The 258,516-nt window shown below is 36.7% G+C and overlaps 5 protein-coding genes and 1 long non-coding RNA gene across 16 annotated transcripts; 1 reads left to right on the top strand and 5 right to left on the bottom strand.

Moving 5' to 3' along the window:
- Positions 1 to 1,230: 1,230 nt before the first annotated feature.
- On the bottom strand, positions 1,231 to 14,599 carry LOC120767660. Its single transcript, XM_040093833.1, has 7 exons — positions 14,450 to 14,599; positions 10,599 to 10,744; positions 10,168 to 10,400; positions 10,018 to 10,105; positions 1,925 to 2,146; positions 1,632 to 1,858; positions 1,231 to 1,563 (listed from the first exon to the last, which is right to left on the bottom strand). The coding sequence occupies exons 2-7, from the start codon at positions 10,719 to 10,721 to the stop codon at positions 1,476 to 1,478; spliced, it is 981 nt and encodes a 326-aa protein (XP_039949767.1). The 5' UTR covers positions 10,722 to 10,744; positions 14,450 to 14,599; the 3' UTR covers positions 1,231 to 1,475.
- A 4,648-nt stretch (positions 14,600 to 19,247) lies between these two features.
- On the bottom strand, positions 19,248 to 23,049 carry LOC120769492 (phospholipase A1). Its single transcript, XM_040096521.1, has 3 exons — positions 22,483 to 23,049; positions 20,240 to 20,639; positions 19,248 to 20,137 (listed from the first exon to the last, which is right to left on the bottom strand). The coding sequence occupies exons 1-3, from the start codon at positions 22,556 to 22,558 to the stop codon at positions 19,402 to 19,404; spliced, it is 1,212 nt and encodes a 403-aa protein (XP_039952455.1). The 5' UTR covers positions 22,559 to 23,049; the 3' UTR covers positions 19,248 to 19,401.
- A 20,739-nt stretch (positions 23,050 to 43,788) lies between these two features.
- On the bottom strand, positions 43,789 to 200,435 carry LOC120767393. 4 transcript variants are annotated; one of them, XM_040093409.1, is made up of 7 exons: positions 198,730 to 200,435; positions 176,321 to 176,377; positions 156,434 to 156,467; positions 86,272 to 86,331; positions 49,450 to 50,327; positions 45,831 to 46,020; positions 43,789 to 45,528 (listed from the first exon to the last, which is right to left on the bottom strand). In XM_040093409.1, exons 5-7 carry the CDS (start codon positions 50,076 to 50,078, stop codon positions 45,052 to 45,054), a joined length of 1,296 nt encoding a protein of 431 aa, XP_039949343.1. In that variant the 5' UTR covers positions 50,079 to 50,327; positions 86,272 to 86,331; positions 156,434 to 156,467; positions 176,321 to 176,377; positions 198,730 to 200,435; the 3' UTR covers positions 43,789 to 45,051. The 4 variants fall into 4 exon arrangements, with proteins under 4 accessions (XP_039949343.1, XP_039949344.1, XP_039949345.1 ...); XM_040093410.1 differs by lacking the exon at positions 86,272 to 86,331; XM_040093411.1 differs by lacking the exon at positions 176,321 to 176,377.
- Positions 55,115 to 202,741, top strand: LOC120767392 (protein eyes shut). 3 transcript variants are annotated; one of them, XM_040093407.1, is made up of 14 exons: positions 55,115 to 56,079; positions 108,972 to 111,118; positions 119,830 to 119,978; positions 156,725 to 156,877; positions 157,082 to 159,396; positions 169,957 to 170,309; positions 182,507 to 182,779; positions 188,182 to 188,474; positions 188,830 to 189,490; positions 189,556 to 189,719; positions 189,786 to 190,517; positions 190,587 to 190,829; positions 196,640 to 197,152; positions 202,221 to 202,741. In XM_040093407.1, exons 2-14 carry the CDS (start codon positions 109,818 to 109,820, stop codon positions 202,406 to 202,408), a joined length of 7,338 nt encoding a protein of 2,445 aa, XP_039949341.1. In that variant the 5' UTR covers positions 55,115 to 56,079; positions 108,972 to 109,817; the 3' UTR covers positions 202,409 to 202,741. The 3 variants fall into 3 exon arrangements, with proteins under 3 accessions (XP_039949341.1, XP_039949340.1, XP_039949339.1); XM_040093406.1 differs by having other exon boundaries at positions 119,827 to 119,978; XM_040093405.1 differs by having other exon boundaries at positions 119,827 to 119,978; positions 188,782 to 189,490.
- A 7,921-nt stretch (positions 202,742 to 210,662) lies between these two features.
- LOC120767808 (ras-related protein Rab-5B) lies at positions 210,663 to 220,019 on the bottom strand. 6 transcript variants are annotated; one of them, XM_040094081.1, is made up of 6 exons: positions 219,848 to 220,017; positions 214,437 to 215,057; positions 214,248 to 214,368; positions 212,485 to 212,653; positions 211,273 to 211,392; positions 210,663 to 211,192 (listed from the first exon to the last, which is right to left on the bottom strand). In XM_040094081.1, exons 2-5 carry the CDS (start codon positions 214,703 to 214,705, stop codon positions 211,286 to 211,288), a joined length of 666 nt encoding a protein of 221 aa, XP_039950015.1. In that variant the 5' UTR covers positions 214,706 to 215,057; positions 219,848 to 220,017; the 3' UTR covers positions 210,663 to 211,192; positions 211,273 to 211,285. The 6 variants fall into 6 exon arrangements, with proteins under 6 accessions (XP_039950015.1, XP_039950020.1, XP_039950016.1 ...); XM_040094086.1 differs by lacking the exon at positions 210,663 to 211,192 and having other exon boundaries at positions 211,286 to 211,392; positions 214,437 to 214,853; positions 214,915 to 215,057; positions 219,848 to 220,019; XM_040094082.1 differs by lacking the exons at positions 210,663 to 211,192; positions 219,848 to 220,017 and adding an exon at positions 219,235 to 219,324 and having other exon boundaries at positions 211,286 to 211,392.
- Positions 220,020 to 221,299: 1,280 nt separating this feature from the next.
- LOC120767366 lies at positions 221,300 to 251,444 on the bottom strand. The gene is made up of 2 exons (XR_005704687.1): positions 249,399 to 251,444; positions 221,300 to 222,783 (listed from the first exon to the last, which is right to left on the bottom strand). It is a non-coding gene; the product is annotated as an uncharacterized LOC120767366 (long non-coding RNA).
- Positions 251,445 to 258,516: the final 7,072 nt, after the last annotated feature.

Genomic DNA, 258,516 nt, shown 5'->3' with positions numbered 1-258,516 from the left:
AAAGCAGAACTAACGGCGCGGTTGTTATGGCTAATAATATCGATGTCATTGGCGAGGAGTAGATTGAAGAAGTCGCCTTGTCTGCAACCTCGTTTGGTATCTAATGCTATGATGTCATGCCCGTAATGACAGTGAACCTGGCTCAATGATCTCAAGTCTTAAACCGGCTGGTTGTAAACCATTTAACTAATGGTTCTATGCTAGAAATATGGATAAATATCTATTGTAAATTATGTTTTTTAGTCTCGAAGTATGTGTAGATATTTTATCTATAACTCTAGACCTCGAGTAAAGCTGTAGAGCACCTTATTTTCCTCAGCTTTGATTGCTTCAGATTGAATACATATTAAGACTCATGAACCGCTTGGACGACATATCTTAGACTTACCTTTGGGTTTCACAAGTCTATGATGCTATGTTTGTATGTAGGTTTTCGAGACTGATATAGTTCTAGGTGCTGGTGTTAGATCTACATTCAAAAGCGGATATCATGAGGAACTTCAGTTCTGTGGTAGTCAGGAGACCATAGAATACAACACTTTGACGTTATGGTATTTAATGACAAGAGATACATCGTCACGGTCTCTATAACTTTTCGAATCATTCACAATGAATTTTGTACCAATTTAGGGAAGACGTAGGTAGTTTTTAATAAATAGACTTCGCAATTTGTGAAATTCGTCGAGTTGAAATAATGCAGCCGGTAATTTTACAGCTTCAATAAATTCATTCGTCGGATTTCCACCGAATAGTGAGACGGGAATCCCATAATCGGTGGTTTTATGCTCTTAAGCATCTCTGTGAACTTTTCGAGAAACTCTCCTGAATGGTTTACAGAATTATATTTGTGCTCCACAGGTTTCTTACATCTTCTGCTTTATAGTTTTAAATTGGTCGCCTGTTTCATTTGTTTAGTCGCCTTGTCGCATATGTCGCTCTTCTTGTAAGCGTATAGTGTCGCTGAACTCTGGTTTGACTGCTTTCTTCTGTATTTTCGGTAGTCTATGATTCTAATACGACTTTATGTGAACTATCGCCTTTCATGAACGAAGTTTACTTTATATGTTAACTCGAATCAGCAGCCAGCTTACCGTATAACACATCACAGTTTTCTCGTTTTACCAAGTGTTCGACTTATGGATAGCAGCATAAAATATACCGTTGAAATAATGGTAATAAAAAAGAGAAGAGTTGAAATAACAATGCATAACTACGAGTTCAGTGCAGCTACTTTGAATTTATTTCAGTTAACCCGTTCCATTTTGATATGGCAACCCTATACAAAACCATTTTATTGCTCTCTCTTAATATAAATTATTTATGTCGAGTTTCTCATTCCATTTCGAAAGCAGTTTTGAAACAACTAGGAAATTGTGAGCGCAACTAGAGCTGTTACCCTTTCTCTACACCTTTCAGTGGTTACCAAAAAGCGGTGGCCTTAAAATATTGCTCGAAGCTCGTTTCCTGTTTGCTCCTCACTTTTTTGGTGGCACATTATCTTTGAAGAAACCATTTACATTACCCGGTGGATCGTAATTGGCGACAACCCAAACCTTTTCACCACTGAAAAAGAACATTAAAACAATTTTAGAAAATTATGCGCCACACTTTTAAATACATATCACACTCACGACGTCGCATAGGCCACGCCCACTTGCTTCGTGTCGCGCCATATCAGCTGTGTAAAGTGTCCGGTATACGGATTGAACACTGACTTGGCGAAATCATATTTGGCGATCTCGTCATACCACATCTTCGCGGGCATATCCGGTGTCACCTGCTGGCCGCTGCTGTAATAGATATTCTCACCGTACTTGCCATTGGGGCTGTGCTCCATCTTCTGCCGTTTTGCTAGGTTCTGTAGGGAGAATGAAAGAAACTTTTTAAACTTCATGACACTGCATTATGGTGTACTGCAGCTAACCTGCGCCCATTTGGCGGCGACCTGCGTGAGGTTTGGATTAATGCTGAGCGGTGGTGTGCCGTGCATGGCTCGAAATTTATTGTGCGCCTCCAAGCAAGCCTTCTCGAAATCGGCTTGCGATATTGTAATAGGTTTCGGCGGAGGTTGGTTTGGCGCGCCGCTCACGGAAACCTTCTTAATGATGACGGTACGCTTTACCGTAGCCATTTCTTCAACGCACCGCGCCGATTAAAGCCAGTCTTGCGGCGTACACAGCTTGTGTACTCAAAGAACGCCTCGTATTCACCAGAAATTTGTTTTATAAATATATTTCAACTGAAAAACAATGAAAATCTCTGTCAATTCATTTTGAGTGAGTACTTTCTTTAGAAGTACTAAAATTTCTAAAAATTACAAGGGTTTCATAGCATTGGTGAAACTTGCCAGCAGTAGAGCTTCTATTACCAAGTTAATTCCAGATAATTTTAAAGCGAAACATCTCAGGGGCAGCTATCAATTGTTGTTGTCTCACTCGCTCGTTGGTGGCTGGTGGCAATCAATTTGGGCTAATTTAGCTAATTAACTTCTCATTGCTACGCACACCGCTCACGACTGTGATGCCTCACTAATGCTGCGGCTCACCGCTGGTATGTGGTACTGTTGGTTTTGTTGTTGCTGCAGTGTTGGTGTAGGCAATTTACTCATGAATCTCTTATGCCCACATTTCTGAAATCCAAACGGTAAAGAGCACTTCAGCACACTTCTACTGGCACTTAATGCCCGGCCACTTGGCCAAGTGGAATGTTTAGCTCGGGGCGGAAGCTGCCGAGAAGGTGTTAAAATTCTTGCTTTTGTTGTTAGGAAATGCTGAAGATGTTTATTTGGTCTACCTAAATAGGGAAGTAGTTGAGGGGAGAAATACAGAGGTGTGATTTCGAAAGATAAATACTTTAGTGGAGGGATTACGGAATAAGGAGAGGTGTCCTGTGAATGAAAAATTAAAACTTTGAGGGAATTCGTAAAATATTTGACTGAATATGCAATTAGAGTGAACCAAGTGTGATCGGATATTATCTATTCCAAATATGTTTGTAAATCAAAATTACTTTCAAGTTTCTGTCTTAAGGCGTTCATTGCTTTATATTGGTCCTGAAGAGTCATTGACATAAGATGGGGTCTCTCACCGCAAATAGTTCTCTGGCTTTACGATGCCATACTCAAAGCTATTATATTTTGTCTTTGTGTGGTGCAGGGGCTTAGAAAATATCTTGCAAGTAAGCAAGAGAGCGTTCAACCGACAGCGCTCATCAGCATGTATGATGCACTAAGGTCCCCTCCAACAATGGCACTTAATGTCCATAGATATCGCTACAGGTATATGGCGGCGAAAGTAGTTATCAGACTGTAAGCATTCTTTGATCTTCGCACGATTTGACTTTATACCGGATCTTTTAGATCATGGAACCACACTCTAGCGGCTTTTTCTCTGCTCAAATACTTACAAGGAAGGAAGGAAGAATTCGTTGGAGGAGAGCGGTAGTGAGCTTATATATCGTCAGGAACTCTTTATCAGCTTCAGCTTCAGACTTCCTAACTATTGCTGCATTTAAGGTAGCTGGGGAAGTGCAACCCTCTGCACAGAAATTATTATTCACTCTGATAGCAGCGCGACCATACTCAGTTCGAGCTCACTATCCGCGCTATCAATGGCATGCTATCAATGGCATGCCCACAGCAGCAGATCTGGCAAGGAAAGTCGAAATAGCTGCGCTGGTTGTAGGATGGGATCGTGTCGTTGCACCTCTGTCGTCGTATGCTCTACGAATAGACAACTGGTTTTCGGGGAGCTTGATCAGCGCTGGACTACCATAGGTTTATGCGCTATCGCAAGATCATTTTCACCTAAGCTCGATCGTAAGAAAAAATCCGATAAAAATCCGGGTTCGTTCCGGTTACGTAGACTCGTCTGCTGTGGGAACGAGACATAGCTAGTTAGCTCCTTGGCCCCTGGTAAGAATCATCCATCCCTATTTGTGGGAGCTCTAACAAACCATTGCTCGCTGCAGAAGCTGTCTTAACGAAGACGAGTTGGAAACATTATCCTTTTTGATTGTCCAGCTTCAGATATCTCACCGAGCTGGAGGGAATAGAAATTAAGTCTTGGAGCAAATTTGTAGGCGCTGTGCTGACTTGAAGAAATATCAAATACAAGATTTCTGTTTTTATTGCTTCACAAAGGACTGCATATAGTATTAGTAAAAGCGCGATTTTTGGAACAGTTATCGAACCTAACCTAACTAATGTTGTCTTCGACTGGATTTTATGATAATCTCAGTCAGACTGGCGGTTAACCAAGAACTTCTGAGTTGCTTTCTAGTCATAAATTGTTAAATGACATCTGAATAACTATCCGTTGAAAAGAGCTCAGCCCAGTTCCTCTTAAGAACTTGTTTGTGTAAAATAAGTAATTTAAAAATATTTCTCTTAAGCGCATTAAAAACTTTAAGCTCCTTTATGCAGAATCTTCCCAGGCTATTAAACCAATTAAATTGCATTTTTACTGTCCTCACACACATACTATATTTATACATGTCTCTATATACATATATTAATATATATATGTGTACCCAACCATTAACTCTTGCGAACTTCCAACTTCAATTAAAACTATAATTACAATTATATATGCAGGCAGACATGTAGCCGTCTATATATATGTACATATGTATGTATGAATGTATTTGTGCAAAGACAAAATGCCCATCAAAGTGCCAAGTTTACTCGAAAACCCCAATTCAATCTTATTTGCATATATTATTTACTCGAGGCCATGCCACCCGTGTGCGCCACGTACACAACGGACCAACGGACCAACGGACATACTCGTGTGCGGGTAGTGGTGTCGCTGCGTGTGTGCGCGCATAAGCACTTGTGGCGACAAGGATGTCGGATCTCAACATACAAAGATTTCAGTTCTTTTTTGTGTTTTGGTTGCGTCACTGAAACATTTCCGACTTGCTTTGCAAATGGTCTAAGCAAGTTTTCTTATGCACGTGTATGGGCTCAGTCGAGCTGCGAGTCTTCAGAGTTAGAAAGTCTGCATACCCTGTAGGAATACTAGCTAGGGGAAATTTTGATATAATAGTAGTAGTCTAAGGAAAATGGAAATGTGAAAAGCAACTGAGAAGTTTTAAGTATCGGCGGAGATTTTTACAAGGAGGTTTTTCGATTGTAACCGTTCAGACTTTATAGAAACATGCACGATCTACTTTAGATTACTGTTATCCACATAATGGATGCGCTAGGAACCACCTTAACGCCTGCTTTAGAAAGGTTACTCTGGCCACCAGTCATGGACATTGCAGTGAAAAACTATAAAGCAAAATCAGCTGCAAAATGACCGGCCTTAGGTCAATTCTCCACAAGAATCTTCGAAGCTTAGCTCAGTAAACAGTGAGTTGATGGATAAAATAGCGCATATACCCCTAATTTTATTTGAACGAGAAGGTTTCAAGCCACATCCACATAAAATTGTGGATGGCGCAAGCCCGTTCGACTATCCGGGGGAATTACAACATCTATACTAACGGATCAGAAATGGCCAATGGAGTGAAAGTTGGAACCTATCTCTTGGAGCTGGATCTCCAGCGACGATTCAAACTTCCAAAATACTGCAGTATGTTCCAGGCCAGGAAAGCGGTTGAGATAGATAGTAACGCAGAAAACGACATAAAGACGGTCAATAAATAAGTCAATAGCACGACGGCAGTTAAGGCAATAATCTCACATCGCATTACGTCGGAGAATGTTGTAACGCATATATACTGTGTTCCAGTCCACAAGGGCCAATAGTGCCATCCGTTTGATTATCAAACCAGTAAAGGAATGGATCTTGGAAGTCATTAAAAGCGATTTACAATAAAATTTCCAAATAGCAGACGGATCAGGGGGACATGGAATACTTTAAAGACATTCAGAATCGCCAAGATCATAAGCAAGAGCCTCCGCAGAAAAACATGGATATGTGTTACTCACACAGTCTCGAAAGAACTGCAGGACAGTTGTTGATTTAATGACAGATCACAACCTACTCGCATCACATGCAAGCCCCATGGGCATAAGTAACGACGATAAATCAAGGAAGTGCTGGGGAATAGGCACAAGAGAGACACTGGTACACCTGTCAACATTATCTAGAACTCGCCTTAGATATCAAGGAGCTTGGCAGTTCAAGGACCAATATGAAGTATCAAAATAAAATATGAAGTAGCTCTTAAAGTTCAGAAAAAGCTTTGACGTGCTTTTTGACGAATACTTCAGCTCAAATTGAACTGCATCTCCATTTGGAATTATTAGAGGTAGTAGCTCTATGTATGCCGTGCGAGCCGCCCAGTGTAACCTCACCTAAACTAACCTAACCTAACTTACTTTAGATGTACGTCGCAATAAATGGAGATCAAGGACTTGGTGGTATCTTGATGAGTTCTAAGGGGGAGCCTTAGCATTAGCCGAACGCTATAAAGTTCGAATTTCAAATTAATATGAATAATTCTATTTGTTTCGCCGACAGCAAAGAGGTAAATATTTTGATGTGCTTTTCTTGCGTGGTGCCGTTAATTTGCTTATGCCGTGTATATATGCGTACACATGTATTTGTGTAAGGGAAATTTTACAACTATTTTTATTGCCCACAAGTTTAAATTACTTTGGCAAAACAATCAGAGCTGACAGCGGCGACGAAGCCGCAGGCGAACACGCAGGGGCCGAAGTCGATGGCAACGCCGAAGCAGGCGCAGGCGCAAATAAGCGCAAGTAAGCGTAGCAGCAACAAAAGCAAACATATTCTGGAGTATATATGGGTGTTTGATTGCTGATATGTTTGTATGTATTGCAGTAAGTTTGTCGGGTATTCCGGTAGCGCAATTAAACCCCAGAAAGTAATCCCAAAATGGCAATAAATATTTGCTGCACAAACGACCGGACGGGGCGCAGGCAACTCGTTGAATGGACCAACGCACGATGAAAAAGATGAACGAACTGTGCGCGGGCGTTACAGACACTGGGCGGCTTTGAGGGGTACGTTGGGGCGCTGCAACGGGCCGAATGCCTAATCTGCTTGCCACCGAACGCTTGTTTATTAGCATGCACATGTATGCTTTTACGTGTATATGCGTGAGTGTGAGTGTATTTGGTTTAACTTGGGCGCAAATTGCTATTAACATAGTTTATTTGGTCATAAAATGGGCACCGACATGGCCATTGCCAGTCGAAAAGTGCACGCCGGCAGCGGGGTGTGAAGTGGCAGTCATTTGACCTGGCAGGCGAAAGGGTGAAAGTGTTGTGGGTGGCAACCACGGTTGATGTTATTGCTATTTTTGATGAAAATGCTGATTTGATGGCCACGACAATGCTACCACTGACGGACACACTTTCGAAGGAACTTCTAATTTTTATTGCAAAATGTTATCAGCCGACACATACTAATGTCTGCACGCACACAAATACAAATACAACCACTTATTCACACGCATATTAACATACAAGCATTCTCACATACACAAAACTTTGTATGTGTTGTTGCCACATATTCGTGCACCTAATGTTGATATCAAATTGCCAGCAGCCAATAAGTGTCAGCTACAAAAACAACAAATAAAGAACACGAGCACAAACCATTTTGTCATGAAATTCAAAGCAACAACATCGTCATCATCATCATCAGCATCACCACCAGCCTAAGTATACATCCATCAGTTGTGTTGTGCTTGGGGAGCCATTTGCATTTTAATTGCCACACGAACGTTAATTGAGAGTGGTTCGATAAGAGGCGCACGCAGCTAATGTGCCAGATAGACTTATCGAAATTCGCATTGGATTTCGGTACACCAACTCATATACCGGGTTTTTCAATAGGGATAATATGATTTTTCAATGTAGTTTCGGCTATCGAAGTAATGAAAATATTGCTGCCGTTCAGGCAAATGCTGTTGAAGACCGCAATTTTTCGATACCAAAACATTTTGAATAATTGAGACTGTCCTAAACCACAACCAGGCGCATTTTGAGAATGGATTTGAGCTTGTATCCGTTTAAAATTGTTCTCAATGACGAACTGAAGCCATTGGACCAGCGCAAACAACCCTTAATAGACATTTTGGTGTGGTTCTTGCTCTGGTGGAATAATCGGTCCGTATTTCTTTCGAAATGAAGCTGGTGAATCTGTTAATGTCAATAGAGATATAGTTCCGTTTCCACGACAGTCGACTGTACGTAACGGGAATGGACCCGGATTTTCTATCCGGTCAAGGACTGTCAACTCGGCAGAATTCTGCCACTACAACAACAACAGCGGTATAGTTCGATCATAACCAATTTTTATGGCCGCAACTGGAAGTTGTTGGACTTGACAACATCTGGTGCCAACAAGATGGGGCTACGTGCCACACAGCACCTGCAACAACCAAATTATTTCTAGACAAGTTTGGAGATTCCATTATTCCAAGTCACTGTGTCATTGAATGGCCTCAAAGAAGTTGCAATTTAATACCATTAAACTACAACTGGTGGGATTATTTAAAGTCATTGGTCTTCAGCAATAAACCATACTTTCTTCAAGCTTAAGAAGTCAGTTTTGAACGTGCTATTCATGACATCCGACTGAATTTAGTGAAAAAAGTACACGAGAATTGGATTCATCGAATTCGTTCCTGCAAAAGAAGCGGTGGAGGTCATTTGTATGATGTTATATTCAGAACTTATTATTATTGATTGTATTTTTAAAGAAATCATAACACTCTTATTGGAAACTCCTGTATGTAAGCATATCTACCTTCATATAATATGCACGCGCATAGATTATTTGAGCATTAATATGACTTCATTAACATAGACAGCGCAATTTAATGTTGAAATCTTCAGCAGGGTATATGTATATCTGCCTGTTATTAATTTAAAACTTACAAGCCACAAACTGCGAAACAGTTTTAGAAAAATCAATATATTCGATATGGATATGCTAGGACCAGGTGTCCAACGACAAAATTTATATTTGCTACTAAATCGCTTAGTTTTAAACGAAATATTCATAGCTCGCGGATATAAAGGCAGTAGCTGTAGTATTATAAGAGAACTAGGTTAGATTAGGTTAGGTTATAATCCCACTTGAGCAGCTAGAAGGCGTTTGCCCGTTGTGATGCCCAAAACGCATAAATATGGATGGAAAAGACCGTTGTAAATTTACAAAGCGAGTAAAATTTATTGACCTAGCGATATCTACACATCAGCCAATTCTCCGAGTTCGTAGAAAGTATGGCAATCAAGAGGTTGCAACTTTAGTCTGGCGAAAGCTGGACGATGAATGAGAAAGTGTTTAGATGTTTTCACGTCATCTTTCTATCTGAAGCTTTGACAAATTGCGCCCTTTAAAACCTTTATTCTCACCGCGTGAGTGCGAATGGCACAGTGTCCAGTTAGGACGCATATGATTGCGGAGATGTGATCTTTGCTAAGATCCAGCAGTTCACTGGACGTTTTGCTTTTCACTCTGGGCTAGCAGGATTTTCTAACCACACAAGGCTGATTGCTGTCCAACGCTTATTATAAGGGAATCAAGAAATGATTAAAACTACAAGTATATCGCATTTATTTGGAGCATTCAACAACTTTTCTACAAAATCTATTCTCAATAGTTTCCAGTCAATAGATCTTGGTCCTATTATACAATCTTTGCCATAAATGGAACACAATTCCTCTCGTTGGTTAAAGCTGGTCAGTTTTTTCCTGCGCCCTTCACCAGACAACGACGCCATGAAATACTATATTATTGGCTTACCTACGGTCTCACAGAGCCAGAGCACCGTCTTTGGTGAGTAGCACCCAAACATAGAACTTCTTTTTGTACCCTCATAAATTAAATGCTTCTAAACGGCCTTTGTACAATAGTATTTTCGACAAGTAGCTTTCCAGAGTACAATACCATAGTTAAACAATTTTTCGTAGAATATTATAATTTTTAAAATATTGATAATAAATAATATACGAATAATAAACATAGTATAATAATTTAACAGTATTTGAAAAATTTTTAATATTTTCAAGACATTAAAGCACTTTCAGCTTAATGCCGGCAAAACATTATTGGAATATTCGCCGCTATAATTTCCTGGTGGGTCGTAGTTGGCGACAACATAAATACGATCACCGCTTTAAAAATAATTAGAAAACAATTGTTAGGTGTTTATGTGTAATAGTAACAGCGCTCTTACCTTCTCGCCATTCCCACACCCAGACGTTTGCTGCCCTTCCATACCACTTGTGTAAAATGTCCTGTTTTTAGGCTGAAAGCAGCGCCGGATCCAAATTTATAATCACCTACCTCAGCGTACCAACTGCTCACTGCATCACGACCGCGTAAATTTGGACGACCCACTGACATGTAAATATTTTCGCCATAACGGTTATTTGAACGATGTTGTAAAATATTGCGGCGAGCCAAAGTCTTAGAAAAAATTGAAGATCAATGAAATTAGAAAAATTTTTCAAAGTTAAAACACTTTTATTTCAAACGAGCGTAGCTCTTCTCAGGCTTGTAAATGAATTAATTTTGACAGCTGATTTGACAGCTATCCCTTTATGAAATTTTATATCTTATAAAATTAAACACCTTACATGTTTTCATAATTCAGCCACTACTTACCTCCGCCCACTCCTTGGCATAATTGCAAAGCCCTCGATCTAGTGTTAATGGTGGACTGCCGTGCTTGACGCGAAATTGGTTGTGCGCTTGCAGACAATCACGCTCGAATTCGTTGAAGTTCATTGTTGGGAGCTCAAGTTTGATTACTAAAAATTGTTAATATTTTTTTTAGTTTTATTATCAACGAATCACTGTCATCACTTAGATATGATAGATAAAAAACTTTGGATAAATATAGCCTAAGCTTATGTGACATGCTTTTCGATGCCGACTAGTCGGTAGACCTTGATAATTATGAAATATTTTAGACTGTGATTTATATGAAAAAATAAACATTATGTGTAAACAACTAGTAACAGCGGTTTTAAGTCCAATACTGGTAAATTGTTACGAACTTATTTTAATTTATTTTAATTGAGGCTTTTAATTTTCATATTTTAGAGAGTATCGAAGCCTTCTCGTTGGAGTTATGATCGTGACTCACTGCATATAAGAAAGTTAAGTCCATACTACTAATAAAATGATGGTGTTTAAATTTGAAAATTTATGGTAAAATGCTCGACGTTAGTCGAAGCAATTAAGAGCTTAATTGACTCAATTAGTAAAAACATTTATTAAAAAACAAAATTAAAAGGAAAATATGAAATTAAAATCAAATACAATGCTCACACAACTCAATTAGCCGAATCAATTAATTAATTGACTCATTTAATAAAATACTTGACGTTAAAAGTTAAAAAACAAAATTCAAATAATAACTAGAAATATGTATAGTTTTTTACAACTCAATTAGCCGAAACAATTAGAATGTTAATTGACTGAATTAATAAAATTAATTATTAAAAAAAATAAAAATTAAAATTATTAAAATAAATTCAAATATATGTATGCAATGCTCATACAGCTCAATTAGCGAAAGCAGCCAAGCTGTTAATTGACTCAATTAATGAAATCAATAACTTTCAAAATTAAAAAAAAAACTAATAAAATAAAAAAAGTTAAAGTCAAACAACTCAATTAACCGAAACACCAAGCTGTTAATTGACTCAATTAATAAAAATTAATTACTTTTAAGTAATAACAAAGGAAAAAAACTAAATTGAAAAATTCAATAATATCAAGTTTATACAACTCAATTAGTCGAAATAATTAAGATGCTAATTGATTCAATTAATAAAGCTAATTACGTTAAAATAAAGAAAAACAAAAAAAAATAAACCAAAAAACCAAATCTATACAATTAGTATAGGCAACTAAGCTGTTAATGGACTCAATTAAAAAAAATTAATTACTGTCAAAGAATGTAAACGAAAAATGTCAAAAAATAATATTAAGTTTACACAACTCAATTAGTCGAAATAATTAAAATGTTAATTGACTCAATTAATAAAATTAATTACTTAAAATTAAAAAAAAAATTAAAAGAAAAAAACCAGATATACTAAATATAATTACCACGCAACTAGCTTGGTCGAAGAAACTAAAATGTTAATTGACTTAATTAAGAAAATTAATTACTTAAAAAAAATTTAAAAAAGTGAAAATTACAGAAAATTCATTTATGTATGTACATATATTTCTGTGTACATAAAAAATAAAATATATTAAGGTCTTCAAATACATATATAATATGTCTTCATTATTTTGTTTGCACATGTAATGAGGCATTAATGTACGGTAGATAACCAACTTGAAAAGTATTTACTGAATTAATCATAACTTTTACTACCTGCTACGTGTTTATATCGTTTGTTTATTTACATAGATAAGAGCTTTTAATTATCGTTCTTAATATATTTATTTTTGTAAGTAAATGACGCTTCATTATTTTCATTCACCAAAAGCGACAGTGAGGTTATAAATTAGGTGAATAACCTTAAAAATCGATTTCATAATATCTTCGCATGAATCATAAGATAGTGAACGAAATTTGGGTAACCAATTGAATGATTAATGTACTATATTTAAATTAGAAACTAAACAATTATAAATAATCGATGTGATTTTTTCATGGCAAGCATAATATTTTTCTGCGAATTGTGGCCACATTTTATGCAAGTCAACTAGGTGAATTTAGGTGAATTCGTATAATACTCTTTCAGTATGTAATCTAAGGAGATCATATATAACAGGTTAGGTACAGCAAACGACAGCCATATTTTTCCCCGCTCTTTTGACGCTTGTCTTCAGTAAGGTTTGCCATTTCATAATGGAGAGATATACGATCCAACAACGAGTCGAAATTATTAAAATTTACTACCGAAATTCGAAGTCAGTGGCTTCAACTATACGACAGATCAGATCAATAATTGAGCATCTGGTGGAAAAATGTTTCCGTGCCAATGCCACAAAGAAATGCCCATGGTGCCGAGAATATTGCTGCCGCTAGCGCATCAACTGTGGAAGGCCCAGATCACACTCTCACACGTCGCTCTCAAGCAGCAATCCATACGTACTGCATGAGTCACCATTGTATTCCGAAAAAATTACTGTTTGATGGGGTTTATGGGCTGGCGGCGTCATTGAACCGTTCTTCCGTGATATTACTGTGAGAATGGGAATCGCTACCGCTCAATGATAACTAAATATTTTTGACCTGAATTGGATGATATGGATTTGGACAATATGTGATTCCAACAGGACGGCGCCACAAGCCACACAGCGAATGTCATAAGCAATTTATTGAAAACCAAATTTGATGAACGTTTTATCTCACGAAATTGCCAAGACAATTTGCCGCCTCGATCGTTACACTATTTCCTATGGTGCTACGTCAAGCATATGGTCTATGCTAACAAGCCAGCGACGATTGATGAACTTCGTACGAATATTGAACGTGAAATTGGAGCAGTACCGTCGAAAATTGGGTTCAGCGTCTGGACTTCTGCAATCCATACAAAGTGGCATTAAATTTACTTTTACAGGAATAAAGAATATCATTGGCGATTCTTCCTTAAAAACCCGTTATATGTTGAGAATGCCTCATAATGATAAGAAATGTCATAGAAGAGTAAAAATTTAGCACGAGATATTGAAACTGAAACTATAAAAAAATGTATATTTACTTGAAGTAATATTGTTGTTGTAATAGGTATGTGGCTAGACGTTAGCATGTTCGAATAGTGATTTTATTGTTTCTAGAGTTTCATATTCCGTGAGGATTTCTACTTCTTGAATAATATTTCAAAGCAACATTACTTTAGAACTAGGACTCTCTGGCGTAACTTTGAAGAAGCTAAATTTCGAAATACTATAATCGAAGTTTTCACTTTCGAATGAAGTTATCAGCGGTAAATTCGTGTGTAGAAAATGAGTAGAGAAATTCTAGGGAAAAAAACTTGAGAGCCTCTACCGAATTCGGATTTATCGGGCGTCATTTCGCCTTCTTATGCTGACTCGTTGCATGAGGATATATAAGGCTGATCCCAAGAGAAATTCTCACAAGGACGGATTATGATCAGGGTTTTGTGTAAGCAGAAAAATAACTATAGTAATTAGATCTTAAGTCTTGAAAAAGCGTCTGGATATAACAAATCTGCTTAAGCGTAGATTTCTATTTCGTCTGCTTCCAAGCAGCTTCTGCAGCTTCTGGCAACTGGTACGATTTATAATCTTACCGCCTTATGGTGCATCAGGTACTCTTCCATAAAGTTAATTGGCTATTGTTCTGCATAAAAATACTAATGTGGCTGCTAATTCTAATTCAAATGAAATCTATATAATTCTTCTTTGTGATTCAGCTGCAAATTGCTGAAAATACTCTATCGCATAATAACATAGTTTTTCTCAAATTCTATATATGAAGTACAAATGTGAATACCTTTCTGAAATTGTACTATAAAACAAATAACCTTTGACCCGACTCGTCCAAAAGCAATTAATTAAGCGCGTAGAATTTCTTTCACCGTTCGTCTCACCGCGTTCGCCTCAAAGCACACTCAATTATGATTCGCGATTCACTCAATTAATTTCGTAGACTTGATTCTTGATTTTTGTGCGACGCGTGTAAACTATTCGCAAACAATGCCTATTATGAACTGGAGCGTTGAAGCATACACAGATGAATATTATTACTATTCTTACCTCTGCATTTTTGCCGCTTTGTTTTGACACACCCACCGGAGCATGCTGCCACCGCTGAAAAGCGAAGCACTGATAAGAAGATATCACTTAAAGTAATTTAAATCAGTCAAAGTAAATACATATTTATATGTATGTGTAATTGCAATAAGTTCAATGTATTTTCATATTATCGAAAGGCCGAGGCTGAAGTTAAGTTGCTTGGGCGTGGTAAATTATGACGAATTTCCATACGCTGAGTCAGTTAAGCGGAAAATAAGAAAAATTTCATGCCGATACACAAATTAAAAGTAAAATAGTAAAATAATAAAACAGTGCACGCAGTGAGGCACGAATGTCAGTTGTTCTACGGTCGAGTCATCCCCGTGAAATCAAAAGAGGCACGAACTAATGAAAAATTATTAGTGTACTGGTTTATAATCTACTTATAAAGTACTAATGAATGTACTTTGCGTATCAAGAATTTACATTTTTTATACACTGAATGAAAAGGTGGAGTATTTCTATAGGGTGATCCATTTCGAGGTTCCCACTTTTTTAAAGAAAAAATTCAGAAACTTCAAATTTGTTGGGAAATGTTTATTATCATACGAAAGATCATTCTCTGACCTTATATTTTGGAATATAATCTCTTTAAAATGCTGGCCGCGATTACGTCTCAGATGGTCCATCCCTTGAGTTCAATTAACTGGCGAATGATACGCGTGATGTTTTTCTCTAAGGTCTGAATCGAAGCGAGATTGCCCGCAGAGACCTTAAACTTTACATATGCCCACAAGAAAAAGTCCAGCGCTATGATATCACACAGTCTTGGTGGCCAATCGACCGGCCCAAAACGTGAAATTATTTGCTCACCACAGTATTCTCTTAATAAATCCTTTGATTCACGCGATGTGTGGGAAGTGGCGCCGTCTTGTTGAAATGTCACTGAGATCACAAGCTTCAATTTCAGGTATCAAATAGTCGGTTATAAGGGCGCGATACCGCCATTGACGGTTGCGTTCTCACCGGCATCATTTTTGAAGAAATATGGACCGATGTTTCCACACCAAATGGTTTTTTTTTTTTGAATGAAATGGCAGTTCTTGAATCTCTTCAAATTGCTCTTTTCTCCCAGATACGGCAATTTTGCTTGTTTACATACCCATTGAGCCAGAAGTGGTCCTCATCGTTGAACAAAATATGGCTCGAAAACGTCGAATCTTCTTCTAACTTTTTAAGGGTTGATAGAGTGAAGCAATGTCGCTTGAGAAGTTCGGGCGGCTATAGTTCTAGCACCAGCTGAAATTTATACGCTTTTAATTTAGTATCTCGACGTGAGATGCGCCAAGTCATTCCATACATCAGTCCGAGATTGCACGTGGATGCCAGACTGCAGGCGCTCGAATTTATGCCGTGATTATTCTCATTGTGTTCCTTTGTCGATTAGTCGAGAAAATGCAAAAAATACAATAGTTTGGTCGTGGATTTACATCAGTCGACTGTATGGGTGTTTCCATGTTAGACGAATACAAAAAAAGTTGTTCGCTCTCAAAGCAGTTCCAAGCAAATGGATATTTCAATTTTCGGGAAAACTGGACATGTCGTTTGTTCACTAGAACAACGCTAAACAATATATTCTAAGTGATATTCAACCATTTGTTTGTCAGTTGTCTGTCAAGAAATAAGGAAAAACCAGCCACCGAAGACGGATCACTCTTCATCAAAACAATGCGAGCTCTCACATATCGGCTGAAACAACTGCATTTCTCATCACTCAAAACATCGATTTGATGAGTTATCCACGGTTTAGTCCTGACTAGGCATTGAATGCCTTCTTTTTACGCCCGTATGTACAAAATAAATAAAAAGATCAACGTTTTTTGGCACCTGAAGAAGCGGTTGTTGCGTTGAAAATGCATGTTTTGGAGATACCTGAATCAGCGTGGCAAAAGTGCTGCGACAATTGGTTCAAACGTTTGCAAAAGTGTATAGATCTTATAAAGAATGGTTTGAAAAACAATGAAGCCAGTTTTGATAATTAATATTTGCTTTTGGTCTCTATTACGTTATGTAGATGGCAACCTTTTTAAGTTGATCTCCACTTTAAATTTCGTGCTCATTTGCTAATATTTTCCTTCTACATCCTACGTCAGTGTTCTCTCTTAAACGGTATAGGCTTTATAATATTAGATACGAGTATTAGTCTAAAATATCTGGCATACTTACTTTTGAACGTTTTGAATCAAGTGTTCACGACATTGTCCACCTAATTTCGCTTAAGAGTTTCTGCAAAAAATGATCCCTCTGTGTTTAATGGCTGTTTGAATCAAATCTCTTGCTTTTTCTGAATACTACCTGGTTTTACATATTTCTTGAGTATGTACCAAAAAATAAAGTTTCGAGTCTGTGACGAGCTGGATGTCAAACTATTTTGACATTTGATTATGCAATTTTTTGAAGTATGCTGAAAGCTTGTTATATTATTACGGAAACTATAAGAACCTTAACAATTGAATTTTTAATATCTGCATTTTTCAAAAATGATTTTATTTTTACACTTCCATAATACTTTTCCAATTTATTTGTTAATCTCTCGGCATCAACTTTCAGTCATATCCATAACTTTTTTAAACATTGCTCATATTCATTTGGGTTACATTGAATGTTGGTGTATTCTCTAACTAAAATCAAATATTTATTCACGTAAGCGCCTTTGAATACATACAAACATATGTATAGATATGGAAGTAAACTTTTGTTTGTATTATTTGTTCCCTTAACGGTGCTAAGCCTTTAAGTGTGTGTTTGTGAATTTTCAGTTTTGCGGAGCTTTGCTTAATCCGCTGTTAATTCCCAGTTAATATTCTTTTGCGTAAACACTTAACAAAAGCTTAATGCCTATGTATGTGTGACAAATACGTGTTTATGAATGGAGCGAAACATATAACGGTTAATTGAATGTGTATAAATATATGTATATACCTTGTAATCATAAGTCTGTAAAGAAAAATAAAGTTTTATGCGTGAATCCCGCTGAGAAATTTAAAATTTGTCTCCACCCTGTTTTTTAAACCGTTACTTTAATTGTTAGCCTACTTTTAGGCATGTGCCTTCAATCTGATTGGTCATAATCATAAACCAATAAGCAGCGCTTTCAGAGCTAAGCTGCGATCGTGTAATTAACAGCACAAACGAAGTGAAGCACAAAGCGCATATAATTTGAATAGCAAATGCAGGTCAATAGATTTATGTAGACAGAGTTTCAGTAATGAAAGATTTTAAATTTTGAAATTAAAATAATTTGATATATATAATTTTTGAAGTGTGATAGAATATTGAGCATATTTCCCAATATCTTTCGTGTTAATAATTTATGTTTAATAAATCAGATCGGGTGGCAGCTTCTGACAATAAAATATTTTATAAAAATTTTATTGAAAATGTTTGGAAAAGTTATTAACATTATTTGGCTTTTTGAATGATGCAATGTAATACGCGAAGAGGTTGCCACCTGCTTAAAAAAATAAGTGGAAGTCTGAAAAGAGAAAAAAAGCTCAATAAACTGTAGAAGCAGAGCTTTAAGGTAGCAATATTTTTCAAGAAAAGTTTTTGGCGGCTTGCCACCTATTTTTTCAAATTCAGAGAAGAGAAGGAAACTCAATAAACTAAAGAGGGTGAGCTGTAGTTAGCAAATTTTTGAAAGAAAGGGTTGCCACCTGTTAAAAAATATCTATAATGCTATAAATCATATTTGAAGAAAAACGAAACTTAAGCGTCTTGAAAGGTGAATCTTTTTTTTTTGGTGAAAGATGAAAATATTTTTTGGAAGAGTTGCCATTTATGTAATAATTAAATATCATCTATTTTAAAAAATTAAGTAAAAAACAGAACAGAACCCAATAAAATGTAGAGAAACCTTGTAGTTAGCAAAATTTTTCAAGAAAGGGTTGCCACCTGTTAAAAAATGTTTAGCCTAATTAATAATACCACGAAATGCCTTAGATTTTATTTTAATAAAAAAGAAACTATAGTTGGCTTAAAGGCAAATATATTTTGGAAGAGATGCCAATTATGCAATCACATTAATAAAACAAATGACGTATTTTCTACGCCCCTAAATTAATTTTTAGCACCAGTTTTTTAAGCAAGTTTTATTAAGCAGCTTTTTAGAGCTTTAGCAACTCTCCTCTAACTATTTCAAAGAGAAAAAATTATTTTTTAGTCAGACCGTGTCATATTGTTTAAATTTACTTATATTTTTCACCAAAATGTGGCAACGTTCTTGAATATATATTTTCTTTTATATAAGTGGCAACTCCCTCTAACTATTTCTTACAGAGCAATTTGATTTAAGGTCAGTCCTTGCCATATTATTCATTTTACTTATATTTTTCCAAAATGTGGCAACGCTATTGAATATATACTTTCTTTTATATAAGTGGCAACCCCCGCCAACTATTTCTGCGAGAATAATTTGGTTTAAAGTCAGACGTTTGCCATATTTTTTCAATTCATTTACATATTTTTTCCAAAAATATGGCAACGTGAATATCTAAAAATATTTTGAAAAAAATAAACACATTATAGTTCGTTTAAAAATTTATTCGAAGTTAAAATAACCATATTCGCATAAATAGATTTAAAAACAATTTTATTCTATAAAAATAAAAAAAGTGGCAAGCTTTAGAACAAGTATCACATTTTGCAGTCCTTACTCTCACCCTCAACCATAAACTCCGCTTCACGCCTCTTCATTCTGCCAGTTGCGACCCAAAGCAAACGGCGCGCCCGTGCCCGTCTTCACATAGAATATACCGCTTTTCAGTTGGGCAGGCTCACCGCCCATTCGATAGAGATCCGCAGGTGACATCTCTTCATTGCACTGCCATTCCGGCTCACGCCGCTCACAGCGTGTGCCCCAGAAACCTACATCGGTTGTGATGGACTCAGCAAACATTTTGTAGGCGCGTATGTGTGAGCAACCCACATAGTAGCAGCGACTTTGGTAGATACCATAATTCGGGTAGAACGTCGCGTTGCCGGTGGGTTCAAGGAAACCCAAATTGCCGCTGGTCTGTATCGACTCGACATATTTGGCATCTGTGGGATCTATACGAAACTCAGCGCTACGATGACGGAACTTAGGGCCCGCGGGATCCAAAGCAAAGATTGTGTTGTAGCGCGCGGGTTGAATGAGTTTGCCTGCAGCGCCGGCAATTTGTGCGCCCAACGAGTGACCGATCAGATACATGTCATCGTAATCTGCACCAACTGTGCGCTGCAAGTGTTGCGTGAAGCGTGCGACTTGTGCGCCGAAGCCCTCAATCATTTTGACAACCGCGAAGTAATTCACATTGGTGGCGCTAGCGCTCCAATCAACGATAATCACATTGTAATCGCCGCGCTTGAGATAAGCATTCTTGACGTCGCGATTGAAGGAGCCACGCGACTGACTCATCCAGCCGTGTATGATGATGCTGTTGGTGGGGGAATAAAAGTAAAAACCAGTTATTAATTGGTTGAACTGGCGCGCCTTCTTTTAATTGTGCGCTTTCTATTTTTGTCGTCTGTATACTAACCGCGTTGGTTGCCTGGGATTGAAGCCGGCGCGCAATAATTCTGCGCGCTTATCGCTGATGCGCAGTTCACGCCCACATTCGGGGAAGTCCTGTTTGAAGAGGAAGAAATTCATATTCATGCGCGACATGCCGAAGGGATTCAAATGACTCATAAATTTCTTCAAAAATGACAAATCAAAGTATTTCTTGAAGCCGCGCGGCTCGCGCAAGTCGTTATCACACCTATGCCACACACAGAACTTGTCGTCTTCGCTTTCATCCTCTAATTCCTTATCCATATTGAAGTTTCGTTCCATATTACGATGATGGTAGGCCTCCACTTCGAGATTGGTGAGCACATTGGAAGCGATATCGTCCACGACTTTTACTTCGCGCATGGGCGCTAGAATCGCAGCGAACGCTGTGGGATAACAGGTGTTGTAGTTATATAACAGTGTATAGTTTAGTTATGTGGAAAATTTATACTAATTATATTTACAAAAAACATACATATGTATATCCTACCTGACTAACCTAACCTACATATGTGATAGCCAAATTTCCATTTTTTCTAATTTTAATTTTTAGTGTTCTGGTTGGGAAACTCTAATCCAAATTTTCGAATTCTTAGGCAGAGTTTCGATTTTGTAAAACACTTCGAATTTCGAGTTTTCACTTTTAGTTCAATATAACGAAATTTCGAATATTCGAAAATCGAATTTCGAGTTTTCACTTTTAGTTCAAAATAACGAAATTTCGAATATTACTAATAATCGAATTTTCAAAAGTGAATTATGATTATAAATTAAAAATTTTAGCTTTTCCGACTTTTCCTTGTATGTACATAAGTGTCAAATTTTAAGTATTCATTCCAAATTTTTTTTTAATGAGTTCCAATTTTTGAATTTCGATTTTATATGTTTTCCTTTTTAACTTCGAACATTTTTTTATTGGAATGTCGAATTTTTAGTTTCGAATTATTTATAATTTCGAATTTCAATTCTCTTATTTCGAAATTTCAATTTGAAAATGATTGTTGAAATATTTTTGCAATCCATTTTGATTTTCGAAATATTTTTTAATTTTTAATATTAACATTATTTTTTTATTTTCGATTTTCAAATTTCGAAAATACTTGACTTGAACTTTTTTGCAATTAGTTTTGATTTCGAAACCTTTTTTTATTCCGAATTTTAATTTTGAAATTTTATTTTCGAATTTTAAATTTTACTCCTTCATTTCGAATTTTTGTTTTCATTTAAATTCTTTCTCGTTTCGATTTTTGATATCACTGTTTATTTCGAATTTTAACTTGTTTATGGAATTTCGAAATATAAATTTCCTTTCTAATTTCGATTTTTTTTCTATTTACTTAAAGTAATGGACGTAAGAATATTTATTGAAATAATTTTTGCATGCTGTTTTGATTTTCGAAATCATTTTTAATTTCGAAGCTGTTGTTTTTGGAATTTCGAAATTTTCCTTTCAAATTTCGAATTTTCGATTTTCATTTAAAATGTTTGATTTGAGAATTTTTATTTATTTATTTTTCCATGCCATTTTACTTTCGTAATTATTTTTTGGTATCGAATTTTAGTTTTAAACTTTTTTGGAATTTCGAAACTTAAATTTAAAAAATTAAAATTAAATTTCTAATTTCGAATGTTTGGTTTTCATTTAAAATACCTTATATGAAAATTCGACTGTAACAGTTCACCAACCCATTTTGATTTTCGAAATTTTTTTAATTTCGATTTTTGGATTTCAATGAAAATTCTTGATTTCAAAATTAGTGTTATTTTTCCATTCCATATTGATTTTCGAAATTATTTTTAATTTCGAATTTTAAATTTAAACTTAATTTTGGAATTTCGAAATTTTCTTTTATAATTTCGAATTTTCGGTTTTCATCTAAAATACTTTATTTGAAAATTCGTGCTGAAACAGCTTAGCAACCCATTTTGATTTTCGAAACATTTTTTAATTTGAAATTTTAATTTTAAACTTAATTTTTACATGCGAAATTTTATTTTAAACTTAATTTTGGAATTTCGAATTGCCAGTTTCGAAAATTTTTGTTTGGATTCAAAAGCAATTGATTTAAAAATTAGTTTTTAAATGCTTTTGCTTTCCTTTTTTAGTTCCAGTTTTTAATCCACAACAGTTTAAATTATTTTTTTACTGCTATTTCCATAAAATTAAAGCTTTTTCAATTAAATGTGACCTTCAGGCAGCAATTCGTCTTAATGAAGTCATTCACTTACCGCAATTACTGCTGATAAACGCTACCACAGCCAAAAGCAACAAAAGTAAATCCGAAGCTTTGTGACTAGTAGACATTTTTGCAAAACCAAAAACAAAGAAGTGTGTGCTAAATTTTAATTAAAAAAATCTAATTCGTTGCTCCGAACTGCTCACTACGCAACCAGATAACTCAGCAGTTCCACAAACTGCTAGTTCACCGTTGATTTAGTGTTGTGTTTAAATCCACGAGACCACGTCAATGCAAATGCCGCGTATTAATTTTATTTAATTTTTTCCGATTTTAATTTATTTTATAATATTTTATTCAACAGCTACAATCGTGCCACAAGCGCGCTGTGTGTTGATGCAACTTGTTTGCGCGAGCAATTCAATCGTAAAGCGCAGCAAAAACAATCACAATCGCAATCACAACAATAACAATAACAAGAATAACAATAACGCGGATATGATTTTACAGTGGCAAAGCGCCAATGGCCAACAACAATAATTATTCTGCACGGCTTTGTGCTCGCCGATATCGCGCTCTCAGCGTTTGTTCTGCCCGGTTGCCGGTTGATCACAGCAGCAGCTGCTATTGAACTCTGTTGGCCGCCGTCATGGGCGCGGCACTTTTATACAACCTGCCATTCGGCGCGTGCGACTAGAGGACGAGTGCTTTACTGCATGTGAATGCTGTGTATGTGTGAGAGTGTGTTTGATAAGTGCATGTGTGTTAGTCCGGCGTTGTTTTTATTGTATCGTGCATTTTTGTTTTTGTTTTTGTTGTGTTGTAACTGCGATTTGTTCGCGCTTGCCAATTGCACAAGTTCAAAATTGTCCGGGTATTATCGCGTGCTGCGTCCTGTGGGTCGCGGGTTGCGGGTCGCGCGTTGCCAACTATAGACAATGCAGCGCTGGGTGGAGCGGCATGGAGTACAGATTAAGGCATTTCAATTAGTAGGGAATTCCGCTATCATTGGTGTTTACTGTGAAAATGCAAGCGCTCTTACATATGCACGAGTCTGTGTGTGGGTGTGTGTGTGTTTATAGGCAAACGAGCCCATAAATGTGATTACATAAGTTATGCAAGCGTAATGCTTGTGGCTTTCGCGTGTCAACACGGTTTATACGCTAGCTCTGATACAAATAGGCACTTACGGTATATTTTTGGACTGTTTTCGGTCATATTCAGATTGTACTATAGATTGGTGGAGGGAAAACAAATACTTGTCCGTTAGGTGGCGCTGTCGTCGAATTATTGATGATTATTATCCTGATGAACAACTTAAGATACATCAGAAAGGAACCCTCGGCCTTTCTATTATTTTCTGCTATCTCTTGACAGCTTCTTCAAAAGTCATTATATGGCGTTCCCAGTCCGCTGGCATGTCTTCATATACCATACACACCAATATACCGTACGTCATAAGCGACCATACAACTGCTGCGTGAAGCCAACGAGTTACCCGAGACGTTAGTCTTCAGTTGAGCTCCACCATCCTCTTAATGGTACTGGTGTAAAAGTGGGTGCTTAATTTATTCTAGCGTCTAAGTTGGGTTTCAATGAAAGCTTTCTGTCGAAAAACATAAACTGAAATGAGATTAAATACATATGTTTGCGCATGCGATGTGAAACTAAAAAGGATTAAGAAAGTTCGCAGTCTAAATTTGTTGAAAAGGTTTGCCACTCTGTTGCAGAAAGCTAATTACTGAAAATTTAAAAAGGTCGCCATAGATTTAATTTTTTAATAAAATCGGTATAATTTTAAAAAAGTTTGGTAAAGCTTATAGCTGAAAATATTTTTAGCAGTGTTGCCATATGCTTCAAATTTTCTTTTAAAAAATTAGTTTTTAGAATTTCGATATAAATTTAAATAGATGGCTTAAAATTGAAAATATTTCCATCGGAGTTGCCATATTTTCAAAAAATTTAAACTAAATTCAGAAATAAAATAAAATTTAAATAATCGTATAAGGCTAGAGTAGGCTTGTAATTGAAATGTTTTGGCAGTGTTGCCACATTGATTTTAAAGGAAAATGTAAATAATAATATGGAATAAATATTTTTAACAGCGTTGCCACATGCTTAAAACCTTCTATAAAAAAATTTTCCTACAATCTCTATATCAATGTAAAGGCTTCAAAATGAAAATATTTCCGGCGAAGTTGCCATATTTTACAAAATTTTGAATTCAATTTTAAAATAAAACTAGGCTTAAAATAATGGCAACAAGCAAGTGTAGGTTTATAATTAAAAATATTTTTTGGCAGTGTTGCCACATGTTTTAAAACCAAAATTTATGAAATAAGTGTAAGTTGTTGCAGAAATATTTGAATATACACTGAAACAATTAAATATGTGTAAAATATTTATATACATATATGAGTTAAGTTCTAACACAATTCAAGAACCGGTTTTATGCGCTTAAATTAAGCAAGTCTAAGTTTTGCTATAGTTCCGCAAATTAAATGCATAACTGTCTCTATGCAACTTTTATTTGTATTTTAATATGTTTTTGGAGCAACCAGTTTTGTGGCATTTTTTCATTGATTTTTTTTACTAAATATACATACATATCTACATCAAGCTCGAGAGTTTTATTTATATGCGTAAAAAAGTGGAATTAAGCACTCAGTTGAACGTCAGCAGCAAATCGAAATGAATGAGTGAATGTGTCAGAACCCGAATCGGTGCATTCATGGGATTCCCGCGCGTGCCATTCATGCCTTGTTTTAGTTTTTACTTTTTTTGGATATTTTTTTGTGCTTTTTGAAAGACAACTAAAAGCGGCGGGAAAAACTATTCACAAAAGCAAAACAAAAAACATAAATTTGTACAAAAAACGTACACGTTTTCATACGCACACACATTTGCATGCATATTAAGTGATAAAAAATATAACTGCAAACGCATACATACAAGTATTTATATTTATTTGTGGAGCTATGCAAAACAGTGCACCAAATCGCATTCTCATACTCTTACTCATATATGTTTGGGAGTAGATATATAGATATACATATGTACATACATAAATATTAAGGTGGGTCAAAAAAAATTCCAAATTTATTTTTCTTTTGGAATTCTCAGAAATGTGTTTTTTGACACCTCTAAAAAGTTTCTCCAAGTATGAGCTCTTAATTGTAAGGGGAAGGTCCCGCCTTACAGTTTTCTACTTTTTTCTTATTATCAGATAAAAAAGTTTACTTCACGCTGCCAGCTACTTCAAAAGATATGTTGTTTCATAGTTTTGTAGCAATGTGAAAGCTATAAAGAAATATAATTTTTCGACTATATTAAGCTATTACGAGATATCTAACGTCAAACATCAGTTAAAAAAATCAAAGAATTACAGAGAAAAATAAAAACATTAGATAAAGAACCTATTTTTCAAGGGACCAAACAAAAAAATATTAAATTTTTTTGATCCACCCTAATGTACATATGTGGATATTTGAAATTTTGATACACCCTAATATATATTAATAAACGTATGTATATCAAAAATATTCGTATTTTTTTGACCCACCCTAATATATGTATATGAATACTCTTATATCGAAATATTCGTATTTTTTTGGCCCACCCTAATATATGTATATTAATTTTCGTATATCAAAAATATTCGTTTTTTACCCCCCTAATGTATATTAATACTAGTATATCGAAAATTTTCGTTTTTTGACCCACTCTAATATATGTACATATACAAAAATACATCGTAAATCGAAAATATTCGTATTTTTTGATCCACCCTAATATATATTAATACTCGTATATCGATAATAGTCAATTTTTTTTACCCACCCTAGTTTATACTCATATACAGAAAATATTCGAATTTTTTTTACCCACCCTAATATATTCGAATACTCGTATATCGAAAATATACATTATTTTAGACCCATCCTAATCTACATACATATATATGTATGTATATCCATACTCGCATACTCGCTCGCTTGCATGCGAATCAAAATGTGCTGCGGCTGCGGCTGCGGCGTCGCTGTGGCTGCTAACGCGCATATTTATCTGCAATTTCGGCATGAATGCGAAAACCAAACTTAAATCGCCTTTTATTTCGCACGAATACGGGAATTACACTCCTTCCTTAATATCATCGACATTGCCATTTTTATTTAATTCGACTTTTATTTGAACTTTTTGCGCTTGCCGTTTACGCTTGTGCTTTTTCGGCATTTACACGCATGGCAGTTTCCTGGCAAACGACTCTGTCACTACCGAAGTCAGTAGATTCATGCATTTCATTCTTTGGGGAAATGTAGTTAGCGTGCGTAGAAGTAGTGAGTAATTGAAAATGACGTGGCAGGTGAGTTTTTTGTTAGGTTTTCTCCATTAGTATGCTACAGTGATCGCGTGTAGATTCCAATTAAAACGCTACAATTAGCAATATTAAAGTTGCAGCTGCATTTAGTATCAGTTTTTATTGCTCCCTAGGGGTTCCAGTTGGCGTGTAATGACACGCTTACAGCTGAAACGCTCGCTTAACGGGTAATTTTTTACTAATCTGTCGCTTTACTGTTAACTGCTTTGATTTCATACAAATCATTGTTACTGTGAATTTATAGAGAAATTAGAACTATGAACAGCAATTCATATTATGTCATTAGAAACAACAATGTTTGATGGAAATTAGTTGTAAAGACTTTTAGGTTTTATTACAAGAAAACAGAGATTTCATTAAAAATACAAAGCATTAGTGAAATTATAGGAAATTATATTTTATTGTCGTTAATAAATACCTACTTATTAGACTATATACTTATCAGTTAACTATTGAGCTGAACTCACTGATAAATGTTCCGAGAGTCCCACAAGAACAGTTCAAATCCCCCTGCGGCTATATTAACTCATATTTTCAAAACCGATTCACAAGTTCAAAGTTCGAAAATGGTTCTTGTACATATTTTAAGATTTCCGTGGTGCTTCCAGTTGAACTTACCCCCCTAGAATACCACATAGACAATTAAAACCCTCCTGCGGCTTTACTAACTTTTATATACAGAACCGTTTCACAAGTTGAAAGATCGAAAACGTTGCTTACACTTATTTTAAAATTTCCGTTGGAGCTTCCAGATGAACTTACTGCCCTAGAACCCTGATAATTATATAAGAAGATTGGCTTTAAGCTTTGTGTACTCCACGATATAAGCCATTGGAAGAGCGACGGTTAGTGAGGTCACAGAGATGGTTGAAATTCGCGTCAAGCACAGGCATCCAAAATAAGACTACTGCGGAAGGACTTCGTACCGAAAATTCAACATCATTTTGGATTCCCTTGATCCAAAAATGTGCACTGCAGAGTAGTTTAATGAATCAAAATTTTTATCAAAAACCTCATTCCGTTAATCATTAATTACCAGAAAACTATATATATTGAAGGAAGTGCACAAATTTCAAACCGATCGGTCAAGCCAAATTTTGCTCACCGACTCTAACAACCATGTTTAGAGAACAAGCGTAAATTATTAAAGAATTTATTCTGGTTCTGGAGATATACAAAGTCCTTAACATTTTCAAATTTATAGCTGCCAACGGTGGCTTAGTTTCCAAGAAGGAAACTTTTTTGTGTGGCCTCCACGTACTTTGTCTGATCCTCGTTCATCACAAGACCAACTTCTCTCGCTTCTTTCACTGGTTGGAGAATACTGCGCTAACAGCGCTGTTCCCAAGGCATATTCTCGGTATCCGTACCTCAGTGTCACAGTGTAAACAGCGTCCAGCGGTTGAAATAATCGGCACGTTTAAATTTTTTCAGCATTATGTTTTTTCCGAGAGTTAATTACTATGTCTAAATCCTTGTCTGGTGTGGAAGGCATCGGAGAGGTCCATGCCGATTTTGACGGAGCTGATGATTGCGATCAACGTCATAAGCGTATGAGTTTCGCAGGGAAAACAAATTTAGGAAGAGTTGAATAGGCAGATCCTGTCAGTGCTGCCTAAAGCGACTTGAAGTCGACTAAAAGGTGATGGATGTCGATATGTTTGTCAAGAGTTTTCTACAGAATTTGACATGCTCTGAAATCTGCAACTAATAACGTGGAATCAGTTTATTTAAAATGGGATTAAGTGCTTGAGTGATGCTCAAACCGCGAAATGATGTGTTTGAAAGTCATAAGGTGACTGCAAGGGAAGCTAGCTGCAAGTTGACTCTATATAAGAAAAGCAGGCACTGTGCCTGGCCAGTGCTTGGGTGACGCTCACGTTTCGAAGTGATGTGTTTGAAAGTCACGAGGTGACTGCAAGGCTGCCAGCTAGCTCTATATAAGAAAAGCAGCCGCTGTGCCTGGCTAGTGGCGAATTGATGTGATTTGAAAGTCCAACGGAGACTTCATGGTAGCTGGCTGGAAGTTGGCTCTATATAAGAAAAGAGGCGAAGTGCCTAGCCAGTGCTTGTGTAATGCTCGCACCGCGAAGTGATGTGATAAATAGTTCATCGGCTCGTTGAGCTTCGTTGTTCTTAAGCCGCCTTAGTGCTGTTTTCACTTTGTTTCGGTCAAGCGGCAGAACGACAATGTTATCGTGGTAGATTGCTGGTGCGGGTTCTTCTTCAGCCTCATAACTTGAAATCTATGAATGAGGTGATATTGTAATGTGGAAATATGGAATCATAGAACTTCATTTCAGAAATGGTTAACCGCACTCTTCTGCTTTTGCCGTCACAAAAATTAACCGCCAAAGTGAACTGAGAACACAGTCCCACAGACCCTTTTCTTCAAACGTTGATATATTTGAATCCGTCTCAGAAATTGATATGAGTTTCAATAAGAGAAAATAAGTACTTATATGTTATACAAATTTTAAATAAATTGATAAAAATTCATAAAACCACAACCATACGATATCAAATTACATATACTAATATGCTAACTAAGGGTTAGTGACCGATCAGTGGCACGCTTATAAATAACTGGCACACTTATTCTGATTTTTTTTTTGCTTATATATGCAAAATGAATTTATGAATTTATCAAATCAGGAAGACGTAAGTCCCACAGGGGCTGTTGATAATATGAACAGTTCATATCCAGAATGTTTTTTTGTCTTTGTAATTGATACTGACGGAAGAAATATTTCGTTGAGGTTTATTGCATGGAACACAGGAGACGATAATGAGAGCTTTATAAGCTTTATTTTGCTGAAGGAAAGCGAGAGTATTGTGAAGTCCGAGAATGACTTAATCTCTTAGTGAACCTAACATTATATTTCACGATAAACCTGAAATGGGTTTCGTGACATAGTCCTATTCCTAGTAACTGCGCAGCATATGAAATAGCTGGATCAGTCATCACTCTACATTTGGACTTCGAAAAAGAAGGAATTTGTATATCTCTGACTATTTAAACGACAAAGGTTACATATATATAGCTCAATCTCAGTGAAGTCAATCCTTAATTTGCTCAACAAGTAGGCAAACGGGGCAAGAATGGAACAAGGGCCGCCCATATCGACTATTCAAATTCAAAAGGAATGACAGAAGAAGTCTAGTGCGAGTGCTCTTATTGGCAGACAAGCTAACAGACCAGGAACACATATACATATGTAATGACTATTGTAGAAACTGTCAGAAGATAGTGGAAGTAGAGACTATAGAGCATCTGCTATGTGAATGCAAGGCTTTGTATAGGAAAATAATTGCAGCTATCAAACTATCAGACGAGAGTTTCTAGACGATGCTTCTGAGCTTGCAAAACAAACACTTTTGTACGGGCGAACTTCGTCGGAAGCACGGGGTGGTTCAGAGAGCACATTATTAAATGAGCGGTTTTTTGCCGCTCTTCCTATCCACCTACCGAATGCCATTACTAAGTAGTATCTTAACGCAGTGTTAAAAAAAAAGAATTCTGTATGAAAAAGTGAGCTGAGTGGGCGCTGTGATAGGGTGTACCTCAAAATCGGAGAGATCATAACTCTCAACAAGTTATGTTGCTATCTAATTAATTCAAGCTGAACCTTAAACATGTCATTGGCACCCTGCACCAAGATAAAAATTTGGTTAGAAACTCAAAATCGATCGTTAACATATTTACAATGCGCTCCAGGTACTTCAACGATATTTGAGGGTTCAAAATATCTGTCGAAGTTTGTTTGGCGTCGCAACAGGCTTGATTGTAGATGTCCAGGCACGATCTTTCTTTAGAGAGAGACCGCTATAAAGAATCGACGGAATTACACAACTGAAATGAGGAATACAACTCTGACATACGACAACCGGTGCGTAGTAAGAATAAATACAACTTCTCATATGAGTTTATAGCGCCAACTGCCATAAGGCGACTAGTGTGAAGGTATACAGCGAGAATCAAGAGCAGCTTTGTTCTAGATACTGTAGCAGGTTAAACTCCTACTTATCCAGTATCGACTCCGACATATCAAATACATATCAAGCGTGCAACTAGTCCCCACATGACACTAATCGCTTCTTTGCATACCCAGCTAATCCTACAAATCTGACATCCCTCTCCATGTGGTCCGACCCCGTCGAAACAGCACGTTTCCTGGGTCTACCGCTGGATGACCTCGATGACAACTTATTTGAACCTTACCACCCTAAAGGGGACCAGATAACCGTTACAGTAACGACAAGTAGTCTGACAGTCGGTTTCTCTGTAACTGACGTTTTCTATCGCGCTAAACTCTCTCTCTCTCTCTCTATCTCTCTCATATTGTTCACTTTATTGCGGCTTTCACTCACTCTTTTAGCATTGAAAATTTATTACTTACGTCCCATGCGAATTCCCTTATCATTAACGGTAATAAAATGTTGCCAATAATTGCATTACATTGCATTAGCCGGAGTTGGCCATTGGCAGGCCGCGCACGAAGCGCGAAAAGACGCGACTTAATTAACTCATTACAAATCTGGCTAATTGACATTGATTTGTTGTGCGCTTTTGAAGTGCAACATTTTCGTGGACACACCCACACACATGCAAACACACACAAACACATATGCCAATAATTACCCAAAAGTGGTTTCATACACTCATACATATTGGAAGGTACATAATATTTGAATGCGATTATTAGAGAGCAAGCCATTTATATTATTGTTGCAATTAAATGTAATGCTTTCGAGATTATTAAATTTGAAATTAAGCTGATTGAATTTGCTGCCATACGCCTAATTGTTTGCTTTTCTATGCCACGCGCACATGCACATACATGCATACGTTTATACCTACTGGCAATTAGATGAAATATATTTCGGCTTCCAGCGCATTAGTATGTGTATATGTTTGTTTTTGTAAACCAAGGTACAATATTTAGCATTATATTATTGCAATTATTTACTATCTTGCTTCGAACTAGTCGAATTTCATACTAAAACTGTTCCATACCGCTATGGGCAAAAAGTAGTAAGACTTTGTTCGTAATTTTAAAATTCTTAATTTATTCTTTAAAACCTATATCGTCTTTAGAAATCCCAGCGATCCCTCCTAGTTCCAATACACTCGTTCGAACATTTTTTCCAACCTTCGAAACAGTTATTAACATCAATTTCGAAAACAGCCTTCAATGCGCGTAGCGATTCTCGTATAATGTCTTCAATTGACTCAAAACGGTTTCCCTGGAGCAGTCGCTTGAGTTTGCTGAATAGCCAGAAGTCTCACGGAGCTAAGTCTGGCAAAAATCCGGTGTTTGGTGCGCTATACTGGTTGAAAGTTTGTCTAAAACCTCACGAAGAATCAATGCAGTATGCGACGGTGCATTATTGAGCTGCAAAACCCACGAGTTGTCGGCTCATAATTTCGGACTCTTTTTACGATTAGCATCGCGTTGTTAGTTTGGTCGGTCGAAAGAAATTCGGAATGCACTACACTTCGATAATCGAAGAAAACTGTCAACAAAACCTTGAAATTTTACCTGCTTTGACGTGTTCTTTTTGGCTTCGGCTCTCCTTTGCCACGATATTCGGCCGATTGATCCACTGCTTCCGGGTCGTAAGCGTAGATTCAAAACTCATTACCAGTAATAATACGTTTCATGACATTCTGGTAGTCAGAATGCATTGTTTCACAGACATTAACGCGACGCTTTTTTTTGGAACCAATCGTGCTTTCACTGATCCGTAAATTCACATTTTTTTTATTTATTTATTAAATGAAATGCCTCTTCAGAAAAAGATTACAAAAAATGCTATGGAAGCACATTAACCACACAATTAATCCTTTTAACTTGACTGAGGATCTTCATACCAATAGTGGAAACATCCCTTTACTGTTCTTAGCGAATCATTAACATTCTGAATTACGACTTACGGAATTTTGGGGTTCCTATTAATACTTGAAAGTGAGGTTATGAACATTTTTACGCATGATATTTTGCTCCAAGTCCTGATCGAAGCAGGATTGTCCACATAGACTTTAGACTTAACATACCCCCACAGGAAAAAGTCTAACAGTATGATATCACACGATCTTGTTGGCCAATCGACCGGCCAAAAACATAATATCAACTGCTCACCCAAATGTTCGCTCAATAAATTGAATGATTAATGCTCTCTAATCTCGAGATCACGATCTTCAATTTCAGGCATCAAATAATCGGTTATCATGGTGCGATAACAGTCGCCATTGACGGTTACGTTCTCACCGGCATCATTTTTGAAAAAATTTGGACCGATGATTCCTCCGGCCCACACACTACACCTAACCATTGTTTTTTCCAATAAATTCAGAGCTCTTGAATCTCTTCAGGTTGCTCTTTGTCTCAAATGCAGCATTTTAGCTTATTTTCACATCCTTTGAGCCAGAAATGGGCCTCATCGCTGACCAAAATTTGGCTCGAAAACGTCGGAACTTCTTGGAACCTTTCAAGAGCCCATAGAGCAAAACGATATCGCTTAGGAAGGTCGAGCGGCTTATGTTCTAGCACAAGGAGTATACTTTCAATCAGGATCTCGACGTAAAATGCGCCAAGTCATTCCATACGTTAGTCCGAGTTGCTGCGAACGGCGCCGAATCGACTCTCCACGGTCTTCGTGTACATTATCAACTACCGCTACTATATTTTCTTCACTGCGTGCTGGACGTGGTCTATTCGGCCGAATATTATCCAATAATGTATGGTGGCTCTCAAGATGGGTGATGGTGTTGTGAATAGTACACTCAGTAGACCGATTATGTTGACCATAAATTGAGCGAAATACATTCTTGAATTTTCGTAATTTTAACGATTTGCAAACGTTGTTCAGGCGTTAGTCTTTCCTTGATGAAATACCAAACAATACTGAATAAAAATAAGATGACAGCTCGACATGAGTCCCGCCTGATCTGTCAAAAAAAAAGTAACTTTACTTGGATCACCCGTTATTAGTATATAAAACATATTCCTCAAATCAAACTGGTATAGATATTCCCAGATACATTTATAGAAATTTAGTCCTTCATAGTCTCCCAGTAGGCAAGGATCAATACTATTCGGTTTCGTGCGAACCTAACACTCCTTACTGTTTATATTTTTCTACTGCTCAGTCTAATAACTTGTTTAATTATAATCTGTTCTAAAATAATATACACGACTAATTGTTGTTGCTTTAATATTTGCCAATATATATACTTACATGTACATATTCACATTTATTACCAACAACACGTGTCGCATATTCAATTGCCATCGACAGCCACGCACTCACACGCACACATAACTAGCGACGCGTAGCGATGGCCTCGTGCAATTGAGGTGTCTGTCTGCCTGTTTTTTACTGGTGTTACATGTGTTGTAATTATGTTGGTATTTGCTGTAATTACAAACTCATTTTTGTTGTTATCTTGTCGGTTTAGCAATTACATGTGTACAATACAAATGCGTGCGCCAAATAAATCCCCCACTCACATGTACACATGTACCTATACAGACGCACATGCGCAGCGTGCGAGCAGCGAATTTGTCGTCCTTTGGGACGCGACTAGGCGCTTATCTGGCGCTGCGTCGGCAGAAAAAACTTGCTTCGACATTAAAAGCATTCAAATTAAATACATTTGTGTTTAGTATGCAGCTAAGCTGTCCTTAAAAATTAGCCCAAATTAATTAAAGGCAGACATTATCGCGATTTTCTGCACAAAAATAAATTTGTTTATTTATATTTGTGTCACCCTTTTATTTAATTACATTAAAATTAATATTAATTTGAATTTAAAGTAAACAAGATAAATTTATTTTTTTGTAAGCGCAATGAAAAAGGGGTGAGCGCAGTACATGATGTTATCATGGTTAACTAGGTTTAAACGAAACTCGTACAAATATTTTTCTGTTGCTCACAGCTAAATACCTGGATGTTGGAAACGACACCAAACTAAGTACTTAGCACATTCCAGTCCGGGGACATTCCGTTTACTTAGTCCCGACTGTCATGGAAGCGAATCAGTTTTGACACATGGAGCACTGGTTTGATGGCCAGCATTGTAGAAATACTATAATATCAGAAAATTAAATGAAATACTGAAAGCAGCCTGCAATATACTCCTGCATAAACTGAACATAGGCGTCTTTTCTCGAAAAGTAGTAGTAGTCCGCTAAAAGAATTAGGGCGTTAGAAGGCTGGAACAAAAAAGATTATAGGCATAGCACCATCTTGGGCCAGCTAAACTTAGGTGAAATTAGAGGCTGCTCCTAAGAAGGATCCCACTTGGAAAGCTTAGAAAGGATTTACTTCTATATCTATACAAGATTACATTTCAATAGCAACTTTCGGGTATGGATAAGTCCGCTGGAAACGAAACGAGAGCTTTATACGCAGTTTGAACAAATATCTCAGAGTAAGAAATATAATAACAAATAGAACGAAGCAGATATGCACCTAGTATGATCAAAAACTGTAGTCCAATAAATTCAAATATGGACTTCCAGACGGCCAATGATTTGCAGCTATTTAACCAGCAATATTGCTTTTAAGGAACTTTTGAGGGGCTTTTGTCTTGCTGGAATTTTGTTAGAGGATCTCCATCGAAGAGAATAAGTATTGCTTAACTGATTTAACAGGCTTTCTAAAACATCCTACTGGTACACTTTTGTGCACGTTTTAACTTCCTGTTCGCAGATGTGAAGAGGTGTAATATATTTACATGAGACTCTTAACCAAACCATTAATCAGCTCGATAGTGACCATGAAGAACCCTTGAAATAACATTTTTGGCGTATTTGGAAGTTCTCGCGTATATTTTTGATATATTTGAGTGTTTCCATTCATTCGGATGTCAATGTCATCGTTTCATCAACTGGGGTATCCCCCATTGTCTGTCGAAAACGCATAACGCCGACTCATTAGATTTTGTCATCAACCATGCCCCTGCACCATATAGCTGGACGGATCGTAATTCTTAATACATTTACAGTGGTCGTCATCAAATGGGTAGTCTCTCATTCGAGGCTGTTTTCTTTACGTAGCGGGTCCCAAACCCAGCCCACAACCCTGCGGAGGTCGCCTTCTCACTTCAGCTCGCCTTCAAACGGATGTTTCTTCAAATTTAGTGAAGCTATCTCCTCAAATGAAAAAATTGTCAACAAGGGCTCTTGATTCCGATCGGTTCGTTTGTATGACAATTAAATGCTATAATGGTCTAATATCGGTTCCGACAAATAAGCAGTTTTTTGGGGTGAAAAGGGCGTATACAAAATTTCACATCGATATCTCAAACACTGAGAGACTAAATTTACCCTGCTCGGGGTATAAATATACGATGACGATTACTGCTGCTTGACACGGCGAAGCACTAGAGCATGTTTGTTGCTTAAGACGAGCTCTTAGAATAAAAGAACAGAACAACAGCAACATACCATAAATCAAAGTGGTTAACAGATTTTAGAGCAATATGGCGGTCTTCTTAAGATTTAATTAAGTGCGTGAAATGGCCCGAAAAATATGTGCCTCATTTCAAAAACTGAGTCGCCAAAATCGTCACATCAATGTGGCATGCTTCATCAGCAGGGGGGCGACAAATGCATAAAATGCGTAGGAATGTGCGACCTTTTGATGCCGCAGCTCAATTTTGAACTTTGGAATGCATTTGCTCGCATTCAAGTGCACACTCTAAATAAATGCATGTTTGTGTGTGCACGTGTGTGTATATGTGTATTTAAGCCTCAATTGCATGCACGCGCATATGAAGAGCGCTAAATTTACAGTTAAACGAAAGCATTTTACAATGCCTTTCTGCGTTGCCATTGCACTCTTGCAGTATTTCACTTAATACACACCCACACACACACACTTGCACATGCATATATGGATGCGGGCAATATGAATGCCGCATGAATGTTGAAAGAGGTAACGTTTGTAATTAAATTTCAAAGGAACACAGCAAAGTGAGGCGGCCTACAAAAGGCGAAGCCGAAGCCCAACTTGCCCGTAAGCACTCACACCCTCACACACGGCAACGATACGCAAAAGAGAATGCCAAACTGAGAACTATTGTAATATAAACTGCACCAGCGTTAGGGTATGTGTGTGTGTAGGTGCGCGCATGTGGCAGCATAAAGCCATTTCTACATACATACATATGTATGGGTGTGTGTGTGCGGTAGGCTTTCGTTGGCCGCTTTAATGGCGAAGGACCTTGAATTAAATTTAAATTTCTCATACGCATCGGCATTACAATCTCTGCCATCTCTGCCGTCGCTGCCATTCCGCAGCTTATATTGTTGTACATTTGCTTCCTTTGCGTCGTTTGCAATTGTGGTATTATATATATACATCTATTTTTTCTTTTTTTGCAAAGTTCATCATTTTCCATGATTACATTTAAATCTGCCAGCGTTGTTCGCCAGCAGGTGCAAATTAAATGACCCTGTAGGAATTTAAAGCTAAAATGTTAAAAGTCTGCATGAGAGAGAGAGTTTGATTCTAAACTTGACTACTAGTCTTGACACAAAACAAACGAAACATTGAGTTGCCAACTTTTTCCTTTTTAGCAGCAAGGCTGATGTCATTTTGTAGAACTTATATTATATTATATCAAATTTTTTCGTGATTTCCCCTGTTGGAAGTCAGTTGAAATTTTTTCGAATTCACGATTTTTTAATAATATTATTGGGCAAAAATTTAAAGCATTACTGTAAAAAAATGTTGAGGGAAAATTTCTTCACCACGAATTAACTAGTTGCAAACCAGTTTGGTAAAACTATTTTTCGTAGAACAATTTATAAGTAAATTAAAAAAAATATGGCAAGGTCTGACCACAAAGCAAATTGTTGTCTTAGAAATATTTGGAGAAGGTTTAAAAAAGGTATAAAAGAAAGTATATAATCAATAGCGTTGCCACATTTTGGTGAAAAATATAAGTAAATTGAAGCAATATGGCAAGGTTTGACTAGATACCAAATTGTTCTCTTAGAAATAGTTACAGGGGAATTGCCAACTATATAGAATTTCTAAATTGGTGATACAAAATATTGTTTATAAAAGTAGTGAACCACCAAATTGATCACCCTTTATATTTGAACTATATTAGATTTTAAAATATAAAATCCAAATATATATTTGTTACAAATCAATTGGTATAAAATAGTTTTTTAAATTTTAAATTAAAATAAAAACAAAAAAATTAAGAAGACTATACCGAAATGCAGTACAAAGTAACTAGCTGCGAACCAGTTGGTAGTAAATATTTTTTTATTTCATATTTAGAAATCTCCCAACAAATCCTAATAAATATTAAAAAGACTAATCCGAAATTAATTACAAAGTAACTAGTTTCAAACCAGTTTGTAGAAAATATTTTTTATAGTTTTAAGTTAAATTATAAAACCAAAATAAATTTAAGACCAAAGTCTCTAGAAATATGTTACAAACTAACTGGCTTCAAATCAATTTCCAAAAAATATTTTTCGAATTACAATATTATATTAAAATGTAAAATCCGAAAAAAGTTTCGGAAGACTACGCCGAAACAAATTACAAAGCAACTAGTTTCAAAGCAGTTTGCAGAAAATATTTTTGCACGTTTTATATTAAAATAAATAGTAGCAAAAAATTTTAGGGAGACTAGTCCGAAATTGTGTACAAATAACTAGTTGCATACCAGTAATAAATATTTATCGAAGTTTTATATTCAAATCTCAAACTAAAATTAAATTTAAAAGCTTCAACTACTCTGAAATAAATTACACCTGACTCTGAAATAAAGTAAGACGTAACTAGTTGAAAACGACTTTGTAGAAAATACATACTTTTCATAGTATTGCTTTGAAATCAAAAATACAAATAAATTTTATAAAGATTACTTAGAACTGCTCCGGAATAAATGACAAAGTTGCAAAATAGTTCGTCGAAAATATTTTCTAAGTATTATTTCCAAATCTGGAACTAAAAAAAATAAAACTTCTCGGAAATAAATTACAAATTAACTAGTTGCAAACCAGTTTCTAGAAATGTTTTTTGAAGTGTAATATTATATTGAAATTTAAAATCAAAATTAATTTTTAGATTTAAAAGACTACTCCAAATAAATAAATAAATAAATAAATAAATTACAATGTGACTAGTTGCAGAGCAGTTTGGCATAAAATATTTTTCCATGATTTACATTAAAATGAAAAATAAAATAAATTTTAGAAAGACTAACCCGAAATTGAGTATAAACCAACTAGTTGCATATCAGTTCCTAAAAAATATTTTTCGAAGTTTTCAATAAAAAATATGTATCAAGCAAATTTTTGAAAGACTACTCCGAAATTAATTACATATCGGCTAGTTGCCAACTAGTTTGAAAAAATTGGTTTCGAAATTTAAAATTTAAAACTAACTAGTGGAAAACCAATTTCTAGAAAAAATTTTTTTAAGTTTCGAATTGAAATATGAAATCAAAACAAATTTTCAGAAAACTACTCAAAAGTAATTTTTTTTAAGTCCCATTCCCAACTAGTTAGATGGTAACTAGTTATATACAAGTTTGTATAAAATATTTTTGGAAGATTTATTTTAAAATCCAAAGTAAAAAAATGAGGCGGAAAATTATAAAGTAACTAGTTGGTAACTAGTTTTTCATACATCCTTGCGTTTATTTTGCTCAATTGGACACAGAAATAGCAGAAATAGCGATTGCACAAATATTTGTATTGACTTACTTAATTCAACTCATTTTTTTATGTCAATTTTATATTTTAAGTTAAACATACTCTGTATCGTATGAATTTCCTAGAGGGTGCTATCGCTACAAAACCGCTTCGCTCAAATTTCACCGACAATAACCATTTCTCTGCGCATAAGCGAAGTGCAGATTAAATCTACCAAAGGCACAACACTGCCCCACAAACCTTAACAGCTTTAAAAAAGACTTTATTTGTGTGTGTGTGTATGTCGGTGCGTGTTTGTTTGCAACGCACGCGTCACCAAATTTCCACTTTGTCTCTTTGATCGCATCAGCAAGCTTTTTTTTGTGGAAACGATTTTGACACAAATTTTAATGAGGTTTCTTTTCGCTTTCTATGGCTGCATGCCACAAATTATTGCATGCCGCATACTTTTCACATTAGCAACAAAAACAACAACAACAATGCCGACGCAAATAATTAAACGAAAAAGTGGTTGAAGCAAAGTCACTTTATTGTTGTTGTTGTAGTGCGCGCTAACAGCATTTGCACAAAAACAATAACAACTTTTCAGTGTTGCAACTGGCGCAGTTGTTGTTTGCAATTTGCTCGCGCTCGACGAAATTGAAATTGCTGCAGTTCTTAGCAAAAGTTTGACGCATTTTTGTTCTAGCAATTGTTGCAGCAACTCTTTTTTTTGCTTCTTCTTTTTTTGTTGCAATAATGGCGCTCTCACTCTTCTGTCTGTCTGTCTATCTGTCTGCATGGTTTTCCCTTCCCTGCAATTGTTGGCTGTTGTTGCAATGCTAACGGTACACTCCTTTGCTGCCAAGGCACTCCTCACCCCCCACCTGCCTTGCCTCAGCTAACCCTGCAGTTAAAAGTGCCGTTGACGTCGACAATCGCTGCTGGAGATTGCAAAAATTTCGCTTATACATAATTGCTGCAAATGGTGGTTATCATTGTTGCCACACGCACCCACACAAACATACAAGCATGCGCGTACTTAACTGTTAACGGCACCAATGGCAACGCGACAAACATAATAATGCTGAAGAGTCAACGCGGGCGTTATTATTATTAACATTGCACGGCTCATCATCGCCATGAAGGCGAGCGCACGTCCAACACCCCCTGCGCCTTCAATACCGTTATGTTGCACTTTTACATTTTAGGTTGTCATTGTTGTTGTAGACGCTTTTTTCACTGCCTTCGTGCTCACCGTTAACTTCTGTTGTTGTTTTTATTATTATAGTTGTTGTTGTTGTTGTCGAGGTCATCGCTGTTGTTGTTGCCATCGCATTTTTGCATCGCTTGCTCGGTTGTTTTTGTTGTTATTATAATTTGCGCGCTTTTGTTTCACCATTTTACCGTTTGCTGCAGCATTAATTGTTGGCATTGTTTTCTTTGCCATTGCAAAAGGTGTGGATAATGTGCGCGCCGGCGGGCGAGGTACCCCGCTCTGGGTGAGTGCGCCTGTGTGTGTGTGCGCGCGCGGTGCCAATGCGAACGCCTGACTTTTGCTCGCGCTGTGCATTTAAATCGGATTTATTTTTATTGCTCTCCTTTTCGTTCGTTATTCCTTTCATTTCTTTCTAGGTTATGAGGTAATCGTTCACCCTCGGCGTTGGCCCCTTTCAAATCAAGTTGCGCTCCACTTACTCACTGCATTTTACAAAATTTGTTCTTATTTATCGCCAGCAATATGGCTTAAAGTGAAGACACGCCAAATCTGTTTGAATTTTCATAAATTTTTAACTGATTCAAACCATTTTTTTTATTTAAACTGTTGGCGCTTCCCTGTGTAAGACCATAAATAACATAGCATGTGATTTAGCTAAGCTTCACTGGTTACAAAGTAATGTAAGTTTTCGTTTACTTGAAGTATTTGAAGTATCCCCATCCATCAATCCATATACAGTACTAAGTGACTGGCATCGTGACTAACAAAGGTTTCCGGAACCATAAAAATTCTTTGGACGGAACTCCACTTTCAAGAAAGTTAAGACCGAAAAGGTACAGAGACCGTGTTTTCTTGTGGAACGATTTTTTGTTGTAGCGACTTAAAATATTCTCTGAGAATTTTGTGGAAATGCTGAGACCAATATTTTTGGGAAAGGCTGAGAAGACAGTTCTTGATCAGATACAAATCCAGTTTCAACCCGGTTACTTCAAGCTAGGTTTTGGAAACATAAGCTCTTTTACTCTCCGATCTGTTTCACCATTTCGGCTATAAATATATTTAATGGTTTGTCAAAAAAGTCTTGCGGTATTTTTATTGAATTTTTTTTTATTGAAATTGAAATGAATTTTTGATGACTCATGCCCAGCTCTTGACCGATGCTACGGCTGCTACTATGCTGGTCCCTTTCGACCAATTCAGCGATTTTATCGCAATTTTCGACGACAGGCCATCCGGAGCGTGGCGCATCTTCGACCACCTCTACACCAGAACGAAAACGTTGAAACCATCGTTATGCGGTGGAAATGGAAACTGTATCGGGTCCATAAACTGCACAAATTTTATTGGCGGCTTGAGATGCATTTTTGCCTTTATCGTAGTAGTACTGTAAAATATGCCGTATTTTCTCTATATTTTGCTCCATGTTTGCGACGCTATAACTCACGAACGACTTAAAAGAAACGACAATCAATTAAACACCTGTTAGCGCGTGAAATGAGCTTTTCAAAAAGGTATAACATGACCCGATGCGACGAATAAAACTAGAACTACGCGCTTTCAGCGCCAACTAGCGGAAATACCGCAAGACTTTTTTGACAACCTAATATCATTTCCCTTAGCTCGAATATCGTTTGCATTCAACTCTGTCCATCATATGCGATGGATTCGTTAGACTTATTTCCTAAACGTGGAATCGCATATGATGGAAAGAGTTAAGTGAAATAGATAGATGAGAACTCAGTTTGGTTTGACATAGATGAACAACTAAAATGTCTATTTCTTGATATGATGCTGTCATCAAAAGTTCCTCCCAAGAAGTGATGTTTACAAGCGCTTTGCCTTACTGACTTTATGAATTGTATTGCTGGAATAAAAAGTTTCACATATTTAAATTTTCATATGGTCCAATGATTTAATAACGCAAATCACACTAGACAAAAAGAGCATTCAATGTAAGGCAGCCTCTATAGGGTTTCTGTCATTTTCATCTCATCTTAAATCTCAGCTTTTGTTATTATATTTATTATTATATTATATTAGTATATTGCTCCAAAGTGCATCTTCCTTCGGAGATCTGTTCATTCACCCGATAGTTGACCGGCTTTCCGGGCTTAAAGCTCGCTTACAGTGCGCACAAAATCAGTCAAGGAGTGTATCAGCTGTTTAACAATAGCTTTCCGCTACTTCCATATTAAACTTGTAGGAGGGCTTGGTTATACCGGAAACTGTAGAGTCGATGAGCCCTTATTCAATTTCAACCGATTGGAAGCCAGCCGGTTTTCCGATGTCTTCTTGCCTTCTGGTGTTGGAACTTTAGATCTCTAATGACCTCAGCAAGCGCTGGTCAACAATCAAAACTTGTGCAACTGCGAAATTCTTCTGGCTTAGAGTGAACCGTAAGAGATCCTCCGGTTTATTGACTCTTCGCAAAGTCAATCTGAACGCAATTGCAGGCGTTATGACTGCTCACAGTCCAATAAGTTTACCTGCGTTGAAAAGAAATATTATGGCTCTGCTCTTTGCCAAGGCTGTAAGGAGGAGAGTGAGGTGAAATCATATTGTTACTTCATCTTCTACAGCCCAGCTTTTGCCAGACTGAGTTAGAAATATCTCGATTGACACACCTTTGGCAAACTCAACGAAATTGCTGGGTTTGATATATCAACCGCCTTAATAAATTTATGGCTAGCTCAAAACGCTTCATCGATCTAAGAGGATCTGTTGATTTACTTTTAATAGTTTATGGGTCTCACAAAGTACAAAGATCTGCTCAAGTGAGATTCAGTAATTTTTAATCAATCCTACGACTTAACCTAACCTATATTTATATTGTATATACCATATTTCTTTTTGAAAAAACGTTTTATCCTGAAACCAAGTAATTTAAAAAAACCATCCTAATTTAGGACAGTTTCTTAATAGTTTGCTGTCCTTACCACAAACTTAACAACTTTCCTCTTATCAGTATAGATATTAATTGCCGACCACTTTACCTCCACCCAAATTAAAAGAAAAAACAACAACATTTTTTAATTGACTAAATTAATATATTTTATTGACTTTTAATTCACAAAAGGCAAATTTTTTTGCATAAAAATGAACTACTTTCTTAATTTAACTTAAAAGTTTAGGACAAAAGAGACCAAAGTTGAAGAATAGAAACATAAAATAGGAAAAAATACACCATAAAAATGTGCAGCAACGAAGAAAACAATAAAAACTACTACAACGAAATGTATTTGTTGCAAACAGAGGGTTCGAACAAAGGATGCAATATTGAAGAACATCAGCTGTGGCTGGCAGGAAGTGCCACTCTCATTGACAGAGTCGCTCATCGTAAGAATATTGACGAATGTGCAGCCGTATTTGTAACGGTAACTACCCAGTAGTGAAACGTTCACTGGTGAGCAATCAGGCAAGTTTGTGATTGAGAACCCGAGAAATTTCGGCCAAAATATTCAAATTATTTAGACTTGAGTCTTTAGTTTAGGAATTAGGGCTTAGTTCGATAAATTCTCGCCTCCCGCAATATTTGAACAAAATTTTGAATATAAGTGGCTCTGCCACTACTCGTTGATTGCCGAGTTTTTGAATACTTCGTGCTAGTTCCGAAGTGATGGAAAGGTTAGAACTTGAAACACGAACTTCCTACTCGTGGATTGCCGAGTTTGAACACTTCGTGCTAGTTCGGAAGTACCGAAAGGAGCAAAGTTCTTTAAGAACTTGAACCATGATCTTATTACTCGTGGATTGAACACGTCGTACGAGTTCGGAGGTACTGGAAAGCTTAAGGGCTTGAAGCACGAACTTACTACTTGTGAATTGCCGAGTTTTGGAACACTTCGTACGAATTCGGAAGTACCGAAAGGTGAACGACAACTTTAAGAGCTTGAAACACGAACTCACTACTCGTGGATTGCCGAGATTTCAAAATTTTCCTTCGGACTTCGGAACTTCGGAGGTATTGAAGGGTTATGTCTTTGAAACAGGAATTTACTAATTGTGGATTGCCAATTTTTTGAGCACTTCGTGCTAGTTCGGAAGTACCGAAAGACGAACGACAGCTTTAAGAGCTTGAAACAAGATATGTTATGTCTCGAAAATCTCCAGTAACAAACCGGTTCCTAACTACTACATTTGCCTGACAGCAACTCGTTACGTAGACAGTGTTGTTGTGGTGGTCTCTAAAGCGCGCCATCAGCGCATATTCAATTACAGAATTGCTTAACACATTGCTGCCGAGCACCTACTAAGTACATATGCAAATTAATAAAATGGTCTAAATGAATGATTGAGTGAATGGATGGATGAGGAACCGATACTAAAGAAGTGTTGCAGGAGTGCTGGTGTGCCTCACTCTTCGATGGTGCAGAGATTGGGTGCACGCAAAATGATACTGGTCGCCTTGCCGCCATTGGCCAGCAGAGCGGAAGTGGCACCCACATGACCATTCAAGTGTCCATTGTTTCTCGACTTGCCACGTGACGGCTTCACTTGTAGATGCTGCTGGTTATAGGAGTGTTGGTGGTGCTGGTGTTGCTGTTGTTTGCCGTTAAGCAACAAATGCCTTTGGTGTTGATAGTGTTGATGATGAGGATGTGGATGCACATAAGTGCCCGTATCACGCAACTTGCGATACAAGGATATATACTTGCCGGCCGTTGTGGTTCTAGGAACTATATATTTCTCACAGAAACTGGTTTTGGAGCGCGCGGCAGCGCTGAGCTTGTCATAGGCGAGCGCCTGCAGGAATGCCAATACGAATGTGTAGCAATTGTGGCTATCCTCCTGGTAATGGGAGACGGTCCAGCGATCCGGCTGATTGCAAATCTGCGGGAGAGCAAACAGATGTCAGATAACACACATATATATATAGAGATATCTAGAAGTATGCATACATGTATGTATGTACATATGTGTTTTTGTATGTATGTGTATGTGCAATATTTTGTGGTGGCTGCAAAATGGCTCTAACATTCATAGCTGGCATGTAGCGGAGCGTATCGAAGCCGTAGGTGTTACGCTTAATTGCGCTTTTCTTGCGGCAGTGCTCATACATAGACACTCAGACACACACCCATACATACATGCATGCATGCATTTGTATATGTGTGAAACGGTGCATAACTCACCTGCTGCAATATATCATCCCAATAGTCATACCATGGTTCGGGGACATCGCCGACCAGCAGACATTGCCACCAATCGGACATGCGTGTATTATCGGGCCGGTGGCGCCGCAAGCCATACCGATCGAATTCCACAACACAGCCCGTTGAGGTCGTCACGGCAATATGCAAATCGGTTGAGTTGTTGTAGTCGCTGTGGAATAAAGAAACAGACCAACACATAAATTTATCAACCCTTATATGTTACTGTTAGTGTGTGTGTGTGTGTGTGGGTATAGGTGTGCTTGTTTAGCGGCTAAGTAGCATCGAAGGAAACTAATTTGTCGTATTGCGTAGGTTAGAATGTGGGCCACAAATTGAGATCGAACGCCTATGAAGGACAAACTAATAAGTTGAAAGTATTGCAATTCATTTCAATTTTGAGCGCTGAGGTATAGGTGGTACAAACTTGCTGAAGTTTTGAATGCTCTCTACGGCTTTAAGAGCTTTTAATGAATTAGGAGAACTTTATACTTAAAAAAAGGAATCTAAAAAAGTCAGGTTTTTTTTTGGTTTAAGTTCAAGCTTTGAAGCTTCCACCCCTACCAGTGAGCTCTCGTTTATTTATATTCTAAAAAACTACTGCTTAAAGAAAAGAGTCCAAAACAGCCACAGCTTTTCTTTGGTTTGAGTTTATAAATAGTATTCTAGTACTGGTCTGCTTGTCTTGACAACCGAGTTTTCGATTCCCAAGCAACGTGAAAAGACTTTGGTAGCTGCCGCAATTCCTAAAAAATGAAGACTGCTCACGAACGTTAATGCCAACTTTCATGCTGCTACGCTGTAGACTGAATTTGGTACTTAGAATATCAAGACTACAATTAGAAGAGTTTTAATAAGGATTTGATGGATCTCATTCTCTAATTCAAGAAATTGCTTCTGAGCAGTTGTAGGATGCTTCAGGCATCCAATTGACGTATCGATAGGTTAGATTGGATTAGATGGCTGATCTCTCAACATCGCGGAGTGGTCACACTTGGACTCTTACTTTCAGTCATTTGTGAAGCCAGACGAAAAACTCCTATGGTTGGTTATTATCTATCGGTAAAGGGCCCTAAATCTATCATTAATCTGCTTAACTGATTTTCTTTTATTTCTGCTATTTTACCTGCATACATATCTAAATGTATGAGTGGTATTTTTTCCTTAAACTAGCAAATGCGGGGCATTCGAGGAGAAAGTTTTGAGATGATTTTTTCTAATTTTTTTCCAAACAGCTGATGCAGCTGGCATCAGATAAACTGTGAAATCTTACTAAATGAATCCCGATCAGACAGTATCCGGTTAGAACCATAGAAAGATGAACCTTGCTGAGGGGAAAGATCTCTCTAGGCCTCTTTCGATTTACCCCACTCCAGAAGAACCTTGCAACTGCACAGCTATTGCTAGTTGACCATTACTTGTTGAGCTGGTCTGCGGCCCAACAATCAAGTAAACTACACACGTTCCCATTCTACAGTTATTGGGACTAAAGTACCTGTCTTAGCAAGCTTATCAGCCTTACAATTTTTTGCAATACCACTGTGGTCAGACACCCCAACTAGCCTAATGATAAAATAGCTCGATGGTAGAGATAAGAAGTCTTGGCATCTTTTCAGTAATCTTAAGCGGACAGTCAACGAACTCAATGCTAATATCGATGCCATATATATATTTTTAGCACCTCGCAAGACTAGGACCAACCTTTTGGTAAGGACCGATCTTTAAGATAAGGTTTGGAGCCTGAACCACAATTGCTTGCAACACCAAGTTCCCCCATAACAAGATAAGCCAAGCAGCGTATATACCTTGAGGCATCAGAACGCCGAAATAAAATGATCGCGTTGCAATAGATAAAAACCTGCCGAAAGAAAGTGAGACCTCTCTACTTTTAGAGTTAACTGTTGGTCGTGGAAAATACGTCGGCTTTCTGGTCTGTGGTTATATGCTATGTGATTATATGTTATTTCTTGTGATTATGTGTTAATTCCAAGTTGCTCGTTTAGGGATTTACTGAAGGAAACCACATAAGAGCTTATACCAATACTCTCCTAACATTAGTCAAACGGTATTTATTACTATGTTTATTCTAAGTTACTGCTATCCAATTTCTCCCATTTTGTGCCAAAGCCAAGTGAGATATGCCTTTTTCTGCCTTCTTAAGCTCAAGCAACATCCATTTCGGTTCGCTATATACCTAGCTAGATATCTTCAGATTATTTAGGTCGCGAATAAATCTTTGGCAAATCAAACATATATATTTTTGAAGGCGTTAAAAAATACTGCCTGAAGAGCTCTTACAAACGATCGCTGAGACTGTTATAGTCCTCAATGATGGAAAAAATTTTAACTTCAGTTCCATCGAAGCTCTAATACCCTTACCGGGGGCGTTTCTTTGAGTATAAAAGGGTTAAAACAACTTTTGCATTGATCAATCAGTTCATATGACGTAATCCAAGCTGAACAACATATTGGTATATTGTTGCGTTGTCTTGAACAATAATCCATATCAAAGTTTGCAAAAATATATTGTCAAATAACAAACAAAGATGACTAAGAACCTTTTGACCAATCACTTTGTATTGCAGCTAAATCTTCTAGTATTTAGTCCGATATAGGTGGTTTATACTAATGAGCAGTTACATGGAAAAAAAGAACGTGTGGTACTTTTTTTTATACTTTTGTAAGGTCAAAAATACGTTCATTTAACATTAGCCACTCCACAACCTTTGTTTACTTTTAGCGAAACAAGATTTTACATTTTATGAGGCCAATGATTTTTTTGTTTACATTTTACGATGTCAATGCCCCTTTTCTTTACAATTAGCCAAGTCCACAACCTTTGTTTACATATAGTCAAGTCAAAACCCTTTGCTTACGTTTGGGGTCACAGTCGATTACATTTTAGGAAATCAATGGCCCTGCAGTTTGCATTTGCCGAGGTCACATTTGTTTTCTAAATCTCGAGAAGATATCTAGTCAAATAAAAAAGTATTTCGTATATTAAAAACGAGTTGATTACGATCCTTATATGAGAGCTATATGCTATATACTTAGTCCGATTGAAACATTTTCTTCGTCGATTGCACCGTTTTCTTGAGGAATAATAAATGCCAAAATGTATGAAAATATATTCTTAAATTAAAAATTTTGGTTTCATCGTTCAGTTTGTATGGCAGCTATATGCTATGTTGGTCAGATATTGGCGATTCTGACAAATAATTAGCGTCTCAAGAGAAAAGGAACGTGTGTAAGTTTTCACGAGAGACTAGTTCGCGTAAATACAGGCAGAACGACAGACGGACAAGCATGGTTAAATAGACTCAACTCATCATGTTGCTAATTTATGGGTATTATAAACTTCGTGGTAAACTTAATATAACCTTTCCAGGGCATACTGAACATTTTTACCGCGAACGCGTGGCTTTCGAATGTCTCCAGCTCAATAACCGCCTGCATTTTTTGGTTTCTTAAAATGAAACACGAATGTATGCTCCAATTAAGCCAATGTACTTCTGGTGCCTGTTCTGATCTTTTTTCCCTAACCTTTGTATTCGAAACAGAGAAATAAATTGTATGTGTATAGGTGCATAAATATACTCACTTGAGAAAATCGCCTGTGGTCGGACGTAAAACAATCGCACAGGGATATTGCGAGGCACGTATGAACGGATAGGGCAAGCGAAAAGGCAACAAACGCGTGGAGCCAACAACACCAACCGGCACACCGTTAGCGGCACGTGTACGTTCACCGTTGCAGCCATTGCTAACCAATTCATTACCACGTACAACGTCCTCCTCGTCGTCGTCAGCCGCAGCGGCCGCATCGCTCTTGCCGTCCACATCGACACCGGTGTCTAATACTTGTTTGCATTTGGGGCAACGATGTGGCAAGTGGAAGCAGAAAACTTTTACATTGCAATGATGAAAGCATAAAATGCCTGGATCTGAGGTAATTGTTGTTGTTGCTGTTGCTGTTGCTGTTGCTGTTACTGTTGTGGCTGATCTGCTGCCTGTGCCTGTTGTTGCCCTTGCCGCTGTTGTTGTTAGTGTTTGTGCGTTGTGTGTTGTTTGTTTAGTGACTCTTCGTGCTTTATCGCTCATTTCAGTTGTTGTTGTTGTTGTCATCAGCATGCTCGTGGTCGGCATTGTTGTGCCGTTCGTTGTCAATGTTGTCATCGCAGCGGTTGGTGTTTTTGTCGTTGTCAATGTTGTTGTTGCTGCAGCCAACATGTTTTCGGCAATGCGTTTATTACGTTGCGTACGCTTCCGCTGCCGTATGCTTGGCCTACTGCGGTCTCTGCTGTTCACGCGACTACTCTCGTATCCTCCCCGTGCCACTTCACACTACCCACTTGCAGCTGCTATGTACCTTCCGTGGTCTCTGTTTGTGGTCTATCTTCCGTACTTTCGTGCTATCCGTTTGTAATCGTGCTGCTATCGTCGCTTCGCATCCGCTATGCTGTTATGGTTGTTGTCGTCCTGCAAAGAAACATAAAGTCCTTGTAAATAAAGTTGACAAGAATATTGCGTGTGCTTTGCGCTAAGCGGCTGACAATCTCAATGCGTCGGTCGAGCGAATGCAGCTACTTTTGTGGCATATTAAACACTCGCCATTCATTGTCACTTAGCCATTGAGCCGGGTTTTAACCAGCCAAACCAATCGGAGGTAACAAGCGCCAACGTGCCAGCGACAGTTACAGCAGCTAGTACGAGGACGATTGGATAAGAATTGAAGTATTTGATAGATATTCAAAGTAAGTACAAGTGTAATGCTGTTTTTGGAAAAAAACATAGATCTCTCAATTTTTTTCTATGGCTGGAGATCAGGAGATCTCCGTTGGACAAGAGAGAGGAATTTCGCTAACTAAGTAAGTCACTGAATCCTGCAAGCATCTCTAGATCAGAAGAAATAATACTTCTAAGGTCAAAGTCATCCGAAAGTTACGCCTACCATTTTCGCATCGACATTTGACGACCCGAAAATCTCCGATGGACAAGACAGATGAATTTTGCGAACTAAGCAAGTCACTTGATCCGGCAAGCATTACTGAAAACGATGAAATAAAACTTCAAAGGTCAAAGTTGTGCAGAAGTTAGGTCTACCGTTTTCTTATCTACATTTAACGATCGGAAGATCTCCGATGGACCAGAGCGACAGAGAAGATAATACTTCTAATGTCAAAGTCTCACGCAGCAATCTGTTCAAACCCGAAGCAATTTCTAGCTTTGACAAATGAAGAAAATGTTGGGATCGTTCATAAATATTCAGCTGATAATTCCAGCACAAAATGAAAAGCTTGGTCGCTGAGAAGTAAAAATATAAGATCGCTGAAGTTTGAACGATTTTTCGATGTATATGAAATCCGTTTTAAGATGTTTTCTACTGCACTTCGTTCAATGCTAAGCTAGATTTTGTGCCAGAGACGAAATTTTAATACCGGAGTCCGGTTATGAATCCTCCCTGCTTGAAGGAAAGCAATATATATATTAATTGTCATGGAGATCACTTAATGGTAGGCCCAGAAAAAAACGCTGTTGCGACGGGTTCGGATCATTGGGTGCGGAGTATTAAAGGACCTGGTCGCATTTGGCTTGCAAAGAGTTGATTAGAGTTATGCGGGGACACATTGCATGTAGGACCTTTGTTGGTTAGAGTGTATTTTAGATAAGTAAGAATTCAACCTGCTACATTATCCAGAACCAGAGTCTCTCAGGTTTCATTCGGCAACTCGAGCTCTTGAACTGCCACGGATGGTTTTTGGACTTCAAGTACGCCATTCACGGGGAGGAAGTTAATGAAGGAGTTAAGCACACAATGAATGGAGTTTAGGAACCGTCGGATGTTGGTCATGTACGAAATTTGGTCGGTATGTTGTGACAGATCGTCAATGGGCTAACTCAATATTCTCCTGATGTTCAAAAGAGGTGGCTCCATTTCAAGCAGACAACTGCAAGTTTCGACAAAAACAGGCAAGCAGAAAGTGCAAAGAGATTATTATGCTCATTAAGAGGGAACATGCGGACCTCACTAAGTAGATGTTCAGTAAGACACATCTTGTTATAGTTTGAAGTACGGTGTCCTAGATTATCTTAAAATTTTCAAAAATCACTCGAACTAAGTTCATAATTTGCGAAATTTTTTCCTAAAATTGTGTTAAGAAAAAGTTGAAGAATACCAGCTTCTAAAGAATACAGACTAATCTGAATGAGCGAGATCAATAAATGACATTTACTTAGGTTCTCCCACAACTAACAAAACTGTGATCTTAAAATTCCACTGACTCTTCCTTCCGCCCTCGTTCCAACGCATGGCCCACAAATATTTGAAATTCAGTGACAATCTCCCGTCCATTTTGTTTTTGTATTATTGGATGCAGTTGAGTGGCGCGGAAAGCGGTCTAACGAGAAGGAGTTTATTGCCAATTTCATCCAACAACGACTGATTAGGACTGAGCCCACCGCACTTGTAGTTGTCGTATGCAAGTAGAGTCGAGCTCGTACGCACTTTGGTGGCGTACACATTGTCCTTTCCTCAACTTTCGCTGCCTGCCTGGTTTTTGTTTTTGCTTTTGCTTTGACAATTCGTTGAAAGTTGCACGGCGTGCAGGAACAATGCGTAACGCAGCTCGGGTATTTAACGTTGACAATTGGCATGACAAGACCACCCGAAACGGGGGCAACAAGCTGGCCAATCAAGCAAATTAGTATAGTAAACTCTCCAAGGAGATGAGATGTTCTGTGTTCGGAAATTTAATGCATATTTTTCTGACATGACTGCATAAATAGTTGGAGGTATGTATACACATATATGAGCATTACAGCGGTTTGATTTGCAGGGAGTCGAAAAAATGTCCGATTTTCTTTATTTTCACTGCATTTATTAGAGAACAGTTCTTAATGGTTTTGTGAGAGACTGCGACTCCGACAAATCATCAATAGAAACTCAAAAGGCACCAATGGATTAAATTTCATTCGGATATCTTAATACTTAACATAAAAAATTCTCTTAAAGATAAACTTTGACTGGATCATCGGTGGCTCGAAACCGGTTTTGGATCCATAGCCTCTAAGCCAAAGGTGTTCAGAATTATTCAAGGGAGATTTTCTCCATGTGTGATTATATAGAAGAGATCGAACTGCCCTAATGAGTGTGTAAAATCCGGCATTATTTTTTCAGTTGAAAACAGTCTAAAAGCCTTTCAAGACGGTAGAATACGAAGAATTTTAAAATTTGAGCTCTTAATATTAATTTTTAACTTTCAATTTCTATGCCAATAGCATATACAAAATTTTTTTTTTTTATTTGAGTAGCTTGACTTTGAAACATTGTAAAAATTATTTGTAAATTTATTTTGACAAAAATTTGTCGCTGTAAAACAAAACAAAAAACATATATTAAGAACAAAAAACTAAATAAAATAAAAATTAAAAATGTCATAATTTGATACATAGAGGAACTATAAGTTCGCTTATGTCCTTTTATTTTCAGCGTGATTTACTATCTGAAAAACTGAACCAGACGTTTTTGGAAAAATTTCAATTTTCTGAAAGAATTCCATCAGAATTCGAGTTTAAGACGCTTTTTCTTTCTTCAAAATGACACACCCTAATGCATACTTACATAAGTAAGTACCGTATGTGTAAACTAAATATTGTTCATATTTTATTAAAAGTGTATGAAAAATAAAGAAGCATGTTTATTATGTTCATAATTAACGAAGTAATTCCGTCGTTAATACACTTAATGCATACAAAGGGTGTTTCAAAACTAACGTAAGATTTAAATTAAATACAGTTTGTCTAAAAATTAACAAGATTTAAGTTTGGAGTCTTTTATGCAGTAAAGTGTCGACAACCCCCAAAAAGAAAGTCAACAGGTGATGTGGGCTTAGTAAAGAGCGTTGCGATAGAACAATGTGCCTTCATTATTGAACAATATTTCAAAAATAATGAAAGTTTGACGGATTATTCGTCAGGAGTGGTACATACCCTTCAAAGACGGTCGAGAGATGGTTGAAGAAATGCCTCGTTCTGGACGACCTTCGACCTTTCCAACTGATGAAAATATTAAAAAACTGAAAAATATCATGCATGAAAAAGGTCAGGCAAGTGTTAGAGAGATGGCGAGAAAGTTCGATAACTTATTATTAGTCCATATATTTACGTATATAAATATAGATTTGTGTTGTCACTTAATTGACATACTTAACAACTTCATTAGCGAATACAATAATAATCTACTGTTATCTACAATTTGCGTCACAACTCTCCTCTCACACCCTTTTTGGTTGTATGTTATAATATATCGAACTTAAGAACTCATTTACGAGTAAATTGATATATTGATTGTAGAAAAAGTATAAAATCATAAATTCGGTATGTAAATATGTGTTCATCTCCCAAACAAATCTGGTAAGCAAATCGAAGTCACTCAATCAGCAAAAGACCTACACAAATAAGCCACACACGCCGCACGCACCCAAGAAAATGTTGGGGAGGCTGTCTATAAATAGAAAATACAACAATTTAATAACTCAAACGATGCGCTAATTTTACACACAAACATATCTATGTACATATATGTAGCGTATGAAAACAACCAACGACTGTTTAGTGCCTCGCGAGCAATGATTGTAAAAGCCAGTGGGTTACGTATACGCCGTGCTGTGCTAAAAAGCCGGTTGCAGAAGCTAAAGAAAACATAAACAAACCGGAAAAATGCCAACAAGAAAACAAAAGAACTGGAGAAAAATAGAGATTGAAGAAGCATAATGCAAGGAAAGCGTTAAAGAGAACGAGAGAGTGAGCAAAAGAGCGTATGCAAATGAGAGCATGCAAACTGCGCCGACTCACCACCACCGAGCCGAAGGAAGCAGAGAAAGAGCACGTTAGACGGTGCATAATTGCGTGCGCTGAGCGTAACTACACCAGCACTGAACCGTTAAAGGTGATTAACAGTTACCTGAAGCAGAAGAGAAAGCAGCAGCGCAGCGCGCACAAACAACAAACTCTGCAACTGACGTGTATGCCACACGCTGGCACCCTATAAACGGCGGTCTGCTAGTGCAGCTGTGTGGGCGCGCGGCATGACAAATATAACAGCAATAATAACAACAACAAACATGTGACAACAACATAACTGCAGTCGGGCGATCGGCTGGCATTCGCCGTCGCCGCGCACTAATTTTCCAACAATCCACACTCGGGGGTGGTTCTTTGCATGCGTACGACACCCTTGGCCGAGCAGTTGTCGACGAGCCACGGTTACGAACGGTCGCATTGTCAGAGTTAGCGCGCTCGCCGTCGCCACAGCAGACTACAGCATTTTTGAATTGAATTTGAACAGTTGAGTTGCCTTAGTGCGGTGAGTAGCGCGCTCCACATTAGCTCCGGCGTTTGGCAGGCAGTTGGTGTGAATCGACACTTTCGGGCCTAAATGCATGTTGCATCCGTTGGTTGGCCAACAGTGGTGGTAGTGTCGCGTTGCATGAGTGACGTGTTATGCCGTAACGTCGTGCTTGTCTCGCTTACGTTTGTGCGCTGCGTAACGCAATTCAAAGCAAAACCAAATAAAGCCAGCAAGCGCTGAGCCAAAAAGGATAATAAGGATAACGAGCGCATACATTGCCGCTAGCGCGCTATTGCTTAGTGCAAGCAGCAATTATTGTTAAGCGAAAGTGTGTGACCTGTTACAGTTACATTGAATTTACAGCTGCAAGCGCCAGCTAATGCAAAGTGTAGTTCATTTGTGATTTATTTCAAAAGTCAAAGAAGTGAAAAATGAAGGAACAAAAACAAAAAACAAAACAAGAAGAGTGTAAATAGCATGTCAGCACGTGTTTGTTGCTTAAGCTAAAAGTGCTCATTTTCTGCGCTAAAAATTATTTCGATTTTTTTCTAAGCGCTCGCCACTCACTATAGAAATAGGTGCTTTTTAAGCCGCAAGCAAAGCGCTTCAGTGTGTATAAATCGGTAAAATCGGTAAATAATATTCTGTGTCAAAGTGTAGTGTATAAATCGAAGTCGAATTTGTGCTCGCCTGTTGGCTTAATTTGTTTGTTTGTGGCCCGTTTTCTTTGCGGTTTCCGTAGCGATACACTTTGTGGCTTGCTTTCCGTGTCAGTTAGCATGGCAACGTTTATTTTATTTTCGCCTTCTTAATTGGCTAAAAGCAACATTCTTAAGCTGGCACCTTATTTTGTGTGTGGAGTATAATGACCTAAGCTGATAGGTATGTCGAATATTTTCAACTTATTCTCAATATAATATCTCAACAATAATATATATGTATGACAACAAAAACAACATATCAAAAAAATACAAATTAGTTTTTATTGCTTACCATTCACTTCAACATATTATATATATGTAGCATAAAATTTTCAGCTGCCGCTGTCAGATTTAACCAATCTATAAGTAATATATAACAATTTTATAACCAAAACTCAAATTGTGTTTCAACTAAAAAGGTTTCTATTATACCGTTTTTTCTGCGCCTGCAAACTTATGAAAAGTGATGTTACGAACGAAACCACTCATATTGAAAGAAATTTTGGGTTTTGGTTATAAATTCGGTATGTATTGGTTATATTTGTGAACGGAAGCTAGAAATTTTATGAAATTACATATGTATATACATAATATGATGTAGTGAACCGTAACCGATTGTGTAAAATATACGCAAGATTAATTAAATTATGTCTTCTAAAAGTATGTTTTTGAAGAAATTTGATTTCTATCTAATTCCTAACTTAATCCAAAATCATTATTTTATATAATTTCTAGAATATTATTTGCAAAATGTTTTATTTTTTTAGTAAAATATTTTTTAAATATCAATATATAACACAAAATCTTAAAAAATTATACATATGTTAGTTTACTTAATCCGAGTTGATTTTAAATACTTCGGAAGAAATATTATTTGCAAATAGCTTAGGAAGCTCGAAATTTTCATCTTCAGCGACCAATTTATTTTTTAGGGCTTCGTTTATGAATTTTTTGGCTGTAAGATAGGCTCGTTTTAAATTGGTATAACATTTAGAAAGCACTTGTAAAGGTTTAGGTGAGGTAAAGTTAGGTTAAACTGGTGGGCCAATAAGCCACTCAAAGACCAGTTTTATTTCTTTGAGATACCAGATGGAGTTCAGTTCAAGAGAAGTAGTCATCCTTTGGAATATGTACATGGTTTGGCGCGACTTTTAACGAATTCTGCGTCCTCACTATCGACTTGTAAAGGGTACTAGCTATCCTTCTTATCTTTCTCTTTTTTTCTTCATGTTTTTTTCCATTGTTTAAAATATATATATATATATTCATTTAATTTTATTTAAATACATTTCTCATATTTGTAGTAGAATATTTTATAAAATTAATATTAAACAAATAATATTTTCTTTATTTATATTTTTATTCTCTGAACAGAGTATGGCCGAGTCTTTGTGGGGAAAAAATTTCTTTCCGTTGGCTGAAACCATTTTCTGCTTTGTTTATATACATATTTGCGAAAAGAAATGCTATTGCTAAGAATATTCTAGCTTTTCTTGTTTCTTCTTCCAGTTTTTTTTTTAATGTTTGACACATTTTTATAAGAAATTCAAGATTATGATAGTTTAAGAAAAACAGCAAAAGAAATGTCAAGTTTCAATACCCTTTACAAGTAAATAATTTTTAATGCAAGAACTTGATTTTCCAAGTTCAATTTGTATGTCGGCTATGTAATGCTATAGTGATCCAATAAAAAAGTTTTGCATATGCTGATCATTTATATATACTACTGTGGACAAAAACTAGTAAGACTTTTTAATTTAAACCTCGCGCGAAACCCCATTCGTCGAAGTATTTTTGTTCAAGGTTGGTATGACTGTCGGTGACATTTGTGTCAAATCTCACCTCAAAATAATCATAACTGTTTAGTATAAGCTTGTCTTTCTGTAGTACATAAAGTGCATTCGGCGATTTTTAAGATGAGTGAAATTATTCAACCAAGAAGTTCCATTAAATTTTGTGTGCGGACACAAATTTCTGGTGCCGAAACGTTCAGGATGGTGAAAAGGGCCCACGGTGGTAATTGCTTGTCGCGAGCAAATATTTTTGATTGCTACTAATTTTTCAAAAAGGGTCGAGAATGCGTTAACGAACTTACCATGTTCAGAGCGTTCATAATATATTATTTTACATAACATATTTATAAAGATCATGGCAAACTTAATATACTTAGTTCACGTTACAAAACCAGATACTTTAATGTTTTGATTATTTACTAAATTTTAATTAATTTTTTCGTCAATTTAAGTAACCAATTTAAAATATCTAATTTTTATTTAGACAAAATTTGTAATTCATTGATTTTTTTACATTTTATTATTTTTTTTCTATCAATTAAAAATTTTGTGATCATTAATGCGGTGATAGCATTAAGCAAGTTTTTAAAAGGCACTTTTGCTTCAAAATTTGCGATTATTAAGGAGTAACATGGGTTTCCTCGAGCAAAAAGCGATATATTTTCAAAATGCAACATTTAACTCAAGCATTTTACTATTTCAAAGTTTCATATTTAGCAAAGATTTTGTGAAATTTTCAATGAAAAATGCGAAATTACGAAATAAAGATTGCAACGCGATGCAAACAGAACTTCTTACAGGATAATATTATACATATGCCTCAATTAGGACCATAAGCTAGTTATTGAACGAAGAAAAAAAAAAGTGAAAATTATCTGTCCAAGATAGACGTTTACAAAAAAAAAAATTCTAGTGAAAATTTCTCGGCATTTTCGTTTTTTTGTAATAGGTGTAATTGAAGAAAAAAATCCGTTATTCAAGACCTTGTAAATTATATCTGAACTAATTTCTCACAGCTTGAAATCTTAAACAATTAAACATTTTTCACTAAAAACAAAAGTCGCCTAATGGTAGGCAACAAATTACTATTGGCTTTGTTACCTTGTTGCCTTCACTTAAGTATTAAAGATAAACTCCACATAGCTGCAAACATTTGCGCGCTCTTCAAATAATTCAACTTCAAACTCAATCTCGCACTTCAAATATAAATTCACACGTTCAGAAAAATCACTTTTTACAAAAATCTTTTCCATTTCGTCGATAATTGATACATGCAGCGTGGCCTTTCAATAAAGACTGTCTATAAATCAACTTCATTTTGCCAAATAAAAGTTCACACATTCCTTTTCGTCGGTAATTTATGCAGAAAAACTGATTTTTTCCCCATTTTCCTTTTGCACACACACCGAAATGGCAGCGGCAAAAACGTGTACGCTTGCTTTCAAAAATTCTATACGCCAATCTGTCGGTTCCATCTGCAATAAATTTCAATCAATATACTTTTCAATGTGCTCGTTTTAATGCCATTTTGCTTGAATGCCAACAAAAGTGACGAATAAAGCTGTGTGCGCCAAGCTAAACACGTGAGCTTTTATTGAATGGCGGAAGGCAGCATAAAGGCGAAGTGCAATGCGCGTGAATATTGCATACATTTAGGAGCGCGCGCACGTGTAAAAATAAAAACATAACATAAGGCGAAATACATATATAAGATTCGATGCACAAGGCATGTATTTTGTATGTGGATGCTGCAGCGCGCTTAGTTGACAGGAAAGTTTTTGCAAAGCACATAGTCAAGAGAATATTGTAGCACACATTAAGGCGGAATTTAGATGTGCTACGCCCTAAAGCAGACTTAATTGTTGAATTTGTAGGCGTTTTTATTATTTTCTATATTTTCCGTTATTTATTTGTGGCATGTATGTTAAATTTTTCAGTTTTTATTCACTCCAGCATATGGCAATTCTTTGCCTTTATCACTTTGTCCATTTTTTCAGCGGTCAGCCGGATAGCTAACCATTATTTTACTACCACAAGCCCGGAAAATAAAAATAAAATGTAATGAATTTGCTGTGCAAGTACCATAAAATCCCATTAAGGCAACAATAAAAGGCCATTATTTCTATTCGTTGCCGCCTCGTTATTTTAGAAAAATTTCACACGTTGTTGTTGCATGGCGAATTTATAAGACGACTTTATTTCCTGCTGTTATGCTTTATTTATACCCTATAAAGGGTATATTAAGCTTGCCACAAAGCTTGCAACAACCAAAAACAATGTTGGAGAATCTGTAAAATATGTATCTTAATGATCTGCATCAAGTCCAAGTTACACTGTCTGTCAGGATGTATGTATGTATGTGAACTATCCTTCAGTTTTATAGATATCGATTTGAAATTTTCTCTTTTCTCTCAAAAAAACCGCTCATATGTAGAAATCGTTGATATCGGACCACTACAGCATGTAGCTGCCCTACAAACTGATAGATCGGATTCAAGTGCTAACAAGAAAAATTTTTCCATTTGACAAGTTATCTTCAAGAAATTTTGCATAAGTTGTTGCCTAAGCCAATGATATACTTTCTGAAGAAATTATTTGAATCGGCCCGCTATAGCATATAGCTGCCATACAAACTCAAGCACCGGAATCAAGTTCTTGTATGAAAAACTTTTTTATATGACGAGATATCTTTAGGAATTTTGGCATAGGTTATTATCTAAGACTCAGGTGCAGTCTCCGAAGAAATGGTTTAGATCGGAATACTATAGCATACAGCTGCCATACAAACTGACCGTAGATATTCATGTTAGGAATATTTTGTATTTGTGAAGGGTACCATAGCTTCGGTGCAGCCGATTTTGTTTATATATATATATATATATATATTTTTTGTTTTAGTATATATATCATCAATTTTTTTTGCTTTAGTTCTATATTTTACCCTCTATTTGATCTTTAACCGCACATTCCAGCTGTGACCCGCGCGCATACCGACAAACCCTTAACACAATGAAGGCAAAACCAACACACAACAGCGACATGCCAGAGACATTTAAAAATGCTCAAAAAATACTTTATGTGTTTTGTTGTTGTTGTGCTAGGGCACTCACTGGAAAGCCTTCCACTCCATAGCACACGTTTTCGTCTTCACTTGCCGCGTTTTTTTTTTTGTCATTTCCACTCACTGATTAAAGTGAGCGGCAAATAATGCAATTGTTATTGTTGTTGTTGTGATTTTTTCTCCAGAAAATTTTGTATTTTCCGTAAAGGTTACAAACATTAAGTTTTCCTTTATGCATATCCACACTTCCTGCAGCCGAGCCGCAAGAGAAAAGTGTTGAATGCACTTGTGTGTGTTTATATGTGTGAACGTGTGTGTGTGTCAGTGCTGCTGCTAGGTGTTTAGTCTGGAATACCGTTAGTGCAGGGCAAGTGAAACTTTGACTTGTTTATAGCACCTTCCTTGCGTACAAGCACCGTGCTGTAAACAAACACAAGCACACAAATTCACAAGCAGTGATGCGACAGCGAACACATACAAACACACATACACACAGATGTATGGGGACCACATAGAAACGCTCCTATAGTGTTTATAAGCATATGGATACTGCACAGTGGCAGAATTTTTGTTCAATTACAAGGGAAATGCTACTCGAGCTGCACACTCCAACACACACATACATACACGCATACACTCGAGCACTTATACACACATATTCGTATGTAGTATGTGTTTTATAACACATCCTCGTCCATATGCAAGCACTCATGGCAAAGTGCCTGTCAACATCCGGTACGCTTGTTTGCTCCCCACCTCGGGATGTCTTCAAGCGACCTGCCTCAGCGCTCAGCACTCACTGCCGTGCGCTAGCCTTACTCTTCGGCTTGCCCTTTCATTTCCTGAACCGTATACTCTGGCGTTTCCAGCTCCCCATGCAGCGCATACGCTAGTTGTGGCACCTTTTCTCGACTGCCTGTCTCCTTGCTGTTTGCCTTACCTGCGACTCGACAATTTTGCTGAGTAACGTTTCCTCAAGAAGGCACTTTTTATTTCAATTTTCGTGCGGACTTTTTTCTAGCCGGCACATTTGCTGCACGCTGCTGGTTTTTCGAGTCTTTCATCTCATAATTTCCTACATATATATTTTGAGTATATCGGTTTCTTATCTTAAGTCTTATTACATTTATGAATTGCTTGATAATTTAAAGTGTGAACTAAAGTGCTATTCAAGCGCAAATGAAGCTGTAATTTGAGCCAATAAATTGCAACGCCAACGAAAATAATATTTTTTTAATGCAAATTTTCAGTTGCTCATTTCTCAGTAATTCTGCATGTTAAAGGTACTTCTGATTCTAATTGATGGACAAGATGATCTCAATTAGGAAGCATTTTTGTATCGACTTATCAAGCGGCAAATGTTATCTAAAAGTATTTTGATATAATGCCCAACTGAAAGCCATTAATGTCCCTGTTATTATAATTCAAATATTTCACTAATATAATTAAACAAAATGTGTAAACATATGGCAACACCGCCATTTGTAATGCGTTCTCTTATTTTGAAAGAAATTTTGTAAAATGATTTACTGTAATTTAACTATCTTTTTAGTTTCAGAAATATGGCAACTCTTTTTACAATATCTGCAACCGATCCGTTTTAGAATTTCTTATATTGAAAACAATTTAAAAAATATTGCAACTGTTTTGTACAATATTTAAAACAATTTAAAAAATATGGCAACTCTTTAATATCTGCGACCGTTGTACCGACCGACCAAAATATCTTAATGTTCTTTAGTTTGATATCCTTAAAGTTATGCTAAATTTTTTTTATATGAAAATTTAAACATGTGGCAACACTTTTTAACTATTTAATTATATAACAATAATAATGCTTCCAAACAGGTCTTGCAAAATTTTTGCAGCGTATTTCAACCTACATAGCTATTACTTTGAATGCAAATTTTTAAATATATGGCAACTCTTTTGCATAATATTTGTGACGAATAAATATTTTCAAAATTCTTTAGCATAATCTCTTTAAAAGAATACTCCTGTTATCATATATGTACTATTTTATTTATACGAAAATTTTATACATATGGCAACACTTTAATAAGTATTTCATTATATAACAATAATAATGAGTGCTAGACGACCTTGAAAAAATACTGTAGTATATTTTTACGTAGCCCTTAAATTGTATACTAATTTTTAATAGATGGCAACCCTTGTGTATAATATGTTCGACCGAAAAATCTTAAATCTTAGTATTATTTACTTTAATATCTACCTCACTAATTTAATTATATACATAATTTCCCAATAAGCACTTAAATACAAAAAATATTTTGATAGACGTTCTGACTCTTCTTTAATTACATCACCTCGTTGTAAAGTCTTATGACCTATCAAATTTATTCCAATATTAAAATTAATCCCATAATTTTTTCTTAGCTATTTGAAATAGGTGGCAACCTTCTATATTTTTTATTTTGCCTAAACCAATATATTCGACACCTCTTTAGTATGGGTTGTAGTCATATTTTATTTAATACCATATTTTTTCTTAGATATTTTAAATAAATGGCAACCTTGTTTGTTTTTATTTTCTTTAAACTAACATTTCGAACACCTTTTTAGTTTGGTAGCTATATATTTTATTTAATGCAATATTTTTTACTTAGCTGTTTCAAATAAGTGGCAACCTTATGTATATACATATTTCTTTGTAATAAGCGAATATTATTGAAACCCATAAGCTTGATAACCATATTGTCATATTGTCATATTTTACTTACAAATATACATACATACATATGTATATTTTTTATTTAGCAATTTGAAACTGGTGGCAACTTTTTATTTATTTTTAATAAACGAATATTTTTAAAACCTCTTTGGCTTGATGACTATAATATATGATAACCTCATATTTAATTTATATACATATGTTTTTTTTTATTTATTTGAAACGAGTGGCAACATTATATTTTTGTTTTTTAAATAAAGGAAAAATTTTAAAAGCTTTTTAGCTTGGATGGTTACCTCATACATAATTTATATATATGTATATACATATACTTTATATATATTTGAAATGAGTGGCAACATTCTGTTTTAGTTTTATTTTTAATAAAGAAATATTTTTGACAACTTTTAAGATTGGAAACCATGTAGTAAAATTGAATCCAATGTAATATTTTTACTTAGTTATTTCGAATAAGTGGCAACGTCCTTTTTCATTTTCTATAAACTTCTCTAAGGTTGCTCCAAATAAATTTTCACACCTGGTCAAACTAGGAGCATTTATATAATTTAATATATGTATATTTATAGAAAAAATGTTTATATTGCCAATGTAAACATAAAGGGTGTGAAAATTTTGTACTGTTACTTTTGGAAAGCGCCGTCACTTTATTCAACAAAAATGGACAGCGACGGATCGCCTCCGCGAAGCTATCGAAGCTATATTTGAGCAGCTTTTGCTTCTGGAGCTGCGTCGCCTTATAGAAAAAAACGACTGTGCATAAAAAAAGTATTAACGGTCATATATTGTATGCATATTGAAGCCACGAACTCATATTACTGTTATTTACTTGTATATACGAGCTCAAGGAAAATGAACACCAAAGTTTAGGTCTTCATAAAGAGTATTTGGTGTTTATTCCAGCACGCATTTCTCAAGTCTTATTTACACAGCTGTGCAATGCGTAACGGCGGCGACGCATGTTTAAAAATTAAATTTTATTTTACCCTAGAAAGCAGCGACGCGCCAACAATTGAAACTTAAAGCGGCGCGCTTAGCACATATGTGTGCCGCAGTGCTTTAAATAATAGAGAGAATCTACGTCGCGCTGCCTGTAAGTGTGGGTGTGTGGCACTGGCGTAGTAAACAACGTGCGATGTAAACATTTGTATATCTTCATGTTGTTTGACGTGTGTTTACACAAACGTAACTGCCGTTTCGGGCAGCCGAGCGAGTGTGTGTGTGCGAGCGTGTAAGGTTGTCAGCTTATTTAAAGTCGACTTGTAGGCGTTCGAAAGGATCGTATCAGAACTGTAGCAGCGCGTTAGTGAAATGCTAAAGCGCCAACAAACAAATATATATGTGTGTGCTTAAGCGCACTTATCCACACACACACACACACGCCCCTGCTATAACTACGCTATTTATGCGCCTGTGTGCGTGCTGCTGTCGCTTTTGGCCGCTTGGGCGCTCGTGTTTGCAGGGACATTGCGCTCTTGCGATTAAAGTAGCAAGCAAACAAAGGATACTCGGCATGTATGGTTATGATATGTGCGCGCGCCTAAATGTATACAACGCATGGAATTTCATCGGTTTTCGCCAAAGCAGCGCGCAAACAAACGCAGGCATAAACACGAGCGCAAGTACACAAACACAAGTAAGTTATAGCGTATGACACTGTTGAATAAGTTTCGCTAGTATATGTGTGCATGTGTGTGTCTTGTTTCGGAAGCATACAAGTAGGCGCGCAACAGCAACTAGTCAGCTTCAACGTCATACGTAAGCGGCGAACACGCACAAACGCGCTTGACAAAACCTACACATAAATAACAGTGAAGGCGCACATACATACACACAAGCGCAAACACATTTTCAGACGCACAGCGGCACATTATTTAAATATACATGAGAACAGTTGGCTATACATGGGCGCGCACACAAGCAAGTCGCTTTGCATAAATCTATAAGTAGTCAAGTTTATGTGTGTGTGTTTGCTTATGTTTATGCGCTTAGGTTTACTTTGAAGTTTTCGCTGGTGGCGCTTGTCGCTCTTCGCCTTAAGTCCCGTCAACAGCTAGTAGCTGCCAGTTGTTGCTTCTGGTCGCTTATACTGCCGCTAGCCGTTGTGGCTGCGCCCCGTTTCTTTCCCCACATACATACATATGTAAGCATGTGTGTGCATATATTTTGGTGGCAATGGCTGTGTCTGTTTGGCCCCAGCCAGCTGAAATGTTGATGACAAAAGTTTGACGACACCGACGAGTTTGTTTGCTCATCATAGCTTTGCCAGCTGTGCGACGCGCCCGTCTGCCGGCGCAGCTTTGGGCGTCAACTTGTTTTTTAAATTGGCACTCTGACCGAGTGCGGCTGTGGGCGGCGTAACCCCGTGAGCCATAATGTAATGAATGTTTGCAGGGAATTTCACTTTTTCGCACACACATGCAGTTGATTGCGGTTCAACGCAATTTGTTGGAAAGTTTTTGAAGCAGAGTTGCCAATTTCTTAAAATAAAAATTAAAAAAATACAGAAATACTTATTATATAAAATAACGAATGTGAATTATTCAGTTATATTTATATAGGAATCTAAAAAATTATTTTTTAGGGTTGCTAACTTACTACAAGGCAATCAATAATATTTTTAAATAATATTGAAATAAAAATACTGAAAAAATTAAAGCAAAATACACTGAAGTAACATATAACTATTAATATAAGTAGCTAGCGAAAAATATACAATATATATATACATAGTATATATACTTCACTTTCAGGGTTGCCAAATTATTCTATTTCAAATATTAAAATAACCATTGTTATCGTGTAAAAGAACTAAGACAACAACATTCTGAAATAAATTTCTGTTTTTTTTTATAAAAGCGTCTAACAAGAAATATGTCTGTGTAGGGTTGCCATTTCTTTTTTTCAAAATCAGAAACATAAGAACTTATTATATAAAATAACGAATGTGAAATGTTCAATTATATTTATATCGAAATCTAAACAAATATATTTTTTGTAGGCTTGCCAGCTTACTACAATTAAAAAAAATTATAAAATTTAAAAACAATAATACTGAATTGAAACGCCAAAAAAAACTGAATCAAAATTTAAAGAAGTCATATATTTTTGCATAAGCAGCTAACAAAATTTATTTACTTTCATAGCCAAATTTTGGGCTTGCCACATTTCTCAAAATCTAATCTAAAAATACTAATTATATACATATATTATGTAAAAGAGCTAAGCCAAATTTCTATTCAAAAAATATATTTTCATATTAATGCCTAACAAAAATATAAATTAAAATAGAAATTATAGTTTTGATACATATTGAAAATAGCAATATTGAAATATATAAGCTGGAAAGGGTGACTAAATTTTTTTAAATTTATAGGGTTGCAGTTTGCTATAATTAATTAATAAATTAATTAAAAATTATAAATTTTATTAAAGATCGAAAACAATAATATTGAAAATATATGCTCTTCCGATCTTTTAAGATAATTATTCTTCATAGTGTTGCCAACTCTTTTAAAATAAAATTTTAAAATTTTATTTATAAAAGCAACTTAGAGACAGTTGTTTGCTAATAATGTGTTTTGAAAAAAAAAATTGGACCAAATAGTTGATTCTTTTCGTAAATTGCTTAACGTGGTTGCCACATATACGAAATTTCAATGTAATTAGAAATTATATCTGAAATCCATTGCTATGAAATAACAACGAAAGCAAGTTTTACCATACAGGGAATCCTATATTTTTCTAGAGTCACCAAGCAACGTTAAATTCGATCAAAGCTTTAGCAAAACTGGCCAGAGCTACATATGTAATTAAGTACTGTCTTATAGTATTAATATTTTTTAACGGTGTTAATACTAGCAGCTTACAGCAGAACTACCGGAATTTAGTTCCTTCTTTCAGATTACCAAAATATTTATTAATGCAGGGTGGTTCCGAAAACTTATTTTTGTATTTACATGAAAAATAGTCGAAAAGTATTAATGTGAGTTAGAAAATGTTACCATATGAAATGAAAATTTGGTAAAGATTTCTTATAGAGCCCTTCACTATAAGCTTTCGCTGTAAATGAATTGTTTGTAAGACAATTGGTTGTCTTTTAGCACTGTATTTTCAAATTCCCTTCATGAAAGAAACCCCTTAGAATTAGTCATGGCTTCTTGCTACCCTAGCACTTTCTAGATATTCGGTCCAAATTTTAGAAGAAGAAACTCTAAAATTGTGTAGGAAATTGCTTTTGCTTGCCTTTGCCTTTAATGTTGTAAAGTCTTCGGGGCTCCAGATCTTTTGTAGACTGGGCGCATATTTAATTTTACAATATGCTCAACCCAATGGTTAAAAGCGCCATTGTAAAGTATATATTTAAGTGTAAACGTACGAAATTGCAGACAGCTAAGATACACAAATGCACACACACTTATATAGTCATATACAAATGTATACATACACCTACACAACAGGCATATGCATGGCCGCAAACTTACTAAAATGAATGGGTGTATCCATAGTCAGGGCTAAACTTTTTAATGGACCGAACATGGTCGCCAGCTACATTGCTTACCCTTTGCAAGCACCACCAACCCTCTCCCCAGCCTTCCATACCACACTTACTCGCAATTTGTGCGCCACCAGCCCCGCTTAAACATTTTTATGAGCGTTATCTGTGTAGCATAATTGCATATGTTTTTTTTGTGTTTTTATGCTCTTTGTTGTCATTGTTGTTGTTGTGTGACTGCCATTCACTTTCCATTGGCTTTGCCTTGCCTCGCCTTTGCCTTAGTCGGCCGGCTTTGTAGGTTTTCTTCCGCTGCTGCAGTCGCTGCTGGTTGAACGAGCGAATGCAAATGTGGATGTGTGCATGTAACTGTGTCTGTATGTGTGTGTGTGCTTTTCGTTCGGTTGGGTTTTTAATTAAATTATGAATTATGCACACTTAGTTAAGCAGATTTTTGTGAACAAAACAACATTTTTTTATGTATTCCCTGCCTTGCCGTTCTACTGTCTGCGCAAATACTAGTGGCCATAAAGCTATAAAGCTCCACAAGGGCGGTGGAGAAGTTGACGGCCAAAAATACACACACACACATACATATATATATGTATATTATATCTAAAACTTTAAGTTTGGAACTTTGTTTGTTAAAGTTCAGCAGCGACGCGAAATTGCTTTTGCAAAAGTTGGTGCTCGAGTGGGAAGCGAATTAGGAAAGCACATGTTCGTCGTTTTTTGGTTTTGCAAAATTTTCGACAGTAGTCTATATTTATTCTGGCACTTTGTGTAAAAATGTTTCAGTTTTGTGTAAAAAAGTGCGACTTAGATAAAATAAAATATTTTAAGCATCTTTTATATATACAAAATATTAAAAAATTTAGGAAATTAAAGCAAGGCAGCTATGTATAAGCAAACATCTTTATTTTTTATTTCCTTTTTGTAAACATATTTTTGGAGCTTAGTCAAAGCACTGCTAAGTCCTTTGTTGCCATAAAATATGTTTTTAACAGTAAACATTTAATTATAAAACATGTTTTTAAAATACGTAAAACTAGGGTTGCCAACATGCATGCTTAGTATGCTTATTATAGGGTTGCCAAATTCGTTAAATAAAGTTAAATAAGTGTCGAAGCACTAAAATATATGCCCGAAGGCAATTTTTTGGAATATTATAGTAATATTAAACAGGGTTGCCAACTATCTACAAAAAATAGTATGCTAAAAATTACTGGTGCTAAGATTTTTTATGCCAAAAATTATGTTTTTATTTTTTTCGAAGTAAAATCATATTCGCTTGCGGAAAATGTTCCTTGGAACAAAGGGTTGCCATCCTTTTTTTCAAAAATTTGGTATAAGTTTACTTTTTCTCAAAAAATAAAAATATAAGAAAGTTAAGCCACAATGACAATTTTTTAATTTCAAATAGATAATGAAAAGTTTAACAAATACTGAGTTGCCAAATATTATCCAGAACAAAAGTAATTAAAATTTATTTTAAAAAATTATTTTATTTTAATTCAGTGAAGAAAATATAAATTTTTGCTAGTTTGTGAAAATATATCAAAAAATTTAACAAATACAGGGTTGCCAAATGTATTTCCGCACCAAGGTTGTTCGAATTTGATAGCTAAAATACTATTATTAGATATCAATGAGAAACATATAAAATTCAAATAGATACTAAAAATGTATCAGAACCTAAAAAATATCAAAAATAACATGAACAGGGTTGCCATAAATATTTGGTAAAATTACTACAAGAAAAACTTTCCTTAGTGAAAAATATAGAATTTAAAAATATATATTTAAAATACATCACAATTTTTAACACTAACAGGGTTGCCAAGTATTATAAGGAACTAAAATAATTAAAATTTTGTAAAAAAATAAGTTTTATCTAGAATGTGTAGAATATATGTATATGAAAGCTGTGTATATTGCAAAATTTTCTCTGAACAGGGTTGCCAAATATCACAAAATATTAAATATAAATATTTACATGAACAGGGTTGCCATATATACATATTCCCGAATTAAAGTTGTAAAATTTACTACATAAAAAGGTTTTTTATTGAAAAATATAGAAGTTTAAAATATATAATGATAATATATCACAACATTTAAACAGAAACGGGTTGCCAAATGTATTTTCAAACAAAAGTTGCTAAAATTTACTAAAAACGAATTACTTTTTTTAAAAGTCGGAGGAAAAAATATAATAAAAATATATAACATTAACAATTTAACAAAAAAAGGGTTACCAGTTGTCAATCAGAACTAAAGTTCTTCAAATTTGGTGGACAAAAATGCTTTTATTAAAAGTCGGCAAAGAAAGCCTAGTTAAAAATAGATAATGAAAATATATTACTAAATTTAACAATTGCAGGGTTGCCAAATGTAAGCCAGAAATAAATGTGTTCAAATTTATTTAAAAAAAAAAGTTTTGATACAACTCAAAGAAAAGATTTTTAATTTAAAAAATTCCAAAAAAACATATCACATAGTTTAACATACCCAGGGTTGCCAAGCAAATTTAAAATAAAAAAATAATAAAAACAAATTTACAAATATATTAGTATATATAGTATAAAGTAATTTTTTATAAATAAAATAGATGTATATAAAATGTATTAAAACTTTTAGAAATATATACTAATATACTAAAATATTTATAAAGAATTTTAATTAATTTTGGTTTAAAAATTTGTTGCATTCAAGGGTTGAACTTTATCAAATAAAAATGTTCAAAAAATAGTGTATATATAGTTTTTTTAAAGAAAAAAATATTTCATTTATGAAAAAAATTATTTAAATTAGAAAAAAATTATTTAATTAAAAAAAATTTATTTTATAAAAAATATTGTGAATTTTTATCAATTTCCTCAAACTTAAGTCGTTTTTTATTACCATTTATAACAGTAAATTTTCACCACAGTCATTTCCTTTCGATTAAGCAATCAACTTACTGTAAAAGGTAGCTGTACCAGCATTTCTACTTTCGTCGCTCACCATGCAAATAACCGTCAAATATAATATTGCCAACATTTTTCTATTTTCCTTTCTCATACTTCGTTGCTTTGCGGCACTTCTTCGTAATATTATTCATACGCTTATGGTTATATTTATTTGTAAAACTACAAATGACATTACTAACCTAAATATTATACAAGCTCATTGCTATATGTTAATGCAAAAACAACAATAATAACAACAACAATCGTAAACGGTAACAAAAGCATATTAGATTATTACCCGTCCACTTGAAGCAAGCATACCCAACTATTTACATAAGTATATGACTATATACGCGCATAAGTATCGTACTTAAATTTACCAACACATACACATACACATAAATAGTTTATGAGTAGCGACTAGCAGCAAAGAACTTAAACCATCACGCTGCCGTTGTCGTTCATACTTGTATAACGCAGACCAAGCAAAGAGTCAAGTACAAGCGCACACACGGATGGATGTGTGAAATGAATATACATATGTATGTGTATGTGTTTGTTTGTATGCGTGTATGGCATTCTTCGTCTAGTCTTATTTGCACTATGGCTTTTACTTGGCGACCCACACTTTGTCAATTTATTTATTTAGTTGCTTGCCCCTCGCTCTTCTACGCCTCGCCACCTCTCCGCTTGCCGTCGCTGAGCGTCGTGAATATTTCATCGATGGAAAAATGAGGACAAAATGAAATTGTCTGCTATGAAAGCTTATTGGACGGAAGCGTATCGAATTTCCACTACACCAACACTGCGCAGCGCTTTGCTGGTGTTGAAATGCATAGACGCGCACGCACACTCAAGTGCTTATATGTTTTTATGTTTATGTGACTGTCTATGTATGTGTGTGTAGGTAAACAACGCTTTGCTCGTAAAAATGGTTGATGGCCGTCTTGCTATTTGTGTGCATTTATGTAACATCAAAACGAGCGCTGTGAGTGTATGCGTGCTTCTATGCGAGTGTACGTTTGTATGTGGTCGCTAAGCATGAAATAGTGTGTTAAGAAATAGTGTCGTCAGAGCAAATGAAATGGGCACTAAATTCGCATTTTTAAGCATATTCTCCCAGCATTGGCGCAGCATAACGGTCCGTACATGTACCTACAAAATGTGAGTGTGTCTGTGTGTGTGCGTAAATTGGTTATTTGCATTCCTTTTCATGTTTAGTGCATATGAAATTGAATGTGATGGTCATTCAATAAGAGAATTATTTGAAATTTATGCTCAGGGTCACAAATAATATTCTCTGCACATGCAGCGGTCGTATTTATTGGCTTATTTTTGCCAGTAAAATGTTTATGCACAAGTTATGCAAGCAAGTATTTAACTAGAAGGCATTCATAAGGCTTATAGCAAGAGTTGCCGTATTTAATAAAATAAAAACTTAAAAAAGTGTATTTTGCCATTTTTTAATTTTTTTTAGCAATTTTTCATTTTTGAAATGTTAGTATTTTTCAAAACTACAACAATAGTTGCCAAATTTCGTTAAAAAAATAATGTATTTTAACCTGCCGTTTTTTTAATTGTGCAAGAATTACTATATTGAAAATATTATATATTATATTAAATAATAATATATTTTACAGTTTCAATAAGTGTTGCCATATTTAATAATAAAATTTTTTAAGCTACCTTATTTTTTTAGTTTAGTTAGAATTTAGTACATTTGAAATATGAGTGTATTTAATAATTTCAGCAAGCGTTGCCATATTTACTAAAAAAATATATTTTTTTAAAATAACCGTAATTTTTTTCAATTTGTAAGAATTATAATATTTTTAAAATTTTTGTATTAGTAAAAAAAATTATTTTCATTGACTATAATAATTTTCTACATTATAAGAATCCTTATATTTTAAAAATTTATATTTTCAAACATTACAACCTGAGTTGCCACATTTAGTAAAAAAATAAATTTTAAGTTACCAAATTTTTTAGTTTTGTCAGAATTTAATACATTTGAAATATTAACATATTTAATAATTTCAACAAGCCTTGCGATATTTAGTAAAAAAGTATATATTTTTCTTTCCATAATTATTTTTACATTGTGGGAATCACAACATTTTTAAAATTTAAATATTTTATATTCAGATAGTACGTCCCGTGTTGGAATATTTAATAAAAAATATTTTTTAAGTAACCATACTTTTAATATGTTTTAAACTGTGATATTTTTATAAATTACAACCCGAACTACATTATTAAGTGAAGAAAATATTTTATAATATAAATATGGCAACTTAATTTTTTCAATTTGTAGTAATTTAAATATTTTAAAAATTTTACCAGTTTAAAACTTCAACTTGAGTTGCCATATTTAGAAAAAAAAAATTGTAAATACCATAATTCTATTTTTGTTTAAACTTTTAATATTTTTAATATCGCATTATTCTTTTACTAAACCGTTAATATAGATAATTGAAATGTTTTCCCACTAACCGCAACACCAGCGGTTCTTTTGATGTTCGCACGGCACACACCCATATAAAGGGTGATCCAATTCGAGATTTCCTACTTTTTTAAAGAAAAAAACAGAGACATATACATTTTTTGGCGCAGATGGTGACACTGCCTCACCCAGCCGAGAGTAACAGGGATTTTGTGCCTGTAATTTCATCTACATATCTCCGTGTTTTCTCAGTAATCCACTACATGGACAGACAAATGAATTGACAAAGAGACAACACCAAATCTCCAGTTCTCGCAATACGGCTAGGCAAAATTACACTCTCGTGCAACATGTTGCAAGTGTAAAAAAAATTAATATAAAAATGTTAAATTTCATAATTAAAATGCATCACGAAGCGCTTGGTTGCGTTTAATTTTATGGCCTGTTGCACCGCCGTCTTTTTTATTGCAGATTTCGCGCAATTTTAATTATTCTCTTTGCATTTAACTGACTTTGCTGGATTTCAGCTCTAACGTAAGTACGAATGCACCTTAATCGCACACACACATATATATGTAGTACATACAATTTTATATTTTCTTGCCACATTTTCGCCAGTTCGCCGCTCGCCGCTCGCTTTTAAGCGAAATTGCATACAATTTGTGCAAATACAGTTAAGTTTACAGTTGCAGCGCCAAGGCCGCGATGCTGCCGAAAAACTGAAAGCACTCTTTGACCGTGTATTTTGCCGAGCACGAGTTTGATAATTACTTCTTTGACGCTCCACCGTTTTTTTGTGCGGTGTGCGCTTTTCCGTCACTTCGTCGTTTGTCAGCTTAACTTTTTATAATTTTTGCTCGCGTATTGCTTTTACCGCAAAGCGAAGTACCATAGCAGCAATTGAGAGATGAAAATGAAACTGAAAGCAAGTTAAAACTAGCACTTCTATAAAGCTATGTTATATTGATTTTTAGCCTACAAACAGGCGCACTGACCGCTTTGTGGCATTCGGAGAATAACTGGTTGAGAAATTGTGTTTTGTTTGAACAGGTCATGAAAAATATTTGTTTCTAGACAAATATATAGCACTCAAATACACTAACGGTAATTTTTTTTTTTTAACATTTGCAACATTTTTGCAGAGTTTTTCATTAAAAAGCTGACCCATTGAAAGTTTACTTGAAATATATAAACTACGAGCTTAGCCAGTAAAAATTATTATTTTTTAATATTTACTAAGAAAACTACATACATATTTAAGTAACCAAAAAGTATATCGACAAAAAAATCATAAATTTTGCATCAGTTAACCAACTTAATAATTCATAATATTAAAGTTGTAAACCTGGCAAATTACATTAGTTAATCAAAGAATTTATGACGCTGAATGACAGCTGTCTCAACACAAATGGCAAATAAGAAACACCAAAAATACGGTTTTTCGCCTAAATTGCTGCTAAAAATGCGCGCCCTGGCTAACAAGACAGAAACACGCACACTTGAAAATGTATATGTATATTTATTATGGTGTGTAAAAAATTTAGTAGTTTTTTGCGCTTGGTGCTTTACTAAAAAGCTTTTTAGACACCTACAAGAAAGTCTCTCTGACTCTATGACTATTACTTGCAACGGAAAGCTCTTCTGCCTTACAGTTTTCTATTTTTTTCTTACTATCAGATAGAAAAATTCAAATCTCGCTTAAAACTTCTTGAAGAAATATCTCGTTTCATAGATTTGGTAGTAAATTGACCGCGCTACAAAAAAGTCTCTTAAGATTTTTTGTAAGCCTAACTGTTTAAAAGTTATTAACTTTTGTAGCTTGATTATTTTAAGACAATTGTTTTTTCCTTTAAATTTCATAACTGATAACCTATTTTTAAGCGTACCAAGCAAAGAAAATATTATTTCTTTGGATCTACCCTAATAAATGTATACATCTACTCTATACTTCTGCTTTTTAGAGATGTTGATAGTGAAATAAAACATTTTGCACCTTCGCTATTAGAGGGAAAATTAGTTTGCTAATTTAATACACCCAGCAGAATAGCTATATGTATACATATATAATAGAGCGAGTCGATGTTTTTCCTACAAAATGGCGTAAACGATAACTATTCTAAGGATTTCTGAACAGCTGTGTCTAAGGAACTGCGGGTCTAAACTCGTTTTCGGTTGCGGTTGCCAAACCAAGCGCACAATCCTGAGTAGGGATTGTTCGCCTTCTCACTTTGGCTACCCAGAGGATACTTGGTATAATACCGGACTCTTTTTTTTTTTTTTGCTTGTGCGTCTCGCTCACTCTTCAACTCTCGACATCTATCCGTCGCTGCTCGTATTATGGTCGATAGCAATATTGCAAGGAGGCTGTCTGCTTTCATACTCAACATACTCCATCATACCAGCTGTCCTTTCGCCCTTTACGAAAACCATTGATTTCCCTTGTAGCTGTACGTAAGGAGCTTGAAAAGCTGTCTCACAGTTCTCTTGTACTGAGTTGCTGACGAGTGATTTCAGAGAGCAGGAGTGCAAGCGTGTTTGTTGACGGCCATGCTTTGCTTACAGGGGCGGTCACATATCCTCACTACTACGAAATAGAATTCCTAATCGATATTAGGTCCTCGCAGCGTACGCACGTCAAGGATAGTGGAGATGTGTCGTCTATCTATCACAAAATGATATTTCGACCCCTGCGAAGTCGATCAGCCTCAATTCATTCGGAGAGGTTTCGCCCTGGGTCAAGCACAATTTTCAAATCGTGACGGGGACAGTCGTCATAAACGCGCTCCAGTCGGTAATAAATGTTCTTCTACACCTTCGGGTGTGACAGCAAATCAGTGTTATATTGAAAAACTTTGCTCTGATGCGGATTGTGGTAAGACGCTCATCCACCGGAGTTAATGCCAAGACTCGAGGACTGAGTATTTCTTCCACCACAAATCCCACACCGAATTTACGCTCCTTTATACGGCCACTGTAATAAATGTCACAAGGGTCTACTCGTCTTCGTCCTTGTCCTGTCCATCGCATTTTTGCGCTGATGTCAGTCTTTACTTTTATGAGGACATTAACTAGTTGGACATCGGCAGCTTCCCCATTTAAGGACCGGACATTCCAGGTGTATGCCCTTAAATCATAGTACTATGTTTGCCGTGGTCGTCATCTTTCATGGGAGGCTGTTGTTTCCTTTTCATTGCGAGTGATTTCTACGTAGCGGGTTTCAAACTCAACGCACAACCGACGCCCGCTCTCAGTCGCACCTCTGATGAAAATTTAATATTGCTCCTTATTTGTTATGCCGTAAACAAGGTATCCTAAGTTTGCCACATAATTCATAATACCGAGAAGGAAACTTCGATGAACCAAACTAAATGACTGGCGTAACAAACTAAATTGTATGTACACCTGTCCAATTTTCATCAAGAAGCTGCTCATTTGTCGGAATTGACATTATCGGACCTCTATAGCTTATAGCTGTCATACAAATTGAACGGTCGGCATTAAGTGCTTGTATGGAAAACTTTTTTCTTGCACGCGATATCTCCATGGAATTTGGCATGGATTATTGCCTAAGATAATAATGTAATCTCCAAAGAAATTGTGTAGATCGGACAACTCTAGCATGTAGCTGTCATACAAACTGGGCCATCGGAATCAAGTGCTTTTTGACTTGAAGAGCTTCACCAAAATAAGCTCGAGTTGTTACTGACGGCAAAGCTACAAGCTTTCAAAATATTTTTCAAATCGGGTAACCATAGCATATAGTTTCCATACAAACTGAATGATCGGAATCAAATACTTGTATGGAAAACCTTTTTAATTGTCAATATATCTTCACCCAATTAGGCTAAAGTTATTTTTTATGGCAACGGTACACTTTTTCAAAATATGGTTAGATCGGTTAACTATAGCATATACATAGCTGCCGTACAAACCTTTTATTTGTGAAGCATATTATAGCTTCGATTAGTTAACGCGTTTTTGTTTTGTTTTTGTTTTTTTTTTTTTAGATTACGCACACTCCTAAAAATAGTCTGAACTACTAATCCAAATTTTAATTGAAAATCTAAAAAAACTCATTGGATTATTTAGTATCCGGTACCGGTCGAATCTATTATCTTCCATATGTCACAGTTTTTTTTTAATAACTTACTATTTATACCCCTCATTTGCCAACTACACTAATAATAGTTCCACCAAAATTCTATATTTATACGAAAATTATACTTACATATACCCACTCAGCCACTATTCGCCACATCATTCCTCCATATATGCATCGCTCGTGCTTTTGTCGTCTAAATTACTCCGCTAACGAGCTAAGCTACCACCCAAGCGCCAGTTAATTAATCAAACGCTACTAATCGATTTTACCGCTACCCACTTTCGATTTTTCTTTTACGCTCAGCGCGCGCTGCAACAACAACAAGCGTAAGCGCTTTTTGCCTTGCCAAAGCGAATGCTTCCTTATTTGTGGCGCGTGTGTGAGGGTGAGGGTGAAGACTACAACATTTAAGTGACTAAGAAAAAGTGTTAGAGATTAATAAAGAAAGAAGGGTAAAAAGCACGTTGAAAACTAAGTAAGTAGGGTGCAGTGTAGAGAGTGGAAAGCGTAAAAAGCGGCGAATGAGGTTAGGTTAAAGATGAAGAGAAAAAATTGCCGCAAATTAGCATGAAAAATCAATGGACTTTATTAAATTAAGGCAAACTGTGTTGGTAAGCAGTTTTAGGTGCACAAACAAATAGCCAGCGGCGCCTGAGAGTAGGCAAACATAATCATGGAGAGTATGTGTATGTGCGATTGTTTGTTTTTACATAACTGCAAATGTGTGTGCTAAGCAGTTGGGGCTTTACATTCTGCTTCCTATATTGACTGTGTGGCATTTTGTAGAAATTTTTGTTGTAAAGCGTCACATTTAAATATAGATATATATGCATATACATTATTTGCATGGATGTATGCATGTATGTTTGTATATAAGTGTGTGCTTTTTCTGTTTTTGTATGTATGTCTAGCTAAGTTTGCACATTTCTGCTCCAAGAACTCGCACAAATATGCTGTTAACTGTGAATTATAGCACAAAATCACGCTTAACCACAAGCACAATGAAGCATAACAAAATGCAACAACAAAAACAAACAACAACACTGCTAAACAACCAGCGAAATCAGGGCAAACAACTAAAATAATGGTCGTGTGTAATGGAAATGTGGAGTAGAATGCAAGCGACTGAGCAGGACAAGCGACGAGGGGTGTGAAGAGTTGAGGAGAGAATTTCATTACATGGAAACATGGAAACATTGATTACACAAACTGTTAACTACATGCTTACATTAAACAACTACCACTTAGAAGAAGAAGAAGCAAAGGAAATATAAGAAGAAGAAGAAGAAGTAGCAGAAGAAGATAAAGTAGAGGTAGAGAAAGCAGAAGAAGTGGCAGAAGAAACAGCAGCAGTAAGCTAAAGCTAACAACTAACTATGTATAGCGCTTGCTTGACTCTTGTAAGAGGTAATAATCACCAGAGATAAAACACTAACACACATTTCTACAACAACAACACTTGCACCAACGTGTGTACACACGTTTGAGCTATTACTTAGTATATGCAGAGGAGATAATCGACAAAGTGTAGCAGCCAAGCAGCCGAATCGAAGTTATTATGTGTAAAACAAATAAAGCGTAGCATACACACAGGCGCAAGCGCACGCAGGCGTAAACAAGTGAATGGCAAGTCGGTAGCAAATGAAATTACAATTGCCAATGGCGCTGTAAAAGTCAACAAGACAAAACACATACACGCGCATAAATGAAGATATACATGCACACACACACATATACATGCGTACAAGGTAAAAGCAAATATACTAATAACGATGCAAAGTTAGTTTTGTGCAAACAATATTAAAAGCAAAATTATATTTGCGTAAAATGTATGTGTGTAAAGTATGTACGAAAGCGTATGAGGATGTTGCTATATCTGCATAAATATACATATGTATGTGAAAATGTTGACATATGTATGTATATTGGGGTGTGTATTATTTTTGATTTATTTTTAGGTTTTTAAAGTTTAAGTTTCTGTCTTAGGAAGATTATACAACGTGAATAAGATCTTTATTTTTCATTTAAAATGTGCTCAAATCATATTTATTATCCTTAGTATTTAGTTAATATAATATTTTTCGATAATTTCCATTAAATAGTAATCCTATAAGTATGAAAAGTTGATATTCTACTACAAAATTTAACACGTTTTAAAAAATTTCATAATAATTTTTTTCGTACAACCCCTGCTTTACAAGTTACACGCATTTTAAGTTATGTATCAAATATACTGCGCATTCATACAAGTGCTTTATAAATTCTGTGTTGCTCATACGCCACGGCGTACTCTATGCATGCCGAGTTCACTAATTTTAACTGGATTTAACTTTTAAAGGAATGCGTTTATAGAAAAAACAAGGCAAAACATTAATTTCAGTTTCACCGAAACTATACATAATACCCTAAACAAATATAAAAGATGCCTGCCAAGAAGTTAATTGCGCTTAGTAAGTTTGTATGGCAGCTATGTATATGCCATAGTGTTCCGATCTGAACAATTTCTTCGGAGATTGCATAACTGCCTCACATAATTGTCAGCGCCGAATTTCGTGAAGATATCACTGGAAATGCAAACGTTTTCCATACAAGCATTTGTTTACCATCATCCAGTTTGTATGACAGCTATATGCTATAGTAATCCGATCTATACTTTTTCTTTCCATATTACGCCATTACTTTAGACAATAGCATGTGCCAAATTTCGTCAAGATATCTTATCAAAAGAAAAAGTTGTCCATACAAGCACTTAATTTTGGTCAGTCAATTTCTATGGCAGCCATATGATATAGTGATCTGATCTGAACGATTTCTTACAAAAATGTGGCGATACCTTGGATGATATTCTCTGCAAAATTTCTTAAAGATATCTCTTGAAATAAAAGATCTCTCCATACACAAACTTTATTGCTATAGTTCATTTTGCATGGCAGCTATATGCTATGGTAATTCGATCTAAACAATTTCTCCGGAGATTGCAACATTATCTTAGGGAATAACTCATATCGAATATCGTGAAGATATCTTCTCAAATGAAAAAGTTTTCTTACAAGAACTTGATTCCGATCGTTCAGTTTGTATGGCAGCCATATGCGATAGTGGTCCGATATCGGCGATTTCGACAAATGAGCAGTTTCTTGGAGAGAGAAGATCAGAAGCAAAATTTCAGATCGCTAAGTCTAAGACTCAGTGACTAATTCGCATATATACAGGTGGACTCGACTTAGCTCGTCATGCTTATCATTTATTTATATACCACAAATGACAAAATGAATGTGTCCTGCTGAGGGCAGAGTAAAGAGCCTGCAACCGCTTGCAAAAAGACATCAACTTAGGAAATAACGTGCACCCTAATGTATATAGTACTTATATACATATACATATATATTTGTATGTATATTCTTGGCATTTGTGCAAAGACAGCAACTAGCAGCTAAAACTGTACAACGACAAACACAAATCGAGTAGCTGTGTTTCTAATGCAAATTCCACACACTCTCGCTCACACAAACACACATGCAAGCACATGCACTTTGCTTTTGGTGCGAAAAGTGAAAATTGAGCAGATTTACTGATGCTTCTAGGCGCTGCTTAGCCCACAAACACACATGCAGATTTTAACACACATATGATATTACAAATACACAATAATATAAAACACATGGGTGTGTGTGTGGAGGTACGTGCATCGCCTTTGAAGTGAATATTTGCAGTTGGAGAAACCATTAAATCAGCGCAGATATTAAAACTTTTAAGCCCGCATGGTGTTTTTTGCTGCTTTGTTGCAAGTTTTCTATGTAAATGCGTTGTGCGGAGATTTGCAGCTGTGGCTCCATACAATACGACTTAGTTTAGCAAGGTTTTTAGTTGATTTTATGCACAAACATAATATGAAGGGGGTATATGTTGGAGCCCTGTTAGTACAAATGCAACAGCTGCAAGTGAAAATTTATTTGTTTTCTTTGCGAAAATTGAATTAGCCTTGTAGTCTACGGTGTAGCATGCTTAGTTTTGTTATATACTGCTAAGTAGCTGAACCGTTAGGCTTAAATAAATTAAATATGCGCAAAAAACTATGTTTTGCTTATGAAGCCTAAAATGCTGCTAAGTCTCTGAAATTAAAAAAAAAGTATGCTTATTGTATTGGTAATATTTTTGCCTTAATACTGCTTATTCTTTAATCCATTTTCCTCTAACAGTTCATATTAGCTCACAATCCGCCCAAATGTAGGCCATATTTTATTCGTATTGCCTACTTTTAGGCGAGTATTACATTATACATCTGTTTCTGTTTGAACTTGTGCTTAATTCATGAAGTAATACTTAATCGGGTGATTCCGTTAAGTGACATGTGTTTGGAGTAGAGTAGTTAATAGTTTTACGGATTAACACGTTGACTGCCAGTGTAGCATCGGTGATCACGATAAAAATCTACTCCCAGGTGCCAAGCAAAAAATAAATGTTGCGATTTGTCCTAGGCGTTTATCAGCGGTAATACATTGGCACCTGGACGTAGTTTTTTGTCGTGATCACCAGTTGTAAACTGGCCGCCAATGTGTTAAAGTTACTCCCTCCGGTTGAAGGAGAAAATTTTTGATGTTGTTCGAAGCAGTTGTGGGGCTTTGAGATCTCAAATTAAAAGTGAGGAGCAAGCTATTTAATAAGTTAAAACTTCGTTTTTTTAGTTTAGACACTTCAGTTTCCAGAGAATCGTCCAAAATGACTCCAGTTTTGCCAATGAAGACAGAATATCAATTTGCTGTACTCAGACGTCTTTCTAATAATGTTATATGGTTTTGCCATTTGTTTGCCACAAAAATTTTTAACAACCATAAGGATCAAAGCCTGTCTAGGAGATGGTAGATAGAGCTGTTGCATAGTCTAGAAACTAAACTAAGATATTCATAACTTGGAAAGGCCTAGATAATTGTTGCTGTATTAAAATTATTCCTTTCTCATCAATCTCCGAACTTTTTTTAAATTTTGTTACCCCGATCAAGGAATTATAAGTTTACCAGGATATTTATAACTCCCAAAAGGAAACATCGAAGACTATGTAAAGTATAGGATATATAGTCTTTCAGTTTTAAGATATCGATCTGAAATTTTGCATGAGTCCCTTTTCCACCAAAAAGCTGCTTATTTCTCAGAATGGCTGATATCAGGTAAATATAACATATAGCTGCCATACAAATTGAACAATCAGAATCACTTACTTGTATAGACAACTTTTTCCTTTGATGAGATATCTGCACCGAATTTGGCACGAGTTCTAGTCTAAGGTACCAATACAATTTTAAGAAAAATTGTTCAGATCGGACCACTATAGCATAATGCTCCCATACAAACTGACAGATCAAAATCAAGATTTATCAAAAACTCTTTTATTTGACGAGATATCTTCACGAAATTTGGCATGGAATATTGCTCAAGCCAGCGGTGCAAACTCAGAAAAAATTGTTCAAATCGGACAACTATAACCGAACAAATTCATGAAAGGAATCTTTCGTATTTGTGAAGGGCCCAGAAATGCATTCTCCATAAACATTTAAAGCCTACGCTTCAATCTACTTACAAATAGTTGTGTTTGAGTCGCATAATTCTTCTCATTTTTATTCTAGTAAAAATAACATTTTGATTTAGCATTTACACACTGACTATTTGCACATTGCCACGCTTCAAAAGGCAAAGCAAATAAATCACGAACACATTGCTAAAAGTTTTTCAAACACCTCCTACCGCTTGTTCTTATACTTCTTCTGCAACTTCTTCTTCTCACGCTTCTACGTCTTCCTTTACTCTTCTCCTTGTTATCATACTTACTCTCCGTCTACTTTCACGCCTTAATTGCTCGGCACTTGCTTTACTTTTGACGACTTTTGCCCTGCTGACAGCCACTACGTGGTGCCAGACACACATACACACACACACACGCACCAATACTACTTCGCTGCCGTTGCATGAGGAACTCTTGGCCACTTTCCCACTCAAACTCAAACTCGCTGAAGAACGGCAATTTGCCACTGAAATAACAGCTGAAAGATAGTGAAAACATATGTTTTTCCTGCATGTAAGTATGTGTGTGTGTATGCATGTGAGTGTGCTTGCTTGCAGTAGAAGCGCTTGTGGCTCTTTGGAAAATATTTTTCTTCGGCGCAAATGAATTGAGAACGCTTGAGGTTCTGGAAAGAGTTTGCAGCGCATAGCATTGCATAACTTAGCATAAGCTGACTCGTTAGCTATTGATATTTATGAGCAGAGCGCTGCATGTCTGTCTGCGCTTTTTGTATGCAGCAAGTGGCAAGTGAGTGTGTGTGTGTGTGTGGCGAAATGAAATTAAACCACCAAGTGGAGTCTGCCGAATTAATATGCAAATTTGTCAGCGTGCATCCATGCGGAGCGCCGTTAACTTCCGATTCGTCGGCTGTCTGACGCTGCGCTGGCCGCCTTGCCTGCGCTCAGCCTGTGAGTGTGTTCACACACACCCTAATGCCGCTACATGCCACATTAATCAAATCCTGTCACGCATATGTGTGGGTATTGTAGTCGGGGTGGCACGACGCAGTGGCACTTGCCTCACGTTGTACCGCACTGTGGCCGCCAGTGAAATGAAGCGTATCCATCATCAACGGCAGTCTGTCTGTGTCTGCATACGCAATGTGGTGTCTTTCATATGCGTGCCTCGCCATGTTGCGAGTTGGCATCTTTGAAATGCATATCTTCAGCGCACGGACAGACAGACAGACAGCGCACTCTATGCGATAACCATATTTGCTGCAATCACAGACGGAGGAAAGTAGTCCGCTGACGCAGGCTTTGTTGCTGCCATCAACCATTTGCATTATTGCTGTTGTTGCTTTTTTGTAGTACCAAGTACCGACTGGAGGGAGCATTTTGTATTCGAGTGTATTTCAATTCAGCAACAGCGATGGGGGTTTAATATGAGCACGCCAATTTGTCTGAAGAGCAAAACTCGAGTAACTCAGAGTGAGTTTCAGACCCTGTAAACCTGCATTCGGTTAATAATATTGTCTACGCTACACGTAACGGTGCTTTTTGCAACGATATCTTCGTGAAAGTTTAGGAATCCTATGGAAGCCCAGCTTATGCAGCCAAATTTTCCTGATCGCTCCGTTTTGAAGGCGATTGGTACTTCTAAAAACCTATGTTCTTGTTGTTGTAGCGTCAGAAGACACCCCTAAAGTAATGTTGTTGTTATAACGGCAGAGTTTTGCCAAGTTGACAGTCCTTGGCCGGATAAAAAACTGGGTCCGTTCCGGTTACGAATGGTTCCCTGAGTCTCTGGACGAATGATGCAGAGTTGGCAGTCCTTGGCCGCAAATAAAATTATAAACCACTGCCTTGAGAGGGGATAGGACAGGAAGGATCCTAGGAAGAACGAACGCGCTGTAGGAATCCACCAATTCCAACCATTTCGTCGGACGCGTAAAAAACATGGCAACAGAGGTGCGTCAACCTTTGTCTGGCGAAGGGTGGATCTTGGAGTTGAAAGTGTCTAGAGCTTTCCATCTCATTTTCACCATTGCAACATTGATAAAATTTGGCATCTATAAACTTTAGGATCACCACATGTGACAGTGTCTAGTTAGGCCGTCTATCTTTGCATCGAGAGCTCATTTTGTCGACGTGTTTTATAAGTGCAGAACGTCTGTTAGAATTTGTTTATCTTGGCTTAGCCAAATTTAGATTATTTTTCATTTTCGGAATGAAGTTTAGTCTTCAAAGAATTTTCCTAAATGGAATGAAATGTTTTATGTTTTTAGTCAATATACAAGTACCAGAAATGACTTTAGGCCTTAAGCTAAATTTATTTTTGAAAAATGCATCTTTATAGCTCCGCCTAGAGCTATTTCACGCAGTTGTTGTTGATTTGTGAGCATCTACCTTGCTTGTATCGAATACTCGCACTGAAATTTTTTGCGGCATTGGTGAGTTCCGCAGTGCTAGGCAGAAAAATTATGGACTCCGACTGTTTCGGCTTTAGTTCAGCACAACTAACAACCGGATCGCTTTATATATTTCCTTTATATTTGCGCATTTCCTCTAGTTCCGTTCTAATCCGTAGTCTCAAATCCGTGGACCGTGACTCGCCAGGTGGCAAATAGAAACAAAGCTATAGTAGTCGAGCTCATTTGGCTCCTGGCGAGAGTTAGACTCACAATCAGGCGGTTATAGTTCCAATCTTCGTGCTTCTTCAGCGCCCTAAAGTTCCTTCTGACAATTCGCGAATCTGTTTCAATTTCAGTTAAATTCCCAAAAGTCCGTGGAAATATGTCTACTCAATCATTCACATTTCCCGGCAAGCACGCAGTACCCAAACACACACTCACTCATACACAGCGTTCGCTTGGAACGCAGGCTTTCATATGCCGTCGCACACTCCAACGCGTGTAGCCCAACTGTTTGCAGTCGCCGAGTGTTCGAGTCTGGGATTGTCAAATAAATTATTTTTGATTGCGCTGTCACTGCTACTACAACAGACAAACGCTGGCGGCGCGGCATGGGTGTATGGGTTGGTGGCTTTTTGACGGCAACAAAAATCGCTTTGGCAATTTATTAAATTTGTCCGCACACGTTCGCGTTCATTTTGCCATTTTCGCACTTTTTTCACGCGCACATTTGATTTATGGAATTCCAAATTAATACTTTTTATTATTATCTCCGTTCTTCCGTTCGTTTTTTGCGCTTAATGACCGCAAATGTTGCATTTAATTTGCATACATTTATGCAGCTTATAAATTTCGCACTGCCATAAACATTAAAGTGCTTGTATTAACAATGTATTACGTACCTAATTGTGTTTCACAAGTTCACAATTGCCTGTATGCGCGAGAAACGGTTATATGCGGCGCTGAAAGTGGAAGAGAGAGAGAGAGAGAGAGTATACATATTACTTTTAATGGCAACATTTAAATAATTTTAAAGCTCATCATTATTATAATGCGTTAATTTCACAGAAATGGATGCACTCAATGGCAAATTGAAATGTTTTTTTCTCTCTCGTTTTACTTAAATTTATTTTGTTAAAAAATATGCAAAATACTCGTATGTTGAAAAGCTCATTAGATTTTTAAATAAAAACTGATTGTTTGAGTTTTAAAGTACTTTTGAAGCATTTGACTCACACTTGTTGCTGTGGAGAAAATATTATTCCGATATTATTTACTGGTTGAAAGTTTTGCGGAACAATAGACCAAATTTTTTGTACAAATTTTGCTAACTCAGCTTTTAACGAATGTGTAGTCGTCACTGAGTTCGCGATTCAAATTTTAGACATTAATGTTTATGACATCTAGGCCCATCAGATCTGGACTGCCTAATTGTCAAAGAGAATTATCAAACAAAAAGTTGGATATTGTCATCAAAAACTAATCGTTTATGGTCAAACTGTTCGAATTTAAAAGTTTTGAACTCGGAATAAATAGAGAGATGTTCGGAAATTCTCCCATGCCCCATTTCAACGCCCCCAATTATTAAAAATAATCATTTTGATGATTTTCTTCTCAAAAACCGGCGATTTGGAACACATTTTTATTTTTCTAAATTTCTGGGTAAATCCAAATTTAAAATTTCTTTAATAAAAAGATGCCCCATGCGATTCTGCAAATTTCTGTATTTTTATATTTTCTCTACGACCAGTGGTTTAGAAGTTATAGGCATTTTTGTATTCGGCGGCTGCTTTCTACATGCTCCTGGTCGCCTGGTAGAAATCTGAGATTTTGGCACCAAATTGAATGCAATTTTCCTGCAGCGACGGCGGATGCACCAAAAATTTGCGTGGGGCATTGCATACGCAAAGGGGCCAAATTGGGAACACGGAAGTGGGACATACCCACGGACCGGAAACCGGAACAGGCCATCGACCGGACATGAAATAACGGTTCCGCACTTCCGGTCTGGATCCCAAACCGGAAGTCACGAACCGGAAACGGATCCATATTTCCGGAAGTCGTGAACCGGAAACGGATAAGAACTTCCGGAAATGGAACCATATTCCCGGTTTAGAAATACAACCGGAAGTGATATTCCGGAAGCGGGCACCGGGCGGAAACGGAAGTCAAATTTGGATCCGTTTCCGGTGTATGACTTCCGGTTTGGGTTCCAGACCGGAAGTGTGGTACCGTTATTTCATTTCCGGTCGATGGCCTGTTCCGGTTTCCGGTCCGTGGGTATGTCCCACTTCCGTGTTCCCAATTTGGCCCCTTTGCGTATGCAATGCCCCACGCAAATTTTTGGTGCATCCGCCGTCGCTGCAGGAAAATTGCATTCAATTTGGTGCCAAAATCTCAGATTTCTACCAGGCGACCAGGAGCATGTAGAAAGCAGCCGCCGAATACAAAAATGCCTATAACTTCTAAACCACTGGTCGTAGAGAAAATATAAAAATACAGAAATTTGCAGAATCGCATGGGGCATCTTTTTATTAAAGAAATTTTAAATTTGGATTTACCCAGAAATTTAGAAAAATAAAAATGTGTTCCAAATCGCCGGTTTTTGAGAAGAAAATCATCAAAATGATTATTTTTAATAAGTGGGGGCGTTGAAATGGGGCATGGGAGAATTTCCGAACATCTCTCTATTTATTCCGCGTCCAAAAAGACACAAGGGAAAGTTATTATCAGTACAAATTTTCGCTAAATTTCGATAATACTTTTCAGAGTTTTCCTGATATTTTCATTGTAAAATCAGCTTTTGGCACAGAGATCATATAATTAATAGAAAAAGTTGCTGTCCGGATTTCATGAATAAATCTGACATATTAACCGATAATGCATTATAACGTCTATCGGAATTCCGAAAACCTTTACATTGATTTTATGGAAGCTAGGGGAAATATTGACCCGATTTCTTACATACATAGTCAGCACAAGGCCAATAAAGGTTATCTCTGAATTCCACTAATGTTTCAGATATTCCACTCAGATATTTCCCGACATTTTCAATAAAAAATCAGATTTGGTCACGGAGATGCACATGTTCTGTTTAGAAGAATTTTTCGGGATTTTTTTCCATAGATTTCTCTAATTATCTGTATCTCTTATTTATAGGTAATGTGAAAAGAAGTGATGTAACTAAAAATGGCGATATTTAAGCAGTAAAGCAAGAGGCATGATTGAAATCAAGGCTGTATCAGAGAAGAAGTGGTTCCAGTTTTGGCTAGATATTTATTGCATTTCTAATAAATTTGAAGTATGTATTCCGGTGTATGGATGGTGAGAAGTATGGCGTTGTGTGGTGTAATACAATATTTCCATATAAATAAACTGATGCTCACTAATTTTGAAACAAAAACACGTTTTTCATTTCGTTCTTGAGATTTCTATCTTAGCTGCTTGCATGCTGCATAGATTTCAACTCAAGTTTGCCGTTGCACGGACTGACAGCTGGCTTGACGATTGGTTATGTATGGTAAAATCAACCCGGAATTGATCACTATATACTTGTATATTTCGAATATTTAATAGTGTCACCAACAACAGTTAGATGAAATACGCCACTTTTGTTGTTGCAACATGTTGCAAGAGTATTGAAACATCACCGAAAACAACAACAACGAACAGAACTCATTCACAAAGCCGCAATTCAAACTAAAACGAAGCGAATATTAAATGTCAGAAACGCTTCAAGGTCACACCCATATCAATAACACGAAGGATGCAAGCTTTAAACTTCGCATAGTGAAAGCACATACATAGACAAGCTTGATTGCTCATTCACGTTTGTGGCAAATAAGTTTTTGCGTTAAGCTATTGACAGCGAGCAAGCAGACAAATGCAATTGAGGCGCCCCAATGGGATGGCAACCGTGGCAACCAAAGCCGACTGCGGTCGGAGGATATGCCAGGTGCGCACACCACACACACCAACAAACACATGCACACGCAAACGTGCATGCAGTCACACTCCACGCCCAGCCAGTTGCCACAAAGCCGCCACTGCAAAGGCAACAAATGCAACAAAAGCCCATTTGAATGGCACATGATCTCCGAAGAGGTGTGGTCGGCGAGATAGAATTCGCAACGGCAGAGTGCTACACTGGCTGGTGTTGCAGTTGGGGCAAGTAGCGCGGATAACCACGGGGAATGCAACCGATACGACCGATGTGACCAATATTGACAACGGAACCGTCGGTTGGCACTTGATTTTATGGCCAACACACACACACACACACATGCAACCGGTAAGCAATAACAATGCTTTCACTGAAAACAACAACAACAACAGTAGCTGAGCTACAGAGCTTTGTTTACCTCTTAATTAACTCGGCGCTAAGCGAATGGCTGTTGACATGCGGCACATGTGGCATATGCGGTATGTTGCCGCTGTCTAAAAGGCAGCAAAACACACTCACCACACAACAACAATAACAACAACAAGATAACAAGCACACCGCGTTGAGTGCGTAAACACAAACAAGCCGAAAAGCTTTAACGGACTAAAAGGATTTGTGAACGGTGGCTGGGTAAGCCAACAACAACGACGACAACAGCGCTGACAACAAAAGCTACAACAATCACATTTTGGCCGACAAGTGTCTAAACAATTTCTGTTTATGCCGCGCATTATTGTGCCTAATTGCAATTTGTTCTGTCATCAGTCACTTGAAGCGACCGACAAATAACGGTACACGACTACGCCACGCCACATGTGGCAGGCAGCAAAAAAATGGCAAGTGCCATACATATGTGCTCATGTTGCAGATGATTGCTGGCAGATGTGTAATGGTGATCGGCTGTTTTTGCTGTAATTTCCGCCCAGCATTTTTTTTGCTTTTGTGCATGTGTTGATTTCAGGCGGTTAGCCACAGTGGCAACTCGTCGCAGCAACGAAAATTGAATGAAGTGAAATTTGTGCGGTTTTGACACTTCTGACTGTGCGAGGGGCGTTGCGTGAAGGGCAAAAACTGATACCAAATTTGTTGCTGTAATTGAATATTGAGTGAAAATTGAGGAAAGTTGCCAGACTTAAGCGGTGTTTACTAAAAAAACTTCTGGAACACTGGAACTTTATTTATTTTTTGAGGAAATTTGGGCAATTTTTCGGGCATCACATTTGAAGTTTAAAAAAAAAACCGCTTCCCTTATGTGACTTTCCTTCTAATACGATTTATTACACTTGATGCCGACCTATTACAAATATCTTTTGATATCTTTATATATTGGGCTTGCCAGATGTTCAAAACACACCTCTTTATTATAACAAAATATACATTAAAATAGGGAGCAACTTTTTCAAAAGTATCTACTTATGTATATCTCCAAATCTTCACAAGCGGTTTTATTTTGCGTAAAAAAGTTTAAGCAGTTGGCAACTCTACCAAAAAAACACTCAAAAGCATCTTAGATTCTAAAATTGAGATTTTGCCCTGCAACCTATTGTCTGTTGTACTTTGGTAGCCATATTGTAGCACTTTTGCATTAATTTAAGGCTAAAAATTTTATTCAGCTGGCCAAACAAAAAAAAAAAAAAAACAAAACACATAAATTTTTCATAAATCGGTTTAGTTTCACACCTAAATAACTAATTTATCTATTTTATTTTATTTTACAAACGAATTGTAATAAAATTTAATGTAGGTGGTGGTAGGGTTGCCACCCTTCACAATTATTTTTTCAACTTCTATTATTCAAAAAAGTCTCAAGTTTAGTACCAATATTTTAAGCCTAGGTAATACCTTTTCCATTTTATGGCTTAAAAAAAAATATCAAAAAGTTGGCAACTCTTACAGAAAATATTTTCGTCATAAAATTTCCATAAACCACTTAAGATTTATGCCTACAAGCATAACTAATTAATTTATTTTTTTTTTAACAAATGAATTATACCAGAATTTAAAATAAGTGGCAACGCTGTTCATATATTTTCCCAACTGCAATTACCCAAAAATGTCATAAGTGTTTTACTCGCATTGCAAATTTTCTTCATGTTATCAATTTTAAGGCGTACAATTTTTTTACAGTTGGCAACTTCCCAAAAACAAAATCAACGATACATATGTACATTTTTCATTAACCAGCTTAGATTGTTACAAATAATTATTATTTTTTAATTAATTCTACTAACACTTAAAATAAGTGGCAACATTTTTCAAATATTTTAGGTTATCAATTTTATGACGCAAAAATTTTAAAACAGCTGGCAACTCTTTCTAAAAATATATTCGTCATAATTTTTTTCTAATCCGCTTCTGTTTGCCACCCACATTGAACCACTTCTTTTATTCCATGAAATTAATATACCAAGATGTTTGAACAGGTGGCAACCCTTTATAAAAAAATACAAAAAAATGCTTTCAACTGTACAAAATTTCATGCCCCAATATATTTCGGATGGCAGAAAATACTATTAGCAAAGTTCAATTGCAAAAGGTGGCAACCCTTTACAAAAATACAAAAAAAAATACTTTCAACTGTGGAAGTTTCATATAGCAATATATTTCGGATGGCAGAAAACATGTTTTGCCAATTTGATCAAGCTAACTTAAATAGGCTTCCTACCGTCAGTGTTCCCAGTTTCGATTTCGTAACTTTCGCTCTTTTATCTTGGAGACTCTCCTTTGCTTGGGCGTGAAATTAAACCACGAAGTTATTTTTAGCAATAAATATCTTACTCAGTCAATTGATAATAATTTCTCACTCGAAGATGTACAAAAAATTCAAAGAACGCGGCTGAGTGCCTAAAAGTAGACTAGTAGATTTTTTTTACAGCTGCGTCTATATCAATATATAACCGAAATTGAATAAAATCTTAAATTCCTGCGTTCAAATTGAATTCCTGCCATGAATTAACAAAGCCACTCCACTTGCCGCTCCACTTCCGCTTAAGCGCCATATCCGTTGCGAAGCGTCCAGCTAAACGTGCAAACAATAGCAACTTAAATGTGCAAAATATTGCCAGCCAAAAAAAGAAGTGAAAATAAACAAAATGATCGGCTAATGCGAACAAATGGCGGGTGAAACAATTGTGTGGCCAATAACAACAAACAAATAATGAGCATTTCGCAGGCCATAAGCCAAGAGGCAAAAGTCGAAAGGGCGCGGCGCTGGAGGGCAACACGCTGGTGTAAGCGGCAGCAAGGGCCGAGCGCGCGTTTCAATGAACACGAAATACTTGAGTTTAAATGGTCGCTAGAGGGGAGCGCGCGGAGGCGAGGCCGACAAATGACGACGGAAGCGTAAGCGACAGATAAGCGCGAAAGTACGCAGAGGATTTAGAACTTAAGCGGCAGCTCAACGAGAAAGCATAGACCCGCATGCTCATCAAGCTACTAAAAGAGTGTGGATAGTATGGCGGCTGTGTGTGTATGTTCATATAAAGCGCAATATGTGTGTTTGTGTACATGTGTGCTGTATTTGTGTGTTTATCTAAAGCATACAACTTAAATCCTCAAGATAAATACCAAGAACGCGGCTGCAAACGCACATGCACATGCAAGTAGGCGGGCTGGCGGACACGCGGACAGACAGACGCATTGCGCATTAACTTGCAAGTGGCATCTTAGAAAATAGCATGACAGCAGCACAACAACAACAACGGCAAAAACAATGGCGTTGGCAAACATTTGAGCGGCAGCAGCTGTTGCAAGCACTCAAGCGTGCATTGGCTTCTGAGCTAAAGCAAACACGCACACACTCACACACACTCGCACTGAAACAAACATGTGTTTGTACAGTTCCATGCCCTCAAGACAGTACGTGTGCTGTATTGCGCGCCGAGCTCTCAGCGACGGGTGATTCGCTAAGCTTGCTGACACATGAGCAGCAGCTGATGGACTGGCCGATTGCAAGCAAGCGCTTTTATTCCTCTCAATAGTAAGTGTGTGTGTGTTGACTGTTATTCATCTCTGTATGTTGGTGTGTGTGTATGGACGCTTGAACAGCACCGCAAATTACACGCGCCACTTGTGCGCGACCCCGGCGAAGGTCAGGCAAAAGGATGTGCTAAGGATTTGAAGTATGAGCGGAAACTACAAAGCGCGTCTAACTCAAATAAGCAGCTAAGCCAAGCAGCAGCAGCACAAACACACACACACCCACCCACACATATTGAAGCCTCGTGTGAAGCGTTAGTCACTATGGCAGCCGGCGCACACAGCGCTTTTGTTGCCACTACTAATGATGTTGGCGCACCATATTAGCACGAAGACGACGACAAAAAATTGACGGAAAACTAAAACAAAATAACGGATGCAGTGAAGCTTGCGTTTCCGCAGTAAATTTTGTGCGCAATACGTTTTCCCACATAAAATACTTTGGCTTTGCTTTTTTCCGGAAAATCTATCTCATTCTATTTATTTTGCACTCCCAAGTGACCTTAAATGGCACACTTGATTCATATCACTGATGACATGGCTTACTGATGTGTGTGCTTGTCTATGTGGCTGTAAGCGTTGATAACATTCATGCGTGCATGTGTGTGTGTGTGTGAGCTTGCTCATCGTTCGGACATTAGTTGTGCTTATGAGTTTTCCTCGCAGCAATTTTTAAAAGCTTGCCAACACTTGAAGACGGCTAATAGTGACATAAATATCGTTTAGACCGCAAGTGAGCAGCTATCTGCGTTTATGTGTGTGAGTGTGAACATAAGGGTCTGGTAAAAATAAATTCATTATTTTTGCATTAAACTGAAGGTTTTACTTAGCACAGGAAGATTGATCCGATTTAATTCAAATACATCCTCACTTTGTTCGATAGCTTGTTGCCTTTTTGTGGGTATTATAGTGACGCCGCCATACAAAACTCGGTATCTATTAGCAAACACTTGACTGATTCGATCATAAGCTCTTTTTGATGTGAGTTTGTCAACAGCAAAATTAATTGCCATATACAGAAATACAAAGTAAGTAGCTAATAAATTACTTTTCTGAGGTCCAGGCTTTAAGGTGGATGCCTAACAATTTCACAACTAAGCTGCCGGAGTTTCTGACGTTTTTTATTTTTTTGGTTTCGGAATGGGAATATTCTAAAGATGCTGCCGCTGTGAAAAGGCAGCATGCACGTTAAAAGATATACCCTTTCGGGAGGAAGGAACAGTACGCCAATGTACTAAACCCTTAACTCCGGCTGCTTTAGCTTGTCTATGAACCTGCGGCACCGCCGTTAAGCAAGCTGGGAAAGAATGCCTCTTCATAAGCTCCCTGCGGGAGTATTCAGCTAGTCTTAAGATTCTCAACTGCCGTTCTTTTATACTGAGTTCTTGGATCGCTATTGCCGCCCACTCCTTTATTTTCGCCCATACCAACTTTGATTGCAGCATGCGACTTATAATGTTGTCGGGCATCTTTTGGTTTGTCATTCGTCGCATGGTAGTTCTCCCTACTACATATCCCGAGCAGGAGAAAAAGATATGCTTCGCGTTTTCATCAGCACTGGTGCACAGTGAACATATTTTTTGTTGTGGCCGCAATGGCGACAAAAAATATGTTCAATCTGATAGTCATGGCTCGTCGAAAATTGTGTTAGATAAAAGTCTGTCTACCCATGTTCTCTCTCAATTCAGGCTGGTACGTTCTTCATGAGTCTGTGCGTCCATCTTCCTTTTTCTGCCGCATCTGATTGTCTTTGCCGCTCATCGAGGCTCGCTTGTCGCTCCTTTTTTCGCTCGTAGCTTTAGATTTTTGTTAGACTCTACTTAGCTCTGATGCCATTAAATCTGGAAGCATATGACCAGAAATGATACTGGTCTCTTCATGAGAAACCATTTTAAACTCACAGGTCACTCTAATGGCGCATAAACTGGACACTGCATTTGCCTTATTGACACATCTTTTTTGTGGCAGGGCTGACCCCCCCGTATTGACTAGCTGACTTTGGCTGGTAGAAATATCCTACTTTGTCTAGGGCCACTAGTGTTAGCCGCACTGTCGATATGTATTATAGCTTAATGTTGTTCTGATGCAACACAATTCATCTTCTATTGGCCGCTTCTGGAAAATCGCTAGAGGCGATTCAATCTTGAACTGTACAGCAGCTCCGAATTAAGAGACAGTCCAACGAAGTACTTCTCATAGTAGAAACCTTCCTATCAACTCCTATCAAACACATAGTAAAACCATCCTTTCAAACCACCGAATTCAATATCCAAGTAACTAACTAGCCGCTTCCATACTGAAATGCTCAACTGTTTCGATTGCATTCCTTATAATCTACATCACTGCATCGCAGAACCTTCATTTCGCGGTTCCTTATCAACTCACACATCACATCTGCGAGGAGTTTGGTTTGTGGGCGGCACGAAGCCGTTGGAGAAGGGACGCAGAGATCTTTTCCATGGATGGATTGAAGTTAGAAGGAAGAGTGGGTCGTGGAGTCTGCTGTCGCGAGCCCTCCATTAACTCTGTTTCAGACTAACAGACCATTGTAACGTCTTTCAAGCAGAAGTGGCTGCCATCAAAGTAGCACTAGATGCAGAGCATACATCATATGCATACAGTGCAGTTTCAACCGATGAGCTTACAGTGTACACTTTCTCCTATCTCTTTCGATTGGAAGTGGCTTACTTTCTCAGTGTCTTCTAACTAGTGTTTAACCTCCAGTGAGGTCATCCATCAAACGCTAGTCAACAACCAAAACTTGTGACACTGCGAGATCCTTCTGACTCAGAGTGAATATATACATTAATTCAAACATTCCAATTACTATTTATTTGCTCTGTAAATCACAACAACCACTTAAAGCAATGTCTATCAAATTAAATCCAGCTTAACACCGCAATTTTCCTATCAAAACGAATTATCTGCTCACTGGCAAGCGCTTATTAAAATGGATTAGAGTAAATGTAAGCTCATATGTTGGGACAGCACGCGAACGCAATTATGTATGGGCGTAAAAAAACAAAAAAAATCGAGAAAAAATTATTAAAAGTTAAAAAAATATGGAAAAAATGTAGTTTAGCTCTTCAAACGAGTTAAAGCTGGTATTGTCGTGTTGCATATTTAGATAAACACACACATGTTTAATTTTCTATGCATTTGTCAACTGCTGGCAACTACAAATCCCTTTAGACGGCCATTAGCGCGCCGCTGCGCCTGAAAGTAGGCCAAACTGCTAGGGTAACAAGCCTTCAGAGACTGCCTGTCAGCAATGACAGTTAAATTAATTGATTCAACTAAATTCTTTTGGAATATAAAATTACTGAGTGTGTGTTTGTGTGTGGCTCGGGTGTAGTCCGTAAGCAATTTTAGCAGTTGTCTGGTTGTTGCTCTGCGCATTTATGACCTTTCAAATGTTTCACTTTATTTTGATAAGTTTCGTGGTGACAGTCTTTTGAAAGTTGACACAGAAAAATTCAGCGCCTTCACACACACACACACTTATTCATTTCCAATCTTACTCCCCCTTTACGCTGCCGCAACGAGTACGCTGCTCCAACTTCACTACACTCCGCTTAAGTGCTCACATTGTCTGTGCCTCGTTGTATGCATTTACGTAAATTGCTCTTTATTGTCGTCATTTGTGGCTTGTATTGTGTGCGAGCGTGCGCCCGCGCGCCTAAAAGTATGCCAACACTTACCTATGCTATGCGCTACTCCGCGCCTTGTGTGGCAGCAGCGGTGCTAAAGCTATCATAAATTACTTAATAGCCTCATGTTCAATGCGCACGCCGTTAATGCAACGCTGAATATGTGTCGCTATGTTTATATGTGTCTGTATGTGTATTTGATTAACGACATTGTATGTCGTGGGTGTTTATGTGTTGGCGCTCAGGTGCGCACTTCTTCAGGTAGCTCGACGCTGCAGCCGCATTTATTGCTGCTGATGGTTGTACAACAACAACAGTGTGCACATTTGCTTAGCATTTTGCTGCCAAAGTGCCAGCGGCGTCAACTCGGCTTGACGATGTGTTGATTTGTGTCCCCAAGCGTCGCACGTCAGACACAACTGACGTCGTCATTTGCGGCAGTTGCTCATTCGAGGCGCAGCTGACCATTAATTTAATTCAACGGTATTAGTGTTTGAATGGAAATGATTGCGTGGGATTTTCAACATTTATTACACTGGATTCTCAGGTGATTTAGATCGTATTTAGATTGTATACTCAGCTGAGCGCGTGTCAACAAAGGCTCAAATTTGTGTATGTAGTTTAGAATATTCCATTATTTTTGTCACATTTAATATTTACGAGGCCTGCTTGTTAAATCAGTACAGTCAGGGCGTATATTTTCCAAAAAAAAGATAAAGAAGCAACGTCTCTGGAGGGATTTTGAGTTAGAAAAACAATCCTCCCACATCTTTTCTAATATTTTTCAAATATTGAAACATATATGTAAACAAGAAAAAACATTATATGCTATAATACCCTTTACAGATGCAATTTTAGCATAAAAAGGTATACAAATATATTTATTCTAATTTTTATGGATCATTTTGAATGGCAGCTATAAGGTATAGTGATCCGATCTGAACAATAAATTTGGGGATTATAGCGAAAAGTTGAACGAAAACACATGCCAAATATCGCGAAGATATCTCATCAAATAAAATAATTGCCCAAACAAGGACTTGACTCCGTTCGTTCAGTTTATATGGCAAGTATATGTTATAGTCTTCCAAACTGAAGAATTTCTTCGGAGATTGCATAGTTGCTTTAGGCAATAATCCATAAGAAATTTCATGAAGATATCCCGCAACATGCAGAAGCTCTCCCTGCAATCACTTGATTCCGATCATTCAGTTTATATGGAGGCTATACGCTGTAGTGATCCGATATCGACCTTTTCGACAAATTAGCAGTTTCTTGGAGAGAGCAGATCGTGTGCAAAATTTGAGACCGTTTTCTCAAAAACTGGGAGACCGGTTCGAATATATACAAACAGACGGACGAACATGGCTAAATCAATATGGTCTTAATCTGTAATCTTCACTCTACGCTCTTTGCCATCTAACTATTTGCTCGTTTCCCTAAATAAAAAAGTCTGTTCTCTCTCTCTTTTCCCTTAAGAAAAAAGGCTTATCTCTCTTTCTCTTTTTTGTAGAATTCTCTCATTTTACCACTCTCACCCTCTCTCATCACTTTTGTCTATGGGCAGCGTCGATTACCTTATCATTATATTTCACTTTCTTTAAAATTTGTCTCGATTTAATCGAGAGTGCCTTTAAAAATACTCTCTTATGAGCCTGCCCTCTTATAAAACGGTATTTATATTCTGTCAATTTACACCTGTGTTTTAGTTATGAATGCACACAAATAACAAATACACAAAAGCACAAGTGCTCCAAATTAAAATCGTTATTAATCTCACTCACCCTCTTTCTTCCTTCTACTACTACCTCTTCATTTTCAAAGTAATCCTTACACATTTCCTTTACTTCGACTGTTTCCAGCATTTTGTTTCATTACCATCTGTGGTTTGTGGTGAAATGCCATGTACAAATTAATGATTTTCCCAAAGTGCTACCCCGGACCATGGCCTCTGCTCTCTTAGTTACTGTTTCTTTGTACCTAAATTTGTATATATGTATATATGCACGTATATATAAACAAATATATGTATGTGCCACGTCCATTAGGCCATTTTTGTGCTTAATACTCTAGTAAGCATAATAAATTTGACCATTTTTGCTTAAATACCTAAGGATTTGCTTGCAAATTGTTGTTGCCACCGTTGCCGTTATGTCAGCCGCAGGTGGTTGAGCGTAAATTGAGCGTAACGCTGCTTTATTATACTCGCTGCACTATTAATGGTTGTAGCGCAAACTTCTAAGACACCGAAAGTGCAGTGAAGTTGAAGAAGTTGCTCTCATTTGTTGACGTCACGAAGCAGCGTTTTTGTTGTTCACTGCCACTTTTTTGTTGGTTTGTCTTGAAGTTGAAGTTGAGAGATTGTAGGTTCTTTTTGAATAGAAGAAAGCTTTTTGTTTAAATTTCGGAAATTGCACTGATTACCAAAGTTGGCAACCCTGGCGAAATTCAAGTAAATTTTTTTGAGATTTCTGAAATAGTAACGGTTTTTGGTCCTAAGCGCCAACAGGAGTTAAAGAAAATGTATATTGGTTGTGAGTTTATGGTGGAAACTCAATCACCAATTTAATTTTTTCTTGATTATTATATCGTATGTGAATATAGATATATCTTATGAAAAATTTGCGATTAATTTAAAAAAAAATTGATTTTCTTAAGATTTCGATAGTAGACTCTGTTTGCAGAATAATTTTTTTTAGCAGCTTATATATGGCGTTGGTAATGTGAAAATATAAATTAAATTTTTATCGATAAATTTATACCGAAAACTTTATATCGATATTTTTTACCATCGACATATTTCGATAAATTTAGTATGCTCTCGTGGATATACATAATTTAAATGGTTGTGTAATTTTTTCCTTCAAATTCAATTTGAAAATATCTGTCGATATATGTATTTTACCGATATATGTATCTTCGATAAATAGATAAATACGGTTAAAGAAAGACTTATAATAAATTTTTAATAGAATTGTAATTTTTTTTCACTTTAAGATATACTTATATCATTATATTTTACCGATTATATATATCGATAAATATATATGGTAAAAAGAGATATATATAGATACATTTTTTCTGAAAAATAGTCAGTTTCAACTTAAAATATGTGTATATCGATATACTTTACCAATAAGATATATCGATAATAGATACATTTATATGTGTAATGAAATTGTAACCTTCCACCGTTCCATCAAACATTTCAACAAGAAATTTAATAACCAAATTAATCCATATTTCTTATAGATAAAATATATCGTTAAAATTTATCGATTATATGTTAAAATGTTAAAAGTCTTAGTAAAGTTCAAAGCTCATTATTTAATCCTCGTTTTTGGTTGCTCACATACAATAGAAAATAAATAAATATTGTTTCGTTACGAATTATTTTAATCAAATTATCGATAAATTTCACAAGTAATCCATTTTTGGAAAATTGTGAAATAAAGTTATGTTAAATATGCGAAAATTTGTGAAAGCATATCGATGGTAAAAAGGGTTAAGCTATTTACATATGATTAATTTTTTAAGTAAAGTTATCGATTAATTTAACAAGTAACGAGTTTTGGTAAAAACAGAAAATATACTGCAGTTGATTTTTATGAAGTCTGGACACTTTCTTGAAAGCTTGTCGATCGTAAATTTTCTTCAATTAAGTTAATATAACCAATTTGTATACCTAATTTCTTCATATAATATTTCTTATTTTATGTCGATAAAAAAAATAAAAATATCGATAAATAAAAAATACAGTTATTATATTTCGTTAACGTCATGATCGACATCAAGAAAATTTATCGATTGCTGTTCAAGAAAAACATTATTATATTTCGATAACATGTTATCGATATGATGTATGAAGAAAATTTAGCAAATGTTGTTCTAAAAATCGAAAAAGTTATTTTATAATTACATTATTTCGATAACATGTTATCGATATAATGCATCAAGGAAACATATCGATTATTGTTCTGGAAAAAAATAAAGATATTGCGATAATATGTTATCGATTTGATGCGTCCATAAAACTTATCGATTACTTTTATACAACTCCAAAAAAGTTATTATATTTAGAAAGCATGTTATCGATATTATTCATCGAGACAACTTATCGATGTGTTGTAAAAAAGTTATTATATTCCTTTAACATGTTTTCAATATTTGGTACGACGAAAACTCATAGAGTGTTGTTCTGGATAACGAAAAAGTTATTTTATTTCGATAACATTTTATCGATATGATGCATCCAGAAATCGATTCTTGTTCTATGAATCCAGAAAAATGGAGCAGGAATTATTGAACGAATTTTTTCCATGAAAACAGAAATTGACAAAAAAAACAATAAATTAACCTGTGGTACCTTTACTTTTGCAACACACTACAAGGCACTTACATAACCTACAATACACTTATATACAACAATAAACTTAACAAAGTAAACTCGCACATGTACACACATTATTACATAACACCCTGTCATTGTTTACCATCATCACTCATTCGTTCGCTCATTCAATACAACCAGGCACTTCAAACTGGCAGGTCCTTTCATGACGCCATGACGCATTTTGGGGGGTACACACTACCACAACACAAAATAGGTCACTATATTAACTGTAACAATTGGACAAAATTTCAGATTTTCCGAACAGTGAGTAAAGCTTTTGATATACACACACACACATACAGAGCAACTGCCTCACGCACAGCAACAACAATGGAGCTGGCCAAGCTGCTGATGATATGTGGTAATAACGCTTGGTAACCAGCACCTAAATTTTTGATTGCTGTGCGGAAGGTGATTTTGGGCAGCGTAGATTATAAAGCCAACTGAATTTGTATACAGTTTACATATATAACGGTTGTTTTGATTTTGGCAAGCAAATGTTGTTTCTGCTAATTTGAGAAACAGAAAATGAGAGCAAAATATTTTTAGAAATATAGAAATGTTGCTTTTGTCTGTGACTTTTTAAAAAATATTCAAATATGTATGTATGTGTATTTATGCATGTGTGTGTGTGCATTTATGCATGTGTTTGTGTGTGTTCTGTGAATTCCGGAGACCTTTGCGCTTGGCACATTTCACTCTCCCTGACACATGTAACACTTCAATGTGCCTCACAACTAACTGTAAAATGGAGTAAGTGCATGGAGAATAGCTTGCAAAAATACCAAAGCATTTACGAATCCACACACACTAACACATACACATGCATAGTGAAATAAATAAATTTGTTATGCAACTGTATATGAAAGCACAGGGACAATTTCCTAAAAGCTGCATCATTCAATTTATTCTAAATTGAAATGTTTATAAGCATATACATACAAAAACATTTGTATAAATACTCAAACGCACACACTCAAAGGCACACGCAAATACACTCAAAGCCATACACACACACACAAAGCTGCTGCGGCAGGTCACCACTTAGTCCATGAGTTTTTGCTGTCGCCTTGCTTGCGTTGACCAAAGCGCAAATGCAAGAAAAAAAAACACAGCAACAAAACACAATAACAAACAATCAGAGTACACATAATAAAACCACAATAAGAATATAAGTGTACAAGGGGAAGAAAGGACATAAAAGAACAATTAAACCGCATGTTACTTCATTTTGTGGTCTTTGACTTGCTTTCCATTGTCAACAAATACGGAGTGCCACTACAGAGAGGAAAGCATTCATGGCTGCCCATACTACCATATACAAAACTACATATGTGGTAGTAGAACATAACGGTATGCATTTTGCCTTACTGGGGCATTTACTAGAACTGTGATATATACTTTATATATGTATATGTAGATCCTAAAAATATATACGAGAGCTACTTGTTTAGTTGGCGCAGCGCGAGCACGACCACACCTATTTCCTTAGAAGTCGTGGTTCGGGTTACTATGTTTAGCTTTTCACAAGAATTGAAATATAGGACTCTGTTACAATTATAGGAAACTCTATCTTCCATATTAGTGCCTGGAATATGGATTTTCGGATACAGGATAGCTACTCTCCTCCTACACAAGCCATTGAAACAGCACAAACCTATCAATAAATAATTTAGACATGTATTTCAGAATGGAGTTGTCACCAAGCAAAAAATTTGAAGGTAAAACAAATATGTATTATAAACAAGTATGCCAGCGAAAGACGTAAGAGGAAGCTTTAAAAAAGAATACAAGAAAACATTGCTAAAAATTATATCGACATAGGATTGCCAGCTTATTGAAAAGTAAAATATGTATGTATGTAAAATATTTGAATTTTTCGCCAAACGTAGGGGTTTAAGAAAACCTCTGAAAACTTTGACTTTAAAAATATTTTAGAATAGAAAAAAATTTTGTATAAAATGAATATTACACAAATTTATTACAAGCGAAGACGTAAAAAACAGTCCTATACATACAATTGGAGGAGATTTTATTAAAAACTATATCGACATAAAGTTGCCATATTATTGAAAAGTTGAAACAAATAAAATTTTTGAAATTATATATCGAAATTTTCGCCGAATGTATCGGGTAATAAGACCTTCAAAATTTGGAGTTTAGAAATATTTTTAAATAGAGTTGCCACCCAGTAAAAATCTAAGGTTAGCGGAATATTACAAAACTCTATTCCAGCGGAAAAGTAAAAAAAAAACTTATAGAAACAAATCGAAGCGATTTTAATTAAAATTATATCGAGAGTTGCCATTTATTTGATAAGCAAAATCGAAAATAATATTTAAAATTTTTACCAAACGTAGCGATTTAAGAAAACCTCCAAAGTTTTGAATCTAGAAATATTTTTAAATAGAGTTGCCACCAAGTGAAAAAAATTAAGCAAATGAATATCTGCAAACTCTATCCCAGATAGTGATCTCCGTCTTAATATGTAAACAGTTTAAAGAGGACCAAGTAAAAAAATATTCTCCATCGACCAAACTCTATGATATAAAAAAAGCCGCCTTGAAATTTAATTAATCAAGCCTTAGACCTAATAAATCTGTTATGAATCAGAGCTTCAGATATGCCATGTTCAAAGAAGCAGTTTGACTCTTAACACCCCCTCACTTGCTGAACTTAATTACAGAGTATATAATAAAGCAATTTCTTGTTCAAGCTAAGTCTGCAATTCTCACAGATACTACTACAAGGCGAAGAATTTACTGCACAAAACCCACTACGAGAATTTACATACATCTATATATAGTTAAACGCCACCCTGCTGCGAGTTATTCAAGCGTTCTGACCTATCATCCGCAACGGTTTGCCAGCATTGCCAGCTTCATTGACGTCAAGGCCACCCGCCATGCTGTTGACAAATAATTCATGCAAAGCTGAAGATCTCTTCGAAGGACATCAACACAAAGACCGATGAGAATTGTTTTTCGGGGCAATGTGCCGAAACCGCAACCAAGCAAAGTCGACGAGGAGCAGGAGCAGCTGTGGCTGCATCAAATCTTCTCATGACAAAAATTAAAATCGTAAATCATACGTGCAGCTGGCGTGTGAGCGAGTTATCGAATGGTCGGAAGGATGTAGGAACGGGTTCGAAAAATTCAAAAATTCCAAAGGAACGCGCACAAACACACACACATGCACAACTGATGCACATAGATCTCCCCTCAATATTTCAAGCCACTGCTGGCTCTTTCGGGCTTTTGTGACGCGCTGCGGCCTTCGATTTCATGCAGCTATGGTAGATGGGGTAGCTGCGGTAGCTTGTGGATCAGCTGCGTTGATGCGATTGTCCCTCGGTGTCTCGTCTTCGCTGCAAAAATATTTCTTTTGTGGCTTTTCGCTGCTCCATTCCTTTTATTTTTCAATTTAAGTTTTATCGTTCATTTATTTTGCTTTTGTTTTTGATTTACTTATTCCTCTCCTTTGGTCAGGCTTGAGGGAGCGTCGAAATTGTGTGGCGTGCCGTGAAATCAATAAATTTTCTACTTTGTTGGGAAGAAGTTGAATTAAATTTTTTGACAGCGAATACAAATTTGCAATAAAAACAACAAGAAAACCATAGATGCCATGCAAGATTGATGAGTTTACCAGAGCTTAAAGCTCTGTGTGTCGATATGAATTTTTTATGGAAATGTAAATATATTTAAATTATATAAGCGAAATTTCTGAGTAAAAAATATCATCGATCACTTTGGATTGCAGCCATATCCTATAGTGGGATATAAGCGATTACGTCAAATGAGGAGCTTCTTGCAAAGGAAAGATTAGATTAGGTTAAGAGATAAAGTCTAGCAAGGATCTAACTTGAGAACTTATAGCTTCGGTGTGGTACCTAGAACTCCAATAAAATTGTTCACAAAGCTCTCATAACTCAACAAAGCGCTTGAAGCCTTTGTTGAGAAGACTAATATCAGTTTTTGCTAGCGTCCGATAAGATTTTTAGCCTTAGTACATGAATGCCAATGGACAATGACCACAATCTCTAGTACTGCGGCAATTTCCGCCTGCTAAGCGCACTCGAGGTCCATTGGTTCTGTGCTAGATCGCAAAATACCAGGTAGATCAAACTCGCTACCATTCCGCTGTGGACAGCTGTTCGGTTTTGCAATTTCCAGCCATTCTGCCGTACCCAGGCACTCAAACGAATCTGATGATGTAGTTTCTTGATGCTAATGAAGACATACACTTCTTGACTAGCTTTGAACGCTCAGTTAGCAAGCTTAGCCTTAAAATTGCCGCTCTGCTCTCGGTGTGGGTACTGACCTCACTGCAAGAGGATGCACTTCCTAGCAATATGTCTACTGCTTCCTTGGAAGAAGTCACTTGGGCCTGAAAATAACTAGAGTGGTCAGGTAGCTGAAGCTGAGATTGACGGAGAATACCTTTCAGAAAACTCCCTCTCTAACCAAATCTCCTAGCGACCCATCCGTAACCAAGCTCACTGTGCCTCTTCACAAGCGACCTATCTCATCCATATATCCCTCCTCTGTATGTCGTCCAGGACGGTCATCAGCATTAACTAATGATCAACATCTTACTGGGACCGTTGGAATAGCGGAGAAAGATTATTTGGGCCTAAGAAAAGTGAAAGCACTATTGGTTCCAAAATCATGTAATTTTTCCGGAAAACTGCATCGCATTAGTGAAACAATACTTTCCGACTACCAGAATATCTTGAAACGTATCATTACTGACGATAAGTCTTGCATCTATGCATACGACCCCAAAACAGACGATCAATCGACCGAATATCGTGGCAAAGGTGAGCCGTAGCCGAGTAAAATACTTCAAAGCAGATTACAAATCAAGATTGTGTTGACAGTTTTTCTCGATTGTCGCGATATAATGCACTCCGAATTCCTTCCGATCGACAAACTGTCAACAAGGAATATTATTTGAGTGTTATACATCATTTAAGCTATTCGTAAAAAGAGGCCCGAATTATGGGCCGACAACTCTTTGATTAATATAAATATTATGCTCTTCGTTACTAATCCTAAACACATATTTTAGTTCAAAAAACATTCGTTAAAGAAGCCTTTTCTGCAAATATCCCGCCATTTTACTGTTTCTATCACAAACGTTTGCCCTCTCCTCAACTTATCAGGTTGTTAATGCCAATACTGCCCAACTTATTGACAACATTGTCCGCTGTCCTCCAGAAGCCATTGCTGCACCGAAGTACTGAAATTCACGCGCTCGTCACCAGCATTACAAAGCAGTTGTAGCCTGTTTTTGAGCGTGTGCGCGTGTGTATGAGTGTGGTTGTAATCCAAATTACTGTGGATTTGTACTGCTGCTGCATGTCGTTGTTGTCTCCTTCCGGTCATATTGTCAAATCGCCATTTATCTTGTCAACGCGTAACTTTTGCCCTCAGGCCGCCATCGCGCGCACAAACTTTCTATGCTCGTTATCACTAGTAAAACGCTGACAACTCTGAGTTTGAGTTGCTTGCAACAAAAACACAGTTTATTAGTGTTTAGAATCATGTTTTTTTTTTTTTAATTTTTTTCACTGATTCGCAGCTGGCACAGAATTTTACGAGAAGTTTGCGAAACAAAATAATTTGTATTTTTGGCGGAAATTCGCAGCAGTCCAACCCATGTTTCGTTGTGAAAAAAGTAATTAAAAGAGAAGAGTTTTTTCCCTTGTTGCCTGCCATCAAACCACCAATGCCTGTAAAAAGTGTTCGAGCATTTTCTAGACTAGTTTTATCTGGCTATTGGAGCTTAAAAGCGCTTGTGGGGCGGTGGACTCATCGGTCCATGTTTCCTCAAAAATGATTTGGTTTCAACAAGACGGCGCCACTTCCCACACATCTCATCAATTAATTTATTTATTGAGAGAGCACATCGGTGAGAAGATAATTTCACGTTTTGCGCCGGCCTATTTGCCACCAAGATCGTCTGATATCACATCGTTAGACTTTTTTCTATGAAGTCTAACGTCTATGTGGACAATCCTGCTTCGATTCAGGCCTTGGAACAAAACCACACGTGTCACGCCAGTTACAAACTGAAATGTTCGAACGAGTCATCGAAAATTGAAAAATGTAGCAGGGACCAACATTTGTGGCTTCCACACTTTGCCACACGAAAAAGTCGTTTAATATTTATCACTCCCCTGTAGGGCTTGCCGAATAAGAGTAATAACAGCATTTTCATAAAACTAAAGGAGAATAATGTCACCCTGTCAAAACTGCACCAAGTTGTCATTCTCCGATAATGGATTGACCTCGCGAGGACCCACAAAGACGTAAGCACATTATGTCCAGTCTTTATGCGAAAATCGCCTCCGACTTTATACTTCCCTCGGGGTGACTCTCGACTTCAACCTGTCGAAAAAGTGAAATACTTGGCCTTCATCCTTGATAGAAATCTGTCATGGCAGCTTACTGTTGAAGATAGTGTACGCGCATTGGGTGCCTTATATTATTGTTAATGAAATTTTGAAAAGCTGTTGGATCTCTCACCAAAAGTTGTAATTTGCTTTTACAAAACCGTAGCAAAGTCAAAAACTATTCAAAAGTGCTATTTTTTTGGGATTCCTCTGTCTTCGTGCATTCGCGGCCTGGATCACGCTTAGCAAGCGTTGGTTAGCACTCAGCACTTGAGAAATTGCTAGTTCTTAACAAGTATCACATCTCCCCAATGATAGGTGTCCTAACTGGACACTGTCTCATTGGCTCAGCGCTGAGACTAAAGAGTTTGGAGGAGACAGCTTGTCAAAGTTGCAATGGGTAAGATAAGATGGAAACATCTACACAATTTCTCCTCCACTAGCTAGCTTTCAGCAGACTAAGGTGGAGCATCGTGTTTGCCATATTTTTTACGAACCCGGCGAATTGGCTGGAATTGATATCAGCCGCCTCAGTAAATTTGTGCCAGCCTCTAGGCGTTTTGTCGATATGTGATGGTCTTTTTGCTTCATACCTAGGAGTTCTGGGCATCTCAATCGGCCAGCGTCTGTTGCTGTCCAAGTGGGATTATTCGAATCGAAGAGAAATCAGCATATTCACCTAACCTAACGTGACCTTTTGCGAAACACCTAATAGCTTAGTCCAATATGTCGTCGGTCAGCTAAGATAAAATAGAGATGGACGCGGCACGCACATTGTCGTCAGTAGTTAGTAAAGGTTGTAAAATGATATTGACTTTCGGAATGGTTCAGTAATGTTCAGCGAGCGCTTAATGCGCTTACAAGGATCACTCAAAAGATAAATTTTTATAACACTCTCTCTCTCTCTCTCACCTTCTTTCTTTCTCCCGATCCCTGCCACTCTTTCTTTATACATCTTTTTTCTCGCAATCCCTACCTCTGAATCTCTCTCAATGTGCTCACAAGATTCACTCAAGTGAGAAAATTTCCTAAATTTTTTTTTCTAATGAAGCTACTCTTCTCATTTATGGTAACAAGATATAAATTGTTGTTGTTATTTATGATTCTCCAGAATTCTTTTGACTCCTACTATCTCTCACTAAATATGTATATATGAAGATACATTGAAAATCTTTGAATATTTTTTAACTACAACAACAAAGCATACAGAATTGCATCATTTCAATCTCATTTATTTGCAGAGCGAAGTCAGCCCTGTTTGCCGAAACGTAATAAACGAAAATGCAAATCCTTTTGATGTTGCCAGCACAAGGACGATGAGTAATCAAAGCGTGCGGCGATAGAAAGGCGAGAGGCGAAGAGTAACAAAACAATATCAGAGAAACTACAAATACGAGCGTAGCAAAGAAAACGCTAACAAGCAGTTCAATATAGTGTTCATAGTGGGAAAGAAAACAACAGCAAAAACAGGGCGCAACAAAAACTCGAGAGCGCGCAGAGTATCCCGAAAGGGTAATAAACAATTTACGCAAACGATAAAAGTTAATAAAACACTTAAGCGGATTGTGCGACAGCATTGCCAAAGCGACAACAACAACACTAGCACTAGCAAAAACTGCGAGGAAAGCGAAAAGAAACACGCTACAAAGATAAACGACACTGTGGCAACAAGGAATTGTGTGGCAACAACACCAGCAGCACATTAAAGTGGCCGAAGACCGGGCGCCACAGAGCGGGCGGCCGGAGTAGAACAAGCAGATATATTGCTATTGCAACAGCAGCTGAAAGAGCTACAACAGCAACAGCAACAGCAACGGGGGCAACAGCAGAGCATAATCAATCAATATCGACCGTGGGGCGAGGCAACGCGCAGCAAAAACAAGGACACACACAAAAAGCAGTGCCAGTGGAGGACATAAATAACGGACGCAACTGATAAGTAGTGCGACAGCGAGCGCAAAAACAACAGTTATATAAAAAAGTAGATTGAGCTGGGCGCTGAGACGCACGCATCTTCTTAGTTGCAACTGAAAGCAGCATTGTGTGCCGGACCTTAATGCGAATTACTTGAGATAATTTAAAGGAAGATGACCAAAAAGCGACGCTTGCCAACAGCGCCAACAACAAAGCAACGACAGACGACGCGTAGCAGCGCGCACACAAGCCGGACGCACGGAGCGACTGGCACTGCAGGTGCCACCGCGCCAAGCAAAATGCCGAGCGCTGTTGCCATGACGTCAGTGGATAATGCGCGAACAAGCAGCAGCAACAACAAAAATAGTGACACAATTCTTTACAGCAACATTGATATGACACGCTGCAACGTCGACGTTAACCGGCTGAGCGACAGCAGCGGCGACGACGATCAGCGACGAAGCGAAAACGTCAGCAGTAAATCCCTGAGCTGCGTCAATTGTGCAAGTGCAATGTTAACGATAAGTAATGAGAATATTGGCAGGCGACAAGCAAGCTGCCTGCCAGCCACAGTCAACGCCAACCAAATGCCGGCGTGTGGCAAGTACCAACGAAGCGCTGTGCAGCTAAGCGAGGGCAATGCACCGCCGGCGACAAATACAGGGTTACAGCAAGTGCAGCGCCGAGGCACTGCTAGCAGAGAGTTATGCAACAACATGAAATATAAGCTTGCAACACACTCGGCGTTGCAGCAGAAGTGCCATAGTGAGCGCCAAGTAGCGGGTGGGCAGCTGCAAGCAGAGCGCGACATGCAACAACAGCAAAGCAAATGGAGTCAAACTCCGTCTGCATACGGAGCGGCAGCGGCAGCTGATAAGACCGAATTTGAGGCAACACTCTCCGCCGCCGAAGCTTCGCAGTGTCAAATTGCAACGAAAGCAGCAGCAACAACAACCAAAACAGAAATCAAAGCCAGCTCACAGCCAGTTTCAATCAAATTGACTACGTCGCCAAAGGTAAATGCAGCAATCGTTGCCAATACGAAGAGAACACGAAAATCTTTGGAAGCGGCTATCGCAAGTCCGAACGCCGCTGAAGCGAACTCCGCCGCCGCTCTGGCACCTGCCAGTTCGTTGACTCCAACAAAGACGTCTACCATACTTACAAACACCTACGCACCTGCAGCTTTACCAACAACAACCAACACAACAACAACACGTGCCGCTGGCGCTCGATGGTCTACACTTCTGGAGCAAGCGCTCGTCACTGTTGAAGACTTCGTCTGCTGTCGTTCGTCAAAGTATGCGTCCAGCAGTGAAATGAACAACAACAACAACGGCAGCAGCATTACAAACGGTTTTGTTTGGTTGTTGCCCGTGCTCTGCCTGTTGGCTGCATTCGGCTGCGGTCAAGCTGGGTTCGCTTGCCTCAGTAATCCTTGCGTTTTCGGTGTCTGCATCGATGGCTTGAATAGGTAAGTGGAAAGATTGTGTTCATACAATACTTATTTACATACCTTCTACGTACCTCCCTACTCAAATGCTATGTTGGTTTTTCATTTTCAATTTTCATTTTTTTTTTATATTTTTGAGTTACCACAAGCCGTTATAAGTTGCAATTTTTCTTAAAAGTTTCATATTTCTTACAAAACCTTATCCTCCTCCACAATTATGGAATTTTTTATTCGTTTTTCTTTTCTTCCCAAGTACATATGTGTGTATGTAACAGCTTATAATTTTAACCACTTCTCGCTGCTGATCACTTACACCTCGTACAGTCATGCAGCATTAGTCGAGACAACAACCCACTCCATCTAGTACAAATACCTCAAACTGGTCTAAATCACTTAATCTGGTACAAATCACTCAATCTGGCACAAAATCATGGCTGAGAATTTAATGAAATTTCAAAATAGTTCGTGAAACCAAAACTTTAGAATATGTCAAACAAGACAAGCTTACCTCAGAAGCAAAGAAGGCTCAATGAAAGTGTGACAAGTCAACAAAAAGTGATCTCGAGACTAAACCCGGGACAACAACCAACAGCCAACATCTCTGACAATAACCTACATACACGCTCGCAGAGGTGTCGGTCCTAATTTACCAAGTACTTAGAAGAAATTTGATGCTAGCTACTCCAAGTCAAGCCCCTATAGCGCAAATAAAGGTCTTTGTTGTCCTATTTTCTTATTAATTACTGCAGCGCTTTTTACCTCAAAGTTCGAAAATTAAAAAAGGCATATTGGATAGTTTTAAAAAGTACGCCTTCTAGATCATAGAAACTTCGAAAATTATTTTCCATGTCAAAAGTTTATTTTTTGATTTATATATTGTTTTCAGATTTCTTGTTATATCATATACTTCCAACAGCGAGTATTTCAAGTAAGCGAATTCGCTTCCACCCTCCTTATCTTAAACCTCTTTTTCTTCTTCCTTTGAGCACTGAATCATACCACATATATTTCAAACATTCTGTTGCACACACCAATCCACCGGTCAACCTTGTAGCATTCCATTCAAACCTATGCATATACACACATGTTGCATGCACTTCCCCACTCACCCAACCACACTCGCACCCCCATCGATGCGCCCACTGGAGTACCACTGTTGCACCTAAGTTTATCAACAAAGTGGCTAACAACATCCTTTAAGCGTCGCACTCGTTCGCCTTTAACTTTTCTTTTCAACTCTTCAACTCTTTCGTTTCGAACATCATTACGTGTTTGTTTAACGCTTTTGCTCCCGCACTGCAGTACACACACACACACACACCCAAACATTATGTGCATGTGTGCGTCTGTGACGATACTCAAATACCAATCAACCCGTTCGAGTGGCAATAAACCACGTTGCTGGCAAAGCAGCATTAACGTTGATTACTTTAGCCCCGCGTGTGTCATTAAAGTGTCGAGTGCATAAAAGTGCTCCAACTGCACTTCCACCTTCTCAAAATATACTTGCAATGCCCCACCCTCAGCACCATCTTCACACTTAAGCGTTTGACTTACATAGAAAGCAGCCAGTGGGTGAGGGGCCGTCAGGGGGTCATAGGTCATATGCGTTCACACCACAATTGACTTTAAGTGGTCGACGGTTTCCCCAAACTCACACACACAAATAAGTACATGTTCACACCAGTATGCATGTCCACTCAAACACACACATATATACAATCCAAGTGTATGTGGAAATATATGTGTCTGTTCTACACCTTTATCCAACAGTGTATTATCCTTTGGTTTTTCTGTGGTTTATTTTACGGCCACCGGGCGTATGAGCAACTCACAGTGGTGCGACTTATGAATTATTTTTATATTTTTTATTAGACGAATTGAAGGAACTGGCTGCAACGCTTCGATTTTATATGTGCCAAGAAAAAATATACACCTACAAATTGGACAAAATGTTAAAAAGCAGATTTAGTATTTTCAACCCTAAATGTATGCTTCAATTTTGTGAAAAAGAGATTTTTTATGTATTCGATTTTATATGTATCAAGAAAAAACATACCCCAAAAATTCGTCAAAAATTAAAAAAAAAAATTTTCAACCCTAAGTGTATGCTTTAATTTTGTGAAAATGTGATTTTTTGTTATATTAAACACTTAAAATGTTTATATTTTGTACCATTTTAGTTGAATCATTTCAAAAGCTTTTCTGATTATTGAATTGAAAATTTCCCGAAAAATTTCAACCCTAACTATATGCTTCAATTTTGTGAAACAGCGAGTTTTTGTTATTTTAAACACTCACATTTTTATATTTCATACCGTTTTCGTTGAATAATTTCAAAGCTTTTCTAAATATATAATTGGCAACTTCTTGAAAATTTTCTACCCTAAATGTATGCTTACTTTTTGTTAAAAGTTATTTCTTCTTAGACTGAAGGCATGAAAGAGGATATACTTCGAGCAGTTTCAGTTGAATGCATATTATTCAAGTTTTCCTACACCCAGAACTGTCATTTTCTTGAAAAGCTCTAAATTATCCCTAAATGTATGCTTCCTTTTTGTTAAAAATGATTTCTTGTTACACTAAACGCTTTAGAAGGATATATTTCGAGCAGTTTTGGTTGAATGCACTTTATACAAGCTGCCCAATTATTGATAAGCTCTAAATGATCGCCACTTTACTAATATGGCTTTAGAAGCTCTACATTATTCAAATTTAAGTTTTTATATGGAAAATATATATTTTCTAGCCCAAACACCACTGTGATTCATCTATCTGCAGCACTCTGCCTGCCACATTACCTCTCACTCTCTTTCCTCCCTCTTTCTTTTCAGCTCGTTTGATTAGTTCGATTATTTGAAGTCATCAGTGGTCAGGAGCTTACATTGTTTATTCGTGTGGCTAGTACTGAATTGAAATGCGTTTTTGCTAATGACAACAAGCGTTTCTTACTTCTTTTCAATTGCATTTGCCGGCTGCTCTTTCATTGGTTTGTCGCATGCAACTGCGTTCAACGCAGCGATTGACAGCAAATGATTGCGGCTAAGGCAAATAGCAATGCGCATATCAAGGTGTATTAAGTGAGGTTAGGGAAATAGTTCGGGCAATTGCCAGTCGTCATTGTCTCTTGTCTTTCTCGATGACTTTAGGAAATGTCGCTACAAGTAAATACAGTTCTCCTAATTAAATAGCGTTCCACACGCCCAAAGTTAGGCAAAGTGCACTCTCAATCAACTCTAATCAACCGAAAATTGCTTGCATACAATTTTTATGAATTTAGTCTGCTCTTTACTTTAACTTTCACTCAGCTAATATTAATAAAGAAGATTGCGTTTTTTGACTTATAACAGGTGTGCGACTTAACTAATTCACTAGTACTCCTGAAAGTAGGCAAAACAATCAAATTTTTCCAAATTGAAGTGCAGCTGAATGGCTCGACTTCCGTACTATCTCATTCAACCGGCTTGAAACAGCTTAAAAATCCTTCTTAGTAAATTTTAGCATTATTAAACTCACCTTCGATATTGCTCGAACGCCACCTGGTGTTAATACTTATTAAAAATTGTAAGTCACAGCTGTTGCAACCGCTGCCAAAATTCACTTCAAATGAAATGGAAATTGAAAATAGCCGAAAATTCCACCAAAGGCCAAGCAAAAGTAAGCAAATATCTGGCAATCCACAGCAAACTAGCTATTTAATGCTGCTAATGTGTGCAACATATGTGGCAAAGGTCACAAGTGTGGCAAGTGAGCATTATACCTAGTAATACACAAAGGAAGTGTGAAAAATAAAGTGGCAAAGAGAGTGCCGGTTAGTGCCAAATGTGGATTTGGCAAATGTGTGGCGCTGCGAAGAAAAAAAAAACAGAAAAAACAAGTCACTACAACAAACACAACAACTGTTTTGGGGCCTCTATTAGCTCTATTGCATAAAAGAAGTCGAAAAAATTACAGCAGTTGTAGAAATGGTTTCATGCCAGCTCATTTCTGTAATGGTGATAAGGCAAATGGCATGAAATACTTTGAGCCTAACAGCTGGCTGCTTAACAAACTGCTGATTTACTACTTTTATCAACTGGCAAGCAGAAACTTGGCAAGCAACATGCGAATAAGGCGAAACTAAAGCGAATATTATTGGAGAGATATTTCACAAAGAAAACGTAATTGAGTGTGGACTACCGACAGGGTATGATTTAAGCGAAAAACTGAGCAAAGAAATCGTAAAATGGGTTATAACAAATATATGCAAACTGAAACTAAAATGTGTATGAAATAAGAAAAATCTGTTAACTTCGGCTATAACGAAGCAATAATGCCCTTCACAGGTGCATTTCTTGCGGTTTAAAAGTATATAAAATGTTCTTTACCTTGATTTTGTGAGTCAGTTTGTATGGCAGCTATAATCTATAGTGAACCGATCTGAACAATTTTTGCAGATATCGTAATGTTGTCTAGGAGAATAATTTACGCCAAATCTCGTGAAGATATCTCGTCAAATAAAAAAGTTGTTCATACAAGCACTTCATTCCGAACGTTCCGTTTGTACGGCAGCTATATGCTATAGTGGTCCGATTTTAAAATTTTCTTCGGGAAATGCACCATGGCCTCAGGCAAAACTCCATGCCAAATCTTATGAAGATATCTTGTCAAATAAAAAAGTTGTTCATACAAGAACTTAGTTTGGATTGTTCAGTTTGTATGGCAGCTATATGTTAAAGTGGTCCGATCTTAGCAATTTTTTTGGAGATTACACTATTGTACTAGACAATAAACAATGCCAAATGTCGTGAATATATCTTGACAAAATAAAAAGTTTTCCCTACAAGCTCTTGATTCCGATCATTCACTTTGTTTTATAGCTACACGCTGTAGTAGTTCGATCTGAACGATACGAGCGGAGATTATAACACTATCTTGGACAATCAAGTGTGCTAAATTTGATGAATGTATCTTATCAAATAAAAAAGATTTCCACACAGGAACTATATCTTCGTCCATCTGTTTGTATGACAGCTATATGCTATAGTCAACCGATATCGGTGATTTCAGCAAAAGAGCAGCTCATTTTGAAAAAAAGGACGTGCGCAAAATTTCAGATCGATGTCTCAAAAAATGAGGGAGTAGTTGTCGTATATAAAGCCAGAGGAACAGATGAACAAAAAAGCGAACCCAGCTAAATCGATTTAGCTTGTCACGCTGGCATGCTCAATACTTGCAGATCAGGGTAGAGTAAGAAGCAGCACATCTTTTATAACAAAGTCCGCATCCACGAAGACCGCACAGAAAGCAGGCAGAAAACGAAGAGCTTCCTCCAGCTTTTGCTGCAAAATCTCTACCATATTACAGCAACTAACTCGCAATAACAAAGTGAAGCAATTGCAAGTAGAAAAGGGCTTATAATATCCTCAAATGAATATGTGTGCAACACAACAGTAAAAATACCAACTAAATTACAAAGAAGCTACAAAAAAAATGTGCACAATAAAAAAGTAGTTAAGAAGCAATAACAACTTCTTGTGAGCGCACAGCAAAAGCAGCAAAGCATTGCAACGTAAACTATATTAAATGGGCAAAGGCGGTGCGCGTAAGAAAGAAATGAGGTAACGTATACGCACTGGCGCACAGCAAAGCCACAGCTGCCCTGCACCTACACGCGTACATATGTATTATTATATGTATGTGTGTCAAGGCACAATACATCGCACTGACTACATTTGAAGGTGTATGCGTTAGGATATGCGTGTGTGTGTGGCGTCTTCAGGTCGCTCTGCTTTTTTCCCGCGTAAGGCGCTGATATGCGTGTGCATATGTATGTATATGGTGCTTAAGAAGGCTTTGCAAAGTTGTTAAAAGTTTGTGGAGCAGCATATAACGTTTTTTTCTTGCTATTTTATTAATAAAAAGTGGCAGGCTTCGTTACTATTTATAAAAGCAGCTGTGCGTACAATCACTACAGCGCTTGTATTCAGTACAAAGCCATCATATGGACATTTCTTTGGACCTCGTATATTTTTAGACTTTTGTGCCACATTTTTTTCTTTTCTTATAGAGGCTTCCTTACACTTTGTGGTAAGTGATTAGGTTGGAGACGAGTTTGCTTGCCTGACGCGTTTTCGAGTAGGCAGTTGCTGGTAACGAGTGAGAGCTGTTAGAGAGTCAGCGTTTTAAAAAAAATTTCAAAACTATACGCTGCTAATAAGTGTATTTTCTAGTCTAGATCATGGAACAACAAGATTTTTGAAAAAAATTTCGAAACTTTGCATGACTTATAAGTGAAGCTGAATAATAAGTAGGTCCTTGTATGCTATTAAACCAGTCATACCGTCGGATAAAATTAGTTTTAACCCTAAAGTATTAACATAGTATAATCAAACGTTAATTTTTAGATCAAAAAATAAAATTCCTTTTCGATTTTTTTTTCGATCAAGGAGTGAACTTCCTTTTTATGACTTTTTCTCGGTCAAAATTGCAAAAAGTCTTATATTGGCAAAATTTTGGACTATTTCTAAAGAACTATATATTTATAAATTTATTAAGTTTTCCGACAGTGAAAAAGATAAAAAATATTGGCATTGAAATAAGTAAAAATTATGTTTTTTTTTAGTCCGGGTCAAATTTGACCACAACTGTTTAACTTAATACATATACTGTTCTATGCTGTACCAATAAATACTACCTCCATTCGTTTGAAAATGTAAAGCTATACAATCTCCAGCTCGAAAGTAGACTATTAATTGAAAACATCAAAGACTAAAATTGCCTCAGATCACATTCCACATCTCACCAACTTCCACGGAAATGTCAAGTGTGGGTATTCGTTGATATATTTTAACCCACTCATGACTTTCTCTATATTATTTAAGTCCTCCGAAAGAATATTCGACAAAAGTTTCGTATTCCGGAGTGCACAGAGGTTTTCAACATCTCTGGTGTAAAGTTGCTGTGAATTTTAGTGGTAATAAAATAATAGCGCAATCACTGTTTCTCTGCACTTGGCTTCACACGATTATTTTTGATTATAGAAACTTATACATTCACTCCGGTGAATACACTATGATTCGACGGAGACCATTGGAAGAATTTCGCTGAACGAAAAACAGGTTAAACTAGAATTCCTTGTACAGACTGAAAGCGAAGAAAATCTGTCTTAGAAAGAAACAACTCGAAAAGAAAAAGGTATAACTCAAGGAAAATAAAATTTAACAAGATGAAAAAAAGTTTGACTCAAAGAGAAAACAATCTGACTAACAGAGAAAAGACCGAAACGAAAAAAAAATCTGAATCAGTCAACAAAAGCTAACTTAAACAGAAAGCTCCGACTCGAAAAGAAACAAGAGATTAAAACGCACAATCATTTTTTCAAATAGAAAAAACTGACCCTCAAAGAAAAAACTTTCGCTCAAAGGGAAAAACTCGGTCTCACAGTGAGACAAGCGTGACTAAAAGAGAAAAAAATAAATTCAAATCGCAAAAACAAATTTTCAAATGGAAAAAACCGACTTTAAGAAAAAAACCCCTCACTCAGAAAAAATATATTTTAAGAAAAAAATCGATTCAAAGCGAAAAATATTTATTTTCTAAAAAAATATAAAATCTTACTTAAAGCGAAAAAAGGCTAACTCCAAGCAAAAAACTCTGAATCAAAGAGGAAAATCTCAGACTCAAAGAGAATAAATTCTGACACAAAGAGATTCAAAACGCAAAACCAAATTTTCAAATGGAAAAAACCGACTTTAAGAGAATAACCCTCACTCAATGCGGAATAAAATTGGCTCAGTACGAAAAAACTCTAACTATGAGTAAAAAAATTATGACTCAAAATTAAAAATAAAACTGATTTTAAGAGAAAAAGTCACTCAGAGCCATGTATCTATTATTCAAACAGAATAAAATCTGATCTAAAGCAAAAAAATGCTGATTCAAAAAAAAACGCTGACTCAAGGAAAATTCTCAGACCCAAATAGCAAAATCTCAGACCCAAAGAAAAAATTATTACGCAAAGAGAACACATTCTGACTCAAATAGGAAAAACTATCACGAAATATTTTTAAAGAGACGTTACGTAAGGAGACCTTTGTTTTCTTTCAACAGTCCATATAAATTTTCTTGAGAAGATTTCCAATAAAAAATACTTCTTCTTATTTGATATCCTAACAAAATCAGGCTTAATCACACAGGGCCATTTTGAAATTTTTGAGACCAGAAATAGCTGTATATTAATACTGTTTTATTATTTATTTTTTTGATTCCGACTTTAACCAAATCTAGCGCCACCTTACTTGTTTACTATTTCCTTTTGTTATTTTGTTTGTTAATTTTTTCTTGCCGTTACGTTTGTGTCATTCCAGCAACTTTGCGGTGGCATTATTATGCACACCTACACACACACACACACATGCACACATATGCAAATGCATTAATGCAAAAACAGGAAATTATATACAAAAACACATTTAAAACTACACCTGACAGCAGAGAAACACAAAAACGTAAAATTAAATACGCCTCCACGCACACATACACATAAACATTTTCATGCTGTTACCAGCACTGGTCCCTCATTCATATCAGTATATGTATGTATTTACAGTTAGTATATAGTATTTTCATACTTGTTCACCACTAACTAGTCTCTGCTGTGTCTTCTTTCCATTTAATACTCATTTGTTGTGTTGTTGTTGTTGGTGTTTGTTTATATTTTTTTCGTTTTCTCACTTTTGACTATCCAGCAGCTCGTATTCATGCTACTGCATCGACGGTTACACGGGAATTCAGTGCCAAACAAATTGGGATGAATGCTGGTCGGGGCCCTGCCAAAACGGCGGCACTTGCATAGATGGCGTCGCCTATTACAACTGCACGTGTCCGGATGGTTTTACTGGTAAGTGGAGTCGTTCGCACAGAATGCTATGAGTGCTTTCAAAAGCGCTCGAGCACAGACACACATACATACATACATAAATGTATGTGTTGCTTTTCACATGTATTTGTATGTGTGTGTGCGTGTTTGCAATACTCCTAACCTCACTTATTTGCCTACATACAATACTTTTATATTTTTTATTGCCATTCAGTTCCTGTTGCCTTTGTTGGTGTTGTTATTGTTGTAACAACAGGCCAACAACTCGAAAGCGTCGAGGCTCGGAAACTCTATTTTAGTGCTATTTTTTAGCTACTCACATTTGTTTGGCCATTGTTTCGCCGCTATCCCAATGCGAATGTGAGTGGGTCTGAAGGAGAGCGCGCGTACATACACACATGCATGCAAGTAACTTTACAAACACATATGCCGTTCGTTCTCGTGTATGGTAGCCTGCATATGTGTGTGTGTGTGTAGCGCACGTGTAAAATGAATTTTATTGTGTTAGGAACAAACGAGACCGCAAACCAAGAAAACAAAACAATACCTGAAAGCAGAAAATGGAAAAAGTGTGTAAATAAAGCAAATATACGAATAAATATAGATATAAAGGTAAAGGAAAAGTAAGTGTGTTATAGTCAGCAACCAAAAGTTCGGTTTGATGCTGCTCTGGTTTTATGCGCTAAACAAAATTAGAATAAGTAATAGCTTTAATATTTTGAGATAATCTTTAAAATCAATTAAAAGCAAGAAAAAAATGTTAAGTTCGGTTGCACAGAAGCTATAATCTCCTTCACAATTAAAAACGATGCCTTACAATAACTTGATTTTAATCACTCAGTTTGTATAGCAGCTACATATGTACTATAGTGAACCGATATGGGCAATTTCTGCGGAGATTGCATTACTGTCCTGAATAATAAAATATACCAAATTTCACAAGGATATCTCATCAAATAAAAATGTTTTCTATATAAGAACTCGACTCCGATCACTCAGTTTGTATGGCAGCTATATGCTAGTGTGGTTCGATCTGAACAGTTTCTTCACAGATTGTGCCATTTCCTTGGACCATAATCCATATAAAATTTCTTGAAGATATCTCGTCAAGTAAAACACGTTTTTATACGAGAGCTTGATTTTGATCATTCAGTTTGTATGGCAGCTATATGTTATAGTGGTCCGATCAAAACAATATCTTCAGTGACTGTTTCGTTGCTTATTTTATAATCTGTGTCAAATTTCACAAAGATATCTCGTAAATAATAAACTTTTTCTTAAAACAACTTTACTCCGATCACTCAGCTTGTATGGCAGCGTTATGCTATACATAATAGTCTGATGTGGACGATTCCGACGTAGCTCCTTCTGAAGAAAAAACGTGTGCAAAATTTCAGATCAATATCTCAAAAACTAATTGACTACTTCGTTTGTAGAAACAGGAATGGGAATACGGGAATGGCTAAATCTTCTCAGCTTGTCACGCTGATAATTTATGTACATACCAAAATATAGGCAAGAAATATGCTCAAAATTAATCTCCAAAGTCAGAAAACTTAAGTGATCGTGCACTTGCTCGCAGAACATCTATGATCTCCTTAGCTCGCAGAAATAAATTTAACCTTATCGAGTTCACATTTCCAAACCTGACACCATTATAGTCTCTCGGTATTGAAAAACCGATGAACTCTCAAAAAAGACACACTTATTGCGATTACATTGAATTGTGAATAAGTTAAGTTCTAGCGCAGAGCTTCTGAACTACGCGAGTGCTCAACAGGGCCTGACCAACAGTTCTTTTTTGTGCGAATACAAGATCTTTCGGGATAGAATATAACGCAGAAGATCCACTAAATTGGTTGCTCTTATTTAGATTCATCTTTACTGCAATCTTAGGAGTTCTTAAGTGTCTAATAGGCGCATATGCGGCAAGACTGAAAATTACTCGGACACTAGTTCTGAAAGTTGTATGGAGAAAGGTAAGTTGGGAGCAACAAAGTAGTTTCTTCTATACTGTCCAGCTTTCACGAGACTGAGGTTGGTTTTTATATCTTCGGCGAACGTGGCAAAAGAGCTGAAATCGATATTAGTCGAATCAGCTAATTGCTCGGTCGCTAATTTTCAAAGTTGTATGAAGGAAGGAATGAACTTCTTTCAGCACTTAGTCGATTGAATGCCTTTATGATCAATAATTTTGTATATGTAGGTATCACTAATGAACTGGTGCGCTCAGCTGTCGAAGTGGTGTCCGTTTTGGATCGATCTTTTAACATAATGTAACCTAAGTTACAATTTCGAGTTGATTCACTATCATTACCAATCATCTGCACATACATATCTGGCAAAAATCTTCACACTTTCAACACAAATAAGTCTCTATAACAGATAAGTCACAGTTAACCAAACCAGTGATGTCAACAAACAGTCTCTCTCCCTCTCTCTCTGTGGGTTTTTAGCCCGTCTATTTGTCACATGTTTCATAAGTCGTTTGAGAATTTTAGCATAGGAGAGTTGGGTGAACATTGTTGCTTGGGTGATGTCATTGCCCTTGCATATGCACCATATAGCAGGACGGGAATAACGAGTGACTTATAGAGTTTGGTCTTTGTTCGTTGGGAGAGGACTTTACTTCTCAATTGCCTATTCAGTCCGAAGAAGCACTTGTTGGCAAGAGTTATTCTGCGTTAGATTTCAAGGCTCATATTGTTCTTGGTGTTGATGCTGGTTTCAAGATAGACGAAATTATATACGACTTCAAAGTTATGACTGTCAAGAGTGACGTTCGAGCTATGTTAAGAATGCGATGTCCATTTGTTTGATGACAGGAGATATTTCCTGTCGTTCTCGTTCACAACCAGAGCAGAAATTTTAACGGGCCGAAAAAAACCCGATTGGAGCTTTGATTTAGATCATAAAAATTTTATTAAAAAATTCACTCACTTAAATTGAGATCTCACTCCTTATATTTCTAATACGAATTGAATCTCGAAATAACCTCTCAACTCTCAAACCTCCATTGGCCGATGTTCACATAAAGTAAGGTTTACGTATGGTAGCCGTGCCGGAGATATGTAAAATGAGTACATATTATCGCCAACTCCTTTCTTAAATACTTTTTACTACATTTAAGGTGGATATAAATCTATACTTTCACGCAGAATTTATAGATATATATATATTTATATGTATAATATATAAAGTTGTAGGTGCATTCAATTTGGTATGCACTTAATTTTGAATACATACATACAAGTATATATTCAGGTATAGCACGCAGCCACCGAAACTCGCTGTAACCTCCCGCTCACGTTCTCTGACTACATCGCTTCCCACAACCACATCATATATACACATATATATTGTAACTACGTAAATATATATACCCATGCATAAATGATGTCAATGTGAATATCCTCGCATACCGTTATTTGTTGCGGAAGTACTCTCGGCGCTATGTGTGAAGCACTTAGCCGAAATGGAGCAAAGAAATGTAAACAATGCAGCACACACTTGCACGCATACAAACGGACAGGTGTATACATAAACATACCATATATTTCCTATGAGCTTAACTGTAAATATTTTTGGGAACAAATCTACAAGTTTTGCGCTAACATTTTTTGCACTTTCTTCACTGGACGAATTCATGCACGTAATGCACTTCGGCAATCACAGCCGAATGCGCAGCTGTGCGTGTGTGCATCGGTGTGCGTGAGTGTATAGTGACTCCCACTTTGCATGCATATTTAAAGTGTGTAACACCGAGTCATTTGCCGTTTTCGAACACTTATTCGTAGCCATTGAAGTGTGTAAGGAAATTTATTATTCCGGCACGATGTGTTGAAACTCAGTTAGCGGTTACCTTCAGCATTTCGATTTGTACGAAACCAGCAAATCGTGTGGTGTGCTGTATTTATAGCAACCGCGAGGAAAAGTTATTTTTAAAGGAGTAAGCGAGATACTATTATATATAACATTACTTGAATGGCCTGTACGGTGAATATTAAATTTGGCATGAAGTTTATGACAGGCAGAAGGAAATTGCGGGACCCATTATAGTTGATCTCACCGTCTATATATACGCGAGGAAGACGTCAGTTTTTGAGATATCGATCTGAAATTTTGTCCACGTCTATTTCTCTCCAATAAGCTTATTATTTGTTGAAACTGCCGATATCCGACTACTATAGCATATAGTAGCCACACAAACTGAACGATCGTAATCAAGTGCTTGTATGAGGAACTTTTGTATTTGTTGAGATATCTTCACGAAATTCGGCTGACATCATTATCCAAGACAATTATGTAATTTTCTAAGAAATTATTCAGATCGGACCACTATAACATATGGCTGCCATACAAATTTACCGTTCAAAATCAAATGCTTGCATGGAAAACTCTTTTACTTGTTGAGATATCTTGACAAATTTGGGCATGAATTATTTTTTTTTTGGCAAAGCTTTAATAAACGGAAGCATTTTTCTTCCTTCTTTCTCTATTTATCATTCTTTTGCATACTTTTTAATTTGTCATATGTAATGGAGTTAAGGCTCGTAGTTTACCAAAGTGGGCCAGCCTCAGAAAAAGAAGTCCAACAAGATTAAATTACTTAATATTGGCTGACGGGTAGAACTAAGGTAGGTCTCAATGAAGTTATTCTTAAAGTTTGCCAATTCCGTGCTCCCAACATGGCAATTTCGACTCCATGAAACAAGATATCTGACTTTTTGGCTATTTTTACAGTTTTCCTCACAGAACACTTGTGTTGGAACCATGTTAACAACAATTTGGAATATTATCAAACGCATATGCTTATCTTTTTACTTATGGTGGGTATTTTAGAGAGTCTTTCTTGAGACTTAGGATAGAAGCTGTAGTGGTTTCAACATTTTTTTTGCAGTTTTAAGGAAGTTTTAAAACATTTAGAGTTTCTCGATTCTCTCTCTGAAGAAGCAATCAAAGATAGCTCCATATTCAAGTAAATTAGTGAAACTTAGTAACTCGTATTTTAATATAGACATATTATAAATTTATCGATAAATATTTGTTTTTTTGTTTTGTTAGTAAAAAATTCGGTTGTCTTTTTTTAACAAAAATATCGATAAAAAAATTTAGATAACTTTGTCGATAAATCGATTTATATATACATATAATAGTATGTAAAATTATCGATATATACATTTTATGCTATCATTTTACTTCACCCAAACCCCAAGAGAAATAGAAGGAAGTCTAAAAGTTAAACATCTATCCTGTCTCTTCTCGTGCTTGGAGACTTAACCTCATTTTTGGTGGCGTATTTCTGGATTCTTATTTCGAATAGCATGCATGAAATGTATGCACTATGCTAGTTATCGGTGTGACTTTTAAAAATAGGTGTTTAGTTATGTTAGGTTAAGAAGTGAACCTGGCAGGAATCTCACTAGGGCAGCTTAAAGCGCCGGTCCGCTTCGATACATAAAACTTCTTCATAAAAGCTCATAGTGATCCTCATAAATCAACGAAGTGCTCTCAGCCGATGATAAACTTGTTGAGACGGCCAATGTCAGTTCGACAACTTTTCTCTGCTTGTTGTTTCTTAACAATGGAGGAGAAAGTATATTGATGATTACACCTCGGCAAGACTGACTTACCGCAGGAATACCTATTGTACATTATCCAGTAAGAATCCCTACGAATGCGACAATATGAATTTTGCTAAGAGTTAATAGCGTGGAAAATTTCCGGTATTCTACTCTAGGAGTAAGTGATTTTATAATCGCATAAGAGCCGGTCGACGACTAGTGCCTGCTAAGCGCGGGTCAATTGGTGAAATGCTGGAAAGCCGGATGCCATTGAAGATCCAACTCGTTCCTATTAATATGTAAACCTCCTCTAACTAGCTCGTCGGCTGTGCAGTTGACAGCGATTTCGCCATGAACCGGTACCCAAACCAGTCTGATGTTGAAGTAGCTCGTTGCTATTTCAAGTGAGGACAGATACCGGCTATTGTTCGGCTTTAAGGATAACCCGCAAGCACTGAAATATTTTCCTCTTTCCAAATGAGACAATGTAGGACTGCGTAAACAATGACCTGGCAGCCTCGTTCCTCAAGTTCCTTCAAAAGGTCTTTCAGTACTAGGACCCAGAGCAAAGGGGAAAAATCGCTACCGTGCAGGATTACTCTATTACTTTCTGAAGTACACGTGCATTTCTCTACTCCGTTCTGTGGCAAAGGAGAAGTGCTTGAGATTAGCTTCGTCCTCAAACTTATTAAGAGCTCCAATAATCGCTTTGAGTCGTACAGGAATGTTTTTGAACGTCTCCTCGATAACCAAAAGGGTACCCACCGCATAGTCTTTATGTATAAATGCGTCGTCAAGCCTTGACGTGCCTTTGCTGTATGCATGCTGAGCACTTAATAGCCCGTTCCTTGGAATTCGACCCCTAACAAGTACATGAGTCTCTCTAGCCTTTCCATTAGAAATGAGGAGAGATTGATAGTCCTTTAGTCCTAAGTGATAAGAGAGCTTTTACCGACCTTCGGCTTGAACGTTACTTTACACACCCCCAAGCCGACGGCTTTACTACTGCAACTTACAAAAACAGCATGTTTACATTGAAAGCCGTAAAAAGTGAAGCGTGATTCCTGTGAATAATATTTTAAAATTCATAACATTGATATGCCAACGCATGCTAATTAAATATGTTTACTGCCTGCAGCGTTCTTCTGCTTGCAACGGCAGTCAAATGCACCTATACACACTTCATTTCTAATGGCAAAAACATATATATTTTTATATTCATGAAGAAATTCCCTCTGATCAGCAGATTCAAATGAAACTCAGCATTGCCAGGCTTAGCGCGTTGCCAGAGTGAGGCGTAATGGTGCACCGAGAAAAATGAAATCAAAACGATTTCGCAACAACGCACAAACCCAACATACATATATGAACACACGCACACAAGCGCACATTCATCGATACACATCTACAAGCGCGCGCTCATACATATACGAGCTCTAATACAATTGCATGCCGGTTGGCTGTCACGAACGCCGCCTCTCCATTGCTTTTTCGCGCCGTCATTATAGCCTGCAGCTTATGATGATATCATGTCTCCGCAGCACTCACAACCGGCGCTGAGCGGGTAGCGGTAGTTAAAAGTGACTTAAACAAGCAGGACATGTGGGTGAGCGCTTAGTGGTGCGCTGGCATTTGCAAAAGCGCGCTGCTACCAGCAATCAGCGCGTCTCACATCAACTATCCACCGCCATTAACTAACGCACACATACTTCCACACACACATTCATAAAGTTACAGCGTTGCACGTGGGACTTGCGTTGCCTTCGGGCCTCCGGCGCTCGCAAAGCTGCGCTTTTTACTGTCACTATTTTTGCTCTTGCCTACCTCTCATCCGCCCACGCTATTTTCTCTCTACTTAATTTGCATTGGGCGCTCCGCGTCGCCATGCTTGCAACATAACGCTGCCTTTGCACATTGCTGCAGCGCTGTGTGTACGCTGGCATGCGTTGCTGTTGTTGTTGCCATGGCAGTTTTTGTTATTACGCAGACATGATACTGCAAGCGCGTGGTAATTACGTTGTATGCAACGCATAATGAGCAGCATTGGTGGCAAATCGCAGCGCCGCGCTCGCCTAACGGCAAATTTCCCATCCATCCACCGCCAAGTGCGTGTGCGTTATAGAAAATATGCAAACAAAATAAATTGGAAAATTGTATAATAACGAAATATTACAACAAAGCGGCCATTGCTGCGGCGCAAAAATTAAATGAGGAAAGTTGCAACGAGTGCGTGCAACCAAATATGCGTTGGTATTTTTCTATTTTGCATTTTTTCTAATATCCTTGATGTGCGGCTAACGGCTGTTAACGTGTAGGTACTTACAACAACACACATTAGAACATTGCAACAACCATGTGGCAAGCTAAATGATGCATTTAAATTGCTTCGTCAAAGCATGACGCCACATGCGGCAGTTAACAGCAACAATAACGAAATCAACAACGTGCGCTGATGTCTGCCACTCAACACTGGCATTGCTGGTTGTTGAACAAGCGCGCCTAAATGCATATTTAAAAACTCACGCTGAAATATTTTCAACGACACATCCATACATACCTAATTCATACACATATATTTATATTACAAGTATATATATGTATATATATACCAGCTTACATATATGTATGAGTTAAGTATATGCGCATGTCTGTTCACAGCCGTGCAAGGCATGCAGTGCCATTACTGCAATTTCAGTCGCCTAAGTTGGTAGGACTCTGCACACAATGGCTTTCGTCAACAGCGCCTTCTCACTTCCGTTTTTAGTCGCAACCGCGGTCGCTTATACATATGTGCAGCATTTATGAAATGCAGCAAAATTTGTATGCAAATGTGTTTGATTGTCTCGTATGAGTTCCAAAGTTTGCTGGGAAGCTGCGTAGCACTTTACGGCTGCCATAGCAACTGGCTAAATGTTGTATTTACGACTCATTTGCATTAATAAATGGGTATAAAAGTTAATAACTCGCCATAAAGTGCTTGATATCCATAGCTTCTCCTACAAAATTTTATTAGGGAGACTTTTATTAACTCGAGTATTAATATATTCATCTGATAAATTTATCGATAAATCTTTTTATTATTTCTTCTTCTTAATTGGCGTAGACATCGCTTACGTAATTATAGCCGAGTTAACAACAGCGCGCCAGTCGTTTCTTCTTTTCGCAACGTGGCGCCAATTGGATATTCCAAGCGAAGTCAGGTCCTTCTCCACTTGGTCCTTTTTATTACTTGGTTTGTTAAAATTCTGTTTTTTTATATCGACATTGACTTTATTTTAATATTTTCGATAAAAAATATCGATAAAATTGTTGACAACTTGGTCGATAAATCTATTTATCGATATATTTCTATTTTGATATTAAAAATTCGATAGTCTTACATTTTTGTTAACTTTATTTTAATACTTTCGATAAAAATATCGATAAAATTGTTGATAACTTTGTCGATAAATCGATTTGTGGTTGCAAAGTTTCACATGCATATCATGTAAAGAAAGTTTTATTAACTCGAGTATCGATAAATTATCGATAGAGTTATCAATAAATACTTTCTTTATATTATTAGTAAAAATTCGGTAATGACTTTATTCCAATATTTTGATAAAAATATCGATAAAATTATTGATAACTTTGTCCATAAATCGATTTATGTTTGTAACATTTTATATACATAATATGTAATAAGACTTTTATTAACTCGAGTTTTAATAGTGATAAATTTATCGTTTTTTTTATTTTGTTAGTAAAAATTCGGTGGTCTTACCATTATGTCGGTTTTATTTTGATATTTCGATAAAAATATCAATAAAATTGTTGATAACTTTTTGATAAATCGATTTATGTTTGTAATATTTTATATACATAATATGTGAAATTATCGATGTATCCATTTTACTCTTTAACTTCTTTTACTTACTTTAAAGTCATCCAAAACTCACATAACTAGGACGCGGAAAAAATAGAATGATATTTTTTCTTCAATTGATAAAGTCCTTAATGTTTACGATCGATAGATTTTTGGTTATCAACATTGACTCGAATTCGATAAAAATTTCGATAAAAATATCGATAAACAATTAACTAAAGATAAACTGATTTTCGATTAAATTTATCTATAAATCGTTTTTTGAGCGTAATTTTTGCTTGTAAAAAATCGTTTAACCTTCAGTTATATTAAATTCATATAAGCATTTTCGATAAAATTTCCGATACATCGATTTGTGTTTTTTTTCGTATATATGTAATATCGAAAACTTTCGATATATCAATTTTCGACGTTAATTTTGTTGACCGCCAAAGAAAAATTTCCCAAAATGGTTATAAAAAAATGTCAGAAAGTTTAACATATTTTCAGCATTGCTTTAGCGCCAAGAGGTATGCAATCTGGTTGGTTCCATTTAAATTTAAAGGAACTAACGCCAAAATGTATTAGAAAATAATTAACATGCATGTTGGAAGTCTACCGTTTTATACCAGTAGCCAAAAATATGTATTCACAGACCGACAACCAGAAAATATGAGTAAAACTGTGTGAAGGAACTTTTTTTAAGTATATATAAACGCCTAAAACTATAAAACTGTGAACGAATATATGTTTTTAACACACTTTTATTACATAGAAAAAAACGAAATTTTTTAAGAAATATTTCAAAAATAGTATGGTGAAGCTTTGTAAATCTAATCATTTGTTTCATATTTATTTTTCACACTAAACTCCGATTTAAAAACGAGCCAATACACGCGTACCATGCAAACTGTACATACCTAGGCATATATAAAACGGAAAATCTGCATTTGCCACCATGCTTACGACTGCTTGTGGCAGTTATGCGTTTCAATTTTAATATGAAATGAGGCCAACGCTAATGTGCCCACACACAGGCATTGTTCTATGCTCGCTGCCAATACAATTGTTGTTGATTTTTATGAACGAATGCAAATGTCAGTGTGTGGAGGCTTTTCGTCTCTGTTTTACTGTTGGTTTATTTGTTGTTGTTTTATAAATATTCATGCCATTTCACATCTACGCACCGACGCTACCGTTGTCTACGGAGATTTACCACCTAATTTACACAAACACACACAGACTTTATTCATCTTGGCGGCTGCGTTAACTGCGCAGTCTTCAGAGTCAAGGCTCACCATCCGCCTTGGCAAGCAAAGTAAACATGTCTTTGTGTTGGCTTGCAGGCGCAGGGAATTGCGCGCGGCAGACTTTTATCTTGCATCTTTTATATTGTGTGAGCTCGAAAGATAATTATGAATAATGAAAGGAAGAAAGCGGAATTATGTAAGTGGGAGAGCAACACTGTTACAGTTGCAGAAATACGCTGGATTATAAACAAAAAGAATAATTATAGTTTTTTATTAATTATTGCACTTTTTCTAATAAAAAACTCAAATTCGCCTCATTTTTCATATATTTTCCACGCGAAAGCTTAATGCACCTCACCTCACAAATAAGAGCTTCTCAACAATTTACCATCTCACATATTTTCGATCAACATTAAGTGTCATGACTCTCCTTCTCTAAGCGACCTAAATTTTGTGTGCTTATGATTAGTTCGCTAATTAAGGCAACTATAACAAAACAGACTCTAATACTTTCCATAAAATCTAGTATCGTTGCCCGCCTTTCCTAACTTTGCTCATATAAAATTACAAGCGACGTCAATCACTTCGATATTTAAGCAAAAACAGCAATAAGGTACATATATTGAGTAAAGTACTGAGAAACGAAATAATGACGAAAATCGAAATCGAAACTGGGTTAAGCGCCTAAAACGTCGCCACAAACTACGAACGCGACGCGCGCGTCAAACCCATCAATATGACGATTTAATTAAACGCGTGTTTGGTTTCATTGCAGCCAAATTGACGAGCGTAATGAATGAAATGCAAAAGCGTGTTCACATCAAAATGAGACCAATTACTTGGCGTAAAATATGTTATATATATGTGCAACTAAACAGTTTTTATGCTTATAAATACAGCTAGGTGGTGACAGCATTCGTTGTAGAGGCAGCAATGGCCATCGGCGCCGATAGTTTGTTGGAAAACTAGGTTAACAAATTATTTGAAATTCGACATAAAATTCCGCGTCAAATATGTATGTGTGAGTGTATATGTACATATATAATAAGTGATAGAAGAACACTTTTTATTTTACACTGTTCTGTTTCAAATAACTGCTGAAGTGCCGAAAAGTGAGCTATGTGGGTAATATGAAAAATTTTTGGTTATTTTTAATATTTATACCCTGAACAGGGTATATTAAGTTTGCGCAGAAGTTTTTATTGTACATATATGATAAAAAAAAGGAAATACTATAGGAGATCATAAAAATTGTGTATATAAATGACGAACTTAAGCGCTCTGGGTATGTCTTTTTCCTTCTTCATCTGGATATGTGCACAGTAGTCCCTCATTTTCTGAGATATCGAGCTGAAAATTTTCACAAATTTTTTCCCTCCTAAAAGCTACTCATATGATGGAATCGTAGAAATCGGATCACTATGGGATATAGTTGCTATACAAACTGACTGATCAAAATCAGGCCCTTGTAAGAAAAACTTTTTTATTTAACAAAGTAGATTCACCCAATTCAGCATAGATTATTTTCCAAGGTATATCTACAATTATCTAAGAAATTGTTCCGATCGGACCAATATAGCATATAGCTGCCATACAAACCGACCAATCAAAGTCATGTTCTCGTATAGAAAATATCGAGATATCTTCACACAATTCAGCACAGATTATTCTCCAAGGTATATCTACCATTTTCAAATAAATTCTTCCAATCGGACCACTATAACATATAGCTGTCATACAAACTGATCTAACAAAATCAAATTTTTTATGCAAAGCTTTTTAACTTTGAGAGATATCAAGGCATTTCTATAATTTCCGACGAAATCGCTCCGATCGGAACACTATAGCATATAGCTGCCATACAAATTAATAGAGCAACCGCAAGTCCTCATATTGAAAACTATTTTTATTTGAAAAAATATTTTCACGATATTTGGCATGTTTAAATGCACAAAACTCCCTCTCTCTCGTCTTGTTAAATGAAAAGCCGTTTAATAACCTTTTTTTACTATAATATTTCGAACTTTTTCACATCGAGGCTGATTTTTCCGCACTCACTGCCGCACTTAGCCAAAACTCAACTCAGCAGCAAGTCGAAATCTTTTGTTCACATATTTACACGAAAAGCTATGGGCCTTTTGTGCTGATTTCCGCTAAAATTTTTAACTCTCTTTCTATTGCGCTCACCAACACTTCGCTTCGCTATGCAACTACATATATATATAAGCTAGCAAGTGTTTGACTCATATCCTTGTGTGTATTTGTGTATGAGAAAAACTACAACTTCGCCCGCTTAAAAGCTTTCTTTGAAATCTTTTCATGTAGTCCACCTGCCAACCCTTCTGCATCTTGCCGCCGCATGTGTGCAGCTCACCGCTCGCTGGCAACGTATCGGCTGCATCGCTTACAAATCCTTTTTAATTAATTGCATTTTCAAGTGATTTCCCATTGAATTTTGAAATTACGCCACCTCATGTGCTGGGCATGCGGCAGGGCCAACAAGCAGCACCAACCCACACCGAGCCACCGAGGTATTGAGGCAGCGGTAGCGGCAGGGCTGGGTCAAAGCGCGCTTGCTGCGCTAATAATGTGTAGTGACTGGAAATTTTCATGCCGGCTGCGGTTTGCCTTATTGTGGTTGTTGCTGCGACCAAAAACAACAAAGTCGTTGCCAAGCAATGCCACCGCGCTAGGGACTATGCCCGCAACTGGCGTCGGTTGGTTGCTGATTGAGGTTTGGCAGTCGCTGCTCCGCTGCCTGGCCATGCCAGGCCATGTCAGGCATTCGTGGGGTCGCCCACAGCAGCAGCTTCTTGGCACATTCTATATTATTATTATTTGTTAGTACCGCTTACTACTGCTCTACTGCTACTTGCCACCCCAGCGCGAACATATTGCGTGTTTGCACTAGTTGCTGTCGCTGCCGCTGCCTCGCTGCTACTGCTGCCGCTTGTAATCATGTGAATGCATGTGGAAAATTCCACTTCAGATTGCAAAAGCGCGGAAAATTAGAAAATTATTGTGGTTGGCGGCGAGCGGCAGCGGCATGCTGCTGCATAGAGATACAGGGTGTGTGCTGGTGTGTTGCTAATAGCCGGCGTTGGCGTTGGGTTAAGTGGGGCACTAAAGGTAACCGCTTGCCAGCAAGCAGGAAATTGCACATAAAGTATGCGCGCAAGTAAACACCGTTACACCTTTATTTGTGCTGATGCTGTTGCTAGCATTTGTTGCCACCTGAATTATGCAGCAGTTGCAAGTGAAATTACATTGCAATCGAATTAAGATCACTCATACGCCCCGGCAACTGGCTGTTGATATGCAATCGAAGCGCCCTTGTCGCTGTTAAATAGGTGAAATACAAAAAACTCGCGCTTGCTCTTCATTATATTTGTGGTATGTATGTATTGTGTGTGTGTGTGTGAAGAGTAACCTTGCCACCGCCTTGCCATTTGTTAAACCATCGAGTCTCGACAACCCCAGCGCGTTTTCTCAAAGCTCATTACAAGAGTTTTCCATTGCACGCCGCACTTGTGTGCTGACTGCGCTCATTTCGCTCATATTGCTTGCGTTGCAGTTTTTGTTGCATTATTTTCTTGTTGTTGTAATGCGTTTTATCTGCCGCAACAACAATAGCGCAGCATTCAACTGCTTGCGCTGGCATTTCTTCATCAGTGATTTTCCGTTTCTACTGATTTACCGCAAGGCATCGAGCCGTATTGTGTTCGCAGCCAAATGCGCTCAGTCACAACAATCGCAACAGCAACAGCAGCAGCAACTATAGCACAAAAAGCAATAATAACAACAACAGCTACAGCGTTAACACAAAAAATCGCAGGTAAAACAATGTGTGCAACACAGCGCTGACGGAAATTGAAGCAAAAGTTGCTGCGCTCGTCTTTCATTCGCCGCACTCGTCTTTCCCGTTGCTGCGCTTCGCTCGTTGCCGTAACCTTTTGAGTTATTTGCCGTTTTTGTTTTGTTTCATTCGCGCTCAGCCATTGTGCAGATGCCATGGTACGTTATTCAATATCCATGTGTACAAATACGCACGCAGCTTTGTGCCAACAACGCCCGAAAGTATGCAAAAACACCGAAGGATGAAAATTAAAACTGCAATGTTCGCTGTTTTTGCGCACACAAGCGGGGAGCGAGGAGTGCCAGTTGATTGCGTGCGGATGCAAGGCGAAATTCTGGCTTGAAATACTATTTCTGGAATCTTTTCGAAATATAATTTAAAAGATTTTTAAAATATTTATTTTCAAATATTTTTTTTGCGATAATTATTTTGACAAAACATAAATTTGCCTTTTTTGAAATTGATTTTTAACAACCAATTAAAGTTTTAGTTTCATCTGGGTTACGGTTTTTCGAAAAGATCTGCGTTTACGTTAAATTGAGTAAGCTTGAGACCGAAAGGTAGGCTACAATTTCGCTAAAAATTGAAAAAAATTGAGATTTTTCGAAAAAAAATGCTTTTTTTTGTTAACTTGGGAATTTGACGCTGAAAAGTAGGCAACAAATTTGCTAAAAACTCAATAACTTGTTTTGCATTACTTTCTTTTGCCGTACAAAAGTTTAAAATGTTTAATCAATTTTCTTGATCAACCTTTAAAACTATTGATATAGAGTTTAAAATCCAATCAATTTAAATTAAAAAAAAAAAATATTTCTTTAGCATAATTACTTCTTCAAAGCATAAAGTAGGCTTCATTCATACTGATTTTTTAATAAAAATTATTATTAATTTATCCGAAAAGATCTGCATTTTCGTTAGTTTTAGTATTGGACGCCAAGAAGTATGCTACAAATTTCCAAAAACTGAAAACTTTGTTTTTGAAAGCAAATGCATTATTTTCTTCTGTCGTACATTATTTAATTCTTATCAATTTTCCTCTTCAATCTTTAAAACTTTTAGAAAAATATTTAAAAAAAATTGTTTTAAATAATTACTTAAACAAGCCATAAAAAGAACTTCATTCAAATTAATTTTTAAATATTCTTATTATTAATTTTTTCGAAAAGATATGCATTTTCGTCAATTTTGATACTGACCGCCGAAAAGTATGCTAAAGATTTGTTGAAAAAAGCTTTAATATTTTTAATTTTATTTTCTTATGTCGTACAATAGTTTTAAGCCCTAAAGTATTATCAATTTTCTTCGTCTACTTTCAACACAAAACAAAACATAAACAAGACAAAATTGTGGCTTAACTGCTTTATATCTTCTCAGCAACAAACGCACGAAAGTCAAAAGTTTTAGTAATTAATATCACATAGCCTGACTCAATGGCATTTATGATTTTTTAATCAACCTGCCGTAGCACACCAACACACTCACTCTTACCTGCCCAACACTTTTACTCAAAGCGCTATAAATAACGCAACACTGTCGCGAAAAAAGCGAAAATAAACTTCATAATTTTGTTTATCGCCAAAAAACGTTATAAAGTCATAAAGTCATCTTTGAAATCAATGAAAAGGATTTTCACAAACAATTATGTCAAAGCAGGGACTTATCAAAGTGTTGCTCAAAGCATTTATATTTATTTATTCACTCCTTGCATTGCTGGCTTTATTTGCATAACAATGCAAAAGCTTTGCTTGCGTCCCTACTCAATGCAACTTCGATGGAAAAGGTGCGGAGGGCTTTAGAAAAATTATGAGGAGCGCTGATTTTTGTTCAATCATTGAAAAACGGTGTGTATGAAAAGTGTGTAGTAGTTTTGGGTAACATGGCGTATGAGTAACATTTTACTCACAAGTGCTTTGATTGCTTGGATGGCATAATCCTGGCTTTATAGGTAATTGTAATCAAGCATAGCTCACTAAAAACTAAAATCACGCTTGCAAACATGTCAGTATAAGTATTATATGGGATCTGAAGGCAATTAAATATTGTTTTCAATAATTACATATGCACTAAGCTACGGTAGTTGTTACGAAATCTAAGCGCAGTGTTGATACGCAACATATTTTTTGAGTGCGCAAAACCAAAGAGTAATCATGAGGAGAGCTGGTTTTTGTTCCACTATTAGAAAGTGTGTACTATTATATTTTTAGGTACCATGGCGTATGAGTAACATTTTATGAATAAAATATATAGTTTTTTGATTAATTGAATAGCGTTGTTAGACAACATATTTTTATAAAAATATATGTATGTGAAATAATATTCTAGCTGATATCAACACGTCAATTTTCCAACAATTGCTTGCAATATTAAAGTACCACGAGGCGTATGCGTAACTTTCAAAATCTTTAAGCTTTTTTGTCTAAAAAAATCTAAAAGCAATATATTTAATAATTAAGCAAATAAAAATAGATTCAAATAGCCAAACTGCACTGATAGCATAATTAATAGGAAAATATGCTCGGCTTTCCAGCTAGAATTCAAGATTATAAAGCAGCATTTGCACCACTTTTCGTTATCACAGCAAGAGCAAAAACGATATAAAAATATTTCGGTAATTAAAAATATTGAACAACATAAATATTGCATATTTACATAACATTAAGAGTATTGCTTTAAATTAAAAGTTTTGTCAAAACAAATTTCACATTGTAATTCCTGTTAAGACACGAACTACTGTTTCCATGACAGCCATACTAAAAACTACTACTAAACATTGTTATAAATATATGTATGTACATTAAAATTTATTTGCAATTTTATTTTTCAATATTATATGACATTTTCAAGCATTATTTTAGACCAGTTTTTCGAAACAATTTTGAAGCCTTACAGTCACAATAAAAAGGCAGCAAATCGAGTGCTTCGCATATGTTTATTCATAAAGAATTTCGAGGAAATTAAAAGATTATAAAATATGTCTTTTTTTGTACGCAGCATGAATGAAAGTTAACTGCAAAATATATTCAGATTTTGGTATTTTGTAGGTAGGAGTGTCTACATAAACACATCGCCACCTAAATATCATAAAAAAAATCGGAATTCGCTGTCAGATATAATATAATAACCAATATATAACCATTTTATAACAAAAACGCGAAACTTGTTTCAATATGACTGTGTGATAACCAATATATAACCGTTTTATAACTGAAACTCAACTTCTTTCTCAATATTATAACGATTTTCCTTCGCCTGTAAACTTGTGAAAAGAGATGTTATATTATTTTGCTGTGCATTGATATAAATGTATGTATGTGGTAGAAATACTACTTCAATAATACGTACTTCAAATATATACCTTCAAGCAGCAGTTATGGCAGTTCGCAAGTTAGATGCTGTAAATTTATCAAACATTTAAGAAACTCTACAAAAATTGAGGGATTTTATTCAAGCAAAAACTATTCTATCATAGCTTAATATCAATTACATGAAAATTTCAGTGGTAAAACGTAAAGCTTTAAAAAATATATTCAATTAAAAACATATGAAAGTCAAGCGTAAGCTTATTTAAAGTAAACAGAGTCTTCATTGAAAAGACATAAAATCGATTTTATCAACTTCAAGCAATTTTTATTTTAATAAATAGTATTTCTTTTTTTTTTTTTTCAAATAATAACTTCACATAAAATTTGAATTTTTTACTGCTTTCTCGTGCTCTCACGAATGCCTCAATGGTTGACTTTAGGTAATAGCTCTTCAATTTGCTTAAATAATTAAACACGAACGAAATTTGTTATTATATCCAACTCATCAATATGTAAACTTCTTTCTCTTGCCTTAAAAAGTGGAAAAATAAAATTTTTAGTAAAAATTGCCTACAAAAATTATCGCAAGTGTTCTCAGCAAGATGCAAACGAAAAACGGTTTTCAGACACTGCAAAAGAACAGCTATTACGATGCGAGAAAACAGACTGCCTACCTCGCAACGTTACACTCGACCACAACACGTGCGGGATGGCATTTTCAGACAAAACAAAGAGAGGCCGAAATGCATGAGTAAGAATACGGCGACTAACAGAAGGTTTCAAGACCGGAGCATAATTTTGTAGAACCCCAAAGGTGATCTAGTAAGCGATGCTCAAAGCCTGCTGAATGACATAACACCAGCAGATGGCAAACTCGATTCTCCAATCATTGACAATGAAGAAGTTCGAATGGCAATTACCCGTCTGAAGAATAGCAAAGCGGCGGGGGCCGATGGATTGCAAGCCCAGCTATTCAAACATGGCGGCGAAGAACTGATTAGGAGCATGCATCAGCTTCTTTGTAGAATGTGGTCGGACGAAAGCATGCTCGACGATTGGATTATAAGTGATCATTGTCCAATCCACAAAAAGGGAGACCCCACAATCTGCGCCAACTACCGTGGAATAAGTCTCCTCAACATCGCGTATAAGATTCTATCGAGCGTATTATGTGATCTATTAAATAACACCGTCAACAAACTGATTGGACCTTTTCAGTGTGGCTTTACGCCTGGAAAATCAACAACTGACAGATATTCACTATGCGCCAAGCCTTGGAAAAGACCCATAAAAAGGTGAACAACACGCAACACCTCTTCGTTGATTTCAAAGCTGCTTTTGACAACAAGAAATGGAGCTACCCTTATACCGCGATGTCTGAATTGGTGTCCCCGCAAAGCTAATACGGCAGTGTAAACTGACGATGAGCAATACCAAAAGCTCCGTCAGGATCAAGGAGGACCTCTCCGTGCTGTTCGATAATAACCGAGGTTTCAGATAAGGCGACTCCCTGCGACTATTTCAATCTACTGCTGGAGAAAGAAATTCGAGCTGAATAGAGAAGATGCAATCTTATATAAGAATACTGCTAGCGCAAGCCGCTAATATTGTTATTATTGGCCTTAACAACCACGCCGTTAGTTTTGCTTTCTCCAGATTGGACAAAGAAGCGAAGCAAATGGATCTGTTTGTGAACGAGTACAAGTCGAAATGTATCCTATTATCAAACATACAGTCGTCGCACTCGTGACTTGGCTCCCTCTCACTGTTGACAGTCACAACTTGGAAGTTGTAGATTATTTCATCTATCTTGGAATCAACAACAAATCAGCAACAACAATGTCAGCCTCGAAACACAACAGAGAACAACTCTTGCTATTGGAAGAAGACCTCCACTCAGTTGGAAAGATCAGTTGGAGATGGCTTCTGGCTTCACTTGGAATCTCCATTTGGCGGCAAACAGCGAAAGGAAAGAAATACTGGCACGCTCTTGTAAATTTCGCTTTAATCGCTTAAGCGGTGTCAACGACCATAAAGAAGAAGGCCGTTCCCACGACAGTCGGATCTTCGTAACCGGAACGGACCCGGATTTTTACCCGGCCAAGGACTGTCAACTCGGCAGAATTCTGTCGCTACAACAACAACAACAACCATAAAGAAGAAGTATGTGAAAAATAGACGTCATTTAGGAAGCTCAAGTTGATATTATCTACAAAATTCGACCAAAATTGGTCTAGTAGGTACCGAGATATGGGTTTTCAACTATACTTGTATGTGGGCGGTGCCACTCCCATCCTTCAAATTTGATACCGACTCTTGTGCCATCTTGGATATAAAATTGTATGTCTCTGAAGCATTTACTTATTGGTTTATGGGACTTTTCATGGTTTTTAACGAAACCGCAAGTAGTAGGGCTCTGCCCATTTTTTTGAATTTTCTTCCACCATTGATCATCACTCCCGAATGCAATTCGTTGAGCCAAACAGTAGCTTTGTGTTTTATTGTGGAGCTTAATTATGGGAGTTTATAGGTTTTGTCTTGGTATGCTTAAAACTTCTGATATAGGGCATGTATGCATATTATCAGCATGATGACCCGAGGCGATTTAGCCATGTCCGTCTGTCTATATAGACATTATGTAACAAAAGTAAATGTTTTCTTCTTGCTTATTTTTTCTTGTTTAATCTCGGATTTGCTACAAAAACTTGATTTTTATTTAAAGCAAAAAATATCGTTTAAAATTCACATTAAACTTAAAAAATCCACCTTCGCACCTACAAAATTGTTATTGCAAATATTATAATTGCTTACATTTGCCAGTGAAAATTTTTTGCCTGCCCACAATACACACAAAGCACTATTTATTGCATACTTGCCGCCTGGTTTACATATGAGCAAATTATGTAATTTTCCGCAGTTTTAAATCCATTTCTATCGCAGATACTCGTAAATCTCCGCAAGCAACAAACATAAAAATGCGTCCAAAAAATACACGCTCCAAAGCAAAAAATGCAAAAATAATAAATAATCGCCAGTAAATATTTGACAAAAACATATCTAGCGCATAAATAACGGATATGCACAGTTATGCATGCACACACCCAGACAGACGCATGCATTTGACATCACTCAGCTATCAGATGGCCGAGCAATAATATTTAACTGGCGATAACTACCTGTAGCAACATTTATTTTACAGCTAAAAAAGCAAATGTATATACTATACATACATGTATATATATATATGTATGTATGTTTTTATATACATATATGCAAATATATTAAAAACCTGTGGGCAACTGCGAAAGCTATTGAAGCATTGACCGCCAAAAAGTGTGACATAAATAAAAATTTAACTTTGCGTGCACCAACCTATACGCAAACACATACACATAATCACACATACACACACGAGCAAACATTTACAGCGTCAACATAAAACACAAAGCAAAGCAAAAATAATTAAAAGCAGCGCATAAATAAAGAAATTCCCACAAATGTGGCAACAAAACCGATTTTTCATTTCGATTTGTCACAACTCACAATTGACAACAACAACAAATACCGAGATTTTCGTATTTTTACACATTTACGAACAAATATTTTCGCAACAACAACAAGTATTGCAAACACCTAGCAGCGTAAACTAACAAATTCTCGCTTTGCCCTCAACAAAAGCGCAACAACAACAGCCCAGCGTTGGCCGATGCATTGAGCCTGAGTGCATCAGGATCAGCTCTATGGCTGGTTACGGTACTTCGCGGCTTGAGTGCAGTCATTCATCAAAAATAAATTAAATGCACAGACAATCACTTTGGCATCGAGTATTTTATGTAATTATGCCTGTAGCAGATTAACATACAATTACATGCATACACACACAAGCGCACATATACACACGCTTGCAGCGCATAAATTCTATTGTGCTTGAACAAAACCACTGAAGTCCACTGAAGTATAAGCCAACCCACATGAACAGCAGCTGTTGCATATTTATAACTGTATTATTATACATGTGCACACAATATGCTTGTGTATGTGTATATGCGTGTGCGCGTACAAATGGCATAAATTCAGCAAGAAATGTAAATAATACGAATTATGCTCTGCGCCGACAAAATAAGGAAACACAGTTGACTAGACAGGCATAAGGACATATTGTATTTGCACACAGACATACTGGTATACAATTACATAAACAATACATACACATATATGTATGCATGTATAATGCACTACATACAAATTTTGGTCGGTTGAACGCTTCCAAGACAATTTGCATGCATATTTAATGGCATTAACAGAAATATTAATACGGCGACAGATATTTGTTGCTAAACACACACAAACTCACACATATTGAGTGTTTAATTTATTTATAGAAATTCCCTACGTGAGCAGAATGGGCTTTGTGAAACTCTTTAGTGCCTTGGCTTTTCGAGTTTTTGAGGAATATAATGTGTATTCGAAAAAGTTTTTTCGTACTTCTTGTTGACAAAATACGAAAAGACTTTTTCGACTACCCAATGTACATGCATTTATAATGAAATAATATCATTATAGACACCGGCACACCTAGTTCGTCATAAAAAAAAAAACAAAATACCGTGAAAAAATATTTTTTTTCAATTTAAATTATAAACTAAAGAAATCAAACCGTTTATTAGAATTAAAACGAAAAAGTAAAACAATGTGTGATCCAAGTTCAGGTACTTAATTTAAAAGCCTCTTTTTTGACGCGTGAGTTGTTGTTATTGTTGTAACGGGTACCGAATCCCATTAGGATGGCAAGGATTAGTTAAGTTGTCATCGACGTCCCAAGGAACATGCTTTTCCGAGGGGTTTGGACCAAAGGAGAAGTGTGTCCGATGAGTAGGGGTGGTGAGTCATGCAAAGTGGTGGCCAGTGTCATGCGGAGATTCATTGCACCCTGGAATCATATTAGATATGTCGGTCAATTTCCACAACAGCCGGTTCTACGCACCGGAATTGACCCGGACCCGGCCAAGGGTTGTTATTTCATAGATTTAAATCGGTAAAACTTAGTTTAAGCTTTTCGTCACTGGAACAACGCCTTGCAGAAGAGTTGCTACGTATCCCCTTGACTCGTGCTGTCATTGATTCCAATCTGGAATTTTTCTGCTGCATTTGAGCTAAAAGGCTCCATCCAAACTCTACGTCAGTCAGGTGTAATACATGCAATACATGAAGCCATCCTCAGACCAGCTCAGGCTTTAAGACAGATAGGTGTTGGATCACGAGTTACGTAGCCCATGCTGCCAAAGCACTACTGCGACCTTTAGCCTGTACAGCTGTGTAATCTTCACTTAGCTCGCGCACTCCACCCGAGTGGCTCATATACGACTACCACGGTCTATAGGAGCACAATAAGGCTGCATGACTCCCATCCTAATCAGACTAAAGCTTGTATAAAAACTGAAGCCGCTCGATCTTCCCAGACAATATCGCTTTGCTCTATGAGCTCCTGAAAAGTTCCCGGAAGATTCGACATTTTCGAGCATTCATTTATTCAGTGATGAGGTCCATTTTGAGCTCAATGAGTATGTTAACAAGCAACCTGAAGAGATCTAAAAGTTGCCATTTCATCCAGAAAAAAACACGGTTTGGTGTGGTTCGTGGGCAGATGGAATCATCGGTCCATATTTCTTCAAAAATATGACGATGAGAACATATCCAGTAATGGTTATCTTTATTGCGGCATGATAACCGACTATTTGACGTCTGAAATTAAAGCTCGTGATCTCGTTGACATTTGGTTTCAACAAGACGGCACCAATTCCTTCCTCGTCTGAAGCTTATTCCTCTGAGTTTAACATCATTCGAGCGACCAAATCGGTGAGGAGTAGTTTATTACCGGCCGACCGAACGTTTCTTTATCCATTTCCCAAAAGCTGGTGGCCGGGGACTTTAGAATTTTGTTGCGGCTATGTATTTTTGCGGTAATCGCGCTTGTATGAGAAGTGAAAGAGCACAGATTGTCGAGTGTTACAACAAAAATCTTAGGGTTCTTGACAGTTGGAATTTTAACGCCCTCGGTTTTGATATTACGATCCAGCTTGTCCTCCTTCGTATAGTTAGTGAGTATGGTCTCTGTCGATTTGGTGCTGTAAAGGGATAGCTGTTCATTTTCGAGCTCACGACATCGCCGTGGTAGTTATAATCTACAGTGATCTCATATCAATGCGAAGTTATCTTGTCAAAAAAAATTTTCCAAGGAAGAACTTGACTTAAGCCTACTTTTATTAACAAATGGCGATTATAGAAACAGCCATTGCTGGTATTGGTAGTGTCACAGAAGTAACCGTACTTTAAAATTATTATCACTTTGATAAGCAATGTCAATATATATTTATGTTTGTATATACAGACCTCCATAAACCAATATCTCACATTCCTTCATCATTATATCCTACTTTTTAAGCAATGAAATATTCATCGTACGACACAGGTCGCAATTGCTTTGGCAATTGAAAGCTGCAGACTGACAGCCACAGCCACACACCTACATCTCTACCATGACGATCTGCTGTCTCACGTGAGCAGCCCAAATGTGCCATAATTTATTATAATAAGCGACCGCCATTCGGTTGAAGTGCTGTTTTGCTTGCGCTAAGCCATTCCGAATGACAGTAATTTATTGAAAATTTTTCCTATTTGCCGCCCTCAATAACAATCTTATAATCCAACAAAATTGAGCCATTACACGCAAACACACTTACAAACGCTACTTTCGCCAGCGCTTTCCCAACAACACTGTGATTTTCTTATTTATTACCGTTTTCAATGAAATTTTCTGATACCATCGACGAAGTGATAAAAAATCCTTAGCTCAATACAAAATGTCAGCATATTTCGTTGGAATCCAGCGAATATATCAAATTTTATTATTGTATATTAACCCTTAAAGCCTTACACACGGTATGATGGTCGGCAACGAAGGCGAAAGGCAGCGAGGCCGAACCGTAAGAATGATTAATTAGCACATGCGCCGCCAAGTCAGCGGGCGGCAGCACCAACAAGTAACTTAACTGGCAAACGATATTTACATATAAGCTTGTGTCTTATATATATGTTTATGTAGTATATATAGAGGCAAGGATATATATATAGTGAAAGTACAAGCGTGGCAGCCAGCTGTACAAAAAACGAGCTGCCAAACGCAGCAAACACACACATACACTCACACATCAATCGACATTAATAAAAATTTGTTACGCAGCAATGACTCGGTACAACCCGCAATAAGCAAGCAAACGAACTGCCAACAAGCTGCAAGCACAGTGGCTGACCGACGCTGCCACACCGGCTGGCCGGCCGGTGGCACGCTCGCTTATATAGACTCCCAAACACATATAAGCACACGTGTACGCAGCTGCTACCGTTGTCGGAACTCAGCATCGATTAAATTTTATTGACCATTATACCAGGCATATGCAAGCACACACATACATATATACACACACGTATTCACGTTGATATATATACGCATATAAATGTATACCCTGAACAAGGTATTTGACGAGATATCTTGACGAAATTTGGCACAGATTTCTATCCAAACCATCGCCACAATCTCAGAAGAAACTGTTCAGATCGGATCACTATAGCATATAGCTGCCATACAAACTGAGCGTACAAAATCAAGTCCTTGTATAGAAAGCTTTTTTATTTGACGAGATATTTTGAAGAAATTTGGCACAAATTATTATCCAAGACATATCCAAAATCTGAGGAGAAATCGTTCAGATTGAATCAATATAGCATATAGTTGCCATACAAACTGACCGCTCAAAATCAGGTTCTTGTACGGAAAACTTTTTTATTTGAAGAGGTATCTTGACAAAATTTGCCAAAGATTATTATCCAAAGCTTCGCCACGATCTCTGAAGAAATTGTTCCGATCGGATCACTATAGCATATAGCTGCCATACAAACTGATCGTTCAAAATCAAGTACTTGTATGGAAAATGTTTTTATTTGACGAGATATCTTAACGTAATTTGGCATAGATTATTGCCTGATTTGAAGCTATAATCTCTTGAGATATGGTTCTGATCAGATCACTATAGCATATAGCTGCCATACAAACTGAGCGATCAAAATCAAGATTAAGATCATTTGACAGCCTTTAATGCTCTAACAAACACAACCGTGAAGGGTATTATAGTTTTGCTCCAGCCAAAGTTAACTTTTATCCTGTTTTTATTGTTTTTTTTTTGTTTATATGTGCGTGTTTGTATTGGTGTTGCTGTTGGTGTTGTTTGCATGCCACAGTGACAGTGTTGACGCAGAGGAGTTCAGCGGCAAAGGATATACAAAATAACTGAGGCAAGTAAGAAAGCACAAGCAAAGCGAAAATTGCTAAAAATGAGAATGAAAATGAAAAGTGAAAGAAAAAACAGCAAAACAAAAAAGAAATGGAATACCAACAACAAGCAACAGCAAATATTGAGGCCTGCGCCGGCGGGTTTCACAGTGAAATGCAATCCGTAGAAAAATACTCGAACACTTGAAGCTAACCACACAGATCAAATGTTCACACAATGTGGCACGTTTACAGTTATCAACGCACACATACACATTTACTATATATGCGTATATGCGCGTGTGTGCATATGCGGTGTGACGTTTGCGGACAGCTCTGTGTAACAGAAGGAAGCTCTCGGGAGACTCTTGTACATATGTTTGTAAACTTATGCTCTTACGCGCATTTCGCTGATGCGATAAATTGAACACATTTCGAAGAATTTCACGAAACTACTGAAAATTTAATATAAATACTGAATAGTGAAGTAAAATCCGCTGATAGATTGATATCGCCTTAATTTTACATTACAAAATTTGCAGTCAAGGAAAAAAAACTGTAGCGAGCTTTCACAAAAACTTTTATGCATCAAGTTCCTATACTCGTTGAGATTTCTTTAGGATTACAGATTATTTTTAATTGTTCTTGATTCTGATAGCATACTTATTTATTGAAAAATAAAATCAAATGAAAAGAACGTGAAAGCTCCGAAAAAATGTTCGATATTCATATTGGTCATTCATTATAAAGTAAAGCCTTCATACAGATTAATATTACTTTCGTTTTGCATTAAAAAATTTGCACTCAAAGAAAGCTTTTGCAAACTTTCACTAGAGCTTTCGTCGTCAGTAAGTCAATCATAGTAAAATAAAACCATTTCCTTGATTGATATTAACTTAATTTAATAAGACAAAATGAAATGTGCTTGTGAGCTTACACTAAAGCTTTCATACACCATTTTGGTATATTCGTTAAGCTTTCTTTACGATTATAGTTTATTTGTCCAGTTCTAACAGTATATTTATTGAAAAAGAGCAAAAAGGTGAAAGCTCCGAGTCTTCGAAAAAAGCACCAAAACGATTTTTAGATTTTATGAAATAAATTATAAGTACTTATGAAATAAATTATAAGTACTGTTATATTGTAAGTACTTAGTAAAGTAAAACCCTCTGAAATCTGAAAACCAAGCTCATATTTTAATATAATTTTAAAGCAGTGTTGCCAGCTTTTCAAAATTTCGAAGTAAAATGCGGAAAATAAGGAACCCTTATAACTCTCTTTATTGTATTAGGTATTATTGACACATTCAAGATTTGAAAAATTAAAGAAATGTGAAGAAATCCATTCAAGTTTGAAAATCAGTACAAATTTAAGTTACCAACAACAAAAAAAAGCTTCAATTACTACCAACTCTCGGAAAATATAAAAATTTCATTGACATTTTTTTGTTGGCTTCGCCGAAAATGTGCCGAAAATATTTCCTGTACAGAAATCCACACATATTTTTGGCTGCAACTGAAACCCAATTTATCCCTCTGTAGCAGTCACTTGAGGGACGGTGTTGCACCCATCACCTTCGGTGTAAATCGATTTTTCTTTAACGACTTCACACACGAACGTTCAACACAACAAAAAAAGAGACGAAATACTAAGTGCGCACACAAAATAAAAATAATCGAAACACATGTAACAGAATACGGGAAAATGAAATGAAAAACATGACAACAAAAAAAGTAAAGTAAATGAAAATGAAATTGAAAGTGGAATTGTAAAAACGCCAAGTGATTTAGTACATGGCTGGCGTTTAGACAGCGACAAGACCGACGGGCACACGCTTAGCATGCACATAGGCGCACACCATAAAATACGCACACGCACGCTCGCACGTACGTCCATTTTTATTTGCCTACGTGTTGACATACGCATGCTTTTTATGACTCAGCCGCCTGTCCGAACCCCACTGGACGCTGAAATATGGCCTGCGCGGGGTGCTAGTGGCGCTTAGTACCGCGAAAGGATAACGCTTTAGTTGTTGTGTAGACGCCCTTGTAAATTATAACTCGAACAAATGTTGCAAATGGTCAAGCGTTTCACAACAGCGCTATTCGCATGTGAAGGCTCACAAACTTTATCTGACGTTGTTGGTATCGACCCTGTTGGGAATCAAATCGGCAACCATATAACCAATTTGTTTGGCTATATAGCATTGAGTGAGGGAGCAAAGGCTAAAAACAACCAGATTTGAGTAGGAATTGGTTGGTTAGTTAAAGAAAATCGCAAACGCTCCCAACTGAGCCGTAAATTTAAGGGGATTATTGTGGATTACCAAGCTAGACTGATCGATTGTCTCCGGCTTTACCTTAGTATAAAAGCACGGAAACCCATCTAGTGGGTACAGGAAGAGCTCAAGTGTGGAACACCAATAGGAAAAAACAAAAATAAATGGTAACTTAAACCAGTTTTTATATGTGTCGACTCCCCCATAAGATTAAGGAGTGAACCTCACACGGCTCTTTACTCACATCGGTCGAGGAAGCATTAATGCAGTTTATAGCATAACCTATACCACTGTTTTTCTTAGACTACAGATGCTTCAGAACCCACTCGAGGTTTTTACAATACTTTTCCGTGTCCTAACAATGCCACGGACCACCTATCAGTCCACCTTTTTACTGTTTTCTGACCCTTTATGTCCGAAAAGTCAAGCTATATCTACTTACTTCCTCCCTAAAGGTCTACTGAAATCCTCTATACATTTTTCAAATAATTCTTTTCCACCAAAGTCCATGTTTCTGCCTTAGCATTTCATGTTTGCTCTACCAGGCCACGTATGTACAGAGACCCTCCCATATACACATAAGTACATATAACTCCATATCCGTGTAGCGGGAATTGTAGCGGAACAAAAGCAACCGCATCAGCTCAGTCGTGCGCCAGAAAACCGTTATTTTTTACTCACCACTCATTGCACTACTTATTGTTTCTTTCTTCGACTCTACAAAACAAATGTGCTTGTCAATGTTGGAGAAAATGAAAAATTCCAAAACCAAAAACAAAAACACCACAAACCGCAGCTGTCACGGGAAAAAACTCAATACAGCAGAACAAATTGAATACGTTAATTATTGCCAGCCAGAGAGCGGAGTGCTTATGTAGAGCACTGGCGGGGTGCAACGCCCACCAGAAGTAGACAAAATTAATGAATGAGAAAATGTCAGAGAGAAATTGGAAATTATTTCACGAGTGCTACAGAATAATTAAAATTAAAAACAAACTTCAAGACAAAAATATATTTAGTCGCACTGCATGTAGATTTATTGGACAGGGCCCGTTCAAAACACCTGCAATTGCGGCGAGATTGGCTTTGCTAAGAGCCAGTAGTTCGGACGAGCTCTTACGGTTCACTTTCTAGAATCTTGCAGTCGCACAAATTCTGCTTGTTTAAAGGTCCACAGAGTAGCAAAAGGACTTCAGAAAACTCGGATGATATTTAGGGTGTCCTCCCTGGCGAGCTCATCGCCTTTGCAGTTGCCGGCCATTTTGCTTCCATACAAATCTTACATAGAAAAATGTTGAAGCTATTGCTAATGATGTCATGCTCCTTTATAAATTTCAAGCTCAGAGTCAGCGAGCTCAAAGCCAGTATAGCCGTTCGGTTATCCATATGAATGCACACCTCTCTGAAAGAAGTACTATATAACTACCGCTGTCTTGCTACCCACAAATCCCTCGCAAATGTGTAAGCAGAGAATTACCCGCCAGGTGAAGTTTCCGCGAAGCAGATGCGACTTTCTTTCTCTTGAAATTCATACTCGCTTAGAGAAGCTCGGTGTTAGAAAATATGTGTATGCCATTGATATCGATGATACCGATCGGCTATCGGAGTGAATGATCACCTCTCTGAAGGAAGCAGCACTTTGGAGTGGTATAACTACCGCCACCTAGAGAGCTTCCGGCAGAAGAAAGTACTATCCAACTGCATACCGAACCAAAATTAAGTTATCAGCAGCTGATATACGGATCAGTGTGACGTGGAATACCTTAAGAACTCGCAGGATCGCCAAGATCATGTGCAAGAGCCCCGAAGGAAACCACGCATGATTTTTACTCACACGGCCTAAAGGACAGCAATACGGTTGTTGATCTAATGATAGGTCCCAACCTACCGGCAACATATGCCAGACGGAGGAGATAAATTAAACTGAAGCCATTATCTGGCATTACTAAACACCAGTATGTCTATGTATGGCGTAACTACCGACCAACATAACTTAATCTAACCTTCCTCCGTATCTGATCGAACAAAACCAAGTCCTTGTAAGGAAAGCTTTTTTATTTGATAAAATATCCAAAATTTGAGAACGATTATGACCCGGTATGGTTCGGATCGAATCACTCTAGCATAATGTAACTTCCATGCAAACTAACTGATCACAATCAAAATAAAGATCTTTTTATACATACTCTTTCATGCCAGAAAAAATGCACCTGTCCAGGGTATTATGGCTTCGGTGCAGCTGAAGTTAACATTTTTTCTTCTTTTTATCTAAAAAAAGTAAAGCTTGATAAAGGTTCTGAAAGAAAAAAATGTGTTCAGAAAGAATTCAGTTCTTTTTCGTATAAAAATGTTTCATTCTCTCAGCGAAGAGGTCGCCTACTTATCAAACTAAGTTGAAATGTGCGTAAAAGCTTTCAAAGACACGCAACAATTTTGTACTTCACCAGGACGCATCTGCTCGTTCAGTGCAACCGAAGCAACACTTCGCCACTGCAAGTGCATGCAGAGAGCATAACTGCCAGCACTACTAACAACAAACAACTGTACCTAACTGCAACTCTTTACAAAATAAGCAAGTTGCTGAAGAATCCAATGCCGAGGCAAAAAACTTTTGCCAACTTTTAAAATGAAAGTCCCGACCAAATGCAATTCACCGAATTACGCCGCTTTGGCTGCCAACGCATAGCCCCAGCTCCAACTGCAGTGCCAGCGCGCGCTCAACTAAAGCTGACAGCTAAAAATCTAAGTCGGAAGCGCCAGCAGGCTGTCTTGCTGTCTTGTACCCGCACATAACTATCTCGGCCCGCGCTCTTTTGCCTCGCCATTTCTCGCCTTTTTATTTTTGTGATAACTCTTTTTCTTTATTTGTTGTCGTTGTTGTTTTTTCTCTGCTTTTGCGTGTAAACTTTTGTTTGAATTTGTTTGCAACTTTACACGCCAGCAACTTTGCACTTGCAGCAGTCTTAGACTAACAACAGCAACAATAACAATAACAACAACGGCAGCGGCAGCAAGTCAATGACTATTATTGCAATGGCAAGGAATAACAATGGGTGTAAAGTAAACAGCAGCAAAAGTAAAAGAAAACGACTCAATTGCAACAACTCTCGCAACAATGACAACAGCAATAACAATGCGAACCGACTTACGTCAATATGTAAGCAAGCGCGTAACAGGCGCGTTAACTGTAGCGTTGCCAGCGCTGACAATAACATTACAGCGCAAATTAAATTGCAACGAAATTACTTGCAGGCAACAAAATAAACGGTAGATGTTGCAACAAAACAAAAAACATATAGACGGTATACACAACCCCCGATTATGTTGCTACGCGCGGCGCATGAGGTCCCATGGGTAACAACTTGCAGCAATATAAACGCAATAATGGGGTAGAGCCCGCCTGTTAGGCCCCTGACGGTCCATTAACTCTCTGAAAGCATCAAGAGTATAACTTTATACTTTTCCATTGATGATTTTGTTAATATCTGTTGTTTTCGTTAGAGTTTTATGACAAGAACTTAAGCAGACTCTAATTAGATTACTTTTGACCTAGTCCTCATATTTTGGTCAAAGAAAGGTCATAAAGTTTAATGATAAAAGTGTTCAGATAAATAATCAGGTTATATAGTTTTAGTTATCTTTTATTTTCATCAAATGAATTGTATTTGTTTTGCAAGCCCTCTCTAGATACCAACTAGAGACTCGGGTCTTTGTGAAACCCAAAACTTTAAATAAGAATTACGGAGGTCTTAATTAACTATGTCAACCTATGAAATTAATAGAAACTATAGCATATCAATATTTTCTGCGCTGGAAGGTCGTCAGTATTTATAGCCGCCCTGAAAAAGTCTTGACGTCACACTTCTAAGCACTTTATCCCGAGAACAAATAGAACAAAACTCGAATGAACACAAATCCGCTTATGAAACTCCAACAAAGATGATCATTACTGATAAGCAGATTTTACCTTCGCAACTTCACCTCTGAAACCCTATACTCCTTGAATGAAATAAAAGGGAAAACCTTTGATTCCTTTAACCCGCAGCATGCGGCGTACTTCACCTGATTATTGCTCGGTGTGTTGCCTATGAATATCTAAACAATTCTGAACATACAGAAAAACCCCTTAGCAGGGATAATTCCAAACTTCAGAGTGTTTCCTGAAACCAGTACGTCATTTGGAGTACAAAGCAAGAATCTACTAAGTTCTAGACTTTCTTAACTGAAGTTGCTTATAGAGACTTTAGCAAAACATACAGTGTACTGAAAGTAGAGGCATTCTTTTGAAAAGCTATGTAAAACTAGAAAACAATCTAAGCGTTTCAGGTTTCTCTAGATTGTGGTGACAACTTCTGGCTCTTTAATTATTTATATCGATTTTAAACAGCCAAATCGCTACTGTATGGCACTGCAAATATCAAAATTTGAGATAGCCGATTTCCATTACTATCAATGGACTATCTTTTTGCTATGCGGTGGAAGAATCTTCATCCTAGTCTTCAGTCACCAATCACAATCTCACATCCTCTGCCATAAACCCAAACCTGAATTAAGTAGACATAGTGGGTGCACCAATAGGCTCAAAATTGCAGTTTTTAACTTGTTGCGAGATATACATAGTACTGACGTCTGACTGTAAAAATTTTTTTGGGAAAAAGATATCACAGCAAAATAGCACATTGAAATTTGACAGCTTCAATAATCCACAACCATTAATCTAAGCGTTTTCTCTTCTTTATCTCTTACTACTAATGGTTCTTTGGATCTCACGAAATAACGTTAGGTTAGCTTAGGTTAATCTAGTAGACCAATAAGCTACGAATAGACTAGTTTGGTTCTCTGCTATACCAGATGGAGTTCAGTTGCTAATTTCAAGAGGAGTAGCCATCCTTTAGGATGTCTGCGCTTGACGCAAATTTTAACAGATACTGCAGCCTCACTATCGACACCTCTTCCAGTGTATCATAAATTGCTTACAGTCTTGCCAATGCGCAACAATTGCACAATAGATGCTCCATTGTTTCCCAGGTATCCTGCTCTAAACATTTCTCGTTCTGTCAGCCCCATCCTGCGGGCATGTGTCGCCATCAGACGGACACCAGATATTATTCCACTCACGAAATAAATGTCTTGTGTAATTTCTCTATAATTTTAAGGCAAAATTAAGTACTTCTATTTAGGAAAAATAAAATGTATTTGAAAATAAAAAATTTCCTAGTAATGCCGAGAGTAGTTTATGGTAAAGGAAAACTGTTGGTTCCCAGGTCTTTAATCTGAAGTACAAAGCAATCCGTGATTAATTCAGCAAAAATCACGTTTTCTTGCGAAATTTATTATTTTTTTTTTTTTTGTAATTGCACTTAAGCACTTTTTGCTGTTCACTGGAGCCGACGAAAGCCATTCGCGCTCGAAGTAAACACTAGATATAATATTTCTGAATGTCTATCTTTATTGTTATTGTCGTAGCTGCTTACTATCTCTACTGCCAGTTTGTTATGTTTTTTTCGAACTCTTTTGCCTAACGCCAGAGTGCTTACACACACAGAGACACGTGTTTGCAAGACCACACATGCACTTTTATTTTGATTTCTATTTACATTGTTTATTTACTGGAGTAATTTTTCAATTTCTTCGTTCAATATTGTTTTCATTGTGAGTTGTTTGATTTTCGCAATTTTGCTTCTTCGTTTTTCCTCCACTGTCTGTTTTTTTTCTTCGATCGAATTTCACTTTGTAATTTTTCTCGCGCGTTGAACTATTGTGTGGCATTATTTGCTTTTAAGAGAAAATTGCAATTTCAAGCTACAACCCAAGCACTCAATGGCACATACATACATATGTATGTACATGTGTGGGTGTGTTTGTGTGTGGAAATGAGTGAGTGCTAAGTGAAAATGGCAGATAAGGTTTTCTTGCCTTGCGAGTGAGTTCCTAGAATACACGTACTCCTGTGTTGTGAATGAATTGTGGGTTTTCGTACAATAAACATACAATATAATTGTAAATTTAACGGTTTACAAGCAATAACAATGAAATTACGCTAATGTACAGATTTATTTATAAATTGAATGTTCAATGAAATCTGTTGAGAAAAAATTTTAGATATGGGATTTTTATAGCAATCCTAGTTAGCGGCTTTATTAAGAAAGCATATTAAATGTAGATTTCCCTTACCCAAAAACACAAATTTAAATCTGAAAATTAACACTGACAAGATGTGATGACTTCGACTTTGCTTATGACAATCATGAGTTTTACTAAATCAAAATAAAATCATAAATGTTGGTAATTTCGTTCCCATTTCGATAGAAACGAGGCAAGGAGGCTCCTTATGACGAGCTGATCGGCTTTCCAGCCTCTCAAAACGAGTCTGATGATGAAACATCTGCGTGCTATTTTTAGCGAGGACAGCACTACTTAACTAGCTTTGAGCGAACAGTTAGCGAGCTCAACGCTAGTATTGCCGGGCTGTCGAAGTGTAAGCTCACCTCACTGAAAGAGACTGTATTTTTTAACAGTACGTCTACCTCCACTTCTGTCTGAAAATGATCCGGTAGTCTACAACCAAGAATGACGGAGAACTCCTTTCGTAAAACTCTCTCTCCAACCATCCCTCCTAGCTGCGATCCAATCAATTAAAAACTCAATGAACCTCTTCTACAGCGAATCCTCCCAGTTTAAATCATCCCTTGTCAGTATGTGAGCAATGAAAAGCCACCACAAGTAGCCTCTTCGGCGAAGTGATACAAGTTTTCAAGAATTCAGTAGAAGTAGGAGCGAATTTTGGTGTGTCCTAGTTCTGATCCCTTCATAACCCAGTATCCCTGAGCCTTAGAACGCACTTCGCAGCAAGGCACCTGTCAGCAATGTCCAAGGATGCTATTTGTAAAATGACATTGAGAGCTATTGTAGTGTGATGATGATGAGTGCTGCTCTGTGGACACGTTTGAATTTCTTAGCACGTGTAGCCTTCTCCAGCGCCTCCAACAGTCAAATGTACTATAGAAAATTATTGTCTTAACCGCGGTTTTATGACTTTGTTGCTATTTGACTTTACTTTGGTAAGAGTTTCAACCTTTCCTTGTAGCTACTCTGCAGCAATTTAGGCCAACTGATGCTTTCCTTCATTTCTCCTCAATATTTGACCTCGTTGAAAGCTATTTATCAACGACAAGGTGTGAACAGGTTGAAGACGTGAGCCTCCAAATGAGGGAAGAGTCACATCAGAGTTCTTATGCCGTCTGGTAAAGAAAACCATTTCAGTTTTACATGGATTGGCGGCTAAGACGCTTCTTTTCAGTCAGTGAGATACCACGTTGAGTTATCTTTCGATTAGGTCATAGACGGTTTATGGAAATGTTCCCTTAACCACAAAAACAATGTCTACAACGTTTCCCGAGCTTTTTAAGCATGTCATTAGACACCAAAATCCAAAACCGTAGGAAAGCATCACGCCCTGCGCAGCGCCTGTTAACCTTTCGGGATGCCTTTGCACTACCAAACTCCGATAAGACCATTCTGTTGCAAAGAAGACTATATGTGAGGTATTTAAGGTGCAATTCAACCGCAAACATTTGTCGAGAGTTTTATACCACCTCTGGCGGTACACTGTTGAAGGTCCCCTTAATATCGACAAAGATGCCTACAGTAAATTCCTTGTACATAATGTCATAAGTGCTTCCTCCAGCCTTCACACTACATCATGCAAAGCAGGGTTGACCGACCAGCCTTTGATGAAGGCGTTCTGGACCCTTAACACTGCTCCTAAAAACAGATCCATAAGTCTCTCCACCGTTTTGAAAGGAAAGAAGTGTAGGCTGATGGGCCTGAAATTCTTGGCACCAACGTGAGAGCTCTTTCGGACTTTCGGTATAAAACGCACTTTAACTAGTCTCCTGGTCTTCGCTGTTTTAAACCATGCCTGAACTGAAGAAGTCAGAGGCTCAGGTATATGTATATGACTAAAAATTACTGAAAAACTGCAGCGCTGGTAGTTCAATTCGAATCCACTAGAGTAATTTAATTGGGCTTTCCGAGCCATATGTGTGTAACTCACCTCAATTTAAACGCCTAAGTTTCCCAAGCGAACTCTGCAAGTAAAGAAGAAAGAAAATACATAATTTTATGTGAAAACAGATATCTTTCAACACTTAATATGCCAAGTATTCACTTTATATAACTAATTACAATTTATTGCCAAATATTGCTGCCTTATTTCAAAAAATAAGAGAACACGAAGTAGAGTCGTTGATCAACCTGAACGAAAACAATTTTCCACTCCGTTAATTGAATTTTGCTCACTCAACTCACGACAACTTTTCTTCCTTTCTGTTTTCGTGTACAACAGGAATCAATTGCGAGGAAAACGTCGATGAATGCATGTCCAATCCGTGTCAAAATGGTGGACATTGTCGTGACCGGAACAATGGCTACACCTGCACCTGTCAGCCGGGCTACTTGGGCATCAATTGCGAAATCGATGTGGCTGTTTGCGAGACGGGTAAGTACGAGCGAGGCCAAATCGAGCGCACGTGCATGTCAAAAAATATAAAATTCAATTTTATTATCAAACCAAAATTCATGCACACACACACACACGCTTTTTACTTTCAATGAATATACACCAACTAATGTCCGCTTCACATTCAATCAACATTGTCACTCATTCACCATACTCACACACACAATTTCTGTCACATTGCAGGCACCGGCGCGCGTTGCCAGAATGGCGGCGAATGTATTGAAGGACCTGGCCTGGAGTTCTCTTGCGAATGTACTGCCGGCTGGCATGGACGCATCTGTCAGGAAGAAATCAACGAGTGCGAATCGGCGCCGTGTCAGAATGGCGGTGTGTGCGTGGATAAACTGGCGTCGTATGTGTGCGCCTGTCCGATGGGCTATACGGGGAACAATTGCGAGGAGGAAATACTCATTTGTGCGGACAATCCGTGTCAGAACAATGCGCTCTGCCTGATGGAGGAGGGCATACCGACCTGCTATTGTGTGCCCGACTATCATGGCGAAAAGTGCGAGTATCAATATGATGAGTGCCAATTGGGACCGCGTTGCATGAACGGTGGCGTTTGTATTGACGGTGTTGACACGTTTTCATGCTCATGTCCACCGCTGTTGACGGGCATGCTCTGCGAGTGTCTAATGATTGGCGAAGATTCGTTAGATTGCAATTATACGGTGAGCATATCAACACTGCCACCGACAACAATAATACGACCAATTACACCGACGGCTGCTGCACCCGTAACGACGACAATGACAGCGGAAATGACACCGCATGTGTCCGCCGCACCGGTGATGACAACAACAACAGCAGCGCCAGGTGGTGCAGTATCAGTGTCCACCTCCGCAGAGACCGAAGAGACCGAGGAAGAGGCTGGTGCGGGTGTTGGCGCAGAAAAAGCCAAACCACCACCTGAGACGGCCACTACAGCAGGCAGCGCCACATCCATTTCATCGGAGGAAAAGCCGCATACCACGGAGGCATCACGTTCGTATACAGCTGAGTCGGGTAGTAGCGTTGAGTCGTCCTACTCCTCCGAAGGTAGTGCGTCGGTAGAAGGCGGTACATCCGACGAGTATACGACGCCCTCGCATGTGGATGCTAGTAGCGCTGAGGAAGGTGTGCCCACGACGGCCAAAACTACAATAAGTGCCGCAGGCTCAGACTACACGCCTGGCTCATCTGCAGTTTCGAAAAGCGCGGAATCGGATGAAGGTCCAGCCATCACTTATTCCACACGTCCACCATTCAAGCACTATGTTACCACCATCGAGACCACATTTTCCATTGACTACTCCACTGCAAGACCCACCTCTTTGCGGCCAACGCCTTCGATATTCTTCCCCAGCAGCACAGTGCATATATTACCAGACCTACCTGGCAAACACATTCCCACCGAGTACCCTGAGTATCCGGACCAGGATATGACTTCGCCACATCGTATAACCACCACGGTCGCGCCATTCTTTACCGAATACCCCGAAGTTGCAGTCACCACACGTTACAAAGACTTTACCAGCAAAGACTTGAGTATGATAACAACCGGCCGACCAACAACATATCCCTCAACACCGCCATCGTTGACATCCACCATTGTGCGTATTGGCAGCACTTTGCAACCCCAACCCGGCGGCGAAATTGCGCCATCAACTGTGACGCCGACAACCGGTGTGCCCGCGGAACGACCAGACGCGCACCATCATCATCATCACCATCACCACCATCACCACAGCACACATGCGCCACCAACCAGCGTTGAGGAATATACACAACCGCCACAAACCACACAGACGCACATCTATCCGCACTTGACGACGCATACCACCGAGCATACGCATTACCACACCACACATCGACATCATTATGAAGGTGCGCCAACCACTGTGTCAGCGCCATTGCCAACGACTGCCGAGGTTACTACAACACAACCATTATATACCGACGATTTGGTTAGCCACACCACAACGCCACGCCCTGCTGCAACGCCGGCAGTGTCGGTGCCGTTACCAACAACTCTTGCGCCCGAGTCAGAATCTGCGGAGACTACACAACCACCGCCACCACAACCAACCATACCGCCAACAGAACCATCAATACCCGCCGCGCCATTGCCAGTAACAACGCTGCCGCCACCACCATTACCACCGTCAACGGCAACACCAACCGTGGTGGTCACATATCCACCACCGACGGAACTGGCGCCTGCTCCCGGCACACCCGCATCGGCATACACCACCTCACCACCGGCGCCAACTACCACCGTGCCAATCTACAGCACCTATGCGCCGCCAAGCAGCAAACCCGTCACCACAACAGTGGCCAGCAGCGAGGAAGTGGAGAGCGCCAATACGGTGGCCACGGGCGTTGAAACGGGCATAGCACGCGGCGGCGCGACGCTTGTTGGTGGCGCCGGTGGCGTTGATAATACCACCGAAGTGGATTGCATAAAAATGGGCTGCTATAATGGCGGCACTTGTGTCACGACGTCGGAGGGTTCACGGGTAAGTAACTGGAAAAAGCATATGCGTCTGTGTAGTTAATAGCCTAAAGCACATTAACGGTCTGCCGAAGTAATGAACGCCATTACAGACGGCAACTGCGTCAGGTTATTACTTTGAAGGCTAAGGGATTAGCGCATATGGGAAAAGGTATGAAGCTGCCGCGCAGCTTATTACATATGCTTAATGCTTGTAGGTGGGTTTGTATTGAAGCTTTGATGCTCACGTTTGTAAATACTATTTAAATTGAGCCCACTTCGCTTGGAACAAAATCAAATCCAAGGTAAACGCATTAGCATTTATCATCAACCATCAACCCTTGATACTCCGAAAAGTAGGTTCTTAGACACCTCTGACACGACTTTTCTCTTGTACCGGATAGTTGTGGTAGTTGTAAAGTAGTTGTAGGAAAGATTTTTTTTTTGAAAAGTAGATTCTGAGACACCTCTAAGAAAGTCTCTGCGAGTATGAATTTTTAATTGTATTAAATCTTTCTTTCAACAACTTGGAAAAATATCTATAGCATTAAGCTACTTCAGTAACATTCTTCATATCGGAATGGAAACGAGTTGGATCCCCGTTGTCCTTTTGCGTTCTATCACTGCGCAGTGCATCTTGCCGCAGTCATAGGGATTCCAACTGAACATTTTCCAATAGTAAACGGACACTAATTGTAGAATTTTTATGAAAGAAGGTCAGGTGGAGCTATCCAGGCACTCCATTGTCCAGCCTTTGCAAGACTGACATTAAAAAATCACTACAATTATATATTCGGCGATTCAGGAGACATAGCCTAAACTGGCATTACCGCCTCAACAATTTAGTGATCAGCACAAAGCTCTTCGTCGATTTATGATCAGTTTTAATAGAAGTTTTAGGTATTAAGGCGGATCAGTTATAACTTGTCGGAATGAGATCTCTATTGGGGTTACTATAACATATAGCTGGCATACAAAATGAAGGATCGGATTCAAGTGCTTGTATTGACAGCTTTTTCATTGGTGGAGATATTTTCACGAGTGAGTTATTTCTTACGGTAATGATACAATACCCGAAGAAATTGTTCAAATCGAGTCGCTATAGCCTTTAGCTGCCAAGCAAGTTAGCCAATCAAAGTTTTTGTAAGTAATCTTTCTAAAGAATATGAGATCTTTGGTGCAATTATCGTTTTTCTTCTTTTTATCACCATTTTGTGGTGTGGTTTTAAACTGGTCCTAAGTTGTCCACGATAACTTCGGACTTTCAGATATAAACTTGTCAGTATATAATATATATAAAATGTGTATATGCCAACTGTGTTACATAGTCGGCATATATTTTATAAAAGCCCACTTAAACCTAATAAGGCGATTTTAGTTGACTTTATATCGATTTATGATAACTGAATGAAATTAGATTGAGAAGTTGTATCAACATCAGTGTTACATATAACAAAAGAGCGGTTGATGTGACGTTAAGTCTCCCAACCTTCAGCCTCCTCTAAAAAGTATGATGATTATCACTTCACATCCATTCTTTTTCGCTTTAATTAGGTGCTGTATAGAATTTCATACCGTTACTAATTAATTTAATATAAATTGAATATTATGCCAAATATAGTTCTCCACAGAAATTTGTTGATAGAAATATTTTTTTTTATTTTTTTCTTCCTGCACTGACAACAAAAGTTTGTACACATGTACAACGACACACATAACAATTTGTTACATACAATTATGAAGGCATTGCTTTAAAACGTCGTCATTAGTAACACGTATACGTGCGTTTAGTGAAAGGCCTCGTCAGTGCATTTGTAAAATCCATGTCAATTGAAATTAATTCTTTTGTTATGAGTCAATAAAGTCTTCAGTGACAGTAATTCAATCAATTATGGTCACCTCACCGTTAGCAATACATTTAAATCTCACTCATAATTAATTTGCAAATAAATTAATATAAAGCTGTTGTTGGTTTTTTTAATTGTTTGTTGTTTTGTAGGTATGTCATTGAATACAACATTAATTAAATTATCATATATTATGCACAAAATTGATATTCTAGCCGAGAGTGCAACTCAATATTTTGCGCTTCAGCATGTAAACAAAATTGTGACCACAGGAAATAGTCATATTGGCTTCGGTTGATCATCATCATTTACTGGATAAAATTTGTCAATGCAAATATTTCAAAAATATTTTATACGAAGAAAATATAATTATTTTATTTTTATATAGAAATGTGGTAAACAAGGATTTTATAAATAGTAACTTTATTGAAAATCTCTCCAAAGGGTTCAAACTAATAGATCAAAGTCAAGTGCTTGCATGAATAACTTTTCTAGTCGACAAGATATCTTTACAAAATTTGGTACGTGTTCCTAAAAACGGCAACGTTATAAGTTACGAAGATATTGTTCAGATTGGACCATTGTAGCATGGAGCCGCCATACAAACTGAACGTGAAAATTATGTCGTTGTATGAAAAACTTTTTTATTTGACAAGGTATAGTCACGAAATTTGGCGTGGGTTATAAGCCTAGTCAGTGCTATAATATTCGAAGAAATTGTTCAGATCGGCCTACTATAGCATATGGCTACCATACAAATTGACCAACCAAAATCAAGTCATTGTGGGGAAAACGTTTTTATTTTACATGATGTGTATAACAAATTTCGTACAGGTTATTTTCCAAGGCAGCGCTATAATCTCCGCCGTTATTGCGTTGATCGGGCCTGATACAGCTTATAGCTGACTGATTAAAAAAATTTATTTATACCCCTTATAGTATAAGGAATACAGCTGTGTAGGGTATTAAGGTTTCGCTGTTGCTGAAATTAATTATTTCACTTATTTTTAGCACAATTCGAAATTATTACGATGTATGCATCGCACAAGTGATAATTAGGTAGAGGGTTGCGTATACGCCGTGTCAAACGATCGTTCAAATGTGAACTTGCGCCTAATGTTACAAAAATTAAATATGTATATGCGTATACAAATGATGAATTTAGGAAAACTATATATTATATTCAAAATTAAAAACAAAATATTAAAATTATTATAATTATTACAATTAAGATTACAAAAGGCATATGGCACTTCTCAGCTACATACAAATATAAATGTAAAAATCAATCCTGGACCACTTGTTTGTTACTGTTTTTACAAAAAAAGGATTTAAATCAAAATGTTCGCCATTTATTGAGACTCAATTGGCTTTAAACCACCACCTTTGATAATTTCAAATTTTCTGCTTCAATTCACAAGCAATGCAAACTGGTGGCGTTGCCAATTAATATGCGCAATTTTACTTTAGAACTTAACGGTAAACTTAACACTATATACAACTGCAGCGCAAATACACGTGCCACTGTAACGGTATACGTCCGCAAACTACCTTTGATGAGCTGATTTGCATTTAACGGTTGTTTACACCGCAAATACCACAACAACACTGACATTTAATAAATGAGGGCGTATTTAACGCAATTAACGGCAAAACTTAAACAACAAAAACTCCACAACAACAACAACATAAAACAAACTTTTATTTTAAAGCAACAGCAACAACAATAGCAACAACACAAAGCCAATGAAGCAGCGCTGGCCAATTAAAGTCGCTTCTTTTGTTGCATGAAATTATTGTGAATTCACGGAGCATTTTTCAGCTCTCTTCACCCTCATTATATTATAAAAAGTAGTATGTGCTTAAAAATTTCCGTTTAATTACGCAATTCGCACGAGCATATGTATTCCCTTTGGCTGAGTTATGCAGGTTTACAAAAAGCTGTTTGCTTATATTATTAAGTATGCACATATACACATACATTTAAAGAATTTAATTAATATGTTATTTTTAATAAACTCGAGCAGTCATTACTTTGCGCTGGAATGTGGCAGTAGGTTTCAAGTCGATGTTCACGTCTATTCTCTAGCAAGGTTTCCCACCATCTGCGGAGTGTTAGCTTAGTTTCAAACCCATATGAAGCAAATATGTTTAAACCTTGGCTGACCCGGTGTTTTCTGGTTTCAAAAGGAATATAAGGAACCCACTTTTATGGAAGAAATTGGCATTTTACATAAAAGAAACTTTCTCATCACGACAGACAGTCGCGAAATGTAATATCAAGTGAATATTATTTTTATATATTTGTTTGGCAGTATCTTTCATGATATTATTTAATAAGCTCTAACAACAAAAACTTTGCCATGTAATATGGCAGCAAGATTCAAATCGACTTTCTAATGTATTTGTTAGCAAAGTTTACCACCACCTTTTGCAAAATGTTAGCGCAGTTTCAAACCCACATGATGAAACTAAGATGAAACCTTGAAAGATTCGCTATTTTCTGGTTTCAAAAGAAACTTAAGGAACCTGCTTTGACAAAAGAAATTGCATTTAATATCACGGGACAAGTGATGCGGGACAAATGCACAAAAAATGCTCCATTGTTTCCCTGGTGCCATACTCTAGACATTTCCTGCAGTCTTCTCGTTCGTTCGTTCAGTTAGTATTCCGATCATGTTCCTACAGTCTGTTCTATGGTAGAGACAAATGTTAGGAGAAACATTTTAGTAGAAAATTATACACGATAGTTGGCGCTGCAGTCAAGTGATTGGTACAAATTATATTTAACGATTGAATGCTGTGTTTCGCAAGCAGGAAAATCATTTAGATTAAAACAAAAAGTCAAAGCTGCGAATTAGCATGAGATTGCGCAAGAAACTCGAATTCTGGATTGAAGTAGCACACCAGGCATGAAACACTATTTATCATAGTGACTCACTCCCTGTAATTTCCGAATAATTTTGTAATCGCAGTGATGCTATCTAGCCACCTGTCCCGTTATAACTTGCGTGTTTTCGCTGTAGAAAGCCATGAAAGTTCTTCGTTTGTGATTCGGCGAAAAACATTGTTTATCAACTTGTAGTTCAACTCAATTAAGAGAAAAATGAGTTGGCTCAACTCGTTAGTGGCAGTAAGACCCACGTGCGGGCAGCATAACGTTTGCACAATCATTCCAGCTATTAATAAAAATACTGGAAAGTGAGCAGAAATATAACATTACAGGATTACTTTCTAAAGAAATTTACCTCTTAAGTGGCCTTAAAGTTATTCGACTGAAAGCTTAATCGACAGCTAATCGCGGAATACTACGAGCTCATGCATACTCAAACTCATACATGCGACAAATGAGCTGTTCAAGATATTAAAGTAAAGTAAAAAAATATTTAAATTATAAAGAACAAGAAAAAACGGCTGCACCGAAGTTATCATACCCTTCACAGGTGTATTTATTATAGCTTAAAAGGGTATCACAAGATATTTAAGTTTTTTTTTAACGAGCAGTTTGTATGCCAGCTATATGCTATAGTAGGCCGATCCGAACAATTTCTTTGGAGATTATAGCTTTGACGAAAAGTATAACCCATGCGACATTTCGTGACCAAATCTTGTCAAATACAAAATTTTCCATACAAAGACTTGATTTGGATTGGTCAGTTGGTATGGCAGCTATGTATTATAGAAAGCCAATTTGAACAATTCTTTCAGAGATTATATCATTGTCTTGGAAAACGATTTATGCGAACTTTCGTCATGATATCTCATGAACTAAAAGAGTTTTTTATACAAGCACTTAATTTTGATTGGTCAGTTTGTATGGCAGCTATATGCTATAGTAGTCTGATATCGGCGATTTTGACAAATAATCAGCTTTTTGAAGAAAAAAGTGCGTTTGCAAATTTTCAAAGCTATATCTACAAACTGAGGCACTAGTCTGAATATATACAGACAGAAAGGCGGACATCGTGAAGATGATTAAAAAACATTATAAATTTGTGAAAAATAGTTGTTAGTAGTCAAGAAGCGAAAAATTAACCTTTTTTAGGTAAGAATTGCACCGCAATTGCTTTAAAAGTAAAATCCAAAGCATAAAACTGCAGGCTTTGTATGCACTTTAATATTTACGGAAGCATACTTTAAATCTCAAACACAGTGCAGGCAATAGCAAGCACACGAATTTAATTTTCACAGCATTTATCTGCTAGGCGAAAGTTTACAAGTAAAAAAAAACATACACTACACACACACATACTTTAATTTTTGTGTGTGAGCGCTTGATAAGCTGACAGCTACCTGCCACCTGACTGCCGCTGCACATGACACTTTAGGAACTTTTTCGCATGTGGTAGTGTGTGAAGCGCCGCTAGTTTGCATATGCAAAGGCAGCTTTTATACACCATAAATCCACACATACAAGCGCATACAAAGGTGCATGGCTCGCTGTGTGCATGCATTAACCTTTTAGCACCGTTTGAATTGAGTGGCGAGTGCGAGCGAGCTCACGAACACTGCGACCATTTGTGTCAAAGTTTTCGCCTACGACCTGCCCACTGACATGAACTCCGCTGGCTTGCCACTTTATTTTTCATAAGTAATTAAACTATCAGCATGACAGAGAGGCTGGACCAGAGGCCCGACGCAACGCAACACGCGCAGCGATTGTACGCAGCGGTTTGCGATTGAGTATGCCACAGCTTTATTGCAACCATATTAAATAGCCTCCTTCAAAATTTTTTTTATTTTATTTTTTAATTTTTTTTTTTTTGATATTTGTTATAATTTTTTTTTATTTTTTCTTAGTTTTTCTTTTATTTTTTTAATTAGTTTCTTTTTTTTTGCATTTTTTTTTTTTTTCATATTTGTTTAAAGCAAAAGTTGTAGCTGCGACTTCAGCGAACACAGAGTCAAGCAAGTTGTCGACAATGTTGTCACTTTCGCAAAGTAGTTGACGCCTGCTGAGCCCACAACCGAATTGTGGCAAGCAGCGCTCGCATATTTGTGCAGTCGCTTAATGTCACAGGTACAATATACGCCAACACACGCATATATGTGTGTGTGTGTCGGTGCGCAAAGGTGACCTTGCGGCATAAGGCTGACAAACAACGTGGCAACAACAACTTTCCAAAGCTGCAGCGACATTAGTGTTAGCTTTTGTTTTATTATTGTTGTTGTTGTCGTACCCGCTGTTGTATCTGTCTCCCTGTAGGCCTGTGCCGAAGTGCACTTGCCACCACCACGTCAAGCGCTTTGTGCGCACACACTCATATTTGCATGCACCTGTGTGCCAGGTAGCAACGCGCTTGTGTGTGTAATTCCATTATCTTGTGGCATTAAGTAAGTTCTTTTGCCGCAGCGCACTTTTAAGTCAACTTTAATTTGAACCACAAAAAGTTTGTTGCATAAAACAGCAGCCCGTAAGTAAGTGGCTTGCAACACAGCGCATAAAGCCAAGTTGCACAAACGTGTGTCTCCAGCGTATGTGTTGAATAGTTATGTGTCAACGCATGTTTGCGTGTTTGTGTGTATTTTTACTTAACTAAAAACCTACGTACCCTGGCGATTTCTAACTGTTTACTAACACTAATGCTTACGACACACACAACAGCCAGCAGCAACGGTAAACAAACACATCGGCAGGCAAGTGCAGAAATCAGCTACTTCCATGAGGTTTGTTGTTGTAATAAATATGCGGTATGCACTGTGGGTGAGAGTTGCACGAAAACTGCTATAATTTATTGGCAATACTCACTGATAATGCAAAGTGAGGAAAAAAAAAATATTTTTAAAATTAAAAAATATTAAAAAAATGTTTTTAAAAATTTAATAAAAAAAACTTTTAGAAATTTAATCCTTTTAATAATTTAAAAATAAAATTTTGAAATATTCTTTTAATAAAATAAAGTTTTAAAACAGATTAAATTTTTAAAATATATTTTTAAAAAATAAAATTTTAAAAGGATTAAATTTAAAAAAATATTTTAATAATTTAATAAAAAAAAAAACTTTTAAAAATTCAATCCTTTTAATAATTTAAAAAAAAATTAAATGTTTTTTTATAACATATAATTTCAAAACGGATTAAATTTTTAAAATTTTTTTTTATTAATAATTTTATATTTTATTTAAAAAGAAAATATTTTTAACAATTTTGAATATTAAAAAAACTCTAATTAATTCTCACAAGCTATTCCAACAATTCATAAGTGTTTCAATTGCTTTGAGGTTGCCACGCTTTCAAAAAAATGCATTCAAATTTCTAGGTCTGTGAAAGGCATTAGCATTTCACAAAAATTTGTAAAAAGCAAACTTCGTCATAAAAATATTATAATATTTTACAGAGTTGCCACCCGACTTTAGGCAAATATTTAAAAACAAAATTGGGAAAAAAGTTAAAAAAAAAATTAAATTGAAGTCGGCACACAAAAATTCTAATCGTTTCTAACACTCAAATACAAGTGTTTAAAATGCTACAAGGTTGCCACATCTTGCAAAAATTCTAATTAAAATCCTTAAATGATTAAAATGCTTAAGTCAATTTCAATAGTAAATGAAACATCTTGGTTACAAGAATAATATTTTACGGAGTTGCCAGCTGACTTTAGGCAAATGTTTGAAAGCAAAAATTGCAAGCCCCGATTTTTTTTCAAATGGGGTGCATAACAATTTTAAATCGTTTCTAAAGCTCAAACACAAGTATTTAAATTGCAACAAGGTTGCCACACTTAAAAAAATTGTTAAAATAATTTTTTTACAAAAATAACATAAGCGAATAATTTCGTTATAAGACAAATATTTGATAATGTTGCCAACAGACTTTAGGTCAATGTTATCAGTAAAAAGTTGAAAAAACAAATCAAAAATGTATTGTATTGAAGTGTGAATACAAAAATTTCAATAGTTTCTACTTTATTAGGTATTAAGCTGAGCTGGTGACATATTTAATAATAATTATTATTTTATTAAAAGTGCTATAACTTAGCTTATCATCAATAATGCTACTGAAATCGATTCATATTTCATGCTGAGCCGACAAATTCTGTGTTACTCATACGTCAGGGGGTACCATATGTATGCTCACTTGATGTACATTATGATAAATAATTTATAAGAAATTGTAAATAAAACTCAAAAACTTTAATTATTCATCAATATCCCCACCAGATGTAACACTCTTATGCAAACGATTTTTCCAGTCCTCGATACACTTTTCATAAGCACTTTTGAAGATGGCCTTTAGCTTCTTCAGCGCATTTTGTTTAATATCTTCGATCGACTGAAAACGACTGTTTTCGACGGATATTCTCATATAAACGCCTCACTACGCCCAAGTGGAGCTCCTTATTGAACATGTCTCCCTCCAGAACAAATTCATGAAGCACCAAACCACGAGTATCGAAAAAAACAGAGAGCATCACCTCTCGCACCATTTCGATGATTGTTAGCTTCTTTGGATGTCAAACTCATAAGCCCATATCTCATCGGCAGTTATAATGCTCACAATGTATATCAGCAACTTTCACATCGAAGTATAGGATTCTTGTATTAACAAACAGCTCTACTTAATCATTTTTAAATTTGGCACAAAAAATGTTTATAAAATATTTAAAGCAGCCAACATGGTATTAAATTACCATAAACATGCAAACTACATATGTATGTATAAGTACATAAAAATGAGATTCAAAGCTTTAAAACACTTGACTTTGGTAGGAAGGGAGCTAAAAGCATATGTTTACTAATACATAAATTTATATTATATATATACATGCTATATGCGAATGTATGTAACAAGTTATATACGTATGTGTGCGTGTGTTTATATGTTTTTATTTACTATATAAATCATTTATGCGTCTATATACAACTCATCCCCACATATGAATATCTCATATGTTACGTATACGCACTGTCGACTGAAAAAGTATAAAAACTTTTGGCATCAAATTATGCATACATATATGCAACAGCATACATTCAAGCAAACTACCAAACTAGTGTACAGTAGTATAGCGACTACTTAAAACTATACCCTCCTCACTTAAGCGCACAGTAATAAAAAACGTCGCCTTGGCATAAAGAAACTGAAATAAAAGCACGAGCGTTTGTGTTGCTGTATTATGTTGTTAAAGTGTGTGTGTGCAGCGCCACTCACACACACACGATCGTACCTCAAATTATTATGTCATTAAAGAATTTTTCATTGTTTATTTGTTGTAATTTGTGGCAAGCAGTCACTGAAGTGGCAGGGCTAGTAGTGGCAGAGCAAGAGAAAGTTTAGCGACAGTTTGGCAAACCACAGACAAATATGCTGGCAAACAAATAAACCTTTAAACACACACATAGGTATATATAAATATGTGTGGTATACACAAGTTAACAGTAATGTTGCAAAATTGCACAATGGAATTTACTGCTTTAATAGTTTGGACTTTTCTGCGGAACTTCGACGATTGGACCCAAGCGCAAGTGTAAAATGTGTATTTTAGCAACACAACCACAGTTTTAACAGGCAGCTTTTTAGAAAAAAAAGACTTTTACAGAAACAAAAAAAAAAATACAAAAACAAAAAAGTTTAAATTTGTTGTTATGAGCACAAAACTTTGTGCGGAGAGGAATGAAAAAATCTCAAAAAAAAGAATAATTATACTAACGAACACCCAAAATCTCTTCACTAATACTTTTTTAAATATTATGAAAAAAATTATAATATTTTTCTATTATTTTCTTAACAATTGCAGTGCGTTTGCCGCTTTGACCGCCAAGGTGCACTGTGCGAGTTACCCATCATCATCAAGAATGCCGCCTTCTCCGGCGATTCATATGTGTCGCACCGCATCCACAAGGACATACCACACCATGAGTCATTGGATTCGGTGCTGCCAATGCATGTACAACTGAAGGTGCGCACACGTGCCACAAACGGTCTGATAATGCTGGCCGCTGCTCAGGGCACCAAGGGCGGTCACTATATGGCGCTGTTCCTGCAGAAGGGCCTATTGCAATTCCAATTCTCATGCGGTTTGCAAACAATGCTGCTCAGCGAGCTGGAGACACCGGTGAATACGGGCAATGAGATAACAATTAGAGCAGAGTAAGTACTGATGAAGCATATTTGCAACATATTTTTGTACTAATGTATGTATTTATACTTCTATATGGTAAAAGTATAATATACAAACTTTATCTCATTACAATTTTGAAGTAAAAAATGTAGCATATATTAAGGCGCTCTTCTGCTGAAATGGCATTATGTTATATATACATATAATGTAACGTAGTCATAATTACAAAGATCCAACGAAAATATTTTTGGCGTGGCCAGATCGTCAAAACGAATCAACAATTCAAAGTTCTAAAAATTATTTGTATATCTTTAGGCGTCGATTATTTTTTTATTCATAGAATAGAAATGTCACAAACACAAAGAGACAACGAAAATTTGCAAGTGTCGCCAAATGACGTACAGACCATCTGCAGTTCAAAGGTTTAAAAAATATTAGAATATTTTTAGGCGTAAACCAGTTTTTACCTATAATAGAACCAATAAAATATTTTATTTTGCATATTTTTAGGGAGCGATCACCTTTTTCATATAACAGAGATGTCATACTCACAACGAAAATTTACTAGTGTAGACAGATCGAGTATAAAAGATCAGTAATTTAAAGTTTCAAAATTATTTGCATACTTTTAGGCGGCATTTTCATATAATGATAATAATAATATTTGCATATTTTGAGGCGTAAAAATCTTAGATAAAATAATTATTAAAATTTAATATTATTTTGGAACTCCAATGCCAATTTCCTCCTTTTTGGCGTTTTGCTAAAATTTCTTATTATATTTTCGATTTTAAAAGGAGTACCCAAAATTTCTGTACCTTGATATTAACTGAAATGCTTTTTGCCTTCCTACCCCACTTCTCGAGCCTTTCCATTAAATTCTCTAAATTGAAGCTTCTTCTTCGTGAGACATTTTCTTATCATAGAAGAAACAGAGCAGCCAAACTTCGCACTCACCTTTGAGTAATTCGACTACTTAGCCACTGTCAGCAAACAATGTAAACCCACTAGCGTAATAGCACTTAAACCAACAATAACCACACACACACACATTCCCACATGCATACATGTATATTTCGTGCATACTCAGGCAGTCAAGCCGATTGAGTAACCGATGGCAGCACCATTCGGCAGACAAATCAATGCAAATACTTGGTGGTCGTACACATACAACAACAACACCAACAATCATAACAATAACTACAATGGTAGCCGAGGTAAAGGCAAACGTCAAGGCAAAGACGCGAGCCAAAGCCACCTAAGCAACGAGGACGAGTGCCAGGACAACTGTTATCGCGCTATAATTATCGTAATTGCGTGCACACAATAATGACTCTTGAGGAAGTCACCCCACTCCATGCCACGCTGCGCTGTGAGCGAACGATTGGAGGGAGCGCTCGGAGTGAAAGCATTGAGAGGTTGATAGGAAACACCGCCGAAGGACATCATTTCGGCGTGAAAGCTCATTAAGGCTAAAAGCGGTAATTTCATGAATGAGAATGCCCTTCCGCTTCCGTTGGCGCAACGCGCATCTATTTACATACCGTTATATCTAACGGTGTGAAGGGAAGTGTGGAAGGGGCTGCACTTACTACAACATATTCTAGGTTTGCCGGTGGGGATATTTATTTTCTTGCTTTCTCCGCATCTCCCCTCATTCTATTTGCGTTCTGCTTTTTGCCTTACGAATTTCCTTTGACTAAATAAGTGTTTACCCGTGTTAGTTTTATTAGTTCCATTTGCTTTCCTACTTATTTCTCTATTTTCGATATTCGTTAAATAGTCCCCGGCGAGCAATAAAAGTGTGGTTTGTGTCGTGCGTACTCCTTTTTTACAAGCTTGAAGAGTGCATTATCCACTAAGGATTTGGCAAGCCATAAAGTATATGCGCCGTAATAAAAGTGCACATACACATACACATAAATATGTATGTGTGTGTTATATGCATATACATATATGACGTGCTGGCATTTATGTCCACACTGCTATACATATATGTGTTCGTATTTATGTGTGCGTTTGTATGCTTGCTCATATCGCCCCGAGTCGAATGCTCTTAAACTGCCGTCTGGCATTATTATCGTTGAGCCTGAGTGCTGGCATTAGTGGGGCAAAATGGTCAAGTGCGCCTTGAGCCAAAATGTTCAAATAGTGTACTCAAGTAATGCACTTCAAACGGTTATTATCTCCCATACACACATATGCACGGCTGCAAGTGATATTTACTTGCGCTTGTGTTTGCCATTATAAGTTCGACTGTGTGTGTGTTTGCTATTTGAGCTAGCAATAATATATTAAACCCATTCGATGTCATTAGATTGACTAATAGTAAAGAAGGCAGAAAAATCGAATGTGAGAACATCTAACATTTTATGAGACTTTTACAACACTTTGACTTGACTGTTATGTTATATGACAGAGCGCCGAAAAGTAGGCAACTATTAAATCGTTTTCTTATATTTTATGCGAAATAAAGTTTTATGGAATAGAATTATTACAGAGAATTGCTGAATAAGGCTTAAACTGCAGCGCATTTTCAACCAAACAACGAACTAAGGTTTAAGATACAAATTATGGACATTTTTCTTACGGGGGTATTCTAGTCCAGAAAATAAATCGCCTACTAGTTCCTCAGTTTTTGAAATTTTGCTCATTCCTTCTCCTCCCCATAAATCTACTAATTTGTTGGAAACACCAATATCAACGAACTATAACGTACAGCTGCCACACAAACTGACCAATCAAAACCTAGTTCTTGTATGGAAATCTTCTTTATTTCAGAAAATTTCTTCACGGAATTCGATACGAGTTATTTTCTAAGACTAAACGACAATCTCGGAAGAAAGTGTTTAGATCGGATCACTATAACATATAGCTGCCACACAAAATGAATGATAGGAATCAAGTTCTTGTATGGAGAGCACTTTTATTTAAAGAGATATCTTCAAGAAATTCGGCACACACTATTCTCTAAAGCAACGGTGAAATCTCCGATGAAATTGTTCAGATCGGATAACTATAGCATATAGCTGTCATACAAAATGAACAATGGGAATCAAGTTCTTGTATGGAGAGCTCTTTGATTTGAAGAGTTATCTTCAAGAAATTTGGCATGCATAATTATTTTAAGCAATAGTATAATCTCCGAAGAAATTGTTCAGATCGGATAACTATAGCATATAGCTGTCATACAAAATCAACGATAGGAATCAAATTCTTGTATGGAGAGCTCTTTAATTTAAAGAAGTATCCGCAAGAAACTATGTGTGTATTATTGTCTAAGTGTACAGCGCGATTTCTGAAGAAACTATTCAAATCGAGTCACTGTAGCATATAGCTGCCGTACAAAATGAACTTTTAATAGCAGGTTTTGTTATGCATTCTTTTGTATTTGTGAATTGCCGTTTTTCCTTGCTTTAATTGAAAAAAAAAATATTTTCTATTTCATTCAAATTTTATTTTTAATATTTTTGTTTTTCCTATTATTGCTTATAATTATTTTATTTTTTTATCTTCACTTTAAATTAACTTATTTCAAATATATCTACACTTTCATATTAAATGTGCTGCATAAGCGTTTTTACGATTATATAGCTAAAAATACGTGCCATCTTCGCTTTTGGTTCATTGAATGCTTATGGCCTTTTACGTAAATTCGTCAGCACGTGGCAAAATGTGCATTTTCGCTCCACATGAAACGACGGTCAACGAGTTTAGCACGAAATACGCATTACCAAAGCACTCGGCAATTTATAGCTCGTAAATAGGCAAATAAATACGTAAACTACTGCCACTAATACATACACACACACACTTTCGTATGCTACACTTTTTACGCACTTATGCGCACTTGCAGGCTCTTGACTCGCCCATTTTCGCCTAATTTCCGATATTACGGTGCTCACTCACTCAGCTGATCATTTGCGGCGCCTTTGCTAGGGTCCTTTTTGGTCATGGCCAACAAACCATGTAAGTTGGCTTATTGCACTTGAACAGCGCTTGGCTGGTGGGCCAAAGTGAAAGTGGTGGCCTGATGTGCGGTTGAATCAATAAAATCATAAAAAACGCGCACACTCACACACATTTATAACTTGTTTTGGAATACATATATGTAATAAATACATATGTTAGTGAAGTGGCGTACAAATATGCTTCCTATAAAATATGTGTTTTTGAGTTATTAAATGCTCATTCAAGCTCAAGTGCTGGGTCAAGTGCTGGGTCAAGTGTAGTATTTGTGTATGTTTGTAATATATAGTTTACATACAAAGAAGAATATACATATATATGTACTCGTATGCATACATATGTATATAGCATAAACATAATTGCTTTTATGGTGAAAAATCAAATATTAGGAAAAATCCAGCAACCTCAAATAATAGTATGCCTGCCTACTTTTAGACCACATGTCCCACCATAAATTATTAAGATATCATATCATAGAAACAAGAAAAAATGTTAACTCAGGCGTCACCGCAGCTATAATATCCTCCAACATGTGCTTCTTTTATAGCGTAAAGTTGTATTAAAAGATCTGTATCTTGATTTTTATCATTCAATTTACAGGGAAACTATATGCCATAGTGGTTATAACGGTACAATTTCTTCTGAGATTATAACGCTATCTTGAGTAATAGTCTATGTCGAATTTCGTGAAGATATCTTCACAAATAAAGAACTTTTCCATACAAGCTTGATTTTGATCGGTCAGTTTGTATGGCAGCTATACGCTATAGTGATCCGATCTGAACAATTTCTTCAAAGATTGTACACTTGCCTTGGATAATAATCAACACCAAATTTCTTGAAGATATCTCATCAAGTAAGAAACTTTTTTATACAAGAACATGATTTTGATCGGTCAGTTTGTATGACAGATATAAGTTATGGTGGTGCGATTTAAACAATTCTTTCGGAGCCTATATATATAGGAAAACATCTATGCCAAATTTCGTGAAGATATCTTGTAAAATAAAAAAGTTTTCCATATCTGGACTTGATTTGAAACCTTCAGTTTGTATGGCAGCTATATGCTATAGTGATCCGATATCGGCGGTTCTGACAAATGAGCAACTTCTTGGGGAGAAACGAATATGTGCAGATTTTCACAGCGATATCTCAAAATCCATAGACGAAGAAACTGACGAAACTGACTAAGTCGACTCAACTCACCACGCCGATTCTTCAGATATATAGTTTATAAAATCTCCAACGTTTCTTGCTGCCTGTTACAAATTGTTAGACAGGCTTTATATAACCGGTTCAGGGTATTAAAAAGCTAGGTGTCACAATTTTAACGACTCTTTAAAGACACAGTGTGAAAAAATTTGCGGACATTAGCTGGCCATCTCAAATCCCGTATCTAATATTCAAAAACAATGATTAATCTTATTTCATCACAACTTGAAAATAATATTTTAAAAACAACCTAAAGTCTCCTGAGGAAATATATATACACTATTGACGAAATGTCTGCGAAACCTACCTGGTAGATATCTTAAACCTTCACTTGAATATATATAACTACATCACTAAGTTAAAAAAAATTGCATAAATAAAATTTTTTATTTGACTGCCTCTAATAATAGGAATACTTTCAAACATGCCAAACATCAATCCAAAAACGAAAAACACAATATTTTTACGCTTCATTTGACTTTCAAAACTAATTTTCTTAATGCGAAATTTCAATGCAAACTAATGGATTGAAAGAAAACTTATGAAATTCCCAGAGCCAAACTTAGCAAACGAATTGTCAATGGTCAAGCTGAATTTCATCAATAAAAAGTTTTTGGCAGCGCCGCCCCCCGCTTTTCCAAGCCATTGAACAAACGAAAGCCCGAAACACAAAGGCGACTAAACACGAGTGGGGCGCACAGGGCTAGAAAATAGATTCAAATAGACAAGAAAACAACCGAATGCAAGTATATATACAATGCAAGTATATATATATAACTGTATATATATGCATATAGTAAGTGCATGTGCATGTGTATGTGTGCATAGAAAATTTATCAATGATTTAGCTACAACTCACCTGAGCCTTGAGTTAACCGAAACCAACAATCAGTGACCCAATTTGTTGCTGCAATTCCTGACAAACAATAAAACAACAAAAAAATAAACAAATTGAATAAGAGCAAAGAAATATGTATGTATATAAAAACTAAAATAGAAGAAGAAACGAAAAAAAGTAAAGCATAAAAAAGGAAATTCGAAAATAAGCAATATGGCCCTCATTTCTCATATGAGCTACTAATAGGGGTCATTTCTCATTTCTTGCGCTTTTACTTTATTTCAATTTCTTGTCAGTTTTTGTCTTTTCTAATATCTTTACTGCATAGCAGATAGAGGAATGCCAGGAATTGTTTTAGCGCTACAAAAACAGCGAAGAGGGAAGAAAATAAATAAATATTCTGCAATCAATGCAATTGTAACTCACTAAGTTCTACTCTCGAATGTCACATAAAAATGTCCGGACAAAGCTTAAACGATAAAAAAAATGGAAGCGAAGCAAGGGCAAAGAAGTGAAATAAAAGCAGCACAACATTGTACGGAATATCAGGGAAAAAGAAAATAAGAAAAATCCTTGCAAAAGCAATAAATTAGTAAACTGAGAGCCAACACAAAGGCCACGCATTGTTCGTACAGGGACCAGGGAACACTAACAAAGTAAGAACAGGAAGCAAATAAGGTATATAAAGTACGTGTGGGAGCGCATATAAGATGCGCTGGAGAGTTTTAAAATACTGAGCTCAAAAAATTATAAAAATAAGTATGCTCTTTATATAGTATTTAGTTGATAACCGAAGATGTGATACAATTCTGCTACTTTCGACACCTAACTATCCACTACCTTAAACTACAACTTCATGTACGGTTTTAAGCTCATTTGGCATTCAGCGCTTTATTCAGCAATCATAATCTTGAGCTGAATAAGAGATAAAAGACAATAGCTTGTTAGGTTTTTTCATTATGCCATTCAGCGGTTTATTCAGCAATCATGATCTTGAGCTGAATATGTGCGCTTTTTCAGCTTTCATTCCCTTGAGCTCTATAAGAGCTAAAAGCTTGTTAGCTGCTTTCATTGTGTACTCCGCATTTTCTTCAGTAATCTCAATCTTGAGCTGAATATGTAAACTACAACTTCATATAAGGCTTCTCTGCTTATTTGGCATTCAGCGCTTTATTCAGTAATCATAATCTTAAGCTGAATATGTTCGTTTTATTCAGATTTCATTCTCTTAAGCTGAATACGAACTGAAAGCCAAAAAGTTGTTAGGTTATTTCATTGGGGCATTCCGCATTTTACTCAGCAATCACAATCTTGAGCTGAATATATAAACTACAGCTTCATATAAGGTTTCTCAGCTTATTTTGTATTCAGCGCTTTTTTCAACAATCATAATCCTGAGCTGAATATGTGCGCCTTATTCAGCTTTCATTTTCTCAAGCTAAATACAAACTGAATGACAAAAGCCTGTTAGGTTCTTTCATTGCGACATTCAGCGCTTTATTCCGCAATCAGAATCTCGAGCTAAATATGAGCGCTTTATTCAGCTTTGATACTCTTAAGCTGAATACGAACTGAAAGCCAAAAGCTTGTTAAGTTCTTTCTTGTGACATTTAGCCTTTAATTCAGCTCTCATAATCTTGAGCTGAATACGTTACGTTACTACTGCTTGCATGGCAAGCTTTTTTGTTTGATGAGATATCTTCACGAAATTTAGCATGGATTAGTATCCGAGACAGTGCTACAACCTCCGAATATATTATTCCGATCGGCTAACGAAAACATATAGCTGTCACACACACTTACCGATTAAAGCCAATATAAATATTTTTTTTTACACGCATCATGCTAATATTAAAGTCAATTGAGAAGGTTATTTTATCTCCAGGGCAGGCGTAGTTAACGTTTTTCTTGTATTTTACAACTCTACGCGCACATTCGGTTTTAAACCGTTATTTGAACAAATTTATTATACTCAGCGCAACATCTGGTGAGAGTATCAAAATGAAAGTGAAAGATATTTTATTTCAAGGTGTACACCGCATATAAATACACAGACGCATGTGTACGTGCATATACACACTCTGACGCACACACACACCAGTACGCACGGTGTGATTGAAGTACATTGTGGCAATTTCGCCGCATATTCCTGCTGCCACTGATTCCTGCCATCGTGGACGCATCTTAACAAAATAGCTTTATATTTGTTGTTATTGCAGCGTTTTTATTGTTGTTTTTGTTGTCCCTGCTGCGTTGCCAATAAAATTCACGTGTGTAACAATAAGGCAAAACACTCACGTACAAGCAGGTGGCACGCGGTCGCTATAAAATACAACTTGATGTCGCTACAATGCCACTTATAATGGGCTACAAAGTAAGAAAGAATATAAACAACAACAGCAAAAAGAGTTGGTAGTTAAACATGAATTCAAAGTCGCATTATTATGCATAGGTGGCAAATATGCTGGAGTTGGAAGCACTAAGGAAGGAAAGCAGAAAGGAGAATAAAATTTGTTATGGCAGCAGCAGCAAATACAATCAATTAAATCACGGCGGAAGGAGATTCTGCAGGCATATAATGTACATAAAATGTAATAAGCAATCGTAACTTCAGGTTTGCTATATGAAATAGGTTATTTGGTATGGTATTTTGGTTTGTGCGCCAAAAAGTAGGCAATATTTATTATATTTTACTATGTAGATGACAGTCGATGATGAGAAACGATTCTGGCACTTTCGCTACTTAACTACCCGTTACCTTAAGCTACAGCACTATGTAAGGGTTTTCAGGTGCTTTGGCATTCAGCGCTTTATTCAGTTATCATTATCTTAACCCTTAACCACCTACCAGCGGTCATGGTGACCGCAACGACTTTTTGAATTTTAATTTCGTAGGAGTTCGTTATCGCCAGCAATTCAATTGTTCACATTTATGAGAAAAATATGTTTTGTTTTTGTTCCTTTTTCAGTTAAATAAATAATTTAATATATATTAAAGAGTTTTATTAATGTATTCTTATAATAAAACCTTAAAATCCTAAGAAAATTCAAGAGTATCCGATGCGGTCACTGTGACCGTGCTCAGGTGGTTACGTAACTGATATAGGGGTCAGGTGGTTAAGGGTTAAGCTGGATAAGTACTGGAAATCAAAAACTTATAGGATGTTTTATAGCGGCATTCAGCACTTTAATCAGCACTTTAATCGTTATTTTATGCTGAATCAATATGGAAGCCAAAAGTTTATCAGGTACTTTCATTGCGGCATTCAGCGTTTTTTCAATTTCATTATCTTAAACTGACTATGTATTGAAAAACAAAGTGGTATCAGTTACTTTTTTGTGGCATTCGACACTTTATTCATTTATCATTATCTTAAGCTGAACAAGTACTGGAAGTTAAAAACTCATCCGGATGTTCTATAACGGCATTCAGGGCTTAATTCAGCAATCATTATCTTAAGCTGAATAAATCTGGAAGTCCAAAGTTTGTCAGTTACTTTCATTATGGCATTCAGCGCTTTATTCAGCAAGCATTATCTTAAGCTGAATAAATATTGAAAGTATAATACGCATATCAGTTGCTTTCATTACGGCACTAAGCGCTTTATTCAGCTCTAATTTTCTCGAGCTGAATACGTAATTGTTATAAATTTAAACTGCAAAGCTGGTTACCGACTTCGAATATTCAAAAATATATGTATTTATAGGTTTTTCTCTTGCCATTCATCTACTTTCTAAAATGAAAACGCTCAAAAAACGTTGCCTACATTTAGGCATAAATGATACAATTACAATGCAATATAATAAACTTAAAATGAAATTATCTCCCAAACCTTCACTTAATTTCGCTTTCATCATTTTCTCAACATACAACTAAAAAACTTTGCCTACATTTAGGCATATATGACAAAAGGCCTATTCGAAATAATGAACTTATGTAAAGTTGATCCTTAAATACTTATAAAATAAACTCAACAAAAACACCAAAATGGGATCAAATTCCTTTTATTCTGTAAACTTAAAAAACATTTATTCTTTGAATTGCATGCATTTAGGCGCAATAATACTCTTATACACTTTTCAACAGTAAATATTTTTCATATAGACATTCGTGAATTTATTTTAAGAATAAAAACATTTTGCGCCGGCATTTAATACAATTTACACTGTGCAACCCAGTTAACAAAACCTAGAGATATTCAATTGTCTGCTACCCGAGGCAAAGTATCAAAACAGTGTACTTTTAACAAAAAATCCGAAGCGTATACAAACATTATGGCAAAGAATTCCAACTATTAGCACTGCTACATACTGCCATATGCACCCCCCATACACAGTCTCCACTACATCCCACACAAATTGGTACACAAATTCCACACATGACTGTAGCCACATATATGCCAGCATAGTTTATTTATATAACATATTGAATTTTCACTATTTTCACATGCACAGCGCATACATTCATGTACATATACACATATGTATATATATACCGAAAAAGCAAATTTCCTCTGGACAGCACCCACACTTCCTTCACAGGCTGCGCTCTTTTCCGGCGCCAACAAAAGCATATGCAGCAACTTACCTTTGACTGACCGCCAATAAATTCCTGTTCAAGTACATTGTACAAGCTATGGCCGGCGCACCTGCAGCCATGACAACAACAACAACAAACTATTAGCATTGGCATACTTTAACACATACAAACATAGTTCTAAGTTAACAATCAACGGCAAATAAATGAAAACGGAAATGAAAGAGATCGTCTAATGCAAAAACAAAAACAAGAACAAGAAAAACGTTAACTTCTGTTACAGCTAAGCTAGAATACCGTTCACAAATGCAAAAGTTTCCTTGCAACGATTTGATTTTGATCGTCAAATGAACAAGTTTGGCATACAAGCACTTTGTCAAATGAGAAAGCTTTCCATACAAGCATTTGATTCCGATCTTTCAATCTGAACAATTTTTTCGGAGATTGCATGATTGTTTTCAAAAATTATCGGAACCAAATTTCGTGAGGATATCTCGCTAAATGAAAAAGCTTTCCATACAAGCATTTGATTCCGACCCTTCAGTTTGTATGGCAGCTATATGTTATAGTGGTCCGATAGTGACAGTTCCAACAAATAAACAGCTTCTTGATGAAAAAAGGACGGTTGAAAATTTTCAGAACGATATTTCAAAAACTGGAGGACTAGTTCGTGTATATACAAACAGACAGATATGGACAACGGACATGAGTAAATTGACTAATCTCGTCACCCAGATTGTTTATATACATATATATATTTTTTATAGGCTCTTCGTCGTTTCTTTCTCGGCGTCACAAACTGCGTGGCAAACTTAATACACCCCGTTGAGGGTATAAATAAACTTGCTGTGTGCCATTTGCTGCTCATGACTGCCGCAACACAAATACCAGCTCACATAAAGTCACCAGTTTGTGTGATCGTGGAGACGACACGTTGGTTAGTTGCTGAGTTCAGCGCTGCCAGTGCACCTTCACACCTTTGCATTGACCTGCGACATGACATCGCTGCCTGGGCACTCGTCGCTCTACTATTGTTGACTACTGTAGCGCTGGCGAGTTGTTGTTGTTGGCGCTGTGTAATTTCGCTTTTCGCTTAAGCAAACTTTTACAAGCTCGTAAATAAGCTGGTAAAAATTTGCGCCACAAATAACTAACGCATAAATAAAGTACCGCTACAAAACGCGCAGGCATCTTGTGCGCACACACCTGGTGGCTGGTGGCTGGTGGCTGGTGGCTGGTGGCTGGTGGCGGCAATAGTTGTCGCAGCTGGCGAAAGTTACCTTGGCGATTTTCAGCAAACAACAACATTTTTTATGATTTTTTTTTTCACGATTTTGGCGTAAATTGCCACAGCAAACCATTTACCGACTGTACTTTCTCACACTTTTCCGCCGTTACGCACACATGTGTGCAACGAAATTTTCCAATTAATTAAATGTTTATGCACTGAAATGAATTTCCGCACACAATTACACTTAAATATACTTGTACATAATTACAAAAACAATATGTAACACAAATATACGTAATTGTTATTTACAAAATATTACACAAATAAACTATTTATGTATTCAACTATATATATTTCTATGCACCAAAAAGATATCTCTTAACTTGTCACTTCCTTTTCCTAACTTTCGATTTTTTGCTCTCACCTATTTTCTTTGCAGATTGGACTTCAGTCGCAATTACACGCACTGCAATGCCTCACTGTTAGTCAACGACACGCTCGCCATGTCGGGCGATCAGCCGACCTGGCTGAAATTGCTGCCGCCGCGCATGCACACACCGGAAGTGATACTCAATACATGGTTGCATTTAGGTGGCGCACCACAAGCGCCGATCGGCCTGATTATCGAACTGCCGCCAGCTCAGAGTGGCACCGGCTTCACGGGCTGCCTGCATTCGTTGCGCATAAACGAAGAGACGCGCGAGATATTCGGGTGAGTAGTTGGGGACCGAAGTTGTTAAAAATATACTATATGGGGAATATACCCGATAATAGGTTTGTGTCTGATGCCCAATATCAAAAAGTCATTTGCTTTGTACTCTGCATTTCTGCAGATATATCTGTTTAAAAATTCTTGAGTTAAGTCTTGCCACTGGTTCACAATAAGCACAGTGGCCTGAGACGTTCAGTTAAACAAAAATTTGGACCCAAAAATCAATTTTTTAGCTTTAAGAGGCAACTGAGGCTCTCAAGAGCCACCGACAGACCGTCTCGATTTTAAATAATAAATAATACTTTTCAAGAAATCTCGAGCAAAAGTAAAAATATTTTCACCCCTTTTATGCCGAATTCGAACAGATAAGACAAAAACAAATTTTCTGGAAGAGCTAAAAGTTATCCCCGCGAACTGCAGGCAGAAATATATATTGGATAAAATAAATAATAGACTTTCTTGTATAGACTTAAATGAATCAATTTTGAAACTACCCAAAACGGACTTATATATCCCAAAGTTTGAATAACATTTGATGAAATCGTGTTAGATACGATAAATATATGGGAATTCCACCTAGAACTTAGACAAATTCCAATATACTGCTAGGCGCTAGTGAATCGATTAGATCTCTATATGGAAACATGGATGAAAGGGCCTTTATCCAGCGCCTACAGACTGCTACGCAGTCAATTAGCAGGTGTTCTGGAATTTCGGGCTTCCTGTCGCAGAACTGGCAATTCACACAAGAAGCTTGGCCCATGTTATATAAGCGCTTCCTCACCTTACAGTGGCTATTGTAGGATACGACAACTAGCCTAAATTCGTCCCTAGGGAGGTTGATTGCATATTTAAAACGCTGAGGTTGTAACTCCCAATTAGCAACTTGGCGAGGCACATGCCTTGGAGTTGTTGCCAATACCTCTCGTTGCCTGCTCCTTCTTCCTTGCAGAGCAGCTCCTTTATGGTATGAAGACCCACCGCAACGAAGGATTCAGGTCCTACCATGAAAGGTGGATGCTGCGAAGCTCATCAGCCAGTTCATTCTCGGCTATACCGGCTATAGCGTTCGAAGTATGAATACTCGATCGAAGCGACAATGTTGAAGCATGACCAGTCAGTCCACTAGACTTTCTTTTCTTTGATTATTGAATCCATTTTTTTATCACCCGTTACAATTCTATGAAGAAACCCCTTTAATTTTTGCCGTTGGAGCAATTGTTAACCGGTGAACGCTCAATGTCACTTGGTTTCAAGTCATAAAGAACGCAAGTTTCTTGTTTCTGAGTCACTCCCAGCGCATGTAGTCGCTTTGAAATTACTTGGAGGAAGACTCCAAATGCTGTAGCAAGCTCTTCTTGCGTTTTACACGGTTCCTCATCGTACAGCGTCTTCAATTTACCATCTTCGAAGGTTTTTGGCCTTCTTTCACGTAGACGGTTGGGAATACCAACCAGTCATGGAACGTTGTTTCACTTAGGGTAGCACCTACGTAAACTTTTTGCAGTTCCTGAAGAGCTTCAGCCGCCGATTTCTTTGACTGAAAAAAAATCCCCACGTCCCGCAATTGACGAATATTTAACCAAAAATCGGACAAGCCATATAAACAAAGTCACAAATGTGGAAATGAAGTTTACGTTTTGAATATATCAAAACCGATCACCACAAACTACTGAAGCCGGGCGATATATCAAAAATAGACTAAAATACCTTAGCAGATTTGTGATAAGTTCAGGGTGCTTTGCCGATAGCTAATATCTACCCACAGACTTTTTTAATTTGGCTTAACAAATTATTGAACTAACAGTCTAATTGGTACTCCTCTTCCAGTACCCAAGCTGAGGAAACAGCCATCTAATCTAACAGATGGAGTCATCCATTGACAAATAGTGGCAACTAAGTTGGGCACCAAATATTCCAAATTCTCTTTATTAGTCTTAAGTACCAGTACTTCAGTTAAACAACTACAACATCTTAGCAAGAAGGCCCCAACAACCTCTCAGACAGTGAACAACCTCTTCGTCTCTTCACTCTGAACATATTAAGTGATTATTAATTACCGTTAATTGAGTGCGACAACTATGCTCTCTGCCAAATACATACAGATACTTGCTGCCAAGTATAACTCTCATCCAAATTTCAATAATTCGATTGCTGCGACTTGAGACCGTCTTGTTACAGGAACGCTGAACTCACAACTTTCACGCCTTTGTGAAAAACTTCATTCCCTGACAGGCTACACACCGACATTTTTTTATTGTAAGTAGATGCGATTACCGTTAAAGAGCGGCATTTTTCAGCATCACTGAGTGACAAACAATTTTCGTCGATAACTCTGACGGCGAAGAAAGCGCACAAAATATTCAATGTTTGACATTTGTTCAGTGCAACAAGAGCGCAGGAGAGCGAGAGACTGTGTTATATGAGCACACAAAAATGTAGCAGCAATGGCAACAACAACATCAAGAAGTAGTAGTAGTAGTTGTAGTAGTACACTCACTTAGTTAAGCATATCTCGTAATTAATTTGCAAAGTTCGGGTAGCAAAAGTTTTCGATAACTAAACTCATTGGTGGACTCGTTGCTGCACTCAGAAATTAATTTAACTTTTCGAAAATGTCAATTGTGTGCCACTTGACCTCGCCGCGGGGGGTGAGCAGGTCGTAGAGAGGGCAACGGAGAGAGTGCCAAAAGAGGGAGTGAGGCAGGCAGTGAGCGGAAGGGAGTCGACTATGTAAATACTATTTACAGCGCAAGGATGAGAAGCGCCACAACGCTCTGGCACTAAAGTGCACTTAAGCGCATATATACATACATACATAGATGTAACTGTATTGTACAAGCGCACAGTGTGCTAATTTAAATGTCAATATTAGCAGCAATGCGAGTTCATAAATATTTCAATTGTGCTGCGCTGTCATGCACTTGCCGCACAGTGTTGCAACTGACCCAACGACCCATTAACTAACCCATTGACGGTCAACTAGAATCGCTGGCAATCGCTCGTGCAATCGCCATAGCTACCATTTGTGCTGACTGCAATCCGCCGTTACCAGTTCATAAGCGAACCGCACACCCACCAAACACCGCCAATATCTACACCACCCCACACTCCCTGGACCGAAAAACATCAGAAGTGCCTTTAGCCGTTGCTGCGTCGCCATCATCTTTTCAGTTTCCGCACACTTAACGCCAAAGAATCGCTTCATTTCCATTTCGTTTCCGTTCGACGTGAAATTGTCATTCACAACGCGCGCCCACCGTTGCCAAGCGGCCGCCGGCTTTTGCGAGCCACCCGCGATTTTTGCATAGTCCTTCTTCTGCTCTCTGCTTGTTGCTTGCATATTTTATTCCGAGTGCATTCAAAATGACCAGAACTGAAGCGTTTAGTTCATTGTTTAAATACTTGAATGCTCGGAAATCGCATGACCGTTGGGTTCGCGCCACCACCACCGCTACCAAAAAACCGTTAACAGCGCTTTTGCGCCACTTACCTAATGTGCGACGTGAGTGAGGAGTGCGCGACCATGAGGTCAGGCACAAAAGCTTCATAATGTCGTACAAGTATCTATTCAATTGTGAAGCGTGAATAAAAATGCTGCTGGAACACGTGACACATATACTAAAGGTGCACGAATTTAACGGCACTTCTCTACTTTTCGACATGGATAGCTTTAAATTTGCATGCCACAAAGTATTCACTAAAGATATCAAGTTTATGGGCGCTTAAAGATAATATTTATGGCAAATGGTGAGCCGTTCGCAAGCTGGGAATTGTGAGTGGAAATTAGAGAAGAAATATGAAAATAGAGAGAAAAGGTAAGGAGGAATTGAAAAGATTACATATCGTAACTATTTTCGGATTTCATAGCACTGGCCCTCCCAATGAGCTCATTCTATGTTTCGGTCAGTTCCAATTACCTTTCTTTAGATACAGATTTTTTTCGTTGCCTCGAAAGCTCAATTAGCTATTAAATTTTAAATATGGTTCAGTCTAACTTCGGCCTCTTGCGTTTAAAAGAATCTCTCAGCACAAGCTGAGAATCTTTCGAATGAAACCGTGTACTTTCTATAGTAAAATAATGGTCCCAGTGGATTAGTGATTTCCTCTTTTATTGTATGGCCGTTAGCATATCTGAAACACAACAATTTTCTTCAGCAATAAGGTTCATATTTACATTCCAAAATTGCCGCAGTTGGGACGAAGAGCGACCTGAAGACATTCAAGAGCTGCCATTTCCTCCAAAAACAATGGTTTGGTGTGGTTTGTGGACTGGTGGAATCATCGGTCTATAGTTTTTCAAAAATACCGTCCCGCCATGATAACCGTTTAATTAATACCTGAAGTTGAAGGTCGTGATCTCGACGACATTTGGATTCAGCAAGACGTCGCCACTTCCCACAAGTGTTGGGTCTGCGTAATATTTCAAGCAGATATCGTTGTTATTGAGAAAACCGCGGACAGACGAGTAGCAGTCAAGGTAATAACCTCGTCTTGTATATCGGCCAGAACTGTTTTGGGAGACAAGGCAGCAGTGGAGAGTGTCACCAAGAACAAGCGACTTCACTTATACCTGCTGACAGGACCAAAAGCATCGATGACAATGACATAATGTACGAGATTGCCAAGAATAGTATACGGCTGTCATCCGATAACGTGATCGACTTTGGTAAAATAATTAATTTTCTTTACGACGATCTGGACAAGAGCAAGACAAGGAATGTCAAAGTCCAATGGACTGAATGCAAAACTGCAAAAGTCATGTCCGTTTGATCAAAAATATACAAAGTTTCTGCTTCTTCTTGGTGGAGGAGACTGTAGAAACATGATTGGAATACTCACTGGTCACAGACTGGTGGCTTCACACGCTTGCAGAATGGGGCTGACAAATCGAGATGACTGCAGAAAATTTCTAGAGCATGGCACCAGAAAAACAGTGGATCATGTCTTATGCACTTGTCCGGCACTGACACGGCAACATTTCAAACAGTTGGAGGCCCCATGGTATGAAAGCGTTGGCATCCTGAAAGATGACTACTTCTTATGAACATCGTAACGGCACTCCATCCGGCATGGCTAACTAAAATGGGTTCGAGCTTATTTCTGGTAAAGATTTCTCATCGAAACAGCTTTGTTCAGCGATGGCAAGATTAGTAATAAATAGAGAAGGACTGAATATTTATCATACTTTAGCATTGAGGAAGTTTGATTTTTGAACAACGGCTTGTTTCCCTTAAGTAAACCTATGTCTCCAACGGAGCTTCCCTCTCCGTCATTTTTACCAAAGTTTCACAATTGATTTTATAAAAAATAATTGACCACTTAATTACCAGGTTCCACTTTATTTCTTAAAATTATTGCTTAATATTTATCTTCCTTCTCTTTAATCTCTTACGTTGCAGTGACGCTTTGGACGGCTTTGGCATAACAGAATGTGGCTCACTCGCCTGTTTGTCGAGTCCTTGTCGCAACGGCGCTGCTTGCATTAAAATCGAAACCAACGAAGTTGATGAGAATGGCGAAAAAGCGGAGAAGTGGAAATGCAAATGTCCAACCGGTTATATGGGACCAACTTGTGAAATCTCCGTTTGTGAAGATAATCCCTGCCAGTATGGCGGCACTTGCGTACAATTTCCAGGCAGCGGCTACCTCTGCTTATGTCCCTTAGGCAAGCATGGTCACTATTGCGAACACAGTAAGTAAAACTTTTGCCGAATATAACCTTCCACACGCACATGTTCACACATGTTGGCATCACACACACACAAATTCGAAGAATCCATCCTCATCCCTACAAATCGTTAGACTTTTTTGAAGTGTTCAGTGTTCGTGCATCCAACCATTGGTAATGTTGTACTCGTATTCGTACTCGTACATAGGTACATTGCAGAAGTGCAACTTGAAAAACAGGCAACTAATCTAAATTTAACTATCCAAAACCGCTGTGAAACCCAATCCTTTTTCTTTTCCTACAAATATCCCAAACAAAAAAATAAAACAAGATTTTCCTGCCCATACGATTTCCCCCGCTACAATCAAGAATCTTACAGATCTCGAAGTCGCGCTGCCGTCGTTCTCGGGCAGCGTCAATGGACTGTCGTCGTTTGTCGCCTACACTGTGCCCATACCGCTGGAATACTCGATCGAGTTAAGCTTCAAGATACTACCGCAAACCATGTCACAAATTTCACTGCTCGCGTTCTTAGGACAATCCGGTTATCACGATGAGAAGAGCGATCATTTAGCGATCAGCTTCATACAAGGCTACATTATGCTCACTTGGAATTTGGGTGGAGGACCGCGACGCATATTTACGCAGAAACCCATTGATTTCCGTTTGGATGCACCGCGTGTGCCGTACGAGATCAAGGTTGGACGCATTGGACGTCAGGCTTGGCTTTCGGTGGATGGTAAATTCAATATTACTGGTCGTTCACCGGGCAGCGTTAGTCGCATGGATGTTATGCCCATACTCTATTTGGGTGGACATGAGATAGCGAATTTCAATACGCTGCCGCACGATTTGCCGCTACATTCAGGCTTCCAGGGTTGTATCTACGATGTGAACTTGAAGGCGGGTCAAGTGACAGTGCCGCTGCAGGAGACGCGCGGTGTGCGTGGACGCGGCGTGGGACAATGTGGCACCAGAGAATGCCACCGGCATGCTTGTCAACACGACGGCGCCTGTTTGCAACATGGCGCTACTTTCACGTAAGTTTTTTCAAACTTTTGGCATAAATCAAGCTTTGAATTCAATAAATGGCTCTTAATTTTAGTTGCATCTGCCAAGAAGGCTGGTACGGCCCACTGTGCGCTCAGCCCATTAATCCATGTGACTCCTTCAACAACAAATGTGCGGAAGGCTCAACGTGTGTACCGCTGGTAAATGGTTACGAGTGCGATTGTCCGGTGGGCAGAACGGGCAAAAACTGTGATGAAGGTAGGTCCAGTCTTGAGTACTTAAACTTTGACCCACTATCAAATAACTAACTTCCGCTCTTCGCAGATATACGCTCACTAAGCGATGTTTCGCTAACCGGTCGTCGCTCTTATTTGGCTGTACGTTGGCCCTACCTCTATGATAGCTCCGATAAACTTGGTTCGAAGCGTTCGCAAATTATCAGTTATCGCAACTTTACGAAGAAACTAATGCCACCGAAACCGATTGCTTCCTCAAACCAGCACTTTGTTATGAAGTTGCTCAACGAAGTCGAGAAACAACGTAATTTCTCGCCTGTGCCGCTTATGGGCTCCAAGACTTTCGAAGAGCATCATCGTGTGCAATTCTTCTTCATCGAATTCCAATTGCGTCCGCTCTCTGAACGTGGTCTACTACTCTACTTCGGCACTTTGAATAATAATCAGGATAAGAAAGTCGGTTTCGTGTCACTCTCATTACAGGGTGGGGTTGTGGAATTCCGCATTTCTGGTCCCAGTAGCCATGTGACGGTCGTACGGAGCGTACGTATGCTCGCAATTGGCGAATGGCATAAAATTAAGATGGCACAACGCGGACGCTGGCTGACGCTTTGGGTTGAGGGTAGCGCATCATCGGCATTGGCACCTTCCGCCGAAGTACTTGTCGAACCCGATTCCCTGTTATACATTGGAGGACTCAAAGATTTATCCAAACTACCGCATAATGCCATTTCTGGCTTCCCAATACCATTCCGTGGCTGCGTACGTGGTCTGGTGGTCAGCGGTACGCGCATTGTGCTCAACGAAACAAATATAATGGGTAAGTAGTGGAAGAGAACAGTCCTGTAGTGTGGTTTTGAGTCTAACTACTGACTTTTGCTTTTTTTAGATTCTCGTAATATCCGCGACTGTGATGGCACGGCATGTGGCGGCGATTCTTGCGAGGCGGGCGGTCATTGTTGGCTCGATGAGAAACTGCAACCGCATTGTATTTGCCCCGAATATGCGAAAGGTGATCGTTGCGAATACTCGGAAAGCTGTAAACTAATACCATGCAAGAATAATGGACGTTGTTTGCGCAGCGGACGTTGCTCTTGTCCGAATGGCTGGGGTGGATTTTACTGTGAAATAGGTGAGCTAATATAAAGCGTGATTTTTTAAGAGGGGAGAAATATTGGAAGGGATCACTGCACTGCTTGGCTAGGTATTTGAGACATCGAATGTTTCATCCCTCTGTTAAAATATCATGATTAAGACCCCGAACACAATTAAGTAGAGAACCGGTACTTCAAAAATAACCTAATAGTCCACGTCGAAACACGGTTCAAAACATGACCAATACCACTTAATTTCTGATTGTTCTCATGACCTCAAATGTCAATGAAAAACGATTATGTGGGAACCCAAAGTAGATCTGGTTGGGAGTGATAGAGGAATATTTTGTTTAAAATAGGTAATACTGAAAATAATATCGGATATTTATAGAGTCCCTTAAAGTCCTTTCCCGACGAATCTAACTCATACTTTATCAGTCTTTCTGGTCCTTGCAATTGTTGTTCACATTCATGGGGTATTTCCCGAAACTGTTTTGAGGAATACAGTCATTCCTTGGTCCGAGTCTATTGCTGGTTCATAAGCCAGCTTGTCATGAGAACGGTCCTAATTGTAGTAGTAGGCTCTTAGAGGATTCTAAATAAATTCTTCAAATGGTCTCTTTAGAAAGATAATGTCGGAAATATTAGATTTTCATTTGGTTTTTTGATTTGGACACAGTGGACTCGCCAAAAAACACTAAAATAGCCACGGAACCAATCAAGAGGAAGAACGGTTGTTATAGCCACCATAAAACAAGAGAAAAATATACACAAAGATTTTCCAACCTCACAGGTATTAATCAACAATTAAGGTCAACTTTGCACTTTTTAGTGTTAAGATGTGTAGACAAGTGTAAATGAGATCACGTCATTTAAAATCAAACTCAGCGTGAATGATTGATTGCTGTAAGTGTGCAGTTACTATCTACAAAAACAAATCCATAAAAAACACGTAAATTAAAACAAATTAAAGAATCATGAGTTAGACTAGTGTGAAACAGCTGGAAGGCTGCACATTTGACATTGAGAGGCATTACATGACGCAAGTGGCTAATTGCGCGAGTTTGAATTCGACTTTGACTTTACTAACAGTATATAGTCATATATGCTACGTATCGATGAATCAGCCTGCCGTGTAAGCTATTAAATAGAGGAAATAGCTTCTAATGGCAATAGAATGGCCATAAAAATAGTGCGAATCAAATTAGTCATGCACTTTTCGAAACAATTAGTTAATTGCTGTTAAATTTATATTTAAATATAATATACATATGTATGTATGTGTAGGTATGTATTGATATTTTTAGCACAGAATACACACCGAGCCAAATGCTAATAAAACCTTTGGCAAATAGTTAACTCAGCTAAAAGCCAATTTAACTTGAGTGAAGTGTCATGAATCGGTATATATGTACATACATATATATATATATGTATATATATATATGCGCTTCGCTTAAAACGTATGTGTGTATGAAACTCGAAGTCTTTCTTTCAATTTCCTCCCCCCCCACAGGGAGTTTTAAGTTTAGCTTCAAGTTTGTAACACCCAGAAGAAAACTTCGGCGAATTTGTCCTTCAGTTTTTGAAGCATATAACAGATCAATTGAAAAGTCTCCGGCCTACTATAGCAAGACACACTTTTTATCAAAATTCGTTTCTTTTTTACTCAACATAGTTCCCTTCAAGGGTGATACACTGATTACAGCGACCCTCCAACTTTTCGATAATATTTTTGTAGTACGATTTGTCTATTGCTTCAAAATAGGCCTCAGTTTTGGCGAACACTTCTTCAATCGCCGGAAATTCTTCCCAGCGAACATTCTTTTGGATCGCTGGGGGCCAGATCTGGAGAATATGGTATATGCAGAAGAACTTCCTCATTTCATGGATTTTTGCCATCGTTTTCACTGACTTCTGACACGGTGCATTGTCTTGGTGTGACAGCATTTTCCTTTTCTTCAAATGCGACAATTTTGCGGCGATTCCAGCCTTTAAAGGATTCAAAAACGCTATGTAATAGTAACTGGTCATGGATCTTATTTTTCAAGATAGTAAATAAAAGCTATTCTATGCGCATACTTCTGGAGGAAATTTATCGTGTGTAGTCCACTTGAATGACTGTCGAATGGACTTCGTAGTGAAGTAATGCAGTCATGATTCATCCATTGTCAGACCGAGGATACAAACGGAGGAACGATCAAAATTAATTGTTTGTACGGAAAACTTTTTTATTTGACAAGATAGCTTCATGAAAGTCCGCAGAACTATCATTAAAGACAACGCTACAATCTCCGAACATGTCCGAACATTCGAAAATCTTCTCACGCTTTAGCATTACACCGGAACTTTTAGAACATGATGTCGTCAAACCTCAAACTGGCGGCCTTTTCTCTGCTCTTGTTGGAGGAGAGGAACAGCGAGCTTTTATATGGATGGGTCAAAGCTTAAGGGGGCGGTTTTTGGAGTGGTATATTGTCAGGATCTCTCTATCATCTTCAGTTTCAGACTTCCTTACAATGACATTGCAATCTTTTTCAACGCGAGTTTGCTGCCATTAAGGTAGCGGTAGATTTACTAGTCCAGAGTGCAGCCTCCTTCAGAGAAGTGACTATTTACACTCATAACAGGGCGGCGATTTCGTCCTGAGCACTAACCGTGCATTCAAATCTGGTTAAGAAATGCCTAACCTCGCTATCAATGGCCTCGTATAACTGTGATAAGACTAGTATTGGTGCCAGATCACAAGGTAAGCGTAAAGTACAAACTGACAAGTAAAAGCACCTTAGCTCTGCTATCACTAGAATGTGAACGGGTTGGTGCTCCCCTCACCTCGTGTGTACTACTACTAGATAGCTTGGCCAGCGCTGGGCTACCATCGATTTGCCCCTCAGTAAGGTTAGTCTCTCCGTAGTCGTGAAGATTCTAATAGGTCATGGCCCTGTCGACGTCCTAAATGATTGAGATTTGCCGGATGCCAGCTGCTGAAGCTTTATGGGAGAAGACGAGATGAAGACATCTTAAAACTTCCCTCTTGATTGTCCCGCGTTTGTGAGATCAAGGCTTAAATACTTGGGAGCTCGCACTTTCAGATATTCCACCAACGAATCAAGTACGAGATTACTACTTTTATAGTTTCACAACGGGCTGCATACAGTAGTCCAAGTGCGGTCGCTGGATCAGCCATCAAACCTAACCTCAATCTTCGAACGGGATAAACAGGGCGGAACACTATGGCATATAGCTTTTATGCTATAAAATGCACACGTGATGGGTATTAAAGATTCGTAGCAGCCGAAATTAACGTTTTGTTTTTGCTGTTAATGCTTTTTCACCTTTAAAAGTGTGAACGATTAATTTTCGTATGCAAATTTGCACACACTGTACATACATACAAACATACATATGTATTTATACCTACAATATGTGCCCAGTAAGCGAAACCAAACTAACGGCGATACGCGTCGAAAAGCAAACATTAATTGCAGAAATACAGTAAATGTTTAAAGTTGAAAGCAAAACCAAAAACAAAGACAACAACAACACATAATAGTCAAACAAAAGCAGGCGAACGCATTTCAAGTCATACATATGTATACAGATATAGGTACTAGAACGGGTTTTAATTTCTACAAAAGTTAGAATTGAAAATAGAACAACAACAAAAAAGCATAACAAAAAACCGAAAGATGAATTATAGCCGAAAATCAAGCGAACAACCCCGAACAACGACAGCCGCAACTAATTTATGTGAAGTAGTTGGACAACAACAACAGTAATAATAACAAAAACAACAACAATAATAGCAACCAAAACAACAACAGTAATAATAACAAAAACGACAACAATAATAGTAACAAAAACAACAATAATAATATTAGAAGCAACTACAAGAAAGCAACCTTGACAGCAACAGCTGGTCCAAGTCACTGACTGGCGCTGATGAAATACGCGCAGCCGCTCTGTCAGCTGGACTAACTGTTCTCAGAGCGTTGAAATCAGTTATGCAGCCGAGTTAACACATTATAAAAAAATATTTCTTTATAATTATGCTACAAAGATACATACATATATGTATATATGTGTGTGTAAGCCAGGTTCTTGGGTAACCCTTTCTACTTTTCGGTAGAATTCTTTGTAATTAAAAGCGCCCAACAAACCGAATAATGCACACGTGAACCGTAACACAATAGCAACAACAACTGCATTCATACTTAACACCAGTTGTATAGTACAAAAACAACAACAACAATAAAACATCATTTTACATTCAAACAATGAAAGACGGTGTTTGTTGAGCAATCGCCGCAGCAATTAGAGTCAGGCGAGAATTGAAATTGCAAATACACAGCAACAGCAACAATCACAACAACTAACAACTAGACAAAGTTCTTAGAAAACTTTGAAGATGTCGATCCAACAAAGCGCTGAGTTAGATTACGCGCATTAGCAGAAGACGAAGCAGAAGCGTTGAAACGAGATCAGGGCTGCTGCCAAACTAAGCAAAAGACGCCGCAGCTATATAAATACATACATACAGACATTTATATTTATATATGTACATATATACGTACACTTTTATAAAGCAAACAAGGCCTGTAGGGAAATTGTAACCGAGATCCAGTAATATAGTAGATATGTCCAACATAACCTCAAAATGTCTCAAAAACGATTTCTATGGAGTTTGTTCGTCGATAAGTGCTCTGCTTCCTCCATGGTCACATAAAGAAATCTGATTTGAATGAAAGCACTTGCAAGAATACTGTTTAGGCGCTCCATAAAATAAGAAACCCGGGTTTTGTAGGCTACAACTATGACTTCCGAGTGGCAAGGAACTTGCTCCACTTTGACAACTTGAAAGAACGAAAAAAGATAACACATTACAGGCACATATACAAAAATTCCTTACAAGAACTGTGAACGGTCAGTTTATATGGCAGATATATGCTATTGTGACGCGATCTGAACAATTTTTTCAGAGATTACATCGTGGTCTTGGACAATAACCCATGCTAAATTTGATGATAAAATCTCTTTAATTGCAAAAGTTTTCCATACAAGGACTTGAGTTCGATCGGTCAGTTTGTATGACAGCTTTATGTTATAGTTGCCCGATCTGAACAATTTCCTCGGAGACTGCACCCTGGCTTCAGACAATAATGCATGCCAAATTTCTTGAAGATATCTCGTCAAATGCAAAAGTTTTCCGTATATGGACTTGAGTTCAATGGTAGCTATAAGCTATATGCTATCTTGACCAATATCTGTCATTCCGATAAACGAGCAGCTTCTAGGTGAGAAAAGGACGTATGCAAAAACTGAGGAACTTGTTCGTATAAATATATACAGACAGACAGAAGAACAGGGCTTAATCGACGCAGCTCGTCTCGTGCATATACTTTATGGGGTCCCCTACGTTTCCATCTGGGTGTTACAAACTTCATGCAAACTCTATATTCCCGTTTTGATATACAGTGTACAGAAAATATCAAGCTTATCATTTCCTACTGGGCATATCGAAAAGCATCAAAAGTCGCATATCGGCGACGGTACGCAAGAGTTAAAGGAAATAAAAAAATAAATCTGTTTATAATTATACCCTCCTTCATATAAGACACACTTTACTAACCACATAATTAAAAGCAAATATATCTACACGTGAATTACTGAAAACATTTAATTAAAAAAATCTATGCTTTACATTAGCAATCATAACCGTTACAATGATTACTTTTACTTCTCGCTTTCTTTCATTTAACGCATTCGCTTACGCCACTTCCTGCTACGTGTCTTTGATTTTTCTGCCATATTCTCCAACATTTCTTCGGCCGCCCATTTGCTGCGCCAGCCATGAGTAAGCCCACAACGCCAAGCTTCCGTGGAAACAGTTACCTGATCTTGCCGCCGCCCCGCATACCGATGAAAGACAAACGTCGCGGCCCATCCATGTATGTCCGACCACGTGAAGCCATACAAGTTTCGCTGAATTTCTCCAGCATCGAACCCGACGGCCTGCTGCTGTGGAGCGAGCACGATCGTAATAAATTTTTGGGCTTAGGCTTAGAGAACGGTCACCTGAAAATGGCTAGCAATTTGTTAGATTCCAATAATGATACCGTGGAGATGCCATCGACCGGCTTCATTGCGGATGGCAGTTGGCACTTGGCAAAGGTCATAATGGATCGCAATCGTTTGGAGTTGCAATTGGATGGTGAAGTGATATTCTCAGAGAAGGTGCTGGACGCGGCAACTGCTGCGTTAGCAGCAACCACACAACGAACAGTGTTAACGACGCGACGCTCGTTTGCGGCACGACGTGGTAAGGAACCATCAATCACCTACGAGGATGTCTTCTATTTGGGTGAGTGGAAATTTATTCAAAGTATAATTACTTTTAATTTTATATTTACGTTCGGTAGCGGTTTGTCAAGCTTGTTTTTTTGGGCTTAGTTAGTCAGTCTCAGTTATTAGAACAAAAATTATCCAAAAACATTTAACTAGTCTCCAAATTCTATAAAATAAGGTAGTATACTATATTTTGTCCGACTTTCTAGAGATTTTTAAAAGTTATGTTTCGTTTAATACCACTCGGAAGAGTCTAACCTCGGACGGATGACACTTTTGGCAAATCTCATCAGCTACTTCGTTTCCTAGAATTAATTTGTGACCTGAAACCCAGCATATATACAGCCGCTACATATACTGCATGCCACCGCGCACTTAGTTCTGCTTTTAGTGAACGAGAGCCAGATAAAATATCTCCTGCCATCAAACAAACAGTCGTCGCCCTCGCGACTTGGTTCCCATGTCACTGTTGACAGTCATAACTTTGAAGTCATAGATAATTTCGTCTATCTCGGAACCAGTATTTACACCAAATAATGCCAGCCTCGAAATCCAACGCAGAATAACTCTAGCCAACAGGTGCTACTTCGGACTCAGTAGGCAATTGAGAAGTAAAGTCCTCTCTACACGAAGAAAGACCAAATTCTACAAGTCACTCATCATCGTATGGTGCATTACGAGTTTTCGAGAGAAAGGTTCTGCGGAAGATGTATGGTCCTTTGCGCATTGACAATGGCGAATGCCGCAGTCGATATAACGATGAACTGTACAAGATATACGACGACATTGACATAATTCAGCGTATTGAGAGACAGCGGCTACGCTGACTAGGTCATGTCCTTCGAATGGATGAAAATACTCCAGCTCTGAAAGTATTCGAAGCTGTAATCGCCGGGGAAAGCAGTAGAAAAGATAGATCTTTACTCCGTTGAAAAGACCAGGTGGAGAAGGACCTGGCTTCGTTTGGAATCTCCAATTGGCGTTATTTAGCGAAAAGGAAAAATGACAGGTGCATGGTTGTAAACTCGGCTATAACTGCGAAAGCAGTGTCTACGCCAGTAAAACAGAAGAAGAATGCATATGTACATATGTATATAGCCTCAATGTTTCTAAGGACAATGTGAAAGATCAATGGGAACACTTACACAAATTTTGAAAGTCAAGGAGTTATAATTAGAAAAAGTAAAGAAATTCGCGTCCATAAAGACCATCATCTCAGCGAAATCTATCACATTGACAGCGAGTGACATCAAGCCAGATTTAAGACTCGTCCGATTAATCAATAGCGTATTCAACCAACAGATTATACCAGCATACTATATACTCACATACATAAATATATGTATGTTTGTATAAGATTTTATTAGAAATATCTTTCGCCAGCGAAATCAGAGTTTTATAGCCTTTCTACCTCGCCTGCTGCGCACTTTTCGCTGTCAACCGGCAAATCAAGCATTTCACATTCAACAAAAAAATTAAAAAAAAACCAACAAAATCAAATCCATCAATGCTAAGCATCAGCTAAGATTTATAGTAAGTTCGTGTATATGTGTTAGTGACAGTCACTTTATTGACAACTGTCGCGCTGCTTACCTCGTATCCAGCGTACAGGTGACGAAAATTCCGACACGCGCACTGCAACTTTAACTTTACGAGCCAACAAAGTTCGTAAAGTTAGAAAGTTGTCATTAATATTCAAATCTCCTTTGTTTGGCTGTTCGTCTGCCGTTTTTTAAGTGTTTATTCACGCAAACTCTCAGCGTTATTGTTCGAAAGCAGCGGAAAGCCGAAAGCTAAATGCTAAATGCTGAAAGCTAAAAGCCTTTCATTGCAGATTTTTATGCGTTTTTTGGCAACGTCTTCGACGCTTAGCAATCGTCCGTCGTCGCTCGCAGCTCGCAACGTGTTGTTTGTTGCTATTTGCTTTTGGCTTATTGCAATTTACGCGCTTGTCGCCGGCAGCGCCGTTTATCGACGATCGATCAGCGACTTCGCTAATGAAAACCGCAAACTGCAGCAAAAACCCACAAAAAAAATGATAACAAAAGCAATAATCAATTGCTACTTGGCAAAAAGCGCACACGGCCGACTGGCGACGCAAGACGGCTGCGCACATTCACTTGTGTTGCACTTTTCTGAACTTTACTTCACCGCCCGCCCTTCACTGCACTGCGCTTCCTTGGCTGCCACACCAGCGTACTTTGTTGTGTTTTTGGTGTTTTTGCTGTTGCGGCCACTTTTGCAATTCGCTTAAGCCACTTTTTTGTTAAGATTTTCGCTTGCTTGTGTTGTTGGTATTATATTTCACGAAAGTCGCTGCGAAAAGGGCCACACGGTTTTCATTCACTTTTTTACACTTCTCACCTACTTATTTTATTAACTTTTTTAATTTATTAACTTTCGGTGTCTTCTTTTTTTAAATTATTTTCTGTACTCTCTCCTCCTGCTTCACCCGCGTTACACTAAGTCTTTGCACTTGCAACACGACCCAACTGAGCTCAAGCGACAGTAAACAATAATTTTTTTAACGCCAACCGACGTACCACCGAACACGCGTCACCGACCGCACTGCTGTACTAACCCGACCAACTTTGGCCAACTTGCTGATCTGCACTGTTTCTTGAACTTTTCATTCTACGTTTTCGTGTTTTCTTTGGCGCTACACACAACCAACTGCGAGACAGCAAAGCCAGACAGCCAGAGCGCTCACGATCACTTGCTCGCACTCGCGACTTTATTTGCTTTGCTGCGCGGCTTGTTGTTGTACGGGGTTTTCAGCGCGTTGTTGTTTTATTAACTGTTGTTTTTTAAGCGCTTTTTCACCATAAACGTATAATCGCCATGACGAATGTATCTTCTAGAATCTAGCTACAATTTAAGCTGCGTTTATACATTCGTTTGCCGTCCCTCTTTTCATGTGACGTTCTCAAACTGCGCTTATCCCAGTCACTGCGCCGACAATTGCTTAGCCGTCTGACTTCGTACTAGTTTGTCTCGCAATCTAAGTCTAACTTACTTATATGGGTTTTGTACACAGCTTCGTCTTTGCACTGTTAATGCGACTTCTATGCGTTAGTCCCGTGTTTGCTAATTCATTTGCACGCTCTTCAACACACGCGCCGACACACAGAATTCGTGGCAAAAGGTGAGCGGCGCAACGCAAACTACATACAAACCTGCCTTAAAAGTCGTGCTGAGCTCGTCCGTAAAAAAAGAACACTTTGTAATCGTGTTGTTGTTGTACGAGTATACACACATTTAGTTCGCGCTCTCTGCGTTGACAAGCACTCTACCGGCGCGAGAGCGCTGACTAAGCAAACAGCTGTTCGGCGTTTAGTTGCTTGAAACAGGTAACAGGTAACGAGCTGGTTGCGACTCAAATCCGGTTTGAACTCACATGTTGTTGAATTGTTGAAATGCACTGTTGATTATTAGTATTCTTTGTGTGGTCGATGTCTCGGATAAGTGTTAAAGGGTTTACTATTTCGTGCAGATCAAAGTGGTGCTTACTAAGAGGAAGGATATGAAGCGCTCTAGGTGGAAGAGGTCCATGTAAATTAATGCTTTTAGACTGCTTTTTACAATCGCCACTCGTTGTAACCGATAATTATACAAAGACGTTAAAAAAGTTCTTCGATTTTTAGTTTTCACTGAAGAAATTATAATAATGAAGGGTGATTCATTTCAAGGCTCACTACTTTCAAAAAATACAGAAACAGAAATTTAATGGGGAATGTTTATTATCATTCGACAAAAACATTCTTTGGCATTTATTTTTTGAAGAATATCTTTTTCAAGTCCATTCGGACGACATGACCTAGCCAGCGTAGCTGCTGTCTTTAAATTCGCTGAATTATGTCAATGTCGTCGTATATCTCATACAGCTCATCGTTCCATAGAATGCGGTATTCGCCGTGGCCAACGCGCAAAGGAGCATAAATCTTCTGGAGAACCTTTCTCTCGAAAACTCGTAACGTCGACGCATCAGATATCGGCATCGTCACTGCCTTTGCACCATATAGCAGGACGGGAATAATGAGTGACGTATAGAGTTTTGCTTTTGTTCGACGAGAAAGGACTTTATTTCTCAATTGCCTACCGATTGTCCGAAGTAGTACCTTTTGGCCGAGATCACGAGCTTCAAACGCAACACGTTTTCTATTGATCGGCTTTAAGAGTCGATGCATCCTTAAAACGGAAATTTTCGGATCGAAATTTCGCAAACAAATTTGGGCATTAACGTTCGATGAACACATTGAACTTGTTTGAACTTCACTTTTACCTTTTTGATAACAAAACGGTAACGGTATATAAACCCTGTTTTAGATCTTCCATCTTCGATAGGGCACTAAACGAAAACTATAAGGAAAAATCTCAAACAAGCCGCACTATATCAGCTCTTGGAATATATAACGGTAAAGCCGTTAAGTGTGAAGTTGACGGCAGGAAAAATTCAATAAGGTCAGCTGTTGTCATCAGACGAAATTACTTTACTTTTGTTTAACCGACGATTACCAGATGTCAAAGTACTAGAATTGGTTTCTATGACTTAAATCTCAGAACTTTAGGTTATGAAACAACTTTCGGTAATTCGATGACAAAACATTTTCTACAAGCAATTTCTCAACCACCATCAACATCATCAGCTCCAGAACCATTTGCGGGTTTTCAGTCTGCATTTTAATTCACCATATATTTCACTACCTTGAGTTCGCCAGCATCGTAGCACCAGCAATTATCGTCCTCGTTGACACCATCAAATCAGCAAAAGTCGTGTATCAGTTCACTATAACCTCACAAAACCAAATTCTTGTTTGTTGCTGTTATTTTTTTACTGTAGTAGGATAAAACATTCCACAAATAATTTCAAAGAATGTCCCGAAGTTGATAGATCTTGGATGATAAAAAAATGGGGATCCACTTCGAGTCCCTCAATGCTGTTTACAGTCATTTTTATTGACTTTGTTAAACTAATTTATAAATATTTTAAACTTTTTTATATACTCGTACAGATACTTTTTTACAATTTATTGTTATTATTAAGAATGTCTTTAAACCCTATTTTTCTGCTCTTCTCACCGCAGGTGGCTTCCCGAACCAAGAACTGGTTAGTGTACGCACACTCGGTCGCTTCAACGAACCCTTCAAAGGCTGTCTGCAGGATATACAATTCGGTGCCGAACCAACTGCCGTTATAACCGATTTCTCAGCTTACAAAGGCGAGAATATTGGCTCGTGTGATCTACATGGAGATGAACCAATGATTGTATAGGAGCGAGAAGATGATGTGTAGCAACAACACAAGAGAGATTATAAATCTTCGGTATAAAAAATTATTAAAACAACAACACAAACAAACAGACATACATACATACATACGAGAACATTAGGAAAGCTTAAAAATTGTGTTTATTTTATTAAACTGAGCGGAGCAAACGAGAGTGGAGAGAGTAAAAGAGCGTAAACTATTGTAAGCAGTTATGTATGTATGCTTGTGGGTGTTTAAAGAGCGAAAATGCTCAGAACTTAAACTCAATAAAGTTAAACTAAAAGCAAAAAGGAAGAAAATTAATATAAATAAATAATATAAAAGATAATAACAAAAAATATTACAAAAATAAATATTTAAAAATTAATAAAAATATTTAATAAATTATAATAAATAAAAATGTTGCATTGAGGAAAATAAATAATACTGAAATGATAAGAAACTAAAAACAAAACCAAAAACTAATTTTGTAAATTTTATAAAAAACCAAAACAAACAAACCAAAAACATATTAAGGAACACAATAAAATTGAGAAATGAAATTTTAAAAATTTTAGATTTTAAAGCAAAACAGAAAACAACAAAAAACACAATAAGAATCAGACGTTTTTGAAATTAAATTTAGTAGTATATTTAAAAAAATGTATAAGTGAGCAAAGAGCAGACCGAAAAAAAAAACCGAAAAAAAAGGCTAAAAACAAAACTGATTGAATTTTACAAAACGAGTCGCTATGGACTTTCCTCTCTCATATATTTAGTGATATACCTACATATAAACTTATATAGTACATAAATAGATACATATGTACACATGTTTAGGTCAATGGCGGAATATTGCTGCGTAAGAATGTTGAACTAGTGAGGACACTAAGGACTAACAGCATATACTATCTATTTACGAAAACGAACTACTCAATATTTATATATGGATAAACATTATTGCTAATTCGTTATATTTACAGTTAGTTATGCGCATTTCTCTCACGCTTTAATCAATTATTTAAACAATTTTATTGTATGAATACTTTTGTTGTTGTTGAATTTGCGTCTATTAAATATGCTTACATTGAAATGTTGGCTATGTTGCCGATTAGATCACCGCTCCGATTTGCTTTCAAATTTATACAGAGGATCCTTAAGTGATAAAAAACAAGCAATTTCAAGGTTCGTAACATCCATAAAAAAATCCGGTAACCCTATAAGGTATATGCAAAAACAATCAGTGTGACAAGCTGAGTCGATTGTTCGACCTAGTCCCTCAGTTTTCGAGTTATCGAACCGAAATTTTACACACATTCTTTTCTCCGCAAGAAGTTACTCATTTGTCGAAATCGCCATTATCAGCCCACTATAAGATAAAGCTGTTATGCAAACTGAACCATCGGTATAAAATGCCTGTATAGAAAGCTTTTTCATTTTGCGAGATATCTTCCAGAAATTTTGAATGCATTATTGTCTAAGACATGGCTACAATCACCGAAGAAATTGTTCAGATCGGACCACTATAATATATAGCTGCCATACAAACTTATCGATCAAATGTCAAAAAAATGTTCTCTATCATTTTTTTTTTATTTTCTTTTTCATTTTTTTTTTAATTTAAAATTTTTTTTTAATCAAAAAAATTATATATTTTAAACTATTTCATATAAAAATATTTTGTTTTTCAATTTTTTTTTTAAATTAAAAAAAAAAAATATTTGAAACTACTTCAAAAATGTTTAAATTTTTTTTTTTAATAAAAAAAAGAAATTGTATGTTTTTAATTATTTAATAAAGAAATAATTTTTTTTTTGTTTTTTCTTTACATTTTTCAAAAACAATAATGTATGTATATATTTAAAAGTCTTTCATGTTTTTTTTTAATTTTTGCTTTAATTTTTTGCAAAAACAAAAACCTCTGCATTTTGAACTACTTCATAAAAAATGTTTTCAAAAATCGAAATATTTGAAATGTTTCAAAAAAAATTAAATTTTTTCTATATTTTTTTTTAAACAAAATTTTTAATATTGTACTACTACTATTACTTCACGAAAAAATATTTCTTAATTAAATTTTTGCTTTACATTTTTTTTTAAACAAAAACTAAAATATTTGAAAACATTTCAGAAAGATTAACATTTTTCCTTAATTTTTTTCTAAAACAAAATTTAATATATGTATGTACATATGAATGTATGTATGTATCTATTTTAAACTATTTAAAAAAAAATCATTTTTTTTAAGAAAAAATTTTATTTTTTAAACTATTTCAAAAAATTTAATTTTTTTTTTAAGAAAAAAATTTTTTTAAATTATTTTTAAATTTGTTCAAAATAAAAATTGTTTTTCATAAACATTTCAAATTATAAATTATTTTTTAATTGTCAAACCAAAAAATCTCACTTTTTCAACACCGTTATATCCTTTGTTCTTTCGCATAAAACTTAATTATTATTGTTTTCATGTTAAACATATGTACATATATTATTTGAAAAGAGCAAAGATCAAGAAAGAAAATCAAAAAAATTTATTAAAAAAATTTCTTAAATAAAGATCGGAAGAGCACACTATTTTTTAAATATTTAAATTTTTTAATATTATTTTTAATAAATTTTTAATTTTTGTGTTTTTTTTTTTAAAATTTTTTTTTAATAAAAAAAAAAAAACAAATTGAGAAAATTAAAAGAAAAAAGATTTTTCCAAATTTTTTAATATTGTTTTTAACTATTTTTGTCTTTTTTCTTTTAAAAATATTTTTTAAATAAAAAAAAATGTATTTTTATATATGTTTTTTTTTTAATTTTCTTAAGTTTTTTTTAAGAAAAATATATGTATATTGTTTGCACTTTTTTTTGATTTTCCTCAAAAAAGCCTTTAGCATCACTTCTCTACTGGCCCAAAAGCACTTCTGTGTAAACTTTTCAGCAAATCGTTGCTGCGACCGAATCGAAAGCATAACCGAAGCATTTCTAAATGTGTTTTTGTTACTATTTTTGTTGTTTTTGTAAAATTAATTTCGTCGCCATTAATTACACTTGTTATTAATTAATTAGTAATTAAACATGTAGTGTATTTCGAAGCGCTCACCACACGTGAACCGAACAACTGCCCCCCTCTGGTCTGCCATTAAATTTATAAGTGTTATTATGTACTATTTACTATATGGATTCGCCATTATTCTGCTGCAACAACACTTGCATTTGTTTTTATTGAATTTTCTTATTATTAGAATATTTATGTAACTAGACGCCCCCGACTCCTTTGTGTGCTGCCCACTTTTTGAGCTAAAGTTAGTTAATTACACGCTATTTACATACATACTTACATGCAGATGTACATATATATGTATATGCATACATGCATACATATGTATTGACATCCACAAAATCTACATATATACTAATATGAAGCCATTTTGTTGCCTTGTAGTAGTTTTTATTAAATTTAAACAAGCATATACCTACATACAAAAACTAAAACAAAAACAAAAACTAAATTAATAATATTTACCGTAGTAAGGCAAGCGTCTTAATGCTGTAGACTTCAATTATTAATTAGCCTATTCTATTTCGCAAAATCTTTACTTAACAACTCTTATATACATACATACATGCAAACATACACAGCCACACACACACACACATGCATACACGTACAGACATATGAATTAAAATACTGTTGCAGTTTGCGAGTATTTAGCGAAGGAATTAATTATGTAATTATATAACAAAAAATACAACAAAATGTTAGCGAGTACTGACATACATACATATATTCATACATACATCTATGGTATATGAGAAAGTAGCGAGTTGTTTGAATTACATAAATTTTATTTGAGGAGCGAAATTTGACATTTCGTACTGCAAAAGGTTGAGAAATAACAACAACAAACATACATACATATATACATATATACATATGAACATACAGACTATACATACATACATCCATATGTATGCCATCTTGCCTAAAGCAGTACATATAACAGTAAATAATACATATGAAATGAAATGGAAATTATACAAATTACAAAACCAAATAACAACAACAAAAATGAAACTCGAATTGAAAATTATATTAGTAAGGCATTAAAATGATATATACATACAATACTATATATATAATAAATGATAATAAACAGTAATGTTCGTAAAATATAGTGAAGAAAACTGAAAGCGAAGCGTTGGCAACTCTAAAACATTTATTTGATTACAAAAAAAAATAAAAATCAATAAAATATTAATTTAAAAATAAAATAAAAATTATAAAAAATAACAGATTAAAATAAAATTAAAAAATTATAATAAACAAACAACAACAAGTACAGTACTTCTATTAAAGCAAACATGAAACAAAAATATATAAAGAATAAAAAGAACTAACAATTACAAAAACAACTATTGAATTAAATAAAATTGTAATCACAAGAGTTTATTTCGAAAGGGAACTCCATAGAATTATTATTTAAATAAAACGGTTAATAAAAAATTTTCAAAAATATTTCACGATTTTCTTTTATTTAATAAATTCCCTTGCAATTGGCGTAAGTATTTGCCTTTCTTCTGCTTTATTGGCGTAGACACGGCTTACACGCTTAGAGCCGTGTTAACAGCAGCACAACAGTCGCTTTTCCTTTTCGATATTTGGCGCCAATTGGCGATTCCAAGTGTAGCCAAGTCCTTCTCCCCTTGGTCTTCCCAACGAAGTGGAGGGTTTCCTCTTCCTCTGCTTCTCTCAGAGCTGGAGTGTTTTCATCCATTCGGACAAAATGACCTAGCAAGTGCAAGGGCTGTCTCTTAATTCGCTGAACTACATATGTCAATGTCGTCGTATATCTCATACAGCTCATCGTTTCAACGAATGCGATATTAGCCGTAGTCAATGCGCAAAGGACCATAAACCTTCCGCAGAACCTTTCTCTCGAAAACTCTTATCGTCGACTCATCAGATGTTGTCATCGTCCATGCTCTGCACCAGAAAACAGAACGGGGATGATGAGTGACTTGTAGAATTTGGTCTTTTTTCCTCGAGAGAGGACTTTAATTCTGAATTACCTACTCAGTCCGAAGTAGCACCTGTTGGCAAGAGTTATTCTGCATTGGATTTCGAGGGTGACGTTGTTGTTGGTGTTAATACTGGTACCAAGATAGACGAAATTATCTACGACTTCATAGTTATGATTGTCAACAGTGACGTGGGAGCCAAGTAAGGGGATAAGTCGACTTGCCCTCGTTCACTACCAGACCTATATGATTCGCTACCTTATCCAGTCTGGAGAAAGCAGAACGCGATTTTTGAGGCCACTGATATCAATATCATCAGCAGACGCCAGCAAAGCTTAAATAATATTAGAAGATATACTTATTACGAACAATAACAGCGAAAGTTCTTTCCGATAGTCGACGAATTTAATGCAAGATTTCGTTCCGACAGTTTCGATCCGGGGATGCACCACGGAAGGTCTCGAAAAGCCGAAGTGGATAAACTAAAGTCGTTGTTCGCTGCAAATCATCGATTAACAATTTGAGAGAATGCTAAAAGATTAATTTTGTTTAATGCGACGGTTTACAAGCACACGAAAGGTCTAGGATCAATTTCTAAGCTTGACATATGAATTCCTCGTGTTTTTTGCTTTTCAATGGCCAAAGAAGTGATCCTTTTTCGAAGCGCATTGTTACTGGCGATCAAAATTAGGTGGTTTACAAGAATGCAAAGCTCAAGCGATCATTGTCTAAAAGATTAAACCAGCTCAAACCACTTCGAAAGCTGATAGTCACCAAAAAAGGTTTTGATGTCTGTTTGGTGGGATTTCAAAGGGTATTTGGGTTCGGTGTAGCCGAAATTAACATTTTCTTGTTTTTCAAATCGTTTGCAACGAAAGAACTTAAGGAATGAATTTGACCCAACATCACTTCCGCTGATATCGCACTAGTATTCGTCTCCGTAATTGAAGCAGGTTTTCACGGATGTTGATTCCCAACTTTTTATTACGATACGGTAATCCTTCAGCAGACAATGACAAATCTAAAGGTGTAAATCTTCGAAGGTCATTTAACTGCAGACTCAGGAAACGGGCTGTTTCGACGGAGTCAGACCATAGGGAATGAGATGTTAGTTGAGTTTTGGTGGGATATATAAAGAGATTCATGCGGGGACTCATTGCACGTAGGACAAATGTATATTTGATATTAGTCGATTCTGGATAAATAGGATTATCTTAACCTGCTGCAGTATTCAGAACGAAGTTGTGTATGGGTCACTATGGATTCACAAGACAACTGGAGCTCTTCATCGGCAGAGGGTGTTGTTTTTACTCCAAAGTTGCTATTCACTGGTAGGGAGTCCATCAAAATGTTAAGAGATGCACTGGGAATGGCGTTCAGTGCGCGTTAAACGTTAGTCGGTATAGTGCTACTTCTCGTCGATGTATTGTAGTAAGGTTCTACTGATGTTGTAACGGTTATATAGTCCCCGTTAGGGTGGTAAGGTTCAGATAAGTTGTCATCGAGGTCATCCAAGGCCCAGGAAATGTGCAGTTTCGATTGAGTTGAACCATAGCGATTGGGCATCAGATGTGTAGGGTTAGCTGGGCATGCTAAGAGGTGGTAAGAATCATGCGATTCTGGATAAGTAGGAGTTTAACATGTTAAATTATCCAGAACGAAGCTGCGCAAGGGTCATCCGCGTTTCTCGCGGCAACTCGAGCTCGTCGTCTGCAATGGGTGGTGGTTTGACCCCAAGTACGCCATTCACTGAGGGGGTTTGTTCTGCTGACGTTCATAAATGGCGGTTACGCTCAAAGCAAATGACTGCAAATAAACCATTATTGCGAAGCCACAATCTAGTCAAACAAGAATTCAAGTTAAATGATATTTTCTTTAGAAATAAGTTCAGTATGGCAAGGCATCATAGGCGACGCAAAAAGCTTGCACTATAAGTATCAACTGAGTATCTGCAAAAAAAAAAAAATGCTGCAATAGTTTACTTGCGCGAACATCTCCTCTATCTTCATTTATACCTTCAGAGCCAAAACTTGGTATTTGTTTTGTCCTCTGTAACCTTCCTCAGAATCCAAACACCTTGATTTCATGTTTCACTTCCTTGTAGTCAAATGAGTTTTGTTGTTGCTGTAGCTGCAAAATTCTGCGAGTTGACAGTCCTTGACTTGGGTTTCATTGAAGATCGTATTTATCGTTTATCGTATTTTCATTAGAAATATTAACTAAATATTTTTTGTTCATTTGCTTGTACACCATATGATTCAGGATCGTTAATTTTCTCGCAATTTTTTCTTTATTATTGTTTTTCATACATACAACATAATAGTAAATTGATTTATGTATAATTGGAAAATATTATTCGTAATTTTATTTTCGATTAAAAAATAATTTTTCTTTTGTAATCTTCATATGCATACACATACATATACAAATTTTTTTAAACAATAATATTTAATATTATATAATAGTTGTTTTATTTAATGAATAAGTGTGAAATAAGTATTACACAATTACTTTAAATATGTATATATGTATATTTGTATATATATATACATACATATATATAAACAGCATACTTTTCAACTTCATCACACCTTACAAATGTTGCATTCTAACAGTAAATTTCTGGCTTATACATACTAACCCGAAAGTGAATTTCAATTTGGAATTGCTAATAAGAGATTTGCGAACCGCTTGACACATGCAAAATTGACTTGGCCAAAAAAAAAAATGCAAAAACAAAAAAAACACATCAAATAATAACGAGAATTAAAATAAAATGCTACCATCTTCACACCGACCGGCGATGAGCCTGTATGCTTGCAAATATTTACATGCAAATGTACATATGCAGCTGTGTATGTGTGTGTATGTTTGTATCCGCTATTGCCTTCATAGAAACGCTACAAACAACAGTGTCCAACGCTCGTGCAACCAGCAATCTTCCCATACTGCGTCATAACAACGTACACACCCGGCACACACAGACACACATATGTACGTGTATATTAACAACAAGAACGCGAACTCAGTATGTTGACAGCTGTTGGCTGGTCGCCTGGAATTTGTAACGTTGCCATAAACGTGATCTCAGCAGAAACTCAACCGACCAAGCGTACCGCACGTTACTCATTAAGCTATGCTATGCCATGCATATGTATGCATGTATGTGTTCCTCGTTTAATTTAATTTATTTATTGTTTTCATTTATTCTGGGATTTTCATTTATTGCTGAAAAAGTTTACGCTTTTAACTAGCATTTAGTATTGAACCTTGGTATATTTGCTGATTTTGTAGATATTTTGCGATTTTAATGTTTTTGCGGAGTAACTGAAACATATATGAAACGCTGTGGTTACGGAGGGGTGTAGTGGAGTGTACGTTGTTGACAGTTGCCACACAGGCGGCTGTAGTTAGTTATTAAACGCTGCTGTTTGATGCGGGGATGAGGGAGCTGAAAAGGGGGGCGTTTGTTCCTGTTTGGTAAGGTTTTTCGTTAATATTTTTTTTTTGTATTTTCATTTTCTGGTTTTCTATTTTCGATTTTTAATGTGACTTTATTTTAATCTATTTTCATAGCATTACCATCATTATCATAATTTTTCATAATTTAAATTTTATATATTAATATTATTATTGGTTGCTTTCCCACACTCAACATCATCATCATCCTTATTTTTGTTTCTGCTTTCTAATTCTGGTTTGTTTTTGTTTCTTTTTTTTATGTAATTTATATATTTATTTTTTTATTTATAATTATCAGCATAATTTTTTCAAATCTCTCATTGGAAATTTCATTTTCTGCAAGTAGATAACGGTAAATATCACAATTAGTGGTTGAAATAATGGAATTACGGCATATTTAAAAAGGTTGAACTAACCTACAAAAGGACATCACTTGCAGCAATTGTTTGTTTGTCGGTTATTTTCATTATCATTCAGCCTTCTACCAGCAGGAGCGCCTTGATTGTGTGCTCCATCGTTTTTAGGTAATTTCTTAGCTGTAAATAAAGCGAAACAAATGCAAATTCAAGTGTTAGACGGCAGAGTTTTTGGTGAAATAAGATTTTTTTGCAGGGATTTAATAAAAAATATTAAAAAATAATATTGAAATAAAAAATAAATAAAATAATATTGGATTAAAAATGGAAATATGGTATATAAAAAAAAAATTATATTTAATTAAAACATAAAAAAATAATTTTGATATACCCTTCACGAATAACAAGTTTGTAAAAGAAGTTGATTTGATCGTTCAATTTATATGTCAGCTTTATGCTGTAGTGGTCCCATCTGAACCATTTCTGCCGAGTTTGTCTTATTCCCTTGTAGTATTTTGATCGTTCAATTTATATGTCAGCTTTATGCTGTAGTGGTCCCATCTGAACCATTTCTGCCGAGTTTGTCTTATTCCCTTGTAGTATAATATATACAAAATTTCGTGAAGATATCGCGTCATATAATAATAATATAAATAAAAAAGTCTTCCAATAAAATCTTTGATCGGTGAGTTTGTATGCAGCTATATGTTATAGTGGTCCAAATTGAACAATTTCTTCGGTGATTGTCTTTTTGCCTTGGACAATAATCCATATCAAATTTCTTGAAGATATTGCGTCAAATAAAAAAGTTGTTCATACAAGCACATGATGCCGATCGTTCAATTTGTATGACAGCTAAATGCTATAGTGGTCTGATATCGGCTATTCCGACAAATGAGCAGCTGCTTGAAGAAAAAATTGTATGTGCATAATTTCCGAACAATATCTCGAAAACTGATAATTTATATCTATATTTTATAGGGTCTCCAACATTCTCTTCTGGGTATTACAAACTATGAGGCAAACTTAATATACCCTATTCAGGTTATAAATAAATGCAACAATATACAACAAAAAAAAAATTTCGTAAAAAAAATAAAAAATAAAAGTAATAATAACAAATAATAAAATAACTGAAAAAAATCTGATTAATTATTAAAAAATTATTAAAATCTAAATCTGCAACAAAACTTATCATAAACATTCTATAATAATCTACTCATTTTCTGAATTTCTTTTAAACTATTTTGCATTCAAAAATACATAACCTACCTATAGCTAAGAATATATCATTCACATTCATTCCCGTTTTTGCCGAGGTTTCCATAAATAATAGACCGTTCTCTTCGGCATATTGCTTTGCTTCTTCGTATTCTACAACACGTATATTTGATAAATCCGCTTTATTGCCAGCCAGGGCAATAACAATGTTCGGCGATGCCTGAAAAATAAAAAAAAGACAAATTTAGTTAACAATTTTTTCGAAAAAGTTAAAAATATGCTATAAAAAATTAAAAAATAAATTTAAAAAAATATTAAAAATAAATTTAAAAAAATATTAAAAATAAATTTAAAAAAATATTAAAAATAAATTTAAAAAATATTAAAAATTATTAAAAAAAAAAAGATAAAAGAAACGCTTATGGGACACGTTTAGTAAAAAAAAATTATGAAAAAAAAAACAAACATTTATTCAAAAATAAATTAAAAAATTAATTAAATAATAAAAAAAGCAATAAAAGGAAAACTTAAAGATACACTTTTAGTAAAACAAATAATAGAAAATTTAATTTAAAAAAAAAAACCAAAAAAAAAAACCAAAAAAAAAAAATTGTACAAAAAAAAAATTTATAGTAAAAATAAAAGCAAGCTTTATTAAAAACTATGTATATAAAAAAATAAATAAAACAAAATATTAAAAAAATAAAGATACACTTTTAGTAAAAACAAAATAATTTTTTTAAATTTAAGTAAAAAAAATATTAAAAAAAAAATATTAAACAAATTAAAAAAGGGAAACTTAAAACTATAATACACTTTTAGTTAAAACAAATAATAGAAAGTTTTATCAAAAAATAAATTAATAAAAATTTGATTAAAAACTGAATTAAAAAAATAATTCAAAAAAAAACAATATAACAAATAATAACAAAACTTAGAGATATCATTTTAGCAAAAAAAAAACAACGGAAATTTTTATTTAAGCTAAATAAAAGAAAATATTTATAAAAAAATAATAAAATAAAATTTTATTAATAAATATAATAAATAAAATCAAAAAAAATTAAATCAAAAACAAAAAAAGTATTTAAAAATAAAACAAAATTATTTAAAAAAAAAAACAATATATGAAAAACATAAAATTTTAGTAAAAAAATAATACAAAATTTTATTAAAAAATAAATGAAAGATTTTATTAAAAAATAAATTAATTAAAAAAAAGACAAATTAAATAAAAATTTAATATTATTTCACTTATGCGAACGCTTTTCAAGCCAAAAGGAGGCTGCATAACTGGACAGGCGTGCTAAAAGATTACCAAAAACTATTTGGAGAATATTTTAGCACAACAAAAAATAGCATGCTTGGAGCGGCACAGGGTCGCTGCTGCAACAACTTTTATCAATATATGTAGTTTGCTTATCAGCAAATAGTACAAAACGCCCACAATTAAAATAGGCGCTATGAAAGGTTTAAAGAATTTTTTTAAATTTAGTGTGTGTAAATATTTAAATATAACACACACAGAGGCGTGTACCATTTTAATTTTAGTCAATGAAACAAAAAAAAAGAGATTCGGTTGGTTTTGCGGTCAGTGACCACGCACAATAAAATAAAAATCTGACTGTAAATTTTACACACAAGAAATAAATTATTGGCGCACGATCATTAACCGCAATGTAAAAAATAAAAAATAAAAAATAACAACGTTAAATTTATAAATATATGAAAATGTGGCGTTAGCGTCAAGAGCTAATCGGTGTCATCATCAACAGGTTCAAACAGTATTTTCTGCTTCTTTTGCGCAAACTCACTTGTTTATGCAGTTCCTTGACCCAGGTTTTTGCACGCTGAAAACTGTCTTGATTTTGTATGTCGTACACAACGATGGCGGCTTGGGCACCACGATAGTACATAGGAGCTAAGCTGTGATATCTGCAAAGCACAAAAAATTAAAAATTTTAAATAAAAGGAAAAGCATTTGAATGTATGTAGCTACACACCGTTCTTGACCGGCCGTATCCCAAATTTCAAATTTTACCACCGTATCCTCTATGCAGATGGTTTGTGTTAGAAATGCAGCGCCTATCGTACTCTCTTGGTATTCGTGGAATTGCCCTTTAACGAAACGTAGCACCAGCGATGATTTGCCCACCGCCGATTCGCCCAATAGCACCAATTTGAATTGGCAATTCTTATTTTGCTGTGTACCGTTGGGTCGCTGAGCTGTGCTGCCACTGGCATTGCCACCGCTACGTGCAGTTGTTGCCATCTTCTTGCTGTTGTTTTTGTTCTTTTTGTATTGGTATGCTTTTGTGGTGCTGCTGTTGCTTCACTTGCCAACCGATTTCTATGAGCTTACTGCCACTTCCCACGTTGCTGTAGTCACAAATGTTGAGTTATAACTTTATAACTTGCGCCTAAAATTGTATGTTGTTGTTGTTGTCGCTGTTGATTATTATATGTATATTTTTTGTTTACTTTAATAGTATTTCTTTGTATTTGTTCGTTTCGGTGCGAATGTTTGGATTGTAACTAGATTTGCAGCTGCAGTTCGTTCAAACCTTTACCGAAAAGGGACGGCCGATGTTGTCAGGTGTTGTTCTGGGGTTTCGTTTCCTGTACTGTAAAGAAAAACAGAGAAATATTATTTATTATATACGTTTGTTATTGTTTCTATCTGCCAATATATCTTCATGGTGTCCATGTTATTGTTTTTTATAATTTTAATTTCACATTCGAAAAGCAATATAAAACCGTTTTCCACGCTTGCATGTAACACAACCTTACACAGGCGAAACCTAGTTCATTTAATCCTTTCAGAAATACAGAAAAATATATAAATTACAACAATTTAAGCGTTTTAACCGTTATTACCGCCTTACGACATCGAAAAAATGTTGTTGTGCAATAAAAAAGCATAATATTCAATGTCATATTGAAAATTAGCCTATGAATCACAAACTTGTGTGTATCTTAGTATCAAAAATTAATGTTGATAACTTTTCACAGGTTATTAAGCTAACTTTTTTAAACATTTCTCAAATATATCGCAATTCATTGTTAAACAAAAGAATTTGTTTCACTAATATGTCCGATTTACTTCACTGATAAGATATACAAAATAATGTATATGCACATACCTAAAAACAAGTACGTATGTATGTAAAAATCAACAACACTAGGCTTAAAATAAAGAAAAAGATGATGAAGATGATAAAACAATGGCAAAAATCGTTAAGCGACAAAAGCGTGTTGGTTTTCTTTCGTCATTTATGCAGTTACAGTACAGAGTATTAGCAACAAGTATGCGTAGCTAAATGGAAAGATAGCAAACCTATACTATATGTATGTATGTATGTATGTATGTACATAGCTAACTTTGTAGGAGTAAAATTATAAATAAAAACTCGCAACGCAATTGTTTTTCTTACTAATTGATAGTAAATTTAACGACACTTCCGCTGACAGTCGCACATTTTGCGCAATGCGACAGTGAGAAAAATTAATGTAACAATACATGCATACAGACAGACATACATATGAATATTCAAAGTGCATTTACTGAAGTATATGTATATGTACATATACACACATGTAAGGAAACCACTACTGAGCCGTATTTAGTAGAGTTCAATTGTCGTTTGTCAATCGCACGCCGGTCGCTTAGTGCGCCGCAACTCTCACCGAAAAATTAATATAATAATTTTTACGCTACATCCGCTTTGAATGCAGTAGAGCAAAGCTGCCAGCTAATAGGGTCTAACTGGCAAGTACTCTGAACTGTTGTCGCAATCACTTTTCTCCAACTTTGCTTTCTACTGTCGTCGTCTTGTCTGTTTTCATTCATTTTTATTGAGCCCCTTGTTTGCTTACTCGCTTACATAGTCGCTCATGATTAGTAGGGCTTCCAATGGCAATAGCGTCGACGAATGCCGACAGCTACGCTGTAACGCTCATTAGCTGTGCTATGATCTTGCGATTGTAACTTGTCAGTCGCTACTTCCACAGTTACTGCGTTGCTTATACGACTTTCGTATAGTGTACCAAACTGATTTGCCAGTTTTATGCTCAACGATTGCGATTATATTAATAATCCCTCTGACATTGACATTTGTAGACGATAACTGCAATTGTGGGTTGAGTTCCACAAAGTGAGAGACGGTAGTTTCCCTCAATTATTGGGTGAATGATCTATAATGACGTGCAGACTATAATATATGTATGTGTTTGTAGCTCATGTGTGTGGTTTATATTCCGCATTCTTCATATTGACAAGAGGGAACATCAATTGGTTTTAAATGACAAAGTTCAGTTAATCTAGCTGTTGATGACAAGCATATTTGGTTACCCAAAACGGTGTATGTCAAGTTTGCCACGAAGTTTGTAACACCTAGAAGGGATAGTGGAAAGAAACGTAGTTTCTATATGATAGCATGGCGAGCTGAGTTGATTTAGCCATGTCGTTTAGCCACACGTCCCCCCCAAGAAGTTGCAATATGTCGGATCCGTCGATATTGAACCACTATAGAATATAGCCGTCATATTACTTTAAGAATTTCCTTACGACTACATACTTTTAGAGCAGTAATTGCAAGTTTATGAATTGCTGCCGACCAACATGCTCATTGCTTTGAGCGCATTTTGAAGCTCTGCTTTGCCTAGAAGTCAGTCCCGACCACTTAAAACTATTGCATTAAGCGTAAACTTAATTAAACAATAACTCAATAACAATGTGAATGAATGCAAAGAGAATACTGCGAAAGGCAGAAAATAAAAGAATATTTGCAAACTACAAAAATACATAGAACAAATAAATCTAATGTGTGGGTACTAATTATGCGGCAAAAGAATAGAAAATAGCGGCAAGTCAACAAACGAATAAAAGAACTTCACTAACGCTAATAAGCATTAGATCTATGGAATACCATTCATCTAGACATACGGTAAAAAAAAGTATATACAAATTCCACATATTTTTATTTCTAAATAATATAAACAAACGCCTTGGCATTGAAATAGAATAAAGGCACAATTGTTTTGAGTTGAGTTGTAAAATTTTTGCACCAGAGTAGAACTTTTTAGTTCTGAAATCTTTGCTATAACTAAATCAGAGAAATTTTTATAAATACCCTCGTGAACATTCATAACAGAGTAATTTATTTAAAGTAACAATCGATTGTGTTTCGAACCAACAGATTTTTTTTCAACCAAAGCGACTTTTCAGCAACGTAACCAAAGGCAAAAATATTTAGCTAACTTAACAGCTAACACAAATAGGCGCTACCAAACACTCTTAGCTGTGTTTGAAGATCATGTGATGCGAACTGAATTACTGAGATAGCAATAAAATCGTGCAAAGCACCTTTAAGTATAAACAAATAATCTGTTAGAATAAATGCGCAAAATTAAATGAAAAAATTAAAAAACGTAACTTAATACGTCATTGCAACTCCATCAAATTGAATGTATCGGAGCAATTAATATGCTTGCATGCATTTGTGTGGAAATTTATATGAGTGAATATGTAGTTACATTTACATCCAAGGACATAATACACATTGGACAGCTGGATTTCTGAAAAACTAAGTTAACATGTTTACAAACATAAACGTATTTGTTACGTGCATATTAAACATTTTAGTATTTAAGTGTGATAGAAACAAGTAACGTTATGGAGAAAAATTATATTGAAATGCAATAATACTCCTGGAACTCATACCAACACACACGAACACCGACTGCCTCCTCACGCAATATTGGATACTTGACCACCACTATTGTAGAGCAACCTTGGAATACTTTTTGTGAAAATCTTTATATATTTATATCCAACTCACAGAAAAATGTTCATCAATTAAATAAACTGATAAATTTAGTAAAATATACCACATAATTATACAAAACGAATTGCACTTAGCACAGTGAAATTTAATAAAGGAAAACAGCTGACGCCGATACAAAACGACGTACGATGCGTCATCGTAGAACTGATATAGAGAAACATGAGAGAAAAGCAAAACGGTGGAGACGAATGAGAAACGTCAACAAGTGCAGGATTATTTGACATCTTTTTATGTTTCCCTACATCTCGTCACTTAGGAGCGCATATTTCACTTGATGAAAAAATTAATAAAAATGTATTGTTTTGTTAAATGGGAGCCAGCACAGTTATCACTCACTATTTTAGTAAATAAAAACATAGGGAACTGATTAAGTAATTTTCAGAAAGTTAGTGGGCGTTTCCAATAAGCGAGTGGCATTTCAAATAATTTAAATCCCCTCAAATAATTACTGAGATAATAATGGGAAATGGAAATCACATCATACAACTCCAACTATTATTATGAATGCTTATTGTATGTTATCGGCGCGTTTTCGTCAAATTTTTCTCTACTTAGCACACAATTGCAACATCCACGTTTTACTAGAACACTCTAAAAATTGAAAAAGCTCTTATTATCCGCACTGTTATCACCGAACACTCCCCGCCTTATATCAATGGGGCGGATTTACAGTACTCCGATAATATTCCAAATATATGTATATGTAAGGCTGCTTGATAATAAGTGGAAAAACAGGCAAAACACATTTGAGAAAAGGATAATGCAAGAGAAAAACATTAAACAGAAGTCTACAAATCCTTCCTAGTACATACAGAAGGTAATAATTGAGTAACTTTTAAGCCAGAGCACAATATATAATTTACAGCGAATTGCGACGTAAGCGCTAGTTCCAGCAATACAAAGAAGTCGTAAATTAAATTAAACAAAAGCAGACAAACACAGCAGCCCTACTGACTTCGTTTTCTGGAAGAGAAACTCGTCGCCACGGCACCGTATACAAAGAAATTATCAATATACGCACAAATTCACTATTATTAAGACAACGCAAATATTTAACGTAACTCGTTCTTAATTTTGCTTTAAATTTTACACAAATTATTGCTTTAACTTTGCTTTTGCTGCGATTTTACGTTTTTACAGATTTCGCGAACAGCAAATTGAAAAATGCACTTTCTTTCGAACACTTGAATTTGGCAGCACTGGAATGCCCAGCAAAGCAAATGTCACCCACCCAACACAATATGCCATCCCGCTTCAACACACATTAATACCTTTAGCACCCACATTGTTTTCATCACTTGTGGCGCAATATTTGTCCTACTCTTGCAAACGGTTGAATGCGTATAAACTGTCATTACAAAAAAATTTTCATGGCGCTGCACTGATAGTCCCCGTGGATTCCCCTGTTGCTTTTAACTACTCTAGCATCCACAAACACCACCATCATAGTGATGACTCGTTCATCGTTAACAATTTTCTATGGAAAAATCCAAAATTTCATCGCTGCTCCAATAATAATCGGTTATTTTACTTAATTAAGTACCCGAAAAGACAAATTTCACATTCACCTTAACAATTTTTATCCTTCACTTTAATTGTTTAAATGTGGGCTTACAAAGCCACCTCTCTTCCCAAATAATTTTTTTCACGGAATGCAAAATATAATGATTATTCTTTAATGAAAACAGCACTTTCTCGCACAAATTGCAAACCGCACAATACGTGTTATATGGTGATGACAACAGCAATGGCATCGAGTAAAATTGATTGCAGGTTAATAGTCGGCTATCGACCAGCAATGAGTTAGTACAATTATTTATTTATTTGTATGCAGAAGTATTAACGGACTGAAAATGCAAATACTAATTTGCCATAATTGCGTTAAATCAAAATTAATTAAAGGAAAATAAAATGTTTGTTCAGTAAATATCAATTTTACTGAAAATCTTTGATATTAGTGGTTAGCTACCTGGCGGTGAAGACTCGAGAATTGCAGTAATGTATAGCGACATCTGTTGAAGTAGCTATCCATCGATTTTTGAAAGAAGAGGAAATTGGCAAGTTGTAGTGGTACGTGGCTCCACTAAAAATATTTTTGGCGGAAAATACTTGGCTTCCTGTCAAAAACACATGTATTTATAATGACAGTAAGAAATAAATTGCCGGTGTAAGTTTTTCTGATTTGCAGTTATTTAAAAAATATTAATTTTTGCAAAAAGTGCGTGTAATATTGTAATATATTCTGCTCTAAAACAAATCTAGTGCGTGTGGTGTAAGTGTATTCGTAATGAAAAACGAAATAAATTAGCGCAAATTAGCATGACTCTAGTTCGCTTATACACCAATTGCTGCAAGCAACGTTGAGTACCCTTCATCCGGAATGCTTATTGTTCAGCGGAATGTTTGAATTTTGGTAAGAAATAGTATTCGATATATATATTTACTGATATTATTGTAATTAAAAGCAAATCTTGAGCAGGAATAATTGGTTTCGCGGCTTCTTGTTAAAGTATTGAGGTTATGCAATAACGCTGTGTTCTAACTAGCACTCGTTGAGTACTGCTCATCCGGGGTGCATATTGTTGAACGAAAATGTTTAAATTTTGGTAAAAATTGGTATTCGATACATATATTTACTGAAAATACTGGATTTAGAAGCAAAGCTTGCTACATTGTGCAAATATTAATTAGTTTCTGTGCTTCTCCTTTAAAAAAAATGAGGTTATGTAATAAAGCTGAGTTCTAACTAGCACTCTAAAGCACGAACTTTATATTCAAACAGCGTGAAGTCGATAGTTTCAGCAGCAATTCTTTAAGCATTACACGACTTTAAGAAACCCGTTTGCTACCGGTAATATTATCTACTAACCACTCCATCCCCACGACAGTCGGGCCTACGTAGCCGCAACAGACCCGATTTTTTTATGCGGTCGAAGACTGTCAACTCGGCAGAATTCTACTGCTACAACAACAACAAAATGTACTTACCACTAAATTGAGTTGAAATTAAAAAGCAAATATGTTCTGTTCCGCTGTCGAGAGCTTTACAGTTTTTCAATCTTTATTCATTTTCAATATTCTCCTTCTTCCTCTGAACATTACGCTGGTCACGTAAAACTATTTTCTACAAATTACATTATATGAGTAATTAAGTAATTATATGACGGTATTAATTTGTTTGAGCTAGTGAATATTCTTAGATTTTGTTCTCGTCATTAATTATCATATTTTTTTTATAATACGTAGGTTCATATGATTACTAGATGAATATTAAATTAAAAATAAATCTAAAATAAAAATATTGCGGACGATGAGCTGGACCAGTTGTTATTTTCCAAGCAACACCGTGACCGCCAGGTGACTACCAATAAGACATACAAGACGGGGCTAGAACTGTTATAAACTAAAGTTAGACTCTGATATTACGCTAATTACAAATGTTTACATATTATATATTTTTTTATTATATATGTATATACTATGCACTATTTACAAGCCTGACTTACGATTATATATGCGTTCATTTTTATACCAATTAAAAAAATCGCTAATAAATCACAACAAACATAACACATTTTTACAATAATATCATTCTGCAGAATCTTAGTATTTGCCTCAAGGTATTGGCAGAAAACAGAGGCAGCGCCAAAAATTATTGTTGCTATCTTTGGCAAGTGTCCTTTGCCTTCCAGGCCATTAAAACAAATACAATACAGCCCCTTCTCCGCCCACACACTTTCCCTCTTGCATTCATATAACGTTAATTTTACTTCACCGCAAGCAGCTAAGGATATTTGTACAAGTAAACGCTTCGTTGCGCTCGGCACCTTTCTGATTGGCCAGTTGGGTAGCCGACGTCGACAACCGTTACTTCCGCATCCTTTATGGTGCTTGTAGCCAATGAGCGAAATGCCAATTTGTCAGTTGTTGTTCGTTTAGGCGACGACGCTCTCACACTACTTGGCGCTCTCGCGCCTACTCACACGGGCACACCAATCTCAGCGTGTGGCTACCACTCAAGCACCACCACCGCTACTCCGAACGCGCCAAATTTCACTTGCTGGATATATACATGACTCAAACGGCAAAGGCGCGAACTATGTCCTGCCACCAGGCGTATGAGTGACACTTTACACACTAAATACTACTTACAATCCTACTCTCTCTCTCTACGACATGGCGCATCAGCACAAATCGCGTGATTGCAAGACATAGCTGAGGATACTCGTTTTTCCTTGCTTTTGCCGAGTGAAATGCATTTCCGGTGGTGCATTTTTTGTTCGCGTGTTGGAGCGTGTGTTGGTGCGTCAGCCGGCGAAACCGCCGCACGCCATTGGTTGGTCACTAGCCAGTGACGTTGACGTTTGTATGTTTGCGCTTGACTGCAGCGTGGTAATTGCCAATCGGTGAGATTTATGTGTGTCGGTTTTGTGTGAATGAATTGGAGGTTAAGTGTTGATAACTGCTGTTTGTATTGCTGTTACAACAAAGAGGAGTTGCACGCCTGTAATGAGAGAGAAAGCATAGCGTAATTAGTTACAAAGTTATGAGCTATCTTTAAATTAAAAAAAAATGTGTATTTGAGGTTATGTATTTTTTTATAAAAAATTAGATATTTTTGTACGCTGTATTGAATTATTTTCGTAAAAAGTATTTTTCAGTTTAAAATGAACTTTTTAGATTGGGAAAAAAATAAGAAATATGTGTTTTGCAAAAAATTTATTTTGAGTTTATGTACTTTTTCGTAAATTTATTTGTGAGAAAATAAAAACTTTACATTTCTGATTAAAGTGAATTTTATACGGGTGTATATTGAGGAAAAATTTGTTAATATTCCACAAAAACTTAATTTTGAAGTTATGCATTTTTCGATAAATATTTTTATGAGAAAAAAATTTGCTTCTATTTTATTTCTTGAACATTACGGATTAAAGTGAAGCTTGTAAGGGAAAAAATTTTAAGAAAATGATTTTATTATACTTAAAAAGTTTTTTTTTTTATTTTGATTTTAAGAAAATATTTTTTCCAAAAAAAGTTTTTTAAGAAATCATTTTATTATATTTAAATAATTTTGATTTAAAAAAATATTATTTTCTTGTACTGCATGATTATAACTTTTAAATAAATTTTTCTAAAATAAGAATTTTAAGAAAATATTTTTTTCTTGTACATATGTACATATGTACATACTTTAAACTTTTAAATTTTTTCCGAATTAATTTTTCTAAAAAAAAATTTAAGAAATTATATTTATTTTTTACTATTTTTAGAAAATAATTTTTTTGTACTGTGAAGTTGTATTTATTTTTAATTATTAATATAATCTATTTATAATCTCGAACAATTTCTCAATTGTAGCAAAATTTAAAAATAGGAAATATTTTTATAAAAATTGAACAAAAATTAATATTTCTTTAACTATAAATCTAATTTTTATAAAAAATAATTATTACATAAAATAAATAATTTTTCTTGTTCTGGAAGGTTTCAAAGAAAACCATGATTTTAAGATAAAATTAAATCATTTTCTTCATAAATTTTCTTGTACTGTAAGGTTTTAATTTTCTTTAATTATTAAAAATAAATCTTTTAAGAAAATAGTTTAGGTGTGTATTTTATAATCTCAAATGTCATTTTTCAGTTGTAGCAAAATTATAAAAAAATATTATTAAAAATTTTAACAAAAAAATTATTACTTTTTATCTATACATTTATTTTTAGTAAAAAAACATTCTTATTTTAACAAAATAATTCTTCTCGCACTAGAAGGTTTTATTTTTTTATATTAGTTTTCCAAAAACAATCATGATTTTAAGAAAATTATTTTTTTCATGAATTTGCCTTGTACTGTAAGGTTTTAATTTGTTTTAGTTAAGGAAATAGTTAAAGGATCTATTGCATAATCTCGAATGTACCTTTTCAGTTGTAGCAAAACTATAAAAAAATATTATTATTAAAATAATAAAACACAAAAATATTTTTTTATCAACGAATTAATTTTTCTAAAAAAAAATTTTATTATTTTAAGAAAATAATTTTTTTAGTTTTTATTTTCATTTTTTAAATGAACTTTAAAAAAAAAATGTTTTAAGAAAATAATTTTTTCCTGTACTGGAAACTTTTAACTTTTCTCGAATTAATTCTTCTAAACAAATTCTTATTAAAAAAAAAAATACGACAAAAAAAATATTTTCTAAAAATAGTAAAAAAATAAAAAAAAATATTTTCCAATCTCAAAAAAATTGTATTTTTATTTTTTTATAAAAATTTTATTTTCTAAGCTGAAGAAATTTTATTATATTTTTTTTCTATTTTTAGAAAATAAAAAAAAAAATAATTTTTTTTTTCACAATTTTTGGAAAATATTTTTCGGTAATTTTTTTAATTAATAAAAAATATATATTTTAAGACAATAATTTATTTTTTATTATTATTTTGAGAACATAAAATATTCGTGTACTGTCAAGTTTTCACTTTTTTATTGTAATATAACAACTTTTTTTCGTCTACTCATACCCTATTTATAATACTTTTCTTTGAAAATATCTGCGCGCTCAAAATATTCCAACGCAAAACTATTGACTTTTGCGTAGGGGAGTTGTAACTATTTATACCTGCAACACATACATATGTGCATGTGTATTACAAAACAAGGAAAACACAAGTTATCTGGCAACCTCACAAAACGGATTTAGACTGCTCACGCATAGGAACCAATAAATACGCCGCAGATGGACAGAACATAAAAACTTAGCCGTTGGCACACTTCAAGCGTTTGCCAACAAGGCGCACATTAAGCGATTATATAAGACGTTAACGGGTTCATTGCCTGAAACAGGTTGCCAGCAAGGGGAGCAGAAAATAGCACAATAATATATTTTTGTTTTTGTTGCTTCTACTTCCACTCAGATGTGCGTTTGTGGGGTCCTTGGCAAGGTTTCGCCGAGTCTCACTCCTCCAAGTTGGTGCTTGCCAAGTTTTCGTTGTTGTTGTTGCGTGGTGCGGACGCGGTGTGCGCTAGTTGACCATCACTCGATTCGAATTAATTTTGGCAATGAAATTTGTGTTGTGCGTAAACAATTGGAAATTGGCAAGTGAAATATAAATAATAAATGTAGGAAGAAATGTGTGAATGAAAACAACTACACACACACATGTGCGTCTGATTTAGTGTGTGGTGGTTTTATTCTTTGTTTTGGTAATTCAAACACGTGACTACGATAATTTGTTTTTATATTTCAAAATATCAGCCAGTGGATATTTGGCGCCAATGAGTACTAAGAAAAATTAGCTTAGGTCATAACTGTAGCCCTTAGAATAAGTAGTAAAGTAATAATAATTGCATACACATTTCTTCCTTTGACTTGTTAGATAGAAAATTGAGGCTTTGCACTTCGACCTAGGGTCTATTGTGCCCTCTCTTATATCACATATGGTCACAAAGGTCCAGCACTCAAAACAATTCCAAGAGCTTGCTGGGCGCGACTAAGATGATGTGATCGCTGTCCACGTAGTTGGAACCTAGGGCCTTGAGCCTGCTTCTACACATTGACTGTTCCATGTCGCAAAACCTACAGTTTGGGCAAAAGACTATGCCTTATGCTTCCTGAGCCTGCAGTGCCCTGTATAGAGCGCGACTAGGAGGCGAAAGTTGTCTCGGCGAGGTTTATCACATATTTAAACCTTGCAAGTTTGTACCTTCCCAGTAGTAACTTGGCGTGTCTCGTTCCTGCTGTCTGCTGCCAGTGTCGTTCGCTCCCCACTCTCTCCCCCGTGAGGAGCAATTCCTAAATAGGGTGAGATTCAATCGCAATGCATGGTTCTGGCTCCATCACCCTGGAAGCCGCCGCAAAGCGGTCTAGTTCATCGGCCAGCTCATTGCCGGCTACCCAGATCAGGTATACACGGTTGCAAACTGATAGGCGATTCAACCTTCCTATACACTCCTCCACTAAAAGCGATTAGTTCTCATAAGCAGAGATTGCCTTTAGTGCCGCTAGACTATCGCTAAGTATAGCGATCCGCTGGCCTAGTTGAAGGCCTACCGAAGAATACGTTTCCTTAGATGTCCAAGCAGCCGCTACATAAGTGACAATAGGCCTTACAATCATGGTATACAGCCGTCTGATGATATAAGACTTCCAGCCCCAGGATCTGCCGGCTAAGCGCCTGCATACCATGAGTACCTTGGTGGCTTTGGACACTGTTAGTTCCGCGTACATATTCGACTATAATGTTGGTTCTAATGGGAGGCCAAGGAATTTGACCTCTTTGGATATCTCCAACTCCCTGCCAACGAGTATTAGGAGCCTCAAGCCCGGAAGAGATGTTCGCTTTGTAAAAATTGCCTGGTGGCATTGATAACCGATGACTTTTGGCATTTTTTAACCTTTCATGTACTCTTGAATGAACATAACCTTAAAAATGGCACAATATGTGCGATCTCTTATTCTTAGAGTCATTTCGATAATATTTCAAAATTAAAAAAAAAAAAATTTCAAGAGTACATACATATATGTATGTATATTAGGGTGGGAAAAAACAAGTACTTTTTTCGATTGGTACTCTAAAAAATAGGTTCACAGAGACTTTCAAAGTCTGTCCAAGAATTGGCTCCTCATAATAACGATTAGATAGATTAAAAAATAAATACAAAAAATAATAATAATAAAATTAGATAGAAAAATTCATATCTCTCATTATCTCTTCTTGATAATTAGAAAAAAATAGAAAACTGTAAGGCGGAGTACCTGCCCGTTACATTTAGGAGCTCATGCTTAGTGAGACTTTCGTAGAGGCGTCTAAAATCCTATTTTTCGTGTACAAAGTGAAAAAAATTTCGGATTTTTGCACCCACCCTAATGTATATATCTTAAGTGAAATTCTTCTCTCAAGCTGCAAGAGTTTACAAAAGCATTGATGCCAGTCATTCTGCTTTATCTAAGTATCGGCAGTTCATAATCGAACCACTAACTCACAAACGCATTTCGAAAGCATTAAGTCATATCAGAAGACAACGTGTGGCCCCATGAAAATGAACAATTATTCCCATCCGTGCGCAATAAATTCCACCGCAACATGAACACATACGATTTATCCGCATTTCTGCTTCCTCGCTCACTCTCTTCCTTGCCTACAACTAATTTTCGTTAAATTTACAAGCAGTTAGCACATGAGTTATGCGTTTCTACGGCAACAACAACGTTTACTTACATACTTATGAGCTCATAACTTAAGCACCACAAACCCTGACCTAAGGCAATACAAAAGTCTTGCTCGTGTCCCCCCCCACACACGCAGCAAACATAACTTAAAAAACAAAAAATCGAATGAATACAGAAATCCAGCTTCTCAAAGTGCCAACGCGGCTCTTGTGAATGTCAATCCGTAATAAAAACGAAACTGTTGCGTATGCGTAAAATACGTAATAAATGCAAATGAATTGTTTTTGTTTTGGCGGGGGCCACATGGAGGTGGCCGGGAGCAAGTGGTGATTCGGCGACAAGCCAAAATCGGCTGATTTCTTGGCAAGCGGCAACGAAGTTGGCGCTAGTGGCAACCACTGACAGACGCCGTGGCGTGTGCCTGAATGGGAAGATGTCCAGAAAACTTATTGGCAAAACTCCATGCTTTTAATTTATGATGCAGACGCATCAACGGCGTGTGTTTGAACGCCATGTTGGCGGGTGGCCGGTGTGGCGCGGTTCCGATCGTCATTTAGGGGTTGCTAATGGCGTGCAAGAGCACTTAGGCGATTTGCGGAGAAATAAAATCAAACATTTTATGGCTTGTCTTGCGGTTTTTGACATAAACTGAGCATGGCAGCAATTCACGATTAATTAGACGCCGATTAATAGGTGATTATTTAATAAGTTGTTGCTAGTTAATTGAGTTCACAACTCATTTGGCAGGCCAATATCTATATACAATATTTATTTTTATTTTTTTGGTTTTCTATTGGCTTGTAGCGCATAACGAGGGATATGAAACGTATATGTACATATGTACATATCGTCACCTAAAATGCAAAATAACGTATCATCACTATTCATTAGTTTAAAGGCGCAGGAGGAACGATGTAATAGAAACCACTCACATTGAAATAAGTTTTGAGTTTTGGTTATAAATTGGTTATATATTGGTTATATATTGGTTATATATTAGTTATATATTGGTTATGTATTGGTCATATATTGGTTATGTCTGACAGCGGAAGCTGCAAATTTATTGCTACATATATGTAATGCCGAAGAAAAAACGATTTAATAGAAGCCATATTATTTGAAACAGAGGTTTGTTTATAAAAAAGTTATTTATTGGTTATATATTAGTTATATATTTGTTATATCTGGCAGCGGAAGCGTAAAATTTATTGCTACATAGATATATAAAATGATGTAGTGAATCGTAAGCAATAAAAAACTCAATTTCGATACGTTGTTTTGCATTTTAGGAAGAATATATAATTATTTCTTATATTTTTGTAAGTTTTTCTTTCCTTTTTCAGTTGTCAGCCTTTTTTTTACGTTTTAACCAATTAAAAATATAATTTTTTTTTCAATTTTAGTTAACTAAAGCACATTTCTAGTTAAATATTGCTCGCAAATATATTTTTTTAATAAAAAATTCTTACAACTTGTTATATAATAAACAAATATCTAAGCAAATTTTATTTATTTTTTATATAATATATATTCGTACCTGATTTCCCTTTTTAGTCGCACATTTCAGCGGACATTTGCGCTATTGTGCAATTAAAATTGTTTCAAAATATGTTTTTAGACTAATTCGCGTCAGTTTTCAACGCGCACAAACGCCTGCGAATATTTATTTACTCTTTAGTCAGACACGCATACACATACACACAAACATAGAAACGTATTTTAAAGTCTAAACCATATAGTTATATATACATACATATATGTACAATATAAGAGCACAAGTGTATGTACATATGTACACTGATCTATTTCAAGACGCACATGGATGCGTCTCTTTTGCTGTTTTAACCTTAATTAAAATTGCTGTGAGCAAATAAATGCGCCTTCGTGGCAACAAAAAAATATAATGTATTTATATACACGTTTATGTATGTATGTATAGTTTGAAGAATACAAAAATACATGCATATTTACAAGCGCTTTGTAGAACACAATAAATGGCACATGTAAAAGCAAAAGAACAACAACACTAATTAGCTAGTTCTAAAAGTATTGAAAACTTGAGATCACAGTCTTCTGATAATGCGGATCACTGAAAATTGCTTGCCAGGCAAAAAGTAATGCATGTTGAAAACATTGCTTTTGCTAAGCGCTTTGTATAAAAATTTATTTTTATTCATTTTAGGGTGGATCAATAAATTTGTTAAAGACTTATATAATTAAATATATAATATACAGTATCTAATATAAAAATAAACTCAAAACTGTGCAAAAAATAAGTAAAAATATTAACTTCGCCTGCACCGAAGCTGTAATACCCTTTACAGATGCGTTTCTCATACCATAAAGTGTATAAAAATAGCTTTATCTTGATTTTGAACGAACAGTTTGTATGACAGCTATAGGTTATATTGGTCCGATCTTAACAATTTGCTCGGTGACCATAACCTTCCATTGCACTATAAGCTGTGCCAAGTTTTGTGAAGATATTTTGTCAAATAAAAAAGTTTTCCGAATAAGAGCTTGATTTTGAGCGATGAATTTATATGACAGCTATGTGCTATAATGATCCGATTTGAACAATTTCTTCTGAGATTGTGGTGAAGCTTTGAATAATAATCTGTGCCGAATTTCGCGAAGATATCTTGTTAAATAAAAAAAAAATTTCCGTACAAGGACTTGATTCCGATCGCCCAGTTTGCATGGCAGCTATATGCTATAGTGATCCGCTATCGGTGGTTTCGACATGAAAACTTGTTCTTGGGGAGAAAGTGCTGTATGCAAAATTTCAAATCAATAGCTCAAAAACTGGCGACTCATTCTATTAACTACTTCGCGTATATACTATATGGGCAAAAGATAGTAAGACTTTTTAATTTAAACTTCGTGCGAAATCCATTCGTCGAAATATTTTTTTTTTCTAAGTTGGTGTGACTGTCAGTGACATCTGTGTCAAATATCAAGTCAAAATAATCATTCTTGTTTATTATACGCTTGTCTTTCTGAAGTACATAAAGTGCATTCGGTGATTTTTACGAAAACTATTCAACAAAGAAGTTTCATTAAATTTTGTGTGCGGAAACAAATTTCCAGTGTCGAAACTTTCGGAATGTTGGAAAAGGCTTCGGAGATAATTGTTTGTCGCGAACAAGTGTTTTTGATTGGTAAACATTTTTTAAAGAGGGTCGAGAACGCGTTGACGACGAACCAGGTCCAGGACATCAACTGATGATCACACGTCAATAAAACAAATGAATTGGTGTCTCAGAATCGACGGTTAAGAGATATGACTGCCATCGTTGGAATATCGGAAAAATCAGTGAAAACCATTTAAAAAAATCATTTGCGCCTAAAAACTGTGTAAACATGATTGCTTTCAAAATCACTCAATATTTTCGAAAAACTGCATCACGTTTACGTCTCTGAAGCAATGCATTCCGACTACCAAAATTTCAGGAAACATATTATTATTGGCGATAAGTTTTGGATCTATGCTTGCTATCCAAAAAAAGACGATCAATTGGTCGAATACGCCAAAAAAATCTAGTCAAATCAGATCAAAAATCGACGATATGTTGACAGTTTACTTCTGCAAAAAACAGTACCCAAAGCCCAGGCTAATTCAACTCAGCTCGTCATGCTGACATACATATATACTTATAGTATAGTATATATACATATATTATAGATGTCCGACCTTTTCCTTTAGATCTTAAATATTTCGTGACAAACTTAATTACACCCTGTTCAGCGTATAAAAAATAAAAACACTCCCCCCTAATGCCACGCGTTGCTTCGATGAGTGCAATTCTATTTCTAAATGTTTTTTCATTTAATTGTTATTTTTTTGCCTAATTACTCGTGCAACAAACGCTTGTAAAACAATGCAAATATATTTTTAACTAAATCAGCTTAGCATTTGATGGACATAAGCTGATGAGCTCATGGCTTGGCAAAGAGTTAAATAAATTCAGAAAATAATAAAAATTTAGAGGAAATACAGACAAGTAATTAAAATATATTTTTTTTAGCTTATTAACCAATACAAGCGCGACAAATCACAAGTGACGGCAATAAAGTGAAATTAATGACACAAGACGGGAAAAATATTTGTTGGTATTCATGTATATTGTATGAGTGTGACCGAGTGTGAAGAAAAGTGTGACCAAAGCTTTTGTGTGGGTCGCTTGCTGATTACCTAACATTCAGACGTGTGTAAGCAGCACAAAACCTGTAAAGTTTTATTATAAAGAACTAAATCAATGTCGTACTACATGCTTTGATCTGGTACGAGGTCTCAGTAGCACCATATTCAGTATGAGATCTGAGATTTCGTGCATTATCGTACAAAAATGGCCGACGTAAAATATGTTATGCGAATTATGGACATAATAGTTTTTTCAAATATTATAGTCTACTTGCGAGAGGCCAAAGAATGTGTGAGAGTCGATTCGGCGCCATTCGCAGTAATCGGGACTGAGGTATGGAACGACGTGACGCTTTTTACGTCGAGACTTTAAATTGAATGCGTACAAAATAGAGCTTGTGCAAGAACTAAAGTCGCACGACCTTCCCAAACGAGATAGCTTCGTTCTATGGCCTCTTGAAAAGTTCCAAGAAGATCCGCCGATTTCGAACCCAATTTCGTTCATTGATGAAGCAATTTCCTGGGTTAATGTTTATAGCAACAAGCAAAATTGCCACTTCTGGGATGAAGAACAATCTGAAAAGATTCAAGAGCTGTCATGTTTTTCAGAAAAAACAAAGGTTTGGTGTGGTTTGGGCATCAGTGAAAACATCGGTCCATATTTCTTCAAAAATTATGCCGGTGAGAATGTAACCGTCAATGGCGACCGTTACCACGCCATGATAAACGACTACTTGATGTCTGAAATTGAATCGCGTGATCTCGGCTACATTTGATTTCAACAAGTCAGCGCCACTTCTTACACATCGCATCAATCAATGGATTTATTGCGGTAACCCTTCGGCCACCAAATAGATTTATGTTTTGGGCCATTCGATTTGCCACCAATATCGTGCAATATCTCATCGTTATACTTTTTCTTGTGGGATATGCAATGTCTAAAGTATATGCGAACAATCCTGCTTCGATTCAGACCTTGGAGCAAATCATCACGCAAGTCATTAGCTAGTTACCAGTGAAAATGCTCGAACGAGTCAGCGGAAATTGGACTCAACAGAAGGACCACCTGAGACGAAGCCGCGGCCAACGTTTGAAAGAGATAAACTTCAAAAAGTAAATGCCGAAAGATGTTCTTTTGAATGATATTAAATATTCCCCATTAAATTTGAAGTTTTTCTGCTTTTTCTTTAAAAAAGTAGGGAACCTCAAAATAGATCAACCCGTATATGCTAAGAAGTATTGTCAAGTTGGAAATCGTTTTTGAAAGTAAGTTCCGAAAATTGAAGCTGAAAATTTAAAAATCTGAAATCTCTGAACACTTAAAGGGGAGATTAAAAATTATTTAAAATGCAGCGGCGAAATTTCAGCGTGCTAATGGGATATTTACAGCCGAATCTCATAAAGTTATGCGCAGAGCATTTCAACACATATTGATTTTGACAGCTGTCAGAAATATCTTTAAAAATAATGCACAAAAGTTCCAACCTTTCCAAAGGAGGAGTACAAAACTTAAATAGTTAAAAAAAATAGTGTTAAAATTACATAAAGTAGCATTAAATTAATTAAATTAGTGTCGTAATTGCTCCCTTACTACCTGTTTTAATCACGCTCAAGGCCTCTCTTTGACATGTCAGTCTATACCTGTCAGCAGCGAATGTCAGCACCACGTCAAGGCAATGCACAGAAAAAACGCTAGAGTCTAAGTAAACTAAAGTCGAAGGGTGTCGAAATACATATGTAAATATATATACATACATACTCATTTACATACATACATCTTCATGTACATAAATTCTTCGCTTTATACGTCCCGCAGTGGATCTGATCTATTCGAAAAAAGCAGCTTGCTTAAACGCGCCACCAGCCGTCTGTCCGTTCGTGCGTCCATTAGTGCTTAGCGCTCGTTTCTGCAGCCATTTCAGTATTTCAGCATTTGAAAGTGACATTTCTGCGCATTTTCGCTTTGACGTTTTTCGAAATCTGTGCGCGGATCACCCAGAGAAACCAAAGACAAAACGAAAACAACAAAATTCGGCAGACGTATAAAAATAGCTGAGAAAATAAAGAACGAGCATCGCGCAGATACAATAAATAAAGTCAGCTTTGCCGGAGGTGATCAACGCGCACACACACACACACAAGTGGAAGTGTATTATAAGTCAAGTGAAATGTACGAATACTTGTATGCGCTGGTGTTTGTTTGCGACACTGACTGCGGGCAAAAATAAGAAGGAAAATTATTGAAAAAAGCAAAAAAAAATGTGTACAAAGAAAGCACACACATGCACACACGCTGACGCGGTTTAATGAGCAAAGAAAGCAATCTGACAGAACCCATTAAAGAACGCAAACATGCGCCGCCTGCCTCGCGGCCGCCAGTCACTTCACCTTCGCCTTCTGTTTTTTTTATTTTTTTGAAAATTTTTCCTATTCATTTGTGCGCAATTTTCTCGTATTTTCCACGGTTTAATTCAGTTGATCACTCGCTTTTTGCAATGTTTGTATTGATTGCGTGCGGCGACAGTGTAATAAAAACAAAAACAATTACATGCAACGCTGGGAAATGCATTAGTATATGTAAAAAAACGGCAACAACAACAATGCCAACAGCAGGCTTTGGCAAAAACAGTAGACATTCACTCGCCCAACATTCGGCGGAGAACTGACACGAATGTATATTACGATGAGCAAAAAATAATAAGACTTTGTTCATATTTTTGAAATTCTTAATTAACTCTGCAAGATCTATATCGTCCCCCTGAAAGAAATCCGCTTTGGCAGCAATACATTTGAGCCAATATTTTTCCAATCCTCCAAACAGTTCAATCTCCGGAATAGTCTTCAATGCGCGTAGCGACTCATGTTTCATGTCTTCAATTGACTCATAACGGTTTCCCCGGAGCGGTCGTTTGGGTTTGCTGAATAGTCAGAAGTCAAGTGAAGCTATGTAAGTCAGATGAATACGGTGGTTGCGGCACGATATTGGCGGAAAATTTGACGAAAAACTCATGAAGAATCAATGCAATGCGACGGTGCATTATCTTGGTTCAAAAACCAAGAGCTGTCGGCCCATAATTTCGACCTCTTATTACGTATATTATATTATTCGCGCAATCGACACATAACACTTAAGAAATATTCCTTGTTGACAGTTTGGTCAGTCGAAAAGAAATTCGGGGTGCACCACACCTCGATATTCAAAGAAATCTGTCAACTTAACTTTGATTTTTAACCCGCTTTGATGTGGTTTTTTCGGCGTCGGCTCATCTTTGCCACTTTATTCAACCGATTGATCGTCTGTTTCCGGGTCGTAAGCATAGATCCAAGACTCATCGCCAGTAATAATACTTTTCATGACATTCTGGTAATCGGAAAGCATTATTTCACAGACGTTAACGAGACACTGTTTTTCGAAAAACTGTAGAGATTTTGGAACCAATACTGCTTTCACTTTTCTTATGACGAAATGACCTTTCAAATTGGATTTCACTGATCCTTCCGATATTACAGCGGTGCCAGTAAGATCGCTGACTATTAATCGTCGATTCTCAAACACCAATTCCTTTATTTTATTGACGTGTGATCATCAGTTGATGTTGAAGGCCGTTCTGGACCTGGTTCGTCGTCAACGCGTTCTCGACCTTTTTTAAAAAGTTTTTACCAATCAAAAACACTTGTTCGCGAGAAACAATTATCTCTGGACACATTTAATGGAACTTGAATAATTTCACTCATCGTAAAAATTACCGATGCCAATTTATGTACTTCAGAAAGCCTAGCGTATACTAAAACACTAATGATTATTTTGTTGAGACATTTATCGCAGATGTCACTGACAATGACTGTCCAACTTTAATGACTGTCAAGACTGACAATGACTGTCCAACTTAAAAAAAAATATTTCGACGAGTGGGTTTTCGCACGAAGTTTAAATTAAAAAGTCTTACTAACTTTCGCCCAAAGTAATATAATGTATATAGGTGTATGTGCATATAATGTATACAGTAAGTATGCACCTATGTACTGGCTCACCGCGCCATACTATTACCTCATAATCCTCCCCTTTTCTTCTTGTGAAAATGCATAGTTCTGTTTTTCTAGCAATGAGTTTTTAATAATATAATTTATATTTAATATGTTTTATTTATATACAAGACTTCTTGTTGTACATGCGCTATACATATAAGTACTATACTTTAATACTTTATGTAAATACTGTGATGTAGAAAAATGTTATCAAAAGACACAATTGAGACCTTTCAGCAAACCACTTTGTATTTAAAAAGCGCTTTATTTTATGAAAGAACATTCTTATTATAAAATGAAAATGATGAACGCATACATTTCTGCTGGCCACTTAAAATACAAGTATTTATGATTATTATGCAGGTTGCGACTTTTTAATTGTTTTCACTTTTAAGAGCAAATAGCTCATTTTCCAATTTTATGCGCAAAAATAAAAATTCCACTTCTCTGAAAATATTCTTCGGTGATTCATATGTGCTTGAGTTTTTATACCTACATACATTATATATACTGTATTTACATATTTAGCTCTGCAGTTATGGAAAAAAATTGAAAATTGTTTTTCAAAAACACATGTCTCTTTAAAAATTACACAACCTGAAACAGGCAGCCGATTTTCACTGGAATTGTTGCTATAATCTGTTCAATTTATATTTTTCTGTAATTGCAGATGTCTATAGATTAGAGTTGAAAATTGCAAATAAAATACAAAAATAGGTAAGCTACCGTTACACCGAAACTATAACAGAAAAGTTTCCATACAAGAACTTAATCAAAAACCGATCAAAGATCGGTTAGGTTGTATGGAAGCTAACATGTCAATTGTCATGGCGCCACTAGAATTGAATTCATATGAATTTTATTTAGCCCTAACCTTCAAAAGGCGCGTGTATACGTTTTACAGCTGATAAATCATTAGTTTAAAAAGTATATGATTTTTATAGATTTTAATTTTTTAAGAAAAAAATAAAGTTGAAGTCAAAACTTGACTTGATTACGAGTTTTCGGACACTATCCCTAGAATATCAGTCATCAAGGATTGGTATGCTAAGTTTAGATATGAGTGGACGTTCAAAAGACGTTGTTACCGATGAAAATATCATAAAGATGTTCTAGATAACAGGCACTCTAAAGATATTAATTGAACATATATAACATATCATTCACGAATATCTAGGTATGAGAAAGCTCTGTGCAAAGTCGGTGCCGCGACGACCAACGACCAGTTGATGATGACGAGCAGTGTTGGGAGATGTTTACGTGTAACAAATACGTGTTTTTGCGATGATATGTTAGAGCCGAGGTCCAATCGACAGTGATCCGAGTCGACTGCTCACGATGAACCCGCTCCAAAGCATAGAAGAAGGCAACAGTCGGCTGGCAAGTTTATAGCGATTGGAATATTTTTTATTGACTACGTCTATTATATAGCGCTGGGAAGATACTTTCGTCGCATGAAGAGGTAGTCGCCGAAACTGAGGCCCATTTTAAAGCTAAAGATAAATTGTACTAAAAAAATGGTTTAGAAAAGAAGAAGAAGAAGCAAACTATGTTGAATAAAAATAATTTTTGCCAAAAACTGTGTCTTGCTATAATAGGTCAGGAACTTTTCAGTTGACCTGTTATATGATAAAGTAACTCGGTCTGAAAAAGATCTTCAGAGATTGCATCGTAGCCTTGAACAATAATTCAAGCCTTTGGAGTAAAGACCTTTTATGGAAAATCTTTTCATTTGGCGAGATATTTTCATAAAATTTGACATGGATTATAGTCCAATCTTCTAAAAGAGTGCTCCTGGCGCACTCTAATGATATTAATACCATTGGCCTCAATATTCGCGTCGTTAGTTCTGCTATCTCAAGAATGTATAAGGAGCGAAGAAAATGGGTCTGGTAGTGAACGAAGGCAAGGCGAAATATCTCATGTCATCAAAAAGACAGTCGTAGTACCCGCGACTTGGCTCCCCACTGTTGGCAATCATAAGTCGTAGATAATTTTGTCTACCTTGGAATCATTATTAACACCAACAACAATGTTAGTTCCGAAGTGCAACGCAGAATAATTCATGCCAACAAGTGCTACTTCGGACTGAGTAGGCAATTGAGAAGTAAACTCCTCTCTTGACGATCACAAACCAAACTCTATAAGTCACCCGTTAATGGATAAAAACACTCCAGCTCTGAAATTATTCGAAGCAGAGGAAGAGAAAGATCTCCACACCGTTGAAAAGACCAGGTGGAGAAGACCCTGATTACATTTGAAATCTCTAATTGGCGCCAAACAGCGAAAAGGAAGAACGATCGGAGTTAAATTCTTGTACATTTTTTTTATTATGGAAGGTATTTTAGTTTCAATATAACGGAAGCTAACAACAATATTTTTATCTTATAATGTTAAATGTCAAATTGACCCAAAAATTAGATTTTTTTCTTATGTTCATACTCATATAATTTTTTTTTAATGCTGTCAGAGCGATCTCATGTCATTATTCGTGTAATTCGTGTATTATTTTCACGTCATTCACTTCTCGTTATTCACCGAAATGATATGCCATTGACATTGTACGAGTATACACAACATTATTTGTCAAAAAACATTTGATAAACTTTCACTATGCTCGTCAGCAACGTCAACACAGGACGTGCGCGCGGACTTTGACACCAACGCAAATACAAAGGTGTGCCAATCAAACAAGTGATTTCACCAATAAATCCAACAAAAGCGTAAAAATTGGCAACATCAAATATTAACTGGCTGCCAAGACGACGTCATCACTTTATTGGCGGTCATAATAGCGAATGAAGAAGCTGCCAAATACAAATCAAATCGAATGAAATGAAATCAACAACAATGAGGCGCACAACAATAACAACACAGAACGCAACTCAAAAGCGTTGAAATATTTGTATGATAGCCAATAAATGCGCGAGCCCACTTGAATCTAGCCAAGCACACACGCGGCACATACGCGACTGCTCATTGTGGCCAACTAATGCTGCCAACGCGCCGCTATGATTAGGGTGAACGAACAGCAAGCAACAAACTTACTGCACACCCAACGCTCCACCGCGGCCAAGCCTCAACTTAAACGGAGGTTTATGCACCAATGAAACAAATCAAATTCTCAAATACGCGATTTTCGCAGTACCAATAATATTGAGCTTGCTCCATGACACCTGTTCAACTGGCTAGCCGCAGCAGTAAGATTGCCAGGAACAAAGAGGACATAACCGCTAAGTTGCGGTGGCTACTTGCCGCACACGTGTGATCTTACAACAGACGCTTTTATACTTTTTGTCGCATAGCATAGGAAATGCTGAACGAAAGCTGAGCGCTGCCAATAAACAATCAGCGCCAATGCAGCGGCTGCAGCATCCGCTGAGACGCGTGTCCAACTGGGCAAGTCGTCAAAAATGTGCGTCCACAATTAAAACAACTTAAAGCGCAAATTAAAAAACACTAAAAATCTACTCAAAACAAATTCACACATGTGTACGTGTATGTATGTGTGGCGGCACGCGAATGCGGCTTCCACGGAATGACGGCGCAGCGTTTGGATTATGAAGGCGTTGCTGTGGCGTCTGGCGCTTGCCAAAAGGACTTGCCAAGAAAAATGAACGTACAAGCCAACGACGGCGTGTAGCCAAAAGCGACCAGGCGACCAGCAATCGGCGGTCGAAGATGCTGTCATCATTGGCTAAATGCCTGCCGCAGGCGCGCAATGAATGAATTTTATGAGCGACGCACGCAGTTTCAGCGCGTGCACTTAGCGCTGCTTGCCAAAAAAGATGAGGCGCGAAGAAACGCCACAGAAGCCGCTACTCACTGCCGTTCTTGGCAGTGTGTTGTGCCGTTGCTGGCGCGCAGAGGTTGAGGCTGCGGCCGGTGGTGGTGCGAGCGCCATTTGGCCAAGGCGGTGGTGGCAGGAGCCAAGAATTTCGTATTTGTATTTAAGCACGTGCACACACATACACTGACGCGTTTCTCCGCGAAATGTTTATTGTTTTCTTCGCAACACTCCGCGCTCACGCTTTCCCCGGTGCCGCACTTTTTTCGTTATTTTATTGTTTTCTCGCTGCGACGACGTCTACAGCCGCCTGCAGGGAACCGCTCCAGCTGCCAAAAGATGTGTGCGAGTGCGGCATGGGTGTGTGCGCTGCGTTGTAACATAAATCTCAGCGTTGCACTCTGACATTTTTTGGCGTATAATGTTTACATTTTACTGGCCAGCAACCAAATAAGCAGCAGCAAATAAAAAATGTGTGTGTGTGTAGCTGGTGCTTTTCTGACGAGGCATTTGTTTTAGCCGCTAAGTCATTGCTTGCCAGCACATCATATAGGAACATTTTGAGTGTGTGTGCATGTTGGGATTTTTAAAATTCGTTATTTGCGCGTGCTGCTTGTGGCAGGCAGCACAGTCGCACACACACTTATAGAATGCATAGCTGAATTGCCAGCGCCTTTCATGGCAGCCGCAGCGCGTACCAGCAATGGCAGTTATGAAGAATATCGAGGAAGTGCTTGGTTGTTGCGGCACACTTGTGCGTTGTTTGCTTACTTCATTGTTATTGCCGTTGTTTTGTTGTTGCCGCCTGTGTCTTGTCAGCCAAGTGAAATGCTGCAGTAGACTAGTAGGCGCTGCAAATTGCAGACTTTTCAACGCAGCACTGCAGTGATTATGGTGAGTCAATGCACTGACAAACAGACATACATATTTGCTTACAAATATAGTCTCTGAAGCGCATCTCCTTAAGCATGAGGACCAATGCACATACATGCCCTTTCCATAATACATATTGTTACTCATACGCACTGTCACACATCCATTTTTTATGGCCTAAGGTTAGCATTTACTCATATCAAAACCACTAAACCGTGGCATTTCGATTTCCATAAGCAATAACAGTTAAATGCCGTTGTTGTCTCTTTGTACTACAGTGTGTTGTTTAACAAATTATTTTTTTCCGTATTCAGAATATAAGTATTTTTTTATCATACAATGGTATGGAGCTACTTAAATCCCGAGATTAAGCTTTGACGTAGTTTTTTATTTATTTAGAACAATCCTGCTGAATGGTAGTGAAAGCATAACGCCAGGAAAAGACAAACCCTATTTCCCAATCGATGACGATGGACCACGCGTTCCATTGCCCGACCATGAAGAAGTTCGAATAGCAATTGCCCGTTTGAAGAACAGCAAAGCGGCGGGGGCCGATGTATTTGCGGCCGAGCTATTCAAATACGGCGGCGAAGGCGTCAGCTCTTTGTAGAATATGGTCGGACGAAAGCATGCCTGACGACTGGAATTTAAGTGTGCTCTGCCCAATCCACAAAAACGGAGACCCCACATTCTGCGCCATCTATCGTGCAATAAGCCTCCTCAACAACGCATATAAGGTTCTATTGATCGTATTGTATGAAAAGAGGGTTTTTTTGGAAAAAACCCGTGAAAAGAGGATCGACACACACCACCTCTTCGTCGACAGCACGAAAAGGAGTTGCCTTTATGCCGTGATATCTGAATTTGCTCCGTCAGGATCGGAAGGGATACCAAACATGGTTTCAGACAAGGCGACTCCCTATCGTGCGACTTCTTCAAGTCCTTTCTCTGCTCATATACCTTCGAGGGAGGCATGGGGGGGAAGGACTCGCTGGAGGATAAGGCCGTTAAGCTTTTTTACGGATGAATCAAAGCTGGCGGGGAGGTTCCGGAACTTTCCATAAGCTACAGTTTTAGGCTTCCTGAAAGCTGCAGCGTCTTCCAAGCGAAAATGGCTGCCATTAAGGTAGAGATAGATTTACTGCTCCGGGGCGTAGCCTCTTTTCGAGTGGCGACTATCCACTAAAATAGTAGGTCAGAGATTGTGCCTTAAATTCACTAACTGAGCGCTCAAGACTAGTTAAGGGATATCTAGACTCCTTATCTCTAGCATAAAGCTATATTATGATTATTATTGCAGGAAACTATAAGGCTGATGAGCTTACTAAGACAGGCACTTAACCTTGCTAAGCGCGACTGAGCTGATGTGATCCCTGTCAAATGGATTCAAGGGACTTGAGCCTGCTTCTACAAATTGCTGGGTAAACTAGATTCAGGTATTCTGGAGTTTTCTGTGCCATGTCGCTAAACCAGCAGCTTGCGCAAGAGACTATGCCCATGTTGGACAATTATTTCTTGAGCCTGCAGTGCCTAGTATAGAGCGCGACAAAGAAACGAAATTTGTCTCGAGGGAGGTTGATCATATCTCTAAACCTTGATAGTAACCACCCACTAGTAATTTGGCGTAGCGCATTCCTATTGCCTGCCAATGTCGTTCTCTCCCCACTCTCTTCTCCGTACGGAGCAACCCCTATATGGTGTGGGAAACCACCAAATCACATCAACTTGGAAGCCGCCGCATAGCGGGCTAGCTCGTTGACCAACTCAAAGTCGGCTACCCTTTTATGAACTGGCTCCTAGATCAGATCTACACGGTTGCAAACTGATAGGCAGTTCAGCCTTCCCATACACTCCTCCACTAATAGCGATTTGGCTTCATTGGCTGAGATCGCTTAAAATGCCGCTTGACTATCGCTGAGTATAGCGATACGCTGGTTGCGGTAGCTGCGTTGGAGATTAATTTCTGCACACTGACTTATAGCAAACACTTCTGCTTGATAGTGCTGTTCCTCAGAAGCCGCCTTACTGCCGAAAGTAACTTTAAGCTTATTTGTGAAGTTTACCCTCTTCGTAACGCTGTCTCTTAAAAGAAGGACCAGTGGTGTGTTTTTCCCTAAGCTCTTCATTTTTTGAGACGACATTATCTTCCTTTTACCAAAATTCTCTGCTACCACGAGCTACATGATATGGTTATTTGATCACTAGGTGCAGCGGTATGAGCTTCAGCATGACCTCAAGCAACCGCCCATAAGTGACAAAAGGCCTTACGGTCATGGTATACAGCCACTTGATGATTTCTGGCTTGAGGCCCAAGGAGCAACCGTCTAGGCGTCTGCATATCGTGAGAGTCTTGGTAGTTCTGGACAGTGTTAATTCCAATGCCTATTCTACCGTAAGTTTGAGTCTGTCAAATCGGAAAAGTTTTCAGCCAGGTGTACCCTTTAATGGTTGTAGGAGTTCTAAGTAATACTGGACACTGTACGCTCGGGATTCATGCAGTAAGATGTTAGCTGCATCTGCTGTTTTGAAGAAGATGCGGTAGAATAGTCTCAACAATTCCTCTCGAACGTGCCGCTTTTGCCAGATCAAGATGAAAGCACTTTGGATCTTATACTTTTAGACGAAGAAATGGTCATAAAACAACTAATCAAATTTGTGATAGGTTCAGGCAGCTTTCCCGATAGGTAATATCTAAATACAGGAGTCTTTCATCCATCAGCCACTTAACTTAACCATAACAGTATATGTCGGAATTAATACCAACCGATCGGAAAAGTTGCTCAAATTTATAGTTAGACGATCAATGAATTTTTGAGATATCGATATGAAATTTTAGTACAGATTATTGCCCAAGACAAGGCTACAGTCCACGCACACATTATTTTGATCGGACTACTGTAGCATATAGTTGCCATACAAACTGACCAATCAAAATCAAGAAGATATACGAGTATAGTATTTATTTTTAAACTCTCTATGCTATAGGAAACGAACCCTTAAACGGTATTGTGGCTGCCGATCAAGAAATAAATGCGGAATAAAATTAATATTTTTATGAGACATGTGAGGTTCGATCATTTCGCTAACCACCAATACAAAACTAAAATGGGCAGCTTGTGGTGTTAAAATTATATTTCATGACATTAAGCAACGAAAATCGAATACTGTGACGCGCTGACCAGACAAACTGACCCACACATTAAATCAGAAACCAAAACTTCGGCGGTCAACAATAAAAGAAAAGGAAAACCAAAAATATATTTTATATATAGATGAACTGAATGCACAAACAAAGTCATAATTCTTATTTTCTTAAATATTTTTTCAAGCATTGTTTAAAATGGCAACAACAACAACTACACGGCAGTTTGTTTTTAACACTCGGTAATAATTTTTAAGAAAATGAAAAATCTTTTGTGAAAGCAATAATGATGCGCAAGAAGGCGGCCGGGTGAGGGGTGCGACAAAAGCAAAGTGCAAAAATATGCAAATCACTTAAAAGGCCGAAGGTGGAGCATGAGAAATTAGTAAAGCGAAGTGATGCAAACGGCCAACGAATGTAGACGGTAGGCGGGTGGGCAATGCAGTGGCGCTGCAAAAGTTTTTAGGCGTCAGGCGGCGACGGCCGAAGGACATTAAGTCGTGCGCCAAGCACTGTCCACACACAAAGCAATAAAATTATCGAAAATAATAACTTCGCATTTTCGCCTACACAATTTCGGCAAAAGGGCGTAAAGGAGGGGTGAGGGGGGTGAGGGGGTCAACCGGTCAAAGGCGAGAGCAAGCGAGATATGTCTGCATTTGCGTTTTGTGGCAGCGCAACGACTTTGTGATGGTAATAAATTGCGACACAAACAGACGGCCGTGGACAGACACAACTGCAGTGAAAATTAAAGCATGAATTTGATTTGTAATTTGCGAATTTTTCATTTTAATGACCGCAGCGCGGCCTAGTGCTTTGTGGCTACATGGCAACGGCTATTAAAATAAATGCATCAAAGCAGACGCTGCGCCATAATTATGCAAATGCACATTATTTGTGTGTGTGTGACTATATGGAAATTGCTGCTTAGAGAATAATTTATTTTGTTTATTTCAAGAAATGGCCGAAATGAATTTATTTTTAATTTTATTTGTTTCAATATTTAACTGCCATATATGCGAAATCTCAGCTGTTAAAAAGTGATAAATTTCGTGTGGGAACTCATTCAACTGTAAGCCATAGCCATTTGGTCTATCAATAAAACTGACACCGATTGCAGGCCATAAATCTGCGAATAGCCAGCAGCTTCTTCCAGCGCGCGCGCTTGACTTGCGAAACGTGGCGTAGAAAATGAGGCGGAAATGATAAAGAAAAAATGCGAAAAATACGAAAAATGTGCAACTGTAACATTGTTTGTGTGACTGTGACAACAAGCGCTGAGCACAGCTTTGCACTGACCAGCATTTTCGACGCTGCGAAAAAAAATTTAAAAAAATCGCTGAAGGCAAACATATGCAGCAGCCCAAAGAATGGCCAGTGAACAGGAAAACAAGACTAAGTTGCCAATTTCCGGCGAAAAAAATGCAAGGAATTAAAATTGTTTGCTAAAAAAATACATGGCAGCGAAGAATGTGCAAAGCTGCTGAGGAGTTATTTCAGCAGGATGTCCGACACATTGTTTGTGTCACCAGTGTATATGCGAAAATTGGCAGAAAACAGGCGCTGCCAACAAAATGTGGAATGTTAAAAAAATATTCTAGAGGCAGCACAATATTTGGCTATTGTAAAAATAATAACTAAAGAACGAAAGAATCGGCACTTCCTTTGTTGAGGCTGCGACCAACGCCATCCTTTTAAAATTTTTTTTTTTTTTGGTCACAATCAATTATTTTATTTTTTGTTTTTGCCATCGCTGAACCCATTCAATCTAGTGCACATTTGAATAACAGCATTTTTCTCTCATTTTCATGTCAGCAATAATTCACAGAGTCACAGATAGACAGCAGGAGGCACATTCCGGCACAGCCTTGGCATAGAACGCGCAATGTAATTCGACAAAGCCAGCAAGCGCTGCTGGAAAATATTAGTTTCCACGCTGCATTGCTCAAATTCCTCAGCAATTAAACTTGTGCCGCCAATGAATTCACTTAATTTACTTAAATGTGAATTTGTCATTGTGAGCGTCGCCGGAGACATCGGACATCGGGCTAATACAGCACGAAGGATGCTAATTAACTTGAGCAATGCCTTCGTGCTTCAAGCTGCGAAGTTAGTAGTGGTGGACGTGTAGACTTAACTGTTTGTTTGCTTTTGTATGCACTTATAATTGTTTGTGTAATTTAAGTAACAGAGGTGTGCGGCAGGCTCTCCTGCCTGGCAGGCGCTGCTCTTCAGGCTTTCTTCCAAATTGTTAATTGTTTTAATGGCGTATAAATTCTGGCTGCCAACAGAATTTTCCTTGTAAGACATTAGTTACGCTGCATTTAATAATAAGCAGTTTGAGTAATTACTTATTTAGTGGACAGATTGGGAGGAATAAAAATAAATTAAAGCAGTTTGCACGTTTTTATAATAAAATATTTCTGGTAAAATAAAAAATTAAGCTTCGTGAACAGTAATTATTTGAAAATAAAATTTAAAATAATTAAGTTGCATAATGTACAAGTAGAAATATTAATTTCGGCTACAATGAAGCTTCAAATGCATTTCTTATTGCATGAAAAATTATAAAAAGATCGTTCATTTTGTATGGCAGCTATGTGTCACAGTAGTCCGTTCTGAGCAATTTCTTCAGAAATTGTGGCAATATCTCAGAAAATGAACAATGGCATTATCATGTCATAAAAAAGATTTTCAAATAAGAACCTAATTTTGATCGTTCAGTTTGTATGGCAGCTATATGCTATAATAGTGCAATCTAAACAATTTCTTACCATTTAGAAGTGTTGCCTTTAGGAATAATTCGAGCAAAATTTATTGAAGATATGTATTAAGTCAAATAAAAAATATTTTCAAACAAGAAGCTAATTTTGGTCGAACAATTCGTATGGCAGCTATATGCAAAAGTAGTCCAATATAAACAATTTCTTAACAGATTGTGGCATTGCTTTGTATAATACTCCATACCAAATTTTTTAAAGATAACTTGTCAAATGAAAAAGTTTTCCATACAAGCACTTGATTCCAATCGTTCAGTTTGTATGGCAGCTATATCAGCTATTCCGACAAACGAGTAGTTTCTTGAAAAGAAAAATACGAGTGCAAAATTTCAGATTGATATCTCAAAAACTGAGGGGCTATTTCATGTATAACAGACATAAAGACAGATGGATAGGCAGATCGATAAACAGCGGATATGGCTATATCGTCCAAAATATAATGGTCAACTCATCAATATTGTCACCTTTTCGCTATCTTTTATTTCTTTTTTCTGTTTATGTAAGCATTTATATGCCTATTAAATGTATTATGTACAGCTTACCATGGCGTATGAGTAATATTTCTTATTTAATATCACTCATACGCCCCGTTCAGTGCGCACATTAAAATTTTTTAAAGCTACAACAATAACAACACAAGTTGTAATAATAAATTTCGGTTTTATGTAATTTTTCGCTTTCCATCGCTGTGTATCGAATATGACAACAACAAAACGCGAATGCATGTTCGCGTTCACAATCGCATGAAAACATGACTCCCCCGCATATTTTTGCTTTCAAAAAGAATATTTATGATTGTATATACATATAATATATGCATATGGGCATATAGTATACGACTAAATTTTATTTGTCAATCTGTTAATATTATTTTGTATATTTATCTGTAAAATATCAACAGGCATAAATTGAGTTTGCTTTTGATTTTTCGAAGTTTTTAAGTCACCAATTGTTGTTATGGTATTTGAAGACTTGAATTTAGCATTTAACTTAAGACAAAATACTGATCTGAAGCCTGCAGCATGAAGTAGAAGTGCAGAAATACTTTCAGCTCAGCCATGCTAGTATGCTCGATGCGTTAGCAAATTTATTACAGCGGCAAATGCATAACATTTGTCGAGGCGTCATATGGCGAAATAAATATTTATGACGGCGCCGAGTGGTCGTGCTCTCCTGCTTAGTTATACATATGAGCGATAGCTTACATATAAGTAGATATGCGATTGGTGACTTCCATGCGTGCAGTTCTATGCTTTTGAAAACGATGTAACTGTATCACTTCTTTCTTCTAAAAAAATTTTCTGAGAATAATAATTTTGTCGCGGGAATTTTTTAAGTTTGAATGGTTATTTTTGACGAACGAAAATTAATTGGTGAAACTTTAGTTTGAATGGAGAAACGAAAATTTCTATGTTAAATGAAAAAGAAGGCGACCCTTTAGTGTTAATCTACAGCGCCTGGCTTGAGGGGGTATTTTTTTTTGTCAATCACTAACATTTGAGGGGGTAAGAGTTGAAAAAAAAATTCAAATTTTTTTTTGAAGCACCTTTATGAGTACCTATTTGAAATGCAGCAATTTACTCAGAGGTTTGCTGTCGGAATGCACACTTGATGAAAACATTTTGTAATGATTGACAGGAACTCCAGAAGTCTGTAAGAACTTTGATCAATTTTTGACAGGCACGATTTCACAAATTCTGTCAATCTTACGTTTGTATGCCTTGAGCTTTATCATTCAACTAAAAAATATTAAAAAAAAACTTTTCCGAAACATAAGGGGGTATTCTGGTCTAGAAATTTGAAGAAATCTAAATCTAGCTTTTTCCCTTCTACATCGATGATGCATACTAAAACTCTATGAAAAGCATTTTTAAGCAAATTTTTTGGATAATAAAACCGGTAAATGCTTTCTTAATGAATTGTCAAAAAATCGATCGTTATTTGAGCCTCTCGGCGATAATAACACCCCATATTAATTTTCTTTTAACTATTTGTAGCGAATTTCAATATGAATAATAAATTTTCATTAAAATAAACACTTTGCGATAAGTTCTTCAATACTGTCGGGTGATCCAAGTAGAGGAACATTCTTCAATAGCCAAAAGCCATCTGTCAATTTTTGACAGATTATTCGTGAATTTACAAATCTTTCAATTTTATTACGTTCTATAAAGAATGTGTTTCGCGCACTTCACTCCACTAATACTCAACATAATCGGCTATTACGTATTATTCCCAAAATCACCACCCATCTTGAGGCCCAGCACTCATTATTAGATAATATTTGACCGAATAGACCACGTTCAGCTCGAAGTGAGTGTATACGAAGACCGTGGAACAATTGGCGCTTTTTAGGTCGAGATATTAAATTGAAAACGTATAAAACACCACTTGTGCAAGAACTGAAGCCACTCGACCTACCCAAGCATTATCGCTTCGCTCTATGGGCTCTTGAAAAGGTCAAAGAAGATCCGATGTTTTCGAGCCAAATTTTGTTCAGCGATGATGCCCACTTCTGGCTCAATTAAAAAGATTCAAGATAGTTTGTGGGCCGGTGGAGTCATCCATCCATATTTCATCAAAAATGATGCCGATAAGAACATAACCGAGAATGGCGACCGTTATCGAGCCAAAATAACCGTCTATTTACTGCCTGAAATTGAGGCTCGTGATCTCGACGACATTTGGTTTGAACACGACGGAGTCACTTCCCACACATTGCACCAATCAATAAATATATTGAGAGAACACTTCTGTGAACGGATAATTTCACGTTTTGGGGCAGTCGATTGGCCAACAAGATCGTGTAATATCACACTGTTAGACTTTTTTCTGTGGGAATATGTCAAGTCTAAAGTCTATGCGGATACTCCGGCTTCGATTCAGGCCTTGGAGCAAATCATCACGCGTCTCATTCGCCAGTTACCAGTCGAAATGTGAGTCATCGAAAATTGGATTCAATGGTTGGACCATCTGAGACCTGGCTGCGGCCAAAATTTAAAGGAGATAATCTTCAAAAAATAAATGCCAAATAATGTTCTTTCGAATGATAATAAACATTCCCCATTAAATTCGAGGTTTATGTGTTGTATCTTTAAAAAAGTAGGGAACCTCGAACCTCTCTAGCATATTTATAACATTTCTATAGTATGTATTCTGTTAATTTTTATTATTAAGTTTTATTTTTTATATATTTAGCTCACCAGAATTCTGATATTTTTGTTGCTTCAGGAAATTCCATCCAACTGCTGTGGGCGAATTGCGGTACTATTTTTATCAGCGTGTACATTTCGGTTTTGACACCGACACTAATAACTGGTTTCGCGACAATTCACCGAGGTTGCACCATGATCGTTGCGATTATGTAAGTAAATGTTTGCTTTCCAACTGATTATATATAGATTATAGTTGATATATGATATATATGTATTTTGATTAATGATTTAATTTATTACTGTTCAATATTTCATATTTTTTAACAATTTCTTGGTTAGAAAATTGTGGCTTTTTTATGCTTACATACGAAACTAATATTGCACATATGTATGATTTAAGTTTATTTACCGTTATATGCCTGTTCTAGTTTCACTACACTTACAGTATTATGTAATTGTCTTTTTTAATTGTCGAATTATAATTACATGTCGATTATTGTTACATAATTTCGGGTGAGTGTAGACTAAGCGACTACATTTTGTTGTTGTTTCAGCACTTTATTCAAAACTACGTTAATGCGATGAAAGTCCACTACTGCTATTAACGGTTATTTATTTTTAACTAATTTATATTTTATTGCTACGCGTATGTTTTTGAAGGTTTTTGAATATTTTTGAATATTTTCGAAAACGTTTATGCTCTCGATTTCCCGCTTTGTCGCGCACAGTTCACTTGTGAGCCACGCGTGTGCAGCCTTCAGCGCGTACGCCAGAGTTATGCGTGTTTGCAACGCTCCAAAGTCCAGCTGACTTTGATTTTCCAGCCAATTGGCCACTGCTGTAGAGTGTTGGAGCTGTGGCCGTCTAGTTTGGCTCGACATGGCTTGATGCGGTGTTGACATTTCGCAAGCACAACGCTGCGACTTCATAATTTGGCGTTGACAGTTGCCAAAAAAAAGTGAAACAATGGCTTGATTTGGGATTTAGCCAGCAGCTGTCTGCCGCTAGACTGTTTTTTGCCAGTCAGGTGTGGGTTGGGGTGTTCGTTATAGCCAGCATTCTACCGGAACTTGAACTCCACCTGCGCCATTTCATCGAAAACTTAATTGAACCCTTACTATCGACAGCGTGCCGTTATGGCAGGGAGGTGGGCTGGTGCGTGCGTTCGACCAACGTGTGCGTCTGTTGACGTGCGACGCGCACTGTTGGTAGCTGCATGATTGAGACGGACGTATTTTTAATTGCTACTTTCCCGGTTGTTGTTGGTAGTTGGTTGTACGTAGGCACCAACACGACGTCCTTGCTGACGGGCAACTGACAAAGTCGGTCAATAGGATTTCGGTTAGTTTCTGGTCGGCATTTAGCAAACACTTCACTGACGTGGTACTTAACCTCGACCGGCTGTTGTTTTTGGCCGCAATCACCTCCAGCGTCGTGGTTGACTGTTGTCTGCGATTTGTTGTTGTTATTGTTTTCTTATCGCCTGTTGGCCAACACCGGATTTGGACTTGGCTAATCGTCTGCACGTTCCACCAGCGTGTGTGTGTGTGCGTGTGTGTTGACTGGCCGTTGGCATCATATTCTTTGCCACTTCATGACATTTCTTGATGACTTTTTGAGTTGTTGGCCAAGTGCTGCAATTGTCATCGCCAATAAGCAACACAAACACACGACATATACCGTTATGTCTTGCACATTGTTTAACCCGACACTGTGTGTTTGTCTTAATTCTTGGACTTGGATCACAACATCATCACATCACTTGAACAGCTGCTCTCTTGGCCAGAGGTTGTTGGAAAATAAAACTAAATCGCCAAACAATGAAGACGAAATATATGTTTTATTTTTTTGCTGATTTTTTTCCCCCTGTGTTTAGTGATTTGCTGCTGTTTGTTGTTGTTGCTGCCCGTATTTTTCTGGCTGCCGTGTTGGCGATTTTCTTGGATGCGTTGCGATCCAAGAAAATCGCCCGAAGGGCACACCGCCACTTTCGGTGCCAAGCAGGCACACCACACGTTGTTGGCTGCTGCTACTTTGTTGGCCAACTGACTGACGACTGCCGTGCAATGGCTCGGTTTGTTTCGGTTTGGCCTGCCAAACGGCAAACAGCAAACGGCCGGCCGCTGTCGCAGTCGCAATCGCCTTGCGTAGTCGGCCAAATCGTAGTCGGTCGTCGTTGTTGGCGCGTCATCATCGCGTTGCGACATCGTCTTGTTGTTTCTGGTGTTGTTGTTCTAGCAGTGCATCGTCGTATGTGGCCAAAAAATAGTCGCAAATTGGTTTGTACTTAACCCAACGTGTCTCTTTTTGTCTCATTCTCCTCAAAGTTCTCATATAGTCGCAAGTTAGTTGCCGCTCTATCCTCTCTTTATTTTGCTATGCGACTCTCACTACGGCATACACTGTGACTAAGAATGTCTAAACGTGTACACGGTAAAGTTTAATTTTCTGTTTGCGATACAATAATAATGTTTTTAAGTGTAAATGCATCGAAAATATTAGGAAGTCACAGTGAAATAAAGTGCTTGTATGGAAAGCTTTTTCACTTGAAGAGATATCTTCAAAAAATTTGACATTAATAATTGTGTAAAGTAATGATCGATGCTCTATAGAATATAAATCCATACAAACTGACCGATCACAATCCTTGTAAGGAATATATTGTATTTGTGAAAGTTATGATAGTTTTGGTACAACCGAAGTTAACATTTTTTCTTGTTGTTTATTGTTTAAGTTTTAAATCTGAAAGAATGTTATGGTAGCCGATATACATACATGCCAAGAGAGAGAGAGTAGATAGATAGAGAGATAGTAAAATTGGGGACTTGTACCGCGATCTATGGTCTATATCATATATGGTCGTAAAGGTCCAACATCCTGAACAATTCCAGGAGCCTGCAGGACGCGACTGAAGTGATGTGATCCCTGTCCACATAGATGAAACCTAGACCCTTGAGCCTGTTTCTGCAAATTTCTGAGCAATCCAGAATCAGGTGCTCTGGAATTTCATGTTCTATGTTCGCAGAGCCGGTAGTTTGCGCAAGAGGTTGATCATTTTCTTACACCTTAAAAGGTTGTACCCTTCCAAGGGTAGCTTGGCATGGCGCATTCCTACTCCCTGCTGCCAATTGTGTTCTCTCACTACTCTCTCCTCCGTGCGGAGCAGCTCCCTTAGAGTGTGGGACCCCACTGAAATGCATGGTTCTGGCCCCATCATCTTGAACGCTGCCAAAAAGCGAGCTAGTTCGTCGTAGAGCCAAGAAGGAGCGACAGATATGACTTAAGGAAAATATTTTTATTTTGTAAGTGTACTGACAAACTTTTCCCTGTTGACCCTCTTTGTGACGTTATGAAAATTTACACTGAGAAAAATGTGTCTTAATTCTAACGGGTATAACTTCATTTGACATCTTTGTTGTCGTTATTGTTGTGCAACTATACTATTGTATTGTCTCCCTTATCAAATGCCATTCGACTTGACTAGCAACTAGGAATGTCAAAATATCGGAGAAGACTTGTAACTTGCGATTCCTCCAATTTTATTGCCGAAAAACGGTTGTACCAGAACTGATTGGAAATATTTGTAAAACTAGTGTAAACTTAATTTACAAAAGAGTTAGAAACCGATCGTCTGATTACAGCTGAAGCATTTTTCTGTTCCTGGAACGTCTATAATAAGGGTTTGGAATTTGATTTACACATTGTTGTTGTATTGACTCATAGTAAACCTGTCTTTTAGATGATAATACAGCTAAAATTTGAATTAACTTGGTTTCTAACATAATTTATAAATATATTTTTTATGATTTTGACTTCACTTAGTTTCTTAAATTCTCGTATTATTTATTCATACAATTATTTTACCCTTTACGTACTTTCTATTAGATATGCTTTTTTTTTGTACAACACTAACCTCGCACTCGTACTTTCTTCAAGTCAAAACTGCACGTGATCCGTTTGCCAAATTTCCTTAAACTAAGACATTTACGGGAATGCCATAAAACAAAGCAAAATATACATACATATGTATGTATATATAAACTTATGTATGGCGCATACATATCTACGCTCATATCGCTGATGCCTACGCATTGACAAAGTCTCCCCGACTTTTTGCCATACTTTCATCGGCGCGCCACTCAAACTTTCATCAACATCTTACTTGCCAGTACTATTGTGCCGTTAGTTGCTTTTCTGGCATCTTGCGGATGTTTCGCAACTTGTATTTATCTTGCTTACTCCAGATCCAGAGAAAGAGTCAAGTGTTGCACATTTTTTCGCCAAGTGGACTTGGACGCCGCCGCCAATGCATGCCGACGATGGAGTGGCCTGTCTCTCCGCTGCGCTACGGCTCAGTCGGACGCTCAGCTGGCACTGGTGCCTGTGTGTGGTGTGTCCTTTGGCCCGGTCGTTTGGGTAGGTAATAAATAAAAATTGAATTTTCACAGGGGCTGAGGAGATACTGTAAATGCAGAGGACAAACAAAGCAAGCCGAGGGACCGCAATGCATCCACAGCATTGCGGGAGAGCGTGAGTGTGGGTAGTCAAAGTTTTGGAGGGGGAGATGTGAGTGAGTGTGTGTGTTGGTATGCGCGCGAGTAATTGGCGAGAGCATTTAGTATTGTAGCGCGCATGTTTACAGGATGTGTCGAAGTAAGCACGTGCTATACGCTTGTTTACTTGTTTGGCTGCTGTGTTTAGTTTGTGGGCACACGTGGTCGTTGTGTTGACTGGCGATTTGCGAGACGCACACAGACACACTTTTGAGTAACTTTATTGTGATTAAAGGGTGTTTAGTGCGAGTTTAGGGGAATTTGCTATATTTTTTTGTAGAAAATAAATACACATATAAGCTTCATTTTAATATATTTGCGTTGATTTTGTATAAAGAATAATTCTAAAAAGTTTCAACTTTTGTTAGAAGCTCCTATTATGCCACCCTTTAGATAATATTTGTTCTGTGCTTCATTAACCTCTAATCGAGTATAGTAATTACAAAAACAAAGTTACTGAAAGCGTATTAATTGTTGTAAAATTAACACTAACCATTTCGACATGTGTGCTGCATGCAACACTTACCACAAAAATGGCGAAATTTCGCTTATGAGTTATGACATTTTAGGCCATGTTTAGCGACCACCGCTGACCACCTGCCATATTTTTTTATACGTCAGCTAAGCAGGGATTTAGCACATTAAAGTATGCTACTTAGAGGACATCAAAAATTTGTTTATAAAATACTAAAAATTTAATAAAAAAAATATTCCACCAAAAATTAAAAAAAAACTTAAAAATTTTAAACTATCACAGAAATTAAAAAAATAAAAAAATGAAATAGACATTAACAGTAAAAATTAAAAAAAATAAGTATGCATATATGTATGTACATATATTTTAGAAAAAACAATAGTAAAAAGTTTTTAATGAAAATTATTTTTTATCAAAAGCTTTAAAATAAAACTAAAAAAAAACCCTGAGAAAAAATATTTTGCAAAAGGCTTTTAAAGAAAGTTTGTAAAAAGTTTTTAATGCAAAATGTTTTTACTAAAATTTTACCAAAAAAACTAAAAAAAAAGAAAAATTTTAAAAACCCAAAGAAAAAAATAAAGATTTTTAAAAAAATTTCATAAAAAGTTTTTAATGAAGAATATTTTTATCAAAAGTTTAAATAATAAAACTATAAAATAAAATTTTTTAAAAAGTTTTTAGAAAAAATTTCTTAAAAAGTTTTTAATGAAAAATATTGTTTTTATCAAAATATTAAAAATAAGAATAGATTTTTTTTCAGAAAAAACCCTAAAAAGAAATTTAGCAAAAGGTTTTTAAAGAAAATTTCGTAAAAAGTTTTTAATGAAAAATATTTTTTTTTATCAAAAACTGAACAAAAAAACTATAAAATTGTTTTATAAACACACAAAAAATGTTTTTTGCCAAAGAGTTTTTAAAGAAAATTTCGCAAAAAGTTTTTAATGAAGAAAATTTTTTCTAAAATTTAAACAATAAAACTATCAAAAAATTAAAAAAAAACAGAGGTTTTTAAGGAAAATTTCATAAAAGGTTTTTAATGAAAACTATTTACTGTTATCAAAGGCTTAACATTAAAAATATTATTTTATTTTTATTTTTTTTTTGAAAAAACGTTAAGAAAAAAATATTTTGTAAAATGCTTTTAAAGAAAATTTCGTAAAAACTCTTTAATGAAGAATATATTTTTCAAAAGTTTAAACTATCAAAAAACTTTTATTTTTTTTCAAAAAAATAAATATTTTCCAAAAAAGTTTTAACGAAATTTTTTTTATCAAAAATTTAAACAATACCAAATTTATTTTTTAATACGGCTTTATCATATTTTTTGCATAAAAATTTAAAAAAATAATTTTTTCCGAAAACGGAACAAAAGGTCTCGCCATTTGCTCACACTACCAACACACACACTCATAAAACTTTGTAAACTTTTGGTAACTGCATTTTATGACATTTGTAATGAAAGCATAAAAATTTCGGTAAGCACTTTTTATGCATAAAAAATTTGCAATGGCAACTACATATACCTTTTACATGTGCATGCCTGTACAGTATTCATGCCTTGGTCCGAAATGGCTCTGTCAACAATAGTCACCACTATTGGCCATTTGCATTCATTAGAATGCATTTGCAGAACGTTCTTGGGGTGTCTTACTTTTAATTTTCTTTGGCCTGACTTTATGCATTTTTATGCATCTTTGTTGATTGAGATCTTTGCCCCGTACACATATGTACATACACACATGTATGTATGTACTTACATGCGTCCTCAATTGAGCAAAAGTGGTTTATATCCATGTAAGAATGTTTAGTTAAAGGGCCATAGCAATAAACATAAATGAATATGTGCATATGTATTTATGCATATTTTAACTGAAAATGGGATTGCAGAGTTACCATATTATTAGTCAAGTGCTACTGCTGCGATACAGTAGTAAATACGCTAGATTATAACGAAATGCTACGAAGCGCTGAGTATTGCGTTAGCTTACAGAATTTGAATTTTGTATTTTTGGAGGAGTATTGCCACCTGTTTCATTTTCTATTTTATTTTTATGACAGTGATTAGATAAAAATATTCGTATTTTATACAATTTATTTAAAAAAGAAATTTTTTTACGGAGGAATTTTGTATTTTTGGAGGAGGGTTGCCACCTGCTTCACTTTTTATTTTATTTTATTAAAATGATTAGAAAAAAGTACTCGTATTTTATACTATTTATTTAAAAAATTGTTTAAGGAAGAATTTTTTATTTTTGGAGAAGGTTTGCCACCTGTTTCACTTTTAATTTCATTTTAAGAAAATGATTAGACAAAAATATTCGTCTAAGATGTCCATCCAATTTAATATTTTTGGACGGGGGTTGCCATCTGTTTCACTTTTTATTTAATTGTATATTAAAGAATTTATTAAATAAAGATATTCATATAGCATGTTTAAAATGTTAATAAGATATTAAAAACCATATGATACAAAAAATGTTCATCAAATTTTATATTTTTGGAGGAGGGTTGCCACCTGTTTCACTTTTTATTTAATAGTATCTTATGCAATTTATTAAATAAAGATGTTCGTATAATATGTTCAACAAAATTTTTAAAAACGTTATGATATAAAAATTTTGAAAATGTTGCCACCTTTGTTTAAAAAAATTTAAATTTTCAAATAAATTTATAGAATCATAAAAATTTATAACAGCATCAAACTGAGTCGGCTTAGTAAAGCTATCTGTCTGAGAAATTTTTGCCAGAGTTGCCACCTTATTTAAAAATTTTTCTCTAATTAATGGTGATTTAGATTCCTTGATTTGCAATGAAATTTTACATATCTTTGTAAAATATGTTTCTTTGGAATAATAAAAAGTTGACATAAAATATTTAATTTTTTATATGAAAAAAAATATTGAAAATAGACCGTTTTTTATTCGAGGAAACCCTATAAACCCCGAAATTCTCATCAAAAATAAAGATTTCAAGTCGATCGGTCCAGCTATTTTGGCGAAGTTTTTCTCGCCGACGTTTTTGCGAAATATTGAATTTTTTATATAAAAAAAAATATTTTTGAAAATTTGCCGTTTTTTATTCTAGAAAACCCTCTAAAACCCGAAATTGTCATAAAAAAATTTTCAAGTCGTATTTCGGAGAAATTTTCTTCACCTTTCAGAGTCGGTGTTCGAGAAAAATGTTTTTACAGTTTTGGTAGCCGATTGCAAATATTCTAATATTGTTTGAGATGAACCCATATCTCTGAAACTATTCGCCATATTCAGCTTCAATATTCTCAAATATATGTTCACTCGATACAAAACAAGGTCGATTACTTGAAATTCGCAAGTGGATATAAACTTAATATACTCTAAGCGCTATGGTCTTTCAGCTCTGACTTTATCAGTATTCTAATCTCTTATTTCCTTTAAATAAACCGCCGATCTGGGAGGCCGGTATTTGTGCAAAAAATTTACCAATTATTCACCTCGCACCTTATCTTATCCTCCTTATTCGACAAAAAGGTACTACTCCTGTCTGCCGAACAGTTTCAGAATCAAATTGCACATAACATACATACAAATATACACATACATGCCTTCAACAGCACGCTGCCCAAAAATAATGTGAAAAAAAGAAAGCTTCGGAATAATTTTGCACTCATTTGCTTATCTTAAAGCAGTCTTAATGGATTAAAATAACTACAAGTCAGAGCATTGGAAAGCAACATATTTATAAACAGAAAACAAATAGAAATTTGCATTTAGTATCTACAACTTGCAGTAATACTGGCATAAAGGCAACAAAGATGGTAGATTGCAGATAGCAAATTGCAAATAGTGTATACTGTCAACATATTGGGGATTATGCCTGATATAAATAGAGAAGACAATGGCAGGAATGGATGAAAAGATAACAATAAGAAATTGAAGCAGAAAAAAGACTAGGAGACAGAGTAAAATATATATTTACATACATATGAATATACTTATGTAGTGTGTTTGCCTGAAAGCGAATTTACAATTTTTGAGAATAAGATATGAGAAGATATGAGGAAATGCAGGTGAGACTACAAATCAATGGGTTGAAGTGGAAGTAATTAGAGGAATATATATAATAGTGCTCCAAATGAAAGGGTTTCAGTAAGTGTTTTTAC

This window comes from Bactrocera tryoni, chromosome 2, assembly GCF_016617805.1.
Source record: "Bactrocera tryoni isolate S06 chromosome 2, CSIRO_BtryS06_freeze2, whole genome shotgun sequence".
NCBI classification, from domain to species: domain Eukaryota; kingdom Metazoa; phylum Arthropoda; class Insecta; order Diptera; family Tephritidae; genus Bactrocera; species Bactrocera tryoni.
The sequence above is the reverse complement of the archived record's forward strand: the minus strand, read 5'-3'. Positions and strand labels throughout refer to the sequence as shown.

Bases quoted from the DNA above. Each gene is read 5' to 3' on its own strand.
- LOC120767393 (XM_040093409.1), bottom strand. From the start codon at position 50,078: ATGTTGGCTGCAGCAACAACAACATTGACAACGACAAAAACACCAACC. The intron at 46,021-49,449 runs GTGAGTATATTT...TTTATTCCACAG, and splicing joins ACCACAGGCGATTTTCTCAA to CGACTACAACAACTCAACCG. The intron at 45,529-45,830 runs GTGAGTTATGCA...GCTCTCCCGCAG, and splicing joins GGGATGATATATTGCAGCAG to ATTTGCAATCAGCCGGATCG.
- LOC120767808 (XM_040094086.1), bottom strand. From the start codon at position 214,705: ATGGCAACAACTGCACGTAGCGGTGGCAATGCCAGTGGCAGCACAGCT. The intron at 214,369-214,436 runs GTGTGTAGCTAC...TGTGCTTTGCAG, and splicing joins GATACGGCCGGTCAAGAACG to ATATCACAGCTTAGCTCCTA. The intron at 212,654-214,247 runs GTGAGTTTGCGC...TTTATTTTTCAG, and splicing joins TCAAGGAACTGCATAAACAA to GCATCGCCGAACATTGTTAT.
- LOC120767660 (XM_040093833.1), bottom strand. From the start codon at position 10,721: ATGAACTTCAACGAATTCGAGCGTGATTGTCTGCAAGCGCACAACCAA. The intron at 2,147-10,017 runs TGAAAGTGCTTT...CTTTAATCGGCG, and splicing joins ATGTTTTGCCGGCATTAAGC to CGGTGCGTTGAAGAAATGGC. The intron at 1,564-1,631 runs GTGAGTGTGATA...GTTCTTTTTCAG, and splicing joins GGCGTGGCCTATGCGACGTC to TGGTGAAAAGGTTTGGGTTG.
- LOC120769492 (XM_040096521.1), bottom strand. From the start codon at position 22,558: ATGTCTACTAGTCACAAAGCTTCGGATTTACTTTTGTTGCTTTTGGCT. The intron at 20,640-22,482 runs GTAAGTGAATGA...GTTATCCCACAG, and splicing joins GTTTATCAGCAGTAATTGCG to CGTTCGCTGCGATTCTAGCG. The intron at 20,138-20,239 runs GTTAGTATACAG...CCCCACCAACAG, and splicing joins AATCCCAGGCAACCAACGCG to CATCATCATACACGGCTGGA.
- LOC120767392 (XM_040093405.1), top strand. From the start codon at position 109,818: ATGACCAAAAAGCGACGCTTGCCAACAGCGCCAACAACAAAGCAACGA. The intron at 111,119-119,826 runs GTAAGTGGAAAG...TTGACTATCCAG, and splicing joins TGCATCGATGGCTTGAATAG to CAGCTCGTATTCATGCTACT. The intron at 182,780-188,181 runs GTGAGTAGTTGG...CTTACGTTGCAG, and splicing joins GAGACGCGCGAGATATTCGG to TGACGCTTTGGACGGCTTTG.